This window comes from Anabrus simplex, chromosome 3 (assembly GCF_040414725.1).
Source record: "Anabrus simplex isolate iqAnaSimp1 chromosome 3, ASM4041472v1, whole genome shotgun sequence".
NCBI lineage: Eukaryota > Metazoa > Arthropoda > Insecta > Orthoptera > Tettigoniidae > Anabrus > Anabrus simplex.
Window position 1 is genome coordinate 117,556,106 of NC_090267.1, and position 288,358 is coordinate 117,844,463.

Genomic DNA, 288,358 nt, shown 5'->3' on the forward strand with positions numbered 1-288,358 from the left:
GGGTTCTAGGGGTGTCTTGCCTCGTATTTTTTCCAGATAGTAAGTAATATTGGTACCAAGTTTAATTGACAGCTATGCTGGAACATACACACATACATCCATAATCACGTTCGCTTTGCGCATTTTCTTTTTTCACCCCTTCTCACCCCCATGGGGCTCAAATTGGACTTAAACGATATCCGGAATGTCATTATTCATCTCAGCGACCCCGAAAATGTGGATTCAACACTATTTTCTATTATTTTTATATCTCACCCCTCCTACCCCCATCCCTGGGGACACTAGGTTTGTCATATCACCTCGCGGTTTGTCTCCTGATAATAAGTGATACGTGTACCAAACTAGGTTGAAATCGCTCCAGTAGTCCCGAAAACTATGGATTAGACACTACTATTGGTCGTTTTTAGTTATATTTAAATTTCACCCTCTGCCCTAGGAGTTCTAGGCGTGTCTTAAACCCACAATATTTTTCCAGATAGTGTCATACTTGAATCAATTTTGGTTTATAGCTGTGCAGGATCATACACACATACGCCCATTATGTCGGCCATTTTGGACATTGTCATTTTTACACTTTCTCACCCCCTATGCCAAACGGGGCTGAACTTGGACTTTAAAAAATTCGGAGTATCAGTATTCATCTCATGGGCCCAGAAAACTATGGATTCGACACTATTTTTGATTCTTTTGATATCTGACCACCCTTCACCCCCTTTACTCCCACAGTGCTCGTCTCCAGATAGTAAGTCATAAGTGTACCAAGTTTGGTAGAAATTGTTCCAGTGGTTTAGGAGGAGACCTGTCATTTACATACACACACACACACACACACACACACACACACACACACACACACACACACACACACACACATACATCCATTTTTATATATAGACGTATTATGTACACTCGCCTTTGTCCGTAGGGGGTTCCGCCCCCAAACCCCTTTTTGCTCTTCGTTAAGAGTGAGTGATTACTCGTGTCATTCCACTGTTGATATTCAACATTTTTCTCAGTTCCATAGATATTTCATCACGTCTAATGCACAGCTACATTCTTTAAACTTGGCAGACCTATCAATGTTGGTCCTATGACATGAAAGTACATTTCGATCACGGCATGTTGAATCGCTATTTCCAAATAACAGGCACGGTCATGAAACTTTATAAAACATGGCGGCGTGTTCCCATCCTCCCACGTACAACATTTCTTGCCGAACTATCATGATACAGCGAAAGTTGCTGTCGCCTAGCGACAATCTGTCTATCAAGTCGATCCAATCTTAGTGCGGCTTTGGAATTAAATTAATTACATAAAAGTACTCGTAAAAATTGCCCATCGGATTTCGTTCAAACCACTTCCTAAACCACCTCAGTAGTGATGAGATGAAATCATGAAATTTTCAGCGAAATCGGTCTAGTAGTTTCTGAGTCCATGCGAGCAGTATGCTTCACACAGCGGACTGAACACGCATTTCACTTTCAGCTCTCTGGAAACATTAGTCTAACTAAACATCACCCGCCCTGTCGCGCTAGATAATTCAACCGCCTATAATCCCTATGTCATCTATAGTATTATCATCAATCCGTCAACCATCATTATGAACACTTCCCACTTATGCATTCTCGTTCCGCATCACCCATTGAGTAACACTGTATAAAAAATAAAACTAAATAAATAGAAGCTGTTCAAATTTAATAAACGCCTAACACTCACCCAAGAGGCCTAATAGCCTTTCACCTCCTATATACACACATCAAATTACCCACCTCCCAAATCCCTCACCCTTTCAGACCATGCCCGAATCTTCTGGCCAGAGAGAGGTAGGCGGCCCGCCCCTATCCCTCAGGGTGGGGAATGAAAACGTTTTTGATGATGATGATTTGCCTGGTAAGGGGAAACGATCTTCAGGGCTGCCGACAGTGGGGTTCGAACGCTCTATCTCCCGAATGCAAGCTGATAAGTAGCCTACGTGGCCCAAACCGCGCAGTCACTTACTCGGTAGGTCGATTAATAAATGTCAGTGGTGCAGTGGTAAGGAGCCGACGCATTGTTATGTGATGTTGGTAATACTCAGAAGTTCAATTTTTAAGTAGTGGTGTATTTTGAATATTAAGCTCAAATTCTAGCCAAATCCTAGCTTACATTCTCCCGGAGTCGGGAAAATCAGCCAACCAGCGGTGCTTGCGAGATTCCCTAACACCTAGACCGTGGCGTTGCTAGATCAATCCCGCTGGAGTGAAGGAGATACGGAACACTGTTATTTCGGGACAGGATGTTGCTAGACCAATCCCATTGGACTGGAGGTGAAACGGAACACTGTTATTTCGGAACAGGATGTTGCTAGACCAGTCCTATTGGACTGCAGGTGAAACGGAACACTGTTATTTCGGAACAGGATGTTGCGGCGTATTGCTTATAGTTCCGGGTTCGGAACAGTTCCATAATAACTGTTGTGTTATTGTTTGCCCATCTCTAGTCATGAGGGTGCCGGAACTGCGTCCCGCAGGAGTCAACGAAACGGAATTGTAATTAAACTCTCTGAAATGCCACCGGCCTCAGCCATAATCTTGGGAACATAGAACAAGCGTAGATAACCCATCATTAGTTATTATACTCATTGTGGATTTCTAAAGCAGGAAGACATCTGCTAGGATGCGATTCCATATCGAATATGGTGTTGTTCGAATTCTAGGAAAGAGTTAAATGAGCGACGAAAAGACATATCAGTCCTACCGTGGGTACGATGTATTCTCCATACACAGCTTTTAAGTACCCTTGAAGCCTGCTTCTTACCCGTAGCTCCGAGTTCGATCCAGTGATTCTAATTCTAAACTGAGGGCTTGGATGTAGTTCATTCAGCCTCGTGAGACTGATGAGTTTTGTGATGTAGGAGGCAGTAGACCTTGTTAGGCTGATCACGTTCAACTCCAAGATTTGCAGGCTTTCTGGCTGGTCAATAGTTCATCTCTGTACTTCCGAAAAATTAACATTGAGGCGTACTTTAAATTCATCTTTGCCAATTAACATTAGGTCTATTATTATTAGTAGTAGTAAAAGCATAGTGAAAGGCTGGTTAAACTTAGCCCGATTCACTGCGGATTCGGCTTGAACGCGGTACAAAATAAGCTCACCGGACAAAAGTCACCCTAGTGTGCACGCACAGATTGATCGATAAGCCTGTATAGATGGCGCAGCGAACAAGTCTCGTGTTCAATAGCAAGCACACTGTCTCAACGTGAGCAGAAGGGAGTAGCTATCAGTGAGACATTGATGTGTCAAGCGGGCAGTGTACATCAACATGAGTAGATGTAAGGATGTGACAGAGTGTCATCAAGGGTCAACCATTTTTGGCTGTTCACATGGCCATACGATGCGGGAAGTTACTGCATTTGTTGGTGTTTCACAGCGAACTATTCAGCGTGTCTACAAGCAGCGGTTTACTGCACGTGGCTACGGAACATGACGTCAGATTTATGGTCGGAAAAAGAACCTGACTGAGAGGGACCGGTGAAGCGTTTCACGGATTGTCAATCAAAATCGCTTCCAAACCCGACAGGTTACGTTTTCTCGTTTTCATTCCCCACCCTGAAGGGGTGGGGCGGGCCACCTAAAGGGTAACGCCCTCTCTCTGGCCAGGAGATTAGACGGGGTTGGGAAGAATTGAGAGAAGAGGGAGATGGGTAAAAGCGGTTTGAATAAGTAAAGGAGATGAGAATAAGGACGTGTAGGGTATCCAGCGCTTTATTGACAGTTTTACAAATACAAAGACATGTATAACAGAGATGTAAATAAGGGAAGATTCAACCAAGGTTGCAAGGGAATAGGTGAAGTGCAATGATGTGATAGGAGGAGAAATTTACAAGAGAAGTGAGTAGGAGGCTGAGGAGGTGAGAGGTTGGCGATGGTAGCGAAAAGTAACGTGGTGGGTGTGGATAAGGTCGGATATGTGTACTGGGTGGTTGAGGAGGAGGTGTAAGTCGGGGACGGCGACGAGGTGTGGCAGGACGGGTTAAAGGTTGAGGAGGAGAACGGGACTGTTCAACCCGGTGGTGGCGGCCGTGGAGCTGTATACCATGGTGGATAACTCGTTGAGCGTCGTCGAGTGTAGGAAGGTGGAGTCTCATTAAATACGTGGGTCCATCTGCGTTGAAGATCCGGAACGCTCGGCGCACTGGTAATCCTGCTTGACGGAGTTCATGGACGATATCTTTAGATGATATGTTAGAATCCACACCGCGAACGACGCAACTGTAGGTGGTAGGGCTGTCGGACGGCGACGAAGACGACGGTAGACGGGCCGTATCTACAGGCGCTTCGGTGGCAGTTCCCTCGGCAGGTGGCTGAAGTAAGGTGCACTCGGGACGAAGTTGGTCAGTGGTGGGAGAGATGGGGAGAGGAGACGTCATAAGGGGGAAAGGATGGGACAAAACTGAGGTAGTTATAGGAATGTTGGAGGAGGTGTGAGCAGAAGTGGTGGTGGTGGTTGTGGTGGTGGTGGTGCAGCTAGACGACGAAGGATGGAACAGTGTTGTAGATGGAGGTGGCACGGTTGCTACAGACGAATCGGCTGTGGCAGGCGTATCAGGTGCGTCGAGGAGTAGTTGAGCCATGATGTTCGGAGGAGTAGCTTCGACTCGATGGAGGCGGCGATGAATGCATGCTACATTATCTAGAAGTTTGAAGTAGTCGTCGGAAGAACGAACATACAGGAGTACATTAGGCGATGGGTCTGGTCCGGCGTAGAGTCTGGAGGCGATATGGATGCCTGTTGAGGGGAGTTCCGTGCAGATGTCGTCATGGGAGAGAGCAGGATTAACATCATGGACGATAAGGGTGTACATGTTGGGGAGGCCGACTTCCGGCTTGGTGCCAGCCTATATGCTTGATTGCCATAGGAAGGGTGCGTAGGTATAGTTGTGGCGTCACCCGACCAACAAGAAAAGAAGAGACGTTGCTGTGGGAAGATTGGAGTCCATTTGTAGAGGAGATGCCGTGCCTCTGCCTTGTGTGCATGACCCGACAGGAAGTGCTGCAGACAGTGGATGAAGAGCCATCGTGACCTCGGTCACTTCGCAAGAGGCCATTGCTCACACAGGCGCATGAAGCTCCGCGTCTTCAATGGGCTAGAAATCATCGAACGTGGACAGTAGCTGATCTGCGGAACGTAATGTGGTCTGGCGAATCACTTTTTTGCCTGTATTACAATAACGCACGTCGTCGAATGCACCGAAGGCCAAATGAGGCATTTCATCCTGGATGTGAGCAAGGTCAGGTTTAAAACGGAGGTGGGTCTGTGATTTTTAAGCTGGGTGTTTTTCGCATCATGGGTTGGGCCCGCTCACTGAGGTGACCAGCATGCTTATTTAAACATTCTGGATGATCAGGTGTTGCCTTTCAGTCAACGTCTGGATGATGAGTATGCTATCGATACCCCGATTTTTCAAGATTTCAACAGCAAAGTTCATCGGGCTGGAAACATTTGTGACTGGTTTTATGAACATTCCCCCCACCCTATAACATCTCTCTCGATTGACCTACAAAATCACTTGACTTGAACCGCATGGAAAATCTGTGGGACATGCTGGAACAGCGGATAAAACGCCGACATCAGATCCATGCAATTTGGTGTAATTGCGTGATCAAATCCTCAGTGAGTAACTTAACCTGGATGTGACACACCTGCACAACCTTTGGACTCGCTTCGTAGCTGAATCCAGGCGGTTATCAAGTCCAGAGGCGGAGTTACACGATATTAAATTATGCTTGTAATAATTTCTCCAGGGATGACTAATTTTTTATCCAGTGGGTTTATATCTCCGAAGAAAATCGTCAATAAAATTCTTATTTTAAAAATGTAGTAACGAACTGCATAGAACAATTTGCATTATAATCTATAACTGTTACCGACTCCGCGCTAAACGAAACATCAAGGGATGTCTGGATGGGGTTTTGGATTATGCGTGCCGTATTATTCACAAAAACAACGGGGCGTGGAAAATTGGCCAAGCTTTTGTGTACTGAGGGGAAATTTAAGATGGCCTTCCCCATTCCCCTCAAAAATGTAAAATTGTTTCCCTGCACCCAGGCTTTCAAAAGAATTATTGACCATCCTCGCAGTAGAGTAGCCAGGATCGACCGATGGGGAGGGGGGTTATACTAAAAAAAATGCTGATAGAACACAATGAAGGTGCTTGTGCGTGTGTGGGGCGCGCATGCACGAGTGTGTTAAGGGCTAATACAAGTAAATTATGTTGATATTCAGATTTAACTACAGTACAAAATCTTACATTAAAATACGGAACAAGAGTAGTACGATCAAGGCCAACAATTTTACAGCGAATGGATGTTCTGTTTACGATCTAAAATACAACTTTTGAGGCTTCTTAGAAAATATATTCAGCAGATCTGCTGGTTCTACAGAATACTTATTTAGTTTATTTTTTACTGTCAGTTTCGATTTATATTCTTTTTGTAACATTTCCATAGGGGAGGGGGACTCTAAACCCCCCAGTAGTCCACTCCCTTGACTACGCCCCAGCCAAGCTGGATTTTAGTTTTTGTCAGACAATGTGATGTCACAAAAAAGAAAAGCGTACTCCATGAACGGATAAACTGAACATAATCGATCGTATGAAGAATGATACGGTAAGTCGAATGTGTGTATTTTAGGTACAGCGTCTTTCATGAAATTGTGTTCTCTTTGAGCCTTCTTCTTTCCCTCCAATCTTCTGTTGCTCTATTGGCCATTTTCTATTTACTCCCCTACAACCACGTTAACTCGAGCCTCTACTGTAGTTTCGTTCTCAACTAAGTTTAAAAGTGTCTCGGTTATCAGTTTTCATCCTATGGGTTAATAAAAAAAGTATTTGTTTTAGTCACTTTTGAGTAATGAATTTTGTTACATCTGTTACACTTGGTATCAGATACACCCTGTTTTAACACTTAGTCCAGGATTAAAATCCTTGTTCAGTGCAGGAACTATTATGAGAGAGAAACCGAAAGGCTAACCCCCTACATCACGGGCTTTGTTTTCATAAATCTTCTACATACAATTGGAAAAGATACGTGCTGCCAAAATTCGTTGGTGGTTGAAGCTATAAAATATGATTTTGGGGAATTACTCTGTTATGGACCATGAAATTATCTCCAAGATAATAATAATAATAATAATAATAATAATAATAATAATAATAATAATAATAATAATAATAATAATAATGGAAATGAAAATCCACAACCTGTTTCCAGTCATTCAACCGAGTCAGGAATGGAATGAATGAAGCCATCTAGCGGCAAGGATTGGAATTGTGCCGGCTGCCGAAGCCTGTCGCACTCCTCTGGGGGCAATGATTAATGTTTAATAGATGAAATGATATTGGAGAGTGTTGCTGGAATGAAATATGACAGGGAAAACCGGAGTACCTGGAGGAAAAACTGTCCCGCTTCCGCTTTGTTCAGCACAAATCTGACATGGAGTGACCGGGATTTGAACCACGGAACCCAGAGGTGAGAGGCCGGCGCGCTGCCACAAGAGCCACGGAGGATACAATAATAATAATAATAATAATAATAATAATAATAATAATAATAATAATAATAATAATAATAACAAACATTCAACTAACTACTTTACGGTTTTCTAAGACGCCGAGGTGCCGGGAATTTTTCCTGCGGGGCATTCTTGTAAATAAATTACCCACGCGCCAGTATAGGTCCATTTATCGACACGAGGCTGGGATATGTTATCATCTTAAATTCCGCCGGACTGAGCTTGGATCGAACCCGCCATCTTGAGCACAGACCGCCCACCATCCGAGCTACTCAGCCCGACCCCAGCGAATTAATTATAGAGCAAAAGTTCTTGACTTCCCCTAAATTGATTTCCCAAATTAAGGTCCGAGAATGAAATAATGTTTGATAATCTCTATTTACGGAGAACTTCCTTCTCTTTAGAAAGGAAGGTCAATATTCCCTTACTCATACCAACTATTTCTAGCCTTCTAATTACAACATCCAGACTTTGAGTTTCCCAGTTCATTAGAACTGTTTCATTTCGCGATTTAAACTTTACTTTAGAACTACAAGAAATCCTATTATGAAATTCTACAACATTGGGAAAGATCTGCAGGCAGTAGAAGTTTGGAATCCCTTGGGCATTGCCTATACTTTGACAAGGTAATTGGTACAAGTTTAAACAAGGAGATGGAATATGGGGTTGAAACGGTGAAGGCTTTCTTCTTTCACGATATTATTGCTAAACTTAAGCTACATCTCAAGGGTATAATAATTTTAATGTGGTTTTTGAAGTAGTCCCGTTACGATATTAGATAATTTCTTCACGAGACTGTGTTAGTGTTTACTGGTTACATTAGCGGAAAGATAGGCTATATAACGCAGTTGTGTTTGTTTTCTACGTTCTATTGTATCTTATAAATAAAGTTGTAGGGGGTCCGCTGTCTGTAATTTCGTTTGTTTTGCCAATTTTTCAGATATTTATCCGTTTTAGGTCAACTCAAGACCGAATCGGTGGTTTTTACTTTTCGTGTCTGTTTGTCTATTTGTTTGTTTGTTCCACCATCACGGCAAAACGGCTGGATAGATTTCAAACAAACTTCATATTTGGAGTATACTCACCCCGAGGAAGGTTCCTATATGCATTTCATTTTAAAATCTTTGATTAGACGGGGGTTTATAAGAAAACCAGAACGGTTTTCCTCCATTTTCTCTTATACTATTGATTTCCTGTAAACTCCTTGGACCGTATGTGAAACGTCTCTTCATTATAAACAACTTTGGTTATGTTCATAATTTACCTTACTATTCAAATGAGGGAGAAATTTACTATTTTCTGCGGGTATCATGGTGTGCGTGTGTGACCGACAGACCGACAACGAACCTACAGGTTACCATGGCAACGTCTCTGACTGCTTGCCAGCAGAGAAGTAACGTATTGCCATTTTCCTCATCATACCTTTAAATTCATGGTTGTTCCTTGGGTAGAAGGCAAGAGAGGGCGTGAATCGGCCATTCTGCGGGATATTGGCGGAATATCGTTGGAGTTTATAACTGTCCTCGAATAGCTAAAGTAATAACACCATAGGCCATCTTATCTGTTGACCTAAAAATGGCTGCGCCTAAATTTCTCCTCTGTTACCTCTTTCTTATATCCATAACTCACACCAGCATAATTTATTGAGGGGCATTTGATTTTCTAATACATTTACTTGGTATTTACATATTTGTCGTCATCCGGCTGTCCTCAGTTTTTAATCCATTTTCTATTAATTTCAACTTTCTTTACTGAATTATTTTCTTCCTTAATTACACCGTATGTATGCGAGTGCTAATCCCGAAAGCTTGACACTCTTTCCTTTGAGGAAATATTCTAAGCTATGCAAATATATAACTTTCGGCCCCGGAAAATATCCAAATATGGATGTAATTTTAACGACGGTGCACACCTTCGTTTCGGGATAATTGGTGGCTAATCTGTAAGTCTTATCACAAATCAGAAAGCACAATCGCCTTTCATTTTGGAGAGATCTATAACTTTGGTCCTATGACTTTTTATCGGATTTCTATTCCTTATACGTTAAATAGAGCTGTATTTCTCGATTTCAAGTTAATTTTGTATTTTCACACGTGTATGTTGACATTAATTTGGCACACTTATAGGAAAGATAGAATCATGACATTCGGCACGCACATTGGCATGACCAGTGGCAATGTGACAGCTAAATTTTATGATTCTATCTGTCACATGAGTATCACAAATATAAAGTAGTATGCGAAAACTGTACAAAATTTCACACCCAATGATTCTAACTCAATCTAACCCATAAATATAGGAGATTCGAGAAGATGTCATGACCAGCCATGTAGAACACTGAAGGAGGCGTCTGATGGTGAGGTCCGTTTGCAGATATGTCGCAGAGTTTCAAAGCAGTAACTCTCGAAATAAAGGTCTGCACTTCTAGAGTGTGTCTGTACATTGACTATTTTGGCGACATTTCTGTACAGTTATCCCTTTTCAGGTGTAATAATGACCATCTGCATATTTTTAGCTTTGGTGTCTGTTTTTCTGTTTGTCTATAACTTGGAAACTACTGGATATATTTCCACCAAACTTGATATTTAGAATCCACCTGTCCTTGGATAGGTTTCAGGGCAAATATTGTTTCTAAATCCGTGAAATGACTGGGGGGTTTATACGAAACCGAAATCGTGATTTTGCACTCCCACAAAATATACACAACCAAACTTAATAGAAATCTACCTGCCTTAATGGAAATTAATTTTTAAACCTTTTTTTTTCATGTGCATCATTTCGGTAAGAGGATTTATAAGGGAGATATCATTAACCGGACTTAACTTAAGAACGGGTGCGTGTTGAGCGTATTTCTTACAACTTGAAAACTGTTGAAGATATTTGAACCAAACTTTATATTTAGCATCCACCTTTCCAAAGGTAGATTTTAAAGGTCAATAACATTTCCTGTTCCTGTAATGGACTGGCGGTTTATAGGGAACCGGAATGGTGAATTTACTCTTCCACAATATATAGAATACATGACCAACCTGACTGGAAATCGACCAAATTTGTTGGAAATCCATTTCTAAAACTTTTTTCATGTGTATTTTTTCGACAGAAAGATTAAAAAGGGAGATATCATGAATGGTTGGTTTTGCAGGGTAAGTCCAGCAGACATAGACCAAAAGGTGTACGTGGAGCAGATTCCTTATCTATCTATATAAGTAAAATCTTAACGACTGTGTGCCTGTACATTGACTATTTTGGTGAAATGTTCGCACAGCTACGAGTTTAAGGGGTAATAATAACAACCATATGCATAATTTTTTGGTTTAGTTTCCTGAAAGTCCTAGTTTTAACCTCCTCGCCCTAAATCCACATTGCAGCATAATCTGCCAGACGAACAAGAAAACAGAAATTTGGCAAAATTATATGTTTTAGCCTGTAACGGACAGAACATTTCCAAGAGCTTCAAAATTTTCACTTTTTCCCCGAAGAATATCGAAATATGGAGGCAATTTTAATGATGGTGCAGATCTTCGCGAAGTCCTATCACATAAGGGAATGCACAATCTCCATTCAATTTGGAGTGATCTACAACGTTGGTCTTATGACTTTTTGTTGTATCTGTATCCTTTACGTTTGATTTTTGTCTATTTCTCGACGTTAAGTAAATTTGGACTTTTCACATGCATAAGTCATACTTTCAATCACTTATAAGAAAGATAGAATCATCAAACCCTGCACGAAAATTGGCCCACCCAGTAGCCATATCCGTCGCCATAAGACCTATCCGTGTCGGTGCGACGTAAAGCAAATTAAAAAAAAAGTAGCCATATGTGAGCCAAATGCTATGTATGTAGCTGTCACATAATTATCTGAAAAGTGAGATGTGAGATAATCTTACAAAAATTTTACCCTATTCAACGTTTCTAACTCAATCGGACCCATGAATAGATCAGATATCATACGACCAGCCATTTAGGCCGCAAAATTTGACGTCTTATGGTACAATCCTTTGTCGATATGACGTCCGTTTTGCAGCAGTCAATCTGTAAATGAAGGTCTGCAATATTTTAAGCATGCATATACTTTCGTATGTCGATCTATAAATATTCACTGATGTCGTCTTGTAGCGATCGAGAAGGGGTGTTCTGCTATTGTAATCAGTACTCCCCACACCGACTTTGACTGGCAGTAGGAACGGGGTCCTTCTCCAATTCCTGTGTAACTGGCATTAATAAGGCAGGCCTACCATTGTAATGAATAATTCACTTCTCGATTTGACTTGCAGAAGGCAAGGGAGCATGTAGTTTTGTTCAAAACTCCCCTTACCCGATTGTGTTTGGCTGTAGGCAAGCGTTCCCGCAGTTATAAACAGATGTACCCATCTAAAATGTGACTGGCATTAGGCATACTGGCCTGCTATTTTGATGGAAACTCACCAACTTCGTGTGACTGGCAGTAAGCTGGCTGGCAGTTAGAAAATGGACCTCTCATTATAATGATAACTGCAAAATTCAATTTTGATTGGTTGTAGGGAAGTTTCCTGCCATTATAATAAAAACCCCTCAATTTGTAATATGTTTGGAAGTAGGAAAGGGGGACTGCCATTGTAACGGAAACTCCCCAAATCGATTAGTACCGCGCAGTAGGCAATAGGGCCTGCAATTATAATGTAAACTTCCCAACTCGATTGTGAATGGCAATAGGCAAGTGAGCCTGTCGTTATCATCACAAATCCGTAACAAGCACTTTACATTGGAAACAACGTATCGGGACCTCTCCATGCTGTTTCTCGGATAACGCTTAAGAGACATGCTATTTTAAAACAATCTTATTTACTGCATGTACAGTATTTACTTCAATATTCGTATACAGTGCAGAATACCGTAGCGAAGCACGGGTACATTTGCTAGTTTTTATTTATTTTACTACAAACTAACTAATTTTACATTTTCGGAGTCGCTGAGGTACCGGAATTTTGCCCCGCAAGCGTTCCTTTACGTGCCAGTAAATTTTCCGACACAAGGCTGGCATATTATACCACCTTGAAATAGCACAGGACTAAGCCAGGGATCGAACTCGTCAACTTGAGCTCAGAAGGCCAGTGCTCTACTGAGTCCGGCCCTTCTATGTTGTAGGTTATGGGATTGAATCTCGGTGAAGTCGGTTAGTGTTTAAGAGTTCTTAAATGTACTGAGCGAGTTGGCTGTGCTATAAGCGGCTGTGTAGGTGTAACTTGTATTCGGGAGATGGCGGGTTCGAAACACAAGGTCAACAGCCCTGAATACGGATTTTCGTTGTTTTCCATTTTAACACTTGGCAAATACCTGTACTGGGTCACTTCCTTCTCCTATCGTCACCGAATAAAATCTCCCTGCGTTAGAGCGATATCAAAAGGCCAGCGGAAAACAAAATACTGCTAAAATATGAGAGATCTTTGTCGGTAGAGTTAAACTTTCTAGAATCCGCTATTGATGTGTGTGTGTTTTAGAATACATTCATGGTATCTCTTGCCTGTCGTAAGAGGCGACTAAAATACGTAAGCATCAGGGATCTCAACTTAGAAGCCGAGCTGCATAGCTCAGACGGTAGGGTGTTGAGCTCAGGCTGACGAGTTTAATCCAGGATTAATCCAGTGGTATTGGAAGGTAGTCAAGCCTCGTGTCAGCAGATTGATTGGCGCCTAAAACAACTCCTGTGGGGCAAAATTCAGGCACCTTTGCGTCTCCGAGAACCGTAAAAGTAGTTATTATTATTATTATTATTATTATTATTATTATTATTATTATTATTATTATTATTATTATTATTATTATTATTTGTTAGTTGCTTTACGTCGCACCGACACGGTAGGTCTTATGGCGACGATGGAACAGGAAAGGGCTAGGAGTGGGAAGGAAGCGGCCGTGGCCTTGATTAAGGTACAGCCCCAGCATTTGCTTGGTGTGAAAATGGGAAACCACGGAAAACCATTTTCAGGGCTGCCGACAGTGGGGTTGGAACCTACTATCTCCCGAATACTGGATACTGGCCGCACTTAAGCGACTGCAGCTATCGAGGTCAGTATTATTATTATTAATATTATTATTCAACTCGGGAGTGTGATTAGGTGACCACGGTGCTCCTAGCTGGGTTTGACACAGTTTCTGCTCACTTAATCTACATCTGAAGGGTATAAGAAATTTAATCTGATTTTTGATGTAGTCCCTTACGATATTAAGTAATTTCTTAACGAGATTTACTTCTTCCCTGTTCGACCTCCGTTGACCAACTCTTGTTTCCTTCCGACGGTGTGAATTTGGGAGGCTTAGGGAGTATTTCATTCTCACGCTTGTTCGTGGCTCTTCATTCTACGAAAGATATAACTTCTTTCGCTATACCTCTGATTAGTATTGAGAGGGGATAGTTGATTACTGGTAGTTGTATTCTCGTCCAAACAATAATTGCCACCAACATCACCAAACCTTTGTAGAGAAAAATACTGAAACTCCGGTCTCTATGAAAGTCTATAGCAATTGATAAGGCATTAAATGCAGCAAATATTATTTGATTTGAGCGTTCAGTACACCCGGAATGATATGGACTAATTCTCATCGGGAAGTTGAAAAATTTAGAAACAAGTCTTCCAGTTTTGAAAGGTGGTTCATAGCGTATATGAAATGAGTCTTATGTTTGTAGATTGTGGAATAAGAGGCGGAATAATAATAATAATAATAATAGTAATAATAATAATAATAATAATAATAATAATAATAATAATAATAATAATAATAATAATAATAATAATAATAATTTTTCTTCCATATTAGAGCCATCCTGGTCTAGGGAACCACGAATAACGGCATAGAGAATTCCTTGTGCTGCCCACACGTCACCTCATAATCTGCAGGCCTTCGGGATGAGCAGCGGTCGCTTGGTAAGCCATGGCCCTTCGGGGCTGTTGCGCCATGCCAATTCCAGCCACTTCTGGAGCCGCTTGCATCACCGAGATTCATTTTGGTTTAGGCCGGCGGTTTAAGCCTCTTTGCCCTCCCTGCTGCAATCCCTTTGGGGATCATTGTAAATACCTAGGTATAAATATAAGGAAAGATCTTCATTGGGGTAATCACATAAATATGATTGTAAATAAAGAGTACAGATCTCTGCACATGGTTATGAGAGTATTTAGGGGTTGTAGTAAGGATGTAAAGGAGAGAGCATATTTGTATCTGGTGAGACCTCAACTTGAGTATGGTTCCAGTGTATGGGACCCTAACCAGGATTACTTGATTCAGGAACTGTAAAAAATCCAAAGAAAAGCAGCTCGATTTGTTCTGGGCGATTTACGATAAAAGAGTAGCGTTACAAAGATGTTACAAAGTTTGGGCTGGGAAGACTTGGGAGAAAGGAGACGAGCTGCTCGACTAAGTGGTATGTTCCGAGCTGTCAGGGGAGAGATGGCGTGGGAGGACATCAGTAGACGAATAAGTTTGGATGATGTCTTTAAAAATAGGAAAGATCACAATATGAAGATAAAGTTGGAATTCAAGAGGACAAATTGGGGCAAATATTCTTTTATAGGAAGGGGAGTTAGGGATTGGAATAACTTACCAAGGGAGATGTTCAATAAATTTTCAATTTCTTTGCAATCATTTAAGAAAAGGCTAGGAAAACAACAGATAGGGAATCTGCCACCTGGGCGACTGCCCTAAATGCAGATCAGTAGTAGTGATGGATGACGTGATATTTGAGATGAAGATATCAATAGAGGATCAGCCTGGATTCGAACCTCAGCTTTCTGAATGGGAAACCATCAGCTAAGCCACTGGACTCACCACGCCCAATAATAATAATAGTAATAATAATAATAATAATAATAATAATAATAATAATAATAATAATAATAATAATAATAATTGGTACACCAACAATGGCAGGGCCTAGGCAGCGAAAGAAAGAGACCACAATTTTTAAAAATTTTTAAGGTGTTTCCTAAATGATTTTTTCTTTTCTTTCTCTATTTTTCCATTCTTTTCAGTAAACAACAACAATTAAACAAGTTAATAACAAACGAAAATAACTATTTAGAGAGAGATATAAACAATATTATAGCTTTAGAGCTTAATCAACAATAGGTAACAGGGGAGATGTAGCTCCCATTTTACAAGACAAAACTTACTAGTTTTAGATTATCTTTGGTTTCATAAAATACTTTACCTTTATCAGCAAACATGAAGCTAGAGCTTCCAATATCAATTGTTACATATTAGAGGGGCCCAAAACCCTAAACATTAACTTTTGATGGCCAAACGGGCCAAGAATCCACACCAGATACCTTTTATTATTCTTAAAATATTAAGAGCTTTTATTCCACCCGTCCTTAATTCAGGGGAGAAGCACAGCACCAAAATTAGGATCGGAAGGATCCAGAAATGCAGGAGCAGAAGCTCAAACTAAAAAAACCAAACACCATGGTACTACAGCCCTTGAGGGGCCTTGGCCTGCCAAGCGACCGCTGCTCAGCCCGAAGACCTGCAGATTACGAGGTGTCGTGTGGTCAGCACGACGAATCCTCTCGGCCGTTACTCTTGGCTTTCTAGACTGGGGCCGCTATCTCACCGTCAGATAGCTCCTCAATTCTAATCACGTAGGCTGAGTGGACCTCAAACCAGCCCGCAGGCCCAGGTAAAAATCCAGGACCTGGCCGGAAATCGAACCCGGGGCCTCCGGGTAAAAGCTCAAACTACCCGGTAAAAAAGTGAAAAAATGACAAAAGATTAAATAGAAAAGGCAAAGAACAAAATGTATTGGGTTACTGAACCCACTCATACAATCCCGTGACATGATTTGCCATAAAACCTAATGAGGCAGAAGGCCCGGTGTCACAGAGGATAAGCTACGTTGAAGACTAAGACAATAATTAAAATTTTAAGACCGAAATGCGAGACAGAAAAAAAGAAGTTAGAGGAACTTGGTGACCAAAAGCAAAGTGAACAAAGAAACGAGGGTCTACGCTGGTACGTCCTTATGACATTTCATGATACTCACTACGGGGATTAAACTCCATCCGTAGATAGACTAGAATCCTACATATTACAAGCTAAGAGAATATTAGGAAGCCCTACACTAAAACCAAGACAAACGCGGCACACCCTAACTGTTACATGCTAGAGGAGAGCGCTGCTTATTTTCCCGTCGCAACGCGCAAATAAGTTCACAAGCTAGATCAAAATATTGCAATATTGCCGCCTATCTTCCATGCTTCCTCAGCTCGTCCATAGTCTCCTGGAAGGAGAACCTCACTTATCGCCACACAGTACAAGATCCAGATAGCTCCATACTGTACACGATTACCAGTATGTATAGGGACGAGCTGGGCGATGATTGGTTGGTTTGAATAGAACTGACAGTAGCGACAGTTTAGAAACAGATGACATAAGTAAACGGGTGCCATCCCAAAAATAGGTACAATATTCTACTAATGCTCATATATTTCAAGAAAGTTGGTACTCAAAAATCAAAGGTAGTGATATCTATTAACCAAGTAGAAAATTATTATTATTATTATTATTATTATTATTATTATTATTATTATTATTATTAACAAATACATCGCAATTGGGAAATATCCCGATGACAACGGTTACTTACAGTGGTGTGATAATAAAGTAATGTTATCTAATAACAACAACAACAACAACAACAACAACAATAAAACAAAAACAACAACAACAAAGCTACAATAACAGAAGTACAAGCAATTCCATGGACAGAAAATATTAAAAAACTTTTTGTTTGCTATTGGCTTTACGTCGCACCGACACTGATATGTCTTACGGCGACGATGGGACAGGAAAGGGCTAAGACTGGGAAGGAAGCGGCCGTGGCCTTAATTAAGGTACAGCGCCGGCATTTGTTTGGTGTGAAAATAGGAAACCACGGAAAACCATCTTCAGGGCTGCCGACAGTGGGGTTCGAATTCACTATCTCCCTACTAGATCTACTAGTTTAACATTCTAAATAGACCACGGCCGCTTCCTTCCCACTCCTAGCCCTTCCCTGTCCCATCGTCGCCATAAGACCTATTTGTGTCGGTGCGACGTAAAGAAAAAAAAAGAAAAGAAAAAAATTCTAAATCTAGCATCATCATATACAATTTCACACACAACTTAAGTATTTCCAGTGCTTAACACTACGGCTTACAATACTATAGCTTGAACTGAAAGTTCTGCCTGTCTCCGCGAGACTACACTGCCTTCAGGCGTTAGAAGTGTTGCCTACCACTTGGGAAAGGTCGCATTGATGTTACAATACTAATAATAATTAAAATAATAGTAATAATAAAGTGTTAAATAAATTCTAATCAAGTTCAAAGTTTAAAATATCATATAGTCTTTCGTGAAATTGAATCAATATGTTATGGTTACATGAGTTTTCTTTACTATCACTGAGTTTTTCCATTCCAGATCGGATGCCGGCTGTGGAACCTGAGTATTGTCAGCGTACTTATTCTCACTTTCTCCAACATTCTCCTGACAGTCCGTTTGTTACACTCCAGCGATTGCACACGCCAGATCCTGCCGGAACCGCCACCCCCACCACCACCGCCCCGCTTCCAACACCAGGAGGAAGAGACGCCGCCACCATGCCCTGCCACTCTCGCACCTCAAGTTATCAACAGCACAGCTAGCACAATATTCCATGTGGACCTACGGCTCGGTCGTTGGGACTCAAGACATCTCTACAAAATGTTCGATTTTGTGGTCGTCGGTGAACGTTTTTCCGAACTTTCCGAAAAATTCTCTGTATGTTTAGCAACTCAAAGCTCAATAGAAAAGTTGCAATCTTTAGTTCAAGTAGCTCATCACTGGTCGGGACCAATTTCCGCCGCAATGTTTGTAGCAGGAGATGATGAGTATAAGCTACTCCAGTATTACATTTCGTACCTGAGACGCTGTTACGCACCTGTTAGAGAACGGGTCAGCTTTCATTTAGCATATCCTAAAGACCGTCCGCCTACAGCTCATCAAACAGAATTGCCTCTCAAATCAGGTTTGGACTGCTTGAGGCCTGAGGGAGTGCTAGCAGAACTGGTGCGACTTCGTAAGCCAGAGACCGTGAAGTGGAGACTGAAAACTGCATATCCTCAAAATCACCTGCGCAATCTTGCTCGAAGAAACTGTCAAAGTGATTTCGTGTTTTTAACAGACGTTGATATTATTCCCAGTGCGAAACTTGCCGAAGGCCTAGACGTTTTCCTCCGTGAAGCGAGATGCCACGGGTTGTGTGCTTATGTGATACCTACTTACGAGTTGGACGAGAGAGTTCGGTTTCCAAGAAACAAGACCGACCTAATACGTCTCGCCAAAAAAGGCCTAGCCAGGCCATTTCACCAGAAAGTGTTCATATACAACCAGTTTGCTACAAATTTTTCCAGGTGAGCTATTTTACTTTCACCCTTCTCTATTCTATTAGCTTCATATCACAGAACTATAAAGCATATTACCGTATGCGTCAAAACAACGAACAATGAAGTGTTATTTGATTTTTTTGGTAGAGTGTTTATTAAAATGTATATCATTACGTGCCACACATTGTTCATAACGTTTCTGAACATTGTTCAACATGTAGATGAACAAGGGTTGCTGTAAGGAAACGAAAAATGGCGTTAACTTCTCGCTTAATTTGGAAGTATTTTTAGCTGGGTCATCTATATTGTAAACTGATTCTTTCAACATGTCCCTTATGAAGGCATCTGGGACTGTGGGATCCGGGGAGCAGGAAGGGTACATCCACGAGAAACTAGATGATCTACAAAGTGTCGTTGCAGAAGGGTAAGTGACTCCTCCGCGGTGTGAGGTGTAGCTGCATCTGGCTGCATCCATTTCGTTGAAGTGGCAAGTTTCCGGTGCGAAAAAAAGACGAGCAAATCCCGCACGAATGGGGTAATAATCCGTTCTATGTAGGCTATCTGGTTGTTCTCCGAGTCTGTACAGCATCGTCGAGGAAATAAGGACCCAGTATTCCATGAGCGGACCCGTAACACCTCTTTTTTTTATTGCTAGGGGCTTTACGTTGCACGGACACAGATGGGTCTTATGGCGACGATGGGATAGGATAGGTCTAGGAGTTGGAAGAAAGCGGCTGTGGCCTTAATTAAGGTACAGCCCCAGCATTTGCCTGATGTGAAAATGGGAAACCACGGAAAACCATCTTCAGGGCGGCCGACAGTGGGATTCGAACACACCTGTCTTCCGGATGCAAGCTTACAGCCTCTAAGCGCACGGCCAACTCGCCATGATTCTCACTTTTGGTCTATGCGCCCTGTTGTCCCCTTTCGTTGACATTATACTAATCCCGTATAACGGAACTTGTCAACGACAGCTATTATTTGATACGTCATTATTAATCACTTTCCGTACTGATTTTTAACGTGAATCAACTTCGGCCCATTTTGACGCCCCACTCCGTATGACGGGAAATAATGTTCCAGGATAAACACCTTCTCCTCTGCTGTGAGAACCATAATTCCAGAAATGAACAGTGCACTGAATTCACAATATTTCAGACTAGTATATACAAGAAATAAATAGTTCACTGCTAGGCAAACGAGGACAGCAGATGAGCAATAAGTTCAGTGCCGTTTGTTTTGCTGCATACCGTATTATTCTATTAACTATCAGCTGTTCTACCCGTCGATGGCGGGAAATCTCTTCAAAGGGTGTATGGCTACACTTTTAGCAACAAATAGCTATTGTAGATGTTAATATAAGGAAAGATCTTCATTGGGGTAATCACATAAATGGGATTGTAAGTAAAGGGTACAGATCTCTGCACATGGTTATGAGGGTGTTTAGGGGTTGTAGTAAGGATGTAAAGTAGAGGACATATAAGTCTCTGGTAAGACCCCAACTAGAGTATGGTTCCAGTGTATGGGACCCTCACCAGGATTACTTGATTCAAGAACTGGAAGAAAATCCAAACAAAAGCAGCTCGATTTGTTCTAGCTGATTTCCGATAAAGGAGTAGCGGTACAAAAATGTTGCAAAGTTTGGGCCTGGAAGAACTGAGAGAAAGAAGATGAGCTGCTCGACTAAGTGGTATGTTCTGAGCTGTCAGCGGAGAGATGGTGTGAAATGACATTAGTAGACGAATAAGTTTGAGTGGCGTCTTTAAAAGTACGAAAGGTCGCAATATGAAGATAATGTTGGAATTCAAGAGGACAAGTTGGGGCAAATATTCATTTATAGGAAGGGGAGTTAGGGATTGGAATAACTTACCAAGGGAGATGTTCAATAAATTTCCAATTTCTTTGCAATCATTTAAGAAATGGCTAGGAAAACAAGAGATGGGGATTCTGCCACCTGGGCGACTGCCCTAAATGCAGATCAGTATTGATTGTACCCGTCGTTGACGGATTAGTTTTTGTACAGTTGCAGCAGTACTGACATGTAGCGGAGATGATTGGGAACAGAAGAGACAGAGCACACTTCAGCTAACAACAGTCAGTCAGTGTAATGTTATCGTTGATGATATTAGTAGCCGTCATCTTTGCAATGTGTGTTGTAACACGTGAAATACTCTGAATGTGAGTCCATCTGCTTTAATATGAATTACATCCAGGCAAACAATACGATTGACACGTCCTAATATCAAAATAGTTTTAAAAACAAATCTCAGTACATACATCACTACACTAACGTTTCTTAATCACACCAAACCAACAGAAAGAACTAAACTGATGCTTCGCACATGCCCGTGTTTGAATTTGGACAAACCGAACGCGGTGCTATTTAGCTAATATCGATAGCTGAATTAAGGTCTGATATATCGTAGAAGGAAAACAATACAAAACATTGATACAGGAAAAGAAAGGAGCATACAGTGAAGAAGAAGCTCATTAACTGGCTGAAGAAGCAAAACCGAATCCATACATTGCACTTCACCCACCAATACAGTACATAAACAGGAGAGTTTGGGAAGACCACTTCCTTTGCATATTGAACAAAAAGGAAGAAATAGATTTACGTAATTACAGAACGGAAGAAGGCAACAGAACAAACTCAACTGACTGGATACCCTTTACAGCAGAAGAAGTCTGGAAGACAATAAACAGAACAACGAACAAGAAAACTGCAGGTCCAGACAACATCTACAATGAGCATAAAAATCATCCATAGAATCCCTATATGGACCAAGCTATTTAATAAATGCATAGAGACCGAGACAATACCAGAACAATGAAGGAACTTCATAATTAAAGTTATATTCAAAGGCAAGGGAGACTCGGAAGATCCCAACACATATAGAGACATTGCACTAGAAAATGCCTCCTTTAAAATAATCACAACATTAATAACGGAACGAATAAAGAGACAAAATGATGAGATACTCCCTGAAACTCAATTTGCATTCAGAAACAATAGATTGGCACTAATGGCAGTAGAACTATTAGGCAGCATAAAAGAAGCACTTAAAAAGAAAGAAAGAAAAATGGCCAGCCGGACACCAGTGGGAGGTTGTGGGTTCGGATCCCACTGGTGTCCGGCTGGCCATTTTTGTTCTGTACTTAACATCTCTTCGTCCGCCTCTGTGGTGTAGTGGTTAGCGTGATTAGCTGCCACCCCCGGAGGTCCGGGTTCGATTCCCGGCTCTGCCACGAAAATTTGAAAAGTGGTACGAGGGCTGGAACGGGGTCCACTCAGCCTCGGGACGTCAACTGAGTAGAGATGGGTTCGATTCCCACCTCAGCCATCCTCGAAGTGGTTTTCAGTGGTTTCCCACTTCTCCTTCAGGCGAATGCCGGGATGGTACCTAACTTAAGGCCACGGCCGCTTCCTTCCCTCTTCCTTGTCTATCCCTTCCAATCTTCCCATCCTTCCACAAGGCCCCTGTTCAGCATAGCAGGTGAGGCCGCCTGGGCGAGGTACTGGTCATTCTCCCCAGTTGTATCCCCCGACCAAGAGTCTGAAGCTCCAGGACACTGCCCTTGAGGCGGTAGAGGTGGGATCCCTCGCTGAGTCCGAGGGAAAGAGCCGAACCTGGAGGGTAAACAGATGATGATGATGATGACTTAACATCTCTTCAACATGTACTACATGTACGTAACACGACCTAATACGTTGAAAGTCTGTTTCGATTACAATGCGGTCGTGAAAATGCAATATTCATCTCACAGTAATCTTTATTGTTCAGGGCAAGAGTTCCGTCCGTTGTCTTGAAATGCAGGCTCGGTGCTATATATCTTTTGATTCTATTTTTAAAGGCTCTATGGAATAATCTGGTATTATTTTTCTTGAAGTTTTCATCCATTTCTGTGACTTCTGCCCTAAAGTGTTCTCTTCTGATTCTTCTCAGTGTTTGGTGTGTTTGTTTCCTTATTTCTCGTGATTTTTCCAAATTTGTCGCAGTCTTTTTCTAGTTCCATGATTTCCACGCCTCAGATCTTTCTTTGATAGCATTTTTGCATTCTGCGTTCCACCATGCATGCTTGCTTTGACGTTTCGTAGATGTTAATTCAATTGCTGGCTCCTGCAGATTTTTTGGCACCTGTAGCTTTTTCCTATATTCTTCCCTCTTTCCTTGGACGAGTAATTCACGGTCAATTGTTGGCACTCTATTGCCACAGGTATGTGTTTTTCGTCCGGGTATGAAATTCATCTTAATCTGTGATAAGTAATGGTCTGATGTTATATTAACCGCTTTTCTAACTTTGACGTTATGAATTTCCTTGTAATTGTCCTGGGATACCGCTACATGGTCCAGTTGAAATTCGCCTAGCAAGGGGTTTGGTGATTCCCATGTTTCCTTTTTGTTGCGGAGTGCTTTGAAATGGGTAGACATGAGTGGTTCATTATTGAAAAAAGTGAATATGCTTGTGTTTTAACTGAGTACTGTAAATGAAGTATATACCTACCGAATTTCAACTGAATTAGTCGGGTAGGTTTGGCGTGATTCAGTGAGAAAGAAACGGGCGTTATCTAATTTTAAGCTATTACACGGTTTTTCGTAAACAGTTGGCAAATAATATATTCTTTGGTTAAGAGTTTGAAATAAAAGGCCGCCATGTGAATGTTACTATCTCTGAGAATGTTTATGCTAAATTTCATGAAATTGTACGCTGCGGTTTAGACCTACTGTCATTTTCGAAGCCAGGCAGGCAGGCAGGCAGGCAGGCAGGCAGGCAGGCAGGCAGGCAGACGTCATTTCATTTTTATATACAGTGTAGAGAGATTTTCAGAGTATTTTACCCGGAGTTGGGACTTCAGGATATTTGGATATTGGTTTATTGTCTTAACTTTTAGAGGTTTCATTTTTATCAATAGATATGTCGGATGGAGTACCCGTCTCCAAATCCGAATTCAGAATATTTTATACGTAATATAAGCTATCTTTATCTAGAAGTATAAGTGAACTGAGATTAGACGGCGGCAAACTTCCAGCTTCACTTACCACAGCCTCACATCTGTTAGGAACAGTATTAACCGAAATGCGAAGGCCAGTGAACTCTTCGGGTCAGTTCAATAGACATAAACACTTAGTAACGCAAGGCTTGCTCAGCTGATTGCGATCATGCACGACGAACTCTAAGATCGGAATGACTCAGGCAGGAAGTCCGATGACTCCAACAGGTAGGTGCGTCAGCCGACACCCCTATCTTCCCTTCTTTTTCCATTTCGTCTCATCCAGCACTAATGACAGGCCGTTTCGTTATTGATCGAATGAAATAAATATGTAGGAGATAGATGATATTCAAGGAAGATTATGATGACGCTAGGAATGATTTCCAATGGACTAATATCATTGTTCTACAAAGGTTCTATTTCTGGGATGAAAATATGTAATTCTAAATGAATTTGTACATTGCTAAATTCAAATCTGAAATCAGAATTGAGCTATCAGGGATAGTTTTCCAGCAATCTGAACATACATCATAAGTGGTAGGCCTATCATTATTTGCGGCAAATTGGTACATTTATTACGTTTTCATAAAATAGTTGGCAGCATTAACGTTACTATTTCTGATTATTTTCCATTTTCATCAAAGGACTCTTCGGAGGCCACATGCCATTATTTATTTACTGTTGAAAAGTGAGAACATTATGTGAGCACTTCAGCTATCACCTTCTAAATAAAGAGTACAGATCTCCACACATGGTTATAAGGGTATTTAGGGGTTGTAGTAAGGATGTAAAGGAGAGGGCATATAAGTCTCTGGTAAGACCCGAACTAGAGTATGGTTCCAGTGTATGGGACCCTCACCAGGATTACCTGATTCAAGAACTGGAAAAAAACCAAAGAAAAGTAGCTCGATTTGTTCTGGATGATTTCCGACAAAAGAGTAGCGTTACAAAAATGTTGCAAAGTTGGGCTGGGAAGACTTGGGAGAAAGGAGACGAGTTGCTCGACTAAGTGGTATGTTCCGAGCTGTCAGTGGAGAAATGGCGTGGGAGGGCATCAGTAGACGAATAAGTTTGAGTGGTGTCTTTAAAAGTAGGAAAGATCACAATATGAAGATAAAGTTGGAATTCAAGAGGACAAATTGGGGCAAATATTTGTTTATGGGAAGGGGAGTTCGGGGTTGGAATAACTTACCAAGGGAGTTGTTCAATAAATTTCCAATTTCTTTGCAATCATTTACGAAAATACTTGGAAAACAAGAGATAGGGAATCTGCCACCTGGGCAACTGCCCTAAATGCAGATCAGTAGTAATTGATTAATTGGTTGATTCTGTTACTCTCCTAATGTTAATAGGTCCGCTTACTTCTATTTATGTCAGTATGTCTATGCATCTAACTTAAATCTGCAGTGTAATGATATAAACATATTAAAAGAAATTACAAATTCCATTAATCTTGAACTACCCCTGATGTATGAACTCTAAAAGCAGATTTAAATTAAGCGTTAAAATATCTATAAGAATTAAATATTTTTCCTCCAGGAATAGGACTTTTCTTTTTGTAGAACGGTGTATTTAGGGATTATTAGCGATTATTTCATTCTCTTTATTTTCCGACCTTCATGCTAAATCCCCTTTCCTTTAGTACGAATCCGTACCCTTAACTCAAATACAAAGTTCCATGAAATTTCACCCTACCGTTCTCGTGATGACCTAAGAAACAAGCAAGCAAGCAAGCAAGCAAACAAACAAACAAAAATATTAAAACCGAACACGGCATTGGCCATTACTAGCTCAGTTCGATATAAAAATGAAGTGCCAGGTTAGTACAGTTCTCTCATTTTACGAGGGAACTTCCACATCAGTCAGCCGACTACCGTGTTCAGCTTCTCCGAAGTACGAAACATCCCAGCAGTTAGCTGCTTCTGAGAACTGTAGCAGAACATGTGTGCGATTGTTGCTTGTACATTATTGTGTAAATTGCTTATACATTGAGTAACTTATTGGAAAATGTATTCTGCTGAACAGAGAAGTTATTTGATGGATTGTTACTTGATAAACTATGGCTATAGACGATGCGTTCCGAGATTTGCTCGTAAAATATCCTGACTCTAGCCAGCATTCCTACACAATTTTGCTTTTCGAAGTTGATAAAAAAGTGGCGTTCAGTTCGTGATGTACAGGGGAAGCGGAAAAGGCACTTTTTAACTGAAGATAAGCTTGGTGATATTCGGGTGTGGTTAGAAGCAAGTCCCAGAAAATCACAGGTAACGAACATGTCCATGGAGTCGGACCACAAAGCAACCAGTGTGCTGAAATTTCGACTGTGTTAAACAATGTTTGCGCATGACCTTCACCAGACACATTTCACCGCAAAAACAAGGTTCTGTTTTTCTTTTATCTTTTACCATTTGATTTACGTCGCACCGACACAAATAAGTTTTACGGCGACGATGGAATAGAAAAGGGCTAGGAGCGGGAAGGAATCAACCGTGGCCTTAATTATGATACAGCAAGCAAGCCTGCTGTGAAAATGGGAAACCATTGAAAACAATTTTCAGCGCTGCCGACAGTGGGGTTTAAACCCACTATCTCCCGAATGAAACCTGACTTCTACGTGACCCAAACCGCACAGGCACTCGCTCGGTATAAGGTTCTGTAATTGGTTTCGTGGAGGTGTTTACAATTTGGATCCACACTAATGTTTATGTCTGACGAGGCATGGTTCCATTTATCCTGACATATAAATTCACAGAATGTGCGATTGTGGAGTTCAGAACATGCATATTGTTCAGGAAGTATCATTGTTTCTCATTAAAATGCGGGCATGGTGTGCAGTAAGCGCGCGGCGGATGATTGGACTTATATTTTTTGATGACCGTGTGAATTCAGATGTCTATGTGAAAACGATTTTACGTCCATTTTTTACTGAACTGACACAGGAAATAAAGGATTATGAATGTTTTCAATACGACGGTGTTACAGACCATACCGCACTTAATTTATAGGCACTTTACGTCCAGTGTTTGATGACCGGATAATTAGTATAAATTTATCGCCCCCTAGATCAACCGAACTCGGGAAAATGATGTCATCTTTCGCAGAAATGAATGTTTTGCAATAAATTTCAATCACGATATCATCATGTGCTAAAATTACGGCTGGTAGTTCAATAACATGATCCGTCACCATCTACAGAGTGGTAGCCATCGTCGATTTCTTGCAAACAATCAGCGATTTTGTTTTGCCCGCATATTTCAATGTACGCGGCATATTTTGAAGAAGGGTCAAACAGGGGAGTATTAAATACAACTATAAATAAATAATTGTTTGGCGATATGCATGTAACAAAACAGGCAACATCTTTATGAAGTCTCTCGCAAGAACAAAAATTTTCTCCCACCTGAAGAAATGGAATGTCGTTACCAATTTAGAGGAATTTTGAATGTTCAATTTTTGGGTAACAAAACAGCGGCTGTTCCTGTCCATGAAGTACAGCAGAGCAGGACGTCTTCTGACTGCGCATGCGTGACTATCCCCTTTCACCTCCACTATCGTGCCACCTGCTCAGCTCTCTCACGCTTCAGGCGGTCCTGAGGTACTGGCTACCTCATTCGCCAATCAAAATGCTAAATTTTTATTTAATAATTTAAAAGTATACGGCAAGAAAATTTTATACTTTTAAAGACACTCCGAAGAGCTCTCGTCCGAATGCTTCACACTGTCAATCAGTTCAGCCGTTCTCTCAAACTCGCAGTTAAAATATCAGTCTGGTGTTTTAAATATGTAGGTAATAATAATAATAATAATAATAATAATAATAATAATAATAATAATAATAATAATAATAATAATATTGGTTCAACGTCTTTAGTTGTTCTAGACTTTATTGATGACGCCGAGGCGTTGGAATATTGTCCCATGTGAGTTCTCCAACGTGTAGGAAGCCAATGACGCGGAGTGCTACTGCACCACCCATAGGCTTCAGTGTCGCAATCCATACCCCTTCAGCGCCATACTATCACTATCACACATGTGACTGAAATATGAGTGAACACTATTTCTTAATGTTTTTTCGTTCTGTGCAAGGAGCAGATGTAAAAAAAAAAGACTTCAATCAAAAATGGCAACAAAATTTTGATGTTATTATCCATGATTCAATTTTTTAATAATGCAGAAGGGGTACATAGGTATATTATTCATGATGCCACCGCAGAGAAGTTACACTTCCGTCGTTTCATAATACTGCATGTATGCATGTTTATTGGTTCTTGACCTTAACACAGACCAAAAGAGAAGGCAGTACGAGAGGTCAGTGTTTATTCGTCTGTTAGGCTGATGACACACGGAGCGGTTTTCGCCGAGTCGGCAGCCGAGTCGGCAGCCGAGTCGGCGCATGTTTCTATTGTATCAGATGGGATGAAACAGACACAGCGGTGCTCGCCGACAGGCGGCAGATTTGCCGACTCGGCCTGTCGTGTAGCTGGCGGTGCAGCGAGCGGTTTGAAGACTTTGTGCGCGCTCTAGCGCCATAGATTTATTACATTCAGCTGAATCACGGCTGACTTGATGCTTCGCTCTAGTCGGGCGTGGCTGAATTTACGCGGCGATTGCATCATTGGTAGGTATTCTTGTATTAGATATCATGAAGTATCTTTGAAATTCAATAATATACACGTAAAAGGACATATAGAGTAAGTAGTCTTTTGGAATAAGAATAAGAACAATCCTTTATTTTTCGGTAATTTTAGCTAGCTTCCTCACCTAACGTCACGCTCACTAATGTGTTTTGTCCACTGCCTGCTCGATACGCACCCGATGACTGCTTATAAGCAGTCATTTTAGATGCAGTTCGAGCAGGCAGTGGTTTCGTCACAGTCGGCAAAAACCGCTCTGTGTATCAATCACAGGCGGCGGCCGACTCGGCAAAAACCGCTCCGTGTGTCATCAGCCTTAGTCTTTCGTATCGTAAACCTAAATAAGAGTCAGTGGCGGACAGAGACGCTGTTCCGGTTGGAAAATCGTCATGGCATGTTCAAAGCCAATGAAATCAGACCCTAAACGCAAATTTCATGACGAATCGGAACAACGGTATGTTTGCGTTCCCAAAGGAGACAAAGTACTTTGGCTATGTTTGCGTTTACTTATTTGTGAGAGCAACGAATTACAGATCCCGTTTGACTGACGAATGACGAACTTCTAAGGAGCTACTTGTCCCGATTTAGGTCGGATAACCCGAAGTTTTAGAAACAATTCAGCTTAGAGAATTACACCTTTATATGAATTAAATGAAGAGACGTCAGTTTTAGCTAAAGACTTAAAAAAAAAATGTGCTAAATAAACTTAGTGAGAGATATCTTTTTAAATTTATATCCATAAAATGTCATGCAAAAATATCTATGATTTGTAGGTCCCCTTTGGGTAAAATATGGTCAAATGAGGTATCTCGTTATAACTCGATTAGCTTATAATCTTTACTGTCTTGTAGTGTAAACGACCTACATAATATGTTCATATGATTTACAGTACTTAAAACACAAATTATTGTAACTGCGGCTCCATGGCTAAATAGTTAGCGTGCTGGCCTTTGGTCACAGGGGTCCCGGGTTCGATTCCCGGCAGGGTCGTTGAATTTAAACCATAATTGGTTAATTTCGCTGGCACGGGGGCTGGGTGTATGTGTCGTTTTCATCATCATTTCATCCTCATCACGATGCACAGGTCGCCTACGGGAGTCAAATCAAAGGACCTGCATCTGGCGAGTCGAACATGTCCTCGGACACTCCCGGCACTAAAAGCCATACGCCATTTCATTTCATTTCATTGTAAGTAACGTTGGCAGCAGTGAAATCACTACCAGTGATGTTAAACATGATCATAGTCGTATAGATACTGTTTTGAATAAAAAACACTGATTATTGACCTAATTTGATTGTGGAAGATCCAGTTAGTACACACACACACACGCGCGCGCGATTATATTTGGCAATGAACGACAACACTTCACCAATTACCGGCTTTTTACGGAAGGCTTTTGTCCTCACAGTGGATCGTCGGTTGGTAGTATTTACCTGGAATGGACGATCCCTTCGTAATTTTGACTGACTGGTTTCAATTTTCACTCGGCTTCGCACGCACTAATCAACAGCAGCTCCATTTAGTCAGGTTCGAATACACGAACGAACGTTGGTTATCATGAAGCACGACAACTGTACCCTTGACTCGACTCCAGACAAGACCATTAACTCACACAATCAGTTCACGTGATCGTTCCATACACTGAACTACTAGCCGCATATCACTCGACAAGACAATAATATAACACCAGCTCAACTAAATACTACTCAGCACTACCCCTTGTTCGCGTTTAGCCTGCTTTTATACACCGGGTGATGAAGTTCTATTATCTGTGGGGTACTGCCAGAATAGAAGCGTTCCAGTTTTACTCTCAAGAAAATCTACGGAGGCAGTCACGAAAGCAAACTATAACGCCGTCACATGCCATCAAGCCGGCTGGGAGTTCCCCAGCCTGATTCACTCATCCCTTCCAGGAAATACCGGAAGGTGAATTCAGAGGGTTGGCAGTCGCATGACCACGTAACAATGCATGTATCATTTAACTTTGTTCAGTTCTGAAGGGATGAACGCTATGAGTTGGTTCTTTACTGTAATTACGTTAAGTTTGATTTCAATGTTCATTTTTGTAACGTGAAGTATTCAGCATTATTCTGCTTCATAATTGTTCATAGGAGCGTTGAGCATGTTAATCGCCTAAAAATAAAAAATAAAAATTATACAGCTGTAAGCTTGCATTCGGGAGATGGTATGTTTGAGCCCCACTGTCGATTGCCCTGAAGATGGTTTTCCGTAGTTCCCCATTTTCACACTAGGCAAATACTGTGGCTGTACCTTAATTAAGGCCGCGGATGCTTCCTACCCGACGCTTTCTACCCACTCCTAGCCCTTTCCTGTCCCATCGTCGCCATGAGATCTATCTGTGTCGGTGTGACGTAAAGCAATTGTAATAAAATAAAATAAAATAAAATAAAATAAAATAAAATAAAATAAAATAAAATAAAATAAAATAAAATGAAATGAAGTAAAATAAAACAAATGCCTTTTATGTTGTTCTTCATACTTTATGGCAAGCTTTAAAAAATATATTTATATTCCTAGTACACGGTAATTACAAAGCATGGTGTTTCGTGCATTGTTTGCAAACATCGTGTTGAAAACATTTCATTATGTATGCGTTTATTTAAAAGAATATCCAGGGAGGTCGGACACAACGTGAACCGGGTATATAAGCGCTAGAGGGTTGGTCATACTGATAAATAATTCGAACAAAATAATTAGAAATCTCTTGACGTTATCATTTTATCAGCTGATGAAGTTAGCCAATGAGATCGCATCGCGGGTGAATTCAAATGGGCTTTGCGAAGCAGTGCTGCTAAATGAATGAATGAATGAATAGCCTTTATTTTCTCCAGATCTGTACAGTAAAAATCTATGGATCTATTTGGAGAAGGTAAAAATAACAATAGAAAAACTTACAAATAAAAGGTTAGCTGAAATGTCTTCTTACTCTAGGTGTGTGTCAGCGTGGGTGTTACCTCCTACCCTACGTCGCGGATGACCTGCAACCTCGGGCATTTACTCTTATTTCATCCTTAGTCACTATTCTGTACGTGACCATCTTGTGCTTACTCGGGCTTCCACTTCCCCTTCACCCCGGATAACCAGTAGCGAGGAGCTCTGATATCTCCTCTAAGCTTCACTTATTCCAACTGCTCTCCACCTGCCCCAACTTTTATTCCGTTGAGCCAAGCAGCTCTCACTGACCTAAGACACACACTCTGACACACTCCCTTCCCCCACTCGGCGAACCAACAGTGCGGGGAGATCTTGGCAATCTGCTGCTGATATGAGTGCCTCTCCATGTTTACTTCCTATTTACATCAGCCAGAATCTAAAACAAAAGTATCACACTTACTACCTTATTTCTACACGCTAGCTCCTACCTTTAAATTCAGCTTCCTTTAATCTACATCGTTTCCTAACTACGTCTAAAAAGTTACTTATATTCCTGGTGCTTTTCCATTCTTCCACTACCCATCCTATGATATTCTGGTCGTTACCTGGCTGATTCATAAATATCAACTGTTTTTCACTCGTGTGTTTCAACCTCTCCATTCGAGTTTCCTTGCACACTTTTAACAATTGAAAATCTTCTCTTGTTTCTCCGTACAATGTATTCATATCGTAGTGTCTTTCATTATTTTCCATCCCTTATTCTTATATATGCCAATCATACACCAAATTAGTCCTCTTTACTCAATCCTACTCACATTTCCTACCCTTCTATTAATTACTTGACTTATTCTATTAAACTTGGTTAGGGTTGCTCTCTTCCTGCAGTCGGCTATCAACTCCTGTACTTGAATATCTTTCACCCTTTTTATAGTGTTCCTCCAACACAATTCTTTCCTACTTTCGCACTCCCTCTACTAATAGTTTCCTAAGCCCAACCTTATCTATCTAGTATTCCTCGCACTTACTTTTATTTTGGTGCTGGTAAGCCGTCTGCAGGAGTAGGCCACCGCCACCTTTTTTAAAAATCTTCTCCAGTAAATACTCTCTTTACAATATCGAGCTCTAAGTACTCATTACACATAACTCTAGCAGCTGCATTAGTCGTGAAATTGGCAAGGGACATTGAAATTGTACTAAATCTGCTATCTGATTTAGTGGTTCATGGTCTCTTCCAACCCCCACAGATTTCTGTTCCATATAACACCTTACTCAGTACCACTGTTTTAAACACCATTCTCTGAAAATTATAGTCAATACCCGGTAATTTATTTTCCAATTTCCTTATACCTGAAAGTGCTGCTAACTCCCTCCACTTTGCTTGCTTAATTTGTTCGGACCATTTACCATTTCTACTTATAAAAACACCCAAATACTCTAGTTTATCAGTCTCCTCTATTTCCTCTCCATTTATAACCCATTTTCTCTTTGTCTTGCTTTTCCTACTTTTTCTGAATACAATCACCTTTGTCTTATTGCTTTTTATTCTCGCCGACCATTTACTAGCATACTCTGATACCTCACTTACACTTTCTTGTAAACCCCCTCCTATCAGCATCATTCATAAGACATCATCTGCAAATATCAAGCCTGGGGTTTCTTGTTCTCTTAATACAGGACAAGCCCATTTCTCCTCTCCATGCCCACCTAATATGTCATTTATAAACATGAAAAATAGAATTAGAGATAATTTACAACCATGTTTCAATTCTATATTTGACTCAATTAAACCACTTACAACTCCTTCCTCTATTCTAATGCTACAATACACTTCCCCGTATATGACCTCAATCGCAGGTCTTATCTTCTTTGAAATTCCGATCCTCCCCAATCTCTCAAACAGCGCCCTCCTACTCACTGTATCAAAGACAAAATCCACCACAGCTATATACACATTTCTTCCTTCCTTCCTCACATGTTTATCTATTATTGTCTTAACTGTCATTACATTATCCATTGTCCTCCGTCACTTCCCATAACCACTCTGGTAAATCGATAGTATGGGAAACTCTTCCACCCAGTTTCTCAACCTGTTCGCTAATATGCCCGTATACACCTTGCTCAAGGCGTCTAATAAAGTTATGCCCCTGTAATTACTTGGATTTTTCATTAATCCTTTATTTTTATAAATAGGACCTAAGATACCTCTTTTCCACTCCTTCGGAAATTTGACACCTTCGAATACCTTGTTAAATAACTTGACTATACTCACCCTTATCAGGTTATTTTTTACTGCTTCTTCCCAAAACTCATTAGTTATTCCACACCCACCCTTGATGTCCTACTTTTCGCTTTTCCTAACACTTCGAAAGACTCTTCCCCTGTCATTTATCCAACTCATAGCTCCCAATCACTATCTCACGACCGATCTCCTTAGCCCATTTCTCTTCCTTCCACCCATCCTTCCCTCCTAATAGTTTACGAAAATATTCTACCTATGTTTCGTAATCAATTTTAGGTTTTATATAATCCCTGTTAATCATCTGTGCTTGTTCCTTCTTCCATAACTTTTCCTTTCTGTTATTTTCCCCTTTGTACTCTCTCCTTAACCTACAAAACTCCTCCATCTCTCCACTCTCCCAATGCTTTCTGTACTCTCTTAGAGCCCTCATGACTACTTTCCTCAATTACTTGCACTCCCTATTATAGGCTACTACCCCTCTGACTCTTCTTCCTTTTCCGCTATGTTTCTTTTTACCTTTGATACCCTCTTAATGGGATATTCTAGTAGCTCTACAGCTCTATCCACATTATTACATCACAAGGCTACTTCGCATCCTACTTTAGTAATTTGGAAATTATCTTCTAAATAAATATCTAATTTCAATTTTACGTCCTTTGTCAATTTTTATTTAGTAAGTCCCATACCCTTTTCTCTACCCCTCCTTCCTAGTCCCTCCCCTTCCCAATACGCCATTCTCCTCAGGTTTATAAATACCGGGGCATGGTGAAATTCAACCCAGTCAACAACCTCAATGTTACTTATTCTTGCCAACATGTCCTCTGATGCTGATACCAAATCAATTTCACTATCTCCTTGCCTCGTAATGTAAGTTAACTTCCCTTCCCTATACCCTATCCACCATCCATTCAGAATGTACATATTACCTGCCGGACATAGTTCCAGCAATTTCTGCCAATAACAATTTCTCCCTATATATATTCGCTGCGTCTCTCTCTCCCCTGATTACTTCCTTCCCCTCTTTGTTATATACTGGACTTAAACTGCCTATTCTTGCATTTCAGTCTCCCATCAATATCGCCCCATCCTCCTCATACTTCTCACTGACCCCACTAATTTCCTCTATCAGCTCTTCGGAAAAACTTTCATTAGCATATGCCGACCCCCTCCTGTGGTTATATACAAAAGTGCTGCTAAATCTGCACCTGGTTTAAGCCCGGCTTGAGAGCCATGCCGAGAAATCAGCAACGAATACAAACATACCGTGACGTTCAGCCGGTGTCGCCGTAGCATACTTGCTATGGCGCGATCGTGTCATCTGGGAGGTTCGTGTTCAAATCCCTCTACTGAAGAAGTACTTTACTTCGATCGGTACTCTCAAGCCACGTATAGATTTAGCAACACCGCGAAGCCCATTTCAATTCGCCCGTGAAGCAATCTGATTGGCTAACTTCAGCTGCTGATAAAATGACAACGGCGTGAGTTAGCAAATTATTTTTTTCAAGTATAGGCTTTTGGGCTTATGCCGTGTCAAGTAAATAAGATGAAATCCTTTACGTTTCGCAGAGAACTGTGCTCTGCGTCATCAGAAGAAATCTCGACTGTCCACGAAAAAGGCTTCTTAAACAATGATTAATTAAATTTAGACGTTATAATAGAAGTGGAAATGTTACGTTCATTCGCCACCGGATGGCTCCCAGGACGTGGCACAGCGCTAGCATTCGAAGCGGAAGCTGAAGTTTTCTCCAGGCTTGCACTCTTTGATATAGTCCTGGGCTAGCGCTCGTAACAGCTGTTTCTCGTACACACAGATCTGTCAGCCAGCTCGTAACCTTGACATGCCTGCACTACATGTTTCAACGTTCTCGCGCTGACGCCGTCAAGGCGCGAGGGAAGATTCGCCGTGAACCTTTGATTTCGAATAATTCAGTACCCTTCGAACTGCAGCAGCAAGCGAATTGCTCATCTGATTGGAGAAATTCTGGTGCCAATTTGTGCGTAAACAGACTGTCTATTGCCCAAGAAACATAAATAGCAAACACACATAGGGATATTATAACCAAAATGCATGCAGTAAGTCAAATCTGAACTCAACACGGAGGTAATACATCGATTTAATTACAGAGCTTAAGCACAAAGCTATACGGGGGTAGAGAATGTGATAATTTTGCAATTTGCTTCACATCGATTATTGAATGTAAATTCATATGTATGATATGTGTATCATTGAATAAAAACTTTTACGCTGCAATACGAGGGCTGTGAATAAAGTAGTAGAAATATTGATAAAACGCAATTTTAGAGAAATAACAAGTACAATTGCATCACATTCCTTCAATGCAATCACCTGCAAAGTCTATATTATCTTTTTCCAAATGTCGGGAAGCCATAAGGGAGGGCTGGCAAGGCATTGATTCTCTGTTGATGACAGCAACGGAGCCCCCTGCTGCGCGGAGTACAGGTGCCAAGTCAGGAATTTGGTGGCTTCGGAGGGGTTCCTTCATCTTCGGAAACAGGTCAAAGGACTCATGTCTGGTGAGTACGGAGGATGTTCGAAGACCTCTCAATGCCACCGTTCCAATAATAGCTTGACGCCATGAACCATCGTGCAACCGTCCTATACGGTAATGCATTCTCGCCACAGGCTTAGAGTAATCCTCGATAACATTCTGATGCCCTTTTGCCACCGGAAACCTCGATTTTAATCCACGAACACTGATCACCTTTTGAAAACAAGTTTTAGAGTGGTGAAATCGACACGTTTCACTTCAGAGCCACACAGCAACACTCCCAACTGGATGCCCGTCAAATGCACACTACACATCGACAACAGCGCCAGCTGATCGCTCCCATATCCTGTTTGCGCATGCCCGATCTCCTGGGAGTGTCTGGACTGTGTTGCTGCTACTTTATTTACAACCCTCGTATAATTGCACCGTTTCGGTACACTTAGACCAATTGGGGAAGAAGTTACATGGTGTACAAACTTTCAAATGCATTCAGACATGTATTCGGGCTATATATTGGGCTATCCACTAAGCGACGAGCCCGATTAAGTTGGTTCGCAATAAATAACATCGTAAGGATAAAATCACTTAAAGTATTTATTTATTTATTTATTTATTTATTTATTTATTTATTTATTTATTTATTTATTTATTTATTTATTTGAGAAACCCACCTGGTGGCCATGACCGTTAAGGCGTCGAGTCTGTGTCGTCTCACACCGTGGTTAGCCGGTTCGAGACCCGTAGGTCTAAAACAATTTCACGATCCGAATGTTGGGTGGCAGGAGAGTAGAGGTGGTGATATATAATTTCTAATCACTGGATTGCGTGACAAAAACCTGGATTTAATTCCAAACCTCTCCGCCGTTTTCAAATGCAGAGAGGGCATATGACATCCGTCGCATGTAGATGTTAAGCCTTGAGCAAACCTCTTGATGCTATTCGACATGAGTAGGCTATGTGCCGGTACCAAATTTCACAGTCTCCCTTCCTACTATCATAAATCACGTCATTCATCTCATTAACTCCTCTGATGAGGTTTGCCGGCAGGAAGGACAACCAGTTGTAAAAGCTCGCTACGAAGTTTCATCTCACTTCATACCCGTGCCCATAAAGAAACGGGATAAGGGATGGACATTTATTTATTTATTTATTTATTTATTTATTTATTTATTTATTTATTAATTATATATTTATTTACCGAGCGAGTTGGCCATGCGGTTAGGGACGCGCAGCTGTGAGCTTGCATTCAGGAGATAATGGGTTCGAACCCTAGTGTCGGTAGCCCTGAAGATGGTTTTCCGTGGTTTCCCATATTCACACCAGTTAAATGCTGGGGCTGCACCTTAATTAAGGCTTCGGTTGCTTCCTTCCCACTCCTAGCCCTTTCCTTTCCCACCGTCATCATAAGACATATCTGTGTCGGTGCGACGTAAAGTAACTTGAAAAAATATTTCTTTCTTTCTTTCTTTCTTTCTTTCTTTCTTTCTTTCTTTCTTTATTGACGAGACAATTGCACAGTGCGATGCCATATGTCTCTTACTGTGGTTATTATTGGACACTTAGAAATAACATTGGATTGAACGTGCCTTATCATTTCACTCAAAATCTAATTTGCACCGGGCGACGCGACGTTGCCAAGATAGTCCAACGGGATAGTCTATCGCCCTGTCCTCTCCCGTACTTTTTTTAGTATTATTTATTTGCCACAATTTACCATTAACGTTATTACGTCTGCGAGGCCCAGGGAATCTTTCATTTTCACGTCACACTTGGCACTTTCCTTCCTTTTGCTGTTGTATTCTTTCTTCAAAGTGTTGAACCTCTTGATTTTTCACCGATGGTTGATGATTACCACATTATATTTACTCTTAAATCAGTACTCACTTATATCTGGAATGATGAATAACATTTCTAGAGATTGAAAATCATTTTATTACTGACTTCTGTACATTTTTCACGAGAAGACCAGTTTTATTTCCCCACTACATAACCGGGATAATAGGGCAATGTGTGTACTGCTGCTGCTGGAACAACATAATTTGAGTAGGCGTATGCGGGATATACATATTGTGCTGACGTGTAAGCCATGAGCACCAGGACCAAGAGGAGCATCTGAAACAAATGGAGAAATATTAAAATAACAGGGAGAACTTAGTCTACTGCAACCACAGTAGTAACCAGGCAGGACGTAAGTCTATTATAATGAGTTGAAATAAGGATCCCACCTAATTATAATATTGGCGTATGACTTTTAGTGCCGGGATGTGTCCGAGGACTTCGGTTCGCCAGGTGCAGGTCTTTTGATTTGACGGCCGTAGGTGACCTGCGCGTCGGGATGAGGATGAAATGATGATGAAGACGACACATGCACTCAGTCTCCGTGCCAGGGGAATTAACCAATTATGGTTAAAACCCGGGACCCCTGTGACCAAAGGCCAGCATGCTAACCATTTAGCCACAGAGCCGGACATCCGACCTAATCAATACATGTTTATTATGTGGGACAAGTTTCAACCATATAATGACCATCTTTAGCCACTTACAGTAAAAACAAAAATTGACGAAACATTGGACTCAGTATATATACATACAACAATGACGAAACTTATACTTTGAATTGGGTGAAGTGCTCTCTGAGTTGTGTTATGAAGTTGGATGTGTCCTAAAAAGTAAAATTTTGCATCTGGTGACGTCACACCAGATATACATTCTTGAAATTAAAATTACTTCTAATGGAAGTATAGAGACTGCCTTAGAGCAAATCAACCTCCTGAAAGAAATAGCTAGAAAAGTTGGACTTCAGATATCTTTTGAAAAGACTAAATTCATGTCAAATATTAGGGATTCACCCACAGCGCTAAAAAAGAGTACGGAAAAATCAACAACGTTAATAAATTTAAATACCGAGGTGAATAATTCAGATTAATGGACTCGATAAGGAAGCAAATTGGAACTAGCATATCAACCCACTAAAGATACCTGCAATAAGAAGAATTTCTCAAGGAAAACTAACATCAAACACTACAACACAGTAATCAAAGCAGAGAGTTTGCATGTCACAGAATGCATGTTCTCTATGAAAACTGGTGAATTAGAAGAGACAGAGAAAAAAAAAAAGAATGATATTGAGGACCGAGCTCGATAGCTGCAGTCGCTTAAGTGCGGCCAGTATCCAGTATTCGGGAGATAGTAGGTTCGAACCCCACTGTCGGCAGCCCTGAAAATCGTTTTCCGTGGTTTCCCATTTTCACACCAGGCAAATTCTGGGGCTGTACCTTAAGTAAGGCCACGGCCGCTTCCTTCCCACTCCTAGCCCTTCTCTGTCCCATCGTCGCCATAAGACGTATCTGTGTCGGTGCGACGTAAAACAACTAGCAAAAATAGGCTATATATATATATATATATATTATAATAATATTGAGGAAAATTTGGGGATCATTGAAAACAAAGGAAGGAGAGTTTAGACATAGAAGGAATAAAGCAAAGTGGAAGGATGAAGAACTATTGGAAGTCAAGAAAAGAAGGATTAAGATGAATGCACAGGGTTACATTCCGTGGTCCTTAGATGGCCAAAATCGAAGAAAGAAGAAGACATTCAAATTGAATAAAATAATATTCTGATGAATGTCAAATTCATCCCATTTGATTAGTTGAGTCTGTGGAAAGTACTGTACGTCTATGAGAATTTCAACACTCATTATAATCTTGAATGCCACTCGAGTGCTATCGGTTGAAACCCACAAATTGTGGTAACAGGATGATGCTGAGAAGAAATTGCTAGTTTTTCTTGAGAGAGCTTTAATAGAGTTGATTGCCTGTGTGTAATCTGTAAACTATCGTTTTCTGGGAATTTGAAATCAAGATGTGGTTAATTTACATTTGTAGAAAGAAGCTGTGAACTTGCATTCGGGAGATAGTGGGTTCGAACCCCACTGTCGGCAACGCTGAAAATGGCTTTCCGTCCTTTCCCATTTTCACACCAGGAAAATGCTGGGACTGTACCTTAATATAAGCCCACGGCCGCTTCCTTCTCACTTTCCTATTCCATCGTCGCCATAAGACCTACCTGTATCGGTGCGACGTAAAGCCAATTATTAAAAAAATACTATTGCTATTAATAAACAATTCCTGACCTTTTATCATCATCTGGGTGATGATTCAGTCAATTCTTACGGCCGGATGTTGAGGCCAGCACGCTAACAATTTAGCCATAGAGCCGGACGAAGTAAACTCGTGTCGTCATCCCGAGGTGGTGCAGCTCTTTTTAGGCACACCCCCCAATGGAGGTTAGCTGCATGTACCATTTCAACCACAGTTTTAAATTACTGGCAGTACCGGGAATCGAACCCGGGCCCCTGAGGACGGTAGCTAATAACACTAACCGTTACGCTGCGAAGGCGGACATAAAATATAATGAAGTATGAAAATATATTCTTTATCTATTCCTAAAAATTACAACCCTTTTCTTAATCATCGTTATCCGGTCGATTAGATTAGAATTTCGCCTATTTCTACCACTACGAGCGCTAATGTGAGTGAATGCATTGTTTCACTTAAGCACCACTACGAGCTCTAATATGAGTCAAGACAGAGTTTCACTTAAGCCCTTATAACATCATTCGTTGTGGACATTTTTAAAAAGTCAAAAATGCCTGAGGATATTGAGCCAAGAAAAGCGTTACAGAAATAATTTGGCTAGGATTTGAATAAAAAAGGAAGCGAATAAAGAAACAAGCGATTTTACGCTGTTCTTTTCCGGAACTGCATTTAGGCCGGAAGAGATTTTCGAGTCCGCCTCTGTGGTGTAGTGGTTAGTGTGATTAGCTGCCACCCCTGGAGGCCTGGGTTCGATTCCCGGCTTTGCCACAAAATTTGAAAAGTGGTACGAGGGCTGGAACGGGGTCCACTCAGCCTCGGGAGGTCAACTGAGTAGAGGTGGGTTCGATTCCCACCTCAGCCATTCTCGATGTGGTTTTCCGTGGTTTCCCACTTCTCCTCCAGGCAAATGCCGGGTTGGTACCTAACTTAAGGCTACAGCCACTTCCTTCCCTCTTCCTTGCCTATCCTTTCCAATCCCTCCATCCCCCACCAAGGCCCCTGTTCAGCATAGCAAGTGAGGCCGCCTGGGCGAGGTACTGGTCATTCTCCCCAGTTTTATTCCCCGACCCAATGTCTCACGCTCCAGGACACTGCCCTTGAGGCGGTAGAGGTGGGATTCCTCGCTGAGACCGAGGGAAGAACCAACCCTGGTGGGTAAACCGATTGAGAAAGAGAGAAAGAAAGAGAGATTTTCGAAATTTGATTTTTTTAGTTCGATAGAGCTATCCGAGGCTTATAATTTGGAACTTTTACGGGCCCTTTACTCTTTCAACTTACGGCACAATTGAGAAATAGCTTAATTTTCGTTTCTCCTAGTACGAGGGACCCTACTTTGCCAGCTAAGAGATGCCTTCAACATTAATAAACTGAAAGGAGTTCAAGGCGCTGGCAAAGAACTGAGTTTGTTGGCAAGCTTTCATCAATGCCCTGTCCGACTCGTTGGCTGAACGGTCAGCGTACTGGCCTTCGGTTCAGAGGGTCCAGGGTTCGATTCCCGGCCGAGCCGGGGATTTTAACCTTAATTGGTTAATTCCAATGGCACGGGGCTGGGTGTATGTGTTGTCTTCATCATTTCATCCTCATCACGACCCGCAGGTCGCCTACGGGGGTCAAATAGAAAGTCCTGCACCTGGCGAGCCGAACCCGTTCTGGGATATCCCGGCACTAAAAGCCATACGACATTTAATTTCATCAATGCCCTATTCTTTCCAGATGGATAGACGCACTACTACTACTACATCCCTTTGATTCACACTGTATTAAATGTCATTTGATACAGAAAGGCAATGAGTGAATATCTTATTAGAAGCATTTTGGAATGGAATTACTGCTGTCATAGATCGTTATAATAACCGTGTCATGAATCAACAACGTTGTGGGGCTAAAGAATGCCACTTGGACCGGTCATAAAAGTTATCCAATGTCTTCTTTTATTACGGTAAGTTAAGAATACGCGTGCTGCAATTGATTAGCAGTTAATGCTTTAATAGCCCAAGTCGTAATCATTTATGTGTCCCTACATTCGTCACTGCCACTCGCGATCTGGGTCACCTTCACAAGGTGCATTGGGTTTCATATGTATAAAAATGGATTGCAATTCTTTATGGGTCGTCAGTTATTGCTTTACTTTATCATCTTGGAATCGTGTCCGTTAAAGAAGACATGACACACTGAACGGAATCTTTGAAAAAATGCAGTTCTCTAAAAATTCATCGTTAATGATTGCTCGTCAATAGGGCCCTCATTCTTATGTAGGGTAATTACACATTCCATTAATTTACTTATATATAACTGAAAATGAAGAATGTCGCCGAATTTTGGTTCTGGTATGGTTATACCTGTGTTTCATTTTACTACATATTCTTAATAATACAACATATTTCACATATTATGTGAAGAACGTGACAATTCTGTGCATATCTGGCGATTATTTGAAAAAAATTAAATGTGTCAGCTCTTTTAATTTTCAGACTGTGGTAAAATAATTGGCGAATTACACCTCGTATAGAATATATTTCTTACACACTTGGTTTTAACATTCCTTTAAAACAGCGATTTCTAACACTTATATGGAGGCCGCGGGTTCGATTCCCGGCCAGGTCAGCGATTTTTACCTGGATCTGAGGCCTACTTCGAGGTCCGCTCAGCGTATGTGACAGCAATTTTGCCTGACGGTAAGGCAGCGCTGACCACAATGTCACCTAGTGATCTGCAGGCCCTCAGGTAGAGCAGTGATCGCTTGGTAGGCCAAGGCCCTTCTGGCCTGTATTCCCATAGGGCTTGTTTTCTTGGAGGGCATACAACATTGTTACTATTATTGTTATGGAAGATAGAAAGGAAAGTGGACAAAATATCATAAACTGAATGTTCCTGTGTAGTTGAAAATCTCACTTTTGTTTTTGCAGTCTGTACATATTTTTCAGGTGTTTCGATGATACTAGTGTCCCACATTTGTTGGAGAGAAATCCTACATTGTCTACAAAATTCCAACAGTAATGTTTTTATTAGTGAAATAATAATCGTCCGCCTCTGTGGTGTAGTGGTTAGTGTGATTAGCTGCCACCCCCGAGGCCCGGGTTCGATTCCCGGCTCTGCCACGAAATTTGGAAACTGGTACGAGGGCTGGAACGGGGTCCACTCAGCCTCGGGAGGTCAAGTGAGCAGAGGTGGGTTCGGTTCCCACCTCAGCCATCCTGGAAGTGGTTTTCCATGGTTTCCCACTTCTCGTCCAGGCAAATGGCGGGATGGTACCTAACTTAAGGCCACGGCCGATTCATTCACTCTTCTTTGTCTATCATTTACAATCTTCCCATCCCCCACCAAGGTCCCTGTTCAGCATAGCCGGTGAGGCCGCCTGGGCGAGGTACTGGTCATACTCCCCAGTTGTATCCCTCGACCCAATGTCTCACCCTCCAGAACACTGCCCTTGAGGCGGTAGAAGTGGGAACCCTCGCTGAGTCCGAGGGAGAAACCAACCCTGGAGGGTAAACAGATTAAGAAAGAAAGAAAGAAAGAAAGAAAGAAATAAATAAATAATAAGCTCTCTCCGTGGATCAGTGATAGGGTGTCGGCCTCCAGATCCCAGAATCACGGGTTCTTCCTCGGCGGAGGTAGTCGAATTTTCGATGGGCGGAGATAAGTCCATTTCCACTCGATGTCGTACGATATCGGCATGTAAAAGGTCTATGGTGACACAATTTGGTGTTTTCTCGAAAAAATTCATTAAACATCGACCATAGATCTCCCAACAGGGGCCCGTGCTTGTGCCATCTCGTAGAGAAAACAGGAACTTTCAAATTGTCTCGCAGGCAGCCTAGATATCGAATCAAAATGCGTGCACAGGATAGCTAAGGTCATAATAACTTTTCTGGCTATCAGTGCTGTAATAATGTGTAATATCTAAAATAATTCAAAAGAATAATATACTCAGCTACCGTGTTGTAACATTTTTTGGAGTGATGCCTCTGCTGCCGGATTCTTTTTATTCTGGACACTCGAGTTTAGGTATTAATTGTAAATGAAACGACAGTTCTGCTGTTAATCGCATCGTCCAGCGCACACACAACTTCCCATAAATAGTACACTTCATAAATTAAGTTTCACACCTGCACGGTTACAGTGGATGTAGTTTCTGGTAACCACGGCAGAGTGCTTCAAAACAAGCCCAAGTATCCTATTGTACGTTTATCCTTGACAACAACTTTCTTTAGGCTTGGTGAAATAAATTGTAACTTGAGTGTTATACTACAAATACATGTGGCTATAACATATAAATATTTTATTAACATCAGATACGTAGTTTTCAATGTATATAGTTTTAAGTGAGCGGTTCATAAAGAAGTAAAAATCCCGGACAATATTTACTATAATCACATAAAAAATAATCAATGAACTACAAAAATAAATTGTCTTATACATTCTAATGCAGAATTTAAAATGGAATATATAGGTAGCCTGTAACTCATTTTGAAATAGGCCTCTCGGTTCCTTAGTAATTAAAGCCTAAACACGGATGTCCATAATAGAAAACCCGACAGTACCGTAGGACATGCCAATTCCAATTACACTGCCATCTAGCAGCGAATACTAAACACTTCTAGAGAGTTTTTTAGCTTGGCAGTTAACTTTTTCAGGTAGGAACTAATCGTGACACCAGAGGTATCTAACGTGTCTTCAATTAAAAAACCCTGGCGTAAGAATCAGACACCTTCATTTTCGGCGCACTTTTTTTAACGTAAGCTAAGATGAATATATATGCCTATTCTTATCTGCAGGTGCAAGAAGCAAACGTCTCCACTGATTTGGTGCATAGTAGTAACGGAAAGGAACGTCCGGGTTTGTTTGTTTGTTTGTTTGTTTGTTTGTTTGTTTGCGCCGGCGTATTGGCTCCTGGACAGTACTTGCACTAGCCGAAATTGACTGCTCAACAGCATTGGTAAGTTTTGATTTTGTCCCGCAGGAGTTCTTTTTCGTGTCAGTAAATCTACCGACATGAGGCTGACGTATTTGAGCACCTTCAAATACCACCGGACTGAGCCAGGATTGAACCTGCCAAGTTGGGCTCAGAAGGCCAGTTACTCAGCCCGGCACTCCTCTTCGAAATGTAATAAATTGTATTAAGTAGTGATGGGCAAACGGTACCCGTGCTCGAGCGGGATCGAGCTGACCCGATACGCGCCGAGGTTCGAGCCTGTTCGAAGCAAGCTCGAGCAGTCGCGTGACCGAAAGCGGATTCTGGCTCGCGCTACAGCACGAACGTGCAGATAAGCAAATAGCATATGAAATGAAGCACCGTTCACGCAGTTGTGTGTATGATATTGATAACGAGGGTGCGTGCTGTCGTATATTACTGCATTCAGTCATTGACATGTATCATGTGGGGAATAAAGACTGCCCATAAAATGAGAAGGGTTATGAAGATTTGCTATGAAAAGGACAAAGCATGTATCCGCAATATTCCCCGCGTATTAACGGAAGTATTTCCTCCCAAGGCAGTACTTGTGTACCTTGTAACAACCGTACGTTTACGCAACATTATGAATATGGTAACATTATTCTTACGTTGTGTCCGGCTCCATGGCTAAAGGGTTAGCGTGCTGGCCTTTGGTCATAGGGGGTCCCGGATTCGATTCTCGGCAGAGTCGGGTATTTTAACCATCATTGGTTAATTTTGCTGGCACGGGGGCTGGGTGCATGTGTCGTATTCATCATCATTTCATCCTCATCACGACGCGCAGGTCAGCTACGGGAGTCAAATCAAAAGACCTGCACCTGGCGAGCCGAACATGTCCTCGGATACACCCGGCACTGAAAACCATAGGCTATTTCATTTCATTCTTACGTTGTCATGCATTGGTCCTGTAAGACAGCTGTGTAGCGTGGCAGGCGAGGTGCTCCTTCTGCCCTTAATGTTGTGGGGTTGGAATGCCTTCCTTGAGAAAGAATTACAAATTTTTGCTGGTATAGAATAATTTGAGTACGAAGGGATTGATATCTCATCAATCGTGTGGACAAATAAATGCATAAATAGAATTATGGAGCAATGTTAACTATCTGATAATCTGAAATATACAAAATCAAAAGTATCCCTCGGGATGACAAGCTATATCCTTACCAAATTTCTGATCAATCGGTAGGGTAATTTTCCAGCCTATCCTGAACAAAAAAATCAGACAACACCTCATTTTTAGTAATAGTATTGACGATTCGCATGAACTGATGAAAAATGTGTCAACAAGTGAAAACAAAATATAATTTTTTAGTCTTATAACTATTCAAATATGTAACTATTTTGACACGTGTAGGTCTAATGTTCAGACAATATACTTTGTTTTCCTTTTCTGTATTTATACGGCCCAAAAAACACATTTAGTAGACAATAGGTTTAGCCTATTCTGACGGAGGCATTTGTAAGGAATCATCGCACAAACACAAATTCCGACTGTCTATAATATACAGATATGCGTCGAAATATTATGTACAAAAGATACGGAAGTAGGACGAACCCGTACTGTCCAGCATAATGCTGCTACACGTTCGTCTCTAGCTTTCTGTGTTTTAGTAAGAGCAAGCCGCTAGGTTGCGGTGCTCACAAAAGCTCGAGCAAAGCTCGAACTTGTTCGAAATCTGACGTCATCTGTTCGAGCACCTCGAGCCGAGCTCAAGCACATCACATCTTATGTGCCCTGTAAACTTTTATAATTTAGAAATGTATATTTCTGCACCGGGCCCTGGAATTAGGACATGCAGTGCTCAGAAATTTGCTCAACGTTCAATAATGGACTTCACCGACCGGGCTATAACTCACTGTCTTTGGAACATGAGTCGGAGCAAGGAGCGGCGTTAGAAAGAAGAGAGATGACAAAGCGAAAATGCTCGACTTTATCTCAGATTTCTTTCCATATTTCCCTCATTAGTCAGTAGGTACCGTTGCCGCTCGTTGTTTCCGAACAGGGCACTGAAATCTATACATATATATAACTCAACGTCTGTCTGTATGTGTAATGGTGTTCGTATTGGTGTTCGATTATAAATCGAAAACTATTAGACTTTTGTGAGGTATTCACTGTTGTCTAGATCAGTGTATTTAAACTTTTCGGTAGGAGTACCCCCCCCAAAACAAATTATTTTACCTTCTTACCCCCGAATTATATTGCGAATATACCAGAAATAACAAATGATTGTTGCTGGATGACAAATAATGATACTATAGTTATATTCATCATTATTATCATCTTCCATGCTGATCCCACTTGCTCAGGATCCCTGCACGTACTGAGACATGAAATAGAAACGAGTTGTGCCCGGAGATTTAAGGTCTCGTGTCCTTCCTGACACCACGGGATTTTCAACTGAAAATTCCACCTCAGCAACACCAGGAACCAAACCACGGTCGCTGGGATGACAGGTAAGCAGCTAAGCTGCTGCACCACCCTGTTCCAATAACAATATTGTATAAAATCGTCGCTGCGCAAAGGAAACCTCGTAATTCTTCGAAGTAAAAATTACAGAAGAAGTCCAAAACTGAGCTGTCAGCAATGGCCGAAGAACTGTTCCTGGCATTTTCATTGCTTAATGATAGCCCAATTATTTGACCAATGGAGTCTTCTGTTCCCCTCTCAGACAACACGGCAAGCCTTCACAAGGCAGGTGGAGAAACGTGATTTTCTCGTGAGTGGAATTACGAGGTTTTTATTGCCTAGCAACGATATATACGTATATATTGTACCTGTACAAGGCTTCAGAACATAAATAAATTGTCGTGGCTCTTAAATATAATATCAGACTGGAATACCTTTGATGAGACCTTCGAACATAAGCCCGGCGTCGAAGTCCCATCTCCCTTGCTAGACTAACGCCCGCGGCTGAGTCGGAGAACATTACGGGTCAATGGTGCGTTCGGTAAAAGGGCAATACATTAATCATCTCTATAGTAGGGGAACCTTAATTATTAGAGGAATACGAAATGATTCTGTCTTTTTAAACACAAGTTTAATAACGAAGAAAACACATGTCTAATATATGCACGGATATGCCACTTCACTTTAAAGTACAAAATATATAGATTCAAATTTATCTTGAGTGACTCAATGTCCGTTTGTCCTTTCCTAAATTGCATTTTTCACTCTGTAGCCTTGAAATCTCGAGAAGGCGTCCCCTCTCTGATTATTTAACTATTAAAAACACTTGTCACACTATGCACTATAGCACTACACACGAACATAATTAAATATGAGCATATCCTGCGACGGTTCATTCTATTATGTCGTTAATTAACACATTCAAAATAAAAAGTTATGATGCCCTAATATCATGTGAACTGGGGTAACTAATAAAGTTATCATGAGTGCATTTTCAAACACATGAAGGTCGTATAACGGCATTTACTTAGCAAACTTATTTAATCACCTATGAATCTACTATATCATACATGGCGCTTGTTTCATCGGGAACTTACTGAACACAAATAAAAAGACATGATTTACACAACGTTGTCTTCTTTGAACAACACATATAGCGACACAATATCCAATACATCATGTAACATACACTTAGCACTCTCTGGAAGAAAAAGACAAGGGAAGATACACTTCACATTCACAAGATGAATCACAGATGGCATAATTCATCTGCCGTTGGCAAAAGTGAGCATTAACCTTCACTGTCTCCTGGGAATGAACGCAAGATCTTCCGGATCTTCCCTATCCGACTTAAATAATTATGAACAGAAAATGGTGGGATTCTTCATCTAATGAACACTGAAATCTATACTACGGTAGTAATCTCTAAATTGTTGCATGCAATCGTTATACCGAGAAGAGAAAAGTGAGCTGTCGGTATTCTGGTCCCCAATACGGTAAAGCAAAAATTTCGTCCAGGCCCTGCCATGCCGGGAGGCCATAAATCACTCGGACCAGCTGACAGCCGTTCTCAACTCTCACTTCACAGGCATAGCGGAACATCGCCGCCTCTCTTATTATTCACATTCTCGCAGCAAATTATTTTATCTCTTTAGTTCTCCGGATGCTATCAGTATCAATATCGCATGTCGGCTCTAATCTAGCCTTAATCATCACATTTATGGCACGGTATTTCACCTCGCGCTGGTCAATCACTCCTTGCGTAAAATTCACATTTCATCTCTCATTACGTCAGGATCACAGCCTGCATAATAAGCTTCGCCTACCCCCTCGGTACTCCGAACACATGCGTTTAAAAAATATGAAATCCTGCCCTTCGGGACAAAATATACCATACACTCACGAACCAAATAACACACATATATACGCCAATACCGTATCTTCATCCATTTGTCCGGCAGTCTTAAATTACAGGTGGGAGGAAATTCCTATCTCATGTGCGAAGTGCAAAAATAAACAATTTGAGAACGTATTGATGACTCATGCTAGTTTATTAAACGGTGATGATTAGAGTCATTTTAATGAATATTTAAAACCCTTTTACATTACAGCACTTCACACGTAGTTAACTCTAAGACCTTAATAATACGCCATGCACTACAATTCCCGTATTTAATGGAAATAAAATGGTTATCCAACCATGAAGAAAATTTCCTATGAAAAACCCGTTAAATAAAATACTATCATCCCTTTGAAACAACGTATCAACCATCTACGTTCTGAAATATTTACATGCAAATTACTTATTTAATATTTACGTTCGTGATAACGACTTCATGCAGAGAAAGACTTGAAAGTGTACTCATCACTTCAGCATTACGAACGGCTCCTCAGGCTTCAGCGGCGTGGAGTCCTAGTTCACCTGCTGGTGAGTCGCCTGCATGGTGGCTGGATCCTCGTTCGGCGTTGGACAATCTAGAAGTTATCTGCTCAGTAAGATGAATAACAGGCAAGCCGCTCGACGACTCGTTGAGTACATGACGTCCTCGCTGGTTCAGTTATGCAAATGAGAAGAATTGACTTGGTGTAAATGCGTTAGTTTATATTTCACATTATGAATCACTACAATTAGAGCTACTCTTTGACTAGAGTATCCTAATGTAGCAACGGTATTGTCCAGTAGCCCGTTACTAATCTTACTCATTTGCTTATCTCCTTCATTCACATCAAATTTAGGCCCTGAAGCTACACTCGTCGTATGGTTAACGTCACTGGATACACAATGTCGACTCTCTCAGCACTTTATGTGTTAATAATTATAACTTGGCCTACTTCACAGCACTAGCTAGAGGTAAGACAAGCTGTTCACTGTATTTGAGAATACCTGGCAGACGCTGCCCAATTTAATAATATTGACGGCAAGTCCTTCCTTCTTTCTCCAGGTCTGCTCCCTGATTAACCTGACACACAGTTATTAACTTCCTAAATCAATCCCTCGCCGTATTGGTCTATGAACTTGATTACACGATGTGTATAATTTATTATAATCAAGCCGCACTCGCTTCAGTCATTCACGTGGTTTAACACACAACCTCCACATCACACGGACAAATATACTTACAATTTCGTGCCGTTTTTTTAAATTTTCTAGCGGCAAACTTTATATGCACCGTACATTCAAATCACTTCATTATACAGCGATCAATGTCAGAGTAAATCACAGATAATTATTAGATCAGCATTTTGCACTGTATACAATCAGAATCACAACTTGACAAAGAACACGGTCAACTGTAGCAAAAGCACGCAACAAGTAGTAAGTGGATGATATCTGCCTTAAGGCTCTTTCTTTTATAGACAAACCGCCCTGGTGCTGGAAGAGAGGGAAGACCACGACACTTTACCAAACTTTGGTCCGCTAATATGTCACCATTGACATTGATTGAGGTATCAAATTAAAGCTCATGTGCTCCTCTTCTTACCGATCAAATTTCATTACGATCGCATCGTGGGTTTGTCTGCAATCTTCATAGCGTCATCTGATATTTTCCAGTGGGCGGCGCTAAGGCAGTGGGAATCCTAGAGCTTGCTCGCGTTGTTAGAGCTCGACATCTGTTCCTCATTAGGTCGCACCCTTGTTTACTGCATATTTATTGGTAATTCAATTATGTAAAACATTTCTTGGACTTATAATTTGGTATAAAATTCCATGATTCATAGGAATATTAATTCGTAAACATCCATCATATACTTCGCAACTTCAGTTATTATTATTATTATTATTATTATTATTATTATTATTATTATTATTATTGTTACGGAGTTAACCGTGGAAGGCAGAGGTGAAAGAAGGTGCGGGCTGGAATGGGTCTAACTACAAGGCCGAAAGATGAATTAAAATTTCAATAAAAGGTTATATTTTTACAAGTAGAAAAACTTAACAAATTTCACATAGAATTTAAACAGATAACAACAACTCAACCACTAGCCACTAATCAGGTACAAGGTATAATTTTACAAACGAAAAACCGAGTTTCGGGGTCTTTACAAGTTCTGGGCTTCGAGCCCCCAATTACACAACCCTTGAGCTACTAGCCCAACCTTACCAAGGTACACACTTGATCAAAGGGCAGAAAACCCCTTCATTCAAAGAGCATTAACTACAAAAATCATAAGGGGCCTCCTAGAGGCACTTTTACCACATCATAAAGAGCTGACCCGCTCTAAATTTTTCAAGCCTACTAAAGGTAATGCCATACATCGCAATCACTTGCCATCCAGACACAACTTACAAGAATTAAACAGGGGTATCTCGTACCCAGCCTACAGGGCCTTAGCCGAAAAATAATAGGTTAAATAAATGGCCCGACAACAAAATGAAAAGAGGCGAGACTTTGCACTCCTAAATACACATATTAAAACCTAAGAGGCACTAGGCCGATGGCACAGGGGCTATTCCCAAACTAGTGAGGTGACTCGTATAAGAATTTTTTTAACACATTAAGAAGAGAAGAAAATCGGTTATGAAAACGTGTTCACCTCAAATCAAAAATTAAGAGGAGCTCGAGAGGGTAAAGCACTCTCTATCCCCGATTTACAGTTAAAGTAATAAGAAAATTTTACACAAGCCTGCACTGAGTTACATTTTTAGACAGGTAGGTTACATTGAAAAAGTTTAGGACCTTCCCCGAGGGTTATACTGCTGAGCTAGCAAGAAATAAAGATGTTAAACGGCCATTATCTTGTTCAAGAGCTGCTGCCCGAAGGAAGAGGCGCTACCCTCCCCCTGCTACACGTCCATACACTAAGCTAGAGGTTGAAGAAGTGGCGAGTTGCCGTGAAAATCAGCATTTTTTAAACACTCAGGGAAGATTCGAGACCTTTCATGAATAATTAAGACACACTCATTACATTTTATTTGTCGCTTAAATTTACACATCAAACTCGAAGAAGAAACCTATGATTGGTTGGAAATTAATTGCAGAAATTACTGATTGGCTAAGTTCAAAACTGGCGGAAAGACAGATTAATATTGCCAAACCACAAATGAAAGAACAAAATTTAGTAAAGACAAAAACTTCTGAATACAAAATTTCTTCAAGAAAGTTCATTCACTTCGCACCAGGGTGCATGATCCCAGTTTTACAGTAGAGACATCTATGAGAGAATGTCCACACTTCTTGATTAATAGAAAACAAAATACCTTGAAATCCACACAGTACTGACAACTTCGTAATCACAAAATTTCCGGTAGTGACATCTTCTGAGAAAACTTATAAATTGATACAGTTGTTAAAGTTCAGAGTTTCTCCTGTAGAGGAGTACTTTACGGCGGAAAATTCAAATGTGCGGCATAGAGGCGTACCAGCCGGTACAATTATTATTATTATTATTATTATTATTATTATTATTATTGTTATTATTATTATTATTATTATTATTAAAAACAGCTGAAGACTGTGAGTTGGTACCAGTGAATATGCAGGGGAATTTACGGGGTTATACTCTTTCATATGTTGAGATGACTTCTTGAGTCCCGCTTGGTGACCTAGATTCATAGTCACGTGAGGCGTGCCTAGTCCGAGCTCTCTCGCTCGAAAAGAGAGAGCTTTCCAAGTACAGGCGCGTGTACTCGCTTTCCCTCTAATTACGTGCGAAGAGACTTCAGTCGCGCGAGCCAATACAGAGCCACTCGTGTCCCGGAACAGGTGATAAGTGCTAGTTTGGACACTATTTGTCATAGAATCACGCGGAAAACGGCATATTCCCGAAACAAGATTATATTGAAAACTAGCAAATGTACCCATGATTCGCTACGGTATTCTACACTGTATACGGATTTCTCCGTAAGTTACTGTAAAGGCAGTGATTATGATTATATTAAATTCCATGTCTCTTAGCGTTATTCGAGAAACAAAACAGCTAGGACGCCATACGTTGTTTACATAGTAAGGTGGGTATTGGGGAAGGTTTGTTGATAATGGCAGGCCACATTTCCTACTGTAAATCAAAATCGAGTTCGGGAGTTTCTACTATAACGGCACGCTCACTTGGCAACTGCCATTCACAACAGAGTTGGAGAGATTTGATTATAATTGAGAAATGCAGTGCTATCTAACGTATCAACAATCGAGACACGACAATAAGTCATACGAACAAAGTTGTAGATCTCTACAAATTGAACGGCGATTGTACTATCTGTTTTATAATACGACTTACCGTTTGGCCACTAGCTACCCCGAAACGAAAGTCTGCACCGTCATTAAAATGCATGCATTTTTCGATATTTTCCGGGGCCAAAAGTTACTGTATACATTTCAACAGCTTGAAAGTTTTCCTTAAAGAAAAGAGTGTCCAGGTTTTGGGATTATCACTCCCATACATACGGGGTAATTAAGGAAGAAGGTAATAAAGTTAAGGAAGTTGAAATTCATAGAAAATAGGATTATAACTGAGCACAGCCGTAAAGGGCAAATAAGTAAATACCAAGTGGATGTAATGGAAAATCAAATGCCCCTCAATAAATTGCGATGGTATGAGTTACGGATATAAGAAGGCGGTAACAGAGAAGAAATTTAGGTGCAGGAATTCTTAAGTAAATAGATAAGAAGATGACTTACGGTGTTATTAGTTAAGCCTAAAGAGGAAAGGCAGAGGAAAGACATTAAAGCGGAAAACAGAAGTAGAATAGAAATACAGTAACAATAGGGAACATGCATGATCCGGGGTTTTAATTAAAAATATGCTAATCTGATTCAAAATTGCATACAGAATTCAAAAATGTGATCAGAATGTACAAATAATAACTCCAAACATGATAAAAATCTACGAAAATGTCACGTCACGCAAGTACGCGATCTCATTGGCCTGACGTCATCGTACAGGTTGACTGAATTAGCAGACGAAATAACACATAGTGTGCTGTGAGAAGCAGGATACACTTCGCGTATTTCTACTTTATGTTAGTGTCTGGTATAGTTAAATTCGAGGTCTATACATTGGATAATAATCTGAGTGGTATATTTTAGACTTAAAATGAATCCTGCGCAGACAGTGAGGCAGAAAACTTATAAATGGTGTAGACTTCCGATGTGCAATAGCACATCGCATACCATAAACAAATTGTTTATAAACGTTCCAAAGACGCTAAAACTAGGGAGAAATGGATTTTGGCGAGCTGGAGAAATGCTGGTGATATATCGGAAAAGTCTACATTTTTTTTTTTTTTTTTTTTTTAGATTTTAACGTAAGATGAATTTGTTTGAATTTTCAAATCACTTTTTCATGTCAGCTTTTCTAGTGGTAAAACTTTAAATTTTAATGTATGATGCTTTATTTAAATGCTTCAATTACATCTTGGAATATGAAAGTAATAAACAGTGCACTAAATAATGCTGATTATTAAAGTATTCTCCAAACCTAACCTATGTTTTGGGTGATCCATATCAAGATAATAAATCAAAGGGGTTATGAACCATTTGACAGCTCTAATTCTACCAATATATCTTGCATGGGACAGTTATGTATGTCTTTATTGAAGAGCTTAATTGGTAAAGAAATTTAGGCTATATCTAAATACTCTATAATGTAACAAAGAATAGGCGTGTACATCATGAAAGGAAACAACGTGAATTTAACAAATGTATAACTCTACACAAAACCAATGCTTGTCTGTTGGAGTCTTATAAGTTAACTGCTCAATTATAATAATTATCATAATATTAATGAAATAAATAACATAATTGCACACAGGTGAAAATAGTGATGTAGGTGTTTAAAATATTATCCAACTTAGCCTAAGTTTTAGGTTATACAAGCCAAGTCAATAAACCGAAGGATAAAAATACCGCGCGAGTTGGCCGTGCGGTTAGGAGCGCGCAGCTGTGAGCTCGCATCCGGAAGATAGTGGGTTTTGAACCCCACTGCCGGCAGCCCTGAAGATGGTTTTCCGTGGTTTCCCATTCTCACACCAGGCAAATGCTGAGGCTGTACCTAAGGCCACGGCCGCTTTGTTCCCATTCCTAGGCCTTTCCTGTCCCATCGTCGCCATAAGACCTATATATGACGGTGTGACGTAAAGCAAACAGCAAAAAAAAAGTAAAAGTCACAGTACCCAAAGACATTCCTGTATTGAGCGACTAAAATGTCACCAGGACACTTTTTTTTCCTGATATGCTCAGCTTGTTAAAAGCCAAATGTAATTAATGTTATTGGCTTCACGCCCCGCTAACTACTTCTACGATTTTCGGAGACGCCGATGTGCAGGAATTTAGTCCTGCAGGAGTTATTTTACGTGCCAGTAAATCTACCGACACGAGGCTGACGTATTTGAGCACCTTCAACTACCACCGGACTGAACCAGGATCGAACCTGCCAAGTTGGGGTCAGAAGGCCAGCACCTCAACAGTCTGAACCACTCAGCCCGACTTGTGAAAACTAGATGAAGTCATATTTATCTTTATCATGTTTAACTTTTTCCCTCCACAAAGATATTTAATTCTCTTTCATGGGCCCCGGAAGAGGGTAGGCCAGTTGTCCCAACCATAAATATATATTTTTTTGGGAATGATAGATTATAGCCCTATAGTACTATAATCTTTCTTTCTTTCTTTCCTTCTTTCTTTCTTTCTTTCTTTCTTTCTTAATCAGTTTATCCTTCAGGGTTGGTTTTCTCTCGGACTCAGCGAGGGATTTCACCTCTACCACTTCAAGGGCAGTCTCCTGGAACGTGAGACTTTGAGTATGGTGATGAAACTGGTGAGGAGGGCCATTACCTCGCCCAGGCGGCCTCACCTGTTATGCTCAACAGGGGCCTTGTTGGAGGATGGGAGGATCGGAAGGGATAGACAAGGAAGAGGGAAGGAAACGGCCGTGGCCTTAGGTGCCTGGAGGAGAAGTAGGAAAATACGAAAAACCACTTCGAGGATGGCTGAGGTGGGATTCGAAACCCTTCTACTCAGTTGACCTCCCGAGGCTGAGTAGACCCCGTTCCAGCCCTCGTACTATTTGTTTTCAACTTTCATGGTAGAGCCGGGAATCGAAACCGGTCCTCTGGGAGTGGCACACATTAACCACTACACCACAGAAGCGGACAAGTTCTATAATGCAACCTATATGTTTATGTTAGTGCTGAAATCCGATTTCTTACTTTACTAATGCTGAAAGCCCGAAAATGTAATGTTATTCTTTAGTAGGGGAATCAGTCTAGAAGGAAATGTTGAAAGTGATGTGATATCTATCCAGGTTCGTTGTTATCCTAATACTATGGGTTACAGTACATTGCACGTATATAAAAGACGCCACTTACAAACTTGCTTGTTATCCGCGAATTTCTGCGGCCACAAAAGTCACTATTTTTCAAGAATGATGACATTTACACATGATAGTCTGATTGTGCTGTTTTGAACCTTTCTTCTGCCATTTCGAAGTTATTCGCGATCATGAATAATAAACAATCGGCTTTTAGCAACGGTAGATGCACAACGACTGGTAGAGCTCCATGCGGTACTGGATCGTGACGTCACAGCGCGCCGCTTACGTCAGAGGCCGTTTCACTCGCCTTGCGGAAAGGCACTATTAAATATTTTTTTAATGGTAGAAAACAAGGCAACATACCACAATGTAATACGTTTACGTACTATTTCATTGGTGTACTTTTCAAAAAAAAAATTCTTCAAAATGATGCATGTTCCCAATTATAGCAAGTGACAGAAAACACCTTACGGTGTGAAATAATGGGCAACACTCCGCGGTAGTGTTCAAATATTGACAACGCCCCTTAGTGCTATTCGAGGACGATTGTAACCTCCACTGGTATCTGGTACCGCGGTGTTGGGGGAAACGCGTCTGCCTGTCACCCGGCGTCCTCGGGTTCGATTCCCGGCCGGGCCAGGTTTTTTTAAATATTAAATGATTAATATCCGTGGCTTGGGGATTGGGTGTTTGTGTCGTCCTTAACGTTCCTTTCCTCACATTCAACACTTTACACTTCCGCCATTTACAAAAATATACACGGAGGTTTCTCACATATGGTGCAAATAGGGGCAAGAGATCTTTGTAGGTCGACGTCCGAACAGATAGCATTATTTTAAAAAACAACCTCCAACAGTATTCCGGCAATATCCTTCAAAATGGCCGATTGACGTCTCTCTCTACCCAAGGAACAACCACGATTTTACAGGGATAATAATGAAAATGGCAATAAGTTACTTCCCTGCTGGGAAGCAGTCAGAGACGTTGCCATGATAACTTGTAGGTTTGTTGTCGGCCTGTCGGTCACTCAATGCAGAGCATGAGACCCGCAGAAAATAGTAATTTTCTCCGTCAAGTGAAGAAATTATGTACCTAACAGAAGTTGTTTATAATGAAGGGACGTTTCACATATAATCCATGGATTTTACAGAAAATCAATGGTAAAAGAAAAAATGGAAGAAAACTGTCCCGGTTTTCCTATAAACTCCCCGCCTGTTTAGAGATTTTTTATTCATATGCGTATCGAAACCTTCTCCGGGATGAGTATACTCGAAATATGAAGTTTAGTCGAGATGTATCCAGCCATTTCGCGGTGATAGTGGAACAGAGAAAGAGACACGAAAAATAAAAACCGCTGATACGGTCTTAAGCTGATCTAAAACGGATAAATATCTGAAAAATTGTCAAAAAACAAACGAAATTACAGACAGCGAACCTCCTACGACTTTATTTATATAGATAAGCATGGGCACGTTTATAACTGCAGACTTTATTTCCAGAGTTACTGCTTTGAAACTTTACGGCATATCGACAAATGGATTTCACCATCGGACGCCTCTTTTAGTGTTCTACATGGTTGGTCCTATGGAATTTTCTCGTATCTCCTCTATTTATGGCTTAGATTGAGTTAGAAGCATTGAATAGTGTGAAATTAGGGTAAAGCTTTCACACATCACTTTATTTGTTTGATAATCATGTGACAGCTGGAATCATAACATTTGGCTATCATATGGACACTGGTCGTGTCAATGTGCGTGGTATCAAATGTTAACATACCCCTTTCAGACCTGAAAGAAAACTGGAGGTGTGAATTTTTGTTTGTACGTCAAGAACTGACTAAAATGCTCCTCAATACACATATTAATAGTTTATTTTACAAAATAAAAACTAACATCCGAAAAACAGGACCCACACAATTGTGCGTATCAAAATTCAAAACCTCGTTGTATCACGTACGATGGTGTAGCTTCAAAATTTACGTTCACTAACCAATGTACACACTTCATTGAATATATTCCGGTATTCAGTAAAGCTTCTAGATTAATATAAACGCAGTAAATAAATACTTACTTTCGGCACTACTGCTTCCTGCCATCTCGCCGATCAACTGTGCTTTTTAAACTCTTCTTCCTTCGCCCTGGCGGTCAAGTGCATACTAAAATCAATTGAAATACACGCCACGTGTCCTGCACAATCACTGCAGTCCGGTGTAGCGCCGAAAAAACATCAAATACGGTCAGGGATAACTAAAATACGAACCCGCACAATTGTGCGTACTCGGTCTGAAAGGGATACACGTGTAAAAAGTACAAAATTAACTTGAAATCGAGAAATGCAGTTGTATTCGCGTATAAGGGATAGAGGTACGACAAAAAGTCATAGGACCAAAGTTGTTGATCTCTTCAAATTGAGCAGCGATTGTGCTATCTCTTTTGTGATACTACTTACCGTTTAGCCACCAATTACCCCGAAATTAAGGTCTACGCCCTCATTAGAATTGCACCCATATTTCGATATTTTCCGGGGCCAAAAGTTATACATTTCAACAGGTTGGAATTTTCCCTCAAAGTAAGAGTGTCCAGGTTTCGGGATTAGAATTCGCATACATACAGAGTAAATAAATAAGAAAGTGATACAGTTAAGGAAGTTGAAATTAATAGAAAATAGGATTATAACTGAGGACAGCCGGATAGGACAAATACGTAACTACCAAATGGATGTATTGGAAAATAAAATGCCCCCTTAATATATTGTGTTGGTATGAGTTACGGATATAAGAAGGCAGTAACAGAGAATAACTTTAGGCGAAGAGATTCTTAGGTAAACAGATAAGAAGATGACTTGTGGTGTTATTACTTAAATCTAAAGAGGGAAGGCAGAGGAAAGAAATTAAAGCGGAAAACAGAAGTAGAATAGAAATGCAGTATAAATTATAGCAAATGACAGAAAACACCTTACGGTGTGGAATCGTAGGCTACACTCCGGGGTACTGCTCAAATAATAACAGCGCCTCTTAGTGCTACCTGTAACCTCGAACGGTATTCCGCCAATATCCCACACAATGGCCGATTGACGTCTCTCTTGCTTTCTACCCATGGAACAACCACGAGTTTACAGGAGTGAGTAATAATAATAATAATAATAATAATAATAATAATAATAATAATAATAATAATAATAATAATAATAATCGTATGGCCTCAGCTACCGTGTGCAGACACTTAAATTTGACGCCATCTGGCTGTCTGCTCGTCAATTTCGACGTTCTGTTTTACTTTAGGCCTACTAGATAGCAACCCGAGTAAACTGAAACTCTCTTGGGTGTCTATGGCTGAATTTAATGAATTTTTTCGGGCAAACACCAAATGTGTCGCCAGAGAATTTTTTACATGCCGACATCGTACGACATGGAGTGTCGAATGGACTTCTTTTCGCCCTTCAAAAATCCGACTACCTCTGCCGCGTTCGAACCTGCTATCTTGGGACACGGAGGTGGACATTCTACCACTGATCCACAGAGGCAGCTGGAGTGATTACTGAAATGTTAATACGTTACGTCCCTACTGGCATGCAGACAGAGACGTTACCATGGTAGCTTGTGGGTTCGTCGTCGCTCTGTCGGTCACTCAATGCAATGCAGAGCATGAGACCCGCAGAAGATAGCAATTTTCTCCGTCATTTGAAGAGTAAGCGAAATTATGTACATAACAAAAATTGTTTAAAATGAAGGAAAGTTTCAAATACAGTCCGCGGATTTGACAGAAAATCAATAGTATAGGAGAAAATGGAAGAAAACTGTTGTGGTTATCCTATCCTCTCCTCTCCCCCTCCCCCCGCCTATTCAGAGATTTTTGTTCACATGCATAGCAAAACCTTCCTTGGGATGTCTATATATATAAAATAAGAGTTTTGTCTCTACATTGCTCAGAATTTGAAACGAATGGTATTTTTGTATCGGTCATGTCCGCAGTGACATGGAAGTGTACTTTTTACTTTTCAGTAATTTCTGTCTGTCTGTCTGTCTGTCTGTCTGTCTGTCTGTCTGTCTGTCTGTCTGTCTGTCTGTCTGTCTGTCTGTCTGTCTGTCTGTCTGTCTGTACACACATCACGAGAAAACGGCTGAAGAAAATTTAATGAAAATCGGTACGTAAAGTCGGGGGATAAGCCACTTCAATCTAGGCTATAAATAATTTTATTCACGCGGAGTGAAATGGTAGTTTAGGGGAAGGCCTAAAATTTAATTTCAAACATTTGTTATTGGTCGTCCTGTCGATAAATACTAAATAACTTAAGTTGTATAAAATTAAATTTTCGATCATTTATGTCGTATCCTTTTTTACATTACTGGCTATGATAACACAGATATTCATGAATTTGTATGTTTGTTGCTAAGTCCATATTAACGCTGAGCTGCGGGAAAATGGGTAAACATAATAGATTGAAAATCGGTAGAGTCGGGGAATGGTACAGTCTAAGCTATAAACAATTTTATTCACCCTGGATGAAATTATAGTTTAGGGGGAGACGACTAAAATTTAATTTTTAAATAAGTATATTATTGGTCCTATCGAAAACACAACAACATAACAACAGTTATAGAGAATACAATTTCCGATAATTTATTGTTTATTAAGCTTTAACGTGCTGACTATGATAAGAGTGGTATTTCAGAGTCAGAAGAAAATTAAATGTGAAGGCCTACAATATCGAAAGCGCATAACATTGATCAACAGTAACATTACAATGAACATAGTTGATTGTGATGTTCCTTGTCTCTTATGCTGACACTCAACTCCGATAGATTACTGCTGCGTACCGAGTATAAAAGCCTGAATGAATATTGGCTGGAAATAGCTGGGGAGTTAGATAACTTTCTTCTTTAGCATGCCATTCCTCTGGTTCATACATTTTCTGATACTGCTGGTACGTAACACACTGGTTCATCATAGGATTCCAACTATTTGATCCCTACTCTGAGGCGCTGATTGGAATGAGCAGTGTGCACACTTAAGGCAGAGGCTCTCTTAGAAGTAATATGAACTGGTCTAGAATTACAATTTACCGTCGATTCCAAATTTTAGCACAATAATTCACTAAATAACTCAAAATTCATCCCTGAAAAGGGTCGTTTCTTAAGAAAAGCTTCTTCCTCTTAATTTTTTTTAATAGCCATTCATTTTGCTCCAAATTAGCAACGAAGATGGGGGTTTCCCTCTGGCTTGGAAGAAAAATTTGCCTCCATGTCAGGTGGTCCCCCCCCCGCCAGTGTAGTGAATTGAGATTTTACGACTCATCGGGTACTCCTAGGAAACAGATAAGTAATAATGTCATTGGCTTTATGTCCCGTTAACTACTTTCACGGTACCGGTATTCGGAGACGCCGAGGTGCCGGAATTTAGTCCCGCAGGAGTTCTTTTACGTGCCAGTAAATCTACCGGCACGAGGCTAACGTATTTGAGCACCTTCAAATACCACCGGACTGAGCCAGGATCGAACCTGTCAGTTTGGGGTCAGAAGGCCAGCGCCTCAACCATCTGAACCACTCAGTCCTGCACAGATAAGTAAACGGTCATAGTTTTTGCCCTGGAACTCTCCACTATTCGAACCCTTCCACCGATAAAAAACGAAGTGTTCATGTATTACGGATGTCTGCGGCCAGGTCATTCCAGCCCTGGAACTTTGGACTGTTAGTAGTACTGCTCGTTAAGAGTGAGAAAACGTGTGGTTTTTCATTTGATCAAGTATTTCATATTAAAGCATTGCTTTTAATCGCGCCATTCCTATTGACATCATTGTAATGACCTATGTTCATTTCAGTTGGGAAAACCACTAAGAGAGTCTTTCTGAGGATCTAAAAAGGCAGGTGAAGAGTGAGTGTTTGCCATTATAATAAAAACTCCCCGACCTGATTGTGACATGGTAGGCAAGTGGCCTACCATTACCATGAAAATTCCCTAACCCAGTCTTAATATGAGAAAAGACGTTTGGTGACTAGCCCGTCGCGTTTCTAGGGCAATGTTAAGAGCTATGCAATATAATACAATCTTGCTCACAACGTGTACCCTACCTAAACTAGAATGCTGTGTACAATGTAAATTTCCCTAGCGAAGCACGGGTACATTAGCTAGTATACTCTAAATGAAGCTTGGTCGAGATCTATCCAGCCATTTCACCGTGATGGTGCAACGAACAAACAAACAGACTCGAAAAATAAAGACCAGGATACGGTCTTGAGTTGACCCAAAACGGGTAAATATCTGAAATATTATCAAGAAAGGAACGAAATTACAGACAGCGAACCCTCTACAACTTTATTTATATAGATGAGCATTCTACGACGCCGCGTACCCCTAGTGGTACGCGTATCACACTTTGAATACTACTGGTCTATTGTAGAGGATCTTCCGGAAAATTTCCGTACATTAAATACTGAACTCTGATGAAAAAAGCCGAGCAGTAACGGTTTCTGCGAAACAGCTCGAAGAAAGTGACAGCACGTGGACACTTTCTCGACTTACGCTGCCTAACCGCTGAGAAAATCTACAAGCTCTATGTGTAAGAACCGAAGAGCACACCATTTTCTACAGAAAATCCGTGGGACCACACACCGATCTTCAAAGGTTCCGCCACAATAACAATTTTGTATTTGTTAGTAGCCGATACCGTACGCTACGTACAGCAAGAGCATTTCTGAGACTCGGCTTAACGGTGCCTAATCCGTTAAAGATATCTTCAGATTATGCGTGTAAGAATTATCGCCTGTAAAAGTTCTTAAGTTCTTTGCAATTGTTTAAGGAAAGACTAGATAAAGAACAGACAGGGAATCTACTACCTGGGCGACTGCCTTAAATGCAGACCAGTGGTGACTGATTGATTGATTGATTGATTGATTGATTGATTGATTGATTGATTGATTGATTGATAAACGTGTCTGAGTTGGATGACGTTAAACCACTCGCAAGAATTTAAAACTTCTATGAAGAATGCCGCGAGACCACATGTGTATAAAGAAGCCTTCAATTAAATAACTAGGCTTCCTTTTACGTCCTCGCCTATGTGAACCAAATTAGCTTGCGTACTTTTTTTAAAAACAGTGATAGGTCAGAATCATTATTTCAACGCAAGTGGAGATGTGGACAAAAGCTAATATTAATAAACTGCAAATAATCCTATTTCAAGTTCTGTATCTTCGGAAATATAATTATTCGTCTAGGAATAACGTCAGAGGAAAAGCAACCGCAGTGTCATTCAAAAGTGTTAAGAGGTACAGCAGGATACGAGTGAACTGTGCATTTCTGATACTTCATTGAACGTATTACTACAATATTATTACCTATTATTATTATGATCTATTATTATTATTATTATTATTATTATTATTATTATTATTATTATTATTATTATTATTATTAGTATGTATGTTCCACTGGGGTGGAATTTTATTTCAGTTATAATATATTTTGATTGTGTTTTATTGCATTTTATCTAGTACCGGTATTAATACATTCTAATTCTAATGTATAATAACTGGTTTAGTGTAAGATGCTCTTGAAGGAAGGGTACTGAGGACGATCTTTCCTCTGAAGAATCCTGACATGTCAAAATATTTGGTAATTTCTCAATCTAGCGAACATATGCTATTTTGGCAAGGTCTCTGTATACCATAAGACATGACATTGTTTAACATGGTAGAATAATCTAAAGCAACAGTTCCCAAACTGGGGGGGGGGGGGGGGAAGGGCCCTCAAAAAGAAGACAGAAAAATATACAATCTGATAAATAAAGAAAATACATGTACGGCACGAAGACTTGTGATCCTTTCCATTGACTTTTTTTGTACCTGTGAGATTAAGCAAAAAAGGCTGCAATAAAGAATGCAAAGAGTTGCTGCTACGTGTTTTAATTCATCATCCAGCCTAGGCTCGATACTGGAAGATGGGGATTACCGGAGACGTCACAATTCAGAGCTTTACTTCCAGATAGATACAAAGACTCTCTGACTACCTGAAAGAAGGAGGGTAGCTTTCTATGGTCAAGTGGCAAGAGTGTCTCCCAACAGACCGAAAAACTGCCTGTTCACCTTCTGGCAGAACAAAATAGTTCCTGCCAAATGGCTGACTCAAATTGAGAAGAACATCAAAAGAACTGGGGCTAACAGGCTTAGAAATAAGACAGAATGTGAGATGATGCTTCTTGCTTAAATGGGCCTAACATCTATGTCATGATACTAGATGAAACGAAATGTAATGATAATTAAAATTTGAAAATGTATCCACTGTTTAGAATTTAAAAAATGATGATGAAAAATGAATATGAATTTGGATCTCATTCACAATGTTTTGTTTTCTTATAAAATTGATTTAAAATAGATTAAAATGTACTAAAATGAAACAGTAAGTAAGTAAACTCGTGTCCTCATCCCGAGATAGTGCAACTCTTTTGAGGCACACCCCCATTGGAGGTGAACTGCATGTACCATTTCAACCACATACCAGCCCCCTTGTCAGTTTTAAATTTCTGGCAGTACCGGGAATCGAATTGGGCCCCCGAGGACGGCAGCTAATAACAATAACCGTTACGCTACGGAGGCAGACATAAACTGAAATAAGGCATTGACTTTGAACGAACTGAAATCATATGTTTCAGGCAAATTGAAAGTTTACAAAGCACATTAAAAATACACAGAGGCAGACTAAATCAGAGGCAACAGAATAAAACGTAGTTAATAAAATGACAACTAAAGTTAACTTTTAAACACGATAAAACAGGCCACAATCCCTCATAAAACGGATGACGAGATCTGCTTACTGCTCGCCATCTCGTACAATGAGGGAGATGGTACTCGAAAGTTTTTGGTGCTACATGTTTTAATTCATAATCCAGCCTAGGCTCGGTACTGGAAGATGGGGGTTACCGGAGACGTCACAATTCAGAGCTTTACTCCCAAAGACTCTTTGACTACCTGAAAAAAGGAGGGCAGCTTTTATGGTCATGTGGCAACAGTGTCTACCAACAGACCGACAAACTGCCTGTTCACCTGGCAGAACAAAGTAGTTCGTACACATGGCTGACTCAACTGAGGAGAACATCAAAAGATCGGCCAGGTGATCGCCGCAAATACACACTGGATGGGTTCTGCCTTCACTAAGTAGGAATGCGTTGCTATACCATGGCCTATCCGAAGGTGACGTAATACCACTGCTTTTCTCGAAAAAACCGGAAGGGAAGTCTTTCATACCTTCGTAGTTCCTTTCACCGTTCTCAGTGGGCTGCCATTCCAGACTGTGAGACAGATCCTAAAGAAAGTCCGTAGTTTTCAGGAAAAACCATTGAAGAAGGAAAGTACCTCCTAGCCGGAGGAAAGAAATGACCTACACCGGGAGAAGATCTGGGCAAAGATCAAAGCCCAACAGTTGAATAAGAGTGATCCCAAGTAGGCGTATTTGAATGGTGATGAAGAATAATAATGTTGAAGAAGAAGAAGGATGATGATGACGATGATGAAGCATTGAACGACCCTCCTACAACTACCGACCTTCAAGGACAGTGAAGTTCTTTGTTTTACAAGGGGTTTCTTTAATGAATCAGTAAATCTTCCCTTACGAATATACAATCACATTTAAGCGAACGTTAATGCCCATCCTATGCGCCAGTATTAAATTTCAAGAAGTGAGCACTAGACGCGAACACTTGCCGCACTGCGCTCCCAACCGAGCTCGGGACTTACATAGGTAGCCACTTGCTGCTGAATATTGCTATTGACGGAGTGTATCACTTTTCCCGATTATGGGGTCTTCGATGGCTGAAGAGAACTATTCTAGAACCACAAGCTCTGTCGTAGTGCTGGCATATCAAATCTACCAAAGCTCTTAGTTGTTGTACAGTCTCCGTCCTTCGTCGTACAGTCCGACGAAACCCATACACTGAAATCCGACACGGCTTTTATTAGATGCTTGGAAACGTGTTCGTAACAGGTGAACGGAGTGGTATTCGTGGGGTTTCACCCCTGGACTTTGATCTCCTGCAGCAGTATCGAGTTGTGGCTCGGCGCTTTACAGTGTTTCTCCGGACTTTCATACCGACAGACCAGTACTCATTTCCTCCAGCTGAATACCATCTTTATCTTTGGGGCAAACTCAGCGGTACAGTGCAGTGAACTTATAGCAACATCATGTACCCCACCGTAACCTCCACAACTACCACACTGACTACCACCACTTTAGGCGCCATCCATTCAGCTGCAGAGCTAGCTACCATTCCATATCACACGGTTATCTTATCTTCACACGCTGCTCCAAACTATCAGACCCGGTTCCTACGTGTGAACCCGGCTCACCAGTGGGACGACGCTCGAACACTGTCTAAACGAACAGCTTCACCACTCTCTGCTGAAGGGGAACCAGCCCCCGCGCCATAATGCTGTGGCTCCATCATCACTACCTTCTGACCCCATGACCGAGGTGCAACCAACTTGTATGAACAGTGAAAATAGACTTACTCTCCAGGACCATCCTGCCCCATCCGACCTCCCCACCTCTAGAACTCGCCGACCCATCACCAACCTTCGCTCCCTTCAGCCACCCCCTACTCGCACTCATATGTTTCTCCTGCTCAATCCCACCCCAGATTTCCGTTCCCCAGCTCACATATTCAAAACCTTACTCCGCTTTAACATGGGACGTGAAGAGATTGCTGACATTCGACCTACATTTCTACAGGGATGTTCAGCAAACTCAACGGAGAAGTCGCCGCTCAGAGACTCACTCAAATGATAGGTGCAGCTCACTTAGGGTCATCAGTACCTTTTAAACCCCTCCCAACCCCAACCTTTCAACCACTGTCCACATCCCTCGCCACAGTTTAGTCAGCTGCGTGATCCGTAGAGTTTCTATTTTCCGGCGTCATCATGGGGTGGAATCCTCTAAAGCCCTCCCTCCTCAGCCCATTCATTGTGACAGGTGTCTCGCTCACAATCAGCACCCCACGGCGCGATGCACTACTGAACAACCAGCTTGTGCTCACTGTTCCCAATCTCATCACATCTACAAATGCCCTCATCTTCAACTTTCCCCCAAATGTCATACCTGCGGGGAAACTCATCCAACATATTCTCGCAAATGTAAGGCCAGCCCCTCCCCTCCCGCCAACAGACCGGATCTCGTAGCCCCCATCCGTACGATAGATTCCCCCAATGGCCCCAACCGCTCTCTCATTCCACCACTTACCATAGAGAACCTAATCCGCTTCCTTACCATATCCCTATTCAATATCCACCCCCTTTCAACATTCTTTCGTCCTCGAACACCTCCAAGCAGCTGCCAATCAAATTTTAAACTTTCATTACCAAACCTCCCACTCAGGTCTGAACACACACTTCACCTTCACCCCTCTCGAGACCTTGTTTAGTTCCCCATAATAGGCGGCCCTTTTACTCTCCTGCCCACTCGCCCCCACTTCCACTCTAGGATGACGACCTATATATCTGGACGGGACACACTTTCCTAACTTCCGTACCCACCTAGCTTGGCAGTAACCCAAGATAATTCAACTACTGTGACACAATCTGTCCCTTGGATACATCACTCCTACCAACAGTGAACAATTTCATTTTAGATTACATGCCATTGTGGTGTTCAAATCTTATAACAATGTACATTCAGTCCACCTTCACACTCCTCTTCGATACTCAATTACGTACTGGTCAACTTAGGCGAAGGGTCACCTGTATTAATCCAAGAAATTTGCAATACTATAACTGTGTGACTCCACTGATATAGAAGCTAGCAACTCCAGAAAAAATCAAATGCTGAATAAATGATGTATTTCCAAACCTCGATTTCCATCGTACATAATAATGTCACCCCTGTAACTGTATACATCTTATAGTGTCAGTATGAAAACAAAGGTATGAAAGAAACGCAAATAGTCTTTTAAGTTTAACAACATGTCCATAAAAAGTTAGGTTGGTCAAGAAATACCACTGTTGTAAGAATTTCTGTTTATATACTTACTATTGTAAACCCCTTGATGTAATAAAGCAAGTCGCCCATAGGCCGAAACAATCCCCCCCATCTTCTTCTTACTTCACATCCTTAACCCCTCTCCTCAATCCTTCACTTCCTCTTCAACCCGTCCGCATCTCTTGGCCAGAGAGTGGGCGTAACCCTCTAGTTGGCCCGTCCCACCCCTTCAGGGTGGGGAATGAAAACTTTTATAGATAGATTCTCTGATTTTCTCGTTCTTTCCCACGATTTCTTGTCGGACCATTGTTATTCAAAATATTGTGGCCATAGTCGTTAATACTTTGTCACATCGTCCAATCAGACGCGGCATCCTCGCTGTTGCTGATGTCAATTTGACACTTCTTCATATTCTCTCCAAGCTCAATGTCTATATGAGGACAAGTACATTTTATTCTCTGCTACGTCAACTGTAATTCGAATTTCCGGACAATTTAATTTATAACGTGTCCTCAATGCTTGTCTTCGTTATTTCACTGACTCTGACGTTCTGTAGCCTGTTCAGTGAACTCTGAAAAAAAAAAAAAAAAAAAAAAAAAAAGAAGCCTAACACATTAGTGTTAGTTAAATTTCATGTTTATTTTTTGTGTCTTAAAATAGGAGATCATGATGATTTTAAGCTGAAAGGAAAGAGTAAATTTGGGGAATAATTTGTGATTATTATTATTATTATTATTATTATTATTATTATTATTATTATTATTATTATTATTATTGTTGTTGTTGTTGTAGAGCGTCCATGCCTCAGGCGGTAGCACGCCCGCCTCTCATCACTGGGTTCCGTGGTTCAAATCCCGGTCACTCCGTGTGAGATTTGTGCTGGACAAAGCGGAGGTGGAACACGCTTTTCTCTGGGTATTCCGGTTTTTTCTGTCATCTTTCATTCCAGCAACAACCTCCATTATGTTCATTTCACCTGTCAGTCATTAATCATAGCCCCAGAGGAGTGCGACAGGCTTTGGCAGCCGGCACAATTCCTATCCTAGCCGCTAGATGGGGACTTCATTAATTCCATTCCTGACCCGATCGAAAGACTGGCAGGTCCAGGGCTGATACAAAAGATGTGGAGCATTATGTCTGTGAAGTCTGAATATCTTGATCCAGTTACTTGTATTTTAGCTTTAAACGATTGTGATCTCCTAGCTTTACATAATCCCCGATGGTCGCCGGGGTTATACAAAACTGTCTACTTTGGGGGTAGGATAGTTTTCACCATTCACACACAAAACCGCAAACCACAGTAGAAATGTTATCGATCCGATTACTGGTGCCAGCACCAACCAAGTGGAAGGCTACTGGTTAAGGGTTTAAACTCTTAGCGAGGGGGATGGGAGTAATAAACTCTAAATTGCTCCCTGAACACGTCGACGAAATAATGTGGCTCTAATTACTCGTAAAAACTACGAAAAAGGACTTCGAAAACTTAGTGATGCAGATTTCAGAGATATATCGTAAATGACACAGTTGTTTATATATCGTGCATCTCATTACATTTACTGAAAATTCTTCATTAAAGAAAGCATGAGCCTTGGACTAATAGTACGGGTAGGCTTAATTAACAAACCATGGATAGTCCTGGACCGATGGTACGAGTAATTATTAAATTATAACACTATGAATAATTAACAAATTATAGCTATCCGTACATTAATCTTATTACTTGGGTAGTAAAGTAACTAACGATGACAGAAGTAAGGAAGACATAAAATGCAGATTAACATAAGCAAGGAAGAGCTTTCTTAAGAAAAGGCATTTGCTCACTTCGAACATTGATATTGGAATTAGAAAGATACTTTTGAAGACTTCCGTTTAGAGAGTGGCGTTGTACGGAAGTGAAACATGGACGATAACTGGCTAAGAAAGAAAGCGGATAGAAGCTTTTCAAATGTGGTGTTACAGAATAATGCTGAAGGTGGGATCGAATCACGAATGAAGAGATACTGATTCGAACTGGTGAGAGGAGATCGATTTGGCTAAATTTGACGAGAGGACGAGGTATAATGACAGGAAACATCTTGTGTAAGACTTGTGCAGTTGGTATTTGAGGGGAGTGTAGCTGGTGAGAACGGCAGGGGCAGATCACGGTATGGATATGACACGCAGATTAGAGCAGATGCGGTAGTTACATATGAAAAGTTTAGCACAGAATAGGGTAGCATGAAGAGCTGCATCAAACCAGTCTAAAGACGGATGACCCAAGCAATAACAAAAACAACAACAACTCACCCTGGACCAATAATACGAGAAACAAATTTGCGGCTATATCGCATGTTACAAAACACGATAAAACGCAGTGTTCTAGTGAAGAAAGTCTTGTGCATTGTATACGTATTTTTAACAATATTTACTAATGGTTCACCAAATTTACTCTTGTTTCAGCTTAAACCCGTTATGATCTATTTAAGACACAAATAAGCATAGATTTTTGCTAACAGTAATGTGTGCTGTAACCCGTCATGTTTTTATGACCCTTTGGATATGGTACTTCAATAACACGAGTGGCGTTCACAAGTTGATCCATATATTTGCTCGCCGGGCTGAGTGGCTCAGACGGTTAAGGCGCTGGCCTTCTGACCCCAACCTGGCAGGTTCGATCCTGGCTCAGTCCGGTGGTATTTGAAGGTGCTCAAATACGTCAGCCTCGTGTCGGTAGATTTACTGGCACGTAAAAGAACTCCTGCGGGACTAAATTCCGGCACCTCGGCGTCTCCGAAAACCGTAAAAGAGTAGTTAGTGGCACGTAAAACAAATAACATTATTATTATTTATTATTATTATTATTATTATTATTATTATTATTATTATTATTATTATTATTATCTATTTGCTCACTAGCTACCCACTCTTGCTCATCACGGGAGCAATTATCATTTTAAGGCAATAACTTACTTTTATCTGAGGACTTATAGGATTTCATTGTATATGACTAACCGTTTTTTCTGCAGTAATCAACACGAAAAAATTTTTTTTCGATGTAACACGCGAAAGGGACATGTAAAGCTATTAATTAGAAAAAACATTCTCCACTGAGATCAACTCTAACAGCCACGCTAAGTGTCTGACACTGTGCTTTATTTTTTGTCATGCCAACGCAGTCTCTTACCAAGAATTGGACTCGTTTGAAATCAAAAGGCAAATCTCAAGGAATCATAGGAATTGTTGGTGCCACAGCCAATTACATTAGTAGCTTCAATGAAACAGCTTTGAAAATATTCACTATCACTCGCGTACCAGTGCATAACTTTAACTAGTGTAGATTACGTAAGAATATAATAGGCATCCCCTACTTTCAAAATCAGCAGGTGCGGTGAGCCGGAAAGATGTAAAGAACTTAGAAATTCTGTAGGCAATGAACAGCTTCTTTACTATTTACTGCTGTGTATACTGAATCTGAGCAGTGAATTTGGACAAAAATGACTCCTTTGGTCTTTGTTAAGTCATTCTTTCTCTGTCCTGTGACATTCGAGGATCGCTTTGTTGATTAGTTTCATTGTTACTTATAAACGCACTTTCTCGAATGCAATGTATTGCGACCTATATTTGCTTTCCTTCTCGGCAGGGTGGGTTATCGCAGATTTCATATAGATAACGAAAATTCACCGGAAAACTATTAATTATTGTATCGTAGCATGTTCAAAGAATGCTGGTCGAAGTCTGTGATAGTTCGTGCGCTGGCTCGCAATCTACTCGCGCGCTCTGAAACATTTTCGTATTTCAGAATAACATTCTTTAATTAAAATGTATTCTGCATTAGTTACATAGTAAGGTAAGGGTGCGTTCTGCCAGAAGGCAGGTCCGAACCTCCGCAGAGGTGTTCCTGAGCCGGAGTTTACGTGCGGTAGGATGGCCGGTTCCTTTCTGCTCCTCCATTCCCTTACCCCCCACCAACAGCGCGTGGCAACCCATCCAACTCCTGACCACGCCAAATGTTGCTTAACTTCGGAGATCTCACGGGATCCTGTGTTTCAACACGGCTACGGCCGTTGTCTTAGTTACATGAGGGGAATAAATAATTTATTTTGATAATGATTAACTAATTAATTTAAAAGATGTTTTTAAATTTAACGTTTTTTTTACTGCAAAACGGTTATAGTGGGAAATGTGTTAAAGATAGGATATGCTGTCATTGACTTTTTTTGTAGAACATATTATGTTAAACATTTCTTACCGTCATAGTATAGATGTATCTTAACGGTTTAGCCAGCGTAAGCTAAAAAGGCGCTCGGATGACCGTTTTATCTTCGACCTGCTTCACTTAAATCGTTACCGTAACATAAACAACACTTATAGTGGGTTATGGGTTAAAGATAGGTACAAGCATCTCGGACATGTTTGTAGAACTTTTTATGCTGAACACCGAACAATTCTTACCCTTATAATTATAGATGTACCTGTAACGATTTGGCCAGCGTAAGCTTAAGAGGCGCACGGAAGACCGTTTAATCTGCGACTTGCTTTACTTAAATCGTTACTGCTCGGCTTCCTTTGATCATAGTTGAATGTTTCTATATGAATATATAAGTCTTTCTCGAGAAATGCTTAATAGAATGGTGAAAACCGCATCAAGATCCATACAGTGATTCTTGAGATTAGCCCTCACGAACGGACAAACAGAAGACAGGATCGAGGACTTAATTTTACACTAAGTAGAGATTACTTAGCGCAGCATAAAACTGAGACCTGGGCAGCCTGTTTTTTTGAACACTTCGAAGATATTATTTGTTTAAAAGGATGGCTCCAGCACTAGAGAGACTGTTTGGTCCTACAAGTTTGGAAAACCTTGTCTTTATTTTCTAACTAGGCGTAATGTTAGACGTTCTAAAGTAGCGTAGAAGTAGAAGATCCCCCCCCCCCCCACACCATAGTAACCCAGTCTATAACTGTTATTTTTTGAAGTTCGAAGTTCCTCCGTCATACAAACTACCACCTCAGATTTGTTTGCAGTAAGGAGAAGTGTAACTGTGCTATATTACTGCACTCTATTAATTTTCGCTACACTGTATTAGATGTCCTGAAAATGAAAATGAAAACCTGTTTTCCAGTCTTTAACCGGGTCAGGGATGTTATGCTCATATAGGCTATTAGAACGATGGGGTCACCACTCCCAAAGTGATTTATTAATGACTGATAGATGCTAGGAAATGAGTATTGCTGGAATGAAAGATGACAGGGTAAACCGGAATACCCGGAGAAAATCCCGTCTCGCCTCCGCTTTGTCCAACACAAATCTCAGATGGAGTGACCGGGATTTGAACCAGGGTATCGAGCGGTGAGAGGCCGACGCACTGCCGTCTGAGCCACGGAGGCTCTGTATTAGATATACTATTAAACCTACTTTTATTGATGGAACATTATTTATTCTTGGACTAGAGCTGTGAGCATTCATATCGAAAATGTATTCACAAGTCTGTTTTACTTTTCCCGAGTGGCGGACACTTCTTAATAAGAGACATTTCGTAAATACCCAAAGGTGCTATTGAGATAGTTCATTGCACTTCTTCTTCTTCTTCTTCTTCTTCTTCTTCTTCTTCTACTGCTGCTGCCGTTTTTTCACACTGCCGGGGTTGTGGGTACGACCTGTGGTGAAAATGTGGACTTGTCCCTGTTTTACTGTGGGATGTCCTTATTGACGCAACTCCTCTCCCCATTGTCACTACACCTCTGACTGGCCTTGGCCTATCAAGCGACCGCTGTTCAGCCCGGAGGCCTACAAAATATGAGGTGATGCATGGTCAGTAGGACGAATCCTCTCGGCCGTTATTTTTGGTTTTCTAGACAGGAGTCGCCATATCTCCGTCAAAGAGCTCCTCAACTGTAATCATATAGGCTGAGTGGACCTCGAACCAGTCCACAGGTCAACATTAAAATCCCTCACCTGGCCAAAAATCGAACCCGGGGCCTTCGGGTGAGGGTGGTGGTGGTGGTGGTGGTATGATTATTGTTTTAAGAGGAAGTACAATTAGGCAACCATCCTCTGTATAACACTAATCAAGCCGGGCTGAGTGACTGAGACGGTTGAAGCACTGGCCTTCTGACCCCAACTTGGCAGGTTCGATCCTGGCTCAGTTCAGTGGTATTTAAAGGTGCTCAAATACGTCAGCCTCGTGTCGGTAGATTTACGTAAAATAACTCCTGCGGGACTAAATTCCGGCACTTCGGCGTATCTGAAAACCGTAACAGTAATTAGTGGGACGTAAAGTCAATAACATTAATTATTAACACTAATCAGAGAGAAAAATGGAAGGGGTCTGACACTTCGAAAAATGAAGGTATCGGCCAAAGAAAGACAAGGACCACGAAGCGTGTGAAAATGAAAGACCCCCTAGGCCTCGAGTGTTCTAATACCGTCGGGGTCGGAAAAGAACAAGAGTTGACCAAGGGAGGCCGGATATGATAGATAAGAGTGAGGAGCCTGGCACGGGTAAATGGAAGCAATGTCAGGACTCAGTTCAGGGCCCTGTGGTCGCTAACACACACTCCTAAGTTGAGAGCTCCTGGGGCCTATTTTAGACACTCCTTACGACAGGCAGGGGATACCGCGAGTGTTATTCTACCACCCTCACCCGCAGGGGAACCTTCGGGTGAGAGGCAGGAATGCAGGGCCGGCCTCCTCTTTTCGGGGGTTATATTTACTATTGCTTTTTTCTGCAGTGGTTGGTAACGTAATTTCCAAGCGAGAGGAACTAACCAGATTCGATTCAAATCCACAACCTGGCCTAGAATCGAGCCCGTGACCCTCAGAATCGAAGGTAAGGAGCCGGACTAGAAGTTTCACTGCACTTAAGATGGGATAAAAAAAATAGTCTCACCAGTTTCAGCATGCTGATGTCGAATATGTACTCGTTCATGAAGTAACTGTTTAATGCGATTTAGTGTCCTATTTTATACTCCCCATCTTTATCATCATTATAAACTGAGCACGTGATCTGTCTATTCCATCTCAACTCGAAACCCATTTCAAAGATAATGTGCAGTATATCTGTTCATTGATTGCTTGGTGCTAAATCTGAGATAACCGACATAACGTGTGATTTCTTGACCATAAGTCACGAATTGCTCCATATTTACAGTACCATCTCGTTATATCTGTTTCGTAAACAAGTGGAATAATCGACAGTTCCTCCATATACGGACTGATAAATTGACATATATTGGATTCAAGATTGACGGTTCATAGAACTTGAACAGGAACTCGTCACTGCGTATTCAAATTACCACTAAACAGGAACTCGTTTGTCACTACGTGTTACAAATACTGTACCACGAGTGGAACTTCAACAGGAGTGCCGATGTGAATGCTGGAATGGTAGACTACTGCCTTTCATGAGTCCGAGATTAGGGCCTCGATCCCGTCTGGGATCCAGGGAACTAGCCACAGTTTATTTGTCGAACTTACACTTCGACACAGAATTACGAGTCCTAACAGCCACGTTTTGTCATACAAATACAATTCGTAACAGTTACGATTCGTCACACAATTATACTTCGTCACAGTTTACTGGAATTCGTCAAAATTTCGTCGTATACCGAAGAGTATAAGCTCATTTGTCTTTTAAGATGTATTTATATATTTTTATTTCTACAATAATATAACATTTTCCTATAGTTTCTAAAGGTATTAATAAATATTTTCAGGGCTTTATCTGCTTAAATTTCAAAGATTTTCACAATGAATGATTACATGAGATACACACACAGAAAAAAGACGTAGTGTTATGTTATGTTTATCAAGCATAGAACTGTCAAAAATGGGGTAGTTTGGCGCTGTGATTCACGGGCGAGTGCATCTAACACCTTACTAACAGGAACGCATGATGGGAGGAGAAGGAGAATCATAAAGAGACCTTCATATCATTCCAACAATTGTACTGATCCGGGAAGAGTCGAAGCGAAGAGTGTCTGTAAAACTGCAAGCACTTCCAGAGAACCAATTTTCTCCATTCTTCAGAATAATTTGCAGACTGTCAAGCGAAGGAAATTTACTATATAACTACTTTAAATTAATTCAGTTGGGAATTCGAATTGTGATCCGTAAATCAACCTGTAGTGAACATGATTCTGTTACGAATTAAGTGTGATCAATTGTAAAAATGGCAAAAGAATTTTGACGCATTCCTCTAAACTCATCTAGTTGTATGTAAAAGTGTTTAAATACTCCAGTTTCGTTTCGACAAATCTACCAGCTCGTAAGAGAGCTGCTGTCGGACAAAATTTCAGGAATCTCGGCATCTGCAAAAATCATAAAGCTAGTTGATGGGTTGGTAACGAAGGGTAATTAGATGTAACAACTCCGTGTTGTCTTCCGTCACGTTAAAATTTCCTACAGTAGAAACTTCCTACAAAATTATTGTTATTATTATTATTATTATTATTATTATTATTAATATTATTATTATTATATCTACATAGACCTTCAAGCCTTTAAACGTTCAGTCTGAAACCTTCTATGAAAGAAACAATGATTATTTCTAGCTGCATTCGTGAGAGTAACTTTGAAACCAAGCCAAACCAAACCAAACTCCATGGCACAGCAGCCCCGAAGTTCCATGGCCCACCAAGCGACCGCTGCTCAGCTCGAAGGCCTGCAGATTACGAGGTGTCATGTGGCCGGCATGGCGAATCCTGTCGGCTGTTATTCTTAGTTTTCTAGACCGGAGCAGCTGCTGTATATCAGTGTATATCACTGCTCAGTTGTAATCACGTAGGCTGAGTGGACCTCGAACCAGCCCTCAGATCGAGGTAAAAATCCTTGACCTGGTCGGGAATCGAACCTGGAGTCTCCGGGCGTTACTTCCAATTAACAAGAACGATTTTCTCAATACCAACCAGCTTTCGTTATCATACAGAGAAGTCAGTATTTAAACAGACCTACATTATGTAAAAGAAATCCGAGAGCTCATTTCTTTCTTATAAATCCCTCGACCGTAGCTACGGGCTCACTGCATTAGCTATTAGCTTGCTACTCCTTGATTCGATTTCCAGTAAATCGTATGCTACCATCCTGGGAGTGCACACATCCTAAAAGCCATTGCCATTTTCGGATTCCCAATATGATATTCAGATTCCTTCCCAACTGATAACACTCCTAGTCTTAGAAATGCTAATATCAGAATCATATTCGCTGCACCCCCTTTTAACCTCCTGAATTAAGGCCACGGCTGGTACCTTCCCAATCCTAGCCCTTTCCCAACATCGCGTCGCCGAATATCTTCAATGTGTTGGCACGACGATAAACCACTAGCATAAATAAATAAATAAATAAATAAATAAATAAATAAATAAATAAATAAATAAATAAATAAATAAATAAATAAATAAATAAATAAATAAATAAATAAATAAATACAGTGGGCTTCATAGAATTCTGGATAATGAATGCTGAAAGGCATAAGCATTTATAATGGAGATAAACAGTAGCAGACGAGTGTGATTTCTTATTGAATTAACTTTCTTATCCAGCGTTATGGTATTAGAAGTGATATTATCATTTAAAAGTCTTTGATCTTTAGTTAGTGGGTACTTTTGGCAAGGTCACTGTTGAGGAAAATCGACAGTTGTTATAAGTGTTATAAGTAACTGCCATACAGAAAAAAACTAGGCAATTTTCTACTCTACTTTTCTAAAAGGCCCAATATTAACAGCGAAGAAGCTACGGATATCCAGGCTGAATCCCTTCCCTTATACAGGTGTCGCCGAAAGAAGTGATAGTGATTCAACTTTCACAATGTTGAAGTTACTTACTTAATCTTCCTGTTCTGTAAAAGGAAGTGAACGCAAAGACAACAAAACATCTCATGTCCAAAGGAAATGAATTATTACTAGGTCTTTGCTGGAAAGATGTAGTGTTTACAGTGCACTGTGTCTTCTGGTATGGGCTAGACTAAATTTGTTACTTTCATTGACCTGTCTCAGTCTTGGCTTTGACAATACGAAAGTGGCTGAGGTATGAGTGATGCTAGTAATGCCATTCTTTATGCAGCCAGTCCCTACTATGGATGGTGTGAAATTGTCGCTCATAGGGTTGGTTGGTGCACGCATTTCAGTGGGCTTGGCAGACTCAGTGAGGAAAGCAACGGGAAACTACTTCACTCCTCATTTCCCTAGTACGCCTCTTCAGTTGCACGTAGGCCATCTATGACAGCTAATGGTGCACCTGTTGAGAATCCAACCAGCCTTCGGGCTGAATACCCAACATACAAACAGTATGTACGTTATTATTATTATTATTATTATTATTATTATTATTATTATTATTATTATTATTATTATTACCGAGCGAGTGGCCACGTGGTTTGCGGCACGTAGCTGTCAGCTTGCATTCGGGAGATAGTGGTTTCGGATCCCACTGTCGGCAGCCGTGAAGTTGTTTTTCCGTGGTTTTCCATTTTCACACTAATATGTACCTTAATTAAGGCCACGGCCGCTCCCTTTCCGCTCCTTAACCTTTCCTACCCTATCGCAGGCATAAGACCTATTTGTGTCGGCGCGAAGTAAATCAAATTCTAAAAAACTATTATTATTATTATTATTATTATTATTATTATTATTATTATTATTATTATTATTAATATCTTAAAACATTTAGTACACATTCAATGGCAGTTAAAAATGGCTGTTATACGCCGCTACTTTAAAAGTATTCTTTCATGTAGTGAACTAGTGTTGAGCTACTTTCTCTGCTAGGCAATTAACCACTCTGTGCTGTACTGTTTCGATTTGATTTCCTCACGGACGTAGCCCACTCACCCACAAAGGGTAACGAGACCAGAAGGCAAATGCTGTGTCTCCGTGTGACATCGTTAATTAGCACCACTCACGGGTCCAATACAGCCACAGACAATTGTGTCGTTTGAGGACCGGAATTGTTGTTAACATCTCCAGCAGATCATTTCACTACTAGTCGCTAAGGACGATGAATGGATACAAGAGGAAGAGTTAATTCAAACAGGAAAAGGTACTGTAAGAGGTTCATATACACTTAGGACTTCACGTCATTGGCGTTGATATGACGGACGGGGAATTCTGTAATGTGTATACAGGTAGTTTGGTCTTTGCTTACGACGTGGTTGTAGAGACGGGCTTTGATGGAAGTTAACATTTGAACAGAAGTACAGTAAAACCTGTCCTCAGTAGAAACCCAGGGACCGATGACCTTAGATGTTAGGCCCCTTTAAACAACAAGCATCATCATCGTCATCATCATCATCATCATCATCAGCAGCAGCAGCAGCAGAAACCCAAGGGACCGGAAAATTTTTCCGCTCTTTACAGGATTCCGGTCCATAAAGGAGGTTAAAAAATACCATACAAATCAGAAGTACATCCCTCCGTTATATAATCCAGCAGTATATTTACATGATTTTGTGAGTTAGTAGATTCAATAATGACTCTAATCACACACATGAAAATCCACAGCCTGTTTCCAGTCATTTGACCGAGTCAGGAATGGAATGAATGAAGCCCTTATCTAGCGGCGAGGATAGGAAATGTGACAGCTGCCGAAGCCTGTCCCAGTCCTCCGGAGCAATAATAAATGACTGACAGATGAAATGAAATGTTAATGGTGAGTGTTGCTGGAATGAAAGATGACAGGAAAAACCGGATTACCCCGAGAGAAACCTATCCTGCCTCCACTTTGTCCAGCACAAATCTTACATGGAGTTCTTTTTTGCTATTTGTTTTACGTCGCACCGACACAGATAGTTCTTATGGCGACGATGGGATAGGAAAGGCCCAGGAATGGGAAGGAAGCGGCCGTGGACTTAATTAAGGAACAGCCCCAGCATTTGCCTGATGTGAAAATGGGAAACTACGGAAAACCATCTTCAGGGCTGCCGACAGTGGGGTTCGAACCCACTATCTCCCGGATGCAAGCTCATAGCTGCGCGCTCCTAACCGCACGGCCAACTCACCCGGTCTCACATGGAGTGACCGGGATTTGAACCATTGTATCCAGCGGTGAGAGGCCTGCGCGCTGCCACCTGAGCCACGGAGGCTACTAATCAAACACTTATATACACTAATTCATCAGCTCTAACACAAACCTATTCTTGCTTAGAACCTGCTCACAGTGCACTGTGTATGTATGTATGTATGTATGTATGTATGTATGTATGTATGTATGTATGTATGTATGTATGTATGTATGTATGTATGTATGTATGTATGTTCAGTCTTCAGCCCTAAGGCTGGTTGGATGCTCAACAGTTCCACCATCAGTTGTCATAGACGGCCTAGGCATCACTGAAGTGGCGTACTGGGGGAATGAGGAGTGAGGTAGTTTAGCGTTGCTTTCCTCATCGAGCCAGAAGTTGCTATTACATATCAGTCTGCCAAGCCCACTGAATTGCATGCAACAACCGACCCTATGAGCAACATTTTCACACCATTCATCTCAGAGACTGGCTGCATTAGGAATGGCATTACTAGCATCACTCATACCTCAGTCACTTTCATATTGCCAAAGCCAAGGATAAGACAGAGACAGATAAGTGAAAAAAAAGTTCTTGCCTATACCAGAAGACCTAGTGCACTGTAAACACTAGATCCTGCCAGCAAAGGTCAGAGCACTCTTTACAGTATTTTATACACACTTATTCAGTACACATTAAATGTTTTATAGAAATGACACCAATCATTGTTAGGCAAAGAACATCTCGTAATTCCACTCACGAGAAAACCACGTTTGTCCACCTGTCTAATGAAGGCTTGCTGCGTTGCCTGAGAAGGGAACAGAAGGCTCTAATGGCGTATAACTGGGCTATCATTACGTAATGAAAATGCTAGGAAATGATCCACAATAGAAGAGAGTTTAGAAGAAAAATCGACAGTCTAAAATCATTTGAAGAGAAACCGCTAGAATTGCTAGGTGTCCCGTTTTATAAGCGATTTCGCGTATTTGAAGATCTGAAATACTGTCTCTTTTAAACATAGTACGGGACGCCCTCTTCCCCCCATATTTAAATAACTCGCTTCTGAAATTTATCTAGAACTTATCTTAATGAAGTCCTGCTTTTCCTTCAGGATTTCATTAAGATAAATTCCAAATTTCAAGTTTATAAGTAGTTATGCAGAACTGCTTGAGTGTGGTTTGATAGAATCTGATGATGTTCTTTTACGAACAAAATATGTCATTCAATTTTAATTAAGTTGTTTGTTTTTTCGGGTACAGTACTATTGCCATATATTTTCGTTTTCAGATAGTTCGTTAATTTATTAATCAAAATTAGTTTCGGCAGACTGAAGAACAGAAAATTAACTGTGTCGAAATCGAAAAGTCATTGCTTCAAATATTACAAATTACCGAAAAAGGCTAAAAGTGAAAAAAATACGGTTTTCAAAATTTTTATTTAGAAAATCAAATAGCGGAATATACTGTATATCACATGAGTATATGCTATTAAATATCCACCAAGTCAATACTAAATGTATGTATGTATGTATGTATGTATGTTGGGTATTCAGCCCGAAGGCTGGTTGGATCCTCAACAGGTCCACCATTAGCTGTCATAGATGGCCTAGGTGTCACTGAAGAGGCATACTAGGGAAATTTGGAGTGAGGTAGTTTCCCGTTGCTTTCCTCACTGAGCCAAAAGTTTCGGCAGACTGAAGAACAGAAAATTAACTGTGTCGAAATCGAAAAGTCATTGCTTCAAATATTACAAATTACCGAAAAAGGCTAAAAGTGAAAAAATACGGTTTTCAAAATTTTTATTTAGAAAATCAAATAGCGGAATATATATCACATGACTATATATGCTATTAAATATCCACCAAGTCAATACTAAATGTATGTATGTTGGGTATTCAGCCCGAAGGCTGGTTGGATCCTCAACAGGTCCACCATTAGCTGTCATAGATGGCCTAGGTGTCACTGAAGAGGCATACTAGGGAAATTTGGAGTGAGGTAGTTTCCCGTTGCTTTCCTCACTGAGCCAAAAGTTGCTCTTGCACATCAGTCTGCCAAGCCCACTGAAATGCGTGCACCAACCGACCCTATGAGCGACAATTTCACACCATCCGTAGCAGGGACTGGCTGCATAAAGAATGGCATTACTAGCATCACTCATACCTCAGCCACTTTCATATTGTCAAAGCCAAGGATAAGACTGAGACAGGTCAATGAAAGTAACAAATTTAGTCTAGCCCATACCAGAAGACACAGTGCACTGTAAACACTACATCTTTCCAGCAAAGACCTAGTAATATTCCATTTCCTTTGAACATGAGATGTTTTGTTGTCTTTACGTTCACTTCCTTTTACAGAACAGAAGATTAAGTAACTTCAACATTGTGAAAGTTGAATCACTATCACTTTTTTCGGCGACACTTGTATAAGGGAAGAGATACAGTCTGGATATCCGTAGCTTCTTCGCTGTTAATATTGGGCCTTTTAGAAAAGTAGAGTAGAAAATTGCCTAGTTTATTCTCTAATCCCTCGAATTGGCTTAAAAACATCCGATTAAACACTTCATTTTCTATCAAGAGGCATCAATGTCAATTAGCTTGGCATTTGTAACACAATCAATAAACATCAAGAGTGCTGAGGCATGTGGCACGATAAGGGAGGAGGAAGGGACAAGCATTCAAGCGCAGTCAGACGTTTTCTGGTCAGCTGTATTTCATGGACTGGAATAGCCACTGTTTTTGCTGACCAGTGCCAGTTAAATATTGCAATGTCAAGAGAGCCATATTTTAAAGTTGGAACAGTGAAAAAGGTAACAGCACAAGGAATGTACCGAGCAAGTGGCTGCGTGGTTTGGGTCATGTAGCTGTTAATTTGTATTCGGGAGATTGTGGGTTCAAATCCGACTGTCGGCAACCCTGAGGACGCTTTTTGGTGGTTTCCCATTATCACACCAGGCAAATGCTGGGGCCATGGGCGCCCACAAAGGGGGGGGGCAAGGGGGGCACTTGCCCCCCCCTGGAATTCTAAAGATGTTGATGTTCAATTGTTTAATATCATACTAGATTATTTCATAAACTGAAATTACTGACAGTCAGCTAGCGTATGTTATAACTGGAAGTTTCTGTAAACAATTTAATGTTGCTGACGTTATATTGGTTTTTATATTCAAGAAAATTGTTAGTGTGCCCCCCCCCCCTGGAAAAGATCCTGCGGGCACCCATAGCTGGGGCTGTTCTTTAATTAAGACCATGGTCGCTTCCTACCCACTTCTAGCCATTTCCTACCCCATCGTCGCCATAAGACCTATCTGTGTCGGCACGACGTAAAGCAGATTGTAAATTAAATTTTTTTGCAAGTTGCTTTACGTCGCACCGACACAGATAGGTCTTACGGCGACGATGGACAGGAAAGGGCTAGGAGTTGGAAGGAAGCGGCCGTGGCCTTAATTAAGGTACAGCCCCAGCATTTGCCTGGTGTGAAAATGGAAAACCACGGAAAACCATCTTCAGGGCTGTCGACAGTGGGATTCGAACCTACTATCTCCCGAATACTGGATACTGGCCGCAATTAAGCGACTGCAGCTATCGAGCTCGGTGTGTAAATTAAATAAAGTACTAGGAGTGCCATAAACTTATATAAGGAAATCCTTCAATAAATATTTACCACATTGGTCGTCATGTCTTGACCAATTTCAGCTAATAATAATAATAATAATAATAATAATAATAATAATAATAATAATAATAATAATAATAATAATAATAATAATAATAATAATAATAATAATAATAATAATAATAATAATAACTCGTGATCTGGGAGATGACTCCCAAGTGAAATTGGTTCTCTGCCTCCTAAATCAGACAATCGTCAGTTGTCACTTAAAAAAGTCTGAATCCTCAGACAAGTGCAGATCTGAACACGGGATACTACTTTGGGATCCCACTGAGCTGGTATAGGTATTAAGAATGGGTCTGAAATATACAAATGTCTGAACGATATTTCAAAGAAGGCAGTTCGTACTTCTGAAGATTAGAAAGGCCATTCTCTTCCGTACACATCCTTGCAAACTACCTATTGTCAAGTGTTATTGATCTTTAAACTGACAAGACATAGGCATCAAATCTTACTGTAAAATCCGACAGCTCACCAGGGACATCTTCTTTATTAGTATTCGATGGGTAATGAATGCCATTCTTCAACTCGGAGATTTATTGTTCTGTAACGTGCATTAATGTTAAAATGGGCTTTTTGCCATTCACCAGAGGCTAAACATCATTGGCCAATATGTAAATTTTAACAAGTACGCCTAAAGGAAAGCTATACCTTTATGCCTTGCTTTGTTGGCCATAAACAACCCAGCTGTCTTCTTCTTACGTTGTCAATCCACAGATTCTCCCCCGTGAATGGAGGTGGTAGATAATATTCACGGTATTCTCTACCTGTCGCGAGAAACGCCTAAAAGGGGGTAACTCTCAAATTGGCAGAGTGGATTGTTGATCTCGGGTCCCCAGCTGATTCCGATTTTGTTTCACTTGTGCAAGGCTCTTCACTTTCTTCTTCTTTCCTATCCGACCTTCAACAGTCAAATCTTGTTCTCCTCCGAACCCAACAGTATGAAGTTTGTGAGGTCGAGAGTGTCTCCTGTCACACACTTTGTGGGCCTTCCCTTATGTTGCCGACACCCTCATTTTTCGAAGGAGAAGGCCTCTTATATTTTTTCCTTTGATTAGTGTTCTTCTTGGCCTTTCCTCAACTACATTTTTTAGGCGTGGAGTAAGTCCATTTTCACGGCCGGATGCCTTTTCTGACGCCAACCTTATGTATTCACTATTGCATATTTCTGTGGTGGCGTGTGTTGTGATGTGTTGTACGTAAATGAAGATGTGTATTAAGGTAAGCACAAACACAATCTACGAGCTAGAGAAACTAACCAGACGTGGTTAAAATCATCGGTGCGGCTGGAGATCGAACCCATGACTCTATGAAGTTAAGGCTACTACGCTGGCCGTTCAGCCAAGGAACCGGATTTTCTCTGGTTAGTGTTAATAGATGAAAAGAAGTAAGCATATAGCCTCAGCTACCGTCTGTCGAGGTGCCGGAATGTTGTCAGCAGCTTCAAATACTACTGCACTGAGCCAGGAACGAACCTGTCAGCTTGGGCTGAAAAAGCCAGCGTTTGTACCACCTAAGCCACTCTGATAGCTCCTGAACTTTTCTCTTACTTTTCTCATACGTCATACATTAAGCATCATCTACGATATGACAAATGTTCTGTAATTTTGGTCTCCGCAATGTTCCTTGTTTTCAACTCTTTCCTCTAGAATAGGCTTATGTTTATTTTATTTTTAAATTAAATTAAATTTTATTTTATTTTATTTAATCATGAAAGGCCCCAGCGAGCAAAGTTCACTTTAAGGAGCTGTATACATAGGACTTATGCATAATATTAAAAAGATAAAATTTGAATTTATTCAAGATGTGTGACAGATCAGGAAGGTACAATGAAATTTAAAATTGAAATGCTGCGATAATACAAAAAGTAATTTAAATAAAATTGAAATAAACAAAATTATGGCTTCACTTTCTCTTCCTCTTCTTTATATGTTTACCCTCCAGGGTTGGATTTTCCCTCGGACTCAACGACGGATCCCACCTCTACCACCTCAAGGGGAGTATCCTGGAACTTCAGACTCTGGGTCGGGGGATAAAACTGGGGAGGATGACCAGTACCTCGCCCAGGCGGCCTCACCTGCTATTCTGAACTGAGCCCTTGCGGGGGAATGGGAAGATTGGAAGGGATAGACACGGAAGAGGGAAGGAAGCGGCCGTGGCCTTAAGTTAGGTACCATCCCGGCATTTGCCTGGAGGAGAAGTGGGAAACCACGGGAAACCACTTTCAGGATGGCTGAGGTGGGAATAGAACCCACCTCTATTCAGTTGACCTCCCGACGCTGAGTGGACCCCGTTCCAGCCCCCATACCACTTTTTTCAAATTTCGTGGCAGAGCCGGGAATCGAACCCGGGTCTCCAGGGGTGGCAGCTAATCATACTAACCACTACACCACAGAGGCGAACTATAGCCTAACTAATAACAAAAAAGAATGTTTACATGTTTTTGCCAAGTAGATTTTGCAAAAAGTAGGAAAATTGACAAACGTAACTACTACTGTCTAATGTACTGTATCTGTATTTTCCTTATAAAATAATAAGATGGAAATAATGTTAGTGGTTTCACGTCTCACTAATTGCTTTTGTTTTCCGGAGTCACCGCGGTGTCGGAATTTTGTCCATAGGAATTCCTTACCGACACGAGAAGCTTCAAATGACACCGCACTGAGCCAGGATCGAACCTGCCAGCTTGTGCTAATTTGTGTAACTTGTCTGAATTAACGTTCGATGTTAATAGAGAGAAAAATATTTGGCACTAACATAAAATTGTGTAGAATCAGCAGGGCTAGCTCTCAGTCTCTCGTTTGCTTTTGGTTAGTCTCTCATAGTCTCTTTTCTTTTTACAGAATAAACCTGTTCTTGTCTTCAACAGGCGAATAATTTAAAAATTATGGAGTTGAATATAATAAAGGTATGCAATTTGTCTTATTATGTTAAAAAAGCAAAGTCACCTCCGTACAGGCCATGAACGCCCTTGGAGGAGTGGAAGGTAAAGGCTTTCACCATTGTTAACCTCAGCACGTGATGGGGCAGAATGATTAGTTCTACACCCGGCCACCTTTGCCCCCAGGAATTAATCTGTTACTCATTTTTGGTGTAGGCTGAGTGAACCTCAGAGCCATATGCACCTCCGGAAGTGGAAATCTCGTTTCTTACATTTTACGACTCTCTGACGGGTATTCGAACGCAGGTCTTTCCGGGCGAACCACGCACGCCTTTACCGCCTCGGCCAGGCAACCCCTATTTATTATGTTAAAGGTATGATCAATATTTATCTTCCTTCTAAAGTGTTTTATGATGAGAACATCCGTGTAATGAACACAGAAATTGTTGTGTGTTTTCTTCGTGATAACCTTGAGTAACATTTTTCAGGAGAACGATTTGAAACATAGTTTTTCTGTAATGTACTTTTTGTCATTTTCTGTTAGTTTTTCTTTTTCTTTCGGAATTCATATTAGAATGGTTGGCTACTGATCTGTGAAATGAAGTCATAAATGGGGATGTGCAACTTTAGAACTGACTGGCTACTTAAAATTAACAGGAATACACATTTGTTGTCAGCATGGGCATCAAGATACAGTAAAACTGAAGTATTTTGTAAACTTTGTGTGTGTAAAATAGATTTTCAAAACAAAGGGTGTCATGCTCTTCAGCACTCGGACTATTCTAAACGTGAAAAGAACATGGTCTTTGATGTTTTAGGGTATAAGCAGATTGTTTTAGTCGCAGAAAATCCCGGTGATTCTTCTGATATAATCCAAAGGGAAAATACTGGGTCAAGCCGTAGTTCTTCAGTGCCTGTTATTAAACTGTATAATTCGAAGAATGTGGCAACAGTATCTGAACTAATTTGGGTTACGAAGTATGTGTGCTGCAACTTTTCCGTATCCTCTTGCAGCGGAATGGCTGAAACATTTAATGCAATATTTATCGGGGTTGTTCCAACTGATTTTTTTCTTTAAGCACTAAGAAATAATAATTAGTACACTGGGACCATATTTTCAGCAGATTATCTCAGATGATGCAGAAACTTCCTTAGATTCAGTCTGTTGAAGACAGAAAAGAGCTTCAGATATCAGTGAGATGTTGGCCAGAGAGTAGGTGTGAAGTACTTTTAAAACATTGTTGCTTCATGTATGTGTATGTTGGGTATTCAGCCCGAAGGCTGGTTTGATCCTCTACAGCTCCACCAACATCTGTCATAGATAGCCTAAGTGTCACTGAAGAGGCATACTAGGGAAGTGGGGAGTGAGGTAGTTTCCCGTTGCTTTCCTCACTGAGCCAGAAGTTGCTATTGCATATCAGTCTGCCAAGCCCATTGAAATGCATGCACCAACCGACCCTGTGAGCGATATTTTCACACCATTCATAACAGGGACTGGCTGCATAAGGAATGGCATTACTGGCATCGCTCATACCTCGGTCACTTTCATATTGTCAAAGCCAAGGATGAGACTGAGACAGGTCAATGAAAGTAACAAATTTATTCTGGCCCACATCAGAAGACATAGTGCACTGTAAACACTACATCCCGCCAGCAATAAAATTAAAAATGAACTTTCACATCGTTCAGAAATTTTTTTTTTTTTTGCTAGGGGCTTTACGTCGCACCGACACAGATAGGTCTTATGGCGACGATGGGATAGGAAAGGCCTAGGAGTTGGAAGGAAGCGGCCGTGGCCTTAATTAAGGTACAGCCCCAGCATTTGCCTGGTGTGAAAATGGGAAACCACGGAAAACCATTTTCAGGGCTGCCGATAGTGGGATTCGAACCTACTATCTCCCGGATGCAAGCTCACAGTCGCGCGCCTCTACGCGCACGGCCAACTCGCCCGGTGTTCAGAAAAATAATCCTTGGTTTTCATGAACAGTGCTAGGGACCATTAGGTTGTCGGGTGAAAATATTTTATTGCAAAGTCGATGAAAGATTGTGATTCGATTAAAGCTTTGACGTTTCAACTACTCTCACGTGAAAAATCGAAAAAAGGATATAAGATAGTTTTAGCTACCAGAGAACTAAATTTCAGTATAAAAGCAGGCGTGCTCGTTGACGAATCGATGATGTTGCAGATGGAGACAGGACCATCTTTCGAAGGAAGAATTGATAGTTATTCGGATAAAAATTTTAACAAAACTAATGTAGCATGCCAAAAAAACAATATCAGTAATTGGCGTAAGTTATCAAGGCTGCACAAGCAAGGAAGAGCTTTCTTAAGAAAAGAAATTTGCTCACTTCCAACATTGATATCGGAATTAGAAAGATGTTTTTGAAGACTTTCGTGTGGAGCGTGGCATTGTATGGAAGTGAAACATGGACGATAACTAGCTCAGAAAGAAAGAGAATAGAAGCTTTTGAAATGTGGTGTTACAGAAGAATGCTGAAGGTGAGATGGATAGATCGAATCACGAATGAAGAGATACTGAATCGAATTGGAGAGAGGAGATCGATTTGGCGAAATTTGACGAAAAGAAGAGATAGAATGATAGGACACATCTTAAGACACCCAGGACTTGTTCAGTTGGTTTTTGAAGGAAGTGTAGGTGGTAAGAACGGTAGGAGTAGACCAAGGTATGAATATGACAAGCAGATTAGAGCAGATGTAGGATGCAATAGTTACGTAGAAATGAAAAGGTTAGCGCAGGATAGAGTGGCATGGAGAGCTGCATCAAACCAGTCTATGGACTGATGACTCAGACAACATCAAGGCTGCATTGTGCCACATGGGGATGCAGACAATGAAAAGCGTTTTTTTTCTCTCTTTCGGGACGGAATTTAACTGTGGACAAGACTTCCACTCGTGAACAATCATTAAATGCTATTTTGATGATTAGCGATACATCAACAGCGTCAGACAATAAACCTGAACTGTTTCCTCTGACTTCAGAACGTATTGCTCTAAGCGTTACACAATGCACCTAAAGAAGCAAAGCAAAGCGGATTGAAAAAGGAGAAAGAAAAGATAAAGAGTAGGAGATTCGTTTAGCTATAGCGACAGAAGGAAAGGTAAAACAAGTTAAAGAGTCCAGGAAGAAAAATTATGAAATAGAAAGTAAGATATCACAGACAAAACAGGGCCATGTGGCAAGTTGTGAAATGTCTGATCCTCTGTTCAAAGAAGCCAATGGAAGATTGAAGAGACCAATACAGAATATAAATTTGAAGGAAGTTAGTGTTGCACAGGGTATTTTTGGAGGGCGATGAAACTTTGTGTGAAACTGAGAAGTAAAAGCTGAAAAAAATATAAACTCTTCAAAAAACTGCAGAGAAAAGAAAAAAATCGTGTGATCAATGCTTTCCTTGACAAAAACACACGAATCGTTTATTTATATTTGAGGAGTGTTTGTTCAAAAGGTAACTTAAACCTTTCCAGTTTGTTGAACAGCCCTGAAGATGGTTTTCCGTGGTTTCCCATTTTTACACCAGGCAAATGCTGGGGCTGTACCATAATTAAGGCCACGGAAAATAGCAAAAAGGAAGTAGTTTTCCAGCCCTCGGACTACTTTTCAAATTTCGTGGCTGAGCCTGGAATAGAACCCGGGCCTCTGGGGGTGGCAGCCAATCACACTAACCACTACACCTCAGAGGCGTACTGCAATGTTATTTCCGTCCTGAAAACATCTGTCCTGCCGGTATTCTCACACAACACAACCGGATATCTTGCTGTTTACCGCTTCACCATGATAGGACGCCGTAATAACTCGTATTAAACACTGGAAGGCATGCGTGTGCCTTCTAGATCATATGAACCTGACTTCTTTCTTTCTTTCTTAATCCGTTTACCCTCTAGGGTTGGGTTTTCCCTCGGACTCAACGAGGGATCACACCTCTACCGCCTCAAGAGCAGTGTCCTGGAGCGTGAGCCTTCAGGTCGGGTATCAAACTGGGGAGGAGTACCGGTACCTGGTCCAAGTGGCCTCACCTGCTATGCTGAACAGCAGCCTTGTAGGAGGGATGGGATGATTGGGTATTGTGACTCCAGTAAGCCTATGCTATAAGCTACCTGCAACGCCGTGTTGATCCGTAGCGTAGTTGGTAAAGGCGCGGCGGAGAGGGCTGACGAGTAAGATGGGAGGTTCGAGGCGGAGGCGAAGACCCCATATTTTCGAAACATTTGTTTAATACGTACCGCACGTAGTGTAAGTTCAGTACCCACCTTCATACATATTGTGTGTGAATAAATGTGTTTGTGGCCCTAAGAAGGGCCGATTAGTTAGCAGGCCGGACACATAGGACCAGAAATAATGGGAACACAACTCCCCTGACAATGCTTTATCGCAGGAAATACTCGCTGTGATGACCGTTTTGGTTTATGCAAGTTCGGGCCCGGTGTCCAATAGATCGTTTCGCGCGCCTAAGCATTCCATGTCTAGTTGTTCGGCAGGCGTCCGTGAGGAGTTGCCGGAGCTGTTTGGAACTTTCCGGCGCATGCTTGTAAACGACGTTCTTCAATAGCCCCACAAGAAAAAGTCTAATGGCGTTAAAACCGGTGATCTGGCGGGCCGAGAAACGTGGCCTCCTTATCTTATCCATTTCCCTGGCAGTTCCTCGTTCAGATGGTTACGAACGGTTAAAGTCGAATGTGGCGGAGCTCAGTCCTGTTGCAACCACATCGTCAAACGATCGTGCAAGGGTACATCCTTCAGCAGCAGTGGGAGTTCCTGACGCAGAAAATGCAGGTAGCGTGGGCCAATGCAATGGCCCTCAAAGAAATAAGGTCCAGTCAGGCGACCCCCCAAGATTCCACACCACACATTCACTCCCCATCGTACTTGATGGGCTACCTGTCACGCCCAGTGAGGATTGCCCGGACTCCAATAGTGCATGTTGTGGCGATTGACTTTCCCATTATTGTGGAACCGCGATTCGTCCGAGAACAAGATGTGCGAAACGAATGCTGCATAATTGTCCAGCCTGTCTAATAGCCACCCACAGAACTCCATTCGAGCTTCGAAATCCCGCCTACGGAGCTCTTGGTGTAGCTCAAGATGGTATGGGTGAAATTTATGTACATGCAGTATTCGCAAGACGGACGTCTGGCTGGTGTTTACCTGTGCTGCAGTCGCCCTTGTACTGATGTGTGGATTATTACGAGCTGCCTCCAGAACGGCCTTTTCTGTTTTAACCCATGTAACGGGTCTATCGCGGACTGGTGGCTGGTTGAAAATCACGCCTGTTGTCGTTAGGCGTCTTTCAATACGGTGGAATGTCGTAGCAGCCGGGTGTCGCCTGTCGGGATACCGTTCATGGTACCGACGTAATGCCTCGCATGCGTTTTGACTTGCTTCCCCATAAATGAGGAACATATCAACGTATTTCTTTGTGGGAAACATGCCGAATGACTGCAGGGATTACATTTAGCCCCTAACCAGGTGAGTTTGCGAAGGGCAGAAGATGAATAACAACGTCGTTCTGCTTGTTGAATGTGGCAAACGTCGGCCTGTGTTTACGTATTCAAACATCACACAGATGCAAAAATATTTGAATGTTGCAGTATTCTAACCACCGCTGGCACATTCCGTCGATTGCTAGGCTGACGCCTAACCACATTCGCTACACTGCTGGAAGGATGCAGGTAGTACGACGAGAAAAGTTACACATGCTATCCGGTTCGGTGTTATAGGACGTTATTACTGCACTGTTACCGGTACCTAGTTTTATACATTGATTCCCCTCTTCGCTACACCCGGTCATGAGACACGGCACATTAACATAGTTACATGGTCAAAGGACGTCGCTACTTGATTTCAAGGCATCATGATTTCCGGGCGGAAGATATAACCTGTCAGTAGGATTCATAATCGTGTGAAAAATGTGGTCACTGGGCATTAGTACTGTTACGGATTTTTCCGTGGTAGGTAGAGGTGAAAGAAGGTGCGGGTGTGAATAGGTCTCCAGCTACGAAAGCAAAATTAATTTAAAATTTAACAAGGTTATATTTTCTTTTCAAAAACAAAGAAATAACAAGCATGGCAGGTACAAAGTAGCAAATCAAAAAGGGTAGTTACAATATTTACAGGGATTGGGCTTCGCGCCCAGATTTTACACTGCTTGGGCAATCAGCTCAGTTTTACCCCAAACACGAGTTTTAACAGAGGGGCAGAAAACCCCATTCATACCTAGGAGCCCTTGCTCCAAATTACACAGAAAAGCCTCCACGAGGCATACAACATTCAATTTTCAAAAGAGCCACTCGCTCTCAAACTTTAAACCAAACTCCACCTTCAAGTTGTCCTCACTGGACATAGACACAGGGGTAAAATACCCAACCTACTGAGGTCTATTAAATAAAAATGGGCAATTACATGACCTCTAAAATAACAATTTGAGAGGAGGCGAACTTGCACTCCTAATACACTTGTTTAAAAAACCTAATCTGGCTCTAGGCCACTAATGCAAGGGCTAATCCCATACTACCGAGGTGACTTTAGAAAAGAGCAATTTGTTTTACATTAACGAAGAATAGGTTGAGAAAATAAGTTCACCTCAAGACAATGTGAGTGGGAGCTCGAGAGGGTTAGCACTCTCTATCCCAATATGCAGCTTAAAAGAGAATAGAAGAAAAGATCGTTACATTTTAGGAAAAGGTTACATGGAGGAACGCTTCGCACCCGCCCCGAGAGTTAAACTGCTGAGCTAGCAAAGAAAGAATTTATTAATCGGCCATTACCTTATTGATGACCGCTGCCGAGGAAAGAGGCGCTTCCCGCCTCCTGCTATGTACTTTATACACTGAAAGATGGAACAGAAGTGGCCCGGAGACCCTAAAATCAGCAGTTTATATCCTCTCGCGGAAGGTTCTAGGCGTTAGGGGAATGAAAACACCCTCCCACAAACTTTTTATTGGCTCGGGTACAGAAACATATCCAAGTTGGGGGAAGATACATCGGATTGGTCGGAAATAACTCAAAGAAATTCAGGATTGGTTAAATGCAAAACAAGGGGAAAGAGAGGGGTATACAGCCAACTTAAACAATAACTGAAAATTTTTTTAGCAAAGACAATCATTTGAAATAAAAATTTCTCCAACAAAATAGTTCTTTGACTCCGCACTAGGTTGCACTATTGTTGATCTTCAGTAGTGTCCTCTAGAAGAGAAAGTTCACACTTCTTACTTCAAGTGAAACAAAACCACATCAAAAATGACACAGTTCAAAAACTCAAAATTTTCCACGTGGTGACATCTTCTGAGAAAGTAGAGAATTAATAGCGTAGATAAAGTTCAGACTTCCTCCAGCAGAGGAGTTTCAACTGGCGCACATTTTAAATTAGCGGAGTGGAGGTGTACCGCCCGGTACAGACCTCCCCCCCCAAAAGTTCCTCCCGGGGTGACACATGAAATTGTTTGAAAACAAGGTCCAGGTTTTGATGTAGATATGGAGATTAATTGCCAAAAAAATTTATAAGGTTTTCTTAATTTGGTTTGATTTTGTTTCAAAATTTTGTTGTTGCAGATGAAGAATAGTTTTTAAGTTTGTAGAAGTAGAATTCTGAGGATAAACTTTTAATACTTAAAAGTGATGAAAAATTTTGCAATGTCCACCAAATATTGCTGTTGAATTCCCAAGTGTAGTCATTGCTTATCGTAACTGTCCATGTAGTTGATGTTGATGAAGTTGGATGGCCAGACCGGCCGTTGCAGCTTGCGTCCAAAGGAGGCCGCTCGGACCCCTCAAGTACCCTGAGATACCGCTCGCCCGCACTATGGGGGGAGCAGAGGTGTTGAAACACGCCGCGCCCGCGGTGAACATATACAGGCTGCGGGCAAGTAGCTGATCGTGCGCCGCACATCAGCCTTGGCCGGGAGGAGAGCTCCGGCTCGCCGTGCACATGTCGTCCTCGCTGGGGCCGAGGGGGCCCTTCCTCAAACCCAGTTGCGGCGCGGCGCCGCGCGGCTGCGGGGGCACTGAAACATTAAAGCTAGGCGGCAGAATTGTGTTGGACCATCATGTTTCTTTTGAGGGCACAGGCATGTAGAGAGATTGAGGGGCCAGCGGCGTGCAGATATCCATGGCATTTCAACTAAGCCAGCCACTGTGTGTAGTGGAGCAGGAGACGGGAGCGTGGTAATGGCCGTGGCAAGGACAGGATGGCAGTTTAACAAATCGGGGGAGGTTTCACAGAAATGCTTACATATAAAATAAAATAGAAGGAGCAGAATGCCTTAAGAGTGGAACTCAAAAAAAAATATAACCTTCATATTCCTATCAAATTATATGAAGCAAGTTGACACAAGATTTACACCGGTTTCACCTGGGACAGGTGAACCCTAAATATCCTCTCGGTGGCTGGATTGCTTACTAACAATGTAACCGGAGTAAGAAAATCGAGAATGATGCATGGCCCATGAAATCTGGGGGCAAGCTTGCCCGCGGGAACAAAATTCTTGACCATCACCTGGTCACCTACCTTCAAAGTGGTGGGTCTCCGTCCACGATCATACTTTTCTCTAACCTTTTCATGAGATACCTTAAGATTGGCTTTAGCCTTCTTCCAAAGATCTTTAATATTATCCGGATCTATTGTCTCGGGTAGAATGTCACTCAGAGACCAAAGGTTAGAGAGCGGCGTGTTGGGAACAAACTTGAACATCAAGGAAGCAGGAGTGAACTTATGAGATTCATGAACCGCCGAATTCAAAGCAAAAGCTAACCAATGCAGGGACGTGTCCCACCTGGAATGATCTTCATGATGATAGGCAATAAGTGCGGACCTGAGATTACGATTAACCCGTTCAGCCAGAGATGGTTGAGGGTAATAAGCAGAAGTAGTTACATGAGAGATGGATAAGTCAAAACAGAATTTACGAAATAAGTTAGATGTAAAAGCCTTAGCATTATCAGATACAATATATTGGCACGGACCAAAAGAAGCAAAAATAGAATTTAAGCAAGTAATGGTAGACTGAGCGGTAGCCAGCTTAGTCGGAAATAACCAAGAAAATCTGGTAAAACCATCTACACACACAAGGATGAACTTGTGGCATTACCCTTTGACTGGGGGAATGGTCCTACATAATCAATATACAGGCGTTCCATGGGGCGCGACGCTTGCTGGGAAGACAAGAGGCCTACCTTGGTGGACATGGTCGGTTTACTAAGCAAACAGGATTTACAAGCCTTTACTAGTTCACGGATTTCACCGTCCATACCTTTCCAGATGAACATTTCACGAATCTTTTCACGAGTTTTAAAGATACCAAGATGCCCTCCTAATGGGGTCTCATGATAATACTTGAAGATCATAGGTACAAGAACCGCTGGAACAACAACCTTCATCATCTTATCATGCCTCGAAGGGCAACATAGAACACCATTCCTCAGAACATAAGGGACAACATGTTCCCCAGAAGAAAGGGTTTCCATTATCGGAGCCAGCGTCGGATCTTCACGTTGGTATTTCCCGATATCCCTAAAGAGCATGGGAGCATCTGTTAGGATGGCATTAACCTTAGATAGTATGGACTCGGAAGGTGATGAACTGTCGACCGGTTCGTGGGTCTCGACGTCGTTAGAAAACATACGGCTGAGTCCATCAGCAACAACATTTTCGGTACCTCTGATATGTCTAACATCAAACTGGAAGGCAGAAATACGGATGGCCCAACGGGCTATACGACCAGTACGACGCGGCCTACCTAAGACCCAGCTTAAGGCTTGATTATCTGTCTCCAGGTCGAATTTAACATGTTCCAGATAGAGACGGAACTTCTCTAAGGCGAATAAACTGCCAAACCTTCGAGCTCATAGATGGAATACTTGGCTTCTTGAGCCGACAATGTCCTAGACGCATAGGCGATGGGGCGCCTCCCTAGTTCAGTCTCTTGAAGAAGGACTGCAGCTACCGCTGACGACGACGCGTCGGTTTGGACGATGAATTTCTTCGAGAAATCAGGCATAGCAAGTACAGGGGCATTACAAAGTGCTAATTTAAGGTCTTCAAAAGCGGCTTGTTGCGAAGGTCCCCACTCGAATTTGATGCCTTTCCTACGAAGAAGGTTTAAGGGCGCCGCTCTATTAGCGAAGTTAGGAATAAACTTCCTGAAGAAATTCTCCATGCCAATGAACCTGGCGATACCTTTAATGTCCTTGGGAGGTTTGAAATCACGGATGGCCTGTGTTCTAGAATGATCGACTGCTACACCATCAGGTGACACAATATGCCCTAGGAAAGACATAGAGGGCTTAGCAAAGGCAACCTTGGACAACTTAACAGTTAACCCAGCCTTACGAAGGCGATCGAGAACCTCTCGCAGATGATCTAGATGTTCTTCAAAAGTCTCTGAAAATACGACGACATCATCCAAGTAGTGATATAAGTACTCAAATTTGATGTCGGAGAAGACCCTATCTAGTAGCCTAGTGAGTACAGCTGCTCCGGTGGGGAGCCCGAAAGGCACGCGGTTGTATTCGTATAAATTCCAGTCCGTGGCAAACGCTGTAAGATGTTTAGACTCTTCGGCAAGGGGAATTTGATTATAGGCCTGATTCAAGTCCAAGATAGTAAAGAACTTGGCCTTACGAAACCATGAAAAACAAGAATGAAGGTCGGGAAGGGGCACAGATTGTAACACCACCTTCCGATTGAGAGCCCTGTAATCAATGACAGGCCTGAAGCCTCCTTGGGGCTTCGGGACTAAAAAAATAGGCGAAGAATACGCTGACTTAGAGGGCCTAATAATACCGTCCTTCAACATCTGATCGATGATTTCTTTTAGAGCCTTCATTTTAGGTGGAGATAGCCTATAAGGTGGAAAACGGACAGGAATCGAATCCGTGACCTCAATTTTGTATTCAATAAGGTCAGTAACACCAAGAGTATCAGAGAACACCTCGGGAAACGACTGACACAATTTGCGAATACTATCAGCCTGCTCCTCAGGTAGATGTCTAAGGTCTAACAACATCTCATCCTGGGTAGGCGAAATAGAAGAACATGATGCAGAATTACACTTTAATAGAGGGATATTACAATTAGAGGCAAATTTGAAAGTGCAAGACCTACTCTGAAGATCGAGCACAAGACCAGTGTGGGAAATAAAGTCCGCTCCCAATATAATGGGGCAAGACAAATGCTTGGCCACAAACAATTTAACTTTCCATGTGAATTGAAAAATACGAATTTTGACATATAAGGAACCGAGAATTTCTAATGGAGAGGAATTAGCCGCAACGTATTGGATCGCCGACAAACAATAGTTAGGAAGCTTGCAAACAGATTTCAATTTTGAATACCAATCAGCCGAAATAATAGAACAAACACTACCTGAATCTAAGAGAGCTGTTATAGGCTCGTTATTTAATTCAATTTTGAGAAAGGGGACCGGTGCGGGGGAATCCGCCGCAATCCTAAGACACTCTTTGGGACCTTCAAAAGATGAATTTGAAAATTGCTCGTTCCCTGAATTTACAACCTGTTTACCCGGGGCTGAGTCTCGGGAAGATGGATTAGTCGACTCAGCCGAAGCCACTAGTCACTTTTTGTTATTGGCATAGGTGGAATTTGCACCAGAAGTTGAGCAGGAGGGGGTGCTATTCGAATTGGGACAATTCTTGGCGATATGTGAGAAAGCCCCACATTTAAAACAGCCTTGTGATGACCCGGCTCCATTCCTTGTCCCACTTGACTTGATCAGTGGACACTTGTTGCGCAGATGGTCAGGCGACCCGCAAGCATAACATTTACGGGGATTGACTGGTCGGCGAGGTGGAGGCCGAGTATTACTAAAGGAAGGCGGGGGTTCTTTCGCGACACGCAAAGAATCGGCGTATCTAACTCCTTCCGCTGAGACGGCCAATGCTTCAAGTTCAGAGAAAGTTTGCGGGCACGCCGCGAAACACAAATATGACCTGTAGGGTGGTGAAATCTCTTCCACAATAGCTTGTACAATCTGATCCTCAGGGAAATGAAGAGCAAACACCCTAGTATAAAACTTAATGTCCTGAATGAAATCAGCCAAGTTTTCATCCAAGCGTTGTACACGGTAATAGTACTTCTGAATAAGGGAGGACCTGGCCCTAGCCGGGATGAAGTTAGCTAGCAAATGGGCATGGAAATCCTCAATAGATGATTGCTCGGCAATGGCTCTTACGATTTTATCTGAGAGAATACCAATAGCATACGGATAGATAATTTGCAAAATTTGACATGGAGAAAGAGAAAACACAAGGGCATGATCCTGAAATTCAACTAGAAATCTTAAAAAAGAAATTACATCACTGGTGGTATTAACGGAAAACTTAGAGATACCTCTGAGCAACATTGCCAATGGATGAGGCAAGCTGCTAAACCCGGGTGACATAGTAGGTAAAGGTTTCAATGGCAAAGAAGTTAATTCAGAACGGATGTTACTCAATGATGCACGACGTTCAGATTCGTTGTCCAATGGGGCAGGGATAGTTTGAGCAGCAACGGTTATCCTATTCACTTCTCCCTTGGGAGGCGCTTCCTCACTACCTGCATTCACTGTGGTGGGTAGATCGCTTTTGGGAGGAACCTCCCCTGTTAACAATTGAGTGACTTTGCTAGATAATTCAGACATATTTTCAAGCAGCGTACTAGCTTCCTTCTTCTGAACGTCATTCAACTTTAGAGACAACAGATCGTTAACCCTATTCAAAAAATGATATAGCCTAGCTTGCACACGCTTAATTTGATTAGGAGAAGGATCATTTTCATCAAAAAAACTAACTACAGAAGCTAGCCCAGTAATATTCTCCGTGATCGTGGAAAGAGAGTCGTCAATTTCTTTCTCTCCCAAATTGGGGATGGAAATGGGCAAATCTAGGGACTCTCTAAGCTTGTTTGTGTCTACTGCAACCGTGCCTCCAGATTGTACATTTCTAATAGTCAATTCATAGATCAACTCCTCCTTGCGCAAATAGTTAAGATGGAGAACATCGCGAGGAACGGGCATGGTGACAGAACAATTTTGAAAAACTCAAAAAATTCCAGCAACTGGGAAAATAGTTAGAGTTCGGAACAAACAATATTTAGCCGTCAAAAGGGGCTAAATTGAGACCCATTCAACCACGCTCTGCTACCACTTGTTACGGATTTTTCCGTGGTAGGTAGAGGTGAAAGAAGGTGCGGGTGTGAATAGGTCTCCAGCTACGAAAGCAAAATTAATTTAAAATTTAACAAGGTTATATTTTCTTTTCAAAAACAAAGAAATAACAAGCATGGCAGGTACAAAGTAGCAAATCAAAAAGGGTAGTTACAATATTTACAGGGATTGGGCTTCGCGCCCAGATTTTACACTGCTTGGGCAATTAGCTCAGTTTTACCCCAAACACGAGTTTTAACAGAGGGGCAGAAAACCCCATTCATACCTAGGAGCCCTTGCTCCAAATTACACAGAAAAGCCTCCACGAGGCATACAACATTCAATTTTCAAAAGAGCCACTCGCTCTCAAAATTTAAACCAAACTCCACCTTCAAGTTGTCCTCACTGGACATAGACACAGGGGTAAAATACCCAACCTACTGAGGTCTATTAAATAAAAATGGGCAATTACATGACCTCTAAAATAACAATTTGAGAGGAGGCGAACTTGCACTCCTAATACACTTGTTTAAAAAACCTAATCTGGCTCTAGGCCACTAATGCAAGGGCTAATCCCATACTACCGAGGTGACTTTAGAAAAGAGCAATTTGTTTTACATTAACGAAGAATAGGTTGAGAAAATAAGTTAACCTCAAGACAATGTGAGTGGGAGCTCGAGAGGGTTAGCACTCTCTATCCCAATATGCAGCTAAAAAGAGAATAGAAGAAAAGATCGTTACATTTTAGGAAAAGGTTACATGGAGGAACGCTTCGCACCCGCCCCGAGAGTTAAACTGCTGAGCTAGCAAAGAAAGAATTTATTAATCGGCCATTACCTTATTGGTGACCGCTGCCGAGGAAAGAGGCGCTTCCCGCCTCCTGCTATGTACTTTATACACTGAAAGATGGAACAGAAGTGGCCCGGAGACCCTAAAATCAGCAGTTTATATCCTCTCGCGGAAGGTTCTAGGCGTTAGGGGAATGAAAACACCCTCCCACAAACTTTTTATTGGCTCGGGTACAGAAACATATCCAAGTTGGGGGAAGATACATCGGATTGGTCGGAAATAACTCAAAGAAATTCAGGATTGGTTAAATGCAAAACAAGGGGAAAGAGAGGGGTATACAGCCAACTTAAACAATAACTGAAATTTTTTTTAGCAAAGACAAACATTTGAAATAAAAATTTCTCCAACAAAATAGTTCTTTGACTCCGCACTAGGTTGCACTATTGTTGATCTTCAGTAGTGTCCTCTAGAAGAGAAAGTTCACACTTCTTACTTCAAGTGAAACAAAACCACATCAAAAATGACACAGTTCAAAAACTCAAAATTTTCCACGTGGTGACATCTTCTGAGAAAGTAGAGAATTAATAGCGTAGATAAAGTTCAGACTTCCTCCAGCAGAGGAGTTTCAACTGGCGCACATTTTAAATTAGCGGAGTGGAGGTGTACCGCCCGGTACAAGTACCATAAGGTACGCCTGCAGGGGAGTATCCACCTTATAACCTTATAAGCATGTCGCATGTTAGTTGGGTTGCATAAAACTACATTGGAAGTGGCGGTTGAATCACACGGTATACATATAATTATAATTAATCCAAATGTTTGATGCGAAAAGCGTGAGGATTTGACCATATTGAGCATCTGTAAACTTTGTTACAAGTCTCTTTTTCGGCCATTTTAGTCTTATTTTCCTCCTTTGTTATGGAGTGGTCTACCAGTCCTAGTTCTGAATCAGAAATTCCACTATCGTCCATATTTTTCTGAAGATATACCGTTCTTCAATAATTTCTGCTCACTTCTGATGGCATTATAAAAGCCTTTACAGCTAAATGTTTGAACTTCCCATATACTTGAAGTTCTAACTTCATCGAAATGGTAGAACATCTGTTTCTGCTATGCGATCACTTCAGTTTCATCAATAGAAACACGCTCTACATTTGTATTAGAAAAAAGCTAGATTCATTCGCTTATATTTTTGATTTCTAGTGTTGTCTAATATTATCTATTACTGAGCTAATAATCGATAACTTAAGCTCCAGAGATGATCAAAAGGAAAGTGTGCGTGAAATAATAATTTCTTTCATGAAATAGCGATGGGAAACTGGAATAGAAAACAGCTTAAAAGAAAATTAAAGCAGCGAGATAAATTATTAGGAAATTTGATTTACAAAGAGGGAAGCTGAAAATTACACAATTAAACATCGAAATATCGTGAAATTCCGCCAAAATCTACATATCTGACAACCTACTCCAGAATGAAATTCAACAAATCTTCGTGGTGAAGTACGTGTCCAATATATTCAACCCTTCTGTTGAATTATTAGCGGGGTCTTCTTTGTTTACATTGAGAAGGTAATAATGATCTCACATTAACATGGAAAGGTTGTGTGCCTATTTACTCGTTCCATCAATTCGTCGTTTTACATTTTATCTCTAACATTGATTTACTACATTGTATCGCTGTATGTCTATTTGAATGGTCCTTATTTCTCATAAAATCAGAGGTACCGCTGCTATGATTATGATATCTACAGTCACATACAGAACAACTACAAGTTAGCTTTATTTAAAAGCTACACCATCTATAATTAAGTATAACTTCCCTCGACTGATGGCAACCTCGGACAGATGGTGTAAATCATCGCTTTTATGCCTTCTTCTTGTGGTACCGTTGCTAGTATTGCAGATGTGGTCGAACAGCTTCAAAAGGAAGAAATTATTATTAATTTGACCTGGTCCAGTGGCTTTGCCAGATTCTCTTGGCCATTCGTTTCTGTGTAGTGAACGTTATCTCTTTTGCTCGCTTATGCAGATTAAAACTGTTATTGTTGTTTTCAAGATCTTCAATTTCTTTACAGTGTCAGTTAATTCACACTCTTTCTTCTCTTATCCTTCTACTAAGCTACCTCTTTGTTTTTGTAAATTTTCCGTTGTTCTTTTTACTCATAAACCTCGTTGTTCATCCAATATCGTTTTAATCTTCTGAAGTTAAAATGCTTAATTGATCAATGGCTTGAATTGTCTTCTTTAGCTATGGCATGTTTCATTTTGCTTTGAATTCAAATCTGATGTACAGATTTGAAATTCTCTTGTTGAAAGTGTCTAAAAGTCGATTTTGGACCTCCAGATCTTTCAAATTTTGTATGTCAGTACCACCAGTCTGATGATTCCAGAAAGCTATAGCAAATATTTTAGATTCAGGAGGTCAAATGGACTGTATCGCTGTTGACCTATCCAACCACTTGATAGAGTAGATCATGGGAGATTACTGACGAATGTGAAGGCAGATGGATTAGACAAAAGAGTGATTGAATGGGTGGCAACATTTCTAGAAAACAGAACTCAGAGAATTAGAGTTGATGAAGCGATAAGTGATCCTGTATTGATTAGGAGGGGCTCCCGCAGGGCATATTATTGGACCTTTATGTTTAAATGATATGGGTCAAAATCTGGAATCACAGATAAGGATATATGAGGATGACGTTATACTGTAAATGAGTTGCAGGATTGTGAGTGGCTACAGGGGGGCTTAAACAATTTAATGAGACTGACAGCAAACAATGGTATGAATGTAAATGGGTTGAAACGTCAAGTTGTAAATTTCACCTAGAGGAAAAGTCCTCTCATTTTTAATTATTGTGTTGATGGGTTGATATTACCACACGGGGAACAATGTCAGTACCTAGGTGTTAATATAAGGAATGATCTTCATTAGGGCAATCATATTAATGAGGCAGTTAAGAAAGGTTACGGATCTCTTCACATGGTTATGAAAGTATTTAGGGGTCGCAGTAGGGAAATAAAGGAGGGGGTGTATAAATATCTGGTAAGACCACATTTAGAGTATGGCTCAAGTACATGGGACCGTTACCAGGACTACTTCATACGAGAACTGGAAAAAAAATCAAACGCAAGCAGCACGAGTTGTTCTGGGTGATTTCCGACAAAGGAATAGTGTTACTAAAATGTTACAAACTTTGGGCTGGAAAAACTTGGGAGTAAGGAGACGAGATGCTCGACTATGTGGTATGTTTCGAGCTGTCAATGGTGAGTTGGCGTGGAATGGCATAAGTAGAAGAATAAGCTTAAGTAGAGTTTTTAAAAACAGGAAAAATTATAATATGAATATAAAGTTGGAATTCAAGAGGACAGATTGGGGCAAATAGTCATTTATAGGACGAGGAGTGAGGGACTGGAATAAATTATCAAGGGAAATGTTCGATTTCCAAGTGCGTTGAAAATAGTTAAGAAACATTTAGGTAAACAATTATAAACAAGTGTAAATATGAGGCAAACAATTGATAGGGAATCTGCCACTTAGGCGACAGCCTTAAATGCAGATCACTGATGATCAATTAACTGAGTGATTGATTTTGTTAACTGTATTTTCAGTCGCAATAATGCCAGCTCCTGAATATGTTTCCCCCCACGTTTTACAAAATTTTCGGATCGACTTATTATCATATTTTAGCCAATCTCATTTCTGACAGTTGCTTGCGGACTATCAAGTGTAAGTTCTATGTGTACAGACGGCGAGGTGATACCTAGAACCAGGTATTCGTGACGACTAATTTCTTGTCTTGAAACCATACTAGATACTAGATATCTACAAGCGGAGATTTTTTGAAGCTACAGACAGTACCATACTAGACGGGGCCGTGGCAACTTCAGCGCCAGTGCCGCCGTGACGCGGCCCTTTCTTTCAACTCGAAGACTTTTTTAATAAGCCGTACAAAAATCGTGCTGCAACGCACTGAGCTAAGTCGTTCGGTGTACAGAGAAATGGTAATCACCGTGTAATTGAAGTCTTGAAGTCCTGGAGATAAACGTAAAACAGGGCTGAAGAGTCATAGCCAACGCACCACATGCCGCAACGAAAGGTTAATTTCATGGATACCGCACTGAATTGCGAATCTCTACCACCTGCAATCTAAGAACGTGCCAGATATTTAATCATGTACTTGTGTGCCATCCTTGACTCAACCACTGACAATTTCCATCAGACGAACTTTTCAACGTTTTTCAAAGTACTTTAAAAGGAAGTACTAATGAAACATTTTCACATGATGCATGGCATCTAAGGATTTTAGAGCCTAAATTTAATTTCATGATATATTTTACGTGTTGTGCACATAGTTCATCCCACATGCTTTTAATACCTTTTAACGCCATTTGTGTATGTTTATACAATGTTTTTTTTGCTAGGGGCTTTACGTCGCACCGACACAGATAGGTCTTATGGCGATGAGTACAATTGTTTTAGTCATTAGATGTGTTTGTACAGATTTGTATTACGGTTGATGTTTTTTTTATTGCTTTACGTCGCACCGACACAGTTAGGTCTTATGGCGACGATGGGACAAGGAAGGGCTAGGAGTTGGAAGGAAGCGGCCGTGGCCTTCATTAAGGTACAGCCCCAGCATTTGCCTGGTGTGAAAATGGGAAACCACGGGAAACCATTTTCAGGGCTGCCGACAGTAGGGTTCGAACCTACTATCTCCCGAATACTGGATACTGGCCGCACTTAAGCGACTTCAGCTATCGAGCTCGGTTTACGGCTGATGATGGCCAGTCATGATCGAAACTACTTCCTAGATTAAAAATGTAATGTAAACATTGCATAATATACACAGTTCAAAAAAAAAATAGGGGAACATGTTTTGTAACGTCTGGTATGTAAACGTTAATTAGGTAGATGGGATTCCAATGGTCGTACTGCATACCTTGAGACATTGACTACTCAGGGTATGTCAAATCGAAGTTATACTCCATCTGTAGGCGTAGCCATGCATTAAAATATCAGGTAACCCCTCAAAACAAAGTGAATAGCAGTGCGTACGTGTGTCGTTGTGAGGTACACAGACTACTGCGGTCATTCGAGCACGTTGTACGTAAACCAACACATCACATGAGACATCTTAACGAGGTTCAAGTCGCAAGGGCCGTCACTTTGATCCAGGAAGGATGGACTTTTCGTCGTGTTGCTGTGGATCTCAATGTCTCCCAATCAGTTAATCAACGCTTGTGGAATCGCTACAATGAGACAGGCCAGTTCACAGGAGGGTAGGACAAGGTCGTGGACGCATGACAACCACACAGGATGACCGATATCTGACCATCTGTGCGTTGCGACGTCGTTTGTCAACTGCCAGAGAACTGCAACCAGACATCAGGAGGGTCACTAGAGTCACGGTGTCTGACCAGACAGTAAGGAACAGGTTAAGAGAAGTGTCCTTACGACCCAGACGTCCTGTTCGAGTGCCCCGTTTAACGCAGCAACATCGCGTAGCACGCCTTCTGTTTGCCCGTACTCACGTCAACTGGCAACTTCGCCAATGGAGACCTGTGTTGTTCACAGACGAGTCCAGATTTCCATTGACACAGTGTGATGGACGTCAACGTGTATGGGGACGCCGTGGTGAGCAGTACATGCCAAATGTTGCCCAGAAGGGCGACCGATTCTAACAAGGTTCCGTGATGTGTGGGGTGGAATCAGTATTGATGGCCGTACGGATCATGTTATCGTCCGTGGTAATCTTACCGCTGCGGAATACATCCAGCAGATACTGCTACAGCATGTGTTGGTTACTGCATATGATGTCGGCACAGAATTCGTACTCATGCACGACAATGCCAGGGCTCATGTAGCGTGCATCACCAGAGCTGTCTTGCGAGAACTGGACATTCAAGAGATGGAATGGCCAGCAGTGAGTCCCGAACTTAATCCCATCGAACAAGTATGCGATAGGCTTGACAGAAGAGTTCGTGAGCGTCCTGTTCCACCACAGACTCGCCAAGACTTCGAACAGGCTCTCATTGAAGAATGGGACTGATACCGCAACGTGACCTCCGTCGACTTATTCGGAACATCGGAACACCCCACGTAGGGGTAAAGCTGTGATAAATGTTCGTGGAGGACACACACCATACTGAAGCTCTCCAGCTGTGATAACAATACACCCTGGGGGACTGTTATCACTTTGTTTTTGCCCCTATTTGGACATTTCCGTTTGTGTTCTGAAAATGAACACGAATCCATCGATGTTCTTTCGTATACTTCAACGGTAAGGAATAAAAGTTTAGTTGGTAATATACCTGGGTGTGTGGTATTGTTTTGTGCAGCATGGCATACGTTCAAAAACATATTCCCCTAACATTTTTGAACTGTGTAGTATTGAGAAGGTGGAACATTACGGGACTAGTTTAGTTATTATTGTGAGGTTTGAAGAGAACGTGGAGATTTAGAGGGCAGTACATCTTACGTTACTAATATCTTGAACTATTTGGCTCAAAAACATTAAACAACACACCTAACTTGGTGCCTAATAATCATGGAACAAAACTAAATTGAATTTTTTGTTGTGTGGAGGCTATGTGACCACCTGGTGGCCATGCTTGTTAAGGCGTTGAAGTCTAAACGGTCTGACACCGTGGTTAGTCGGTTCGAATCCCGTTGGTCAAAAATATTTTCACCATCAGAATGTTGGCCGGCAGCGTAGGGAAGGTGGTGGTATACAATTTCTAATCATTAGATTGCGTGTCAAAAGCCTGGATTAAATTCCAAATCTGTCCTCAGTGCTCATATGGAGTGAGTGAATAAGACGCTTTTGATAGTGATTCGTCCGTCGTAGGGCGACGTTAAGCCTTGAGCAGACCCCTTGGTGCTATTCAACAGGAGTAGGCTATGCGCCGGTCCCGGGTTTCACCCTCTCCATTCCTATTATCCTATATCACGTCATTCATTTCATCTCATTAACTCCTCTGATGAGGTTGAGGCCAGGACGGACATCCGATTATAAAAACCAGCCACGACAGATTCATCTCACCTCATCCCCGACCCCGTAGAGAAACGGAACAAGGGTTGGACACACAAACTGTGTTGAGTCTAAGTGAGCTGCAGCTTGTAACATGAGCAGTACACTCTCTCACAAATGCCTGAGCCGTCTCATTATGAAAGAGGCAGTGAAAACTGATTCCAGAATATCAAATGTTGTACGTATTATTTCTGTTGCTGTTTCTTCCGCAAAACGACCACTTTCAGAAATGAAACATAAAGAATTACCTACGAAATATTGTTTGTTTTGTTTTTTACAATTGCTTTACGTCGCACCGACACATAGAGCTCTTGAGGTCTTATGGCGACGATGGGATAGGAAAGGCCTAGGAGAGGGAAGGAAGCAGCCCTAGCCTTAATTAAGGCACAGCCCCAGCATTTGCCTGACGTAAAAGTGGTAAACCACGGAAAACCCTCTTCAGGGCTGCCGACAGTGCGGTTTGAACCAACTATCTCCCGGATGCAAGCTCACTGCCGCGCGCCCCTAACTGCACGGCCGTATCTCCCGGTCTGCGAAATGTTATGACCCAAGACAGACTCTGCGAACTCAGCCTCCTCACCATCGAATATGTCATCCATGGACATCGCTGAAATTGTCAATATCTTTGCACCCCAGGAAGTTCATCCACATGTGCTTTCGGTAGTCATAGATGAACAAGAAATATTGGAATATTTACCAAAAAGGCCAAGATCAAAACCAAGTAAAATATAACATTAAATACATTTACATTTTTTAATAAACTTAAATCCAAATTACCGTAAATGTATGGTCCAGTTTTTAGAGTAAAATGTGATTAGAGCAAAGTTACAAAAATGTAAAGACCAAAGATAGAGACATATTTATTTAAGTTGTATTTCAATCCCCACAAACTATTGAAGTTTCAAAATAAAATCTCTTAATAAATTAATTAGTTTTGTACTCTTATAGTAAGTCATTTCTATGTATTAAATGGATATAGGCCTAAACTGCATCAAATTATCTGCTGTAGTTAAATTTATAAGTGTTACTGATAGATTTTATACAATTTCATTAAGGGGTACAAATATTTTTCCTGCAGGTGGGAGTGTATCTTGTTCGTTACGCCTATCTCAGGGGCGTAACGTTAGGTCCTGCAGGGCTTGCTGTACAGACGGGTCCGGATCTTTAAGGGACCGCCCAAACTCTTCGTAAAAAGTAAATAAAATAATGCCACTCTGCACGGAAATGGTCTGGGGGGTTTTGTAGAATCAGTCGAAACATTGTAGCTTTTTTTAATTTACAATTTGTACCTAGAGGACTTGCCACTTGGTGGCATCTAGCAGCAGTTCATTGTGTTGAGTGTAATACACCACAGCTGTAAGAAAAAAAAAAAATAGAAACCTGCGTTTGCCGTCTCTGGCAACACCACGATACGCTCCACAGAAACGACCTGCAACAAATTATATATATATATATATATATATATATATATATATATATATAAAATTACAGCAATGAAAATTGATAGCAACATATTATATTTTAGTTAGGAAATTACACTTTCTTGATGTGTAGTGCACCTGGGATCGTATTCTGTACACATTTTGCGGAACATGTCACACATTTATTCGTCAACAGTGTACATTGCCAATAAGAAGTTGTAGTGACAGTCGAACGAGCTCTCCTTGCACGAAATTAATAATAGACTACGCTTATCAGTTGTGCGGTTTTATGTTTTTCAAACTTTATTTGAACAATTTTTTGATTTAGTTTTGTTCGTATATTTTTCTCTGTTGTATTCTTCTTCTTTCATCTTAATCTGTTTATCCTCCAGGTTCAGTTTTTCCTCGGAATCAGCGAGGGTCCTACCTCTACCACCTCAAGGGCAGTGTCCTAGAGCGCCAGACATTGGGTCGGGGGATACATCTGGGGACTTTCTTTGTTGTAATCGAACAAAATATTATAACGAAGACTTCGGTATTGGTTACAGAGTATAGTTCAGTAGTTAATGAAAAATGAAAACACTTGAATTTAAGTATGAATATCAAGGTCCGCCTCTGTGGTGTAGTGGTTAGTGTGATTAGCTGCCACACCTGAAGGCCCGGGTTCGATTCCCGGCTCTGCCACGAAATTTGAAATGTGGTACGAGGGCTGGAACGGGGTCCACTCAGCCTCGAGAGGTCAACTGAGTAGAGGTGCGGTCGATTCCCACCTCAGCCATCCTGGAAATGGTTTTCTGTTGTTTTCCACTTATCCTCCAAGCAAATGTCGGGATGGTACCTAACTTCAGGCCACGGCCTCTTCCTTCCCTCTCCCTTGTCTATCCCTTCCAAACTTCTCATCCCCCCGCAAGGACCCTGTTCAGCATAGCAGGTGAGGCTGCCCGGACGAGGTACTGGTCCGCCTCCCCAGGTGTATGTCTCACGCTCCAGGACACTGCCCTTGAGGCGGTAGAGGTGGGATCCCTTGCTGAGTATGAGGAAAAAATAACCCTGGGGGGTAAACGTATTAAGAAGAAGAAGAAGAAGAAGAAGAAGAAGAAGAAGAAGAAGAAGAAGAAGAATGTCTAGGTTGTTCACGGTTGGCAGCTCGGCAGCTCAGCAGCTTAGCTGTTAAACCACGGAGGCAGTCAAATAAATCCTATTAAATGTTTTTAAAATTTTTAAAATAATCTTACAATAATGAATAATTTCTTTGTTTGTGTAAATCTACAATATATTTCATTACTATACCTTCTGTAATTCGATTTATATTTAGTTGAAATGAAATGGCGTATGGCTTTTAGTGCCAGGAGTGTCCGAGGACAAGTTCGGCTCGCCAGGTGCAGGTCTTTTGATTTGACTCCCGTAGGCGACCTGCGCGTCGTGATGAGGCTGAAATGATGAAGACGACACATACACCCAGCCCCAGTGCCAGCGGAATTAACCAATTATGGTTAAAATTCCCGACCCTGCCGGGAATCGAAACCGGGACCCCTGTGACCAAAGGCCAGCACGCTAACCATTTAGCTATTCATAGGTTTTGCATTGTATTTGAGAGGGCTGGTATTGTTATTGTGGCAAGCGGCCAGTAACACACTCGTTACCACCCCCACCCCCCTGCTTCCTTTTCTATAATTTTAAACATAAAGCGGCTTACGGAGATCATATTACGAAATGAGTGTTCAAAGCCTTTTGAATTAAATGCTGTATAATATAATGTAATAGCTTGAAATATTCTTCATCCAAGCAATGATCTTTAAGTGAGGATGAGAAATAGCGACTGTAGGTTAACTGAAGATAGTTTGTTCTTGTTGTCAACAGATGGCAGCAGAGCGCAGGTAGCGAGAGCAGCGCTGTGCATATCAGCCACAACGTGACGAACTTCGAGTTCCTGTACGAGCCGTTCTACGTCGCCCCAGACACAGCGCCAGCCCACGACGAGCGGTTTATGGGATATGGCTACACCAGAAACACGCAGGTAATTGTAATGGAAACATACTGAATTCAAAATTAAGATGAAGCACACGCTATTTGTAACATAAATTATTGAGGAGTAGTAACTTAGCTTAGGCTAACTCAGTTTCGTAAATATAATCGAGAACAATATTAACGTGAGATTTATGCATTAAATAATACAGAATAATAGAAAATAATAAAAATAGGTAGAAGCAGTTCCAGTTTCATATTTTCTTTTTACATTTACCTTCACGTCGCACCGACACAGGTAGGTATTACAGCGACGATGGGACAGGAAAGGGCTGGGAGTTGGAAGGAAGAGGCCGTGGCCTTAATATTAAGGTACAGCCCCAGTATTTGCCTGGTGTGAAAATCGTAAACCACAGAAAACCAAATTTAGGGCTGCGGCAGTGGGGTTCGAATCCACTATCTCCCGAATGCAAGCTCACAGCTGCGCACCCCTAACCACGCGGTCAACGTGCTCGGTCCAGCTTCATTTGTTACCTACTGTAGAGCATCGTAAAGTAATTTTATCCCGGTCTAGACAGCCAAGAATAATGGCCGTGAGGATTCGTTGTGCTGACCACACGACACCTCGTAATCTGCAGGCCTTCGGGCTTAGCAGCGGTCTTTTCGTAGGCCAAGCCACTTCAGGGCTGTATTGCCATGGGGCTAGTATTTTGGTACGGCATTTATGTAGAGCAAGCTCACGCTGTCAGACAATATCAGCTTCAAATTTCTTTCGGACCACCATTTCAATAATACCGCTGGAATATATGGTATTTACCTTGTAGTAGGCCTACGATGTGTGCAAGAGGTGAAATACATCTAAGGGAGTAATTTTCAGTCCAGGACAGTTTTAAAGCAAGTAAAATCTTACAAATGCTTTTTTCTACTTTAAAACTTTTTCAACTCTTTGCCATGCATAAAATGCTTCTTGCGACAGAGTACTTATCAGATTCACCTGAAATTTTCAGAGAATGTTTTAATATGTACAGGAATTAAAAGTAGTTCTGCATTATATTATCAGTTGAGTATTACCTTCATATTTTTTGCTCCTAAAATAGCACGAAATGGTTTTTTGCCTAGTAAATGAATAATGAACATTGAATATGTGATTTCTCCAAAAGTTTAGATGTGACTGCGAAACCCGGAGTTGTTCTTAAATATATGAGTATTTTTGACAAGATTGACAAATTAAAGTCCCCAAAATGAAAACTGTGCCATATGGAGCATTTACCATTCAACATATAAAAAATTTGTCAATAATTTTGCAACCAATTAACTAATCAGCTCCAGATATTGTGTGGGGATGTATCTTAATAATATATGCTTGTATTTTAAATTTTCTTTTACCGGGCGAGTTGGCCGTGCGGTTAGGTGCGCACAGCTATGAGCTTGCATCCGGGAGATAGTGGGTTTCCAATTTTCACACCAGTTAGGCCTAAATACGGGGCCTGTACTTAATTAAGACCATGGTCATTTCCTTCCCACTCCTTGTTCTTTCCTGTCCCATCGTCGCCATAAAATCTATCTGTGTCGGTGCGACGTAAAGCCAATTGTAAAAGAAACAAAAAACTAACAAGAAACCACTTTTCGCCTCAGTTCCCCCTTTTATTTCAGTGATGTAGTCACATATTGTTGAGCATAGTGGTAGTTGAATTTAGTAAACTGCAGAAATTCTACTTCCTGTTATTGCTAGAATCGTGTAAAATATTAATATTCATGTTTTCTAACGGTTTTGAAACGGAATACTAAGGATAAATACACGGGAGAATTCCCATAAGTAACACGAGGGCACACGGATTTTACAGCACCATTCTAATTATGCAAAGTAAGTTTACCGTAGGTGAAATTTGAAATAGTTCATGTGAGAAGAAATATAAAACTACTCTCTCTCCACTGGGCGAGTTGGCAATGCTGTTAGGGACGCACAGCTGTGAGCTTGCATCCGGGAGATAGGCTAGTGGGTTCGAATCCCACTATTGGCAGCCCTGAAGATGGTTTTCAGTGGTTTCCCTTTTTCACACGGGGCAAATCCTGGGGCTGTACTTTAATTAAGGCCACTGCCGCTTCCTTCCCACTCCTAGTCCTTTCCTTTCCCATCTCCGCTATAAGACCTGTCTGTGTGGGTACGAGGAAAAGCGACTAGCAAAAAAAAAAAAAAACAAAAAAAAAACAAACAAACAAAAAAAACAAAAAAAAAAACAAACAAAAAAACCTTGCTTTACAAAGTGAATAAATAAATAAATAAATAAATTTATTTATTTACAACCATAACTTTTTGTTTTCATAGAAGTTCTCTGAAAGATTTTAAAATTTTAGAGCTACCCTCAGAGGATGCATTTTTTGTGAAGGTGTTTATCGGTGTTAATTTTTGTTTTTCTAGTAAATGTGATTTTTATGTCGATAATCTACCGAATCTCGTTCCTGAATATTTAGTACTACTCATGTTGATCTACTGAAAGACGTTAGTATAGCACAATGCGTTGCCAATTAGACAAAGTCATACGGCTGCTCTTCTTTCTATGTTTATAGCTGGATTTTCCATTGCCCGTTTTTAGCTGGTAACTACCTATAGTATCTAAAGTTGGGAAGTTTTATGAACCTCTTCACCGGATAGCCAGTGATAGCTAGTACACAACTCACTGTACTTCGCTGTCAGCCTGTCATTTGACCGCCGTGACATTTGGTCTACTCCACAGTGATTGCTTTCATTTATTCAAGCCTTTGTTGTGGATTCGCTCTGACACTGAGATGATGAACTGCGATTATCAATTCATAACATCAACAGGACAGGCTGAGGACTGGCCTTCGAACCTCGGGGCATGGACATTCATTCTGTTAATTGATGGGGGAAGTCGCTTACAACTGATTGCATGCCTCCATAAATTCTATACCATGAAGAAATACGATGTTATATACTACTACTGAGTAATATATGAGACTTGATGGAGTTTCATACTAGTCTTTTTTCTGGGTGCATTCATAACGGCACTCATGAATTTGGTAGGGATCTGCGCACTTTAAAATCAGTCAGTGAAATTTTATGAGGGTTTAAGCTCTATATACTCTCCGCCCCAGACAAAAGATGTTTTACGCTGTGGATTCGTGAATAGGATTTTTTTTTAAGGTCTGCAGTCCCTTTTTACGAAATGCGCAAATACAACGAAATCTACTTTGGTGATGTTCGTTTTGAAGAGGATAAACAATGAGACTATAAGCCTCTGAAGGAGGAGCACTGACGTCTGGAGGAATGGATCAAGAGACGGAAGAGAGGAAGGGGATGGTGGCCGAAGATAGGGAGAAATATATTAGGGTAGGAGGAAGGAAAGGGAGGGGAAGGAGGACGGGAGGTAGGTAGGGCAGGAAGAAAGAATTGAGGAGGGAGCGAAGGATTAAAGCAGGAAAGAAGTGAGCAAGAAAGTAATCGTGGAGGGGGACAGAGAAAGAGAGAAGAAGGAAATAGAGAAATGTGGAAAGAAAGGAAGAAAGAAATGAAAGGGAAAAATAAAGGAAGGAAGGAAGGAAGGAAGGAAGGAAGGAAGGAAGGAAGGAAGGAAGGAAGGAAGATGGTGTCCGTATTGGATATGAGAGTAAGAGGACGTGCATCGACAGAACTCTAAACTATTAAAAGAATTAATACTACTACTACTAATTTTATCAGATACGTCCAACTAACTACTATTTTTAAGGGCATTTAGATACGCAGAGATGGCGGAATTTTGTCCCAGATTTGTTCTTTTACGTGACGGTATATTTACCAACACGAGGTTGGCGTATATGAGCTTCTTCAAATACCACCGGACTGAGTCAGGATCGAACCTGCCATGTTGGGCTCAGAATGCCAGCACTCTACTATCTAAGCCACTCACCACGGCCATTGAAGGGGTAAAGAGAAAAGGTCAGTCCCTTCAAAGAATAGAATTTTCGATGAAAGAAGGACGTGAATGCAGCGCAGTATCAAATAATATACAGTGACGAAAGAGTTATTACGTAAAGTGAATGAGCTGATGTGTGATCGCCATCAGCTCTCAAACCCAATCATTTGCTCTGGATACGTTAACAGATTCCAATTGGACTGTCGACACACGTGATACTCATATTCAAATTTTCTTATTTGAATAATTACCTGTCCTATGTCCAAGCTTACAACGGCAATTTTTGGTCACTTTCTGGCTTGACTATAGAGCGCACGAGATGATTCTAGGTCTTTGCTTGGCAGATGCCTCCAGAGACAGTTATTTGAAGATCATCTTCTAAAGTCAAATTTTGATTGTTGGATCTGTTTATTTCAGAAACTTGAGAACTTCGCACTTGAATTTAGTGCAGTGTCTGTTGTGACGGGTGTGTTTGTATAAATTACAGCTGATAACTACAAACATTCTCACTAATGTCCAGTAGCCCGCTACTCATTTACGCAATACAAAATGCTAGTAGTATGTCGGCGGTTGCTGGTCCGACGGCTCTGACTCCGACCGCCCAACCGAGGAGAGGAGTGGTGGCCGCGGTTCTGATGTGGCTCTACGCCTCTGCATTTGGGAGACGAAGAGGGGCTGGTCCCTACTGTCGGCTGTCCTGAGAATGGTTTTCCGTGGTTTTCCATTATTCTACACTAAGGCAAATGCCGGGACAGTTCCTAGTATAGGCCACGGCCACCAGTCCTCTCACCTTCTCCGTACATCTCCCTCGCCGTAACAAATCTCCTGGCCTGAGAGACGGCGTCACCGTCTAAGAGGCCCGCCTCCCCCTTCAGGGGAGGAATGAAAACATTTTAGTATTAGTACTCTTGAAGTGGTCAGCTCTCGGTCCTCTGCAATCTGATCCTGGGACCACATATGTGTGTTTTTCTTCTTGCTTTTTTTCAAAATATTTTATATATATAGTCGAAACCGGTTTTAACGATTCCGAAGGGACCGTTAAATAACGCTCGTTATAGGCGATAGTCGCACAAACCGGTATTTTGTTGCTGCTGAAAATGTCATACCTATAAGTTTTTAGCCTGCGGATTTACATGGTTAATTGACAGGATAACGTTAAAACTTCAAGAAACCTAAATGAAATAAGCACTGTATTTGCATTACAGTATTTGTGATGTGGGACTGAGAGAAATGTTTCTTCTAAAGCAGTAGCAACCATGTAAATTGGTCAGTAATGTCGCACACGGTCTTGGCTAATAAATGAGATGTTCCCTCTGTCCTTCCACATCGTAAAACTCTTTGAGTGTAATACAGCCAATTCCTTCGTGATGCCAATGTTTATTACCCAATTTTGTAATCGCCATAATTATTATTTGTGACTTTTCGACGCCTTCACAGCGGTGCTTGCCTTGACTACTTATTTGACAGACAGATTTGAAATCTATAATCTACTGAAAAGAAGAGTTTGAAAATAAGCTTTGCATTGTCATCAGTAATCCCGAAACGCGAAACAAACAAAAATTAACATTAGACCTTATAGTCAATACATTCGCCAAAAATGTTATAAAAATATGCCGTAATAAGTGATGTCGTACTAAGCAATATCTATATAAATAAAATCGTAACGACCGTGTGTCTGTAGATTGACTATTTTGGCAAAATTTGCATTCAGTTATCCGTTTCAGGTGTAATAATGACCATCTTTATACTTTTTTGCTTTGGTGTCTGTTTGTTTGTCTGCTGGATATATTTCTACTAAACTTCATATTCAGAATCCACCTGTCCTTCTGTAGGTTTTAGAGCAATATTGTTTCTAAATCTCTGAATTCACTGGGGGTTTATACGAAACCGAAACTTTCATTTTGCACTCCCACAAAATATACACAACCAAACTTAATCGAAATCTACGTGCCTTAATGGAAATCTTTTTCTAAAGTGCATAATTTCGATACGAGGATTTATAAGGCAGATATCGTTAAAGGGCCGTTTTTCAGTCTAGCTTCGAGGGGACAGCCCAAAAGCGGGTCCGTGTAAAGCATATTTCTTACAACTGCAAAACTACTGGAAATATTTTAACCAAACTTCATATTTATCATCCCGCTGCATACAAGTAGCTTTTATGGTCCATAGTATCTCAAATACCAGGAGTGGACTGTTTTTTTTTTAGAAAACAGAAACAGTGATTTTACTCTCCCACAAAATATACCAGACTAACATGGATGGAAATCAACCATCCATGATGGAAACCCATTTCTAAAACTTTCCTCATGTGCACTTTTTCGATAGGATGATTAATAAGGGAGTTATTATTAACGGACGGTTTTATAAGCCAAGTCCAGTGGACATAGCCCAAAAGGTGTACGTGGAGTAGATTCCTTAACCATGTAAATAAAATCGTAACGATCGTGTTTCTGTACATTGGCTATTTTGGCTAAATTTCCATACAGTTATTCGTTTCAGGTGTAATAATGACCATCTGCAAATGTTTTAGCTTTAGTGTCTGACTGTTTGACCGTTTGTTTGTCTGTCTCAGTTCTTATAACTTAAAAACTGCTGGATATATTTGTACCAAACTTGATATTTAGAATCCACCTGTCCTTGGGTAGGTTCTAGGGCCTATATTATTTCTGAATACCTATATTTACTGGTGGTTTATCCGAAAACAAAACCATGATTTTGCACTCCCACAAAATATCTGCAACCAAAATTAATAGAAATCTACCATCCTTAATGGAAATGAATTTCTAAACCCTTTTTCTCATGTGCATAATTTCGCTATCAGGATTAATAAGGGAGATATCATTAACGGGCGGTTTTTCAAGACAAGTTCCAACGGACTTAACTCAAAAGCGCGTGCGTGTTCAGCGTTATTTCTTATAACTTGATAACTACCGAGGATATTTAAACCGAACTTTATACTTAGTATCGACCTGTCCAAAGGTAGGTTGTAAGGCCCATGCCATTTCGAAATGGACTGGGGGTTTATAGGGAACTAAAACAGTGATTTTACTCTCCCACAGTATCTACAAGACCAATCTGACTGGAACCTTGGTGGAAATCCATTTCTAAAACTTTTTCTCATGCGCATTTTTTCGACAGGAGGATTAATAAGTGAGATAACATGAACGGTTGGTTTTGCAGGCTAAGTCCAGTGGACATAGCCCAAGATGTGGAGCAGATTCCTTGTATGTATGTATGTATGTATGTATGTATGTATGTATGTATGTATGTATGTATGTATGTTGGGTATTCAGCCCGAAGGCTGGTTTGATCCTCCACAGCTCCGCCAACAGCTGTTATAGATAGTAGGCATCACTGAAGAGGCGTACTGGGGAAATGAGGACTGGGGTAGTTTCCGTTGCTTTCCTCACTGGACCAGAAGTTGCTATTACATACCAGTCTGCCAAGCCCACTGAAATGCATGCACCAACCGACCCTATGAGAGGTATTTTTCTATCATTCATGTCAAGGTCTGGCTGCGTACCGAATTGTATTACTAGCATCGCTGGTACCTCGGTCACGTTCATATTGTCACAGCCAAGGATGATACTGACACAGGTCAATGAAAGTAAAAACTTTGTTCTATGCTATACCAGAAGACATAGTGCACTGTTAACACTACATCTCGCCGGGAAAGACATAGCAGATTCCATATCTATCTATATAAATAAAATCTTAAGGACCGTGTGTCTGTACATTGATTATTTTGGCGAAATTTTCGTACAGCTATCCGTTTAAGGGTTAATAATTACCATCTGCATATGTTTTAGCTTTAGTTTCCTGAACGTCCTCATTTTTACCCCCTCCCCCAAAATCAAGATTGTGGCACAATCTGCCAGACGAGCTAGAAAATTGAAATTTGAAAAAAAAAGATACATTTTAGCCTGTAACCGACGGAAAAATTTGAAGATCTTTACATTTTTCACTTTTTATCTCCGAAAAACATCGAAATACAGAGGCAATTTTAATGACGGCGCAGACCTTCGTTTCAAGGTATTTCGTGGCTAAACGTAAGTCCTATCCGGATGGCGCAATCTCATTTCAATCTGGAGTGATCTACAACTTTGGTCCTATGCCTTTTGTCGTATCTCTATCCCTTATACGTTTGGTTTGTTTCTATTTCTCGATTGTAAGTAAATATCGCACATTTTATACGAATAATTCATACTTTAAATCACTTATAAGAAATATAGAATTACAAAATTCTACACGAACATTGGCTCACCCAGTAGCCATATGTGAGCCAAATGGTATGTTTGTAGCTCTCACATAATTATCCGGAAAGTAATGCACTGTGAGACAATCTTACCCAAATTTAACCCTATTCAACGTTGCTAACTCAATCTGACCCAGAATAGATGACATACGAGGAAATATCATAGGACCAGCCATTTAGACCGCTAAATGCGGAGTCCTATGATACAATACGTTTGTCGATATGACGTACCGTTTAGCAGTAGTTAATCTGTAAATGAAGGTCTGAAATATTGTAAACATGCATATAATTTCTTATGTCGATCTATTTACTTAACCCTTAAGGCCCTTCGCAGGATACCTACCTTCCTTACCTATTAGCAAATTGGCATGAGATTTTTCTCTTGGGTCTTTTACGGGTTCTTCGTCACTTGCTTAGGTAAGAGGCGTGTTTCAGTAACTTAAACTATCTGCTAAATGAGAGGAATAGAGTCAAAGAAAAATTGTTTATTTAAGTAATTTAAATAGAGGTCGAAGAGACACATGGCATTTTAACAACGAACTCAGTCTTGTCTGTAATAAAAATAATAATAACAATCATAACGCTGATGAGAGATACTGGCTCTGGAGCCCTTAACTCAAATGCCTGAGGGGCATCCTTACTAGAAACCACTGTCTTAATTTAAGAGTGAAATAAAGAAAGTCTGGAGATCCCTAAGATCGGCTTTCATGTGAGATTGCATGTACCATTATAATGATTCGTGATGATCCAGCCCCTGTAGCACGAGCTCTGGACTCTTTGTATAATTAAGGCTGCCCAATCTGTATGTGCCACACAGTGGTTGTACGGCATGGACCCTTAATTGAATCGATGTGACCTGCGACTATGTCATGGATCGACATCTAACTTTGTAATTTACGTTAAAGTCATTGTGGATGATGACCGCAAGGAAAATGATGCTATAATGCAAATGGCCCTAATGTAAGTCACTGAGGTTGATGACCCCATGACCATCCAAATTTCTAAGCTGAAGGCTGAACACAATTAAGTTACAGTAGTTGATGACCATTGATTCTACATTAATAAATCCCCAGCACACCTGATGCTCAACAAATCAAATTCAAAAATGATAACAACACACAGCCAAGGGATCTGCCAACTATAAACTTCGTAAATGTGAGCTAAGACAGATCGGTCAAAAGTGTAGGTGTACAAATAAGACTTGTGCTGCGCGTTTATTTACGGGTAATGAGAATAACTTTCTGTTTCGCGGGCCTCATAATCATGGCCCAAGCACCATGATTCATAGATAATTTATATGTTAGAGTAAAAAAGAGAAAAACGTGTGACGAAATATGTGAACGACCTTCGAAGGTGGTACGAAAGGAAATACTGGAGATTCCTAAACAGACTTCTGGTAGTTTACTTGAGTAATGATGTATGCAGAATTAAACGAAACATTATGGTGGCCTACAATGCTGTTACACAAACACTCTGTGACAACTAACCATCTCTCTCCGCATATCTGAGCTAACTGTTTCCAAAAACCGAAATTCACAATCTTGACTTACAAAAAATTTTACTGTTATTTTCCTCTCATCAACTCTACACAGATTTCAACAGACTTTGGAACAGCAATCCCTGTGACAAAATTTTATCGATCTCGGAATTTCCCTTGATTAAAATTTACATCGCCTAATACAACGGTGTGCCTTTACCTCAGCTCGAACTGAATAAGCACGGATTACACTTACATGAATTTCGTCTTTACATCGAACAGAATTTTATGACATATGTATATCTTAACTTTGACAAACAACAAATATAGAAAATAAACGTATGGATATGAAACTTTACTTTATACATTATATTCGTTAACATCCGTACCCTTCACCATAGTACTTTTTATCCTTGGTGCATACTGTAATGTCCTATGCTTGGCATATGTCTTGTCTGCTCTTCCATTTGTTTTATCCCGTTCAATTTTTCTCTAAATTTCTTCCTCCATTTTTATTTGTCTGCCCAGCATTTGGCTGAGATCTCATTTTCGACTCGTTTATAGTCTTCAGTGTTTCCTTCAATTTTTCTGTTTTATGTATTAAAGAGTTTTATTATTTCCTGAGTTATCCATGGATTCTTTGGCTGCAGATCCCTTCCTCCAAACCTATTGCCTGTAGCTTTTAAAAATCCATTCCTTACACCATTCTATCCCGTGCCTGCTTCAGTTCTGATCACTTCATTAGTTACAGTATTTTTTGAAAATGTTCTCAGGTCGCCATCAGTGTCTTGTTCAGGTTGGCTGCGATTGCGTTTGATGTGACGGGTCGAGTTGCGCTCATTGGGTTATTCCTTGAAAGGTTTCCCGCCCTCACTAATGAGCTTAGGAGAGGGATGGGGTTCGCCTGAGCAAGAAGTTACCTTCTCCTGAGAACAAGTTCGGTGTTCTCATCAGTGCCGTATGCCACATGTGGATGTGTGACTGTGACTTTCGGTGCAGTGGTATAATCGGGAAGTGCGTTATCCATGTACAGTGAGAAGGGGACAGAGCTGTTGTCAACTATAAATTTCGTAAATGTGAGCTAAGACAGATTGGTCAAAAGTGTAGGTGCACAAATAAGACTTGTGCTGCACGTTTATTTACGAGTAATGAGAATAACTTTCTGTTATGCGGGCCTCATAATCATAGCTCAATCACTATGATTCACAGATAATTTATATGTTAGAGTGTCAAGAGAAAACGTGTGACGAAATATGTGAACTTCCTTCGAAGGTGGTACGAAAGGAAATACTAGCAGTTCCTAAACAGACTTCTGGTAGTTTACTTGAGTAATGATGTACGCAGAATAAAACGAAACATTATGGCCGATCAACGAAGAAACTGGCCATTTGTAACTAAAAATGCGTAGGAAATTCAGGATGCTCTGGTGATTATAGACTTAAGATACAACCAGAAGGAGAATATGCCTCTTGTAAACGAAATATCACGTTTTCTACTGCATCAGAGTTTTCTCACGGTTTGTGTACTGTAAGTTATAGGAAGGAGTAGTTGGTAAGGGAGAGCAGGACATACCAGTAAGAGAATGGGGTAGGACGGGCCTACCCCATATAAATAAAAGAGATATATATGCTGAACGAGGAGGGGAGAGGCGGGGTACAGAACGAGAGCGGTTTCAGCCTCACAAGGTTGGCCGCTAATGGAATGGTGAGAAAGCTGCCCTGTCCTCTGGTAGGGGTGGTTGGAGGCTTCTTACGAGCCCTACGGATAGGGCCGGTCGTGCCATCAATGGGAGGGCGGTCTTTTTCTCACCAGGGATGATGACATGGCCAGATAGCAGTAGTAGTAGTAGGACGGTAGTTTATTTTTTGTTTTAATTTAATTTAATTTAATTTAATTTAATTTAATTTTATTTTATTTTATTTTATTTTATTTTATTTTATTTTATTTTATTTTATTTTATTTTATTTTATTTTATTTATTTTAATATCCAGCGGGGTAGATGGACGTGGCATGTAGGGACTGAGGATGACTGCTGTGGTGATCCTCCCTAGGGGGTGTCACGTTTCCGGAGTATCTGATGGACCTCAGGGCATGCACAAGGAGTCTCGTGTTTTTCCCTTTTTCCTTTTCTTTTGTAAGTAGTTTTCATTGTGAACATGTATTTGGGCTGAACGCCTGTTATGTTCAAGAATAAATACAAATACAAATACAAATACTCCATCAGATTTAAAGCATCTTTGTAAAAGAGAAATAATTTTTATTGACTGAACATTAAAATACTGTAATAAATTGAGGCTATTAGCGCAACAGTGAGCTAATGAACATTTATTGATGAAGTACTATATCGGCCTGCACTAGCCTACAATGTCTATAGTGGCAAAAGCCGTCTGCCACTAACATTTGTGCACCAGATTTCAGCCGATCGTGTCACTGTCAGAGTTAGCCGAAAATGATCTTATTATTACTAGTGGTTTGCACGAATAACTCTTGAAACCGCGATAATCGGTTCTTGTGATTTTGTGCCCGCACTTTATGTTGCATGCACGTGATGACGTCACTGGTGTGCGCAGTGTGCGCTAAGTCGCCGTTATGAACAAGTTAAATTAGAATGTGCAATGCAGTGTGCTGTTTTACATAGTTAATACGAGTGGTTTACAGCAAAAAGTAAATGAAATAAAGTTTAGTTCCTGAAGGCAGGCATCCAGGTACAAGGAGAGGTGAGAACATTGGCAACTGTTGGCCCAATTATAGGAAATGTCTTACACATTGCCATGAATGAATTGTACCACATAATTACTACATAGCAATTCATTGTCTGAAATAAAAAAGAACATTGCACACCTCGACACTGAATGAAGAACTGAACATTATTAATTATGATTACCTATATTCTGCGTCCTGATGTGATTTTGAATACCATTTAGAAGTTGTCTATGGAAATAAGTCATTTACGCAAAATTTGTTCTGTACCTATCTTTCGTAATATTTAATAACAATGGACATTTCATGTCAGTACTAAGTTTATATTATTATGAGTATCTCCATATTTTTCTGTCATTATCGAGCAATTTGGCTGTGTGGTTAGGGTCGCGTAGCTTTGAGCTTCCATTCAGGATATTGTGGATTCGAATTCCACCGTCGGCAGCCCTGAATATGGTTATCCGTGGTTACCCATTTTCACACGAGGAGGATGACTGGGACACCTACATCGGCCGTTGTCAGTGTGGTAATTACACGTAGTTCCCACGATATTCCAGAGAAATGCTTAGGTACTACATCTTTTCGAGTATCAAAGCACCGAAACACCTACCCTAGCCTTACAACCAGATAATTATGGCAGCACACACTTCCACACATAAGACAATAAGGTTGCATACCAGTTGCCGTTTGCAGTTCCCCACCAGTCCTTGCTTCGCGATTACTATCAACAAGTCACAGGGTCAGACACTGAGAGTCGCTTTCAGCAGCAGTGAATCACTCTTCCTTTGTGCTCAGCGTAACAACAATAGGTGTGGTGTACAAAGAAGCATTACATTAAATGCCTGGATTCAAGTATGTTGAATTTAGAATTAGCCTCACATATAAGAGCCAAAAATTCAGTATGTAAGCAACGAAGAATTTACGTATCCTTTGTGTGCATCATTATCTAGTTACATTGTTTCGGGCATTGACGTGCAAATAATAATGGGTGATGACCATGTTGCCTTCAGTCTCTACAGTGTGCAACACAAAACTACAATTCCCTTTTAGAATATTCGCCTTAGTGTAACTGTGCCACAATTCTGATGAACACAAGAGGGGTGGGCAAAGCTTATCATCATTCAGGTATTCTATCTTATTCCAGGTCTTGTCATGAAATGAACCTCTTCCACTTTTGCCTGTCCTGCGCCAAGTTTTTCATGTCCAAATATTTCTTTCCTTTGATATTGTCCAACATTTGCTATGTTTTCCTTCCTATTCCTCGTTTGCCTTTGACCATTCCTTCTATTCTTTCTTCCGGTAAACAGTCCCTCTTCAAAAGGTGTCCGATCCAGTTCATTTTTCTCCTTCTAATGATTTCCAACATACTTCGTTATTCTCGAACTCTTCGTAATACCTCCTCATTACTTACTCGGTCTTCCCATTTCACATGTGCTATTCTCCTCTTAACCCACATTTCTAGTTCCTCCAATCTTTTCTCGTCTTCCTTTCGAAATGTCAAAGTCTCTGCGCCATACAGCGCTATGCTCCAAATATAACACCAAGTTTTTTCCTCAAATCTTCCTTTAGTGGTCACAGCTAGTGACACATAAAATAACTTATGCAGGATAAGATTTTTTGCTCGTCGGCATATCTGAAAACTGTAAACAAAGTATCTGGTACATAAAACCAATTTAAAAACGTAAAGTATTCTATTTCAGCAAGAATGAAACATCGATGGGCCGATGATCTTAGATGTTAGGCCACTTTAAACAACAAGCAACAAGTAAAACATCGAAATGAATTAAAGTAGAATAAAAACCGAATAATAATTTCTATTGACTGTCTTCGTCAAAATGGTATATTTAAGCACTTAATTTAGTATACCTCCGAAACCCACACCTTGTCACTTAGAGAAACTTTTCACCATTGCAGTTGCACCATGGAATTTCACTTCCTAAGAAACGAACTGCTGCAGCATTTTCCTAGTGCTAGGCTGAGTGGCTCAGATGGTTGAGGCACTAGCCTTCTGACCCCAACTTGGCAGGTTCGATCCTGGCTCAGTCCGGTGGTATTTGAAGCTGTTCAAGTACGCCAGCCTCGTGTCAGTATATTTACTGACACGTAAAAGAAATCCTGCGGGAGAACATTTAGGCACCTCGGCGTCTCCGAAAACCGTCAAAAAGTAGTCAGTGGGACGTAAAAAGCAATAAGATCATTTTTATTTTCCTAGTACTGAAATGGGAAATTAAGAAAAATAATTTGGAACATTGCAGACAAAGAAATTTAAGTCAGAAGCCATAGGTACGAGTATAAACTATCTAGATTAGTGCTTAAACACACTGAACTATCTTGGAAAGCTGAGATACTCCCTGTCTTCTACATCGTGACTGGTCTCAGGGGAATGGGGCAATATTTCAACCAATTTCAGTACACTGTATTTCATCCGATCACTCCTATAAAAATGTGATCGATCATATGAGTATGACAGGTAAAAATTGGGGAGTACAGAACCTCTGATGAAATGTATTTGATATCTGTAATTCATTTTGTCTCTGAAGCTGACAGGCAGATATATTGATTATATAGTTTCTCTATTTATAACTGAAATTAATTGATTTATTCAATGAAAGTAATGTGTTAATTAAACATATACAAAAGTTGTTAAAGAATATTACAACGAAAGGCAAAAAACGAAATGAGATTCCCTAGATCTTGCAAACTCAGTAATATGGAGATCGCAAGAGTATAAATGTTAAATCTCCACCATCAGTATCACCACCACCATTCCTATTCTTCTAGGTAGCCTCAGATGGTAGATTGTTGATAGTGATTACTGTTTTATGAGAAAGTACAACAGGGCAACCATCCTCCTCATAAGGTAGAGCGCGGTTTTCTGAGCCCTAGACGGCGGGTTTGATCCCACTCAGTCCAATGCTATATATCAGCCTCGAGTCGATAGATTTATCTGCATATAAAAGAACTACTTCGGGGAAAAATTCTGAAAGCTTGGTGTTTTTTATATCGTAAACGTAGTTAATGGGCCATAAAAACATAGATATTATAAGGTAAGTAGGGGTGTATTCTGCCCCAAGGCAGGCCCTAACATCCGCAGAGGTGTGCCTGAGCCGGAGTTTACGTACGGTAGTGTGGCCAGTTCCTTTCCGCTCCTCCATTCCCTTAGCCCCCACCAACAGCGCGTGACAACCCATCCAGACCTTGACCACGCCCAATGTTGCTTAACTTGGGAGATCTCACGGGATCCGATGTTTCAACATGGCTACGGTCGTTGGCATTATTATTATTATTATTATTATTATTATTATTATTATTATTATTATTATTATTTATTAGATGGTTCATGTTTGTGGGTTACTGTAGTCACGTCCTAGTTCGTGAACCATGGGCAACGGCTGAGTGGCCTAGTAAGTGGTCCTGAGAGTCGGGATACCAGTTGCTATGGAATGGGAGTGGGCATCTCGGACATATTCTGAGTCCTGGCCCTCCTTGTGCTCAGGCTGCTAGGACTATGCAATTCACCGGTGGTCCATAACTCGTTAGAGGAGAGATCCTCACTTGGACTATGTGCAAGTAGGGTAGCATCCTGCTTCATGAATTTACCGAGCTCAGAACATTTTAAGCAAGCCTCGGACCTATGGGAGTAATGGAGTCCCACTCCCATTTGACAGGCGAGAGACTCCTTGGAAACAACTTGGCGAACGAAATGGAATTCGATGGGGAGCTATCAATATTAATGGGGCTTATGGAAGAAAGAAGGCAGAACTGGCTGAGTCAGCAAAGAGGATGCATCTGGATGTGCTAGGAGTAAGTGATATTCGGGCAAGGGGAGATAATGAGGAAGAGATAGGAGATTATAAAGTGTACTTGACGGGTGTTAGAAAGGGAAGGGTAGAGTCTGGAGTAGAGGAATACCATTGCACGCAACATAGTTTCTGTTAGGCACGTAAATGAGCGAATGATGTGGGTGGATTTGTCAGTTGGAGGAATTAGGACAAGAATTGTGTCTGTGTATTCACCATGTGAGGGTGCAGATGAGGATGAAGTTGACAAGTTTTATGAAGCATTGAGTGACATCGTGGTCAGGGTCAACAGCAAGGATAGAATAGTGCTAATAGGCGATTTCAATGCGAGAGTTGGGAATAGAACTGAAGGATACGAAAGGGTGATTGGTAAATGTGGGGAAGATATGGAAGCTAATGGGAATGGGAAGCGTTTGCTGGACTTCTGTGCTAGTATGGGTTTAGCAGTTACGAATACATTCTTGAAGCATAAGGCTATTCGCCGCTACACATGGGAGGCTAGAGGTACCAGATCCATAATAGACTATATCTTAACAGACTTTGAATTCAGGAAATCTGTTAGGAATGTACGAGTTTTTCGCGGATTTTTCGATGATACAGACCACTTTCTGATCTGTAGTGAACTAAGTATCTCTAGGCCTAGGGTAGAGAAGGTGATATCTGTCTGCAAACGAATAAAGGTAGAAAATCTCCAGGACGAGGAAATTAGACAGAAGTACATGGATATGATTAGTGAGAAGTTTCGAACAGTAGACAGTAAGCAGGTTCAGGATATAGAAAGTGAATGGGTGGCATACTGGGATGCTGTAGTAGAAACAGCAAGGGAATGCCTAGGAACAACTGTGTGTAAAGATGGGAAAAGGCGAACGTCTTTGTGGAATGATGAAGTGAGAGCAGCCTGTAAACGTAAAAAGAAGGATTATCAAAAATGGCTCCAAACAAAGGCCGAGGCAGACAGGGATTTGTACTTAGATGAAAGAAACAGCGCGAAACAAATAGTTGTTGAATCCAAAAAGAAGTCATGGGAATATTTTGGTAATAATCTGGAAAGGATAGATCAAGCAGCAGGGAAACCTTTATGGACAGTAATAAATAATCTTAGGAAGGGAGGGAAAAAGGAAATGAACAGAGTTTTTGAGTAATTCAGGTGAACTCATAATAGATCCCAGGGAATCACTGGAGAGGTGGAGGGAATATTTTGAACATCTTCTCAATGTAATAGGAAATCATCCTGGTGGTGTTGCAAACAGCCAAGCTCATGGGGATGAGGAAAATGAGGTTGGTGGAAAGGATAGTAAATAAACTCCATTGTCATAAAGCGGCAGGAATAGATGAAATTAGACCTGAAATGGTGAAATATAGTGGGAAGGCAGGGATAAAATGGCTTCATAGAGTAGTAACATTAGCGTGGAGTGTTGGTAAGGTACCTTCAGATTGGACAAAAGCAGTAATTGCACCTATCTATAAGCAAGGGAACAGGAAGGATTGCAACAACTATCGAGGTATCTCATATTAGTATACCAGGCAAAGTATTCACTGGCATCTTGGAAGGGAGGGTGCGATCAGTCGTTGAGAGGAAGTTGGATGAAAACCAGTGTCGTTTCAGACCACAGAGAAGCTGTCAGGATCAGATTTTCAGTATGCGCCAGGTAATTGAAAAGTGCTACGAGAGGAATAGGCAGTTGTGTTTATGTTTCGTAGATCTAGAGAAAGCATATGACAGGGTACCGAGGGAAAAGATGTTCACTATACTGGGGGACTATGGAATTAAAGGTAGATTATTAAAATCAATCAAAGGCATTTATGTTGACAATTGGGCTTCAGTGAGAATTGATGGTGGAATGAGTTCTTGGTTCAGGGTACTTACAGGGGTTAGACAAGGCTGTAATCTTTCACCTTTGCTGTTCGTAGTTTACGTGGATAATCTGCTGAAAGGTATAAAATGGCAGGGAGGGATTCAGTTAGGTGGAAATGTAGTAAGCAGTTTGGCCTATGCTGACGACTTGGTCTTAATGGCAGACTGTACCGAAAGCCTGCAGTCTAATATCTTGGAACTTGAAAATAGGTGCAATGAGTATGGTATGAAAATTAGCCTCTCGAAGACTAAATTGATGTCAGTAGGTAAGAAATTCAACAGAATTGAATGTCAGATTGGTGATACAAAGCTAGAACCGGTCGATAATTTAAAGTATTTAGGTTGTGTGTTCTCCCAGGATGGTAATATTGTAAGTGAGATTGAAGCAAGGTGTAATAAAGCTAATGCAGTGAGCTCGCAGTTGCGATCAACAGTATTCTGTAAGAAGGAAGTCAGCTCCCAGACGAAACTATCTTTACATCAGTCTGTTTTCAGACAAACTTTGCTTTACGGGAGCGAAAGCTGGGTGGACTCAGGATATCTTATTCATAAGTTAGAAGTAACAGACATGAAAGTAGCAAGAATGATTGCCGGTACAAACAGGTGGGAACAATGGCAGGAGTGTACTCGGAATGAGGAGATAAAGGCTAATTTAAGAATGAACTCGATGGATGAAGCTGTACGCATTAACCGACTTCGGTGGTGGGGTCATGTGAGGCGAATGGAGGAGGATAGGTTGCCTAGGAGAATAATGGACTCTGCTATGGAGGGTGAGAGAAGTAGAGGGAGACCAAGACGACGATGGTTAGACTCGGTTTCTAACAATTTAAAGATAAGAGGTATAGAAGTAAATGAAGCCACAACACTAGTTGCAAATCGAGGATTGTGGCGACGTTTATTCTCAGAGGCTTGCAGACTGAACGCTGAAAGGCATAACAGTCTAAAATGATAATGTATGTATGTATGTTATTTATTAGTGATTTAAGCACACTAAGGAGTGCTTATGACCAGTTCTTTTTGGATGCTCATTTTCGTTCCCAATACCTCTTGAGTCCTGTTATTAGTTTTTCCTTTCTTTTGCGAGATTTAACAACTTTTGGTAGAGGAGATCACGAATTTACCAATTTACAAAATTTAGGGCGGTCTGAGACATCAGTATCAAAAATTCCAGCGGAAACGAAGTCCTTTTTACTTCACTGATGATGATGCTTGTTGTTTTAAGGGGCCTAACATCGAAGGGCATCGGCCCTTATTTCATTGAACCACATGTTTCCAGTCTTGTAGCTTTTGATGAGTGAGACGATCTTCTTCGTGTCTTCGTGAGCTTTCCGTTGTCCATTCTTAGAAGGTGCCCGTAAAACTTCAGCCGCCTACGTCACATGCTAGTGTTAGCCGTTTCCAACCATTATTGTTTATTATTATTATTATTATTATTATTATAATTATTATTATTACACTGAAGAAAATGGAAATTCCAACACCCAGAAGGTGTGGTGATACTTTGCTGAAATTGAACGTGCAGGACGAGTGTTCGGTTGTGATTCGATTATTACACTTTCAGGTCCCTCTGACCGCAAGTTTGGATGACAATAAATACAGGATGTGCCCACCACGAGCTGCAACACATTGACGAATTCGTCGAGGCATGGAGTCAATAAGGTCCTGGATCGCTTCCTGAGGAATTGTGGCCCATGCTTGCTGCACTGCACGGGTCAGTTGTTCCAGAGTTGTGGGTGGCTGAAGACGGTTGGCCAGTTGTCGACCCATCATGTCCCACACATGTTCAATAGGACTGAGGTCCGGGGATCTGGCGGGCCATTCTAAGGTTGTGATGTCGTGGAGGGCTTCTCTGGAGATGCGTGCAGTGTGAAGCCGGGCATTGTCCTGCTGAAACATCCCATTAGCAATGTTCGCCATCATAGGGACAGCCACTGGATTGAGTACCCTATCAACGTACTGTCGAGCAGTCACAGTGCCCTCAACAAGCGCTAATTGTGATTTTACATAAAAGCCAATAGCTCCCCAGACCATAATGCTTGGTGTTGGCCCTGTGTGCCTCTCGACAATAAGATCTGGGCGGCCCCTATCCCCGATACGTCGGCGCACACGATTCCGGTGATCACTGCGGGCAAGACAGAAGCCCGATTCATCACTAAAGACGACCGTATGCCATTCGCCGACCCACGTCGATCTTTCTCGACACCAGGCCAGCTTTACACGTCGCTGTTGTGGGGTCACTAGAACACCTTCTGCAGGGACACGGGCTCGTAAGCCAGCAGCACGCAGGCGATTACCAAATGTTTGTTGTGTAACGTGGGTTGCCACAGCTGCTCGAATTTGCGCTGCTGTTGCATGGGGTTCCATCCGAGCCATCGGAATGATACGGCGATCCTCTCTCACAGTTGTCCGTCGCACTGGGCCTGTGTCAGGTCTACGAATGTGGGTACCTTCATTTGACCACTGCTGCCATACACGTTATACCGTAGATGCCTGTCGGCCAACACGTGCAGCGACAATCCTTAGCGATAATCCAGACTCACACAGCCCAATTATCCAAGCCCTCTCAAACGGCGACAGTTGTTGATAGCGTGCTCTTCACTGTCGTCGAGGCATGTTTGACGGGGAACACTTCACTGCACAGACTGCAAGTCAACTACGCTACACCAGAGTCCGTATACTGGAGTTGATTCCTCCGCGACCAATTACGTGGGGAGACCTGTAGCAACAATTCAATGGGTCTAAAACTTTGATCGTTTACATACCTACATGGCATCGTTCCATATCTTGAAAATTAACACAAACAACCAATGCTTTCATGGTGTTGCAATTTCCATTTTCTTACGTGTATTATTATTATTATTATTATTATTATTATTATTATTATTATTATTATTATTATTATTATTTGAGTCTTCAGTACATAGACTGGTTTGATGCAGCCTCCACGCCACCCCATCTTATGCTAACCTTTTAATTTCTACATAACTAACACATCCTACATCTGCTCTAATCAGCTTGCCATATGGATACCTTAGTATACCCCTACCGTTCTTACCACCTACACTTCCCTCAAACACCAACTGTACAAGTCCCGGGTGTCTTAAGATGTGTCCTATCATTCTATCTCTTCTTCGGGTCAAATTTAGCCAAAACGATCTCCTCTCACAAATTCGATTCAGTATCTCTTCATTAGTGATTCGATCTAGCTATCTCACGTTCAGCATTCTGCTGTAAAACCACATATCAAAAGCTTCTATCCTCTTCCTTTCTGAGCTAATTATCGTGCATGTTTCGCTTCCATACAATGCCACACTCCAGACGAAAGTCTTCCAAGACATCTTTCTAATTCCTATATCAATGTTCGAAGTGAGCAAATTTTTTTTTAAGAAAGGCCTTCTTTGCTTGTGTTAATCTGAATTTTATGTCTTCCTTACTTCTGCCATTGTTAGTTATTTTACTACCCAAGTAACAATATTCATCTACTTCCTTTAAAACTTCATTTGCTAATCTAATATTTCCTGCATCACTTGACTTTGTTCGACTGCACTCCATTACTTTGTTTTGGACTTATTTATTTTCATCTTGTATTTCTTACCCAAGACTCTGTCCATACCATTCAGGAATTTCTCCAGATCTTCTGCAGTCTCAGATAAAATAACAATAGCATCAGAAAATCTCAGGGTTTTGATTTCCTCTCCTTGGATTGTGATTCCCTTCCCAAATTCCTCTTTGATTTCCTTTACTGCCTGTTCTATACAAGCATTGAAAAGGACGGGGGACAAACTGCAACTTAACCTCATTCCTTTCTGGACTGCTGCTTCTTTTTTCAAAGCCCTCGATTCTTATCACTGCAGACTGATTTTTATACAGATTGTAGATAATGCTGCGTTCTCGGCATCTGATCCCGATAACCTTCAGAATCTCAAATAGCTTGGTCCAATCAACATTATCAAGTGGTTTTTCAAGATCTACGATCGTCATGTATGTGGGATTGTCCTTTTTTCGATCCTCTAAAATCAGACGTAAATCAGGATTGCTTAAGGTTTTTCCTACATTTCTCCTCAAGCCAAATTGATCTTCTCCTAACTCAGTTTCAGCTTGTCTTTCCATTCTTCTGTAAATAATACATGTTAGAAGTATTCAGACACTAAACTAATGGTGAGGTAGTTTTCACACCTGTCACCACCGGCAGCTATAACAACCTTCTACCAAAAATCGGATGGCACTTCCCCTGTCTCATATATCTTACACACTAAACGGAATAACCTCGCCACGCTGGTTCCTCCTAAGTCAGTCAGTAATTCATAGGGAATGTCATCTATTCCAGGTGCCGTGTTCCTATTTAGGTCTCTCAAAGCTCTGTCAAATTCTGACCTCAAAACTGGGTCTCCCATTTCATCGGCATCAACAGCCTTTTCTTGTTACAAAACCATATCATCTACCTCTTTACCTTGATACAACTGTTGGATATGTTCCTGCCATCTTTCTTCCTTGTCTCTTTCCATAGAAGCGGTTTTCCACCTGTACGTTTAATATTCATACGCCTAGTTTTCCTTTCTTCAAGGGTTTTCTCTATTTTCCTGTATGCAGCATCTATCTTTCCTGTGACCATACAATCTTCAACATCCTTGCACTTCTCCTTCAGCCATTCTTCCTTAACTGTCCTGTACTTTCTATCCGCTTCATTCTTTAATCGCCTGTATTCCTTTCTGCCCTCTTCATTTTTTGCTTTCTTGTATTTTCGTCGTTCATCAATCAGGTCTAGTATCTCCTGAGTTATCCATTGTTTCCTAGTTGAGCTTTCCTTTCTTCCTAACATTTCTTCAGCAGCCCTAGATACCTCATTCATCACGACTGTCCATTCCTCGCCTTTTAATTTAGTCCTTATTCAATGTGTTCCTTGATATAGTCTCTCATACTCCTTTCTTTCAACTTGTCTAGATTCCATCTCATTGCATTCCTTATTTTCTTCAATTTCTTCAGTTTCAGACGGCATTTCAGAGTCCACATCTGCTCCTGGGAATGTTTTGCAATCCAACACCTGGTTTTTGAATCTCTGTCTAATCATAATGAAGTCTATTTGATACCTTTCAGTGTCTCCAGGTCTCGTCCACGTACACAGTCGTCGTTTGTGGTGTTTGAACCAAGTATTTGCAAGGACTAAATTATGATCGGTGCAAAATTCAACCAGTCGACTTCCTCTTTCATTCCTTTGTCTTAATCCGAGTTCACCTGCTGTCATTATCTTCTCTTACTTGGCCTACCCCTGCATTCCAGTATCCCATTATTATCACTATTATTCTCTTCGTGGTTTATCGTCACATGGTTCCACCTTCTGAACCAGGTCATCCTCATACTTACCAACATTCACACCCTCTACATTTCTTTTCTTTATCTATGGCGTGTGAATAGTATATCTTGATTCAAGGAGGGGGGTGGTGACGGTGAATACTATCTTGAATTCACAAAGCTATGGCAGAATGCACTGGTTTCACGTAGGAACTGTCTACTGATGGGAGTAGATAAGAACTCACTACATTGTATTAGCAAAACACTGATACTGTCTTTCCTTGGTACAGCTGGGGACAGGTGAGGTACTATCCTGCTGGGTTTTCGTGACAACGTCGCGTCGCCCAGCGCAAGACTGATGGCCGGTGAAATGAACGACACGTTAAATACAGTAGTCAATTCAATACAATTTGTGCCCTATGATAGCTATAGTAAGAGATTGAATGCCATTGTAGTAGGTGATTGTCATGAAAATAAATAAATAAATAAATAAATAAATAAATAAATAAATAAATAAATAAATAAATAAATAAATAAATAAATAAATAAATAAATAAATAAATAAATAAATAAATAAATAAATACAATTAAAATCATAACGGTCGTATGTCTGTACATTGATTATTTTATGTCTGTACATTGATTATTTGGCGATTTTTTTTCGTAGTTATCCGTCAGCTCTAAAAATGTCCATCTACAGACTTATTGTTTTAGTGTCTCTCTCTGTTTGATTTCTTATAACTGAAAAATACTGGATATACTCGTATTTTAACTATTCTTCATAGTTAGATCCACTTATCGAAAGGTAGTTTTAGGTTGCATACCATTTAACAATCACTGAGCGGACTGGGGGTTTATAGGATGACCGTAACAATGATTTTACTCTCCCACAAACTGTTCATGATCAACCCCTATTGAAATATATCAAATTTAATGGAAATCTATTTTTAAAACATTTTTCTCATGTGCAGTTTACGATAGGAGGGCAAATATAGGACATATTAATAACGGAACGTGTTAAAGTCTAAGTCTTAGTGGACGTAGCCCACAAACGGGGGCTGATTTCTTACAATCGGAAAACTACTGGACTTACTTGAACTGAACTTCGTATTTAGAATCCGCCTATACACAGGTAGTTACGAGGTTTTGTACTATTTAAAAATCTCAAAATGGATTGGAGTTTATCGAGATTTTAATCTCACAAAAAATATCCATAACCAACCTTAAGAAGAAACATGTTATTGGACGAGCGTATGCAATGCATCCAAAGAATCCAGAATGCTTCTGTTTGCGTTTACTATTGCACCCTGTGAAAGGCCCTACTTCTGTCACTGGTATCAGGACTGTAAACCGGATCCTTCATACCACCTTCCAAAGTGCCAGCAAAGCTGCCAGATCTAAATTTCTGTCAGTACCGGGAATCGAATTCGGGCCCCTGAGGACGGCAGGTAATAGCTCCAGCCGTTACGCTACGAAGACGGTCGACGCAAAAGCTAAAAACAACATATACTGTCTTCAGTTAACCTAAAACGGTTACATATCTGAAAAATTGACAAAATAAAGGGAATTGCACACAGCGGACCTGCTGCAACTTTATTTATATAGATTCAGCTACAAAGCGCAGTTCAGTGTAGTGTTGCGAAATATAATTATTGCCCATTTGACATAATAAATTAAAGTGTGCCCAAACGATTCATAATGTGCGGAAATGATCGACGGCCGTACACGTAATGTTCTCTGGCTACGGGAATTGACCCTTTAATTTATGTAGAGTAGTGGTTATTAAACTGTGGGGTGCGTACCCCTAGGGGAACGCCTGAGACTTTTAATGGTGTGCGCGAGCAGCCTCCAGGGAAAGCATGAAGGAAAATTGAAATATGGAAGTAAATAAGAAGAAAGTTAAATATGGAGCCACGCTTCACTTAAAAGTTTCACCTGCACTGCAACAAATAAGGAAGCTTCGTCACTCATTCAGGCACACCTATTACATTGAAATTTTGATGGTTCGCAATGACTGAATTCCAGAATTCACATTGAAACATTTTCATCCTTATTTATTAATTTGATATCGAGTGTTTTTAGAAACATTCATACAAACAGGGTATCCTGTTTTGGTAATGTGGTATAAAATTGCATTTAATTTCACAATCTCGTCTTATTTACGAATTGTATTTAAAACAATGGTTTATAATCAATTGAAATGCCTCGATAATTAGTCAGGTTACTAATATTTTTAAACCTATGTTTTAGGGATTTTTTTTCGTGGGGATACATTGAAGTTTTAGTCATGAGTGCGTGGTAGAATCTCATAATAGTTTGAGAACCTCTGATTTATTAAATAAAAGGAGAGGTGGAACATGACAGATCTTCTTCTATTGTTACCAAGGATATTGAAATTCTATTTCTAATTCTGACTTACTACGCACGAAGCCATTAGTACTAATATTAGATTGTAGAAAAGTATTTTGGGCTTTAAAACAAATTCCTCCCTTAATTATCACATCTGTCTAACATGTAATTTTGAAGGTGGTTATGATGATTACTTAATGTCAGGAATAGTGTATGCATCTTGAGTGTCGTAAATGGTCTCCGTTCTAGTTAAACAGTACCATGTACAGCGTTAGTATGTTTGGCCATTAAACATAAAGTGTTTCCCACACCCACCCATGCAATCAGTTTGGGTTTGTTTCCTTACTGCAGTGCCCTCTAGTATGGTTGTAGAAGGCCATAGACGACATATATGCTGATTAAATTTGAATGGTGTTGCTGCTGGAGTCCCTGGAGGAAACGACAGCTGCTTGTGTGTCCGGAGCAGGAGCAGTTCGCTATTGTGTGCTATTCCGTTATGCGTACGATATCGCTCCGAAGTAACAAAGAAGAGCTGTTACACAACGCTGCCCCGGTCATGTGAAGCGCAACTTCTTGGAGATGGCTGATGTTCCTTTTGTCAAGTTGTAAATAAGAGCGCTGGGCTGCACTTGCTATCCGTTCAAGAGAGCAGGTGCGTGGGGAAGTGGAAATTCGACACAATTATAGACCCCATCAGTTGCGCTTTTCCCACCCCACTCCTAGAAGCATCCGATTGAACACACTAATCGGAGCCTGAGACACAGGGGTCTTTATCAAGATCCTTATGTTATTTGTAACATTTTTACCAAAACATACACCACTCGCTTTAGGAAAGGATGCTGATTTCAACGATGTAATTATTTATTTACTTATTTGTTTATTTATTTATTTATTTATTTATTTATTTATTTATTTATTTATTTATTCCATACCTTCATTTGTGGCGAAGTTAAGGCTCAAGGACCTATCTTACACTTAACCGCGTATGATCTAAAATAAACTTCATAAAACAGAATACTGAAGCAATATAACAAAATATAAAACGTAACCTCATTCATTCTTCCATTCATACTGCCATTCATACAAGCTGGTTATACATTTAATATTATTTCTCGGCAAGACCACTTGAAAGAAGCTAAAGAAGTGCAATTCCTGACACTGACTGGAAGATAATTCCATAGCGTTGCACCAGACACTTCAAAGGAACTGTTAAATGATGATGAGCGATGTACAGGAATTGAGAGTGTAGTAGTCGAGTGTGTGTTATGCTCATAAGAGGAGGAGAGTAAATTAAACTTTGAGGATAAATACTGGGGTTTAGATTAATTCAACAGACGAAATACGAGAGTTGCAATGTGAAAATATCGTAGTTTATAGAATTTTAACCCGGAGAGAATTTCGTAATAGGGGGAGATATGAGTTGAAAATTTAAATGAAAATATAAACCTAATGCATGAGTTCATTGCCCTCTGTAATTTATTTTTATTTTTACAATTTGCTTTACGTCGCACCAACACAGATAGGTTTTATGGTGACGATGGGATAAGAAAGGCCTGGGAGTGGGAAGGAAGCGGCCGTGGCCTCAATTAAGGTACATCACCAGCATTCGCATGGTGTAAAATGGAAAACAATGGGAAATCATATTCAGGGCTACCGACAGTGGGGTTCGAACCCACTATCTCCGGGATGAAAACTCACAGATGCGCGTCCCTAAACCGCACAGCTAACTCACTCGGTGATGTAATTATTTTATATAGATAATTTTACATATCTTTTAGATATACACACCTATGGCTCGGAAACAGTCTTCGTCTTCATATTCACACGACACTACCAACCATTACAGAAACACGTAATAGTGAATACATTTCTCCTCATACGTTTGGCGTCAGGAAGGGCGTCCGGCTGTAAAACTGGACCAAGTACACATCAAGTGGCGACCCCAATAAATTGAGGAAATTGCAGGAAGAAGAAGGTAAGAAGATCGTTATAGAAATCAGGAAATTATGAACTATATAGACATTTTCAGTAAGGTTCGCTTTTCTCGCCAGAAAAGAAGTCTGTGAAAAATATCGGAAATCGTCTGAAATAAATTTTTTCAAGTTGCTTTGCATCGTACTGACACAGTTAGGTCTCATGGCGACAATGGGATAGGAAAAGGCAAAAAGAGGAAAGGAGGTAGCCTTGGACTTAATTAAGGTAGAGCCCCAGCATCTACCTGGTGTGAAAATAGAAAACCACGGGAAACCATCTTCAGGGCTGCGGACAATGGAACTCGAACCCACCATCTTCCGAATACTGGATACTGGCCGCACTTAAGTGACTGCAGCTATCGAGGTCGGTAATTAAATCTTTGCCTGAAATATTGTTTAATGGGTCTTTTAGTTTACTCAGAAATTGAACAACCGAAGTTCATTAATTGAGGTCGTTCAAGCGCGCCAGCGAAGGACAGGACACAGTATTTTCGGTTTTCTTCGTTAATCGGTTGTTGTTGTTGTTGTTGTTGTTGTTGTTGTTGTTGTTGCTATAGCCCTTGTCCCGTTTCTCTACGAAGTGGGGTATGAAGTGAGATGAATCTTCGTGTCGATTTTTTATGACCTGGTGGTCGCCTTCATGAGTCAACCTCATGAGAGGAGAAAATGAGATGAAATGACTGACGGCATATATGATAAAATGAAGGGAGGGTGTGAAATTCGATGTCGGCATATAGCCTACTCCCGTTGAAGAGCACCAAAGGGTCTGCTGAAGGCTTTACGTCCTCATCCGAAGGACGAATCACCTTTAACAGTGCCATATGCTCTCACACCATACCAGCACTCCGGAGCGGTTTGGAATTGAATCCAGGCTTTTGGCGCGTGATCTAGAGTTTAGAAATTGTATACCACCACCTCCCCTACCTTACCGCCCAACATTCTGATGGCGGATTTTTTTCGATCAACGGTACTCGAACCGGCTAAAGGTCTATTTTATTAAAATAATGAACTTGATATTATTATTATTATTATTATTATTATTATTATTATTATTATTATTATTATTATTATTATTATTATTAATATTATTATTTATATAAATAAAATCGCAACGATCGTGTGTCTGTACATTTACCATTTTGGTGACATTTTCGTACAGTTATCCGTTTCAGGTGTAATAATGACCATCTGCATATACTTTATTTCGTTTCCTGCAGGTCCACATTTCTACTCCTCTCCCCAAAGTTAAGATGGCGGCACAATCTTCCCGACGGGATAGAAAATTAAAATTTGGCAATATTTGATGTGATAAGCTTTTTCCATTTTGTGAATTCGTAACCTCAAGTTCTCCTTTTCTACTATTGTTACTGTTATTAGTTCACCTGAGTATTTGAATTTGTTAACTCTTTTAAGTATTTTGTTTGTGATACTTGGATTATTATTATTATTATTATTATTATTATTATTATTATTATTATTATTATTATTATTATTATTATTATTATTATTATTATTATTATTATTATTATTATTATTATTATTATTTGTCTGGAGGAGCTGATCAGGTGTTAATGAAACTGTCAGTGACAGGAATTGAATCTTTGATCTTCAGATGGTGCAGTTTTCCGGTCCTGTCTGAGAATGGATTTATTCACTCGGTTACGGACGGCAGTTTGGTTCGACTATAATAGTATATCGTTGTTGCGCCTAGATAAACCGCTATGTGATAATATTTCAGCTTTGAACTCTGACCAGAAAGGTTCTGTCATCTAAGGTTCAGTATTGCATGAAGTAGATCAACGAATTTTCGTTCTGTTATTTCTCCCGTGAACACTGTCACACAGTATTTCGAGGCGCAACGACAATGTATAAATATTATAGAGTGTATTCATTCTACATAAACAAACTAAATTTGTTTCTGAAACTCAGTTCGTTTCAGTATACTATGCTTTCTTCCATTAATATATTTGTATGGGTCGTTATCGAGTAATTCTACAGGAGCAGATGAGGTTCTTGAAAGAGTAAAAGAAAGCAGTGCATAAAGGGGATTGTGCAAGGCGGTCGGAAACAACGCGAACCGGGTTTATGAATTTTAGAGGGTTGGTCATGGTGATAAATAATTTGAAATAATGATTCAACATTTCGCGCGGATGTCATTTCATCAGCTGCTGAAGGTAGCCAACCAGATCGTTTCGCGGCCGAATTCAAATGAGTTTTGCGACGTGGAGCAAATGAATGAAAACCTACAACGTATTTTCCAGCCACTGACCGGGTCAGGGATGGAATGAATGAAGCCCCAATCTTGCGGCGAGGATAGGAATTGTGCCGGCTGACGAAGCCTGTCTCACTCCTCTGGGGCAATGATTGATGACTGACAGATGAAATGATATTGGAGCGTATTGCTGGAACGAAAGATGACAGTGAAAACCGGAGTACCTAGAGAAAATCCTGTCCCGCCTCCGCTTTGTCCAGTGCAAGTCTCACATGGAGTGACCGGGATTTGAACCACGAAACCCGGCGGTGAGAGGCCAACGCGCTGCCACGGAGGCTAGGTGGAGCAAGTTCAATATCTCGGCAGCGTACTTGATCACAGCTGGAACAATGCTGTTGACATTAGATCCCGGATTGAACAGGTAAGGATTTCATTCAAGAGAATGAGCAAACTTCTCTGCAACAGGAACTTTAATATCAATCTCCGTCTCCGTTTACTTCGGTGTTGTGTATTTTCTGTCTTATTTTATAGTGCTGACACTTGGATCCTAACAGAGAACATCACCAAAAAAACTTCGACTTTTGAGATGTGGTGCTACCGGCGCCTGCTGAGAACATCATGGGTTGACAGAATACGTAACACTGAAGTACTACAACGCCTGAACAAAGAGCTAGAGGTCGTGCATAACATCAAAAAGAAGAAACTTTAGTACTTTAGCCATATCATTCGAAATGATAAATATAGACTCCTTCAGTTTTTCTTACAAAGGAAGAAGAAATAGGGGAAGAAGGAAAATATCTTGGCTACGGTTTCTACGAGAATGGTACGGGCTCAGTACCCTCACTTTTTTTCGATTTGCTGAGAACAAGAACAAGATGTGGTACAAGAAGAAGAAGGAGAAGAAGAAGAAGTGCTGAAAAATCTGCACGTGGCTTAAGACCAGCTTAAGAGCCATACCGAGATATCAGCATTAAATACAAACCAGAGTCACCGTAGCGTACTTGCTATGGCGTGGTCCAATCAGCTCGGGGGTCAGTGTTAAATCCCTCACCTGGAGGAGATTTTTCTTTGATCGGAGCTCTCAAGCTGGTCTTAAGCCACGCGCAGATTTAGCACCATCGCCTCGCAAAGCCCATTTGAATTCGCCCGCGAACCGATGCGATTGGCTAACTACAGCAGCTAATACAATGACAACGGCGCGAGATACCGATTTTTTAAAATTATTCACCAGTGTGACCAATCCTCTAATCCTCATATACCCGGTTCACGTTTTTACCGACCAACCTGTATATATAAATCAAGTTGTTCCACCTTCTTCGAACTAGGAACAATGACACTTTTTACGTTTCTCACTGTATACTTTCCACTGAAGAAAATCTCCCAAATTTATCAGTAAACGGAGAAGTACATTATATCGGACGTACAGGAAAATCTTTATTTAAAACTTTTAAATTAGATGTTTCCTTAGGAATTAGACAAAACGACCATTAAAATTGTTTAAAAGCGTCTAAAAGACTGTCTGATAGCGATATATGCCACTTATCTTAATTTTAGGAACAATTGGTGATTGGCGTTCTGTCGGAAAGAAATGCAAACATGTAACTTTGTCTTGATCAACAATGTCATCGTCACCACCATCATCATCACAATAATAATAATAATAATAATAATAATAATAATAATAATAATAATAATAATAATAATAATAATAATAATAATAATAATAATAATAATAATAATAATAAGCTCAGCGAGAGGATGAAGAGATTTGGGGAGGAAAAGAAGGCCAACACATCAGCTAAGCAAGTTCAACCGTGCTCCTGAGTAGGGCATAACGATGTAAAATAATAATAATAATAATAATAATAATAATAATAATAATAATAATAATAATAATAATAATGCCGAGATCGATGGCTGCAGTTGCTTAAGTGCGGCCAGTATCCAGTATTCGGGAGATAGTGGGTTCGAGCTCCACTGTCGGCAGCCATGAAGATGATTTTCCGTGGTTTCCTATTTTCTCACTAGGCAAATGCTTGGGCTGTACCTTAATTAAGGCCTTACCGGGCGAGTTGGCCGTACGGTTAGGGGTGCGCAGCTGTGAGCTTACATCCGGGAGATAGTGAATTCGAATCCCACTGTCGGCAGCCCTGAAGGCTTTCCATGGTTTCTCATTATCACAGCAGGTAAATGCTGGGATTGTACCTTAATTAAGGCCACGGCCGTCTCTTTCACATAAATAACCCTTTCCTATCCCATCGTCACCCTAATACCTATCTGTGTCGGTGCGACTTAAAGCATCTTGTAAAATAAAAATTAAAGCCTCGGCTACTTCTTTCCAACTCATAGCTCTTTCCTGTGCCATCGACGTCATAAGATCTATCTGTATCGGTGTGGCGTAAAACAATTTGTGAATAATAATAATAATAATAATAATAATAATAATAATAATAATAATAATAATAATAATAATAATAATAATAATAATAATTTCCTCTTAATATCAGTTTATTGCAAATTAAATTCCTCCCAATTTTTCTCACTCCTCCATCGCGTGTCAGTCCAGGTCATAATGTAAGACGATCCAATTTACTTGTAATATAGTATTGTCGTTGCGCCTGGAAAGACCGCTATGTGACGATTTTGTCGACGAGGTAATGGGCCGCAGCTTAATGTCGTTAAGAACGAGAATTCTCTGATGGAATTCATACAGTGACAATCTTCCAGGCCAGATTTCTGATATTAAATATAGCTATCGTTGGACAGCCTAATTAGTCTACAAACTGGTTTACAATGACCCAAGCCCCTAAAATCTGTTAATAATTGTCTCATGTTCTTGCTCTTCTTCTGTCATTTATCTCCGCTAAAATGTAACCTGCCAATGATGGGTACAATGGCTAGTTTAAAGAACTTATTATTAAATCATGTGCAGTATCATAGAGATCCAGAATCCTAAACATTAACATTATTTGTAAAAATAAAATATTTTCTATCAAGGCTAAAGGTGATATTATGTCGGATCGCATTCTCGGGTTCCAGACGCGAGAATCAGGCAGAGTATCTGAAAAGTCGTAAATTTAGAGCACTTCTTTGAACGCTGCTTGCAGACTCAGCCAATCTCTTTAGTCCGTTAGCCCCGATAGTGACACATTGTGCTGAACACGCTGGCGCGATCTATGCTAACTGTCTGCTCCAGCCATAAACGTTATAATTTATGCTAAATTGGGCGACTGCTGTTAATTCCATCACCTGAGTCCATGCTCACGGCCGATGGATCAATTAGGGCAGCCTCAGGGAACAAATGATATATGGCCCGCTTAGCTCACTTCCTGATCTAACCATGTCATAGGGTGTAGAGTGCTCCTTCAATTCTTTCTTCAAAATCCCAAATGAGAAAAATGGAACTTCTGAACACTTTATGGACCAATTTATTTCGCATCTTTAAATTTATATCTAGATACTTGTTTCAAGAAGAGGCAACAAAATAAGGCGCTAGATAGGATGGTTGGAAACAACGTGAACCAGATATATGAGCTTTGGAAGGTTGGTCATGCTGATCAATAATTTGAAAGAAATAATTCGATATCTCACACCGTTATAATTTTATCAGCTGCTGAAGTTAACCAATCAGGCGAATTCAAATGGGCTTTGCTCTGCAGTGTTGCTAAATCTGCACGTGACTTAAGAACGGCTTGAGAGCCACGCCGAGAAATCAGCATCAAACACAAACACACTGCGGGTTTCAGTTACTGTCACCGTAGCGTACTTGCTTGGCCCGATATTGTCAGCTCGGAGATCTGTATTCGAAAACCTTTCCTAGTGAAGCCTTATTATTCGACTGGTGCTCTGATGCTGGTTTTAAGCCACGTACAGGTTTAGCAACACTGCCTCGCAAAGCCCATTTGAATTCGCCCGCGAAGTGATCTGATTGGCCAACTTGAACAGTTGATAAAATGACAACCGGTGCGAGGTATCGAATTATTTATTACAAATTATTTATCAGCATGACTAACACTCTAATGCTCATATACTTGGTTCACTTTGCTTCCGACCACCCTGTATACCGATCGCTTCATCATCATCATCATCATCATCATCATCATCATCATCATCATCATCATCATCATCATCATCTTCTTCTTCTTCTTCTTCTTCTTCTTCTTCTGGTGTCGTTTCGTCACAAGAAGGTTGGCGAACATCATAGAGTAAGTTCTGTTATTTTGTGTTTCTCGTATCAGAGTTGCCGTATCATGGATGTTGAACAACTATGAATGGTCCCACGTACGGGATAATCTTCTCCTCCCACATCCACGTTTCCTTTCTATCTTGTCTTCACTGACCGTTAAGTAGAAGAATTGCCGGGCTGAGTGGCTCAGACGGTTGAAGCGCTGGCATTCTGACCCAACTTGGCAGGTTCGATCCTGGCTCAGTCCGGTGGTATTTGAAGGTGCTCTAATACGTCAGTCTCGTGTCAGTAGATTTAATGGCACGCAAAAGAACTCCTGCGGAACTAAATTCCGGCACCTCGGCGTCTTCAAAAACCGTAAAAGTAGTTACCGGGAAGCCAGTAACATTTTTCTTATTAAGTAGAAGACTAGACAAATCGTATAACAAATTTATTGTTGTTAAGCAGCATACAGTTGTAACTGGGAAAGTCGACCCCACAGTAAAATAAAAGTATACATTTATTTCCTACTCTACTGTATGTTGATAATGCTGTGGTTCGGATATGTCATTAGGGCAGACAAATCCCTCCCAAATCGAGTACTGTACTCTCAACCGGATGGGAAACGCCCAACAAGACGCCGAAGGACGCGGCGGAAAGATCGCGTGATGGCAGCTTTTGAAGCAGGTGGAGCCGACGGCTTCAGAAGATGCGAAAGACAGACAGCGATGGGTCAACATCTACAATAGATATCTGTAACTAGGACGCTTTAACCTCCCGTCTAATTGACATCTATTTTTGTAATCTCTTTTCTCGTTGGCCTCTCCTGAGAGTCTTAATGGCCTATAAATATCAATAAATAATTATATTAAACTATGTCCAGCTCCGTAGCTAACTGATGTTCATGCTGGCCTTTGGTCTAACGGGTTCTGGGTTCGATATCCGGACGGTCGGGGATATTACCCTTCACTGATTTCAATGCTCGGGGACTGTGTGTGTGTGTGCATATGTACCTTCTTCAACATCAGTATTCATCCTAGGGAGAATCGTCACAAACGCGAAGGTCGCCTATGGACATGAACTCGAATGATCTGTATCAGATTTCATCGGAGACCACACGCCATTTGAATTGAACTGACAGGTATGGTCCACACATTATTGAATTGCCTCGAAGCTACTGAATGGATTGTCTTCTTTACTGTTTATAATTGTTATGGATGATCTCTAGAAAGGCAGCACAAAAAATTGATAACGGTGAAAGGATGAACACTATTGCTTACAGATGGAATTGTAATTTGAGAAAAGGATGCCATTTAAGATTTGTTTTACGTCGTACCGGCATAACTAGGTCATAATTACTATAGTCCTGGTCACCCAACTTTCAACACATTCGCGTACGCGCGGAATGATATCGTTTGTTTACTTCTCGCTGCCTTTTCGCGGATGACGTAGTCTGGCGGTGCACAAGGCTGTCAACCTGTTTATTTAGGAACTAACCCTGCAGTTTGGAACCGCGAATGCTGGACCTACTTAGAACAACCCCATTGGTCTGTACTTGTTAGGGGAGGACCTGGCAAGACCATTGGTATTGGTTGGTTAGGTAGGGGTGGACAAGACCATTGGTATGGATATGTTAGGTAGGGGCTGGACAAGACGATTGGTATAGATTGGTTAAGTAGGGGCTGGACAAGCCCATTGGTATAGATTGGTTAGGTACGGGATGGACAAGACCATTGGTATAGATTGGTTGGGCAGGGGCTGGAGAAGACCATTGGTATTGATTGGTTAGGTAGGGGCTGGACAAGGCCATTGGTATGGATTGGTTAGGTAGGGGCTGGACAAGACCATTGGTATGGATTGGTTAAGTAGGGGCTGGACAAGACCATTGGTATAGATTGGTTAGGTATTGGATGGACAAGACCATTGGTATAGATTGGTTGGGCAGGGGCTGGAGAAGACCATTGGTATTGATTGGTTAGGTAGGGGCTGGACAAGACCATTGGTATAGATTGGTTAGGTAGGGGCTGGACAAGACCATTGGTATGGATTGGTTAAGTAGGGGCTGGACAAGACCATTGGTATAGATTGGTTAGGTAGGGGATGGACAAGACCATTGGTATAGATTGGTTGGGCAGGGGCTGGAGAAGACCATTGGTATTGATTGGTTAGGTAGGGGCTGGACAAGACCATTGGTATGGATTGGTTAGGTAGGGGCTGGACAAGACCATTGGTATGGATTAGTTAAGTAGGGGCTGGACAAGACGATTGGTATAGATTGGTTATGTACGAGCTGGACAAGTCCATTGGTATAGATTGGTTAAGTAGGGCTGGACAAGTCCATTGGTATAGATTGGTTAGGTAGGGGCTGGACAAGACGATTGGTATAGATTGGTTAGGTAGGGGCTGGACAAGACCATTGGTATAGATTGGTTATGTACGAGCTGGACAAGTCCATTGGTATAGATTGGTTAGGTAGGGGCTGGACAAGACGATTGGTATAGATTGGTTAGGTAGGGGCTGGACAAGACCATTGGTATAGATTGGTTAGGTAGAGGCTGGACAAGACCATTGGTATAGATTGGTTAGGTAGGGGCTGGACAAGACGATTGGTATAGATTGGTTAGGTAGGGGCTGGACAAGACCATTGGTATGGATTAGTTAAGTAGGGGCTGGACAAGACGATTGGTATAGATTGGTTAGGTAGAGGCTGGACAAGACCATTGGTATAGATTGGTTAGGTAGGGGCTGGACAAGACCATTGGTATGGATTAGTTAAGTAGGGGCTGGACAAGACGATTGGTATAGATTGGTTAGGTAGGGGCTGGACAAGAAGATTGGTATGGATTGGTTAGGTACGGGCTGGACAAGACGATTGGTATTGATTGGTTAGGTAGGGGCTGGAGAAGACTATTGGTATGGATTGGTTAGGTAGGGGCTGGACAAGACGATTCGTATTGATTGGTTAGGTAGGGGCTGGAGAAGACCATTGGTAGAGATTGGTTATGTACGAGCTGGACAAGTCCATTGGTATAGATTGGTTAGGTAGGGGCTGGACAAGACCATTGGTATGGATTGGTTAGGTAGGGGCTGGACAAGACGATTGGTATTGATTGGTTAGGTAGGGGCTGGAGAAGACCATTGGTAGAGATTGGTTAGGTAGGGGCTGGACAAGACCATTGGTCTAGATTGGTTATGTACGAGCTGGACAAGTCCATTGGTATTGATTGGTTAGGTAGGGGCTGGAGAAGACCATTGGTAGAGATTGGTTAGGTAGGGGCTGGACAAGACGATTGGTATAGATTGGTTATGTACGAGCTGGACAAGTCCATTGGTATTGATTGGTTAGGTAGGGGCTGGAGAAGACCATTGGTAGAGATTGGTTAGGTAGGGGCTGGAGAAGACCATTGATCTGGATATGTTAGTGTAGGGCCTGAACAAGACCATTGGTATGGATTGGTTAGGTAGGGGCTGGAGAAGATCACTGGTCTGGATACATTACGGTAGGGCCTGGACAATACCAATGATATGGGGACAAGAACGTCGGGGTTTGGGGGGCGTAAGCCTCCAGGTTAGAACCGCGAAGCAGGCCTCTAGTTTCCTGTGGAAACAACATTGGTCTGGACTGGTTAGGGTAGAGCCTGGACAAGACTATTGGTCTTTTGTCAATACTATTTCTCTCGTAAAAAAACATTCAACACATACACGTACTGTCGTTTGTTTGCTTCTGTGCTTTTATTCTGCCGGGGTGGGTAACGGAATCTGATTATCAAGATTGACGGGAACGTCGTCAGGTGCAACTTTACGTTGGCTGATAGGAATGCAAGTAGCTAGTGCAACAATGGAAAATGGCGTGTAATGCTCTTCATTAGATTATGAAAGTAAATGTTTTTCGTGGGGTTGGGAGGGTAGGTTCCTGGGTATCGCGATAAACACATCTCTCCTCTGACACTCATTCGAAGTAAGATTTCATTAATCTTTACTCCCTTATAACGTTACAAAATTTGGGTTATACGGTCTGCAATTTTGACGATAGGTCTCATGGCGACGATGGGGTAGTAAAGGAGTAGGTGTGGGAAGGAAGCGGCCGTGGTCTTAATTAAGGCACAATCCCAGCATTTGCCTGGTGTGATAATGAGAAACCAAGGAAAATCATCTTCGGAGTTGCTGACAGTGGGGTGACAGGCAACCTCACAGATTCCCGACCTTATCCGTACGTCCAACTCGCTTAGTGAGGAAAGGATGACAGACGAGCTCAAGAACAGCCTGTACAGTGAACGAGAAGTTTGAAGTATCGAGAATGAGAATCAGTGAAGAGAATATCAAGGCACGTGTGAAGCAAGAGGTGGGGATGGATAAGAGAGATGCGTGTACACTCATGTACATAAAAAACAGAAAACCTTGAAAGACTAGAGATATGAAGTTCATATTCACATGACACCTTCATTAGTATGTTCTGCAGAAACGATTAGCAATTCAGTCACCTAGGTTCATCATGTGTCCTGTTGCCAAGTAGGCACTGGGTCCTCCATGCGCAGAAAAAACTTGTTCCATGCGTGATGGCATCGACGCGTATTAGGTGCGAATGGCGTCCTGGGTTATAGTCATATATGCTGCATTCACCTGGTTCCACAGTTCGTCTCAGGTGGTTGGCAATGAGTCACAGCACAGCACCCATCGTTTCACCATATCCCACACACTTTCGATTGGCGACAAGTCCGGTGATTGGGTGGACCAGGGCAACAGTCTGACATCCTGTGACAACAAGAAGGCACGTGTTCGTGCAGCAACGTGTGGTCGCGCATTGTCCTGCTGAAGTATGGCGTCTGCGTTGTCGTGCATAAAGGGTATGGCTACGGGCCGCAGGATGTCATTCACTCCGGTCAAACTGCTCACAGTGCCCTGCCCTGGACACGCACCAACTGTGATTTGTGGTTGTACCCAATGGTACCCCACACCATAAAGCCTTGAGTTGGCGCTGTATGTTGCACCAACCCGCGTCCAGGTGGGATACACGAGTATCCAGACTAGCTCTTAATAATAATTTCATCTGCCAAATATTCCTGGGTTGTGAGTTCCGCGTGAGAAAGAACACCGGTGGCCTACGGTAAATCCCAACCTACGTAGATGAACGTCTTCAACTCGCTATTAGTCGGTTACCGTACATGTATGATACCAGAATTTATCGTAAAATTCAGACTCCCGTGGCTTGTCAAGAATTCAGTACATGTTACCATCATAATCGCAATCAAATTAGTCATTATAAGCTTGTATCTAGTACTTATTCTAAGTAGACATTGAAAGAATTTAATGTTTCCACAACTCAGTTTTTATTCATAAATTTGTCTAAGTATGAGTTGAAATAAACGTAGATTATCTTGAAAAAATCATTTACATTACGGCTGGTTTCCTATGCAATCAGCTTCTAAATATTGTAATGACGTTGCCTTGAAGAAAATAGGTTTAGGAAAATCTCCAACAATAAATGAAATTAGGCCTCATTCATCTGTATCCTAGTTCTGGCCTGTCAAAGACTTGTATTATAATTAAGTAGTATCCAAGGGATTCAAATGAAAAGAAAAATAAATAAATTATATAATCAAGTAAAATTATTCAACATAATTGTGAAACTTGGATAATTGTAATAATTGTAATAATTAGAATGATTGTAATGATTGGATGCATCCAAAAGATTTAAGTAAAATAAGCTATATCCCTACTATATACAATGTTCAAATTGCAATTAAAAATGCGGAAAACGCAAAGAAAATGATCAATAATTATTCAATTAATTAATTAATTAATTAATTAATTAAGATTTGGAATCTCTCAATATTAAGCTAAGTTGCTTCTCAAAATTATCAAAATTCATTCGTCTGAACCTAAATTCACATGCAATTACAGAAATGCATATCACTCGGTTGAAACACTTCACATCAATGTCCACGCACAGTAGAAAAATCGTGTGAAAAGATTAATGTCTGATCATTAAGGATTTTCTCTATTTGAGTTTCCAAATTATTCAACGTTTCATATTTCGTGCTAGTTGGCCTCCATATAAGCAAATCTAAGTCCACTTTAAGTCGTAAGCATTCTCAAATTAATTCCATCGTAAGGCTTATATGGCTAAATCATTCAATTATTATTTTAATTCATGGTTAAAATTCAGTTAAAGTGCGTATATGACTTAACATAACATTACCAAGTGTATTACAATTAATATTCCAACGAATAATACCATGGGTGGAAAAATTGATACATAGGAAGACTCTATCCTCATCTAAAATCCACATATGAAAGTCTAAGTTACCAGTGATGTCTTATATTGCTCCCATAAAATCATAAGTTGAATTGCCGTAAGTGAAAATATATGAAAACAGTCGTAGATATGTCAGTGAAGGCCTAAATATTGACGTAAGTGACCTCTCGGCTCTTCTGAAGATCCTACTTACTCAATTAATTCTATAGTGATGGCATTAAGATCGTATCCTAATCTGTATCATATATATATTAGGGAATAAAATAGCAATCAGAAACAGTACGTTTCAATACCTATACCTTAGTATGTGCAACCTACACATACTACCATCTCTCGAAGAAATACTATGACCAACTTCCTAAATAACAGTAACTATCACCATCAAAATACACTAGCAACTCATATGCTAACTACATTCACCATTTAACACTTCCATTATCGCGTAGCATTTATAATCGAAGCACTCGTTTCATCAAAATACGCAACATATGTGCCATAACCTACACACATATAAATCATTATCATTACTGTCATAGTATCAAAGAAACAGCACATCGTAACTTTAAATTGTGCCACTATATTTCATTGTAACACTCCCTAAATACGATCTTTACGCTTGCTATTTGTTAAAACCATCACGCATATAAATATTAGCTTCCTCTTAATACTCTAACACTTCACTGACATCGAATTATGAAAAATATCAATCACTTCTCCACTATCATATTGACAAACTTACGAACGGCATTCACTGGTATTTTAACGCCTATGTTTGGAATTTACGGTAACTTTGGATGAATACCTATCTCCTTGAGAGCACACTCGTATATTAACTACGCACACTATATATTAACCAAAAGAATAAGGTTTTCTACTTACGACACGACTCAAATGGGGACTTATCTTTGCTTATTGGATTTTTGACTTCCATCTCGCTGTTGATCGTCATGGGATGGTAGGCCTCGCTCCATGGTTCGGCTTAAGTAATAAGAGTTCATCTCGTCATCACAGCTGACTACAGTCCTCCTGGATCATCCATCTCGTCAAGCGTCACCATAGCCAGAGTAGTCCTTGCCTCAGCTTCTTAGAACATCATGTTGGTCTTCATTGCGTCAAGGACAGAATAACACAAGGCATTGGTTGATTTATACATGGTAATCTGCTTAGTAATGTTAATGTGATCAATATATTTGTTTTCTGGTCCGTCTAATTTGCCTACAAGACTCTAAATATTGTCTTATTTCAAACTGCCTTGCTCGCCGAAACGTTGTGAAATTTACGTGCTTTTAGAATTGCACTCTATTTTCCGTTTAATTCAGCTCTCTTGACGTTGTGCAGTATCGGGCAAATAAAATGTTCCGAGCCCAACCGTGACGTAATACAGCTCCAACTTGACGTTTCTTATCAGCTGGTCTTTAATCTCACGTATATGTCAATCACAGCTGATGTCTTGCGGGTTATCGTAAATTTTATCTTATCTCCAACAGTTGATTAAAGACTCCGATTAAATAGTTGGTTTCTTTACGCGATTCCGTCTTTCTACGATGCAGTACTCAATTGATATTTTTTCTAATGGAAGACTTTTTTTTCAATAATCAATTTAAATAATCCGCTCTCGTCATTCTTTCGCACCGCCTTCTAAAAGTGGTTCTTTCCGTGATTGCCGGTTGAATTTATTGTCTCTTTAGCTCGTACCGCTGTTAATTACTTTTATTCTGATCCGTTAATAGCCGAAGCGCCATTTTTGTTCCAAATACAGCAACTATAGAACAGTGAAATGGCACATTTACTCCTCCCACGTTGATTTAAATATATGGCTTGCTATATATTTATCTTATATATTTCTAATATCATAATGGGACTTTTCACTGTTCATAGTTAGAATTTTGAGAGCATTACTGTAAGTTTTTAGATGAATTGGTTCGTTCTTGTCATAAGCCATTCCACTTCTCATTCCTTATTTAACTGCGTCATTTGATGGACTCTAATCCCTTTGTTCCTTGAAGTATAACTTAATATTTGCCGCATTGTGTATTCCTTTACTTCTACCATTCAGATCGTGGACTTCGTACGCATTGTTCCCAAATGACCGATGTATAACAAATGGTCCATCGAATAAATGTATGAACTTTGCAAATACTTTAGCGGATACATTCGAGATTGCTGGCTTCTTTACTAATATAAGGTCGCCCTTCTTCAATTCAGGATGGAATTTCTTGTGTTGTATCCTCCTCAGTCTCCTCTGGGATTGTTTATACAGCCTCTCTCGAACTAGTTGGTTCAGCTTATCTTGGTCTATGCTTGGTTCGGTAGGTAGCTGAATTATTTTATCCCATGGTCTCTCAGGTCTAATGTTGTAGTGGATAACCTTTGGGATTTGGCCGCTGGATTCATGGACAGTGTTATTAATACTTTCTTCAATTTTCTCAAGTACATCTATCCACTTCCAGTGTTGCTTGGAACAGTATATCCGGCAAAATTTAGCAATTTCTTTCATATATCTTTCGACTGGGTTGGATGCTGGGTGTCTTATTGAACATAGAACATGTTTAATTCCCATCTCTTCCATAGCCTCTTTAAATTGAAGTGATGTAAACTGAGTTCCTCTGTCGGACAACAATCTCTCGGGTTTTCCCATGTTAGGCAATATATGTTTAACTAGACGCCGTATTACTTGTTTCGAATTAGCACGCTGTATTGGTTGAAGTGATACGTACTTTGAGAAAACGTCCATAACTACCACGATGAATTTATTTCCTTTCTTAGCCGTAGGAAGTTTACCAAATATATCGATGGCATATAGCTCTCTGGTTTTGTGCGGTAGTATGGCCCTTGGTTCATGCCTTATTAGACAATTACCTTGTTTAACTTTCTGGCAGATATCACATGTTCGTACTATATTCCTTATAGTCCTCCTGTTTCCTTTCCAAGTGAACTTTTCTAGGATAACTTGAGTCACTTTCTCCATACCGCCATGTCCTGTGATTCGATGTACGTGCCAGATCACTTCTCTATATAATACTGAAGGTAATACGATGCGTACTTTCTCTTGATCTTTGCCTGTCTTAGCCATGAGCATACCTCGTTCGATGCTGTAGACTCTTGATATTTTCGACCTTGTCCCAGGATCACAATCTCTATTTTCTAACTTGTCTATGATATTCTTCAACTTCTCATCCTGACGTTGCAACTGTACAATATTCCGTAGTTTTTCTAGAATATCCTCATCTTCTGGAATTAGCTCTATTTTATGGACTTCCTCCATGTTGTCCACGGGATTTCGACTTAGAGCATCGGCTAGAATATTTTCTTTTCCACTACAATATTCTATCTTTATCTGGAATTGTTGAGTGAACAACATCCATCTTGTTATCCTTTCGTTCGTCATTGCTGCTTTAAGTCCGAAAGTCAACGCTTTGTGATCCGATCTGACAGTTATCGGATATCCATAGATGGTCTTTTTCCACTGCTGTAAAGCATAGACTATCGCCAGTAGCTCTTGTTCTGTAGTAGTGTAATGAATTTCATGACTCCTCAACTTTCGACTGGTGAAGGCTAAATATATTCTTTTAGGAGGTGTTCCTTCTTCCTCTTGGTATAAACACGCGCCTATACCGACATTCGAGGCATCTGACTGGATAATAAATTCCTTTTCGTAATTAGGATAGCCTAGCTTTATACTTCTGGTCAGCAAAGTTTTCAATTCTTGGAATGCCCTTTCCGCTTTTTCATCCCACTTCCATCTGTTATTTGTCTTCAACAGATCCTGTAGAGGTGCTGCAGTTTGAGTGTAACCTTTACAGTGGTTAGAAAAGAACTGGGCCATTCCGAGGAATTGTCGTACATGTTTAATGCGTTTTGGTCGAGGAAAGTCGCATATCGCCTGGATTTTTACTGGGTTTGGTCGTACCCCTGTGCCATCTATCATGTGACCGACAAATAATACTTCTTCCTGACAAAACTTGGACTTGGCTATGTTGATTTTGAATCCAGCTGTCCTTAGATTCTGAAATAACTTCTCCAGCTTATCACAATGATCATCGAATGTCTTGGTTGCCAAGATGAGGTCGTCTACATAACAAGTTAGAAATTCCTTCACCTGTGGAGTTAAATTCCTATCCAGGGCTCTCACCCAAACAGCACAACTGTTTTTCAGTCCGAAAGGCAATCGACAGTAGACATAAGTCTGACTGTCAAACATGAATCCCGTTAGCAGTCGAGACTTTTCTTCAAGGACAATATGATGATAGGAAGACGTGAAGTCCATCGTCGAAAAATACCTCATGTCTCTGAATTTTTGTATAATATCCTTAATCTTCGGTACAGTATTATATTCAGGAATTAATCGGGTATTTAAGGATCGCGCGTCTAGGCAAATTCTCAGCTTCCCGTTGCTTTTCACAACTATTACTAACGGGTTCAAATATGGACTAGATGTTTTCATGATAATTCCATCATCTTCTATGCCTTTTATAATTTCCTTTACTTCTGAGAAATATTTCTCTGGTACCCCATATAATTTCCCTTTAAAAGGTGTCCAATCATTCACCAACAACTTATACCTAAAATTGGGAATCTGTCCTGGCTTGTTCCTGAATAGATCTGAGTATTCCTGCAAGATCCCGTGAAGTTTGGATTTTTCAACAGGTGAAATTTTGGCATTTGCAACTGCTTCTGAGATGTTTGGTATATTCTCCTCCTCCACTGTAATCATGACCTTCTCAATACTTTCTAGTATATTCTCACATGACATTGACATTTCATTCCCTTCTATCTGCAATTTCGAATCTCTTTCTGAGTGTGAGTCCTCTCCTTCTTCCTCGACTTTCACACTATTAACTACACCATCGTCCTCATTGATCTTAATTCTTTCCTGTTTTTCTTCGGTATTCTCATCGCAAATAGGAAATCTTATCTCTTGTTTCTCCATGTCAATGGTCATTCCTGTGACTGTCATAAAATCTATTCCTAGTATGATGTTATACTTGATTCGGTTCATGACTACGAATGGGTGTTCAAAATTTCTGTTTCCTATATTAATCTCCAGATATGTTTGTACATTACACTCCACTGTCTTGTCAGGTACAATACCCCGTATCTTAATCTTTGATACTGGTATTGTTAGTAGCTTCATTCTTTTATTCATGTCATGGAAAAGCTCTTTGGATAACACACTAATACTGGCTCCAGAATCCACAAGGCAATGTACTTTAAGCTCTCCTACTCTTGCTACTATAATAGGTAAATTATACCTTTTCTTTATATGATGCTGTGTTAAGTCCTTAACCAATTCTTCAGAATCAATCTCCCACGAATCTACTTGCGTTATAAAATAACTGTTAATTTTGAAATTCCCTGCGTTTTCTACATTTTCAATTTCGCCTTCTAATCTGAAATTGGCGTTTTTTTTGCTTGCTGGCCTTTCGCTCTCTCCCCTATACTCAAATTCCTTTGTGTTGGGATTGAGCGCCTGTTCTTCCTGTCTTCGCTTCTTGAATCTTTGTAGTTCAAGACTCTCGGCTCCTTCCACGTCAGTATTTACGTCTTGATCTCTGATAGCCTTTTCCCATTTAATTTTATCATTTCTGGCCTCATTCAGTTCCTGAATGTATCTTCGGTTGTAACTTTCCTTTTCTTGACTATCCCGAACATTCCTTCTTTCATATCGGGGTCTCTCTCTGAAATTGTTTCTTCCTCTGCCATCTCGATACTGGTTCCTCAGTCGCATATTGGGCTTATACCTTCTATTTCCCATATATGTCCCTTGACCATAGGCTCCTCTCCTGCAATGACATTTTTCTTCCTCCTTTCTTCCATTTTCTGGATTACCCCATTGTCTTTTTCTATTTATATTTCTGCGTTCTTCCGGAGTATTTCTACTCGTGTCATCTTGCGTAAGTATGTTAACAGTTTCTTCACTGTAACCGTTCCTAGCTATCCTGTGAGGATGTGGTACCGTAGTCATGTCAATCTGCCTTAGCGTTGTCTCCATTTGTACAGCGGTTACCGGGTTAGCAGTAGCTAATAATCGTTGAACGTCTAACGGAAATTGACGTTGTATAGTCTTAATTGCTTCGAGTTCGCTGGGTGGTGAATCCAGGTCCTGAAAACGGTAAAATTGGTGGGCAAAGAAATCGCTGAACCCTGTTTGACCATTTGAAGCATATTTACGGGAATAGAGTTCTAAGCGTAGGTTGTGCTGAATGTCTGGATTCCAGAAGCGCTGCAAGAATGCTGTTTTAAAATCGCTGTACTCGTGAAAAGTATATTTGAATGCTTGGAACCACAAACTAGGATTTGCGTCCAAGTGTTTTTCTACTATTTTCAGTTTCTTCTCCTCTGGAATACCATGCTCTCTAAAATAATCATCCATTTCCCGAAGAAAACGTTTTGGTGACATACTCGTGGTGTTATTAAAGTGTTTAGGCCTATCGTCGAATGTCTTTATTACGTTTATTATAGTGGGACTCCCACTGCTTCCATTCTCTGTACTCCTTTCCACAATACTGTGATTCGAACGCGTAACCGGTATACTTATACCTTCTCTCTCATTTATCTGAAATTCCACGTTCTTACGACATTCTTCGTTGGATATCGTAACGGTCCTTCCATGTTCTTCATCTCGAATCTCTCGCATTTGAGCTTGTATCTGCCAAAGTCCTTCCTCAGATTTACTCATCCTCTGATTTAGTTCTTCTTTGTTGTGCTCGATCTCGTCTCTTATTTCCGTTATTTTACTTCCGATCTGGTCTGCAGCTTGCTCGTATTTCTTTTCCAAATCAGCATTCGTTGTCTGTATTTCGCCGCTTAACTTCCCAATCTTCTCCTCACATTGTTTCCATTTCTCTTGGGAATCCATATGCAACTTCTCCATATTGTCTGTCAGGTTCTTTATCTCATTCTCCTTTAGAGATTGTAGATAATTATTGTTCCCTATCATCTCTTTCTTGATGTCATTTATTTCTTCTTGTATCTTCTGGTTCTTCTCTTCCACATTTCCGCTAATTTCTGCTTTCCACTCCTCCATGTGGTTCTTGATCTTGCCCATTTCTGATCCTATTTTCAAGATCTCTTCTTTCATCTCCGTCATTATTATTCCGTGTCTTTCTTCTTGCTCCCTAGTTACCTTTTCCATCCTTTCCTGATATTTGCTCAATTCTTCCTTCTGCTCCTGATGACCTTTCTTCATTTCCTCCTTCATCTCCTGCTTCATCTCCTCCATCATTCGCTTCTGTTTCTCTTCCTGTGTACTAATGATTTCTTCCTTCATTTGCTTCTGTTTCTCTTCTTGTTTACTGATGATTTCTTCCTTCATTTGCTTCTGTTTCTCTTCTTGTTTACTGATGATTTCTTCCTTCATCCGCTTCATCTCTTCCATCATTTGCTTCTGTTTTTCTTCCTGTTCTTCCTTCTGTTTTCTCTCCTTCTCTTCCTGTTGTTTTTGGTTTTCTACCATTAATTCCTGCTGCTTATCTATTTTTTCCATCATTTGTTTTATGGCTTGCAATATTCCCTGTTGTTCTTCTTTCTGTTCTTTCCGATATTTTTCTTGCTTCTCCTCCTGTACCTTCTGGTACTCTTCAAATTGTGTTTTTAATTGGCTCAATGTTGACATCTTTACTTTACGTATTATTTTCGAGTTCTCTATTATTTCAGATAATACTCTATTTCTGCCCTAATTTCTCTATAGTTCAATATTCACAAATATTCTTACTCTTACTCACTCAACTGTACTGATACAATGCTTAAATATAGGCTTAACTACTCTGACTAGGCTTTGCTTACGAGGATGACCCAATTACTCCATGAAATATGAAACATTTACCCTAACGATGAAGATTCCAAATCTTAATTCTGGCATAAATAATTAAAAAGGTTCAAATAACTCAATTTCTTACCATCTACTTCCTATATCTAAGTTATTTCATAATAAATTGTGACTAACATATTAGCAACATCCCTTAGATTCACTTGCAATGTTTATATTTACAATTATAATGTCTTCATATTCTACCTCAGCTTCCTCTAGACAGAAATTCGATGTTTTCTTCCTCTCATCCATCCGTCTCTCTTCTCTCTTATTTCTGATTATTATTATTATTGGGCATCTACTCGACTTCACAGTCCATTGTCCTCCTGTGTTTTCTTCGATCCCAATATAAAAATTTATCTGGTCAAACGACAACTTCTTTTACCAGATATAACTAAATTTTGCACGATACCTCCATTTTTACTCCATCACCTGGTCCATACATTCAAAATCCTCTGTCGAATCAATTCCTAAGATACCTTTCCTTGTTATCAAGGCTCTCTCAGTAAAATTTTTAAAACTGCCACATGTTTGCGTAATTCTACAAGACTCGACAACTCCATTTCTTGACCTTAATGCCTTTCTCTTGATTATGAATACGACGTAGCATCACATGTACATGGTCTGATGACCAACGTCTCTCTCCCCCGGTGTTTTTCTCTTGAATTACTCCACTGTTGCGGCATCAATTACTACATGTTTTGGCGACGCTTTGCTCCCACGGTGTCTTTCTCTTTTTGCCACACGTATGGGCGACAATTTACTACATGCACCAACCCGCGTCCAGGTGGGATACACGAGTATCCAGACTAGCTCTTAATAATAATTTCATCTGCCAAATATTCCTGGGTTGTGAGTTCCGCGTGAGAAAGAACACCGGTGGCCTACGGTAAATCCCAACCTACGTAGATGAACGTCTTCAACTCGCTATTAGTCGGTTACCGTACATGTATGATACCAGAATTTATCGTAAAATTCAGACTCCCGTGGCTTGTCAAGAATTCAGTACATGTTACCATCATAATCGCAATCAAATTAGTCATTATAAGCTTGTATCTAGTACTTATTCTAAGTAGACATTGAAAGAATTTAATGTTTCCACAACTCAGTTTTTATTCATAAATTTGTCTAAGTATGAGTTGAAATAAACGTAGATTATCTTGAAAAAATCATTTACATTACGGCTGGTTTCCTATGCAATCAGCTTCTAAATATTGTAATGACGTTGCCTTGAAGAAAATAGGTTTAGGAAAATCTCCAACAATAAATGAAATTAGGCCTCATTCATCTGTATCCTAGTTCTGGCCTGTCAAAGACTTGTATTATAATTAAGTAGTATCCAAGGGATTCAAATGAAAAGAAAAATAAATAAATTATATAATCAAGTAAAATTATTCAACATAATTGTGAAACTTGGATAATTGTAATAATTGTAATAATTAGAATGATTGTAATGATTGGATGCATCCAAAAGATTTAAGTAAAATAAGCTATATCCCTACTATATACAATGTTCAAATTGCAATTAAAAATGCGGAAAACGCAAAGAAAATGATCAATAATTATTCAATCAATTAATTAATTAATTAATTAATTAAGATTTGGAATCTCTCAATATTAAGCTAAGTTGCTTCTCAAAATTATCAAAATTCATTCGTCTGAACCTAAATTCACATGCAATTACAGAAATGCATATCACTCGGTTGAAACACTTCACATCAATGTCCACGCACAGTAGAAAAATCGTGTGAAAAGATTAATGTCTGATCATTAAGGATTTTCTCTATTTGAGTTTCCAAATTATTCAACGTTTCATATTTCGTGCTAGTTGGCCTCCATATAAGCAAATCTAAGTCCACTTTAAGTCGTAAGCATTCTCAAATTAATTCCATCGTAAGGCTTATATGGCTAAATCATTCAATTATTATTTTAATTCATGGTTAAAATTCAGTTAAAGTGCGTATATGACTTAACATAACATTACCAAGTGTATTACAATTAATATTCCAACGAATAATACCATGGGTGGAAAAATTGATACATAGGAAGACTCTATCCTCATCTAAAATCCACATATGAAAGTCTAAGTTACCAGTGATGTCTTATATTGCTCCCATAAAATCATAAGTTGAATTGCCGTAAGTGAAAATATATGAAAACAGTCGTAGATATGTCAGTGAAGGCCTAAATATTGACGTAAGTGACCTCTCGGCTCTTCTGAAGATCCTACTTACTCAATTAATTCTATAGTGATGGCATTAAGATCGTATCCTAATCTGTATCATATATATATTAGGGAATAAAATAGCAATCAGAAACAGTACGTTTCAATACCTATACCTTAGTATGTGCAACCTACACATACTACCATCTCTCGAAGAAATACTATGACCAACTTCCTAAATAACAGTAACTATCACCATCAAAATACACTAGCAACTCATATGCTAACTACATTCACCATTTAACACTTCCATTATCGCGTAGCATTTATAATCGAAGCACTCGTTTCATCAAAATACGCAACATATGTGCCATAACCTACACACATATAAATCATTATCATTACTGTCATAGTATCAAAGAAACAGCACATCGTAACTTTAAATTGTGCCACTATATTTCATTGTAACACTCCCTAAATACGATCTTTACGCTTGCTATTTGTTAAAACCATCACGCATATAAATGTTAGCTTCCTCTTAATACTCTAACACTTCACTGACATCGAATTATGAAAAATATCAATCACTTCTCCACTATCATATTGACAAACTTACGAACGGCATTCACTGGTATTTTAACGCCTATGTTTGGAATTTACGGTAACTTTGGATGAATACCTATCTCCTTGAGAGCACACTCGTATATTAACTACGCACACTATATTGAACCACGTTTAGTCGCGATAACATCCCCTAAATATCAAAATTGTGTACTCATTCCTATGTAGAATTCCATTGTCTCGTAGCGGAGGAGATATAGGCTTTACGGCCCCATGGTGATTTACACGTCCATCATGTCGCACAATACAAATTTTACACAATAAAACACTTCTGGGTGACTACCCATGATTAATACCTTATTACACTAATTTACACAAGAATACTAATAACAAAAAAAAACACTTATAGGTGCTCCTAGACCCCTGACACTCGCACAATATACTCTTCATATACGCCCGAAACACACGTCGTGACACATTACGACGAAATGTCGTTCATTTGAACCGGCGCGTATCGCGTCTTCAATCGGCACTTCCTAGTTTATTTTCAAGCCGTCTTGATCATCGCCTAGCTCCTATAATTCCCTGCTCGGATAGTTATTCACCGTCTATCTTGAGGTGTTTACTTCAGGCTCCGCACACTGCCTTCCAAAGGTACTATCGGCGTTCCGTTAGTTAGTTATTATTTAAACACAGGACATTCATTAATTTCAACATACAATTGTACTGATTATACACACTCGGTACTATGGATAATTTCACTGTTCGTATTCATTCTCCTAATAATTCACGTACTTTCAGCTCTAACTGACTTCGAATACGTCCCGAGGTACTGACTTACAGAGTCAACGTGTCAGAGTCTCAACTACTTCATTACGACTGACACGACTGGTGACCGATAACGACTGGTGACTGGTAAGAACTGAGTGCTGTGAGGTCCGCCCGGTCACAACTGATGACTTCAAACGACTGAGTGAGTGAAGCTTCTCTACTGGACTTTTATGGACGATCTGATTTCCCGCCGGGGTCATCCGCGGTCACTTCCTGGAGAGGGGGGTTGGTTTCCTAAATTGGCATATGCAGGTGGATTTGGATCTCCTGCTTTATCCTACTTAATACACTGGTGATACACATTCATGTGTCGTATTCTGAACTCCTATCGTTCTGTCCTCCACCTTTCGCGCGCTAACTCGACGTCCCTGATGGCGTGCTCATCTCGACCAATGGCGAGATAGCGTGGGTCATTTCCACGAATTCATTACTTTAATTTATTACGATTACCATTATTCAACATGGGAACGATATCACAAAAATCCCCTCTATTCAATTATGTGGTTGGAATAATTTAATTATTGTTATCGGAGAAGCTAACTGGAGTTCACTCTGAGTTTTTCTTATGTTGGTTTATCTGCGGGCCTACGATACATTTTCTCATTGGTCAGGACCGCTTTGGTTAGTTTGAAATCTGTCCCTGTGAAACGTGGCCACACCAAATGCCTCGGGCGTGGACGAAACCCGTACGTCATATTCTCGGTATTGGCGATGCATCTTGCTCGGCCTTGGTCCGAAATATATACTCTTTCACTTCCTTGTAGTCATTATTCTGTTGTTGTGAGCTCTAGATTTTAATCCTCTTATCTTTTGACCAGGAAACCTTCTTCCCCTTAATGACAAGCTTACGGTGGCGCCGGACTGTCGCGATCATGTGGAAATTCTCCCGTCCACACAAAACTGACACTGTATTTAGTTAATATTCCAATATATCTGTATTTCTCATATCAAAATCAAATCATGAAACTAGGGCCTATCTCATCCGGGTACATTTTCCTGTTGCTCGGTAAAAAAAATCTTGTGATAATCATGAGATTTTTTTATATATCCGCATCATACTTTCATCATGATTTGATTACTGCTTTCGTTCCTTTTCGATGGTGACTGATCTCGTCCCGCAGATTCTGGTTATTGAGTCTCAATTCTTCATTCTCTCGTTGAATCATGTGGATCCTGTTAACGAAATCTTGGACATCACTGTCGATCTCTCCGCATTCTGGGCATGGTCTTGCTTCTATTTGCCTATGGATCAGTTGGACTTCTTCTTCTCTTCCATCTTCTTCTTCATCATCCTCTCCTTCGTCCTCATCTTCTTCTTGGTCGTCCTCTGCCTTATTCAAATTCTCTCGTTTTTCTCCTAGCTCCGAGTTGTCGTTCGTCCTCGAATCTAGGGGCGTTTGGATTTAGCTGGCTACTATATTGAGAATGTGACAACGGCGCGTTCCTTTCCCCGTTGCGACCACCATTTGCCTCCTTCTTCCATTTGTCTTCTAAATATTGCTTGGTCTCCTGATGTAGCTCCTCCATAGTTTGTATCGTCGCCTCTATGTATGGTTTCCCATCGTCTCGGTCCCAAACACTACATGGCTTGTCATCCTTTCGGTCATGATTTTGGATTGCCTCCTTCCATTTCCTCTTCTTCAGCTCATCGAGGTACTGCTGGGTTTCTGGGTGTCGATCATCCCCATTTCTACGGTATTCCTCCGTGTAATGCCCTCGGTTATTCTGATTTCTTCCGTGATATGGCTGAGTTTCGCTCCTTCCATTCCGATATCCACGGTATCCCCTTTCGTCATGGAATTTAACATGCTTCGTTTGCCAGTTGCCTTCCGCAAATCCTCCTCCGTGATTCCATTGTCGGGGTCTCCATCCTGGATCATACATCCTCTTGGGTTCTGGATCGGTACTCGTTCCTTGGCTTCTAGTACTGATGGTTCTAGTTTCCGTCTGCCTCTCGGCGTTATTTATCTGTTGCTCTCTAGGCCTGGGTTGCCTCTGGTTAGAGTGATACGTGGTCTGATCTAATTGACGTAACAAAGCTTCCGCTTGCACTGCAGTCTGAATATTCGACGCAATCATCATCCGCTGGACCTCAAATGGTAACTGCTTCCCGATAGCGCTAATGAGTTCTGTCTCACTGACCGGATTGTCTAATTCCCGCATCTTATGAAATTGGGATACGAAATACTCTGAATATTTAGTTGGGGACGATGTTGAATAACGTCTAGAATACAACTCCAACCTAAGATCTTGCTGTTCTTGGATACTCCAGAATTTTTGCAAAAACGCCTGTCGGAATCCTATGAAATCCTCGAATGTGTATAAGAAGGCCCTGAACCACATTGCAGGTGCTCCGTCCAAAAACTTCTCTACAGTTCGTAATTGCCGCTCCGCCGGAATTTTATTTTCACTAATATAGTTAGTGATCTCGCGGATGAAGCCTTTAGGGGTTATATGTCCTCGAGCGTCGTATCTAGGTGGTTTGTCGTCTGACATTTTGATGACGTGGACCACAGACGTCGGAAGGGCATTTGATGATGATGACGATCCGTCTCCTACTTCAAACTTAAGTCCGGTCGTATCGGCTTGTGACATGCCTTCCTTTTTATGAAAGCCCTGATTGTCTGGGGTCTCGAACTCTCGGTACTGGAGATGGAAGTCCTGAAGTGACCCTGGCTGTTCTAACCTGGCCTTGACCTGTTCCAGATCCTTTCTAATTTCTTCCAGCCTTTCGGTATTACTGTCGGGCATTTGCTTGGACACTGAATTCTGCCCCGTGTGGACCTTAAATTGTTCCACTATTCTGACCTCTGTGTCAGCGATCGTCTGGCTTTGTTCCGCTAACCCATCAGTCTTTCTGAACAATGCTATATTTGCCTCCTCACACTGTGTGAGTCTACGGCTACGATCTTCCGAATTCGTCTTTATATCCTGAATTTCATTTCTGAGACCGGCTACTAGTACTAGGGTACGAACAGTTTCACCTCGTAACTCATCGATTCCCTTTTCGTGCCTGTCCAAAGTATTTGCAGTATATGCACCTTTACTTTCCACGTGGCTTCGGATGATATCGTTTTCCTTGCGACCTTCACCCCTCACCTCTTCGATGTGCGCCTTTAAATCTTCGCGGTCGACCAACCTCTGAGCTGAAATTTCCTGAATACTGGCCTTTAATTTCTCCTTAATTTCATTACGTTCTAGTAACGCCTCATCCCTGAATCGGTCAACCTTTTCATTGACAATAATAATACAAGAGTCGATATGCCCTTTCAATTCGTCCTTAGCGAAATGACACGCCTCCTGGACTTGGGTCATTCGGTCCCGTAATTCCTGTCCTAGTGATATACTGGCGGCATGAACCTCAGCTATTTGTTCTGTGAGTTTTATTTTATTAAATTCACACGCGGCCTGTACCATATCGACTTTATTTTCTAATGAAACATTAGCGGCATGTATTTGTTCCGTCAGTTCCTGTCTATTAGTCTCAATTTTACGCTCTAGTGAAACACTCGCGGCCTGAACTATAGATGTCAGTTCCTGTTTAGTAGAAACACTAGCGGCCTGCACCTTGTCCACTTTAATTTCTAACGAACTATTAGCGGCCTGTATTTGTTCCGTCAGTTCCTGTCTATTTAGAACCATAACTCGCATTAAGTCTTCCAAAGTGAGAGCTTTCACCTCTCCCTGTCCTTCTAACTGTTCACCTTGGGGACGCTCCCCACCTTCGTCTGACATTATATCAAATGAGAAAAGAGGGCCGATCAGCCTCTCATCCTATCGCACACGATTACGACAATTTTGGGTCTAGGCCCTATCATACGGTTATATCCTCGTTAATATTTTCTAGAATTTTTAAATTTCCAAATTCAAAACCAAACAATATTTTTCGCTTTCACATAGCGAATAATTTATATAACGTAATTCAAATTTGCATATTAATTGCCATCACGTGCTTATTATGCCTGAATTATATATCATCAGTCATTCCCGAATATGACAACAACAACAACAATCGATAATACCATGACGAAAACCTTGAAGTCACCTGTCTTGAAATAATTTAAATTTAACTTACACAGTTCCATTATCTTTTTATTAATACTTGAATCTGGTTCTCAGTCATATTTTTACCAAATACAGTATTCCTAATAAATTTTGCCTATACAAAATTCCTGCCCATGGATAGTTACATTTATGTGGAGTCTCACTAAATCACAATGAATTTTAATTTTATAGAATAGGGAATGATTAATTTAATGAGTCTTTACAGCAATAAAATACTCTTGTATAATTATCAAGTCTAGCCCCGTTCGAAACTAACCTTACTTTAACATGAAATACTACTTGACATATCTAAAACCACTATTTAACTTAACCGTGATGCGGTCAAAATTTAATTAAATATCCCGATTGGGTTTACATTGAAGTTAAACAACTGGGCCTATTTATAATGAAATCGGGCACTGAGCTGCTCGCTAATGATATCGTCGCTAATACAACAAAAAAATTCAGATGTTTTTTTTTTTTGCGAAAAAAATTATAAAGTCACCCGTTGCTCAAACCTGATGCAATAGGCCCTTTTACGTTGGGCGCCATTATGCACCCGCCCACCTCCTGAGTCCCAGACTAGCATTTATCTCAGGGGTGATCAGTTCGAAAACGAATAAAAAAAATTTATATCAAAAAATATATATCTATCGGCGCATCAAATGAACACAGGGATGAACGGGGCATGAAAATTTAAGGTTACGGGGGGCGACTCATTCATGGATACAACATTCTGACTCCACAATAGGACTGGGAAGTGACAACTTAAATTCCATGGGCATACTGGACTAACTACAGTGAAAAGATATGGAAGCTGTTTCCTATTGAAATTGCAATGAGGAGCAATTTATTCACTTATTTTGCATACTACACATGATGACAAATTTACATTGTGACACTTTAATCCTGAAAAATAAATGACATAATACTTGGATTTTACCTCACTACTCTGGTAGTGTAAAACATCTGGTGAATTCGTCCCAATTGGCTACTGGGGATCGAATTCACATCCGTATGATTGGACGTTTCACCGCTGGAGATCTTCTTTCGGCGACGAAGGCACGACAGTAACTTTTTACTGTCGTCTCCTCGTTCCGTTTGGACATGAGACACTTCCGGTATGTACATTCTGGTGAGCCGGACACCCACCGTAGGAAATGTTATCGCCTCGAAAAAACGGGAATTTATAATACGGACAAACTCTAGCCTATTATTTCCAGATTCACAAACACACCAGGTAGAGTTCATTAACTCAAAAGCTACTTTAATATTTACACTTGTCAATACGACAAGACGTACGGAAAGGTTCATTACTCTGCTCTGACCCTGCAAACATGTGCCGTCCGTGGGTTATTTACGTATCTACCGCTATCTCCCCGTGAAAACCCAACATGTGGTTCGGAGCAGTTCGACACAGGATGACTGTCCCTAGCATATCCTCCTATGATTATCAAATAATATCATTACCATTCTCTGTCTGATCATTAGCATATACTTTGACTACCATCAATTAATTTTATTATTATCATTAATTTCAATTATAATCCGGTATTTGATTATTATCATTTGTCATCCGGGATGATTATATGCCAACCCTTGCCGACGTTTCAAACGAAGGTTAGTTATTCCTCCTAAATTATCCGCACAATATAATGATCAGCTTCCTCATAAATATTTTATTATTATTATTATTATTATTATTATTATTATTATTATTATTATTAGTATTATTATTAATAGTGGAAATCGTGATTATCGTAACCCGTAATCAACCTCGCTATAATACTTCAACGTCTCGCTCTTATTAATTTCATCAAAAAAAATAAGTTTAAAAAAAAGTACCTTCATTGGTTATTCTTCTTCTCCTTCTTCAAATATTTTATTTATTATTATTATTAGTTAAAAATCTCAAATCTTTCATTTCATCTCCCAACATCATTATTATGTCCAAATATAAAACAAATTATTCTTCAAAAAAAAGTACTTTTCTTAATATTTATTATTATTATTATTATAAAAAAAACTTAAATTCGCCTGTTACACGGTAGTTCACTCTTAATATGTTTAACGCATAACCCCTTTTACAATTCCGATTTATCTTGGCACTAAGCACTCGATTTAAGACAAGATTCACTTGGAGTATGACTATTGTTATTATTATTATTAAAAATGGAAAGATGATATTTTAATATCCACTCTTTAGAATTTAGTCACATATGTTAATCCCGTTATGAACCACTAAGATCTGCTTTATATCGGTCGGGACAACACGGTATTCGGGACCGTACCTTCAGTTTCGTACTGCCGTTAATTTTATATGGGGACACACGTCCTCCCAAGACACATCTCACAACCTATGGCACATCGCGGCTGGGCAAATACCTCCAATGCCGGCGATTGCTAAACTATTCCTTCCAATTTGAAGTCCATTTCCTTTCATCGGAACTCTTCAAACATTTAATTCATAAAATAATCCTCGGTGCGTGGATTCTACCACTAATAACACCGGCATATGCATTTATATCATCTTAGGCCTTGAGATTCATCTATTTCATCATTACAAACAATACGGCTCAATTTATTTCACGCCGGATATTCGTCCCTCATGACTTCCAACTCTAAATATGGGCTCAAATCATTCTGGGCTTTTAACATATCGTGACCATTCTAATTCACGTGCCTATATCGCTCTTAAACAAATTTTTAATGGTTAAATTAAAGTCCAAAAAAAAAAAAACGTAACATCAAAATTTTACGTAAAATCAAACTGACTACGCGAATGAAAGTCTTTAACGCTACATGTCATCTCCACTTTGATTATTATATCTGCACTGGATAACTCACGAAGCACTGTCATTATTATTAATATGCTTTAACTTCTACACGCCCAAATATTATTATTATTATTATTATTTTACTTTCCTTCGTCGACTCTCAAACATGATTATTATTAGTATTTTAATGACCTTCCGTACGCAACACAAATCTTCCATACTCTGGCTCTTTCATAATCTGGCTGTCTAATAGAAATTATTCCTAATTAAATTACAAATGATCACCGCAGTGAATGAAATTCAAATAAATGGGTTAGCACAAAAAAAAAGAATTTAACACTTGAAATGAACTTAATTCAAAGTATTATAAACAGCATGCATTAATTGAAAGAAATATATCCCATATTTACATTATATACAACAAACAATTACTCAAATTAATTAATCTAACCCATTATTACGTTAATATAAATTAGTTCGTCCGTCTAACAAAAAAATAAAAATCATGGACTCGGGAAGCGGACCATGTTAAGTAACCATAATTAATTTACACTGAACCCCGTTTAGTCGCGATAACATCCCCTAAATATCAAAATTGTGTACTCATTCCTATGTAGAATTCCATTGTCTCGTAGCGGAGGAGATATAGGCTTTACGGCCCCATGGTGATTTACACGTCCATCATGTCGCACAATACAAATTTTACACAATAAAACACTTCTGGGTGACTACCCATGATTAATACCTTATTACACTAATTTACACAAGAATACTAATAACAAAAAAAAACACTTATAGGTGCTCCTAGACCCCTGACACTCGCACAATATACTCTTCATATACGCCCGAAACACACGTCGTGACACATTACGACGAAATGTCGTTCATTTGAACCGGCGCGTATCGCGTCTTCAATCGGCACTTCCTAGTTTATTTTCAAGCCGTCTTGATCATCGCCTAGCTCCTATAATTCCCTGCTCGGATAGTTATTCACCGTCTATCTTGAGGTGTTTACTTCAGGCTCCGCACACTGCCTTCCAAAGGTACTATCGGCGTTCCGTTAGTTAGTTATTATTTAAACACAGGACATTCATTAATTTCAACATACAATTGTACTGATTATACACACTCGGTACTATGGATAATTTCACTGTTCGTATTCATTCTCCTAATAATTCACGTACTTTCAGCTCTAACTGACTTCGAATACGTCCCGAGGTACTGACTTACAGAGTCAACGTGTCAGAGTCTCAACTACTTCATTACGACTGACACGACTGGTGACCGATAACGACTGGTGACTGGTAAGAACTGAGTGCTGTGAGGTCCGCCCGGTCACAACTGATGACTTCAAACGACTGAGTGAGTGAAGCTTCTCTACTGGACTTTTATGGACGATCTGATTTCCCGCCGGGGTCATCCGCGGTCACTTCCTGGAGAGGGGGGTTGGTTTCCTAAATTGGCATATGCAGGTGGATTTGGATCTCCTGCTTTATCCTACTTAATACACTGGTGATACACATTCATGTGTCGTATTCTGAACTCCTATCGTTCGGTGATCATGGAAATATCACTTAATTTCTGTCCTCCACCTTTCGCGCGCTAACTCGGCGTCCCTGATGGCGTGCTCATCTCGACCAATGGCGAGATAGCGTGGGTCATTTCCACGAATTCATTACTTTAATTTATTACGATTACCATTATTCAACATGGGAACGATATCACAAAAATCCCCTCTATTCAATTATGTGGTTGGAATAATTTAATTATTGTTATCGGAGAAGCTAACTGGAGTTCACTCTGAGTTTTTCTTATGTTGGTTTATCTGCGGGCCTACGATACATTTTCTCATTGGTCAGGACCGCTTTGGTTAGTTTGAAATCTGTCCCTGTGAAACGTGGCCACACCAAATGCCTCGGGCGTGGACGAAACCCGTACGTCATATTCTCGGTATTGGCGATGCATCTTGCTCGGCCTTGGTCCGAAATATATACTCTTTCACTTCCTTGTAGTCATTATTCTGTTGTTGTGAGCTCTAGATTTTAATCCTCTTATCTTTTGACCAGGAAACCTTCTTCCCCTTAATGACAAGCTTACGGTGGCGCCGGACTGTCGCGATCATGTGGAAATTCTCCCGTCCACACAAAACTGACACTGTATTTAGTTAATATTCCAATATATCTGTATTTCTCATATCAAAATCAAATCATGAAACTAGGGCCTATCTCATCCGGGTACAATATATTAACCAAAAGAATAAGGTTTTCTACTTACGACACGACTCAAATGGGGACTTATCTTTGCTTATTGGATTTTTGACTTCCATCTCGCTGTTGATCGTCATGGGATGGTAGGCCTCGCTCCATGGTTCGGCTTAAGTAATAAGAGTTCATCTCGTCATCACAGCTGACTACAGTCCTCCTGGATCATCCATCTCGTCAAGCGTCACCATAGCCAGAGTAGTCCTTGCCTCAGCTTCTTAGAACATCATGTTGGTCTTCATTGCGTCAAGGACAGAATAACACAAGGCATTAGTTGATTTATACATGGTAATCTGCTTAGTAATGTTAATGTGATCAATATATTTGTTTTCTGGTCCGTCTAATTTGCCTACAAAACTCTAAATATTGTCTTATTTCAAACTGCCTTGCTCGCCGAAACGTTGTGAAATTTACGTGCTTTTAGAATTGCACTCTATTTTCCGTTTAATTCAGCTCTCTTGACGTTGTGCAGTATCGGGCAAATAAAATGTTCCGAGCCCAACCGTGACGTAATACAGCTCCAACTTGACGTTTCTTATCAGCTGGTCTTTAATCTCACGTATATGTCAATCACAGCTGATGTCTTGCGGGTTATCGTAAATTTTATCTTATCTCCAACAGTTGATTAAAGACTCCGATTAAATAGTTGGTTTCTTTACGCGATTCCGTCTTTCTACGATGCAGTACTCAATTGATATTTTTTCTAATGGAAGACTTTTTTTTTCAATAATCAATTTAAATAATCTGCTCTCGTCATTCTTTCGCACCGCCTTCTAAAAGTGGTTCTTTCCGTGATTGCCGGTTGAATTTATTGTCTCTTTAGCTCGTACCGCTGTTAATTACTTTTATTCTGATCCGTTAATAGCCGAAGCGCCATTTTTGTTCCAAATACAGCAACTATAGAACAGTGAAATGGCACAATGTCTTGTGTGAATGCAGTCAACGTGATGCCTTTCCCCCTGTCTGCGGCGAACCAAAATGCGGCCATCATTTTCAAACGAACAGAACCTGGATTCTTCCGAAAACGCTATCTGCTGCTATTCCTGTCCCCAGTGTCGTCGTTTCATACACCATTGCAGTCTAGAATGTTTATGCACATTAGTCAAAGGTAGGCGGATGAGTGGACGACGCGCCGGTAACCCAGACGGCAATAAACGGCGATGGACTGCCACTCCTGATAATGTACGATGTGTTACACTGTTCCACTGTTGCGCCAGAGCCCAGGAGGACGCAGATCTGTCCTGCAATGCTATTCGGATGAGGTGTCGATCTTCTCGGGGGGTGGTCTGGGTGGTGCGACCAGACCCATCTCGCCGTGTTCAATGGCCTTCTTTGAACCATTCTGTACACACCTGTTGTACTGATGACACTCTTCGTCCCAGACACGCAGCAATTTCCCGGATGGATGCATTACGTTCTCTCATGCCAATAACGCCCCCTCTCTTAAACTCACTCTTTCGACGGTACGCTTCTCGCATACATCTGCGAGGCATCCTGCACGTCAGCTCAAGTCACACTGATCCATTACCTTCGGTTTATAGCGACAACGAGAGCCACAGGCACATTTTACCAGTCGGTGGTGGTGCGCCGAGATATCGATGGCCGACATGGTTCAAATGCTAATCGTTTCTTCAGAACATACTAATGTACAGTACATGTCCTGTGAATATGAACTTTATATCTCTAGTCTTTCAAAGTGTTCTGTTTTTTATGAACAAGAGTGTCCGTCTGTCTGTCTGTCTGTGCAACCCTTGTACCGTTTCTACGACCAGATGCCCTTCCCGACGTCAGCATCAGTATAGGTGTTAACGTTATGAATGACGTGACATATGGTAGTAGGAAGGGAGAGGATGGAACCCGGAGCCGGTGTATAGCCTACTCCTGTCGAATAGCACAACGGGGTCTGCTCAAGGCTTAACGTCCCCATCCGATAAGTGAATAACTATCAAGAACGTCATATGCCTTCACTCCATATGAACAGTGCTGAGAGGTTTGGAATTCCATCCAGAATTTTGTCACTTAATGTAGTGATTAGAAATGATATACCACCACCTCTCCTACCCTGCCGACCAAACTTCTGAGGGTGAAATTTTTTCGACCAACGGGACTCGAACTGGCTAATCGCGGTGTCAGACCATATAGATTTGACGCATAAACGATCATGGCTACCATAAGGGCTAGAGGGAGAAAAGAGATGAGTAAAGAAACCGGAGATAAAGATATTAAAGTTCTGGTTATCCAAGTACGTAATCGTGAATTAGAGAAGAATTCAATATTAAATATGGTAATGAACTGAAGGACATTCTTTGTTAATCTGTTTACCGTCAAGGGTTAGTTTCTCCCTCGGACTCAACGAGGGATCACACCTCTGCTGCCTCAAGGACAGTGTCCTGAAGCGTGAGACTATGGGTCGGGGATACAACTGAGGAGGAGGACCTCATCTGCTATGCTGAACAGGGCCTTGTCGGGGGATAGGATGATTGGAAGGGATAGACAAGGAAGAGGGAAGGAAGCGGTCGTGGCTTTAAGTTATGTACTATCCCGTTATTTGCCTCGAGCAGAAGCGGGAAACCACTTCGAGGATGGATGAGGTGGGAATCTGACCCCACTCTACTCAGTTGAGCTCCCGAGACTGAGTGGTATCTGTTCCAGTCCTCGTACAACGTTTCAAATTTTGTGACAGAGCCAGGAATCGAACGCGGGCCTCCGTGGGTGGCAGCTAATCACACTAACCACTACACCACAGAGGCGGACACTGAAGGACATAACGAGTGTTTACTATCGCAGAGTTCTCATCTCTATAGAGCATGGATATACCAAATACCAAATATGGCAAATGTACACTCATGCTCATAAATGAAGGATAATTGCATATTGTGGTGCCATACAACGTGGCACTACACAAAACTGGCACTAATAGCATCGGCATATAGTGAACACAAACGAAACATATCTGTAAGTTCACGGTATTGGTGATAAGTTGAGAAAACCGTCCCAAAACACATGTGCTACAAAAGGCCATGTACCCCGACATCAATATGGGATATGATCACCATGCACACGTACACAGGCCGCACAACGAGTTGGCATACTCTGGATCAGGTGGTCGAGCAGCAGCTGGGTTATAGCCTCCCATTCTTGCACCAGTGCCTGTCGGAGCTCCTGAAGTGTCCTAGGGGCTTGAATACGTGCAGCGATACGTTGACCGAGAGCATCCCAGACGTGCTCGATGGGGTTTAGGTCTGGAGAACAGGCAGGCCACTCCATTCGCCGGATATCTTCTGTTTCACAGTACTCCTCCACGATGGCAGTTCGGTGGGGCCGTGCGTTATCATCCATCAGGAGGAAGGTGGGACCCACTGCATCCCTGAAAAGGAGGAAATACTGGTGCAAAATGACGTCCCGATACACCTAACCTGTTACAGTTCCTCTGTCAAAGACCTGCAGGGGTGTACGTGCACCAATCATAATCCCACCCCACACCATCAAACCACTACCTCCATACAGGTCCCATTCAAGGACATTACGGGGTTGGTATCTGGTTTCTGGTTCACGCCAGATGAGAACCCAGCGAGAATCACTGTTCAGACTATACCTGGACTCGTCCGTGAACATAACTTGGGACCACTGTTCCAATGACCACATACTGCGTTCTTGACACCAGGCTTTAAGGGCTCTCCTGTGAACAGGGGTCAGTGGAATGCACCTTTCAGATCTCCGGACGAATAAACCATGTCTGTTCAGTCGTCTGTAGACTGTGTGTCTGGAGACAAGTGTCCCAGTGGCTGTGGCAAGGTCCCGAGCAAGGCTACCTGCAGTACTCCGTGGCCATCTGCGGGCACTGATGGTGAGATATTGGTCTTCTTGTGGTGTTGTACACTGCGGACGTCTCGTACTGTAGTGCCTGGACACGTTTCCTGTCTGCTGGAATCATTGCCATAATCTTGAGATCACACTTTGTGGAACACGGAGGGCCCGTGCTACGACTTCCTGTGTTTGAGCAGCCTCCAGTCGCCCTATTATTCTACCCCTCATAACGTCATCGATGTGTTCGTTGAGCCATTTTCGCCACACAGTCCCCATTAGCACGTCTGAAAACATCTGCACACTTACTCGCTGCACCGTACTCTGACATGCACCAACACACCTCTGCGTATTTGCACTGGTGCCAGCGCCACCGTGAGACGACCGCAGGTCAAATGCACCACATGGTCATACCCTGAGATGATTTAAAGCCGCAAACCGCCCACCACAGCGTTGTTTCACCATGTATCAGCATTATCCTTAATTTATGAGCATGAGTGTATAATAATAATAATAATAATAATAATAATAATAATAATAATAATAATAATAATAATAATCAATAATAATAATTGGACACGTGCTGCACCGCACCGTTCCTTATAAATTGGTCAGTTAACATTTCTTGATACGGATTTGCTCCATGCGTTGCCTGGGTACTTTTTCTAATGTTTACTTTTAGGATTTCATGACCTGTCAGTGTCAGGTGAATTTTTGTAGATTTCTTTATTACGAATTTCATACTTTAAGAACATTTTTCTAGTTTTAGAGTTATTATTGTATGTTTAATTTGAAGTTGTAGATTATTTTGTTGAATTTTTTCTAGTTGCAATTCATACTCTCAGGGAAGCAGTTCACCTTTTCCAATAAATAAAAATAAGTGATAATTATATGTATTTTATATCACGCTATGGATCTGATGTACACGGTGACCATATTAGCCTTGCGAACCAGAAAACTGTGGATTTGACGCTAATCTCAGTCAATTTGGACACTTAAGATTTTAACCATTCTGACTCTCATGCCGATGGAGGCTGAACTTGAAATTCAACGGCATCTAGATTTTGACAACCCCGAAAAGTATGGATTCGACACTAATATTGGTCGGGAGGTAGCGTTGCTCACGTCCGTATGTTTAACCTCTAACTGCCCTACACGTGCCTCCTGGGTGGTGCTAACCGAGCAACAGTGAAAACAGGCAGCCAGACTATCCACAGGATCTCCTGGCAATAACATACTTTCGACGAAATAATAGAAACAGTTCTTCTCAGAACTCATTAACGAGAAACATTGGTCCATCTATCAGACTCCTACAACTGAATGTCGCGAGCATTAGCAAGGCAAAGTGTGACTATTTGTCGAAATTCCTATTGGACAATAATATCGACATTGTCGCCATTCAGGAAACTCATGTTTCCAACGAAGAAACATTCCGAAGCAGAGGTCGAATTCCTGGATGTACTGCTCTTGGTGCAACTTATCACAAAGTATATGGTATTACTACGTTTGTTCGGAGCAACCTAAACGAGGCTGCACTAATTTCTGTTAATGTGAAGGAAGATATACATACGGTTGTCATTCAAGTGCATGATATCACTATAACAAATGTTTATAAGCCACCTAAGATACCCTGGCCCGATTTTGTCTTACAAACTGCAGAAAATCCTGCAATTTTGTATAGGGGACTTCAATAGTCACAATGAAGTTTGGAAATACTCTGATAATGATGAAAATGGAAGTATGCTTGCAGAATGGGCTGAAGTGAACAATCTTCATCTAGTGTTCGATGCCAAAGATCAAGGTAATTTCAGGTCAACTGCTTGGGGCAAGGATTCTAATCCTGACTTATGTTTTTTTACCGGCAATGAAAGAAGTTTCCCGATCAATGCCACACGAAAAGTGAGAGATGCCTTCCCCCACAGCCAGCACAGACCTGTAATAATACAAATTGGTTGCACGGTCCCTGTTATACGATCAACTACACATGCTCGATGGAACTTCCAGAAATCTGACTGGGCAAAGTTTTCAAGGGAACTGGATAAGTGCATTCGCTGGATCCTTCCATAACATAAGAATTACTATCGGTTCATCGGTGCAGTAACAACAGTTAAAAAGTGTATGACAAGAGGATATCGAAAAGAATATATGCCAGGATGGAGTGATGAAAGTGAAACACTGTACCAACAATTCCAGCAAAGTAGTGACCAAGAGAGAGCTACAGAACTTTTGACCAGCTTAGACTTATCTCGAAGGCATACATGGACAGACACAGTTGAAAGTATGGACTTTACCCACTCAAGCAGGGAAGCATGGTGCTTTCTGAGGAGATTGGGAGGGAGTGGATCAGTATGCAGAAAACCTTCAGGAGTAACACCTGACCAAATTGCTTCCCACATCATTACCACATCAAGAGTGCCTCCCGACAAGAAACATACCAAACATATTAGACGACAGCTTCGTGACTTGAAAAAGACAACATCTCACTCATCTGAATATACACGTCCCTTCACAGTTTTAGACATTGACATGGGACTGAAGGACCTCAAACCGTTTAAGTCACCTGGTTTCTATGGCATACATCCAGAATTTCTGATTCATTTGGGAAGATATGCTAAGAAATGGTTGGCGGAGTCCTTTACTGACATCCTGCTGACTGGTCAACTTCCATTGGAGTTCAAGAAGGCAAAGATAATTTCTATTCAGAAACCTGGCAAACCCAGCAACAAGGTAGAAAGCTATCGACCCATCACCCTTCTTAGCTACTGCTACAAACTTTTTGAAAAGTTTATATATAACAGAATAAGTAGTGAAATCCTAGAGCATATTCCAGTTGAACAGGCAGGCTTCAGACCAGGACGTAGCTGCTGTGACCAAGTATTGTCTCTTACATCCTTCATTGAGGCAGGATATCAAATGAAGCTAAAAACATCTGTAGCATTTGTTGATCTTACTGCTGCCTTTGACTCTGTATGGAGGGAAGGCCTTGTCTACAAATTTCTTCGTATCATACCATGCAGAACGATAGCTCAACTGAGTAACAATATGCTAAGTGATCGGAAGTTCCAAGTAATCACTGGAAGCAAGATAAGCAAGGAGAGGAAGCTAAACAACGGATTGCCCCAAGGATCAGTTCTCTCACCATTATTGTTCAACATATATCTCTCTGGGCTTCCTGACACTTCATCCAGAAAATTCTGCTATGCCGACGGCTTGGCTCTAGCTGTACAAGATCAGGTAATGGAGACGACTGAAGAGATTCTGACCAAAGACCTGTCTTTACTGGAAAATTACTTCAAAATCTGGAGACTTCAACCCAGTGTGAGTAAAACACAAGTGTCTTGCCTTCATTTAAATAATCGTTTGGCGAACGTGAAACTGAATGTTAGTTTCAGAGGGAGAATTCTTCGTCATAACTGAAACCCAAGATACCTTGGTGTCATCTTGGACCGTACACTATCCTTCAAACAACACCTCCTGAACTTAGCACAAAAGTTGAAGTCTCGAAATAACATCCTTTATAAACTGCGTGGAACTACCTGGGGATCTTCAGCAACCACTTTGTGATATTCAGCCCTGGGTTTGGTGTATTCAAGTGCTGAGTATTGTGCACCTGTTTGGATGAACAGTCATCATACAAGGCTTGTTGACACCCAGCTTAATACCACAATGCCCATCTACTCCAGTTCATTGCCTTCCACTGCTAACTGGTATAATGCCACCTGATCTACGCCGATCTAATGCCCTTATGAAGGAATTCCACAAGATCTCAAGAAATCCTAGTCTACCCGTGAATAGTGACCTGCCACTTCTGAATCTTAATAGACTAAAACCACGCCATCCAACTCTGCGTGATGCTGCTAACATGGATGCTAAGGATTTTAAATCTCTTGATGAGTGGAAAAGTAGATGGGTAAGCAGCAACGGATGTGCGCCTTCTTACCTTCTTCTCAGGTCCCAGACTTCCAAGTGGATCCCACCTACCACGCAAAACCTGGACTGCCCTGAATAGAATCAGAAAAGGACATGGCCGGTGCAGAGCCGCTCTCCATAAGTGGAAGAAGCTACCTAATCCAGACTTTGACTACAGAGCTCCACACCAGACTATTCGTCATATCGTCAAGGAATGTAATATTCGAGCCTATCACGATGATGAAGATGACTTCCTGCTGGTATCTCCAGATGCTGTATGTTGGATTGAAAAACTTGATATTCAATAGTCAAGCACAAATTACTTTGTTTCTCAACTGTAAATATGCATATATATGACTGATTATGTCGGTATAAGCCATATGCTAAAAATAATTGGTCGTTTTCGATTATTTTTACTTGCCAGTCCTTCCCAACCTCCAACCGTAGGAGTGCTAGTCTTGTCGTATCCCCACAGTAATTTTCTCCAAGTCATACGTATACCAAGTTTAAATGAGAGCTATACTGAAACATACGCACATACGCCAATAATCGCGGTCATTTTGGGTATTTTCTTCTTCACCCCTTTTAATCCCCAATGCCGATGGGGACTTGAATGGCATCCGGAGTGTCACTGTTTATCTCAGCGATCCCAAGAAGTATGGATTCGACACTAATATTGGTCGTTTTCGAAGATTCTTCCATGTCACTCATTTCCAACCCTCAACCGTGGGAGTGCTAGGCTTGTCTTACCCCCACAGTAATTTTCTCCAGATAGTAAGTCATATGTGTACCATGTTTTTGGTTGAAAGCTATTCTGAAACGTACACACATACGCCAAATAATCTCGGTCATTTTGGGCATTTTCCTTTTCATCAATTTACGCCCCCATTCCGATGGGAACTTGAAAGGCATCCGGAGTGTCCCTATTCATCTCAGCGACCCTAAAACGTCACTTCCTCCCAACACCCAACCGTTAGGGATGCTAGTGTGTGTTACCCCCACAGTCGAAACATGAATTTCCTCTTAATGTCACCGAGCTCGATAGCTGCAGTCGCTTAAGTGCGGCCAGTATCCAGTAATCGGGAGATCGTGGGTTCGAGCCCCACTGTCGGCAGCCCTGAAGATGGTTTTCCGTGGTTTCCCATTTTCACACCAGGCAAATGCCGGGGCTGTACCTTAATTAAGGCCACGGCCGCTTCCTTCCACTTCCTAGGCCTTTCCTATCCCATCGTCGCCATAAGACATATCTGTGTCGGTGCGACGTAAAGCAAGTAGCAAAAAAAAAAAAAAAAATAAAAAAAAAAAAAAAAGCCTCTTAATGTCATTCAATTGTACAGGGGAGGAATGTTTATGCGCTTGTTGATATCCTACGTAACTCTCAAGACATTAGATCAGGACCTCTCAGAGCGCATGCACCGGTGCATTGCAAGACGCAAGGTGCAAAAGACGATTTCGGTAGTTTAACCAGAGTGCAGACCTCCACTCTACGCTTTTGAACAATAGCGCTGTCTCTCTCTTTCCCTACGCCTGTCTTGCTCGCTCCGCCTGTCTCCCTCTCGCTCATCTACTCAGCAGCACTGCACCATCCGAGCAGAGTTGAGCCGAGGTTAGTCGAGTCGCCCCGAGACAAAACGCTGGTCCGAGCCGAGCAGAGTCGGACTGGTGCACGGTGCACAGTACCTCTGCGCCTCGGTTTGTACGCGTGAGATTTTGGGCGTTTGAGAGGCCCTGCATTAGATGAAACCACTGGAAGTTCGAATATTCGTCCTGATCTATGTCTTTACCGCTCACTCCCTGACAAGCTGAGCATATCGTCGTTGCGCCTGCGAAAACCGCTATGTGATCAAATTTTGGAGAAATACTGACCCGCAGCACATATATTATAAAGAGCGAAAATTCCTTGACAGTGTTCACACAATATTGGACCTTAGGTGACAGAACTTACCGGCAAACGTTTTAACTAACGACGGTTTTCTAGCTCTCTGCGAAGGAACAAAACAGGTCTAGAATGCTGTATTTAGTATGGTACAGATGTTTTCCTTTGGTCTCCGGAATAATAGTTCAGTAATTAACAACATAAAACAGATGCCTGCAGATCCATTAACTTGAGGCGGAGGTTGCTGAGTATCATTTCTAGTGGGTGACATGTAAGACCACTGGAGACCAGCAAATAACGGAAACTCCCTTATCAGCTTGTGAAGATCCCAGAAGAGCCAGGGAAAAGGCTACATATGTTAATGCTGTGTCCCCATTTCTCGCTCGAGATAGTGCCCTGGAGTGAGCTGTGAAACGGTGTCCCGGACAAGAAATTCTATATTGCCTTGTTTTATTTCTACTGTCCGTTTAGAGATTCTCTCTCCTTGATTAAAAATGATTACATCGCTCCGCACTGGCACTAACAAAGGCACAAGAAGGGCTATACCATTTAGGCCTACAATCTCGACTTCCGGCGCACCAGTGTCTTAGTTATTTGTACACCAAACCATCATTTTTTTTGCTTTCCCCTTCATCTGTCACCCTCTACCAGCAAAATGCAGCAAATTTATCGTTGATGCGGTATTTTTAAAGTGAAAAGTCACGTTGCTATGGTTTGGATTCCACAGACTTCGTAGCTATAAAAACTAGGTCAATAGTCATGTAAAACTACTTGTTGCCCCTCGTCCATTTCCTTAAAATTGTTTCTTACTACAGTGCCATTCGATGCATGTAGTAATATACAGTATATGTAGATAAGAAAATGAAATGGCATATGTCATGGAAAAAATCCAAAGAAAAGCAGCTCGATTTGTTCTGGGTGATTTCCGACAAGAGAGTAGCCTTACAAAAAAAAAAAAAAAAAAAAAAAGAAGTTGCAAAGTTTGGGCTGGGAAGACTTGGGAGAAAGGAGACTAGCTGCTCAACTAAGTGGTATGTTCCGAGCTGTCAGTGGAGAGATGGCGTGGAATGACGTCAGTAGACGAATATGTTTGAGTGATGCCTTTAAAAGTAGGAAAGATCACAATATGAAGATAAAGCTGGAATTCAAGGGGGAAAATTGGGGCAAATATTCGTTTATAGGGAGGGGAGTTAGGGATTGGAATAACTTACCAAGGGAGATGTTCAATAAATTTCCAATTTCTTTGCGATCATTTAAGAAAAGGCTAGAAAAGCAACAGATAGGGAATATGCCACCTGGGCGACTGCCCTAAATGCAGATCAGTAGTGACTGATTGATTGATTGATTGATTGATGATTGATTGATTAGTGCCGGGAGTGTCCGGGAACATGTTTGGCTCGCCAGGTGCAGGTCTTTGGATTTGACTCCCGTAGGTGACCTACGCGTCGTGATGAGGATGAAATAATGATGAAGACGACACATACACCCAGCCCCCATGCCAGCGAAATTAACCAATGATAGTTCAAATTCAGGACCCTGCCGGGAATCGAACCCGGGACCCCTGTGACCGAAGGCCAGCACGTTAACCATTTAGCCATGGAGCACGACTATATGTGGATAGTGCAGAAAGTTCTACAATTAGGTGCATGAGCTTACTTCAGAAACAATTGTATTGCACGTAAAATATGGGGGACTTGAAGCTGTTTGCCAACACAGATAAAGTCTTCAAAGCATAATTGAGTTGCACAGAAGAGTTTTCGATATCCAGCCGGATGAACGATTACTGTAGTTACATAAATGTCGTATAAACGCCTTGGACGAAGGGACACTAGGACGTAAATACTTGTCACAAACCCACCAGAACAACTGAGAAAATTGAGACCATGGAGAATTTGAATTTTTAAATTTGAATTTTTTGTCTAGAATTTGCCACTGAGGCTAATGAGCCCCTTTATGTAGCATACTGTATACTTAGAAAACAATACACAAAACAATTATTATAGAAAAGGAGAGAGAGAATTAAACTAAAATCTGGAGCTCGAGAACTGAATAACACACACTTAAACGTTATAAACATAAACTACAAAGACAAAGTTACCTCCGTACAGGCCATGAAGGCCTTTGGAGGAGTGGAAGGTAAAGGCTTCCACCATTGTTAACCTCGGCACGTGATGGGGTAAAATGGTTAGCTCTACGCCCGGCCGCCTTTGCCCCCAGGAATTAACCTGGTACTCATTTTTGGTGTAGGCTGAGTGAACCTCAGGGCCATATGCACTTCCGGAAGTGGAAATATCGTTTCTTAAATTTAACGACTTCCTGACGGGGATTCGAACCCACTTCCTTCCGGGTGAAAAACATAAACTACATAGGAGTAATAACGATTAACCTTAATTACTACAAGATATTGGTTAATTTGGTTACAATAAGGAGCTATGCTGATCATTAACAAGGAGTTAGTGTAATTATCTGAAATGCTGCCAAAGAAAGGAATCAGTTTACAGGGTAATGAAATCACGCCGCCTCTGTGGTGTAGTGGTTAGCGTGATTAGCTGCCACCCCCGGAGGTCCGGGTTCGATTCCCGGCTCTGCCACGAAATTTTTTAAAAAAAAGTGGTACGAGGGCTGGAACGGGGTCCACTCAGCCTCGGGAGGTCAACTGAGTAGAGGCGGGTTCGATTCCCACCTCAGCCATCCTCGAAGTGGTTTTCCGTGGTTTCCCACTTCACCTCCAGGCAAATGCCGGGATGGAACCTATCTTAAGGCCACGGCCGCTTCCTTCCCTCATCCTTGCCTATCCCTTAATCCTCCCATCCCCCTACTAGGCCCCTGTTCACTACAGCAGGTGAGGCCGCCTGGGCGAGGTACTGGTCATACTCCCCAGTTGTATCCCACGACCAAGAGTCTGAAGCTCCAGGACACTGCCCTTGAGGCGGTAGAGGTGGGATCCCTCGCTCAGTCCGAGGGAAAAGCCGAACCTGGAGGGTAAACAGATGATGATGATGATGATGAAATCACTAAGATTAAAACAAAATAAAATAATAATAAGAATGGCTTATGGAAAATGGGATGATTTAATAATAATAATAATAATAATAATAATAATAATAATAATAATAATGTTATTTGCTTTACGTCCCACTAACTACTTTTTAAGGTCTTCGGAGACGCCGAGGTGCCGGAATTTAGTCCCGCAGGAGTTCTTTAACGTGCCAGTAAATCTACCGACACGGGGCTGTCGTATTTGAGCACCTTCAAATACCACCGGACTGAGCCAGGATCGAACCTGCCAAGTTGGGGTTAGAAGGCCAGCGCCTTAACCGTCTGAGCCACTCAGCCCGGCATGGGATGATTTAGCAAACATACTATGCAAATGAAGTCTTCATTAATTAATGCCTTTTGGTGTATTCATCCAGGAAGCAGGTCGTTTTGAGAGACGTAATGTTGGCAAAATTTATAAATAAGTGAAGATTAAAAGTATTAAAAAGCCGTGTTGTTGTGCAGAGGAAAGATCTATTGTATTTTTCAGTACGATGTATGGGAATCTGGAGTGTAGATTTTCTGTAACAGATGTTGTTCATTGATCGGAATATGAGAAAGGAGAATGCTATGCTACAATTATCTTGGATAGATACGTACCCACAAAATAGAGCCCAAAATATGCAAAGAAGATATCGAATGTGTCTTTGAGAGTCGTGTCAAGAAAGTCCTGAAGTCACAACTCTCGGCAAGAAACAAGGTAAAGGAAATCAACACCTGTGACATACCAGTGCTTAGTTACTAGTTTGGAATCTTTTAGTGGATTTATACTGAATTTGGCAGAATTAATCGTTAAGTCTCGTTTTAGTTACATGGCACCGGATTCATCACCTAAAGAGCTCGACTGAAGTATTTCACCTGCCATGAAGGAAGGGGAGAAGAAGGAGAGGGGTTGATATTACCAACCTCCACCGTAGTCAAATAACTTTACAGAAGAATTATTTATGAAAGAAGTGGGAACAGTGTGCTGGATAATGTACTATGACATAGTAACTGTGTGTGCCGTGCACCACCTCCTCAGACTTAGTAGCCCAAGAGCTGTCCCTATACAGCAAAATCGACGACGACACGTCTAAACATGAAAGGTGGAAAGGTAAACAGCTCCGTGGCAGATATCCGGCCTACTTGAACCTGCCAACTATTGATATTGATTCATGTCGTTCGTTCCAAGTGAATTACATATTCGGTGAAACAGAAGGAATCATAATGGCCGTACAAGACCAAGCGGAACTACCACATGTACATCACCAAAGACCAAGATCTATCAAATGATCTCTATAGAATGAGTGAGAGAAGATACAGTTAATATCCTACGATCTACTTTATGTATTCAAAATAATAAATGCCGCATTAAAGTTGGAAGTTACCTATGCAGAGAATTTGACACAACCGCACGTTTACTACAGGGTTGTTGCATATCGCCACTCTTGTGCTTCTTATTCTACCGCTTTTCCCACACTGTGGGGTCGCGAGTGTGAACTACGTATCACATGTGGATTTGGCACTGTTTTACGACCGGATACCCTTCTTGACACCAACCCTACGTAAAGGGATCTAGCCACTATTGCGTGTTTGTATGTTGATTTGTACTGTGGTGTGTTGTCTGAATATGAAGAGGATAGTGCTAGGACAAAGACAAATATCCAGTCTTCGAACCATAAGAATTAATCACATGCGATTAAAATTCCCGACCAGGCCGGTGATCGAACCCGGGATCTTCTGAATCGAAGGTTTCAACGCTGACCATTCAGCGAAAAAGTCGGACTATTACACATCGCCACTATTATCTAAAATTTATTTAGGCTCATGTTTACGAAAATGGTCCAGGAAGTGTGGTCCAATGGGAATTTTGATGAACCACAATTACTTCTTACATCACTTACTATTTGCTGACGATCAAGTGATAGAGAGACTTAAGGCAGTGACGACGCTTCTTATATGATGAGAAATTAATCGAGAGATACAAAAGTGTGGCTGAATGTAAATTGGAGTAAAACAGAATATATCTCCTTGGAGGAAAATTCTGACAAAATGTTATGGATTGGAAACGAGGAAATAAAGACAGTAAATTCAAATATTTAGGATCAATAATTGGGGCTGATAGCAGAAGTTCCTCTGACATTGAAAGACGTGTAAGTGAGGGCAGGAGAACAATTGGGACACTAAATCCAGCATTATAGAGGAAAAATATGTTTAGCAAAACAAAGAAATTCATCTACAAATATGTGGTGAAAAGTATTTTACTGTAAGGAGCAGAAACATAGGCTATGCAAAGACAATGTGCAAACACATTATTAACCACATAAATGAAATTTTGAAGGAAAGTAACTAGAACATCTAAACTTGATAAAGTAAGAAACACTAAATCAGGGAAATCATGGGGTCAGAGAAGAATGTGATTGAAGAAAAAAAGAAATAAATGCGAGGAAAATACAATACCATTTGCTCATATTTTTAAACGAGTATACAGTGAGGCAGTAGAAGTAGTGTTTTGAAGTATCTGGCGGGCATTTCACAGTTTTCCATGTTGTTCTTCCCTAATTTCCCTTCTTCATCTCTGAAACAGAGTACTGGTGGCTGATACCCTTTTAACTGTGATTTGAAGGTCTGGTAGAAGTTGCTTGTGCTATTATTGTGAAATTATTATTATTATTATTATTATTATTATTATTATTATTATTATTATTATTATTATTATTTAAGTCGTCATTGTTAGACCCTTCTTTATAAATGCTCTATGCGACAACCGAGTGAATAGGTCGCGTTGTTCGGGTCGCGTAACTGTGAGCTTGCATTTCGGAGATGGTGGGTTCGAATACCACCGTCAGCAGCTCTAAGGATGGTTTTCTGTTGTCTCCCATTTTCACTCCAGCCAAATACTCGCGCTGTACCTTAATTAGGGCCACGGCTGATACCATCCCAAACGCAGCACTTTTCCATTCTTACATCGGTGAAAACCTTTGTATTTGTTAATGCGGCGTTAAACCAATAGCACACAGCTTGGTACACCAGTGAAAACCCACCAAAATCCGTCGAGTCGTTGCTGATATTAGCCTTCAAGTACCAACAAACTTGCAGACTTTCTCTCTGTACTTTGGTATAGATTACGAATAACCACTCCTCGTTACTTATTTCAAAACTAGCATTTGTACCGGTTCTTCTCACGGGAATTTGCAGAGGATCACGTGTTTCCTTCAGGAATGTATGCGAAGTAACATGGCTCTATTCACACGTTTAATGCGTCATGTTAATATTATATTTTCCTACGACAGCTCGGGAAAGTAACGAAAATATAATGAAGCTGGACACTTCGAGAGAGAACGAGGACGATTTCCGAATTTATTGTATGGTACAGTTCGTGGTCCGAAGTTGTGTGACATTCTCCGTGGTTCTCAGGTTGCATATTGTATCTCTGACCACTTGCGTGGCGCTCTGACGTTGATGATACCTCTCTTAATATCTGCCGTATAGAAAAGAGTTAAAAAGGCACTTTAGGTTTTCCCGTTACGCACCTTGAAGTGACTTGAAGTGACGGGGCTTGGACTAACTCCAATTTTTCGTAACCATAAACATGTATAAAGGAATTGAAATAACATATTCTTAAACCTTTTTGATATACGGTCTTTTGATAGACCTAATGTCAACGAAAATATTTAAGAATAATCTTCCTATAAATATCAACTCCATGTGATTACCACGGCATCATATGCACCTGATAACACAATCCTGAGTGAGTAGATTCCAAATAAATAATTTGGTTGAAATAAGTCCAGAGTTCTCCACTTTTAGGAATAGACAGACAGACAGACAGACAGACAGACAGACAGACAGACAGACAGACAGACAGACAGACAGACAGACAGACAGACAGACAGACAGACAGACAGACAGACAGACAGACAGACAGACAGACAGACAGACAGACAGACAGACAGACAAGGAAAGGTTCTACCTCATGTTTCCTAGGTGTTCAGATACATTAGGTGGGGTTAATTTTCAAACCGAGAGAAATATTACGCATCCTCTAATATTCTCCTGTTATGGATCCTTCAAATAACTGTAGGTGTGCGAGGGTGTCCATCACTGGCTGCAGAGCATGAGGCCCGTAGAAAATAATATTTTTCTCCGTCATTTGAAGAGTAAGCGAAATTATGTACACAACAAAAGTACTTAAAATGAAGTGACGTTTCGCATATGGTCCACAGATTTTACATTTAACCAATATCGTAAGAGAAAATTGAAAAGAAACCTCTTCTTGTCTTCTTAAAAATCCCCAGTCTATTTTGTAATTTTTACATGATATGCATATCAAAACGTGCTCCTGGACGATTAGACTCTAAATATGAAGTTTGGTCGAGATATAATCAATACCGATAGTGGGAAAAAAATTGAAAACATTCTTTTATTCCTACAAACCCCCAGTCTGTTCAGTGATTTTTAAATATTATGTATATTTATACCTGCTCCTGGATAAGTAGACTAAATATGACATTTGGTCGAAATATAATCAATAGTGTTACAGAAAATGGGAAACGTCTTCTGGTCTTCCTGTAAACCCCCAGTCTGTTCGGTGATTTTAAATGATATGCATATCAAATACTGGTCCTGAATGAATAGATTCTAAATACAACGTTTGGTCGAAATATAATCCATAGTATAAAAGTAAATTGAAAAATCTCTTCTGGTCTTCCTATAAAACCTCAGCCTGTTCAGTGATTTTTAAATAATATGCATATCAGAACTTGCTCCTGAATGAGTAGACTCTAAATATGAAGTTTTGTCGACATATACTCAATATTGTAGCAGAAAACGAAAAAAAAAAAAACTCTTCGAGTCTTCCTATAAATCCCATTCTATTTAGTGATTTTTAAATGATATGCATGTCGAAACCTGTTCCTGGATGAGCAGATTCTAAATATGAAGTATTCTTGAGATCTATTCAGCCGTTTACCCGCAATGGTGGAACAGACAAACAGACGAACCTACAAACAAAGAGAATCGAAAGATAAAAACTACTGATATGATCTCAGGTTGTCCTAAAACGGATAAATATACCAAAATTTGGCGAAATAAAAAACCAATACATACAGCGGATCCCCTAGAATTTTATTTATAAGATAATCTGGGTTAAAAACCGATGTGTTTACCGTCAATATTGCTACGCATCACCGAAGCAGGTAGTCGGCTTCTTTTCCCTTGTTGTACTCGCGTCGATAAGGATGTGTACCGGAAGCACTTGTAGCCTCCCAGCTATAATTATTTTCCAAGAAATTATATCCGTCCAATAGCCAGGAATGCTGCATGTTTCATGTAATCACCTAAATGGAGTTCAATAATGGGAATGCACGTTGTTCTCGAGTCATGTCCTTCCGTTCTGCGTGCTTCACACATTGTTCCGCTCGGTTGGCGTAGAGACAAGTCCATTGTGGTCGCGGACTTGGACAACACATTCATTATCCCGTCACTCTGAATGGTATCTTCAGAATACACAGTATGTTTTGAGTAATTACTTTCCAAATGTAAGATAAAGTCTTTTCCCGTTCTCCGGTACTACAGGCTGTATACCAATATCACGAATACTTTTACAAAGCACATCAATCTCTTATTTCCGGAATGTTTGTATTCTTGGATATTAATGTTATTTATTCTTTCTCAAACGACTGAGGCTGCCAAACCGACAAAGACTATCATAAAATATAAATTTAGTACCGCCTCTGTGGTGTAGTGGTGTGGTGTGGTGTAGTGGTTAGTGTGATTAGCTGCCACCCCCGGAGGCCCGAGTTCGATTCCTGGCTCTGCCACGAAATTTGCGAAGTAATAGGAGGGCTGGATCGGGGTCAACTCAGGCTCGTAGAGATGGTTTCGATTCCCACCTCAGCCATTTCGAAGTGGTTTTTGCGTGGTTTCCCACTTCTCCTCCAGGCATATGTCGGGATGATACTTAAGGCCACGGCCGCTTCCTTTCCTCGTCCTTGCCTATCCCTTCCAATCTTCCCATTCCCCTGAAGGCCCCTGTTCGGCATAGCAGGTGAGGCCGCCTGGGTGAGGTACTGGTCTTCCTGCCCAGTTGTATCCCCAACCCAAAGCCTCACGTCCCAGGACACTGCCCTTGAGGAGGTAGAGGTAGGATCCCTCGCTGAGTCCGAGGAAAAACCGACCCTGGGGGGTAAACAGATAAAGAAGAAGAAGAATTTTACGCGTTTCTTTGTTTGAGACAGTGAAGCATTCGAAAGCATGGTTTCGAATACAAGTTTCTATTCGATTCTAGAATGTTTTGCCAATCGCTGCCCATCCCACTTCAAGGTTGGGAAAGCATAATGTTGATAATGCTGAAAGTGTCACATTACATCCAGTTGGTATGCGCACGTTACCTACAGGGGAAGAATATAACGGTCATCTTTGGGTGGTGTGAAAATCGGGATGTTTCTTTGGAAGCTAAAAATATATTTCTGTACCGGTTAATTTTTCGAAAAGTACTTACTGTACCTAGCCTAACAAGTTTCCTTCAGTTCATTTTCTGGTTGGACGTGTCGTTCGTGATATATTTGCAGAAATCCGTGTGTCATATTTTTCACATTAAAAAAGAGACTGCCACTACTACTACTACTACTACAAATCTGGTATCGTCTGATTCCTTACTTATTACTTTATATCTTTCAGTAAATTATCAATGCGGTGTATACTATGGCTACGAACTACAAAGGGGAAATTTTGCAGCCTTGTCTAACCTCAGTAACTACCTTGAATCCAGAAGTCATTCTCACTGTTTTCCAGTTTTAACACGAATGCCTTTGATTGCCAGTAATAATATACCTCTGAATATCTACCTCTCTCAGTATTCCCGATATATTTTTCTCTTGGAGCCATATCATAAGTCTTCACTTGCTCTACGAAGCGTAAGCCTTGACAAATGTTCATCCCCTAAATCTTCGATCTGTACTCTTATTTCGTTGGACAGTTATCATTCTTACTCTGAGGCCCGTATTCATCAACGCGAGTAAAAGTTTTAATCTTAGTTTAAAGCTACATAAACCGAGATAACAGTTATGTTTTTTTTACAAGTTGCTTTATGTCGCACCTACACAGATAGGTCATATGGCGACGTTAGGAGAAGGGAAAGGCTAGGGAGTGGGAAGGAAGCGGCCATGGCCTTAATTAAGGTACATCCCCAGCATTTGCCTTGTGTAAAAATGAGAAATCACGGAAAACCGTCTTCGGGGCTGCCGACAGTGGGATTCGAACCCACTATCTCCCGAATGCAATCTTACAGCCGCGCGCCGCTAACCGCACGGCCAACTCACCCGGTTTTTAGGTTATCTAAACCTTCGACACTGTCAGTGTTATCCATGATTGAACCTAACCTGGAATTCCCAACTCATAGGTAGGTCTAAAATGAATTCTCGATTATACGTTATATCTTGTAGGATACACGAATGGGTGACTTTAATGACGAATTAAGGAATACTGTCTTATTTTTTCACTGAAGTATACGATGTGTAGGCTATAATTTGTTTTCTTATTCTTGATGTTTTTAATGCTTTCTGCCACAAAGTCAATAACAATAAAAATAACAAAGTCATATTAGGCTTCTTTCTTCCTTTTTGCTCAATAGTGGACATAATTTATGTAAATTATTTGCAAACCCCGAATGCAATCAAAAACTTGTTTACATTTCGATAGTACTAGCAGCACGTAGTCATTTGTTTTCCGTGTGTCAGTTCGAAACAATTACGGTTTAAATTCATATTGAAACGAAAACTTAGTTGGCCCTGCGGTTAGGGGCGCGCAGCTATGAGCTTGCATCCGGGAGATAGTGGGTTCGAACCCCACTGTCGGCAGCCCTGAAGATGGTTTTCCGTGGTTTCCCATTTTCACACCAGGCAAATGCTGGGGCTGCACCTTAATAAAGGCCACGGCCACTTCCCACCCCTAGGCCTTTCCTATCCTATCGTCGCCATAAGACCTCTCTGTGTCGGTACGACGTAAAGCAAATTCTAAATAAATAAAATGTTTTTGGTAAACCGAGATAATAAATTCTGTGCTGAATTTCAAAGTGAGCGTTATCCGAGATAATGACATTATCCAAGTTCTGGAAATCTAAGATAACAGCAAAAGTAACTGTCATTCCTGAATGCAGGGCTAGGAGAAGTCCCTGGACTTTACACCCTAAAACGTAGGGAAGTATGATAAGTCAAGGTAGGTAGAGTATATTAGGTAGGCCATTCCCGCTCACAGCGCTCTCATTGGTTGATCGCGCGTGACGTAGGCGGGAGGGCTAGAAGCGCGCGCCTGCATTGCCTGCATGCAGCATAAACCTCGATAATTAGGTAAAATAAGTTCAATTTCTTATAAATAATTAAAAGGTTGGCATTATTATAATAAAGTGGCACTTAACATACCACCTTAGATCAGTGATATAATACTGTTAATAGAAAAATAGAAGAAACTCTGAGCAATTACATCTAGAAAGCCGGCTTAAGAACAATACATACATAGACACATTGGAATAGTTATAGGTTTAATCATATTTAAAACTCACGTTCTGATGACTTAGGAAGTTGTTGAAGAAGCTGAAGCTGCCCACAGTCGACTCTTTTTCGCTGAATACTTCTTCATAGCATCTATATGATATTTTTTGTTGAGGTGACGTATTCTAATAAAAGTCCTAGTTCTGACGTACAGTGATATACGTAATATTATCGTCAAGTTCTGGAAATTTTGATTTAACTATAGATATCAAAGTCTGCATTACTCTTTCACACTTAGACATATAAATCCCGTTAAAACTTCCAAACAGTACCTCAAACTGCATAACTTTTTGATACCATTCTTCGGTTTGAAATGATTGATAACCAGTCGTGAGGCACTTCCTGTGGCAAGGCAAATATTTCACTTTTATCACCCAAGCTGTCATCAACAGAGCGACATTTAAATACCAAGTAGCCTGCGAGGTATTTAATTGCATCCTGGTTTACGTCTTCAGTTTCGAAGTCCTGGCTCAAGTCTTCCATCCTTAACAACTCCAACGTTTTTTCCTGTTCATCAACGGGTACAGGTGTTAACGGCCCCTCAAAAACATCTATACATATTTCATTGCTTACGAAGCTCAAGAAATCTTCCTCATTACCAGCATCAGGATGAAAAATATCCGTATCACTCGGCGATGAATTATTTTCAGCTTCCACTGACACACTACAGGAGAGAGGAATTTCATTACTCCCTGTGAGTAATAGAAGTCGAATTCTGTTACGAACTTCAAAAGGGAACTGATTGCTATAAAAAAACTCCTAGGCCACGGACACGTTAAAAAAATTCTCCAAGCGTCTTGGTTTAATCTGGCAGTTAAAATATAAGACTAATTTTCATGTTTCATGTCTTCAAAAAGTCCTAAGAGAGAGTTTATAGATATTATGAACCCCTTCTGAAACGGAAGTAAAGTTTTCCGTTTACCAAATCTCACTTGTATAATCACCTCCAGAAAGCGCTTCAGAGTATTTTCCTGGCTCCTTAAGTTTAAGCCGTATCCACTCCTAAGAGGAGTCTTTTCATCTTTAGGCGCCCTGGAGTTCAACACGTCGAAGGTGTCATTGACTAGCTCGATGAAGTTGCTTTCAGCGTCCTTGTTTAAAGAATACCGCACTGCCAGAGCTGTGCGCCTGAAAAATAACTGCGCAGCCATTTTCACATTCTGACGGGATCTGCCTTTACACTCAGATGAACCTCATTAATATGATGTGTAGTTGATAGGTCCCCTGTTTGAGTTTGTAATAGGTGTTCTGTTGTCTTCTTCTGAAATTCTGAACCATCAACTAACGTCAAACCTTCATATAAAAAGTGGTATCTCAATAATTTCAAGAGGTGGGGTACATCACAGAACACCCACACCTGCCTTTTGTCATCCACTGGATTGGTAAAAAAGCTCTTGTTCTTGTGTACAGTACGTTTAGTTCCTTCCACACTTTGGCATTTTTGCCCCCCATGTCACAAGTTACTGCGACAATATGTATGTCACAAGCCTCAAGTTTACTAATTATGTTCCTTAACAACTCTGACATCATTGTCACGTCGAAATCATAAAAAATGGGTTGCTTCCATGCAGCAAAGAGCCCTCGAACCATCGCTACCTGGACATTGCTGTAAGGCCCCAGCATGCGGTCATCAGATGAATCGTATGAAATACGTCCGTCTATATTCATTTCATCAAATGTAAAAACCGCGATCTTTTTAGACTCCTTGTAATTTACTGCGCTGGCTTCCAATAGATATAGCACCTCTGTTAAAATTCCGAGTCTGCATTTAAAGCGCCGAATCCATTTTTATAAGGTTGACCGACATGGTAAAGGAATGTTCCGGTTCCTCAAATAATCATATGCTTTTCTGGAAAGCGATCTCAAAGACAAAGCATTTGCTATGTCCTCCGAGGAGCATTTCACTCGTTTATTGCCTCTTAAGAGACATCGCATCTGCCTTGGATAAAACATTTTGACAGAATCTCAACTACTTCCTCTCTGTGTGCACTCTCCTTCACTTTCAGCGGAGACTGTTGTTGTCATCTTTTTGAGACTAGATACCTAGGCCCCTTGAGCTTCTTTAGAGCAGCCTCGCTTCGTCTTAAAATCACGTTTTCGTTTTCCAAAATCTCCACCCGCTTACGGACTTTTAAGATTTCATTTTGAAGCGATTCAGTGCTAGTCGCCTGGTCAAAGTTGACAAACTCTCTAATGTTAACAGCGCCCGCTTCTTCACGCTCCTAACTTCATGACGCAAATCTCTATCACTGGAAATCTGTAAAATGAAGATAAAACTTTATGAGCGATCACGTTTTAAACATACATAAAATCGAAACTACGATCGTTAAGTAAAATAAGCCTAATTACTTAACGTTCGAAGTATATGGATAGTTGTTTAATATACTGTCGTAACTCGGTGTTCTCACATAAAACATTCTGCTGGCAAACAACAGAACAAAGTAAAAAGATTCAAAAAATTGTTCCAGTACCAGGAATCGAACCCAAGCCTTCTAAACGAAAGTCAGCTACCCTAGCCAGTATACCATACCGTAGCACGGCAGAATTAGTTTATTCATACTTCCACGTAGCTGGTCAAATTTATTACGATTTACTAAATATTGTATAAAAAGTAGTAGACAGATAGGCCTGCCTGCTCTGCTGTTTCGCTGGGAACGGTGCTAGTTGTTGAACACGAAGCTCTAAATCCATGCCAATTTGCAATGGACACAGACGGAACAGCATCTCTGCGGTAATCACAGTAGTTCATTTCTCAAATCTCGTTCATAATCCTCTTGACGAAAATGTATGGAACATTCTCTGGCATTATCAGGATTAAATTTGTCGCTTCGCTTACAGCGCAACACCTACACTCGCCTAATCTGTGGTACAAGACACCAGCTGTTTCCGATCCCAAATTAGTACATTTTGCCATAGCACAATTAACTATATATTTAGAAACCTTACTCATCTTTAACACAACACGAAAAATGTTACAAGACTGCGTATCGCAAAATAGATCTATACTGAAAGCGAGTTCCTTATCGTTCACCGCAACAGCTGCCGACAGGAGACCTCCAAGTGACGTCAGCATGAGGCGATACTACGATGGAAGCAAAGCGCGGGAGTCGGGAATGAGCCCCCCTGATGATAAGTATTGTTGGTAAAGGATATATTTTATATTTATATGACACATTAACAATTGTAGTTTTCTGTTTAATTTGGTGATCGTTTCATTAATGTTGGCTGACTATTAAGAATTGTTAATAATTTGCTAATTATGTTACCGTACTAGCCATTCTCTGTTATTCGCGAGCAATTTTCCAGTTAAACTGCAATAACTTTGGGACCATTTGTTCAAAAAGAATGTGAATTGCCTTGAATTACCGTGGGCCTAGCATTACATAGCTTGACTGCATGTATAATAACTTCCCATTTTTTCATTCAGCTTAGTGGAAACTCATGGAGGGAATTACGGTTTGTAAATAGCATCGTAATTTGACTGCTGTTTCTGGAAAACTACACTTTTGGAAAGAGTTTTTATTTCCTCAGGAAATAGTTCATATAGAACTTCGACATTTTTACAACATAGTCACAGCATTATTGTGGTAATTTGTATCGACAATGGTGGAGGTATGTAAAATAATGTCAACAGAAAAAATAAAAATTGAATGGAAAAACAAAGAGATTTTGTGATAAAAAAAAATAATATTGTATTTTGCATTGTACTAATGATATAGTCAAGAAAACAGACCAAACACTGAACTGGAAAGGATTATATAGGGCCTATATCTCGAAAAATGTTCCTTATATATCTTCAATAGTACCAGAGAAAAGCGTATGCAATTTTTTAGTTAACGTTGCCGGTATACGCCTTCCGTATTCCCCTTAAATAAACAAATTGATAGTGCCCTTTGTTATTATTCTGTGTACAAATCCATGGAGGGAATCTACCAAATATCATAACAAATAATTGGTGGCATGTATTTTGTATAAATCCAAAGTTCTTCGGTCTACAACGGTCTCGGTAATTCCGGCGCTTTTGTTGACTAAGCTATGAGGATTGGGGCGCTGCTGAAAGAGGTGGACGGCTTACACACACACAGAGCATTATCTAGCATTAAGTTTCATAGTGGATCTTATACACTTATGAATATTAATAGCCCATCCAATCAAATCAGGTTTATTGGAATTTTGTAAATACCTCAGTATCGATATTAATCCTTAGCGAATGGCACTTTTTAGGCGGTACAATTCGTATCTCGCACTTAAAATGTGACAGCATGAGGTAATGGGTTACAATTTATTCCTACAGAATATAATAACATCACATATGAAAAGCTTTGAATTGCAATGGGTGAAAATCCTCTTTCTAGTAAAATACCGTTAAAATTCACGGCCATATTTTATAGTCTAAATGCAATCTGCCTTAGCACTGAAGGGAAAATGGATTACGTTTGGTTTCCGAGCATCATGATTTGAAAATGTTCTTCCACAAAGACTCGAAATATGCTCATTTAATTTACTATCGTCGTTAACATTCTTTGCTTAGCCGAGATGGTAAATGTGTGCTAGGAGACATGGGTTTAATTATTCGTCAGGGAGGTAAAAATCTTGGAAACGTAATTTCCATTTCTGAGATTCACTCAGCCTGAAACAGAGGCTGGAAATACCGCGTTACGGTGCGGCTTACCAGCTCAATGGACAACGCTATCATCTTGGTGGTTGATGGTGGTGGTGGTGGTGGAGGGAAGTGTTAGTAGTTAGTTGAGATCTGCTGTTCGAAGTCCGTTGTGTCTTCGGGGTTGATAGGACAAAGAGCTGACAAATGCTTTGATTCAGGCAAGTCGTCTGTTCTTTGGGCATGATCTATTGCCCACTTTCCGGCCCTTACAAGGACTGTCCAAACCGACTAATACAACTGATAATTCTTTCCCAGAATTCTTCCACATATTATAATGTCGATTTTGGAAACTTTCCGTTGAGGGCCAAGTCAATGAATAATGAATTTTCACGACCGCATTGCAGACCTGTAGCTTAGATCCTTTCCAACAGAACAAAGATGGCCTAGGCCACCGTAGCTCAATTGGTAGAGCAACCGACGTGAAATCGGGAGGTTGTTGTTGAGTTTATCAGATAATTTAAACCCAAGCAACCACAAGCCACAGCTTATCCACCTTAATTTCGTATTATATTAGAGATGTTTTTAAAGCACTTCTTACCGTGCGAGTTGGCCGTGCGGTTAGCGGCGCGCAGCTGTGAGCTTGCATCCGGGAGATAGTAGATTCGCGTCCCACTGTCGACAACCCTGATGATGGTTTTCCATGCTTTCCCATTTTCACACCACGCAAACACTGGGGTTGTACCTTAATTAAGGCCACGGCCGCTTCCTTCCCACTTCTAGCCCTTTGCTATCCTATCGTCGCCGTAAGACCTCTTAGAATATAAGATTGAACATTGTAATTCATTATGTATAGTACAAAAATATTTGAGGTTATTGGCATAAATCTTCGCTCAAAACACATAAACTGAAATTAACATAAATAATTTATTACCTACATCGTAAATTGAAAATGACGCAGATTTCTGCCTTTCTTCCATTATTTTCTACCTCCATTTCAAACACGAGTATCGCCGCAGTAAATGAAATGTCGTATGGCTTTTAGTGCCGGGATATCCCAGGACGGGTTCGGCTCGCCAGGTGGAGGTCATTCTATTTGACGTCCGTAGGCTACCTGCGCGTCGTGATGAGGATGAAATGATGACGAAGACAACACACACACCCAGCCCCCGTGCCGTAGGAATTAACCAATTAAGGTTAAAATACTCGATCCGGCCGTGAATCGAACCTGGATCCCTCTGAACCGAAGGTCAGTACGCTGACTGTTCAGCCAACGAGTCGGACATGATCGAGAGTGACTGGGGGAGCTCCACCCAACCTTCACGGCCTGTGACGTAACCACAACGTCACTGTGTCTGAATAGCATACGCAAATCGTATGCTCACTCGCTTACAGTGCTGTGTGCCCGCGGGAGGAAACGTTCCAGCGTGAGCACCTCTGTCTCGCTGTAGGCCTACATATATTCTTTATATTCTTTATTTATTCTTTCTCCAGATCTACATAATGTGTATATGATCCATTTATGTGGAGAAAAAATAACAAATCTTACCTAAACCAGCTCACAAAGGAAAAGGAAAATACTGTCACCTGATAAACAACAGACCCATGAACAAATCATAAATAATAATAATAATAATCATGGAAAAAAAAGCAATAGGCAGAATAAACACTGTCGCCTGACCCGAGATCCACCCTTATTGGTAGTCTGTTGGCCGTGGCAGAAATTTAGTCTGTGAGTATAATAATCAGAAACTAAAACAATAACGCATTGCTGCATATAGATATTAAACAATAACATATTGCTATGTAGAGTGCGAACTAAACCCATGATACATTGCTGTGTAGAGTGTCTACACAATAACATATTGCTATGTAGGATGTAATAGTGTAAGCAGACGGTGTCTGTTCTTTAAACACGCGGCATGTCTCTTCCGGCCTGGTACGTTACTCAGCACAATCTTTTCTGAACACTGACCTTCCTGTATTTCTACTTACGTTGCAAACCCAGCTATCTTGTTGCCTCCATTGCCGTGTCCTTGAGCACTCTTTCTCCTCCCGTTTCATTGTTACCTCCACTGCCGTGTTGCTGTGCACTTTTCTCCTTACGTTTCATTACTATTGTCTGTTCTTGAATTCCACTGCCTCGCTACACTTGTTTTCTTTTGTCCACACACAGTTCACCTCCTACTAATTTAATACTTGATCACTCTTATTTCAACTGCAAATAACACACATCCTCCACTGTTCCCTTTAGTTTAAACAATTTACTTGCTGCTACTGCTTGTTTTTGTACTTCTTGCCATTACACCTATGTCCAGGTTACTCGTCTTCTCCCACATTTCTTTCAGGCTCAAGCTCCTCCCTTTTACCAAGCCACCTCGTGCTTCTGTCTTCTCCCTTTCACTCGGTTTATGTGCACTCGTCACGTCTTGTGGTTCCTCCCCCCCATTCACTCCGTGTTCCTTCCTTTCGTCTCTGGCACCGAACTCCGACCTCAGCTTCTCAATCCTCGTCTTGGGACTCCCTCCTCATCTCTTCACTGATAACCTGTATGATCTCCTCTACCGTGGCGTCTCCTTCTCGTTGCGAGCTCTTTTCTAATGCCCTATTTTCCTTGGTTTTTCCTTTATTTCCGTGCCCGTCTTCACCAACTATACTATCTGTAGTTCGCATTTCTTCTACCCTATTCCCCGTTACCACTTCCTTCTCATTCTGCTCCATTTCACGTAATTGCGTTACTGTCCAATATTTGGTCCATTGACCATTGGTTACCACTAATAATTGACCGTTGATGTAGGCTCTTAACCCTTGCAATCGCGCCTGGACCAAATGTCTTTTCAGGGTGTTTATATTCTTGATCCCATCTCTTCCCATATCTCTTTTAATCCAAATTTTTGCTCCCTGTATATTATCCGCTCCTCTTATCACTATTTCCGTCATCAGGGTGGAAAACAACTTCATTTTTATCGGTCTATTTCCCCATGCTTTACCTACCCTTCCCACATCGTCAATATCAGCTTCGCTAAAATTGATTTTCATCATTTTTTGGACGACTTCCACTACTTTGTATATAGTCAGCGCTTTGTCCTCACCTTTTTCCTCCGGGACCCCATATATAGATAGATAGATAAGAAATGGGTGAGCCCTGTTTTTGCAGAGCTCCACACTAGGTCTATGACGACCCTTTGTGCCCCTTGAACGGGTTTGCCTAGTCCAGACCTAGTGCTCCTATAAAGGATACTAGTGTCCGGATTTTGGCGTTCCTGATGTCCTCCAGGCTCACAAAATGTGAGCCCAGGTATCGATGTCTAGTGCTTGCAAAAGCCTCGCACTGACATAACACATGCGCGGAGGTCTCCTCCTCCTTGCCGCATCTTCTACACAGCGGATCCTGGGTGATTTTCATGATGTGTAGGTGTCTCTGTAAGGTATTGTGGCCTGTTAACAGTCCAACTACCATTCTCATTCTGGTCCTATTCAAATTCATTAGGACCTTTTTATAGCTTTGACTAGGCCCTTTGATAAGTTCACGTGCCTGTCTTGCTATGGTTAACCTCTTCCAAATATCTAGGTGGGACTGGTTTATCCATTGGGATATTGCCAGTCTCACACTTCGGAGTGACACTCCCAGGAAGGGCTCTGGTCCTGTGAAGGAACCCATTGAGCCCTGTTTCGCTAGTTTGTCAGCTTCTTCATTTCCACTGATTCCTGTGTGCCCAGGAACCCATAATAAGGTAACTGAGCTAAACTCACACAGCTGATCTAACATCCTTTGGCATTCCCATACCAGTTTTGATGTTGTTTTAACTGCACATAGTGCTTTTAACGCTGCCTGGCTATCACTACATATAGTGATGTGTCTTCTGTGTCCAGGCATTTTCCATATATTTAAAGCACAGGCTAGTATTGCGTATACTTCAGCCTGGAAAACAGTAGCATATTTACCCATAGGAAGGGAGAGCCTTGTCTTAGGCCCCCAGACCCCGGCGCCTGTGCCCGCCTCCGTCCGCGAGCCATCTGTGTACCATGTACAGCCCCCAGACTTAAGACGGGCCCCAGCGTCCGCGGCCCACTCCTCCCTTGTGGGTATCACCACTGTGAATTTATAATTCAAATTAAAGCTAGGCTTCATCAGATCCCCGATCATCATTGTCATAGGGCAAGTCTGGTGAAGCCTTGTAAGAATAGAGGCATGACCTCTATTCGGGTTTTTGAAGGACCATCCTCCGAGTGACCAAAGGCGATAGGCACTCATTCCCGCTATTACCTTGACATATAAATGTAAGGGGGGAAAACCTAGGATGGCCTCCATTGCACATAATGGTGTAGTATCCAGTGCCCCTGTTATTCCTAGACACGCAAGTCTTTGGACACTGTTTAACTTGGTGCTCACAGTTTTACTCTCTGAGCCTGGCCACCAGACTATAGATGCATAGGTGATCGTGGGCCGTACAATGGAGATATAGAGCCACTGGACCACCCTAGGCCTTAGGCCCCAAGTCTTCCCGACGGCCCTGCGACAGGCCCACATAATCTTGCGAGCCTTATCCACCTTATGATCTATATGTTTCTTCCAACTCAGTCTTGCCTCAAGGATTACCCCTAGGTACTTAACCGAGGTTGTCTTAACTAATTTTTTTCCGAATAGGAAAGGCTCTGACAGTCCGTCTAGCCTCCTCCTCCTGGTAAATACCACGAGCTCCGTCTTATCGGGATTAACCGACAAGTCTGTCTCGTGACACCATCTTTCCACCCTACGTAGAGAGTTCTGTACGAGTTCGGAAACCGTACTGGGGAAATTTCCTACCGCCATCAGGCTTATGTCGTCTGCATAGCCTTGGGCGTATATTCCTCCAACATTTAACCTGGTAAGTAGTTCGTCCACTACCAGACACCATAATGTTGGTGATAATACTCCTCCCTGTGGACACCCCCTGTCTATATTAGCTCTCAACATTACAGCGTTGAGAGTAAACAGAACTTGACGGCCCTGCAGTGAGGCCATAATCCATTTTATGAGCATACTGTTCACTCCTCTTCTCTCTAGACTACGTTCTATGGAGCCCAAAGATGTATAATTAAAGGCCCCTTCTATATCTAGGAATACAACCATAGCAAGTTGTTGCTGATCCAAGGCACTCTCCAGCCTAGAAACCAGCTGGTGTAGTGCCGTCTCAACCGACTTCCCTGGTTGATATGCATGTTGATGAGAATGCAGGGGAAAGTCCCTTAATACTTTCTCCCTGATATGTCTATCCACCAGTCTTTCCAAGGTCTTAAGTAGAAAAGACGTTAGACTAATGGGTCTATAATCCTTAGGTCTAGTATATGAAGACCTTCCGGGTTTAGGTATAAATACCACCTTCGCCTGACGCCACAAGGAGTACACGTACCCCATAGTGAGACAGGCTCTAAAGATTCTGACCAGGTATGGTATAAGGACCCCCCCCCGCCTCCTGAAGAAGCGCCGGGAAGATCCCATCCACACCTGGGCTTTTGTAAGGGGCAAAGGATTCTAATGCCCACTTAACCCTTCTTGGGGTAACAATCTCTGCGGCTTCCCTCCAGCCACTTTTATCGGGTCTGAAGGATCCGCTCGATTCTACCTCACTATTCGTGATTACCGAACCTGGAAAGTGGGCATCAAGCAGTAAGCTCAGGGTCTCCCCCTCTGTGGATGTGTATCCACCAGAAGGAGTCTCCAATGAGCCCAGCCTTGCCCTTCTATCCAAGGTTAAAATTTTATGAAGCCTTGCCGCTTCATGTTGGCTTTCAATGGAGTCACAAAATTGTCTCCAAGATTTCCTAGAAGCCTTCTTGACTTCTGACTTATACCTTCTTTGTGATTCTTTGTAAGAATCTAGGCTTTCTTGATCCTGAAGTTCCCTGTATTTATTCCAGAGCCTTCGTGTATTTCTCCTCAGGTGTTCAAGATAACTATTCCACTTGAAGCTTCCTGTTACTCTTTTTGCCTTAACAATAGGGCAGTTTAATTCATAAGAGGTAACCAGTGTCCGTGTGAGAAAACTCACACTGAGCTCCAGCTCCTCTTTGTTTTTAATTATATTTGAGGGTCCTCCCTCCAGTCCCCTCCTCACGCCCTCCCTAAAAGATATCCAATCGGTTCGTCTAGGGTTTCTGTAAGACGGGATCTCGATGGAGCCCTCCATATAAAACACAATGTGTCTATGATCTGACAAGGAAGGCTCCAGAGAGACCTTCCAGTCTTTAAATTCCTGCATGATTCCCATGGAACCCAGTGTAAGATCTATGATCCCTTCGCTCCTATTATTAATGAAGGTAGGGGTATCACCAATATTCATGATCTCAAGATCAGTTGTACATAGAAATTCTATGAGGTGCTCTCCCCTTCGGTTTGTATTTTTACTTCCCCAAATGCTATGATGAGCATTGGCATCACATCCTACTACGAGGTTTAATCCTTGTTTCCTACAGTATATCACCAGTCTCTTGAACTCCTCCGGCGGGGGTGGAGATTCAGAGTCTCCTGGGAAATAAGCAGAACAGACAACCAAGTCTCTTGGCTGTCCGCCCTCTTCATATCTCATTAGGACTGCTACTAGGTCTCTAGTAATGAAACCCGGTATAGCCCAAGCGTTATGATCCTTAACTAGTATACATGCTCTAGGCTTCTCCTCTGCTATTCTACTGAATAGAGTGAAACCTGCACAATTTAGTCCCATGATATGTCCCTGTCTAAGCCAGGGTTCTTGTATCAGGGCGACCGAAAACCCGCCTTTCTGGATACTTCTATTAAGTACCCTAGAGGCCGCTATACAATGTTGTATATTTGCTTGTATGAAAGTAATCATTCTTTACTTTCATAGAATACTTTACCTTATGCGGTCTCCGGAACTTGCAGCTCCGTCTCCCGCGATGGATCCTGGGGTTTGGCTGGCCCCAGTTCCTGTCCGGGCTCCAGCTCTTCGCCCCTGCTGGTCTCGGTTTTATCTGTGGTGGGGTTGGTCCTCTGCTTGTCACGCTTGCCCTCCACTAATGTGAAGGTAGCCACATGCACCCCGCAGAAGATCTTCTTCCCCACCACTTTCTACACATCCCTGGAGTCCATGCTGACCACAAGGCGGACGCCTCTCTTCTCCTCCTTGCGGTCGTAGACCCTCCAGCTGGCGGGATTTAAGCCATGGTTCTGGCGTGCCATTCTTCCCAAAAGGACGTTATTGTCCTTTGGTTGTCCTGGTATCCAGACCATGACTCTCTTGTAGGAAAGGAGTTTGTCCATGCCCACAATTGTGAGCCTGGCTCCTTCCCACGGTTGTATACCTGTAACAAGGCTAGAAAGCCATGCTACAGTTTCATTGTTCTCCGCTATGATGACGGCCGCACCCCTTGACAGATAGCAGTCCAGGAACTGAGGCTTAATGGGCCCCTGCTCCGGAAGCTCGTCTATCAGATTGGTGATAGCCTCTTCCACAGCTTCCACCTGTTTCTCGGATAGCTGCTGGTCAGGATATCCCACAGGTACTATGGCCATCCTGATCCCAGCTTTAGCTATCCTGGCGTACTCCACTTTGGGTCTCTTGCTGGTCTGCCGATCTTCTTCTGGGGTTGCCCCCGACAGAAGTCGTTTCCCCGCTGGCATCTTAGTGGGTGGGGTCCTCTGTGCCCTAGAAGCAGAGCCCTTTTCAGGGTCCCGCCTCTTGTGCCCATTGGATCCCTCCACTGTTGTCGCTGTTGTGGTAGTAGAAGTCCCCTCAGCCCCAGGAGTTAGGCCTTCTTTGGCCTGCTCCCGGGCCTTTAAGGCCTTCTTGTATCTCCTCTTTTCAGCGCCAGAGCGCTGTTTCTTCTTCTTCTTCACCTGCAGATTGCCCACCTCTTGAGTGAGCCCTCTAATTGTTGAAGTCGAACTGTCCGAGGGTATCTCCGAAGAGTCCCCTTCGGTTGTTGTTGTGCTGGTATTTCTCTCGGAGGCCCCAGAAGAGCTCTCCGGTTTATGGGTGGCTACGGAACTCATGTAGGTCCCACGAGTAGCTAGGGAAATATATGTCCGCCCAGGCAGAGCCCCGCATACCTGGGTAAGGCTACTTACTTCGAGAGGTCGCCAAGTATCTCGAAGGCTCCGTTCAAGACACATCTCCCATGTGCCATGCACCCCATCGGCACGGGTCGCGTTACACCTTAGGGTTGGGCGGTGCTTTAGCTTCCTCCTCCTTGTATGCCGAATGGTTACCCAATAGGGCTCCATTCGGCATCGCAAGAAAGGAGCTACTAGTCCCCCTCACCGCGAAGAGGATCTTCAATTGAAGAGGGTAACCAGGGTTAGCCCCCTACAATTGTAGAAGCACACACGAGGGGGACCCCATATATGAATAAGCATTTATTCCTGCGTTCTTGGTTACCATCTTCTACTACTGACTTCAACTTTACCATACCTTCCTCCATCTTCCTTATTTTCGTCTTGAGTGATGTCATTTCTCTCTCGTTAGTTTTCACTTTGGTCATTGTTTCCTCCATTTTTCCCTGTATCCATCGCCTTATATTTTCAAGTTCTTTCACTTGTTCCTTCATCACATTTTTAATCTGTTCAAACGGGCAAATTTCTTCTACAACTTCTTTGACCACTTTTCTTATGACCTCCACGTCTTCCCAGTTCATGTTGCCACTGTGAGTCGGACCGGGATTTGCTTCCACGCCCCCTATAATTAACAGTACCATAATCACTGCTGCCACCTGTATTATCTCACCCATCATTCTCGTTTCTACTTTACCTCCTTCACTCCAGGCTGATTCCATCTTACGTCTTCCCTGCCATCTTCCAATAACCACCCGATATTGGTCCACACCAATCATCTTCCTCTTCCCTCCCGTCTTTCTTCCCACTCGCCGCACACACTGCGCTCCCGCTCTACCGGCACTGTCCGCTCCTAACGTCTGCTTCCGTCCGCTGCTTAGGTAAGACTCGCTGTAGGCCTACATCTCTTACCTTGAAATAATTACAAATAGAGTCTAACCATCATTAACTTACTCTCCCTGTTCCTGTTACCCTCCATAGCCTAGACCATTACTCTCCTAAGTATCTCATCCTCCTCCGTTCACCCATCGTGATCCATATTATATAAATTCGTGTCCTCGTCCCGAGGTGGTGCAGCTCTTTTCAGATACAGGTGAGCTGCATGTACCATTTTAACCACATACCAACCCTCCTGCCATTCTTAAATTTCTGTCAGTACCGGGAATCGATCCCGGGCCTCCGAGGACGGCAGCTAATAACACTAACCGTTACGCAACGGAGGCGGACTCATGATCTCTAAAGAAGCTGGTTTATGCGCAAAGCTTCTTCGATCGAAGATCGTCGGCGATATAAGTCTTCTGATCTGTCACTGTTGTGGTTGATTCGACGGAAGTTTCTCTTCATACATTATTACATACAGGCTGTGTAGTGCCTCTATATATCGACAACGTCGATTAGCCTTGGAAAGTGGTAAAATGCGAGAAAAATGAATCTGTAGCTTTATTAGCACCGTAATATGGAAGTTTCTGGTGTACTTTCCGGCGTCTCTAAACTCTGTTGGGTGGTCTGTGACCGAGTTTAAAAGAAAAAGAATTGTCTGGTAAAAGACAACGTTAAGACATGTCAACGTCCTACGATGTGAAGGGTCGGAAACAATTTTTTTTCCAAAAATTCCGACTACCAGTACTGGGTTTGAAACTGGGATCTTTGGATGTGTAGACTATCACTTTACTACTTTTACACAGAGGGAGAAATTCTTCTTCTTATTCTTATCGGGTTTAAAACGTCGATTTTGGGATTAGGAGGCCATAAATGTACCATTGATCCACAGAGTCAACTATTATTTTGATGGCTATTATTATTATTGTTATTATTATTATTATTATTATTATTACTATTTCTACCACCCATTGTTGATTAAGAATGAAGTGATATTCCAAGCGAAAACTATATCCGGGTTATGTAGTCCATCTTGTACTCTCAAACCACCGGAAACTTCTGGATGTTTACAGTAATGGAAATACTCGTATCTGACGCCCTCGCATTCATGCTTATGGTCGTGGATCTGCCAGTAAAAGGAGATATAAAATAGTAATAGAAGTTTATAACTATATTTTACAAACCCTAACTGAAGACACACGCGTTATACACCGCCTCAACAGTCATTAAGAGATACGTCTACTTGAGGAAAACTTCACCCTTCCTTTTCCCTAGAGGCCATGGAAGCCTTCGTGAATAGCGATCGTTACGCTCTCACAAGTTACGGCGAGTTTATGAACTTGTGTTAACAAGGCATGACAGGATCAGTGATCTCGCTGGCAACGAACTAAAAGAACAAGTTTTTAACTTTTCCAACGATGAATGGTAAAGGAGACCCTGGCGAAAGAGTAATGATCCATACTGCGTGAAACAGTTTCCCATGTGTAACACTAGTGAATACTTGGAGATAATTTCGCATTCTATATCGTAAATACGAAAATATTATCTGTGTTGCGAATTTTAGTGAATTATACAAATTTTTGAGGGCGGTTTTACTGGAATTACTGAATTCATCGTGGGTTATTTTGAGAAAATAACCGCATTCAGTGCAAGGTATTTTGATATAACGGAACTTAATTCGGGAATTGTCGTCTGGGAATAACGAATTTTATAGTAGAGTAGTTCTTTGAAAGAACTAGGTTCTCTTCAAGGATTCCGACTCCATGGCTAAATGTTTAGCGTGTTGGCCTTTGGTTACAGGGGTCCCGGGTTCGATTCCCGGCAGGGTCGGGAATTTTAACCATCATTGGTTAATTTCACTGGCACGGCTGCTGAGTGTATGTGTTTTCTTCTTCATCATCATCATCATCATCATCACCACCACCACCACCACGACGCGCAGGACGCTTACGGGCGTCAAATTGAAGGACCTTCACCTGGCGAGCCGAACATGTCCTTGGACACTCCCGGCACAAAAGCCATATGCCATTTCATTTCATTTACTTCAAGGAGGCTTGTTGAAAAAGAAACCGACTTTATTTCTGGATATTTGCTGGGAATAAATAAATTCATTGTCGACTGTGTTTGAGAAAATTACTAAGGTCTTTATAGAATATTTTGAGGAAATTACTGTGTACATATAGGGTGGCATCGGATAACTGATTCATTGATGAATGTTTGCTGGAAATATGTGACTTCGTAGCTGAGTTTGTTTTGGAGATAACTATACCACTGTCTAATGTTTTGAGAAGATATACAACTTTTTACTGAATAATTCAAGAACACATCTGATTCAATTGTTAAGTTTTAATATTGGTGGGTTTCCATTGTTTAGTGATTGTAAAATGACATGAGTAATTAACTGATTTTATTGCTGAGTGATTTGAAGAAATAACCAATATCATTGCAGAATGGTTTGAGGAAGTTACTGAGTATTATGAGGAAACAACTGACCTAGTTTTGGATGCGTTGAGGAAACACCTGAATTTGAGGTGTTTTAGGGGAATAATTGACTTTGGCCAAATATTGGGGTGTTTTGAGGAAATAACTGGCCTAATTGTTGGGTGTTTTAAGGCAATAATGGATTTCATTGATGAATGTTTTCTTCTTCTTCTTTATCAGTTTACCCTCCACGGTCGGTTTTTTCCTCGGACTCAGCGAGAGATCCGACCTCTACCGCCTCAATGGCAGTGTCCTGGAGCTTCAGACTCTGGGTCGGGGATACAACTGGGGAGGAATACCAGTACCTCGCCAAGGCGGCCTCACCTACTATGCTGAACAGGGGCCTTGCGGGAGGATGGGAAGATTGGAAGGGATAGACAAGGAAGAGGGAAGGGGAAGAGAGCAGCCTTAAGTTAGGTACCATCCCGGCATTTGCCTGTTTTGATTTAGTGAGGAGTCTTCATTTATTATTTCGTCATTATCAGGACAGTTTCTAGCCAAGTGCCCCTCAGTTTTACAAAGGTAGCAAGTGGGTGTGTCGGAAGATACATAAATCCAGTAATTGGTAAGCCTCATATTCGATTTGGAGCGAGTCTGGTAGTTGTTAAAGCCTTCATTTTGAACATAAATCTGTCTCCGAAAACTGAGAATGTGAGAAAATCCAGGTATTGTTTACTCTAATAAGAGAGATGTTTAAAATTGGTTTAATTCTGAATTTGAGAAATTCTTCTTTAATAACAATATTAGGAATCACAGGGCAAACACTAGATATAATAACTCGTTTGTTTTTAGTTAGGGTAGGTCTTACTGCCAAGGAAACACTATTTATGAGAATCTTGGGGTGTTTTGAAATTAATTCTTCAACGCACTTTTGACTTACAAGAAATATACATATTCTTCCATTAGATAGATATCCGTGAAACAAATCGGATGTTACTAGGGCTACTCAGTTTTCCAATTGTTAGTATATAATCTCGGATACTTATACCATCACAAGATTCAATAACAATAGCTGGATCTTTGGTAGGATAGGATTGCATTGCTGCAGCGTAACTTAACCTTGGATTGTTAGGAGATAGATTAGGTATTTTAGGAACAGTAACGGAGGTTGTCATGAGGTTACCTGGTTCACCGGTATGGGTGGAAATGATGTTTTCTTTATCCTGTTGATTCATGGGGTTACTTGAGACTTGCTGATTTTCATTATTTAGATTCAGTGGGTTAGAAAGATCTTGCCGACCTCCATCAACAGAAGCGGCCATTATCGGTTAACTACCAGGATGAGGGTAGTTATGAAAGGTCGGCAGATGCAAAGTGGGTCTCAGCCCATAAGTGACCACGGCTGGTCCGTCGTCCAACAGCTCTGTACTCTGACCGGCCAACCGAACAGAGGAAGGGTGGCCACGGCTCTACCGTGGCTCTACTCCTCTGCATTCGAGAGACGAGACAGGGCTAGACCTCACGGCTGGCCCCAACCGTCGGCTGCCCTGAGAATGTTTTTCCGTGGTTTTCCATTCTTCTGCACTAAGGCGAAGAATGCCTGGACAGTTCTTAGTATAGGCCACGGTTGCCAACTTCCTCACTTTCTCCGCGTATCTCCTTCACCGTAACAAATCTCCCGGCCTGAGAGACGGCGTCACCGTCTAGGAGGCCCTCCTCCCCCTTCAGGCGAGTAGTTATGAAATTGATCCTTTAATGTACACTAACCTATAGAACGCGGATTTTAAACCACACTCACTTACAAATGTACTTAGCAGCTTCACTCTGGTGCTTCAGACAGTCAAGTGTAGCTTAGAATTACTGATCACCGAGCTCGATAGCTGCAGTCGCTTAAGTGCGGCCGGTACCCAGTATTCGGGAGATAGTGGATTCGAACCCCGCTGTCGGCAGCCCTGTAGATGGTTTTCCGTGGTTTCCCATTTTCACACCAGGCAAATGCGAACACCATGTAAATCACTGCCATCTTGATCTGTAATTGTGCTTCAGTGCATATGTAAATATTGCGCCCGATAGCTTCGTAAATATTCATGTGCAAAGTTTAAGGATAGTATGCAGTAGTTTTAACGACTTTAATGTGCAGCAAACTGTGTTGCGAGTGAGATGGATTAGCACAAAACAAATAACCTGTACCGGTATAGTACTACAGCAAAATAGAGAACTTCTATAACACGCAATAGCCCACAAGACTGACAGATGATTTACAACTTTACGTCGTACACTACCACAGACTCATGCATTACAACGGGCTTTTGTTCTCAGAACAGCATTATTCACCTATGCTTAAGGTTTAGAGTTTGGAGTTCCACTTCAAACTCCTGGATATTCCGCGAAAGTACTCAACGCCTCGCAGTATTAGGTCGAGATTATGGGAATGGCATGATCAATCTAGGTCAGTGATGTTCTCGTTTTCCGAGTATTCGTTCAGCAATGCAGCCCTGTATTTGTACAGGTGTATTCATCCGACACAGGAAAGTCACTTGTCATTTGCGGATTTCGTACAGTGACGGCCCCTGCTACTATTTCTTGATATATGTAGTATTTTTACACCTGTCTCTAGACACAGGCCAGAACAAAATATAGCTTGTACTGAAGTCTCAGTCTGATTTATGTCTGTGACATGATGGAAGCTGCTGAAGTACTGTGTGGGTGGTGCTTAATAATGGCATATAAACCACGACTAGTGCGTCTAGATGCTATATAAGGAGCTACTGGGAGGGCCAGTCTTGCTGCAATAACACATTCTGCCTCAGTGAGGATATCAACGGTAAACCATCTCACTCTTTATCACGTCTAGTACACCTCGTTATAATACTACCAGCAGCTTTTGTGGTTCGGATACCACTGGTGTCGGTTGGGCATTTTTGCTCTGTACTTCGCATCACCTCGATATACTATATGTACTCTACATGACGTAATACGTTGAAAGATTACTTCGAGTAAATTGCGTTCGTGAACATTAAATATTCATGAGACGGTATATTCCTTTTAAAAGAAAATACCTTTTTACTATCATGAAAGAGGGAGATGATAATTGCCAAATATCTCGTTATATTACAGTATTGACATTTCCTTTATGAAACCAGTCATCAGGTGCTGCAGTTCGTGTTGAGAAATGTTACCACTACTATTACTAAATGTTTGTATTCCTCCCCTGAAGGGGTAGGAGGGCCTCCTAGATGGTGACATCGCCTCTCAGGCTAGGATATTAGTATCGGAGGAAACGTACGGAGAAGGTGAGAGGGTTGGCGGCCGTGGCCTATACTAGGAACTGTCCTGGCATTCGCCTTAGTGCAAGAGAATGGAAAACCACGGAAAACCATTCTCATGACAGCCGACGGTGGGGACCAGCCCCTATTCGTCTCCCGAATTCAGAGGTGTAGAACCACGATAGAGCTGTGGTCACCCCTCATCTGCTCGGTTGATCGGTCGGAGTGCAGAGCTGTCGGACCACGGATCAGCCGTGGCCACTTGTGAGCCGAGACCTACTCTGCATCCACCGACTGAGCCATGTTCGCAATTTCATGACTGATATAACATTGGACCTCTTCTTGAGTGTGTGGATTTGTCTGGCTTACAGCAATTTCCGATTTGTACTGTGACCGTTCATCACATCATCAAGACTATATTGTGGCATTCCGCCGCTCAAATATGCCGTTTTCCGCGCTTTCATACGTTAATTAGCGGCCAAGTCAGCGCACGTTCACCCTCCACGGGGTGCGAGTGGCGAGCTGTCAGCCCCACGCACCAAACTCTCTTTGCGCGTAAGTACTGTACCGAGACATATTTTCGCCTCCGGCCAGAAGCGCTCTCACTCAGGCGCGACAGAGAAAGAAACACTCCCACAGCAAGTAGGTCACGGAGGTCGTGCCCAGCGTTGGCAAATATCACTTTTTCGCTCCTTTTCCCGCGGAAACACCACTGCCAGAAACCTGTCTTCAACTGTTTTCAGGAGAGAAATTAACATAACTCGCATACTACAAGGCAGATTTTCATGACTCAAGGTTCATTAAAAGCGGCGAATTTTATAGAAAATTTTGACACCAAGAAGTCCTTTACATGATTCTAATGGAATAATCTACGCAGTTTGTGGACATCCCACAGGTGTTCGCCATCTGGAGAAAGCTGTCGGGGGACCGAAGCCAAAGAACCGCCAAACCACAAGCCCCTCCCTCACTGGGATATCAAAGGACGCTTTCGAGATTAAAGCAAAACGCGTGAAGTGATCAAAATGATAAGTGATCAGTAGAAACTCGCGCAATTGAGCTTTAATTTGATGCATTGATCGATCCTGGAAACCACGTGCCACCGGACCGATTTCTGCAGGTAGGAGGAGTCTTACCCTCTCTTTCGAGTCTGACACGTTTCATGATAAAAGGGGGTGCGAACTGAGGCAAGCATCTTGTTCTATTCTGCCAGTGGCATAGTGAGGTGGTACCTAATGCGAGTGATTCTTCAGTATTCTTCGCTTCAGTGCTACAAAGTGTGACCAGTCAATAATCATTTGAATAGTGTTTATGTAGCTGAAGTTCTATCAGTGATATGATTATGTGACAGTGGAGTGAAGGTTTATTGATACTAACAGAGTGCGGTATTTAACCCTAACCATGACGGTCATATGATATGCAGAGTGCTTATGTGTACGAATATATGAGTAAAGAGAACGCAAATCAAACGCTAGTAGGCTGTGAAATCGTGTAAGTAAATTCACGAGTGTATTAACTGCCGAAGAAATAACATGGGAGATCCAGTAACCATATAATGATGAATGATCAGGTGTAGGAGAAAGTGCGGCTCAGTGGCGACGCGTAAACTCAGGGCGATATCGGTAAAGAAAAAAATCCCAGACGTAGTAGCTAATCTGTACTCCCATATAAACTAGTGCTGAATTAGGCAAGGTCAAACCACGTTCGTAAGGGTAGCTTTGGGACTTCTAATAACAGTGAAAGTGCGAACGTGATAATTAGGGCCTAAACTGCCGACAGTGGGATAGACAGCCAATAGGGAAAGCAACGGGCTACAAACATTACCGGTGCTTGGTTAGAGGACTCGAGCCTATGAGTCTCTCTGATCATAGAAATTATAATGTGTTGCCAGTTATCACGATTATAATTAAGTCAGATCCCCTCATTGTGTTGTGTGCCAGTGACGTCAGTCTCCGAGGAAGAAGAGAATCGACGGGAGGCCCGTACATAACCAAGACGCCGTGGAACCTCAAGGACTGCCTACAGTGTACGGGGACCCAAGACATCATGCCATCCACCCAGCGGCAGCCGAACACCGGACTCCAGGTTGCTGATACTGTCGTAATGGACGACTAAACGACTAGATGTGCCTTCTTGGGTGAGCTGTGGGGTGATCCAGGCAGATGAGTATTGTGAAAATATTTGAAAGTCTATTTCCTGTAAAAATGTAAATATTTAATGCATGCAGATTCTTTAGAAATGTAGGGTAGGATTTCGTTGTTCTCAAAGGGATGGCAGTAGTTATTGATAGGGCTAGTGTTTATGTTTCTTCACGGTCGGGGACCGTATTTCTTTATTTAATATGGGAATTCATGCATGATAATTTAAGACCCTAGATTTGATTTACCGTGGAGCACTATGGGAATTAAAAGGGATTATTTAATATTCTTGAAAATCATTCCATGTACCATCGATAAAAAGATACGAGTAATATGAGTCATCTGGAAATTTCAAGGTTTTCTGTAGTAGATGCTTCACGTAATATGTTAGGTCATCCCCTGTATAAATTAAGTATGGCGAAGAAGAAACCTCGATATGACAAGTGAAGTGTGATAATGTGTGAATTTATTTAGAACGCGAGTGTTAGCATACTTTGTCCCGAATGCTAGGGCCTTTCTTTCTTCCATAATATGCGTGTATTGGTTATGCCGAGAAGTGAGATCGAGCTACTCCAGCTGATAAGGAATAGATCGAATGCGGTGTTGATGAAATATAAGCAAAGTATGCGCAAGGTTGTTTATCCCGTGCTAATGGTATAAAGTAGGCTAGATGCAAGCCGATGTGTTTAATTGATGCGTGTGGCATCCAATGAATAATGATATTTTGAAGCGAAATGCCGAGGTGGCTAGATAACGGGACCGAGTTCCCTTGTGTTGAAAGTGAAAGTGCAGGGTGAGGACAGTGTAAACAGCTGGCCGGTGAGATTTAAAGTCCGGCCAGGTAAGGAGGGATGTGAAATACTATCACCGCTGTGAGAGGAACTTAGTGTTAGAGGGCTCGTTCTCTTTCTCTCCGGCATCGATATTACATGCAACCAGTCAGAAATAAACACCGTTGGTTAGACCTACAATTCCAATAAATGAGAGAATTCCCCCATTTCTTTATGTTAATTAAAACGACTAGGGATTTTCAGAGTGGAAGTCACACTTCACAATTGTCATGGGACATGAGTTCATGTCTCATCAGCACCAGAGGCAGTTATGCTGCTGCCACCAGCTACGGGCGGATGCCCCGGTCCGTGATTTATATTGTAAATGTCGAGTGTATTTATTGTCTTCTATCCACAGGTGTGATATGTATTTGAACACTGTATTGTTTTCTGTTTCGCTAAATATAATTCATTTAAGGATCATCGTTGTACAAGTGTCGAATTCGTGTATATATTTAAGTGACATCCCATTGGAACATACGATGTGTATTATTTGTTTATCTCATGAGATAGCGAGATAGGTGTTTTTCTTTCTAATAAGTGAGACGACTTTCAGATATTTTAGACATGCTCATATATCAAATACGCCTCACCTGGTTCATTCGATAGCTAAGGTTAATTCTCGCCAATAGGACTACGACTTGGTATTTGAATATATAGTGTAATAATGTAAATAAGGCGAGTTTGCAAATGGCGGACAGTGCATAGACGCAGAATACGAGGCTCGTGGCGAACGTGGATTTAGCAGGTGAATATTCGTAGTGTGGCAGCTCAGAGTGTATAACATTATCTCTACTAGTGCAGTGGTTCTGAGTGAGTGTTAGTGAAGTGATTGGTGAAAGTAAAAGGCAAGAAATCCAATAAATTAATAATGCCACGCAAGGTGAAGCAAGTGCCAATGGAAGCCATAGTTAAGCAGGCCGTACAGGAAGCGCTGAGCAGCAAGGAGACACTTGGCACGCTTGCCAACCTTATCCAGGACCAGGTAACAAAGTCAGTTGTTGACCAATTAAAAGAAACTATCAATTTTAATACGAGTGTAATTGAAGAACTTAGGAGGGCTCTAGAGGAGCGGGACAAAACAATCAGTGATTTAAAAACTGAACTGCAGGATAAAACTGACTGTTTAGAACAGTATCAGAGAAGGCAGTGCCTACGTGTGTTCGGTATACCGGAAACTGCGGACGAGAACACTGACAATTTAGTTCTTGACATTGCGAAAGAAATCGGGGTCAGTCTTTCTGTGGATGACATTGATAGGTCTCACAGGGTTGGGAAAAACCAGAATGGGCGTCCGCGACCTATAATCGTCAAGTTTGTGTCATACCGTAAGAGGAACGCTATGTTCACGAACAAAAAGAAACTTAAGGGCACGAATAAAACCATCCGCGAGGACCTAACTCCAGCAAGACTCCGACTTCTTCAGGACGCTGTCGCAAAATTTACCGTCCAGAACGTATGGTCTAGAGATGGGATCGTATACGTAAAACAAGGGAACCGTAAAATAGCCATAACTAATCGTTCAGATTTGAACAGTATTCGCTAGTCACGAGCAGACTCTGTGTAATATAAGGACCGCCATAGTTATTTTAATTCACTTAAGTTAATTTTCCACATAGTTGTAGTTTTGATTAGGTGATAATCTTATAGTTGTAGTAGGTACTTCTTACTATCAGTTGTCATCATTTAACTTTCAAGTTGGCAACATTTAGCAACCAGGAAACAAATGTCTCTAATTTCAGCCTCCTTTCACCACTGTCCCAGGCAGGTCATTACCCCGTCGTGCCAGCCCCCTCGCAGAATACCGCTAACCGTCTCAAAGACATTCTTGCGCCCTACCCTACTTCTCTACAAATAGCACATGTCAATACACAGAGCATTGTCCCACATTTCTCAGAATTCTCCGAAATATTTTCAACCTGTAATCTGCATGCTATAATGATTTCAGAGTCATGGCTGCGTCAATCTATACCTTCAGCGCTGGTTAAAATGAGTGGATACACTTTAATTAGGAATGACAGAGAGGGAAAGCCTGGAGGCGGAGTCGGAATATTTATACGCGATGATTTGAAATACAAGGTAATATTTAAATCGCCAAGTGAATACTCTCACAGAGCGGAGTTCTTGTTTGTAGAAATTGAAATTCGTGGTACGAAGTGTTTACTCGGTGTAGTGTACCGCCCACCGAAGACTGGAAACATGACAGATTTAGAAGAAGCGCTACAGGATTTAATATTCAGGTATGAACATATGATTTTAATGGGAGACTTCAACACTGACCTGAAAAATGAAACCACTGAGACTAGGAGACTGACATGCATGTTTGAATCAATTAATATGACAATTCTGCCCTTGCAACCCACACACCATGTTGCAAGCTCGCACACACTCCTCGACCTAATCATTGCAAACAATAATGACCGTATATTGACACATGGACAGATGCCTGTGCCAGGCCTTTCCCGCCATGACATGATTTACGCTGCATACTCTTTAAAATGTCCAAAATACAGGCCTAAGATAATCAAATACAGGGATTTCAAAAATTTGAACGAAGAAGCTCTCATTGAGGACGCTCTGAGCACACCATGGCACACAATTCAGTATATAAAGGACATTGACGACAAAGTATCTCATTTTAACGAACTTTTCTTAACTTTATACGACAGACATGCCCCATTACGTACTGCTCGAGTAAAGCGACCCTCTAACCCGTGGCTCAATCAAGAAATTCGTGATAAAATGAAAGATAGGGACTCAGCCTATAGCTACTACGTGAAACATCCAGCGCAGGAAAATTTTGAGAATTATAAAAAACTTCGAAATAAAACCACGCAGATGATAAGAAACGCTAAAATACGCTACTCGTACGAAATTTTAAATACACATGACTCTGCTGTTGCATGGAAGACTCTCCGAGATATGGGTCTAAGTAAAACGAGGACAAAGGACAGTAACTGTAATGTACCTTTGGATGATCTGAATGAGTATTTTAGCTCAAGAAACGTCCAGACGAACGGAAATACCAAGAGAGCCACTATTGACAGAATATTTTCAAAGGGAAAGCATGGTGGTGAAACATTCTACTTCTCTCACGTGACTCCAGGTGATGTAAAGAGCGCCCTTAATGACATAAAATCAAAGTCTACTGGACACGATGGAATAAACCTGTCCCTTTTAAGAAGAATTCTAGACATCATTCTTCCTACAATAACGCATATTATTAACACCTCTCTTATGACGGGAATCTTTCCTGGGAACTGGAAAAATGCCATCATCCGACCCTCGCAGAAAAACAGTACCCCCACAACCCTTGACGATTACCGCCCTATTAGTATTCTCCCTGTACTAGGAAAAGTACTGGAGAAACTAGTACACAAACAAATGACAGCCTATCTCTTACATCATAACTTACTCGACAGATATCAATCAGGGTTTAGATCGAACTACAGTACCAGCACAGCATTAGTAAAAGTAACTAACGACATTCAGCTAGCAATGGATAACGGACAAATGACAATTCTTACTCTTCTCGACCTTACAAAGGCATTTGATTGTGTAGATAAAGACATTTTACTAGCTAAATTAGAAATGATGAAATTTTCTAATAATGTATTATGCTGGGTATGTTCCTATCTCAGTGGACGTAAACAATGTGTGTCAGTGGGAGACAATGTGTCTAGGTGGCGAAATACTGAGATGGGGGTAGCACAGGGTGGGGTGTTATCACCACTTCTGTTCTCCCTATACATGAATGACCTATCAGAACAACTGACGAACTGTAAATATCACTTATACGCTGACGATATCCAATTGTTTATTCATACCAAGCCGAATGACATACAAGAAGCAACCATGAAATTAAACGAAGACTTATTTAACATTAACGAATGGACTAGTAGCCACTGCCTGAAAGTAAACCCATTAAAATCGCAAGCCATCATAATAGGATCTAGAAAAGCGCATGCCAAGTTAGAAAGCATCAACGTACCGGTTGTCAAGATCAATGAAACACCTATAGCACTGAAAGACTCCGTTAAGAACCTTGGAATAATTTTTGATAAGTATTTAAGTTGGTCAGAGCACGTAACAAAAATTTGTCAACGTGTATTCGGTTCATTACACTCACTATACAAACTGAGAGATTTTCTACCTGTCAAAACCAGGAAACTGCTCATTCAAGGATTAATACTACCAATATTTGATTATGGTGATATAGTCTATAATAACATAAGTTGTTCACTTGGTTCTAAACTTCAACGGGCGCATAATGCCTGTATTCGATTCATTCTAAATGTTCCGCTCCATTCCCACATCAGCCCATTCCTCCATCAGCTGTCCTGGTTAAGATTATGTGATAGACGTAAATACCATGCTGTTTCTCTTCTTCACAAAATACTGCGAACAGGTAAACCACATTATCTGAGAACAGATTTCAACTACCTCTCTCCCTCAAGCAGAACACCCTCAAGGTCATCAGTACAAACCCTGCTGTCCATCCCCACTCATCACAGTAGTACGTTTAACAAGTCATTTGTACCGGGGACCATACGTTCCTGGAATTCTCTCCCGGCTGAAATTAGAGACATAAGCAACCTAAAGCTATTCAGAAGAATGTGCTGGAAATTTTACCTACACTCAGATTGATTTACTCTTAGAAGTACCCTTAAATTTTAGATTATTAAGTTAAATGAATAAAATGTCAATGTAAGGTTAGAAACATTATAGTTTATATTTTTCGAGATATAGCTCTAATAATAGTAATTATTATAAATTAATTTTAAAATGTTAAAATGATTTTTATGATGCTTTACATTTCATACAAATTACATTTCACATTAACTTTAAATTATAATTAACTTATTTTTTAAGTAGTTATAATGTTCAGTATATTATGTTTATACAGGTGCATAATTATATGGTTTGGCATAATAGCAGGCTTCATAGCCTGAGCCCCGCCATGTACAGAAAGACATTAATAAATAAATAAATAATACAAGATACGCCATCATCCAATTATTTCTGTGTACAACGGTACTAGTGCATAATGTGTTTGAATATCTTCAGAGTGAATTGCAATTCTAGGGAAAGGACTAGAGAGGACAGTTACACACTCAAGAAAATTTACGGTGTCTAATTTATATGTTTAATATGGTGGCATATCCATGTATAAATTATCTACGTGTTTTCTCAGGCATTAATTTTTTTTTTAAAAAAGAAACGTAATTCATTCTTCTCATTTCATAGGTAAATAGTATTCCTCTCATTATTATGATTCCCCTACTGTAAATTATTAGATTACTGCCCAGTAAGGACAGACTGCGACCCGTATGTCTCTACCGGCTCAGCTAGTGCCTTGTAACGCTAGTAGGGGAGAAGGGGTCTTCGGCGCCGCACCCGGTCGAAGGCCTCATCCAAGGTGTTCCATTTTTAACGTCATGTTGCGGGAATATTATGGTCTATTGATGTACTGATACCACGAAAGGTTACAGTACCAAGGTTTTTTCATGACATATGACCGCCGAAGAGGCCTGTTGCAGGTCTTTTGAGTTGACGCCGTATAGTCGAGGGGCTGAGGCGGTAAAGGCGTGCTCGGTTCGCCCGGAAGGACGTGAGTTCGAATCCCCGTCAGGAAGTCATAAAATTTAAGAAACGAGATTTCCACTTCCGGAGGTGCATATGGCCCTGAGGTTCACTTAGCCTACACCAAAATGAGTACCAGGTTAATTCCTGGGGGCAAAGGTGGCCGGGCGTAGAGCCAACTACTCTACCCCATCACGTGCCGCGGTTAACAACGGTGGAAGCCTTTACCTTCCACTCCTCCAAGGGCCTTCATGGCCTGTACGGAGGTGACTTTGTCTATTTTTTGCCGTATAGTCGACCTTCGCGTCTGTGATGATGGGGCCCTACCTATCATGAATTCTAATTATGAATACGGCACACACACCCAGCCCCCGAGCCATCGGAAGTAACTAATGAAGGTTAAAATCCCCGACCTGGCCGGAAATCGAACTCGGGACTCTCTGGACCAAAGGCCAGAAAGGTGTCTATTTATCCATGGAGCCGGAGGTGCCAAAATTACGTCAGATGATAGAGGTTGCCAAATATTCCTACCAAAAACCTGTTCTGCCGGAGCGCATTTCTTATTCATGTAATGGAAATGTCAGCTAAGTGAGCTGTGATCAAGTATTCTGTAAAGGAGAGCCAGCTTCTTCTCGATTAATCTTCTAAAGAAGGGTACCAAAACCGTACAAGTATTTTTTTTGTTTAACTAGACTGGCATAAAATAATATCCAAACACCAAGAAGGAGTTGTGCTAGATTAACGAATGTTGGTAGGTGTGTTAATACATCTGAAAGAAGACGTTGATTCAAATTTCCCACAAATCACATTAGCATGGCGCTAGTAGCGACCCCATGACATTGCACATGAGGTTTGCTTTAAATACGGGCTGTACTGTGCGAGAGCGTTAGTTACCTGTGAGATTGGACGGAGTGACTCTGAGTGGGTCAAGAATGCCTTTACGACGACGAAGAGGCCAGTATCCACAGCTCACTGCGGTTGAACGAGGCCGTATAATAGGCCTACGTGAAGGTGGATTGTTCTATTGCAGAACGACTTGGCAGAAATGTCTCCACTGTGCATGCGTGCTGGCAGCAGTGGTCACGGAAAGGTAAGCTCGTAAGAAGACCGGGCTCCGGACGTCCCCGTGGCACCACCGAGATGGAGGATTGCCGTATTACGCGTATGGCTATGGCGCAGCGGACTGCGTCTGCAACTGCAATTCGAGCGGCAGTTGGCACTCCAGTGACGCAACGAACTGTTCGAAATCGGTTACTTGAAGGACAACTACGATCCAGACGCCCTGCGGCGTGCATTCCACTCACCCCAAACCATCGCCGTCTGCGACTTCACTGGTGTCAAGCGAGAGCACATTGGAGGATGGAGTGGAGGTCCGTTGTATTTTCCGATGAAAGCCAGTTCTACCTTGGTGCCTGTGATGGCAGTGTGTTGGTTAGAATGAGGCCAGGTGAGCGCCTGCATTCCACTTATTTGCGGCGTCGACACACTGGACCTACACCGGGAGTTCTGGTCTGGAGAACAATTTCCTATGATAGCAGGAGCACTCTCGTGGTTATCCCACGTACTCTGACTGCAAATGTGTACGTCCGTCTGGTGATTCGATCTGTTGTGTTGCCATTCATGAACAGCATTTCTGGGGGTGTTTTCCAACAACAGGATACTGCACGCCCCCATGTCACTGTTGTTACAGAGTGTCGATATATTGCCTTAGCCTGCTCGATCCCCAGATCTGTCCCCAACAGAGCACGTATGGGCCATCATTGGACGACAACTCCAGCGCCATCCACAACCGGCATTAACCGTCCCTGTATTGACCGACCAAGTGCAATAGGCATGGAACTCCATCCCAGAAGCTGGCATCCGGCATCTGTACGACACAATGCATGCACGTTTGCAAGCTGCATTCAACAGTCAGGCGATTAAACCAGTTATTGATAAACTAGCATGGCACATTTGGAATGGCTTTTCTCGTACGACTATTAACCTCTAGTTTTGTACCTTTTATCAATTAAATATGTTACATCGAAAAATACATTGCCTAAATTTCCCTATCCTACTCTTCTTATTTCATGGTGTTTGTATATTATTTCCGCAAGTGTATTATCTCATAACGTCCGACTCGTTGGCTGAATGATCAGCGTACTGGCCTTCGGTTCAGAGGGTCCCGGGTTCGATGCCCGGCCGGGTCGGGGATTTTAACCTTCATTGGTTAATTCCAATGGCCCGGGGGCTGGGTGTCTTAGATTTTGTTGAGATTCTTTTTTTGCACCGTTGTTTTATCACTTGTTTCTTTTAGTGTATAACTAGCAAGATACACATGCTTTACTACGGTTCTAAACTGAACATTATATTCCAAAGTTTTACATTTTGGAGAATCCACTGTCGACTGAACCTTTAAAGTATACCCTAAAATAGTACGTCAAACGGATTTGGAGGAATGGTTATTATTTTTGGATCTAACACTCATACGGTAAAATTGGAATGTTTTAAAGCCACATCTTACTTAACATCTAGGACGTAGAAGCGACCATTCCGTGAAATTTGACGTTTGTACGTCAAAAAGTAAAGGAGGAATGTTTGTTTTGTTTTAGGAGTAGGGGTAGAATGTTTTAAAAATATTTCTTAATTAATATCTAGGTTATAAGTCCGAACTTCAGGTAAAATTACAATTTTATGCGTAAAACGGTTTTCAAAGAATGAATATTGTGTTTTTCAGAGTCAAGCGCAAGCACGGCTTTGTCCACTTGGTATGGTCTCAGCAGGAATGTGAGACAATTCTGGAGAGAATAGTGACCGTGGATGAATTTTGGGCCAGGACATATGGACCAGAGCTCAAATGCCAGTCTGAAGGGTGGTGACATGCAGTATCACTTCGAAGACAGATGGCAAAACCCTTCCCCCTGAAGCTGATTGTATCTGTGACTTACGGCGTCAGAGGCGTGTTTGCGTGTCACTACGTTCCACATGGCACAATGGTGACAGTAACGTGACTGCATGCTGCAAAGGCGCTACGGAGGCAATTCAGCGCTGGGAAGTATTGGAATGCCAGCCATATTCGCTGGACTTATCTCCGTGCGATTTTGACCTCATCTCCAATGGGAAAGAACCGATGTATGAGAGACGACTTGGGACAAGAGAGGCCATTGCGGACGTTGTGAACCATGAGGTTGCAAGGGGATGAACGTTAATTTAAGGCCACGGCCATTCCCTTCCCACTCCTAGCCCTTTCCTCTCCCATCGTCGCCATAAGACCTATCTGTTTCGGTGCGTCGTAAAGTAAATTGCAAAATATAGGCTATATATTAGTAGCATGGACAAGAATAGCCACAATTTTGCTTTCCAACGGACGATCAGTGTACTGTACATCCAAAATAGGCAGAGATATACAATCCCTCGAGATGATTCAACTCCTGTAGGTAAAACACTTCCATTTTCTTTTAAGTGGCACCAATGTACAATTAGCTTGGCATTTTGTATCACGATCAATAAGCCTCAAGAGGAAATACCAGAACGTGCAGGTTTTAGCCATGGCATATGTTGCAGTGTCAACTGTGAACTTTTGATTCAGTAAATTTGTAATACTGCCAAAAAGTAACTGTACAGATATTTTCTTACATGTATGCGTATGTTTAGTCCTCAGCCCGAAGGCTGGTTGGATCCTCAACAGTTCCACCATCAGCTGTCATAGATGGCCTAGGCATCAGTGAAGAGGTGTACTAGGGAAATGAGGAGTGAGGCAGTTTCCCGTTGCTTTCCTCACCGAGCCAGAAGTTGCTATTACATATCAGTCTGCCAAGCCCACTGAAATGCATGCACCAACTGACCCTATGAGCAATATTTTCAAACCATTCATAGCAGGAACTGGCTGCAGAAGGAATGGCATTACTAGCATCACTCATACCTCAGTCACTTTCATTTTGTCAAAGCCAAGGATAAAGCTGATACAGATCAATGAAAGTAACAAAATTGCTCTAGCCCATACCAGAAGACATAGTGCGCTGTAAACACTAGGTCCCGCCAGCAAAGGCATAGTATAAATTCTCTACCAATTATTCACCCCATTGACCGCCATGTTTTAATGGGTTGCGGCTAGTTATTATTATTATTATTATTATTATTATTATTATTATTATTATTATTATTATTATTATTATTATTATTATTATTATTATTATTATTATTGTACCGGGCGGTACACCTCCGCGCCGCTAATTTAAAATTTGCGCCAGTTGAAACTCTCCTACTGGAGGAAGCCTGAACTTTAACTACTGTGCTAATTCTCAAGTTTTTCAGAAGATGTCACTACTTGTAAATTTTGAAGTGTTCTGAACAGTGTCATTTTCGATGTATTTTTGTTTTGCCTGTAGTAAGAAGTGTTAACATTCTCTTCTAGAGGACACTACTGAAGAACTACAATGGTGCACCCTAGTGCGAATTGAAAGAAGTATGTTTTTGGAGAATTTTTGAATTCATAAGTTTGTTCTTTGTTAAATATCTTTCAGTCATTGTTTAAATTGGCAGTATTAACCCTTTCTTTCCCCTTGATTTGAATTTAGCCAATCCCGAATTTCTTTAATTAATTTATGACCAATCAGGTGTATCTTCATCAACTTGGATATGTTGCTTAACCCTAGCCAATAAAATTCTTGTGGCAGGGTGTTCTCATTCCTGAAACGCCTCGAACTTTCCGCGAGAGTATATAAACTGCTGATTTTCGGGTCTCCGCGCCACTTCAGTAACAGCCATCAGTGTGTAAAGTATGTAGCAGGGGGCGGGTAGCGCCTCTTTCTTCGGGCAGCAGTTCAACCACCAGGTAATGGCCGTTTAATAACTTCTTTTCTTGCTAGCTCAGCAGTTTAACTCTCGGGGCAGGTCCGAAGCGTTTTACCATGTAACTTTCCCCTAAAATGTAAAAACACTTGGTATCTATTCTATCTTTTTAAACTACAAATCGGGATAGAGAGTGCTTAACCCTCTCGAGCTCCCACTCATATTGCTTTGAGGTGAACTTATTTTCACAACCGTTTCTTCCCTTCTAATGTAATGTAAATCGTTTTCTTATATAAGTCACCTCTTTAGTATGGGATTAGCCCTCGCATAAGCGGCCTAGTGCCAAGTAGGTTTTAGTAAAATATACTAGGAGTGCAGTTGTGCCTCCTCTCAAGTTGGTGTTGTCGAGGCCATGTAATATTGCTGTTTCTTCACTTAATATGCCTCAGTAGGTTGGGTAATTTTACCCCTGTGTGTATGTCCTTGGAGGACAGCTTGAACGTGGAGTTTGGTGTGGCCTTTGATAGGCTGAAACTCAAGAGCAGGTAGCTCTTTCTAAATTTTGTTTCTGCGCGCCTCGAGGAGGCTTTACGGTGTAATTGGGAGCAAGTGCTCCTGGGCACTTTGTTGAATTGTGTATATTGTAAAGGTGGGCTTACAGCTCAAGAATTGTGTGTCTGGCTCTCGGAGCCCAAATCCTGTAATCATTGTAATTGTACATTTTCGAATTTTGGCTCGGCTACTAAGTACCTGTTCTATTTGTTATTTCTTAATCTTTAAAAGAAAATATAACCTTGTAAAATTTTATCTTAACTTTAATTTCGTATTGTGAGACCTGTTCACCCCCGCACCTTCTTTCACCTCTGCTGTTCCACAGATACCTTGGAACAATTATTATTATTATTATTATTATTATTATTATTATTATTATTATTATTATTATTATTATTATTATTATTATTATTATTATTATTATTATTATTATTATTGTTACGATGTTTTGTGGATTTGCAGAGGTGAAAGAAGGTGCTGGGTGGAATAGGTCTCAACTTACGAAATTAAAGTTAATTTAAAACTTTAACAAAGGTTAGATTTTCTATTCAAAATTAACAGATAACAACAACAGAGTAACAGGTACCAAGTAGCAGGAAAACAATTTAAGAAATTACAATAGTTACAAGACTTGGGCTTCGAGCCCCAAAATTAATTTCTGAGCTCTCAGCTCACCACCACAATAGCTAAAGGGCAGAAAACCCCTAAGTACATGAGCACTTGCTCCTAATTACAACGTTAAGAAAAAAAAACAGACCCTCTCTCAATTTGACAAGCCTATCAGAGGCTACAACAAACTTCATTTCTATCTGCCCTTAAGGCACACCAAGAAACAGGGGTATTTGATACCCAACCTAAGGGCCTTTACATGAGGAAAATAAAGCATCAGGTTAAGTTACTGGCCCATAATACAAAATAGAATGGAAGCGAAGCTTGCACTCCAAATACACTCTTGAAACCTACTTGGCACTAGGCCGCTTACGCAAGGGCTAAACCCATACTAAGGAGGTGACACGATAAGAAAACTTTATTACATTACGAAGAGAAGAAAAACGGTTATGAAACGTAGTCACCTCAAAACAATATGAGTGGGAGCTCGAGAGGGTTATGCACTCTCTATCCCAATTTATAGTTAAAGAGGCGGAATTTTTACCAAATATCTATTACATTTTAAAGATAGGTTACATGAGAGAAGTTTCGAACCTGCCCCGAGGGTTAAACTGCTGAGCTAGCAAGAAATAAAGTTATTAAACGGCCATTACCTTGTGGATGAACTGCTGCCCGAAGAAAGAGGCGCTTCCCGCCCCCTGCTACATAATCACACACTAAGCAAGATGTCGATGAAGTGGCACCGAGACAAGATAAATCAGCAGTTTAAATACCCTCGTGGAACATTCGAGACCTTTCAAGAATGAGTACCCACACCCCCCTCAACTTTATTGGATAGCTTAAAGCAACATCTCCATATCGGAGAAGACATACGTTATTGGTCAAAAATTAATTAGAGAAATTCGGGATTGGCTAAATTCAAAACAAGCGGAAAGAGAAGGGTTATACTGCCAACCCAAAAAATGACTGAAAGAAATTTAACAAAGACAAACTTATGAATACCAAATTTCTTCAAAAAAAAATTCCTTCACTTCGCACTAGGGTGCACAATTATAGTTCTTAAGTAGTGCCATCTAGAAGAGAATGTCCACACTTCTTGCTACAGAGTAAACAAATACAAATCGAAATAGACATCGTTCAGAACTCTTCAAAATTTACAGTAGAGACATCTTCCGAGAAACCTTTGATTTAATACTTTTTTTAAAGTTCAGAGTTTCTCCTGTAGAGAGGTTTCAACTGGCGAAATATTTGAATTTGCGGCGTGGACGTGTACCGCCCGGTACAATTATTATTATTATTATTATTATTATTATTATTATTATTATTATTATTATTATTATTATTATTATTATTTCAGACTAGCCGGGTTAAGTGGCTCAGAAAGTAGAGCACAAACCTTTCTGAGCCCAAGTTATCGGGTTTGATCCTAGCTCAGTCCGGTGTTATTTGAAGGTGCGTTCGTCAGTCTCATGGCGATAGATTAACGAGCTCGTAAAACAACACCTGCGGGAAAAATCCGATTCCTCGGCGTATCCGAAAAGTGAAAAGATATTTAGTGGGACGTATTATTATTATTATTATTATTATTATTATTATTATTATTATTATTATTATTATTATTATTATTATTATTATTATTATTGTGAATATTATTATGTTCGTTTTTTTCTTAAAACCAGTCTCATTGGCCTGAATCTTAAATCATTCGTTTATTTACACATATCCAGTTATTACCTAAAGGTCGAGCCAATTGTGTCTAAAGCCAAAACTTGAACAGAATTAAAGTACAGTTCGATTGTGCTAATAATAGAAAAATTTTACTGTCTCTCATCCCGACACTCTAATTGAAGTGTTATCCTAATATGTTTCCGTCAAAAAATGTTTGTCCAGTTCAGTGATTCTGTTATGACTGCAGAGTGGTGGAATGTTTTCTTTTCCTCTTGATTATAAATTTAAAGAATGTGTTTATTTGCGTTTGACTTGCCCCCATGGCTATGTACGGACAAACAAATGTTCTCGAGCACAAAAGGAGCGTGTGGTATTCGATTTAAATGGCTACACTCTATCGTAATTACAATGGGATGCTAAGCCCACCTAAGCATATTGACACTGGCTGACCAAACACGACCATGTTAATTTCCTGACGCTGTGTGTGTGTGTGAATGGGCGAGGGAGGGTAATAATGCAGCGGCGATTAGCGGGATCCACATACAAGGGTGCTCCAGAAACAACCAGAAGGATATCCATGTGGATTTTAATACGGCTCCTTGGCTAAATATTCAGCATTGAGGCCTTCCTTTGAAGGGACCCTGGTATTTTTTTTTCTTTTTTCTGGCTTTACGTCGCACCGACTCAGATAGGTCTTACGGCGACGATGGGGTAGGAAAGGCCTAGGAATGGGAAGGAAGCGGCCGTGGCCTTAAAAGGTACAGCTCCAGCATTTGCCTGGTGTGAAAATGGGAAACCACGGAAAACCAACTTCAGGGCTATCGACAGTGGGCCTGTCGACTCCTGGCCGGGTCGGGTATTTTAGCTGCATCCGGCTAATTCCTCTCGCTTAAGGGCTGTGGGGCCTTTAGATAATATTTCGCTGGAACTGCTTGCCTTAGCGATTGGCCGTGACTTTCAGCAGTAACGGTTGGCGGTGACTGCTACGAAATCGCGAGTAGCAGGTAGAAAGGTGATAATGATTTTTGTGGTTTTTTTTACGATTTGTTTTACGTCACACCGACACAGATAGGTCTTATAGTGACGAGTGGATGGGAAAGGCCTAGGAGTGGGAAGGAAGCGGCCGTGGCCTTAATTAAGGTATAGTCCCAGCATGTACCTTGTGTGAAAATGAGAAACCACGGAAAACCACCTTCAGTTCTGCCGACAGTGGGGTCTGAACCCACTATCTCCCAGTTGCAAGCTCACAGGTGCTCGTCCCTAACCGCACGGCCAACTCTCCCGGTTTTGTAGATCATCTTAGGAGAACCGTTAGATCCCTTAGGCATCAAGCCAGGGGTGAGACAAGGAGACAGACTATCTCCAATTCTGTTCGATTGTGTTTCAGAGAAAGTTTTCGGGGAATAGCGGAAAGAAAGACAAATTTCCGAACGAAATCACGTTAAATTTGAATGCCTCGTCTTTGCAGACGATATTGTGTTCTTTGCAAAAGATCTAGAAATTGCAACCAAGCAAGTTATGAAGGAAGTAGCAGAAAAGATTGAAAAGACAGATTGTCCGACTCGTTGGCTGAATGGTCAGCGTACTGGCCTTCGGTTCAGAGGGTGCCGGGTTCGTTTCCCGGCCGGGTCTGGGATTTTAATCGCTTCTGATTAATTCTTCTGGTTCGGGGACTGGGCGTATGTGTCCGTCCCAATACTCTCCTCATCATATTCAGACAACATACCACACTACCAACCACCACAGAAACACGCAATAGTGATTATATCCCTCCATATAGGGTTGGCGTCATGAAGGGCATCTGGCCGTAAAACATAGCCAAATCCACATGTGCGATACAGTTCGCACCCGCAATCCCATAGGTGTGGGAAAAAGCGGTATCAAAAGAAGAAGATCCTTTGAAAAGACAGATTACATGAACATAGATGCCAAGGATCCAACTTGGACAATGAGGAAAGAATGTGAAAGTATTAACTTTTTTCATCCCATGCCCGAGTTAACTCGGATGTCAACATGTTTCCCGCTGTCTCAAACACGAGATATCTCGGATTTCAAGCAATGTGCTCGTCTCCACTTCCGAATCAGTCCGACGCTTAATTTTGTTGTTCATCACAAATGTTTCGCTTAGACGACCGACTATTCGTAAATCGCCTTACCGTATTTGGCGATAATTTTATGCCTGGTGTTTTTATTTCACACCTATCTTCTGAGATGGGTGCGCAAAAGAGTAAAGAAATCAAGAAGGAAGATTATATTTTAGAAATTTTAGGGAACGACGATAAGCCTGACTTTTACGAGTATAGTGAAGATAGGTTTGCAGTGAAAGAAGCCGTAGACATTTATCACGTCATTGTCAAGTTCTGGTAAAAGAGCGACGAGAAAACTATTGCTAATGTTGTCGTTTCATGACTGTTCGTTAGCTGTGTAAATACACGTTATTTTTAGCCTATTTATACTATTGTCGAAACATCCAGAAAAATCTGACATGGGACATGCATAAGGCTGAAAAGGATTTGGAAGTCTGAGTCTGACCCAAAATACAGTATCAGTGAAATGGCAGCCCGTTGAAGAAAGGACAAGATAAACGCTGTCAGCATTCAGGATATCCAAAAATATATAAAAATGTAATCCTTTTGTCATCAAATCAAATTCAGACATTACAGCACAGTAATCAAACAGTAATGCCCGTACGCAGCAGAAACAATTGCAAGGAAAGAACGGAAAGGAAGTTTCTAAGGAAGATACTGGGACCCAAAAAGGTAACAGCCAACGAATTTATATTCCGCGTGAGACCTAACCAAGAGTTAAATGAAAAATGTGAAAAGATCTCAATTACAATGAAGGCGAGGAAAATGAATTTCTATGAACACGTCAAAAGAATGCAGTCGGAAGGGAAAACGAACAAGATCTTGGCCTTCCAGGAGAACAGAAAGAAACAAGTTCCAAGAGTGATGGAAGTCCAACAAGATCTATAAATATGTGAGATCAATGCGGAAGACATGGCAAATGGAGAAATTAATAATAATAATAATAATAATAATAATAATAATAATAATAATAATAATAATAATAATAATAATAATAATGTATTTACATCGCTTTAACTAGTTTTACAACTTTCGGAGACGTCGAGGAGCCGAAAGTTTTTCTGCAGGTGTTTTTTTACTTGCCAGTAAATCTACTGACACGAGGCTGGCGTATTTGAGCACCTTCACATACCACCGGGCTGAGCTAGGATCGAATATGCCATTTGGGCTCAGAACGCCAGCGCCCAAACCATCTGAGTCACTCAGCCCGATGGAAAAGTGGAGAAGTGCTTAACAATGATAATTGTTTTACGTCCCACTAACTACGTTTGAAGGTTTTCGCAGACGCTGAGGTATCGGAATTTTGGCCCGCAGGAGTTCTTTTACGTGCTGATAAATCTGCCGACAGGAGGCTGACGTTTTTGAGCACATTCAAATACCACCGGACTGAGAGAGAAGTGCTTAGAAGGAAAATGGTGGCGATAAAGGTTCTGTCCGAAGACAAATCGTTGAAAACAAATAGGGTATCCTTGGAAGAAGAACGAGCAAGAGCTAACCAGAGAATGGAAGAATACTGACGAAAGATGACAGAATATGAGAAAGTGACTACTAGTAATAATAATAATTATAAAATTGAGTCTTTGGCATATAAATTAATCGCAGAACAATGTATTTTCTTTGTATATTTTAAAATGTAAGCGACGACTGCAGCCGTTTCATTTAAGTCTCTCCATTGGTTGTAGAATACATAAACCAAGTTTTGACAACAGTGTTGGCACAGTGACAACAATTTTACAAACAAAGAAAATCGCTAGTAGTGGAGCTATCATTGGAAGACGGGGGATATTAAATTTGTCCTGGCTTTAGGTCCAGTGCCATTATTATTATTATTATTATTATTATTATTATTATTATTATTATTATTATTATTATTATTATTATTATTAATAATATTAAATATTCATGCTGTTATTTCCAGCCTGGTGTAACTCTTGTTATACAGACGTTCCGATATGTGTCAGTAGCACCTATTTTGTATAGAAAATTGTGTGTGGTGGTTTGGAGGACGGTAGTGTTTTATGCTTAGTGTGTGGTACGCCTGTGTATAGTACGACCATCTAGTACGCTGTCACAGGAATTGACCATTTAAGATTAAGATCCCACTACCCTGCCGGGAATCGAACACGGGCAACGAGGTTTATTATTATTATTATTATTATTATTATTATTATTATTATCATTATTATTATTATTATTATTATTATTATTAGTAGTAGTAGTAGTAGTAGTATATGGGTCTATAGGTCTTATTTCGAAAGTTCGGACATACCGTATAAATCAAGCGGCTAAACTTGGAACTATAGCAGTATGTTGTCTATGACCACGTTATCTGCTGATGCAGACAGCTTACAGTCTAGAATTTAATTTGAAATCTGTACTCGCAGGTTTTCCCGTATTGTCATGAATAAAATGCAGAATGATGTTACACATTATATAATTTTCTTTGGTTGTTAACGCAATATTAGAAGTTGTAAAGGTGGAACTTACAGTACATAAGACATTGTGCACGCTACTACTCACTGTAGAAATAGCAGTGAAGTGGAAATCAAGATACTGGGAGGTTATTGGGATATAAAAAAAGGACAGTTGATGGAATGTATAGCTATATTGAAAATTAACAATATTAATATTAACATTATTTTAAGTTGTAATTCAAGTACATATCTTTTCCCTTCGCTTCGTCATAGTTGAAATGTCACCAATGGTGACCTTAATGTACAGCATCTGCTGAAGGTCTCCTAGGGTTAGTAGAACTTAGTTTCATTCTGCTGTTGGCAGATTTTTCTCTTTCACCATCAGGAGGGTCTAAAATTATAATGTGTGGTGTGTTTGTTTGTTTGAAAAGCAAGTGTGTGCGCCTTGCTTTTTTAACAATTTTTGTTTTACGTCGCACCGAAACAGATAGGTCTTATGGCGACGATGGGACAGGAAAGGCCTAGGAATGGGAAGGAAGCGGCCGTGGCCTTAATTAAGGTACAGCCCCAACATTTGCCTGGTGTGAAAATGGGAAACCACGGAAAACCATCTTCAAGGCTGCCGACAGTGGGGTTCAAACCCACTATCTCCCGAATGCGAGCTCACACCTGCGCGCCCCTAAGCACACGACCAACTCGCCCGGAAATATGAAGTTTTAGATGAGTTCACATCAGTCCATTTTTACGCAAATTAACTTTAGGGCGAAGGCAGTAACTTTCGCCATTATAATTATGCTTTTTGAATATTTAAATTTTAGGTAAACCATATTAATTTTATATTGTTTGCTGTTAACAGGTCTTCGTTATTAGTCTACATGTCTATAACTAGTAATTTCTGATATGAGAAGTTGCCCTGAAGCCTGAATTGCTTGACCATCACTTCTCGGAAGTAACAACATTGTCAATGATCTTATTCAGTTCTCACTCGGCGAACATGTTTTAATGAGAGCGATAGTGTGGTAGAGTTGTTTCGTAAAGCAACACCAGTTTGACTCTACTGATCGAACACGGTTAAGGAACTAGCTAAACATAGTGGTTTCCACTCAAAAGTTTGGGCTATCCCGTCCTGTTCTGGCTCCAAAGCCCTAACCGCACGAATTTATTGAAAACTTTTCTCGTTACCCGGAAGAAACCGCAGCTTGATTCATTCATGGATCCGGTATTATTTTCCTACTGTTGGCTTCAACGTACTAATCACCTAACAAGCCTTATCTATAGCATGTTCTTCTCCAAAGTAACCTTAAAATTAACAGAATAATCGATCATATTTTCCAAAATGTAATTATTGAAGTTGTCAGCGATGCCGAAGAATGCAAATAAGTTCTCTGTGACGGTGCTGCGGAAATTAAAATAAATATAAAAGAATAAATAAGAATGTACAGATAATGAAATACCGAATGGCTTTTAGTGCCGGGAGTGTCCGAGGACAGGTTCGGCTCGCCATATTCAGAAATTTTTCGAATGATCTAGAATATTCTATTCATTCACGTTAGTCGTTCCAGTTTCGTTTGCAACTCAAACAAAATTTTCTCAAAGTGTATATCAAACCATCACATGTGTATCTTCTTCTTCCGCCGCTTTTCACACACCTTGGAGGGGTCGCAAGTGTGAACTGTTGCGAGTGTTAAAAATACACCTACACTCAGTCCCTACGCCAGCTGGGAATCAAATCCATGACGTTGATCATTTAGCCAGTAGTACAAAAGGCCAGGGGCCCTCTGTACCAGGTTTGTCAAAGTCACGAGCTGACTGACTGACGAGAAACAGCTGTTACGAGCACTAGACCAGGGCGTTATCAGATAGCGCAAGCATAACCGCGGTGCTCAGTGCAATACATGTCCAACTCGTTGGCTGAATAGTCAGCGAACCAGCCTTCGGTTCACAGGGTCCTGGGTTCTATTTCTGTCCGGGTCAGGGATTTTAACCTTCATTGGTTAATTCCAATGGCTCGGGGGCTGGGTGTTTGTGCTGTCCCCACCATCCCTGCAACTCACACAGCACTCATAACACTATCCTCCACCACAATAACACGCAGTTACCTACACATGGCAGATGCCGCCCACACTTCTCGGAGCATCTGCCTTACAAGGGCTGCACGTAATTACTTAATTACTTTAAAGGTTGCCATAAGCAATGAAGTAAAAAGAAAGAGAGAGAGAGAAAACTCTCCTATGAACATTTATAGAGCAGAATAATACCGAATACTATGTCGCAACCCGTATCGCTTCTGTAGCAAACGTTATGCTTTTATAAACTTAAACAATATAAAATAGGCTACGATAAAAGTCACATCTCTTCAAGAAACCGTTTTAATACAGAAAACAAAATTACATACTAACAAATTATTGTTTCAATCGTTATGCTACAGCTTATGAAACTGGATGTTTCAATCATTACTTTTAGACCAAAACAGGTAACTGGAGCCTATCACCGGTAGGCGTACACAGTCCTGAGTCAGCAACGTGGGGAAGTACAAGGCGACTGACGGGAAGGGACTTGTGTCCTCGTGTACAAGTATTTCTAGCACGGGCACTGGGCTTTCGACTTGAAAGGTTTGGCGTTCGTGCTCTGGACCAAAGGCCAGCACGCTAACCATTTTGCCATGGAGCTGGACCTCCTCCTCCTACTTCTTCTTCTTTTATAATTCGAGAGAAATTACACCACTTTGTTCCTAACTCTTTCACCCACCATTCAAACCCATATTCTGGTCCCATCGCTTTTAAAATTCACTATTCCGATACTGGTATTTTTTATACGGCAACATGACACGCTTACATGTAGTTTCCTCTTAATCAGCAGAAAATATCTAAACTAGTGACATCATGATCTGGACAGCTTTCATGTATTAACATTGCAATTTAACTGGGGCACTGTGGGCGACTTGCGCGGACTATACAGTTGTGATGACAATAGTGACAGATCTGCAATTTAGATCCATTTCAACGGAACAAATATGACCTAGACCACCATAGCACAGTTGGTAAGAGCATACGAGGTGACATTTGAAGAGTGCGGATTCGGATCCCACTGATGTCCGGTTCGGCATTTTTATTTTGTACTTCACAAAACTGAAAGTTTATTTCGAAAATTGAAAATATTCACTTGTACCTTGATGTGAAGCATTATTTACATGATGTTAGATAGAAAAGGTATTCTTTTTTACTTTCAGTATGAAAATAGTCACTCTGGAGTTTGTGTTCTAGGTGTACGAGATGTTTGTGGCGGGCTACCAGTTCCAAGTCCTGTCGCCGGTCTTCACTTGTCACTGGGGTCTGCAGACAAAGAAAGGAAGACCTTCGTGGAGGGAGAGACAAAACAGTATCAACGGCCGACAGTTTGAGGTCTTCAAGAGAGAAGTGTTTGCGAGGTACCACAAGGATCCTCTGAAGAAGATGGCTCGTAGGAAACAGAGGTAATGCACGCTGAGGAAGTTCAAGAAATCTCGTGATCCTGTCTCAATCAGTGTCCCTGGCAGTATCTGTTCCATTGCTCACCAGAAATACCACTAATTGTTGTCCAAGAGAAAAGGTAATAAAGGTGTGTAGTGATAAAAGTTGGAAGGAAATCTGGTACCTTTGGGATGGACATCTCAATAGATTATTCAGTATATAAAATGAAACGTACAACTACAGGAAACGTTGAAGTGTATATCAATATAAACACCGTACTTTAGGACTATGAAAGCAATGCAATACAGATCAAAATGTTTGACTGCAATAAGGAATACAATGAAAGAAGGCTGATTTACGATAAATGAAATTTCTTTTTTATTCATAGTTTACAGGAAAATGATTTGTACAGGGTATCATCTGAAAACATGCCCCACTGAGTCACTGCGGTTCATTTCGTCACACTTCATCCTTACGATACAGATTTTATTACGTCGCTCTTCACTGAAGTCCGAAGTCTTATTATGAAGACAGGACTTTAATACGATTTAATGAATATAAAGGTCTCAATCAGTTTATATCTTATCGAATAATATTTGTATGTTTTGGTGCTGTTTTGGTAGGCGTGTGCTAGACTTGACAGTCTTTTGGGATTTTGCATGTCAAAGAAAAACGAACAGAAGCAAGAGTTTATTGTTTTCCTTGACACGGCAAAATCCCAATAAAGGTCGTTATGTCTATATTACGGACCGTGAAATGATACATTTAAATGAGTATCCTATTCTGAATTTACTGACATATCAAACACTTCATTTAGACGGGGGCTTCCCAACTTATAGGGGCTCATGTGCAACATTGGGAACTTCAGGCGTGATCGCGGGGTGCTCTTAGTAATAGGCCGATATTAATACAATTCTGGAAATAGAGCAGAGGTACCAGCATGAAATACTTTGCATAGTTCAATTGAAACGAAGAATTAATTTACTATTGGATAAAAGAGTGAAATTTAAATAAAACTTGTTATACCTAGATCAATTGAATTTTGAAGAAGAGCAGAAAGAAAAAATAACTTAAAGAAAACTGAAATCATTAATGAAGTTAAAACAAAAACAAGGAGAATTTAGTGGTGGATCAGCTGCATCTACCAATGAGCGAATGTCCACCTCCAGCTCCGTTGCTTCTAATCTCATAAGATACAGCAAGGAAGATCTGTTAGTCGACTTGTGTACTGAATTTTAATGAATTTTAATGAATTTCATAGACGAGAAAACACGTTCATACTCGTATATGCTCCCAAACACTGAGGTCATTTTTAGTCCAAATTGCCTTAAGTTTGGGTACTTTTCGCTGGATAACATTTAAATATGATCCGTTTTCTTTTCTGCTCAAAATACAAAGATCTTCCTTGTGGAGGAAACATTGATAATTAGCTGCAAAAGCTTAACATTCCCAGAAATGTATTTCCAGAAGTACTTTCCTGAAAATTTCTTCGAGAGTACAAAACTGCGTACCAACCGCCTCTTACTCGGTTTCTCCAGGTATATGCACAGTATATTGTGTTTTCTATAAATCTCAGTAATCCGGATTTTCCAGTAATCTGGCACACTGCGGTCTCCTGAGAGTCCGGCTCCATGGCTAAATGGTTAGGGTGCTGGCCTCTGGTTCAAGGAGCGCCGGGTTCGACTCCCGGTTGGGTCGGGGATTAAACCTTAATTGGTTATTTCCACTGGTCCGGGGACTGGGTGTGTGTGTGTCGTCCATAAGAAATGCAAGAAAAACAAAGAAAGAATTAGAAAAATGTAATTAAAGAAAGGAAAGTATAAAAATATATTTTAAAAAGAGGACTGGATTGCACTGTAGCTGGATGTCTATGTCTCCAAGCAAAACGAGTCTGCGCACTCGGAAGGGAGAATCAACTTTCCGGGATCCTTCACAGAGCGGCGCTGATAATATAGAATAACTGCGGCAAGTTTTCAGGTCGACACTCTGTTTATCATTAAGTGAGCTGAGATATTTTAAATTCACATTTCAGCATGATATTTGCAAACTGATGAAGCACATGTTCTTTGTTAAGTGTATATAGTGTAATATGGGAGATGAATTCCTACTTTCGTTTTAAAGTTTTAGATATGTATTTCATTTCACAAATTTTTCGAGAATAATGAACAAACATATTCTATTCAAGCAGTTTTCCTGGAAGGAGTCAAGATGAAAACATGTTGAGTTTGTACCTGTTTATGCCCTTTTTGAGGTTTGGTTATACTGACGATACAAAGCAAGTTTGAGAATAATTACTTTCAATTGGCTACTAGAACACTTGAATTCGTATCACTCTGGGCGTAGCAATGATAATTTTTCTAAATTTCTCTTGCCTACTATCGATGGTAATAAATTTGAAACAATAGATATCTATCATTAGCGTATTAAAACGAAGTTATTTCACCCGTTATTACTATTAATTAATTACAATACTACCTGTACTACTAATAATAATAGTACCGAGTTTTCGTTGCGCGATCCGGGCCATGTACCTGTTTTTATTTATATTCGGGAGATGACGAGTTCGAATCCCACTATCTTTCTTTTTTTTGCTATTGGCTTTACGTCGCACCGACACAGATAGGTTTTATGGCGACGATGGGATAGAAAAGGCCTAGGAGTTGGAAGGAAGCGGTCGTGGCCTTAATTAAGGTACATCCCCAGCATTTACGTGATGTGAAATGGGAAACCACGGAAAACCATCTTCAGGACTATCGACAGTGGGATTTGAACCCACTATCTCCCGGATGCAAGCTCACAGCCGCGCGCCGCTAACCGCACGGTTAACTCGCCCGGTAAATCCCACAATCAGCAGTGCTGAAGATGGTTTTATGTGGTTTCCCATTTTCACACCACACTTGAGAAAATTCCGATGCTGTACCTGAATTGAGGCTACGTTCGATGCCTTCCCAGTCGTAGCCCTTTCCTATTCCATCGTCAAAAGGAACCTGTCTGACTTGGTGCGACGTCGAACCACTAGCAAATAATAATAATAATAATAATAATAATAATAATAATAATAATAATAATAATAATAATAATAATAATAATAATAATAATAATAATAATAATAATAATAATAATAATAATGTGGCCTCAACTACAGAGTGACGACATTTTGATATGACACCACTTCTATGATCGCCTCACGTATTCTTTAAGTAAAAAGCCCTTAAATGTATTTCATATAATATTAACTACCGTTTCATTATTTTTGAATAAGCAATCCCCAAAACTTTCTCTTGCGCACTTTAGGGATATGAATAAATGGTGCATATTGTAATGTTCTTTGATATTCTTCTTTGATTTACCGGATGTCACATATTTTCAGTGATGATTATCACATAATTGCTAGACGATGAGATAATCTATAGCAACTCATAACATCGAACAGAATATTTAGCTATGGAGTTCTCTATTAATTCAGAGTCCATTACCCTAGGAAAGCCGCATTCAACTGATCTGGTCAGGAAGTTATGCCATTTATGGTGATCAACGATAATCAGAGTCCGCCTCTGTGGTGTAGTGATTTGTGTGATTATCTGCCACCCCCGGTGGCCCGGGTTCGATTCCCGGCTCTGCCATAAAATTTGAAAAGTGGGACGGGGGCTGGAACGGGGTCCACTCAGCCTCGGGAGGTCAACTGAGTAGAGGTGGGTTCGATTCCCACCTCAGCCATCCTGGAAGTGGTATTCCGTGGTTTCCCACTTCTCCTCCAGGCGAATGCCGAGATGGAACCTAACTTAAGGCCACGGCCGCTTCCTTCCCTCTTCCTTGTCCATCCCTTCCAATCTTTCCAACCCCCGCAAGGCCCCTGTTCAGCATAGTAGGGGAGGCCGCCTGGGCGAGACACTGGTCATCCTCCCCAGTTGTATCCCCGACCCGATGTCTGAAGCTCCAGGACACTGCCCTTGAGGTGGTAGAGGTGGGATCCCTCGCTGAGTCCGAGGGAAAAACCGACTCTGGAGGGTAAGCAGATTAAGAAGAAGAAGAAGAAGAAGAAGAAGAAGAAGAACGATGATTAGTATGATAGATTCTACGGGAGAAATGGAACGACAATATGCTCACAATTCACTTAAACACAACAATTTTTATGTAACTGTGACATAGTGACCATTGTTGAGACTGTTGTATATCTTACGTTCACTTTCCCTGAGTACACACTTTTTCTTTTTAGAAGTTGCTTTACATCGCACCGACACAGATAAGTCTTATGACGAAGATTTATTTATTTATTAATACATCCATAACAGGGAATATCCCCAATTACAATGGATGGTGCAAAATACATTCAATATATAAATGGCACCTATATGTACAAAATAATATATAACAATTAAAAAACCAAGAACCAAGATTGCCTTGACTAAATTAAGAATAATTTAAACACATTTTCAATAAAACATACAAACATGTAAAGTATTAAAGTTAAGGAAGATAAAACAAATAAGCAGAGAAAAAAGAAAAAAAGAAAAGAATAATATTCATAAGAACATCAAATACACGAACACATATACATTTGAAAAATAATAGTGGCATTACATACATCATATTTCAGTGCTGAATTTTCTCCAATAAAACGTAAATATTGTTTTAACATTTTTGAAAATAAAGGAAGTGATAAAGCAAAATCTATTTGTCTGCTGTATGAAGATATTTCGTTATATACTTCACACATTTTTACAACAGGTGAATTTTTATGATGTGAGGTGCTTGAGAAGGGGCAGTAAAATGTTTGTCTCAAACGAAGAGTTACCCCCTTGGTATTGAAGTTGATTCTTTTAAGAAACTCTTGGTTATCTAATATTCCATTAACTGTCTTGTAAAGAAATATCTGTTGAGCTAATATTCTACGTGTACTGAGCTGCATTAAACCAAATTCATTTAATAGAGTTCTATAAGAAACTCTTTGATGATATGATGATCGGTTATATTTTTAAAAATATAAATATCGCAAAAATTTGTTTTGTATTTTTTCTATTTCGTTAACTGTACACATGTACTGAGGAGACCACACTACACATGCATATTCAAGTTTACTTCTAACAAGATGACTGAATAAGATTTTTAAAGTATATTCATCGCTAAGTTCCCGAGTATTTCTAATAATAAACCCTAATTGTCTAAATCCATCATTTGTAATTTTGTGAATGTGACTGTTGAATGAAAGTTTTGAATCAAGCATAACACCCAGATCATTTACTAAATTACACCTCTGCAAGGTTTCACCATTTATACTGTAGTTATTCACAGTCACATTCTTATTACGAGAAAATGTGATCACAAAACACTTTTTAATATTGAAAAAAAGCCTGTTTGCAACACACCATTTGTAACAGTTGTTCAGATCGGCTTGCATTTCCATAGCATCATCATACGCGGTAATTTGCTTATAAATCTTTAAGTCGTCAGCAAAGAGTAAGCATTTTGAATATTTTATTACATTCGGTAAGTCATTTACAAATAATAAAAAGAACAATGGACCAAGGTTTGAGCCCTGAGGGACTCCAGAATTAACTTTGAACTTGAATGAAGTATTTTGTGTGTAAGATACAAACTGTTTTCTGTCTAATATATATGAAGAAATTAAGTTCAGAAACTCAGAAGATAGACCAAATAATGATAATTTTCTCAAAAGAATACCATGATCAATTTTATCAAAAGCTTTTGCAAAATCAGTATAAACTGCATCGATAGGAAGCCCTTCATTCATTGAATCAGAAATATCCTGAATAAAGTTCATAAGATTAGTCGTAGTAGAGCGCTTGGGATAAAACCCATGCTGAAATTCTGATACGTATGGTTTGATATGATTAAATATTCTAACATAGAGTATTTGTTCAAAGAGCTTCGCCGGAGCACATATTATTGAGATAGCTCTGTAGTTCTCAATTTTCGAACTATCACCAGATTTAAGGATCGGAGTTATTTTACTTATTTTCCAAATTTCAGGAAATATTTGCGTCTTTAAAATTAAATTATATATGGTACATAGTGGAACCATTAGCACCTCTGCACATCCTTTAATAATGTAAGGAGGTATGTGATCAATTCCCGCCGATTTAGAAGCCTTAAGTTTTGTTACTGCATCTTTGTACTCGTCTTCGCGTATAGGACCCATCTGCAAACTATGAGCAGTAATCATTGTCACTGACTCAGAGGCTATATATAAAGAAGGCTGGGGTGCATAAACAGTTTGAAAATAACATGCAAACGCGTTGGCTATTCCTTGCGCAGTTACAAATTGGTTTCCACCATATGTCATACACTGCTTGAACAAACTATTATTTCGTTTACTTTTCATGAAACCCCAAAACGTTTTCGGATCATTTTTTATATTATCCTGTGACTGTAATATATACAATTTATATGCCCTTGCAATAAGTGTCTTAGACTGTTTTCTTAATTTTTTGTACATGTGAACACTGTATTCAGAATGCTTCATATGATTCCTGTGAATCTCCTTTAATTTCAACATTTTAATTATATCTAATGTAAAGCAACAAGGGTACATTCTTTTCTTATTCAATGTTTTTAGGAACGTATTTTGTGAAAAGTTATTAAGGACTTCATAAAAATAGCTTACTGCATTGTTGGGGTCTTTACTCAATAGTAACTGATTCCAGTCATATTTTTGTAACGATGCATACAACTCGTAAAAATCGGCCTTCTTGAAATTGTAGATGCTGACAGGTAATATTTTGACTCGCTCAATGTTAGCAACCAGTTCAAAATATAAAGCAGGATGATTAGAATCTTCAGGCACAATGGGGTAATCTCTTCTGAATACATTAATATTTCCTACATAGTTGGACAGAACTAAATCAAGTGTTTTACCATTGGCATTTTTTACGTTATTAAACGAATTCAGATTGAGTAAAGCAATAAAATTAGCCAGAGCAAGACATTTTGGTCCACAGTTAAGTAAATTACAGTTACTATCATTGATCAACGGTAAGTTAAAATCACCCGTTATAATAACATTATAATGTTGTATAAATTCAATGTTTTCAAGTACAGCAAAAAAATTATTATAAGTTTCTAAATCAGAGTTTGGTGGAAAGTAAACAGTTACCACGAGATATACCTTTTCACCTAAAATAAATTTAACACAGACACATTCGATGTTCTCTACATTAATGTCTACAAGAACAGATTTAAAAGATGATATAGTAAAAGGCTAGGAGTGGGAAGGAAGCGCCCTTGGCCTTAATTAAGGTACAGCTCCAGGATTTGCCTGGTTTGAAATGGGAAACCACGGAAAACAATATTCAGGGCTACCAACAGTTGTGTTAGAACGCACTATATCACGAATGCAAGCCCACACGGCCAACTCTCTCGGTGCACACTTTTATAGAGCGTCAAAGATATTCAATGACGATCTTAAGTAACCACAAAACGAGTACTTATTATGTACTTCTTTCGTTGCCACTTTTTCCTGACATCAGCCAACAGTATGGATGCGCTTCAAGATAATTTCAACAACTGGAAGGATGTACGATGTCATCAGCAAAGAGCAAAGATGTATTTGAATGTGAAAAATATTTGTTCTAGGAAAAAGGATTTGGACTTAGCCATTTATCAATCAATCAATCAATCAATCAATCAATCAATCAATACTGATCTGCATTTAGGGCAGTCGCCCAGGTGGCAGATTCCCTATCTGTTGCTTTCCTAGCCTTTTCCGAAATGATTTCAAAGAAATTGGAAATTTATTGAACATCTCCCTTGGTAAGTTATTCCAATCCCTAACTCCCCTTCCTATAAATGAATATTTTCCCCAGTTTGTCCTCTTGAATTCCAACTTTATCTTCATATTGTGATCTTTCCTACTTTTATAGACGCCATTCAAACCTATTCGTCTACTAATGTCATTCCACGCCATCTCTCCGCTGACAGCTCGGAACAAGCAGTCAAGAATTATGTGCCACTCAAATTGTTGAAGTAGCATCACGTTTAGCCACGGGTAGAAACACGCTTCCTCTTGTATAATGTTGAGGAGTTCGCTACTGTCGTGCAGTTTCCAGAAACATTTTCCCATTATATTAGACAAGTTCTACAGCTAATGAAACTGAGCACACTTCTGAAGTTATCTGGGTGGTAGGTAAAGAAGATTTGCTTATTTAACACGTAATGTAAATAAGTTAAAACTTACTTAATCTCTCCCGGCGTGTCATAATACGATGAGTTGAACGGATTAGTTTAGTTTCTAGGATTCGATAAGCTAATCTAGGGATGACCGGCTTAAGCAGGTCTGCATCTGACTGGAGCGGAACGTTGAAGCAATTTAATTGCAGACTGTAAGGGGATTAGATGCTAGTGCTTGTTGAAACCAACACACACAGCCAAGGAGAGGATGCGTTAAACTGGGTGGCGGGTGGTGCAGAGAGGTGGGGACACACAGAGGGCGAGGAAGTAACTTGAAAACGGAATGCGATTAATGCGAATTCACATAATAAATGGAGGGTTGTCATGTAAACACTTCCAATTGCTTCGTTTTCTCAAACAGCATTTACTGCAGATATTGTTGATTCATGCAGAGATAGGCCTACTCTCAGAGAAAATAATTCAGGGAAGTGTGTGTTTTGTAAAATTTAATTTATTAAGTGGTAGAGTGTAGTGGTAGAGTGTCGGACTCCGAATCACAAGATCATGGGTTTAAACCGGACAGAGGTAATCGGATTTTTGGATGGTGAAAAAAGTCCATTCGAAATTCTGTGCCATACGATACAGCATGTAAAATGTCTTTGGTGACACATTTAGTGTTACCCGACAATACTAATTAAAACCCGGTCATAGATCGTACGAGAGAGATTAAATTTACTGGAACGTCGAAATTCATCTGCAGGCAGCATGGATAACGTCAAGTCAAAATGCCTGCACTTGGTAGCTGAGGCCATTACGTTATTTACTTATTTTTTTATTTAAAGTCTATCTGGTGGTCAAGATCGTTACGGTGTCAAGTCTCTATGGTCTGGCACGATGGTTATCCGGTTCGAGTCCCGTTTGTCGAAAAAACTTTCTCCATCAGAATGTTGGCCAGCCGAGTAGGAGAGATGGTGTTATACAATTTCTAATCACTAGATGGCGTGCCAAAAGCCTGGATTAAACTCTAAATCTCTGTTCAGGGTTTGTATGGCTTGAGGTCATATGACACTGTTGACGATGGTTCTTTTGTCGGATGGAGACATTAAGCCTTGAACAAACACATTGCAGCTATTCGACGTGGGTGGGCTATGTGCTGGAACCGGGTTTCACCCTCTCCCTTCCTACAATCATATAGCCTATCACGACATTCATTTCATCTCATGAACTTCTCTGATGATGCTGACGTCAGGAAGGACATAAGGATATGAAGACATCCAGTCATAAAATCTCGCTGAGAGGAGCAAGTCTTGGACACACACACACGCACACACACACACAAACACACACACACACACACACACACACACACACACACACACACACACACACACACACACACACACACACACACACACACACACACACACTTATCTATGATGACACTGACATACAATGACACTGACAATAATTCTTTAATAATTTTTCTTCGTGGACTTCAAACCAGAGGCTACCTGGTCGAGGTAGTAAAGGCGTGTTCGGTTCATCCGGAAGGACGTGGGTTCGATTCCCCGTCAGGAAGGCCAAAAATGAAGAGAACAGAATTCGGCTTCCGGAGGTGCACATGGCCCTGAGGTTTACTCAGCCTACACAAAAAATGAGTACCAGGTTAACTCCTAGGAACAAAGGAGGTCGGGCATAGAGCTAACCACTCTTCTCCACCAAGTGCCGAGATTACGGATAGTGGAAGCATCTACCTTCCTTCTATCCAAGTATCTTCGTGGCCTATTCAGATATTACTTCGGATGTCAAACTACTGTTGGAGGTTCCGCGTTCAGGATCATCTTCACCGCCTGCATCCACTTTCCCTTCTTTCTTGCCTTCTACGATCAAGCTGTTTCTGTCATTTCTGAAGGCGTGATCGAAACGGGCTGGTTTCTTGCGTTTTGCGAGGTTTAAGAACACGACGAAAAAGACTAAGATTCCGACTGATAAAGAGATTCAGTCTTTACTCAACAAAATTAATTAAATTTCAGCAATAGGCTGGCTGACAATTTTCTCTACCATCCTGTAGTGGAAAACGGAATGTTAGACTTAACTCTTAGGCAGTTTAAATGCCATAAAATTGAAATACATCTGCACCGGAGCTGAAGGCATACAATTCTTATTCTTAGTAGTATTACCAGATCCTTGAATTAATGGTCAATGTAGTGGTGCAGTCGAACGGTCAGGTGGTGTAGGAAATATTAGATTTGGAAATGAAGTTTTAAACGAAGTAGATTAATATTGTTGCATTGGTAGTAAAATTACTAACAATGGCAGAAGGAAGGATGAAATTTGCTCACTTCGAACATTGATATAGGAATTAGAAAGATGTTTTTCAAGACTTTCATCTGGATCGTGGTACTGTATAGAAGAGAAACATAGACAAAATCTAGCTCATAAAAAAGGAGAATAGAAGTTTGTGAAATGTGATGTCACACAAGAATACTGATGGTGAAATTGATAGACCAAATCATAAATGAAGAGATACTGAATGTAATTGGCGAGAGGAGAACGATTTTGCTAAATTTGAAGAGAAGAAGAGATAGAATGATAGGACACATCTTAAGACCCCCAGGACTTGTTCAGTTGGTTTTTGAGGGAAGTGTTAGCAATATGAACGCTAGGGGTAGACCATGCCATGAATATGATTAACTGATTAAGCTAGATGTCATAGTTACGTAGAAATGGGAAGTTTATCTCGGGATAGCGTGGCCATGGGGAGTCTTATCCCTTTCCGACCGAGTACGCACAATTGTGCGGGTTCGTATTTTAGTTATCCCTGACCGTATTTGATGTTTTTTCGGCGCTACACCGGACTGCAGTGATTGTGCAGGACACGTGGCGTGTATTTCAATTGATTTTAGTATGCGCTTGACCGCCAGGGCGAAGGAAGAAGAGTTTAAAAAGCACAGTTGATCGGCGAGATGGCAGGAAGCAGTAGTGCCGAAAGTAAGTATTTATTTACTGCATTTATATTAATCTAGAAGCTTTACTGAATACCGGAATATATTCAATGAAGTGTGTACATTGGTTAGTGAACGTAAATTTTGAAGCTACACCATCGTACGTGATACAACGAGGTTTTGAATTTTGATACGCACAATTGTGTGGGTCCTGTTTTTCGGATGTTAGTTTTTATTTTGTAAAATAAACTATTAATATGTGTATTGAGGAGCATTTTAGTCAGTTCTTGACGTACAGACAAAAATTCACACCTCCAGTTTTCTTTCAGGTCTGAAAGGGTTATCAAGCTGATCTATGAACTGATGACCCAAACAATAACTGTCCACGAATTTTTGCGACTTTTAAAAACTTTTTTCCTTTGAGTTTTTCCCTGTTGTGAATTGGAGATGTTCATATCGTTCGCCTCTCAAGATGTGTTGAATGTCCCGGACCTTCCAGTTTTTTATGTTCTGCTGAAGCCCTTTACCTCTGCTCGGCTATCTAAACCGAGCGCGTCAGCCTTGCAGTTTAGGTTGCGTAACTGTGGGCTTGAATTTTGGGAGATGGTGGGTTCGAATCCTACCGTCAGCAACCCTGAAGATGGTTTTCCGTGGTTTCCCATTTTTAAACCAGGAAAATGCTGGGGCTTACTTTAAGGCCACGGACGCTGCCATCCCAATCCTAGTCCTGTCCCATTCTTGCGCCGCCGAAAACCTCCGATCTGTTAGTGCGACGTTAGAAAACTAGCAAAACTCATCTATTTAATGACTTCCCCGTTAGTTATCTTCTCTAACTAAGATAGGCTATTCGAAACATTCTTCTGAACAATTTCATATTGAAAGCTCCGATTCGGCTTTGCAGCGATAAAATGAGCGCTCAGCTTTCGAAATCATAGAGAACAGAGAAAATCCTACAATATAGCATCGGAACACGACGAAAAAGACTAAGATTCCGACTGATAAAGAAATTCAGTCTTTACTCAACAAAATTAATTAAATTTCAGCAATAGGCTGGCTGACAATTTTCTCTACCATCCTGTAGTGGAAAACGTAATGTTAGACTTAACTCTCAGGCAGTTTAAATGCCATAAAATTGAAATACATCTGCACCGGAGCTGAAGGCATACAATTCTTATTCTTATTCTTATTCTTATTCTTATTCTTATTCTTATTCTTATTCTTATTCTTATTCTTATTCTTATTCTTATTCTTATTCTTATTCTTATTCTTATTCTTATTCTTATTCTTATTCTTATTCTTATTCTTATTCTTATTCTTATTTTCCTTAAATTGTACATCTACAATTTAGGAGTGGTAGATGGAGAAAGGGCAAGCCCCACATACACGGAAGTGCCTCCATCTCCACATGTGTACATAAACTCTACTGAATATTTACATACAAACTTGTGTAGACAATTTTAAATTTACATATTTACACTACAAACACTGTACCCTTAGAATAATAATTATCTTGATTTATCCTGAAAATATTATGTAGTGGCCTTCGGTTCGGACGATATTGCATTCGATTTCCGACCAAATCGGAGATTTTAACTGTGTATCCTTAATTCTCTGGATCGGCGACTGGGTGTTTTTTTACTATAAATATACATATACGCCTCTACATATAATACAAGACACCACACTACTAACCACCACAGAAACACGTAATAGCGATTGCATCTCTCCACATAGGGTTGGCATCAGGAAGGCCATCCGACCACAAAGCGGCTAAATCAACGGAATGTGCAGATCCCAAGCTATAAATGCTAGGAAGATTATTATTATTATTATTATTATTATTATTATTATTATTATTATTATTATTATTATTATTATTATTATTATACTGTGATGTACTTGACAAAGAGTGAGATATAAATCTTTCATTTGAAGTAGTCTCTCAAATAAATGATAGATAAATCAATAATCCAATATTCAAAATACAGAGAACTTCGACATATTATAGACGTGAACATTTAAAAGTAAATTTTGGAGATATGGCTTCATTCATCAAGCGCTACCACATCATACATACATGTACAGTATACATATTCACAGAATGATACGAATTCAAGGGAACAGAGTAAATACACCGCTTCTTCCAGCTGCTTACCATGTTAATGGCCTACAGAATGAGATTCTTTAGTAGGAATTTATGTATTTATGTGCATACTTATTTTTTGTAAAGGAAATAAACTGTTATCACCAGAGAAAGATAATGGATTAATCTCTCAAATGACGATTTTATTTAATTTAAATGCCGTTCCACAATGAATCCTTTCAATGCAATCTGATTATTCCTTATTTTCCCTGGGTTTTCCAAAAGAGTCTGAATTTTTGTATACTAACAACATTATGAACATCAATATTACAGCCTTTGATGTAATGAATGATACAATAAGTGGCGTAAGACTATTGAAAATACATTAAAGATAATGTATCCTTTTATATAGTTGCCTAATTTTTCACTCAAGTCATATTTTAAATCTTGGTTATATTGAAAAACATTTAGTAATTTTATGTGACAAATGTAAGATACGTTATTTTTTGAAGTTTTGTAAATTAAAAATATTTTACGAATAGTTTTATCTATTGAATACTTGTTTAATTGTGAAATATATTACGGTATTTCATCGTTCGTCTTTCTTTATTTCCATTATTGCGCACAGGATATTTACAGTTATATAAAATACGGCCTTAAGCATCTCTGAACTGTGTAACGACTGGTGCATATCCTAAGTGGAGATATTGTAAAGTGTCGTACATGAACACTACATAGTGAGAAACTGAGCTCAAAGTTTTCACACAAAAGGTATTGCAGTAGTTCTATTGCCCCCTTATCTCTTAAAGATGAAAGTGTTGACTGTCTTCCCTACGCATAGATACAAATTATTTTTAATGAGTAGATTTGTAAGCTAAAAATGAAATTATTTTCCAATTGCGTCTCGTCATCTTAAGTATTTTGATGTTGTGAGTGAACGTAATGTTTAAGTGTTGTGTTTTAACGGAAGGTGATGATGAACTACTGTGTGCAAAAATGAAGTTAGAGGACGATGACACTGATACTATGCTGTAGAATTTGATGATATACAGTACGTGGAAGATATGATGCTAAGAATAACCTTTCCGTTTGCACAAAATTTGAGAGAAGGTGATAAGTTGTGATCGTCCTCTATTCATTGTTGTCTTGAAAAGGATTTTGTGACTGTAATGTTCATATTTGCATAAATATATCACGATGTACTCTGAGTAACTGCTTTTGATATAAAATGCTTTCCCCAAAACCTCAATTCCATCACGATCCCTTTAGCTTAATTTCAGTACATTTAGAAAGCGACATATGAGGTTAATTCAAGTCACTTTATGTGCATATGTCGGCCTATTGACTTCTGAGACTGTACACCTATTTACACCAAGCTCTAATCGTAATAGTGCAATCAACAAAAGCAGAAAAAAATATTGAAATTTAACCATGCAAGTTTTTCGAAGGAATTCATTAGTTTTTAGATAAAAAATGTCGATCAGAAATCAGTTTTTAATCAATGCATTCTTTCTGTTTTAACGTATCACTGTGAGACTTGGACACTAAACAAGTTTATGGAAGGAAAACTTAGGACAGCTTAGAGAGCCTTGGAAAGGACAACGATGGGCTATACAAGGGAAGATAGGAAAAAAACAGTTGACATCCGATCGATCAATAAGGTTAAGGGCACCTTGGAGACAGTATGCTCTTTAAAATGGAAGTGGGATGGCCATGTTGCGCGACATAATGTTGAAAGATGGACGAAGCTAGTGCTAGAATGGAGTCCGAAAGAACACCAAGGACCTAGAGGAAGACCACCAGACAGATGGGACAGAGATATCAGGAAGATTGCTGATATCACCTGGCAGTGAACCGCACAAAACCGTACCACTTGGAGAAGACTGTTAGAAGCCTATTTGGATATATGACTTAAAGAGGCCACGTCATTTAATGATAGATTTGGCTGATATTCATAGTGATAAAAATAGAACACATAAGGCATTTTCAAGTAACTTGATGAATTTTGGAGAAGCGTCTTAATAGTTTCACTCAGAGCTTGTTGAAAGCCCTAGTAATCAGTAGCACGAGAAATTTCTTATGTATGATAAATTAGCCAGTTTCTAAAAATTAAGTGCTGGTGCTGGCCTACACATGTCAAATTTTACCTGCGGCTTCAGGCTTATTCTTCTGTTTAGAATAACACTGTTTGGAAACTGACTAAAATATTTCGATTTTCCTTACATCAATACATTGAGTGCATTTTGTTCTCTTATCTTTGAATCAATCAATCAATCAATCAATCAATCAATCAATCAATCAATCAATCAATCAATCAATCAATCAATCAATCAATCAATCAATCAATCAATCAATCAATCAATCAATCAATCAATCAATCAATCAATCAATCAATCAATCAATCAATCAATCAATCAATCAATCAATCAATCAATCAATCAATCAATCAATCAATCAATCAATCAATCAATCAATCAATCAATCAATCAATCAATCAATCAATCAATCAATCAATCAATCAATCAATCAATCAATCAATCAATCAATCAATCAATTAATCAATCAATCAATCAATCAATCAATCAATCAATCAATCAATCAATCAATCAATCAATCAATCAATCAATCAATCAATCAATCAATCAATCAATCAATCAATCAATCAATCAATCAATCAATCAATCAATCAATACTGATCTGCATTTAGGGCAGTGGCCTAGGTGGCAGATTCTCTATCTGTTGTTTTCCTAGCCTTTTCTGAAATGATTTCAATGACATTGGGAATTTATTGAACATCTTCCTTGGTAAGTTATTCCAGTCTCTAACTCCCCTTCCTATAAACGAATATTTGCCCCAATTTGTCCTCTTTAATTCAAGATTTATCTTCATATTGTGATCTTTCCTACTTTTAAAGACGCCACTCAAATTTATTCGTCTACTGGTGTCATTCCACGCCATCTCTCCACTGACAGATCGGAACATAACACTTAGTCGAGCTGCTCGTCTCCTTTCCCCCAAGTCTTCCCAGCCCAAACTTTGCAACATTTTTGTAACGCTACACTTTTGTCTGAAATCACCCAGAACAAATCGAGCTGCTTTTCTTTGGATTTTTTCCAGTTCTTAAATCAAGTAATCCTGGCGAGGGTCCCATACACTGGATCCACACTCTAGTTGGGGTCTTACCAGAGATTTATATGCCCTCTCCTTTACATTTTACTACAACCCCTAAATACCCTCATAACCATGTGCAGAGATATGTACCCTTTATTTACAATCACATTTATGTGATTATCCCAATGAAGATCTTTCCTTATATTAACTCCTAGATATTTACAATGATCCCCAAACGGAACTTTCACGCCATCAAGCCAGTAATTTAATCTGGGAAGACTTTTCCTATTTGTGAAATTCACAACCTGACTTTTAACCCCGTTTATCGCCTTCTGTCCATCTCACAACATTATCGACTTGATTTTGCAATTGCTTACAATCTTGTAACTTATTTATTACTCTGTACTGCAAAAGGTCTTTCGTCTGAATCCAGTTCTTACGAATTGATAGATCGAAAATTATGTACAATAACATGTTGTCATATGAAAATTTTTTCGTGTTATTCTGTCATGATAATGGCACTGCGACTGAAGCGACGTACAGCATTATTACGAACACTGGACAAAACCCCAGATAATAATATAACAGATCAACACCTTCCTTCAAGTCTTACGTAACTTGCTACATCTAATAGCAGTCAAGTGAATGAATACACATCATATGTGGAGACCTGAAATTCCAAAGTGGCAAATACCGTATTTTGAAAACAATAGATTTTGATGCGTATATGAGAAGCTAAGCCGAGAAATTCTCACATGAGTTTCATATGCCTTCTCAAATGTCGCTTTGAGGCTATTTCCAATGAGTTCTGAATGTCTGTACTAAGTCTAGTTGCTACCGTTGAGTCCTATGCTGGCTTTAAGTGATTCAGAATTAAAAAAAAGCGTATTGTGATAAAACAGAAGCAGTTTTTAAGGTCACATTAACTCTTGTAGATTTTCGGCGATGGTGGCATACGAAAGGGATAGGAATAGGGAGATAGAGGCTCTGGATTTATTTAAGGTACGTTTACCTGGTGTGAAAGCAAGAAACCATAGAAATCCATTTTCAAGCCTGGCGACCACTATTACAGTCCATAATTCACTCGTTGAGTAATGGAGAGACAGCGTGGAAAGTGGTTGTAACAGGGTAATTTAGAATAAACATGCACTAGAGTGTCTAGTTAGTATGAAAGACAAATAAACAAAAGAAGGCAAAATTCCTCCCAAGTTACAATAGAGCATCTAGGTAATACATTGAGAGACATTTATGGTTATTCGTGCTTAAACATAAATCACATTTGCAGAGGGTTAACATATGAGGATTATTTGATATGAGGAATGGAATATATCCAAAGGAAAGTAGCACTATTTATTCTTGGAGATCTCCGAAAAACGAGTAGCGTTACGAAAATATTGCAAACTTTGGGCTGAGAAGAATTGGAAGTAAGGAGACGAGCTGCTCGACTGAGTGGTGTGTTCCGAGCTTTCAGCGGAGGGATTGCGTGGAGTGATATTAGTAGACGAATAAGCTTGAGTAGCTTTTAAAAGTAGGAAAGATCATAATATGAAGATAAAAGTCTGAATTCAAGAGGACAAATTGGGGCAAATATTAATTTATAGAACGAGGAATAGCGGACTGGAATAATTTATAAAGGGAAATGTTCGATAAATTTCCAAATAATTTGAAAACTTTTAAGAAAATTCTAGATAAACAATTAATAGGGAATCTGCCACCTGGGCGTCAGCCCTAAATGTAGATCATTGATGACTGATTTGTTGATTTTAACTGCATAAAATTATAGACTATAGCAAAGGTTCGACCGCTAAGGGCAGGTGGACGGATGGGATAAATCCCGACACGACCGCCCGAGTTGCTCCATTCGGCAAAGTCACAGGGCCTGTACGGCGCGCCCCACTGACGAGGCGCGCCTAGTAAAGTCACATTGTTTGGAGCTTTTCTACTCACAGGACTTCCGAGAGATATCGTTGCCAACATTGGCTAGAAGGGATTCGGCCTTAGAGGCGTTCAGGCTTAATCCCACGGATGGTAGCTTCGGCCGCTCGACCGAGTGCGTGAACCAAATGTCCGAACCTGCGGTTCCTCTCGTACTGAGCAGGATTACTATCGCAACGACCAGTCATCAGTAGGGTAAAACTAACCTGTCACACGACGGTCTAATCCCAGCTCACGTTCCTTGTTAGTGGGTGAACAATCTAATGTTTGGCGAATTACGCTTCGCAATGATAGGAAGAACCGACATCGAAGGATCAAAAAGCGACGTCGCTATGAACGCTTGGCCGCCACAAGCCAGTCATCCCTGTGATAACTTTTCTGACACCTCTTGCTGGAAACTCTCCAAGCCAAAAGGATAGATAGGCCGTGCTTTTGCAGTCCCTATGCCTACGAAACATCGGGATCAAGCCAGCTTTTGCCCGTTTACTCCACGCGAGGTTTCTGTCCTCGCTGAGCTGGCCTTAGGACACCGAGTTACTCTTTTAAAATGTGGGATCTGATAATAACGAAATATTCGTAGTTCATTATTTTTCATTGATTCTGTTTTGAATATTCATTTATTACTTAATATAGTGTACGTCATAAAGAGCAGAATAAATAACTACATGGACTACCGAGCTCGATAGCTGCAGTCGCTTAAGTGCGGCCAGTATCCAGTATTCGGGAGATAGTAGGTTCGAACCCCACTGTCGGCAGCCCTGAAAATGGTTTTCCGTGGTTTCCCATTTTCACACCAAGCCAATGCTGGGGCTGTACCTTAATTAAGGCCACAGCCGCTTCCTTCCCACTCCTAGCCCTTTCCTGTCCCATCGTCGCCATAAGACCTATCTGTGTCAGTGCGACGTAAAGCAACTAGCAAAAAAAAAAAAAAAAAAAAAAAAAACTACATGGACTTAGTTTATCTTGAACGTTCCATTTGTTATTAAGTGGCATGCCCGTACTACGTATCTTGTGGAATTATCTGAGTTGTAAATTGCATGTCTCTTAGCGTTATCCGAGAAACAGCATGGGAAGGTCCCCATACGTTGTTTCCAATGTAAATTGTGAGTTGCGGAGTTGTGATTTAACGGCAGACTCACTTACCTACTGCCATTCACAATCGAATCGGGAAGTTTACATTACAATGGCAGGCCCCACTGCCTAATGCGCGGTCACAACCGATGTGGGAAGTTTTCATTACAATGGCAGGCCCCCGTTCCTACTTCCACACAGATTACAGTTGAGGAGATTTTATTACCATGACAGGAAACTTCCCTACTGCCAGTCAAAATTGAGCTGTGCTGTTATCATTATAATGACAAGTCTCTTTTCCTATTGCCAGCCAGCTTATTGCCAGTCACACAGAGTTGGTGAATTTCCATTAAAGCAGCAGGCCAATATGTCTAATGCCAGTAACATTTTAGATGGGTACGTTTGTTTATAATGGCGGACACCCTTGCCTACAGTCAAACACAACCAGGTAGGGGAGTATTGAACAAAAATCTCATAATCTCTTGTCTTCTGCAAGTCAAATCGAGACGGGAATTATTCAGTATAATGGTAGTCCCTCCTTACTAATGCCACTTACACAGGTGTTGGAGAAGGACCCCATGTCTACTGCCAGTAAAAGTCGATGTGGTGGTACTGATTACAATAGCAGACACATCCTTTCTGGATCGCTACATATCGACATCGATGAACGTATATAGATCCACATACGACAGTATATGCATATTTAAAATATTGCAGACCTTCATTCACAGATTAACGGCTGCTAAATGGTACGTCATGTCGCTAAACGTATTGTACCATAAGACGCCGTATTTAACAGTATAAATGGCTTTTCCTATGATATTTTCGCGTATCTCATGCATTCATGGGTCAGATTGAATTAGAAATGTTGAATAGAGTGAAATTTGGGGAAGTTTGTCTCACAGTGCATTATTTTTCGGATAATTATGTGACAGTTACAAATATAGCATTTGGCTCACATATGGCTACTGGGTGGGCCAATGTTCGCGTAGAATTTGATGATTCTATTTCCTATAAGTGATTCAATATATGAATTATGCATGTAAGAAGTACAAAATTTACTAACAGTTGAGCAATAGAGACCAATTTATATTATAAGGGATAGAGATACGACAAAAAGTCATAGGACCAAAGCTGTACATCACTCCAAATTGAACGGCGAACGTGCCATGACTTACTGTTTAGCCACGAAATACCTCGAAACGAAGGTCTGCACCGTCATTAAAATTGCCTCCATATTTCGATATTCTTCGGGGATAAAAGTGAAAAATTGAAAGATCTTGGAAGTTTTCCGTCGGTTATAAGATAGAACATATTATTTTGCCAAATTTAAATTTTATAGCTAGACTGGAAGATTGTGCCGCAATCTTGATTGAAGAGGATGGGGATAAATATTAGTACTTTCAGAAAAATAAAGCTAAAAATATGCAGATGATCATCATTACCCCTTAAACTGATAGCTGTACGAAAATTTCGCCAAACCAGTCAGTGTACAGACACACGGTCGTTACAATTTTATTTATATAGATAGATAAGTAATCCTGGGCTATGTCCGCTGGACTTAGTTTGCAGAACCGACCGTTCATGACATCTCCCTTATTAATCCTCCTGTCGAAAAACTGCACATGAGAAGAATGTTTTAGAAACGGATTTCCATCAAGGTTAGTCGATTTACAGTTAGATTGGTCTTGTATTTATTGTGGGAGAGTAAAATCACTGTTTTGGTTCCCTGTAAACCTCCAGTCCATTCCGGTAATTTGAAATGGTGTGGATACTGAAACCTGCCTTTGGACAGTTGGATGCTAAATATGACGTTTAGTTGGGATATCTTCAGTAGTTTTCAAGTTTTAAGAAATAAACTTTACACTCACCTGCTATTGACTTAAGTCCGTTAGGACTTGTGCTGACAAACCGCCCGTTAATGATATTTCCCTTATTAATCCCGCCATCGAAATGATGCACATGAGAAAAAGTTTTAGAAATTTATTTCCATTAATTTTGGATGTGCATATTTTGCGGGAGTGTAAAATCATGGTTTCGGTTTCGGACAAACCCCCAATAAATTTAGGTATTCAGAAATAATATAGGTCCAAAAACCTACTGAAGGGCAGGTGGATTCTAAATATCAATTTTGGTAGAAATATATCCAGTGGTTTTCAAGTTGTAAGAAGTCATTAAAAATTAAATAATTGAAGTTCAACCAATTCAATACATAAAAGAAAGAAATGTAGTAATTACATTCTTATTTAAATGGGACCGGTTTCGACCCTAGTCCAGGTCATCGTCAGCCGTAAAAACAAGTAGGCGAAATCACACAATGTTTATGAATATTGGAGAAATGGGTCAGTTTCACACTCTGTCAGGCACAAAGTCACAACACTATCAAATAATATATGAAGATTATAAATAAACTTGAAGTCGCAGACGAATAGATTTGTAGAAGCAAACCGCCAGTTCCCGGTGATCTGCGCGGCACATTCAAGGTCATGCGCTGTGGTCTCGAACGCCAAAGTAGAGTGGAGAATGTCTTGAAGGTCCAATATTTGTCTCGGTTGCGGGAAGTTAAGAAGTCAGACAAACAGACAAACAAACAGATAGAGATACACCAAAGCTAAACATTATGCAGATGGTCATTATTACACACGAAACGGAAATTTCGCCAAAGTAGTCAATGTACAGACACTCGGTCGTTACGATTTTCTTTATATAGGTAACGGTGAAATCTAACGGTCCCGCCTAAATTCTATATAAACAATGTATTCAAAAATCGCTTAGTACGACATATCGTATAAAACGGCGTACTTTTTAACACATTTTCGGAGAAAGTAATCAATTATAATGTCTAATGTTGATTTTTGTTTGTTTCCCGTTTGGGTGTTGCTGAGAACAATGTGAAGGTTATTTTCAAACTCCCATTTTAAAAAGTTGATTGGAGATTTGAAATCAGTCACGGCAAGAATATTTGTGAAGATGTCGCAAGAGAAGGGAAAGTGTTTTATACTGAAGGAAACTCACAAATAATATGGTGATTAGGAGAAACTAACGTCGCCAATGAAATGGGTGTATCAGACTCGACGATTTCTACAATTTGGACAAAGAACATATCTCATTTATTAGCCAGGACCGTGTTTGACATTAATGATCAATTTACATTTTTGCTACTTCTTTCCTCACATTTCATTTCATTTTTGCTGACATACTATTGCTGTACATAGGCCTACTGCGTAAACATTAAGAAATTTCCTCTCAGTCACAAACCAGAAATGCTCTATTTCAAAAACAGAACTTACTTTACTGATGTTTTTGAAGTTGTAATTTTATTCTGTTAATTAAGTATGTAAGTAAGCATCCTAAATCTTACAGATATGACATTTTTAGCAATAACAAAGAAACGACCGGTTTGTGCGACTTTTACATATAACGGCCTTTAATAATTGGTCTTTCGGATTCGTTATAACCTCTTTCAACTGTAGTTATGAGAAAATACTTAGCCTGACTAGGTGGTACATTAGTTCTATATTTTAATTATTGCTGTATAATTATCTTGTCTTGGTTATGTACCGCATGGGAGAATTCCTTGATGCTTCATGGCTGTTGTGGAATTTAGCTCCATTCGTCAACCGTGAGTTATGTGTTTGTCTTGTCTTTAACGTAGGATGTGACACGGTATTGTGAGGAGGTATGTTAGGGCAATATCAGCATGCACTGTCCCCCAGTACGTCACTTTACAGTAGCATGCCTATGTCCTCGCTTATCTTCTGCCCATTGTTGACAGGACTTCATCCACGAACTATCTGAAATACCTTCGCAAGTCATAAACAACTAATCTCTGACAGGATTGTTTTGACTGAAGCTGTGAATGAAATTATTTAGAACAGATTAGAGGCCGTCCAGGTAGCATTCTGCATTTAATGTTGGGAGTTCGAATCTCTGACAAATAATACAGCAAATTCAGGTTATCCGGGCTAATGAAGAGGAGACCATGCACGAAGATCGACGAACACGTTTAAACAATTTTTGTGAAAATTAGTGCAAGAATTCGATTGTCTCTGCTCACATTGTAGTAGTGTTGAATACTACTTCCACCCGTTTTTGATTGAACCACTGTAAAAGTGCGACATCTCTAATTCTTCATGTGTGGACTCTTTCTTCAATTTCTACGTCTCGAAGGTTCTTCACCATTATCACTGTTTTGCAGAAAATCCTCCACTGCGGTTCTACTCCTATTCCATAATCTGCCGCCAACTTAGCTGACTTCTCCCCCTCTAGAATTTTTTCTATACATTCCAAAGTTTACCCTTTAGGCCACTTGTGATAACATTCTAGAAAAACATTCTAGAACTCGTAAATATAATACTAATATAATTATTATTGTTAACCAGCCCTGTGATGTAGAAGCTGGGCCCTGGATTCGTTTACTAGTCAGTTCGAGAATTTTAGTTCTGAAATGAGGAGTAGAATAGGGTTAATTTTATATGAAATGTTCTCAAGCTCTTAGTTACAGGAAGAAAGCTCAAGGTAAGAAGATGGTGCTGCTGACCTGGTACACGTAGACTAACACTCGTTACCACGGTTGTAATGGTGTTGGGAAATTGATAACAATAATTAAAGATACTGCAGACCTCCAGCGCAAGAATCATATATAGATAAAATCGTAACGACCGTATGTCTGGACATTGACTATTTTGGTGAAATTTACGTACAGTTACACGTTTCAGATGTAATAATGACCATCCGCATATTTCTTAGCATAGGTGTCTGTCTATTTGTTGTCCGTTTGTCTATGACTTGAAAACTACTGGATATATTTCTACCAAACTTCATATATAGAATCTACCCGTCCTTGGGTAGGTTTTAGGGCCAATATTGTTTCTAAATAACTGAACTCATTGGGGGGTTTATACGAAACTAAAACCGTGATTTTGCACTCCCACAGCATATGCACAACCATACTTAATGGAAATCTACATGCTTTAATGGAAATCAATTTCTAAACCTTTTTTCTCTTATGCATCATTTCGATACGAGGATTAATAAGGGAGATTACATTAACCGACCCTTCTTCGGTACAAGTCCCACTGGACTAAACTCAAGAGCGGGTGCGGTGCAAATCCTATTTCTTATAACTCGAGAACTACTAGAGATATTTCAACCAAACTTCATATTTGGCATCCACCTTTTCAAAGGTAAGTTTTAGGTCCATACCATGTGAAATTCCCGGAATGGACTGGGGGTTTATAGGGTACCAAAACAGTGATTTTACTCTCCCACACGACCAATCTGACCGAAAATCGATTGAAGCAATGACAACAAACCTCGAGGAGGAAAATGATCCTAGGGATAGATTGACTACCTGCATCATTTTGTTCACTTAACACGCTGTCCCCTCTCCTCTCAGGAGGAATTTGTAGCTTAGGAGATGATGAGAACACGAGCAAATCGACCTCCCATTCGTTATTTATGCATTCGTTATCTTGTGAACAGTTGACTGACTTGCTCTTAATATTAATTGAATTGGTCGTTTGAAAAAGGGCACACTTTAAAATATAATGTATTTAAAATATAAACCTGTTTATTTACTACTTACCTCATTTTAATGAAATTCTGAGTAACGTGGCTTGATAGGAAGAGTACCACATACTCGTATGCATAAGACAATCTTTGTTTCTCCATTTAGATCTTTGCCAGCGAAGGTTGAAATTTTGCACATGTGTACGTTTTGCACAACTCATGATAAGATTGATTTTTTTAGGAAATTAACAGTTTAGTTTCTTAATATTTAAAAAATATTTGTTTTATAAATACAAATTAAATATTTCATTAATTCGCCTTCACAGTACTGTATATTACATTTCGGCTGATTATTACTGTTAATGCATTTGTTCAACATTTCAGAGAGCTTACTGCCTTTTCGCAAATTACTCTACACGCATATTTCACAGTTCCGTTCCAATGCCCAGTATTTATTTTTGTCTGACCCGCGGGATAGAGGATCAAAATATGAGGGGGGACATGTGGGTCAAGTTTGGGGAAAATTAAAATGTCACACAGACCAGTGGAGTGAAATAGGTAAGGAAAACGAAGGGAGTAAAAATAAAATACATCCTATGTCTTGCAAACCTAACACTGTCAGAGTCGGAAGAGAACAAATGTTGACCAAGAGGGGTCAAATAGGAAATGTGGAAGTGAGTAGCCAAGCACAAATATCCATGGACACCACACCGAACTCGCAACTTGAAAGCCTGTACGGTTACCCATTTTGGTGACCTCTTACAACAGACTAGGGCAGGGATGGCAATCATTTACCGACTAACGTGTCAATTAAGGTCTTGTTTATTACTTTTTTACTGTCTAGTGTGCCATCGGTTATTTTTCTCAGGAGACCCATCATCTGACTTAATTTAGATATTATATTGCATTTTAAACAAAATCCATTTCATAGAATATTCATGATTTTACTTTTGCAATCTCAGTGAAAATTATTTTTTTAAGCTTGTACATTTTAAGAATAAGGTACTTTTTTGCTTTACTTACTTAATCTCTTTATCCTCCAGGGTTGGTTTTTCCTCAGACTCAGCGAGGAATCCCACCTCTGCCACCTCAAGGGCAGTGTCATGGAGCGGGAGACATTGGGACGGGGGATACAAGTGGGGAGAATGACCACTACCTCGCCCAGGTGGCCGCACCCGCTATGCTGAACATGGGCCTTGTGGGGGGATGAGAAAATTGGAAGGGATAGACAAGGAAGACGGAAGGAAGCGGGCGTGGCCTTAAATTAGGTAACATCCCGGTATTTGCATGGAGGAGAAGTGGGAAACCACAGAAAACAACTTCTAGGATGGATGCGGTGGGAATCGAACCCATCTCTACTCATTTGACCTCCTGGGGCTGAGTGGACCCAGTTCCAGTCCTCGTAACACATTTCAAATTTCGTGGCAGAGCCAGGTAGGGTGGCACCTAATCACACTAACCACTACACCACAGAGACGGACATTTTTTGCTTTAACTTAATAAAATTTGTAAAAAATATCGCCGTTCAAGTACAGTGAGACAAAAAACACATATGGATCGAATTTTCAAACAGGTTTTTAGTCATATTATGGCTAACATATTCTTTCAACAACGTTTCCTTTTCAACACGATCAGGCAACACAATACTCACAATAAAGTTTGCTAAGAATGTACCACAAACATCTGCCGTTTTTTCCAGTGGCAACGATATTTTCTGGTTTTGTACTGTGTCCCCTATCCGGTTTAGAGTTTTATGAGTGCAAGATCTTGGATACTATTACTAAAGTGTCCGACTCCTTAGTTGAATGGTCAACGTGATGGCCTTCGGTTCAGAGGGTCCCGGATTCGATTCCCGGCCGGGTCTGGGAATTTAACCTTCATTGGTTAATTCCAGTAGCTCGGGGGCTAAGTATTTGTGCTGTCCTCAACATCCCTGAAATTCACACACCACACATAACACTATCTTCCACCACAATAATACGCAGTTACCTACACATGGCAGATGCCGCCCACCCTCATCGGACGGTCTGCCTTACAAGGGCTGAACTCGGCTAGAAATAGCAACACGAAATTATATTATTACTAAAGTGGCCTATCGAAGAACTTCCTCACCCTTGTATTTTACAAGAAATAATCTAAAATGTTTATTTTTGACGTTGTTGAAAGGAATGTTGACATGCACCAACATAATTTCGTTAAAATTCCTTTTGATTATCTGTATCTCACTTTGAAGTTGAGAGTAATTTAATATTTTCTGTGTGCCATTTGCTATTACAATGTTTCGTAAAGAGTAGAGCTCTATCTGTCCTTAATGTTTTCGGCAAACTTTGCAAAATAATATATTCCTTGTCGAAATCCAATACAAATTAGTCCTATCGAGAACGTTTGGAGCTCTGTATTTTCTACATATCCGCTGCTACTGTGTATCACACAACGAACTTACTTATTTGCTCTGTGAAACTGCAGCGCAAATACTCGAATCACTCAGTAATGCACTTTGTTCTGAAGCCATCTGTAATCACGTGCAGCTAGCCCTCACCCCCACTGGTCATGATGTCACTCTCGCCCGTGTATACCTCACTTCATTCGGGCAAAGTGTTGATCTACTCGCGAGCCTTGCACGCACCAACCAACCAACCAACCAACCAACCAACCAACCAACCAACCAACCAACCAACCAACCAACCAACCAACCAACCAACCAACCAACCAACCAACCAACCAACCAACCAACCAACCAACCAACCAACCAACCAACCAACCAACCAACCAACCAACCAACCAACCAACCAACCAACCAACCAACCAACCAACCAACCAACCAACCAACCAACCAACCAACCAACCAACCAACCAACCAACCAACCAACCAACCAACCAACCAACCAACCAACCAACCAACCAACCAACCAACCAACCAACCAACCAACCAACCAACCAACCAACCAACCAACCAACCAACCAACCAACCAACCAACCAACCAACCAACCAACCAACCAACCAACCAACCAACCAACCAACCAACCAACCAACCAACCAACCAACCAACCAACCAACCAACCAACCAACCAACCAACCAACCAACCAACCAACCAACCAACCAACCAACCAACCAACCAACCAACCAACCAACCAACCAACCAACCAACCAACCAACCAACCAACCAACCAACCAACCAACCAACCAACCAACCAACCAACCAACCAACCAACCAACCAACCAACCAACCAACCAACCAACCAACCAACCAACCAACCAACCAACCAACCAACCAACCAACCAACCAACCAACCAACCAACCAACCAACCAACCAACCAACCAACCAACCAACCAACCAACCAACCAACCAACCAACCAACCAACCAACCAACCAACCAACCAACCAACCAACCAACCAACCAACCAACCAACCAACCAACCAACCAACCAACCAACCAACCAACCAACCAACCAACCAACCAACCAACCAACCAACCAACCAACCAACCAACCAACCAACCAACCAACCAACCAACCAACCAACCAACCAACCAACCAACCAACCAACCAACCAACCAACCAACCAACCAACCAACCAACCAACCAACCAACCAACCAACCAACCAACCAACCAACCAACCAACCAACCAACCAACCAACCAACCAACCAACCAACCAACCAACCAACCAACCAACCAACCAACCAACCAACCAACCAACCAACCAACCAACCAACCAACCAACCAACCAACCAACCAACCAACCAACCAACCAACCAACCAACCAACCAACCAACCAACCAACCAACCAACCAACCAACCAACCAACCAACCAACCAACCAACCAACCAACCAACCAACCAACCAACCAACCAACCAACCAACCAACCAACCAACCAACCAACCAACCAACCAACCAACCAACCAACCAACCAACCAACCAACCAACCAACCAACCAACCAACCAACCAACCAACCAACCAACCAACCAACCAACCAACCAACCAACCAACCAACCAACCAACCAACCAACCAACCAACCAACCAACCAACCAACCAACCAACCAACCAACCAACCAACCAACCAACCAACCAACCAACCAACCAACCGACCGACCGACCGACCGACCGACCGACCGACCGACCGACCAACCGACCGACCGACCGACCGACCAACCAACCAACCAACCAACCAACCAACCAACCAACCAACCAACCAACCAACCAACCAACCAACCAACCAACCAACCAACCAACCAACCGACCGACCGACCGACCGACCGACCGACCGACCGACCGACCGACCGACCGACCGACCGACCGACCGACCGACCGACCGACCGACCGACCGACCGACCAACCAACCAACCAACCAACCAACCAACCAACCAACCAACCAACCAACCAACCAACCAACCAACCAACCAACCAACCAACCAACCAACCAACCAGAAACCTTTAATGCAACTGAACATTTTGGGCTTTAAAATAAGATGCCATCATTACCATCATCATCATTGTGTATTTTTCTACAGTTATCGACAGAACATTGTCTTAAATTCTAGTCGACCAGAGCAATTTCTGCGATTAAAAAAATTCTGTCCCAGACCACATAAACGGTTTATCATTTGGTGTTTTTTTACGCCCGCCTGTGTGGTGTAGTGGTTAGTGTGATTAGCTGCCACCCCCAGAGGCACGGGTTCGGTTCCAGGCTCTGCCACGAAATTTGAAAAGTGGTACGACGGCTGGAACGGGGTCCACTCAGCCTCGGGAGGTCAACTGAGTAGAGGGGTGGTCGATTCCCTCCTCAGCCATCCTGGAAGTGTTTTTACGTGGTTTCCCCACTTCTCCTCCAGGCAAATGCCGGGATGGTACCTAACTTAAGGCCACGGCCGCTTCCTTCCCTCTTCCTTGTCTATCCCTTCCAAACTTCCCATCCCCCGACAAGGCCCCTGTTCAGCATAGCAGGTGAGGCCGCCTGGGCGAGGTACTGGTCATCTTCCCAGTTGTATTCCCAGACCCAGTTTCTGAAGCTCCAGGACACTGCCCTTGAGGGAGTGGAGGTGGGATCCCTCGCTGAGTTCGAGGAAAAACCGACCCTGGAGGGAAAACAGATTACGAACGAAAACAGATTACGTTTTTGTTTTTACACCAGGCTTGGCAATTATAATGATATCAGAAGCCGAAAAATTTGATAGGAAGATCCTACGCAAGATAATGGGTTCAAAACTCGTGGATGGCCAGTATAGGTTACGAGGGAGGGGAGAAATATGCCAAGAAAGTGAAAGATTGATTGAGTCATTGAAGGAAAGAAGACTCAAATTTTATGGACATCTGTTTAGAATGGACGGGAAGAGGCTGACAAAACATATTTTTAAAACACTTGACAGTAGACCTAAAGTTTCTGACGAATGGTTCAGGGAGGTTCATAGGCTGAATGGTCAGCGTTTTAGCCTTCGGCTCAGAGGGCCCCGGGTTCCATTCCCGACCGGGTCGTGGATTTTAATCGCGTCCGATTAATTATTCTTGCTCGGGAACTGGGTGTTTTTATTTGTCCCAACACTTTTATCTTTATATTCAGACAACATACTACACTACCAACCACCAGAGAAACACGAAATGTTAATAACATCCCTCGATATAGGGTTGGCGTCAATAATGGCATATAGCCGTAAAGCAGGGCCAAATCCACATGTGCGACATAGTTCGCACCCGTGACCCTACAGATGAGCGAAGAGCGGTAGAAGAATAAGGAAAAGAAGGTTGAAATGATTAGATCTCCATTTAATGATTAGAACGTCATTTTTTTAACAAACGTGAAATAAGGTTAAAAGTTCATTTATGAATAAAGCATTACATAACCGCTAAACTGAACCTAACCTAAACTAACCTAGTTTTGAATACGGACTCTAAACCGCATTTAAAACTGATTTTAACTGTATATTTTAACTGATTTAAAACGTTGTGACTACTGGGGGCAATTCTACACTCACTCCTAGCTGACCATGGGCCAAACTCAACCGTCCTTTTTTATGGACGTCACTGACCGTGTGCCCAACTCAACATACCCCTAGTTCTGAAACGATACCATGTCCGAACCACATCACTCTGGTTTATTCGCAATTGTCAAGCAACTTTCCTTGTTAACAGTTCTTGATGTACAGTGATTATGAAAACTGGCATTGTCCGTCTTGTCATCGCGGACTATTCTTCTTCTTATTTATCTGTTTACCCTCCAGGGTCGGATATTTCCCTCGGACACAGTGAGGGATCCCACCTCTATCGCCTCAAAGGCAGTGTCCTGGAGCTTCAGACTCTGGGTCGGTGATACAACTGGGGAGGATGACCAGTACCTCGCCCACGCGGCTTCTCTTGCTATGCTGAACAGGGGCCTTGCGGGGGGATGGGAAGATTGGATGGGATAGGGAAGGAAACGGCTGTGGTCTTAAGTTAGGTACCATCCCGGCATTTGCCTGGAGGAGAAGTGGGAAACTACGGACAACCACTTCCAGGATGGCCGAGGTGGAAATCGAACCATCCCCTACTCAGTTGACCTCCCGAGGCTGAGTGTACCCCATTCCAGCCCTCGTACCACTTTTCACATTTCGTGGCAGAGCCAGGAATCGAACCCGGGCCTCCGGGGGTGGCAGCTAATCATATTAACCACTACACCACAGAGGCGGACGGGTTATTCACTACTCTGTTCTAATGCTTCCTCACAACTGGTGCTACAACTTGGATGTTTGTCAATGAGTGTCTATAGATAAGGCTACGTACAGACGAGGTTATATTTCAATGTTAACTTTCACGACCAGTGAAATTGATAACAACACGAGAAAAAGTTATATTTTCAAACAATTAAGGTCGACGTTCCGGTCTGAATAAAAACATTACAAAATAGTAGCAGAATGACACCACTTAATAGGGTGATGGCAAATACGTACCTGTATGTATGACCGGGCTTGTTGGCCGTGAGGTTAGGAGCGCGCAGCTGTGAGCTCGCATTCGGGAGATAGTGGGTTCGAATCCCACTGTCGGCAGCCCTAAATATGGTTTTCCGTGGTTTTCCATTTTCACACCAGGAAAATTCTGGAGCTGTACCTTAATTAAGGCCACGGCCGCTTTCTTCCCATTCCTTGGCCATTCCTGTCCCATCGTCGCCACAAAACCTCTCTGTGTCGGTGCGACGTAAAGCAACTGGCAACTTGTATGTATGTGTTGATTATTCAGTCCGAAGGCTGGTTTGGTCCTCCACAGTTCCGCCATCACTGTCATAGATGCCCTTGGCGCCACTTAAGAGGCATACTAAGGAAATCAACAATGAGGTAGTTCCCCGTTGCTTTCCTCACCGAGCCAGAACTTGGTATTACATATCAATCTGTAGACCACACCGAAACGTTCGTACCAACCAGCCGTATGCATGACGTTTTCACACCATTCATAACAGGGATTGACTGTACTGGCATTACCGGCATTGCTCATACCACAGTCACTTTCATATTATTATCAAAGCCAAGGAGGAGACAGGTCAATGAGAATAACACAAATAAGTGTTTGTCCACCATTAATATAACATTTTTCGCGCACAATTTTAGAATATAAAGTAGATAGATAGATAGATAGATAGATAGATAGATAGATAGATAGATAGATAGATAGATAGATAGATAGATAGATAGATATAGCCATTAATGAAAATCCACAGCCTTTTTCCAGTCATTCGACCAAGTCAGGAATGGCATGAATGAAGCCCACGTCTACGGCTAGGATAGGAATTGTGCCGGTTGCCGAAGCCTATCACGCTCCTCTGGGGCAATGATTAATGGCTGACAGATGAAATGTTATTGGAGAGTGTTCCTGGAATGAATGATGACAGAGAAAACCGGAGTACCCGGAGAAAAACCTGTCCCGCCTCCGCGTTGTCCAGCACAAATCTCACATGGAGTGACCGGGATTTGAACCACTGAACCCAACGGTGAAAGGCCGGCGCGCTGCCAGCTGAGCGATGGAGGCGCCATAATGCCATTACATTTTATTTATTTGTCTTATGCCTTTTTATGTGGCGAAGTTAATACTCAAGGCTCTCTCTTACATTTAACTACTGTACAATATGAACCTGTATATGATTACAAGTACAAGTAACGCATAATAAACCAAGCGAATTGGCCGTGCTGTTAGGGGAATACAACTGTGTACTTGTATTCGGGAGACAGTGGGTTCGAACCCTACTCTTGGCTGTCTGAATGTATTATTCCATGGTTTTCCCTTTTCGCTGTGACGCAAAGCCAGCTGTGAAACAACACGTAATAATAATAATAATAATAATAATAATAATAATAATAATAATAATAATAATAATAATAATCCTTGCTTAGTGAGCTGTTAGCGTGGTGCGGATCGCGTAGCTGTGAGCTTGCATTTTGGAGGTGGTGTGTTCGAATTTCACCGTCCGCAGCCCTGAAGATAGTTCTGCGAGGTTCGCCATTTTCACTGGCCTGTACCTTAATTAAGGCAATGATCGCTGTCTTCCCGATTTTAGCCTTCTTCCATCCCTGCTCTCCCGAAAATCTTCGATGTGTTAGGCGGCGTTAATACACTAGAATAAGAATCCTTGTTAACATGGCAACCAGTGTCCGAGTACAGCATACTTAAGTGAAGTAAGAAGATCAAATCTATTCGTTCATTTCATTTACTCCTTAACAACCATCCAGCATGTCAATGGGATTCACTCACTATGCGTATGTGCTCACGGCCATTCACTTTAGGGCTCGGAGATTGATTGCGGGATGCCTAGTTACATTCTGTCTTGCATGAGGAGCTTTGACTGACTGAAATAACTGTTCCTTTGATGAACTGAGTTCAGTCTTTGCTTACCTTGCAAGCTACACTTCACGTAGTTTTCATTTGCATCATCCAATGGTATTATTATATCTTTCCTTATTCTGGCACTTCTCATCTCTTTTTCCCCTTCTCCTTCTCTCTCCTCCCTCAATTTCCTCGTTTTCTCATTGGGTTCCCTCTCACTTCATCCACGAACCGAGTTTTCCTCTCAATCGTACGAGTGTAAACAGTGAGACGATCTTCATGAGCAATGAAAGGAACTCCAGTAGTATGGCCTGTTGTAAGTCTGTGTGTCTGAGAGACGAATTTAATGCCTCTTGTGCGTATGTGCGTGGATTAATTTTGTGCCCGCTGCTCGGTGAGTTTTAAAAACTCTCTTTGTTTCTTTCAATGCGGCTTTTACCGAGGAAACGGCGTTTGGATAGGGCTTATTTAAAATAAATTGTGTTCGCTGTTGACAGAGGCTAACGTGTAAGGGAAGATGTGCAAGCATCTTAAAATGTTTGATTGGGAGGCTAGGATTTGGATCGTTTGATTGTTTTCCAGCCGGGTTTTGCATAAATATGAGGTTTGGGGATTTCATTTGGCGAGTTTTGCATCTTCCTTATTATCGGATGCATCATGTATAATTTCTGCGTCATGATTATTTCATTTAAGGTCCTCTGTGAAATGTACGTGGGGCATATATTCGGGTTTGTTCGCTTTTAGATACCTTTCCTGTTCCTTGTTGATTGTTTATACAGGGTGATTTAGATAAGTTGTCCATATCAAATATCTTCTAATCCGTTAAATATATAGATATTCTGTTATAAAATTTTTGTATTAAGGGGATCATAAATTACTAACCAGACCTCTCGATCACATACGTCATTACCGTGAAACAGGTAGCAACGTTGTTTTTTAAATGGGACTGTACTCATTTCACCAAACAGAACAATTGAGAATCGAGCAACAAATTAAGTGATCTGCTTACTTTGCAAATAAGATGGACACTTTTGGAGATATTAAAGGGTTTCTTATGTGTAGGCAATACAGAGTAACAGGTATCAACGCTTTTCTTTAAATGGAACTATACTAATTTCACAAAGTAGAACAATTTAGAATCAAGGGAAAAATTCAGTGACGTGCTTACTTTGCAAATCATACGAGTACTTTTGGAGATATTAAAGGGTTTCAAATGTGTGGGCATTAGAAAGTGATGCACCGCTTGTGATGTTCAGTGTACTGACCTCCTGCATGACTCATGCTTTGTTGATAAACATACGTACCGAACATATTCCGTACAAAGCATATTGTGATGGTGCTGTCAAAATGTTTGATGGTGTACCGAACCCCTCCCTTACCGTTGGTAATTGACCCGTAAAAAACACGCAAGACGGGAGATTCGAGGCGTGTTCTCCGAACAGGAAAGGCGGAAAACAGCCCCGAACTGGAGATGTCCCTCGTAATTAATGAACAAGGATATATACCAAGTCCTACTCTCAGTGAAAATAAGATGAAGTTAAAATAACGGTTTATTGAGAAAGTAAATATGAAACATAAAGGGACTGGAAGCCAGTAGTCAAGCCAAAACGGACGGAATATAACATAACTTACCTTTACAAATGATCAACTCGAAGCTGTGGTGTGAGCATAACATATTAATTTTCAAACACCCAACAAGCATTATAGAGGGCTCACAGTTTTAGTAATGATCTCGTTTCATCAAGTATTAATACTTCTGCCGCGCACACGGCTGAATTAAAATCGATCATTTTACGAGAATAACTTCATTCATATTAGACTACTTTTCGCTTCTCTATCAACGCAACAATAGCACACTGTTACCACCAGACAAAGCCCACACGTCCAAGGACGACACAAAAAGGAGAGGAAGATCTCTGGACCACAGAGATAATAACAAACACAGGGGACCACGGGCATGCGCGCGATTCAAATATACGAAGATAAACATGGCCGCCACGCGGACAAGAAAAATCAAGTTAAAGACCCGGCCAAAAAAAAATAAAGTTGCACCGCAAACAAAGATAAGGTACAGAACAAGGATTAAAATGAAAATAAAACTAATCGAATGGTCATATTTTCACTTCGCCCAATCACCAACACTCATTCCAAACTTTCACACTATGTCGGTATCGGGAAGTAATGATACGAGCGGCCGCTCGAGTCGAAGGTCAAACACGAATTCCGATGATAATAATATGACTTACCTTGTCACACAGATAGGTCTCACATATATCAAGTAGTAGCGTGCACACTGCTCAAACATTACACGCCGGGAAATCAGAGAGAATCACATACCAAAAACCCATCAGGTCCGCGCTTCGAACGACCCAAATGGAAACTTTTAGCCGACTCGAAGGACGTACAATCATTGATGGCGAGGTGTAATAACCGCAGTGCACGAAATATGTAATCAGTAGGAGACCCAGGTTACCAAGATATCATGACCATAAAGCAATCATACGCACCCACACAGATCGTTTCACGCAGCGAAGCGGAAAGGGACACATCGATCAGTTCTCAATGACCGAGTACAAAATACTGAAAACATTCTTAAAATCAAGGTTAAAAACTAAGACGAACTAAGACCAACATACCTGTAGTATTTATACTCATCTTACCAAAAGAAAGTGGTAAGAATAGGTTTCAAGTAGCTGAAATAACCATTTTAAACACAGGAATGCAGTTCCGGTCCGTATGGGCTCCATTTCTAATAAGTCTTATGCCAACAAAAGCAAAGATAAGACTCTAAGAAGATGAAACACCTTTTTCTCGTAAAAGGACCGATCTTTGTTACATATTACGAACAGTAGGTAAGTAGGTAAGTAGGTAAGTAGTTTGAATTGAGGTAGAAAGAACTCATATGCATATCAAAACATAACATTAGCAACACAAATCATTCGAATTAAAGAAACATGCTAAGGAAGCATGGTTCAATGGTGAGCCACACTCGTAAGAATAACATTAGAAGAGACGTTCAAAAGAAACTAAATGGGCGAGTTCTGTTTCATTTTAAGTTTCCATGAGTAACTTAATTCAATTTTCTCAGGTTAGCCAATACTGGAAGAGTACCGTACTTATTATTACAACTCGACGACTGCCTATTGCTAACGTACATCGATCTTACATGTTGGTTTTAGCGAGAGCCGAACAATAATGTTGTCCGTTATGTTTGCATCTATTCTTTCCAATGACCATGTCATTTATTGGATTTTAAAGTTGTTGATTTCATCCCATGCACATTGTAGGCCTACTCATGGTTAGGAAAATAACGCACTTAAATTATTACAATTTAACTGTGTTACTGGTTTTTTTTCTGATTCAATGGAAATGAATCAAAAGTTTTTTAACTCCGAAATGCTGTAGGCCAACATCATACTGTTTTCCTTCTCCGGCCCCTCTCGAGATAATGGCGAGGTATGTACTGTATGTTTAACAACAGGGCGTGAGTCAAGCACGAGACATCGAGGGGAGTGGCGAATCTCTTTCTGTGAAACACTTTAATATCTCCAAATGTATACTCGTTCGATTTTCAAAACAAGGACATGACTGAATCTGTCACTCGATTCTTAATTGTTCTATTAGGTGAAATTAGTATAGTTCCATTCAAAGAAACAAAGTTGCTGCCTCTTTCTTGGTAAATATGTATGTGATCGAGAGGAACAGGACAGTATTTTGCGAGTCTCTTAATGCAATTTAAGAAGTTGAAAACAGAATGTCTTTGACGAATCAGAAGATATTTGAGGTGGGCAACTTAGCTGAATCACCCTGTATATTTAGTCAAATCATTTCCGTATTATCTACCATTTTAGAGAAAGTCGATGCGGGCCTGCAGGAGCCTCCGTAGCTCAGGTGACAGTGCGCTGGCCTCTCACCGCTGGGTTCCGTGGTTCAAATCCCGCTCACTCTATGGGAGATTTGTGCTGGAAAAAGCGGAGGCGGGACAGGTTTTTCTATGGGTATTCCTGTTTTGTCTGTCATCTTTCATTCCAGGAACACTCTCTTATATCATTTCATCTGTCAGTCATTAAACATTGCCCCAGAGGAGTGCGACAGGCTTCGGCAACCGGCACAATTCTTATCCTCGCCGTTAGATGGGGGCTTCATTCCTGACTCGGTCGAATGACTGGAAACATGTTGGGGATTTTTAGATGCAGGTCTAGGCAAATATTTATTGTAATTACTTTGTTATAAAACAATTTTTAAAGAGATAATTTTGTTTTGTATTCACCTTTTCAAAATTACAAAGTACAAATCACATTGCAAATTAATCAATCAAAAAGAAATAGAAAAGAAAACAACATGACAGTTTAAAGAAAGGTAGTGAGCTGAAAACCAAAAACCCACCCGTAGAATTGTGTACGAGTGTTGAGACTAATAGAAACACTAAACTGCACGTTATAATTTAAAGAAAGAAATCAAAATTAGAATAACACTCTTTAAAAAAATACAAAGTCATCTCACTGTTATCAGTTCTCAGTACATCACCGAGTAACATAAAATAAAATACATTTAAAAATGAAATAGATGTTTAGCAAATTTCTCTGTATTGCTGTCTTTTACCATTTCCCAACGAGCAGTCTTGATTGATCTGATAAAGTCCACCAAAGTCCATCCACTCTTATTGTATGCCGTCAAATTACAATTCACTGCCGCCGCTAGCAACCAAGATACAGCATTCACTTCTAATTTTTCCTCCAGTTGAAATTCGCCAATCATTAACTGCTCAGTCGATAAAGAAGACAGACCTCCGTGTATTTTCCGCACTGTATTGACAGTCCATGTCCAAACAGGTCGCGCTTCTCGACATGGTAACTCGGTGCACTGTGGTATCGAGCTCACCGCAATATCCACACTTAATATCTTCAGACAAGTTGTGACGAAAGCGTTTTGTTGCTGTTGGAACGCTGTTATTAATTACCGAGTAGACTGATGACCTCCACTGTAACCGTCCAGGCTTCTCCAGCCCTACTAATTTAATATAATATTATTTTACGCGATATCATTTGATATCAAGTTTATCCGCCATCGGCAATTATTTGTAATAACATATTTATTCAACGTCAATCATTTGTAATCAAGGCCTTTTGGAATCATATTGTATGTATGATAACATCGTTTTATTATTTAAATTATTATATTATGTAGGATAGGAATTCATTACGTTGTAAATACGGTCAATATGTTGAGACATAGTTGTTTTCATTTCATCTCATATTTGTGTATACGGAGGGTTATTCTTTAAGCTGGGGATTTTGCGTGACTCATGGGTTTAGCGAAGGCAGTAAACAGCGACCCGCGCGCGAGGCTTGCAAGCTGGTCAGAGTACATCATCACCACGCCTACTGGATTCGGCAAGGAAGAAGAGAAGGGGAGATGATAATGCGATCTACGAATCAGATGTTTCGTTATATAGAGATCTGTGATTAAGCGGTTACCAAGAGTGGGGGAGCCCGGTGATATTATCAAGTGCGGAGCGAGATACTTACGGATACTCCATCACTACTACTTTGAACAACGTTATGTGATTTTTGAAACAGTGTGTGGTCGCTCCGCGACATAGTTATTTTTGTACAATGTGTTGTCTTTTCGATACAGTACTTAGGTGCGGTTATGTTATTGGATCTACGTGAAACGAAACAAGCTTACGGCTTGTGTTATTTTCAGTAAATATTCTGGACGAAGAACTATGTTTAGTTCAAGTCCATGGAATTTCGTATAAGTCTGTACCGTATAAATAGTATAGCTCAGTTGGATTGAGATTTCTACTAATATGGAAAAATTCATATCTCTGAATTTTCTCCTCATACGATCAACGCTGATCAGTTTTTACAAGTATAGGGCCAATGTCTAATTTAAAGTAGGCAAGTAGGGAGTGCTAGTCCAGATAGCCCGTACCATATCAGAGAAGGAAGGAAGGATGTCCATGGAGCAAATTCTACATCGAGAAGAAGGGAACGAGTAACCACGGAAACCAGATGACTTCAACGAAAGCTGCAATTGGTGAGTTTCAATTAGATAAAGCAAGCAATTAGTAAATTCAGTAAAGTAAATTCTAAAGTCCTCCACGCTTTAAGGAAACTTTTCCGATTCATCTCATTTTTTTGTATAATAAATTCATTTGTATTTTATATTGCGTTAATTTTCTTTCTTAAGCGATACTTAATGGTTAATTATTTAAAATCCTACCCCTGTGATTTAAGTATAAGTCTCTATGCTAGTAAATATAAATTTTGGTTTATAGTTTTGTTTAAAACTGTAACCCTGGCGCCCAAACATCACATAGAGAAATGGGAAACCATGGAATGTTAATTGTTTCTATTTGCGTGGCAATTTGCGGGCAAGCCACAAATAGTTTATTTGATATTCATGTGTCCCAAGATAATAACTTTCATCTCCCCAGGTGTTTTGATGAGGGGTTGAACAGTTACACCACTGAGTGGGTACTTGTTGATTGTTAGCATTTGACCACACCATTTTCCATTTTCTTTGAGGGAATTTTTGTTCTATCGGTACTGGTCGCTGTAATCCTTTCAGCAGGTAAGTGTAAAAATTCTTTGTCGAGTGAAATTCTTTTCTTTCTTTGCGGTCCTGCGGGAGACTGTCAAGGATACCAACGATAGTTCGGAAAGCAGGATGTATATGCCTATGTCGACCACTTCTGACATCAGGCTCCGGAGGATGAAGAAATGTCAGTTCTGTTCGAGTGTGCAACCCTGATAGTGATTTAAGTATTGTTCTTCCCAGAAGAGCCTTACATTTAAGGTCTACACAGATTAGGTTGAGTCCTCCATGTGTAATCGGCAAGTACAGCTGATCGCGTCTCACCGGAAAGGGAACCTCTCCAAAGATAGTGGCCTGGACAAAGTTCTATAAGCTGTGTTATTTGTTTTGGTGCAAGTAGAACTTGCGCAAGGTACCATATTTTAGATAAAGCAAAGACATTAATATGCCATACCTTTTGGTTGAAATTCAGGGACCTGGTATGCTGCTGCATTAAAGGTGTTTCTAACTTTATTAATTATCGACGTCCAATTCTCGGTTAGCATATGTTTAAAAATTTTGTTGGAAAACAATTCCTAAGATCTTCAACTTAGTCGCAATGGGCAGTGATCGATTAGGCGCAGGTGATTGATGTCGGCCAAGAAGCAGCATTCCGGTCTTTTCCTTATTTACGTCCGATCCTGAATCTTCCTCAAATTCATGGATGCAATGTAGAGTGCGCTCTTCGTCGGATGGTTCTGAGAGGTTAATACACACGTCATCAGCATACGCCCGTACTGTCACTATTTTGCACCGAGAGACAGGCCAGTTATACACTGATTTATTCGGTGAAGAAATGGTTCTAGCGCTACGATGAACAGAAGCATAGAGAGGGGACATCCTTGACGAACTGATTTCCGTATAGGTATTTTCACAGTTAGATGTCCATTTATAATGTTTCCTGAGGTGGCTGTTCTATACAGTCCTTTAATGCTCTCAATCAATTTAGGTGGAAATGCGAAAGTTTGCATTGTGGACCATAGATACGGATGTTTTATTCTGTCGAAGGCCTTGTGGAAGTCCAAACTTACGAGTGTCGTGGGATGTTTCTCAGCACTAACAGACTGGAGATAATATTTTGACCTGATGTCCCACACGATTGCCATTGTCCGATGATCTATTGCAACTGCAGTTTTATTCGAGATGTTATTATTTTAGTGAAGATCTTGTAATCTGTATTTAGCAAGGTGATCGGCCTGAAGTCTTCCATTCCTAGAGGTCTTGTGGTTTTGGGAATTAAAATAATAATTCTGGACGTGAAATCTTCCGTTAAGATGTGTGGCCCCTCTAGTATTTCTTGGTACACTTGCAACAGGTCGTCCCCTATTATGTCCCACATTATTTTGTAGAATTCATACATTATTCCATCTGGGCCTGGAGAGCGATGACGCTGTGCTTGGGAAAGTGCCCAGAGTATTTCCTCCGAGGTAATATCTGCAATCAAAGTGGACTCATCCTCTTTATTTAGTGTTGGTAGACCGTGCTGTAGGATGCTGCAAAAGTGCTGATTAATGGGTGAGTCGTCATGGAATAGTGTTGTGAAGTAGTCTGCACCAATTTGGAGGACGTCCTTCATATCCGACTGTATGTGACCATGCTCATCCCGGAGTTAAGTGATTGCTTTTCTCTTCCCTTTACGGCTTTGAGTCAAGATGTGAAATAGTGAAGCACGCTCTTCTTCAACTACTGAGGGTACTTTTGCACGGATGAACGCCCCTTTCAGACGTTCGTTGAAGCTGGTATAAAACTTCGTAATAAAAATTCAAGGTATTTCTCTTTTCCCTTGCCCGTTGTTTGGAAATCTTTTGAAAAAATCGTTTAATTTCTGGTTTAACAGTATACGTCCACCAGGTCACATGGTAATGGTATTTAGATCGTTTACTACGCAATTTCCTCCATAGTGTTCCAAAATCATTTTGGACATCTTGGTCGTACAAGAGGGACGCAGCATTAAGTTTCCAGTATCCATGCCCATGTAGAGGTGGTCGTACTGTTGTTGAGTAACGAAAGAGGAGAGCATGGTGGTCACTGAATAATACCGGTATAACCTCAGAACTCTGTAGCCCAGTTATCATCTCTCGTGATATATATGCCCTCTCTATTCTAGAAGCTGACCCGGCCCTGTAGAATGTAAATTGGACGTCAGTTCCATGTTTCAGTTCCCAAACGTCATGTAAGTGTAATCCTTACAAGAATTTGTAGGCCGCGACAGTTATTGAAATGTCCAGTTTGATCACGCGGATTTAATACACAGTTAAAATCACCGGCCAAAATTATGTTGTTAATAGTGCCCTGCACAAAATAACTGATGTCATCTTCAAATAAGCGTTCTGTGTCTAGACGCCCTTGAGAACCGGACGGAGCATAAGCATTAATAAAAATGGTGTCCTCACATTGCACAACAACAATTCTACCATTGGGATGAAACTCCGCTTCAGAAACAGTCAGTCCTGCTCTATGTATTATAGCCGTACCTCGAAGTGATGGACCAACCTTTTTCTTTATATTCGTCTAAGTTTGGATCATTAACTTCAAGAAATAGGATATCTATGTCATGAACCATGAGAAAATCCTGAAGGAGAGCTTGCGTGGTTAGACTTTTGACGCCGTTTACATTCAAGGTGGTGACACAACGTAGAAGAGTCATCTGCAGAAACAAGGGAAGAATCAAGGTAATTGTAGTAGAATTCGTTCCGGTAGAAGGATGTGATTAAGCTGTTGTGGTCAATACACTGTCACACATACACTGGTTTAGAGTTTCTATTATTTAAGCCAACTGCGTGACGTACTACGCCTTAGGGTGTTGTACGGTTTTGATTCGTCACGTGCAACGTATTTGTTGACAACTTTCATCTGTAAGTTGTGAGAGTCCTTGGTACTGCCCGTCGTATTCGGGGTAGTATTGTCACCTGCTAGCAAGGTCACTGCACTTTCAGTAACGCTCGGTCCTGTTGTTGTGTTAGGATCAATTACAGGGTCAGCAATGGAAGAATTTTCTGAATCTGGTGTAAACTCCATGTCTTCACTGCGCAAGGAAGCAGACGTTGTTTGTTTTTTGTCTGTAATTTGATAGTTTGTAAAATCTGGGTGTATTCTTTTTTATTAACTGAGTGTCTCCTGTTGGTGTATGAGTGTCTTCCTGAAGTTCCATATCCTCAGACCACAGTTGTCTTTCTAGTGGTGTATTTACTATTTGTTTAATTCCATCTGGACTCTCGTCAGCTGATGCCTGATCTACAGTCTCCTGTAGTGTCTGAATATTTTCCTCCTTCTCAAGGTTGTCACTACAAAGTGTCCTGATTGCTTCTTCCGTACTACGAGGTAAAGATGTGTCTGCTATGCTGTCAGCTAGAAGGGAGGTTTCTTGAAAGTAGTGTTGTTGTTTATGCGGAGTGTGAGTAATGCTCTCTAATACGTTTGGATATTCAGGCGAGAGAACGCCGACTTCTGCATCTGTTGTGTTGCTTAGTGTACTGATCACATCAGACTCGGACACTGCGGAGCTGTATGTTTGTTTTCTACTCAGCGCGGGACGGGCTTTCCTATTGGGGCAGTCTATTTGAAGGTGTGTCGTTTCTTTACAATAGAAACATGGTTTTGATTGTCCTTCGTACGATAGTAGAATTCTACAATCATTCAGCATAAGCTGAGTTGGGATACGGTATTTAAGTTATATTTTTACAATTCATAAGCCGTTACTTACATCAGCAAACTCGTAGGCTCCATTCCACCGTTCTTCCTGGATGTCTTTGACTACTCCATATGAAGGTAGAACTCGTACAAGGCGATCGTTGCTTATTTCTGGAGGGAGGTTGAACACACGTACGCGTTTAGTTAAAGTGTCCGCTGTCGAAATCGTTACTTTAGTGGTACTGCCATTTGCTAATAGAGAAGTTTTCACTCCTTCGTGACGTGCTAGAAGGTTTCCACAAAGAGTCACAGATACTAGATTTATGTAGACAGCATTTTCTCCGTTATTTAACTGTATGGCAATCACTCGGTCTCTGTTAAGTTTTAGTTCGTGACTAATCCAACGATGGATTTTATAGTGTTCTTCCTGATACTTGCCATGACTGTACGTACAATTTTCCAAAGACTACACAAATATGTATTAGGAGCACACACCTGTACTACGCGATAACCGCACAGTACCGACACGCCGCTTGCCGTGTTACCTCGGCCGAGGTTACGCACGGACTGAGACAGTATGTTGTAGTCTTTCTCGCCTGTAATATAAACCTAGCCTTAATTGTCATTATGCCTTATCCTGTTTTGGAGTGTGTTAAGTCTCCGCTATGAGGAGGCCAAGAAGAGGTGAAACATTAGTGTCAAAATGTTTTTTGTGTGTGATTTTCCAACAGCTCCCCATCCATTTTGAATTTTTTTTTGAATTATGCGTTTTAAAAATGTTTGTTTATTATTTTTTGTGTTTGATATATTTTGGTTAGAAAGGTTACAAAGGAGTGTTAGAAAAATAGCGGCCCCATGTTACTCGCGGACAGTGGAGCTGTAAATTCATAATGAAGCATCAGGAGGACTGGCAGTTAGCCACCAACTTGACGAAGCTCGGTGAGTAGTCTGCATTAACCTAAACATGTGAGCAGAGCTTTCTTTGATAATTGTGGTCCTACTATTAAACAATTAAGTTGCATTCAGCGTTTCCACGAGAGGATTATCCTTATGTTAGGTGTATCTAACCTAAAGAAGATTACCTAGTTTTATGCACTGATTCTCCTCTTCGTTACAACTGGTCGCGAGGCACGACACTTTAACATAGTTCCATGGTAAAAGGATGTTGCTACATGATTTTAAGGCGTCATGTTTTGCGAACGGATAATGTAACATTTCGGTAGGATTCAGAATGATACGCAAAATGTGCTCACTGATCATTAGTACAGTACCATACAGAACGCCTACAGGGGAATGCCACCCCTATAACCATGTGCATGTTAGTTGGGCTGCAGCAAACGATATTGGAAGGGGCTGCAGAATCACACTGTATATATTTCGATTATGTCTCCGGGGAAATTCATTCGCCAAGACTGGACTTTGCACCCTGTTCAAACTTTGTCATGGTAACCCCTCACTGAGCGAATTGGCTGCGTGACGCGGGCTGTGTTACTGTGTTACTTTATGCTTGCACGTAGGAGAGAGTAGGTTGGAATACCACCCGGCAGGTCTGAAGATGTTTTAACGAGATTCGCCAATCCTAGCCTATCCCTTTGTCATCGAAAACCTATCTGAGTTAGTGTTGTTAAAAAACTAGCAAAAATAGAAAACAACATTATACGACTTTTCAAGGACACCTACGAATACAATTTGGTATCTAATTTCAAAGGGGGACCTTCCTTTCTTTTGCATACTGATAACGTTTCCTCACCCCAGTTGCAGCTTTGGTGTAGGGATTTCTGTGCAGTTCGTAATTTATAATAGAGTATTCGGACTTGTCGAGTAAACTGTAAGGTCTTGAATGTCTTGTACGTGGATTTTGGACGGGATTTAATTAATTGTTTCTTTCTTTGGTGAATTACTAACTGAACTGAGTCTTAGCTTACCGCGTAAGCTACGTCTCATGCATAGTTCAACTGTCATTCCATGGCTTTACTTTGCTAGTTGCTTTACGTCGCACCGGCACAGATAAGCCTTATGGCGACGATGGGATAGGAAAGGGAAGGAAGCGGCCGTGGCCTTAATTAAGGTACAGCCTGGTGAGAAAATAGGAAACCACGGAAAACCATCTTCAGGGTTGCCGACAGTGGAGTTCGAACCCACTATCTCCCGGATGCAAGCTCACAGCTGTGTGCTCCTAACCGCATGGCATGGCTTTATTATTATTATTATTATTAATTATGTCCTTATTATACTGTCTTATCTTTCTGATTCTTCTTCTTCTTTCCCTCATTCATTTTCCTCGTCTTCTGATTGAGTTCACCCCCCACTTCGTCTATCATCCGAGCTCTCCTCGTGGCCTTGAGTTGACATGCTTGAGGAATTTGAATTGAAAGAACTCCAGGAGATGGCCGATGCTATATGTTTGAAAATAAACTACTTTTATAACGGATTAAAGTTGACTATGGTACCGTTTGTTAAGAAATTCTGTGGTTATGGAATATCACCTAGTGTACTAGGGATCCCTTATCCTTTTTTGTATTGGAGATGGGTTTCGTTTTGATTTTGTGGAGGTCAAAATAGGGTGCCACATTAATTGCAGAGTGTAATTAGTTGGTGATATCCTTTCTGCTCCTCTCCCATGCAACATTCCCTTACCTTCCGCCACAAATTTTCTTCCTACATGTTTCTAACCTCACCATTTTTTTCACTCGCCACTTCTAATTCCCCGGATCTGTACACCTCTATCTACGCCTATGCGTCTTTCTGCTTCTGCTATATTGGAGAACATTCCTCTTTCTCTCTCTCTCTCTCTCTCTGTCTCTCACTGATTTGTACATTAATTTGTACTTTTACTTCTTAATATTTTTATATACTGTACTTTTAAATATTCTGTGAGTATTCTCTACTATTTATCATTGTAAATTTGAAATCTTTCAAAACCATAGAAGGTTTAGCTATAATATTTGCTTTTTGTCATATGACTTTGTGAAAATTATATACCCTCCATAGGATGTTATTTATTTTCATTTTGGCCAACTACTATCACGAGCAAATTTTAGTGTGCTGCATAATTATTCTAGTCATTTAAATCCGTGTTATTTTGGTGTCAGAAACTCTTGATATTATTGATGCCTTTGATACAAGTCAAATATATTTTGTAAAACATCTTTTCACTCTGTATGTCCACGGGCTCCTCTTAGTCAAGGCCCTAGACACGGGTCTATATTTAGTGTGAGGTATTCATCGTGCCTTTGGCAATAGATTTATATAATAGTCTTAGGCTGCGATTATTAACTAGTGCCTTTATCGTATTTATTTACGATTATCACCCTAGAATATATCGCCCACTTCGTATTACTTCCCTTTAAGAAAAAATAACTTTCCTTTGATTTTTGTTGATTATTCTTCTATATTTATTGTGCCTTGAGGAGCGTTAGAGGTTACTAGTGAAAATGGTAATTAATGCATGACCTGCAAATTCGTAATGAAGCAACAAATTGGAATGGCGTTTTGCGACCAACAACTAATGCTGAAAGTGCATGCCGATGTGGAGCTGGGTGAGTGAAATGCAATAACTGAATGATCTTTATAGGAAATAGTTTCGATGATATATCCTTTAAACATTGCGATTCCTTCATTAAACAGTTGAGGTTCACCCAGGGCCAGAGGGTAATCTGTACGGCTGTGTTTGGGACGTGATGCGAGTTTCTAAAGACAAAGGAGATATTGAGAAGCTTTCGAAGATTTGGATTTATATTGTGAGTCTGTCTGCAACATCAGGTGCTACGATTACGGAGCAGGTGGTTTCGGGGTATCCTTACCGAATAAAGCATACTAGAACATACTACTGTACTACTGTAGATGAGCAACTTAATGATTCCCTGACTCATCAGCCAGCGAAACCTAATACGAGTAACGACTTTTCTGGTTCAATTAAGATTTTCCGTAATTCGGGGAAACAAAGTTTACGCAAGGATACGGGAGATTCGGTTGGAAAAGTTAGCAATGCTATACTTGATTTGTCCTCTTGGGCATTTGTTTGCTCACAAACTGAGAATTATTTAATACTAAAAGGGTGTGGGGTAATAAACTTACTTTTGACAACATACCATATAAGTTCTGGGAAAAGGAGATTGGCGTTCGGTTTCCCCATTAAATTTGAGGTTAAGAAATTTTACTGTTTAAAAAAGACGATGAATTAATTTGATAAAACAAAATATATTCTTGAAGTAATTTCAATAAAATAGTGAGAACTGCAGCGATTAAACAGATGAGAATATAAAATTATGACATTGTAACTGAAAGAAACTAGGCATGAGTTTGAACTCTTCTTGACTGGACATTTAACAATTATACATGAAATTTATCCCTCACTGGTTCACTTGACTGTGCCTTCAACACTTTGAGTGTAATTACGACGTATTCCTTTAATACGGTGTTTATTGTAGATGAATCAAGCCTAATTTGGTGATGTATCCTTTTTGTTTCACTGACAACTCTGTATCCATGTGACTGCTTCTTCTCCATCGAGAGGACTCCTTTGTCTGTCCTGTATGACTTCATGGTAAGTGTATCACTCTAACTGAACTGACCGACTGAGGTCTCACCTTCCACTTGACTCCATCACTATTCACCTTCCACTTTACTTCTTCTCTCTTCATCTTCCGTTTGATTAATGACTAATGACCGACTGAGGCCTCTCCATCTCGTTCACTCTCTGACCAACTGTGGCCTCTGCTTCCAATTGAATAATGACTGACGCTACAATATGCAGCCACCTTTTATAGACGTTGGCTGACACACCTACGCAATCTCCAGGAATAACTATGATCTACTCCAACCTCGCGACAAATGTTACACACCATGGCGAAATCGCCCGCGGCACCCAGTAGGTATCTCCAAGAACGTGAGCTCACCGCTAAATACGCACGATGACGTAGCAATGACTCGGCAGATACACCAGCAGTATTCCGCAATGTTACAATGTCACAAGTTATAGCACATACTACAACCATATCTGATATATAGCAACTCTCACTGTACATGTTTTTAGTGTTAATCTACACACACGTATATATATACTAGCAAATGTACCCGTGCTTCGCTACGGTATTCTGCATTGTATACGAATATTGAAGTAAATACTGTACATGCAGTAAATAAGATTGTTTTAAAATAGCATGTCTCTTAGCGTTATCCAAGAAACAGCAAGGAGAGGTCCCCATACGTTGTTTCCAATGTAAAGTGCTTGTTACGTATTTGTGATGATAACGACAGGTTCACTTGCCTACTGCCATTCACAATCGAGTTGGGAAGTTTACATTACAATTGCAGGCCCCATTGCCTACTGCGCGGTCCCAATCGATCTGGGGAGTTTCCGTTACAATGACAGCCCCCGCGTTCCTACTTCCAGACATATTACAAATTAAGGAGTTTTTATTATAATGGCAGGAAACTTCCCTACAACCAGTCAACATTGAGTTGTGCAGTTATCATTATAATGACAGGCCCCTTTTCCAACTGCCAGCCAGCTTACTGCCAGTCACACCAAGTTGGTGAGTTTCCATCAAAATAGCAGGCCACTATGCCAAATGCCAGTCACATTTTAGATGAGTACATCTGTTTATAACTGCGGGAACGCTTACCTACAGCCAAACACAATCGATTAGGGGAGTTTTGAACAAAACTACATGCTCCCTTGCCTTCTGCAAGTCAAATCGAGAAGTGAATTGTTCATTATAAATGTAGGCCTGCCTTATTAATGCCAGTTACACAGGAATTGGAGAAGGACCCCATTCCTACTGCCAGTCAAAGTCGGTGTGGGGAGTACTGATTACAATAGCAGACATACCCTTTCTCGATCGCTACAAAATCGACATCAGTGAATATATATAGTTCGACATACGAAAGTATGTACTTGTTTACAATATTGCAGACCTTCATTTACAGATTAACTGCTGCTAAACGGTACATCATATCGAGAGAGGATTGTACCATAAGACGCCGGATTTAGCTGCGTAAATTTCTGGTCTTATGATATCTCATCTATTCATGGGTCAAATTGAGTTAGAAATGTGAAGTAGGGTAAACTTTGTGTAAGATTATCTCACATTGCATTGCTTTTCGGATAATTAAGTGACAGCTGCATACATAGCATTCGGCTCACATCTGGCTACTGGGTGGACCAATTTCCGTGTAGAGTTTGATGATTCTATCTTTCCTATAAGTGATGGAAGGTATGAATTATGTATGTGAAAAGTCCAAATTTACTTAACATCGAGAAATAGAGAAAAATCAAACGTAAAAGGGATAGAAATACGACAAAAAGTCGCAAGACCAAGGTTGTAGATCACTCCAAATTGAACGGGGATTGTGCCATCCGTTATGTGATAATACTTCCCGAAGGTCTGCACCATCATTAAAATTTCCTCCATATTTCGATATTCTTCGGGATAAAAAGGGAAAAATTTAAAGATCTAGGAAGTTTTCCGTCCGTTACAGGCAAAAAGGTATAATTTTTCCAAATTTCAATATCCGTCTTTGACTGGCAGATTATGCCGCTATCTGGGTTTTCGGTGAGGAGTGTAAAAATTAGGACTTTCAAAAAACTAAACCAAAAAATATGCAGATGGACATTATTACCCCTTAAACGTGTAGTTGTACAAAAATTTCGCCAAAATATTCGATGTACAGGCACACAGTCGTTACGATTTTATTTACATAGATAGATAAGGAACCTGCTCCACGTACAACACCTTTTGGGCTATTTCCGCTGGAATTAACCTGAAAAACGGACCGTTTATGATATCTCCGTTATTAATCCTCCTGTCGAAGAAATGCACATGAAAAAAGTTTTAGAGATGGAATTCCATCACGTTTGGTCGATTTCCAGTCAGGTTGGTCTTGTACTGTATATATTGTGTAAGAGTAAAATCATTTCGGTTCCCTATAAACCGCCAGTCCATTCCGGGAACATGAAATGTTATTGACGATTAACACCTACCGTTGGACAGGTGGATGTTAATGTAAAGTTTGACTCAAATATCTTCAGTAGTTTTCAAGTTGTAAAAAGTACGCTTTACACGCACCCGCTCTTGAGTTAAGTCCGGTGGGACTTGTACCGGAAAACGGTCCGTTAATGATATCTCCCTTATTAATCCTCGTATTGAAATGATGCACATGAGGAAAAAGTCTTAGAAATTAATTTCCATTAAGGCAGGTAAATTTACATTAAGTTTGGTTGTGTATATTTTGTGGGAATGCAAAATCACGGTTTCGGTTTCGTATAATCCCCCAGTCAAATCAGGGTTTTAGAAACAATATTTGCCCTAAAACCTACCAAAGGACAGGTGGATTCTAAATATCAAGTTTGGTGGAAATATATCCGGTAGCTTCCAAGTTATAGATAAACAGACAAACAAACAAACAAGCAGACAGACACCAAAACTGAATATATGCAGATGGTCATTATTACACCTGAAACGGATAACTGTACGGAAATTTCGCCAAAATTGTCAATGTACAGACACACTCTAGAAGTGCAGACCTTTATTTCGATAGTTACTGCTTTGAAACTCTACGACGTATCTATAATCGGACTTCACCATCAGACGCCCCTTTCCGTGCTCTACATGGTTGGTCTTATGGTATCTTCTCGCATCTTTTATATTTATGGGTT

General features: G+C 40.8%; 1 protein-coding gene across 1 annotated transcript; it reads left to right on the forward strand.

Moving 5' to 3' along the window:
- Nucleotides 1–6,633: 6,633 nt before the first annotated feature.
- On the forward strand, nt 6,634–236,944 carry LOC136866680 (beta-1,4-glucuronyltransferase 1). Its single transcript, XM_068226805.1, has 4 exons — nt 6,634–6,648; nt 17,986–18,956; nt 111,657–111,813; nt 236,732–236,944. The coding sequence occupies exons 1-4, from the start codon at nt 6,634–6,636 to the stop codon at nt 236,942–236,944; spliced, it is 1,356 nt and encodes a 451-aa protein (XP_068082906.1).
- Nucleotides 236,945–288,358: the final 51,414 nt, after the last annotated feature.

Coding starts and splice junctions, on each gene's coding strand:
- LOC136866680 (XM_068226805.1), top strand. Junction 18,957..111,656: donor TTTGCTACAAATTTTTCCAG/GTGAGCTATTTT, acceptor TGTTGTCAACAG/ATGGCAGCAGAGCGCAGGTA. Junction 111,814..236,731: donor GCTACACCAGAAACACGCAG/GTAATTGTAATG, acceptor TTTGTGTTCTAG/GTGTACGAGATGTTTGTGGC.